The sequence below is a fragment of the Conger conger genome, chromosome 11 (assembly GCF_963514075.1).
Source record: "Conger conger chromosome 11, fConCon1.1, whole genome shotgun sequence".
Classification (NCBI taxonomy): Eukaryota; Metazoa; Chordata; class Actinopteri; order Anguilliformes; family Congridae; genus Conger; species Conger conger.
Window position 1 is genome coordinate 26129132 of NC_083770.1, and position 277632 is coordinate 26406763.

Sequence of the window (277632 nt, forward strand, 5' to 3'; positions counted from 1 at the left end):
ATGAGGTAATTCTCTAATCGCTTGATCGAGAAATACACCACACCACTGCCAAGAGAATCATGTGTTCCATTTTAACGATGACAGACGTTGCTACGTGCTGGAACAAATGCTAGCAATATAAACAGGCTTTTGATTCCAGTGTCAAACAATGCTTGCAACTGTATTTCAGCTCTGATAATGCAAGCATAATGCATCAGGAGATAAAGAAGAACTCTATACTACAACTTAAAAACATGTGGGCTTTCTAAATATTGAAGTTGAAGTTACTTAAAAGATAACAATCAAAGTACCCCTATCCCCATACATTTAAACTGAGGTTTGATTCAGCATGAGATGATTTTAATTGACTGTACCACAGGTGGTCCTGTCTTTCTGGATAAAGAGATTGCCTGACATGTGACATGGTTTACCTACCAGCATGACTGTCTAAAATGCAGCTAGAAGCCCTGGAGCCACTAGAACCTGCTGATATAACTCCATTGACTAGACAAACTCCCAAAGATAAACAAAGTATAGTAACTGACCACCAATGTAATTGCACATCATATAATATGAAGGCTTGAATAATCCCAGAATCACACTTAATAAAATTCAATTAAAACCCAATTAACCAAATCTATTCTATACTATAATTGTGTAATGGTGGTGTTGTAGCAGCCAGTTGTTTACAGCTTCATGATGTAAAAACCATTTGCAGCAGAGTCCTGAAACGTCATGTCTGTCAACATTTGACCGACAGACCTGTAGGCTCTGCTTCCTTTTCTCCACCAATCCTAAAGCGAAAATACTAAATTAAATGGTAAATGGATAAAGGCGCATCCAAATAGCACCTTTATCCAAATCGCTGTAGAAATGATGCTTCTCATTCACCCATTCATACACACACCCACACACCAACGTCAATTGGCTGCCATGCAAGGCGTCAGGAGGATTTGTGGGTTAGGTATCTTGCTCAGGGACACTCCGACACACCCAGGGCGGGATCAAACCGGCAACCCTCTGACTGCCAGACGACTTCTCTTACGACCTGAGCCAATGTGACCACTTAGTTTACATTCCGTCAAAGTACACAATTCAAAGCCAAATCAAGGGCCCAACAGTCTGCCACTGTGCTATGAGGAAACGACAGTCATATTACAGGTTTGATTTGTTTTGGTGTTTACAGCATTTGTAAAATCTCAATGCAAAAGCTTTTTATTTCCATATGTACATACTTGGTAACTAGATGTTTATCAGAGTTCCTCATACATTTGTGGTTAGAAATGTAATGAATATACAACTACCAATTCATTCACACAGAACTTCCCTGGGTGTGACTTCTCAGGCAGGCAATATTTATAAATAATACGCAGTTATTTATTTTTATAAATTAAATTGCAGTCAGGAAAATGACTGCACCTCAGGTAACTATCCATCCATCCATTATCTTGAACAGGGTCGCTGAAGCCTATCCCAGCATGCATTGGGACAGGTCGCCAGTCCATCGCAGGGCACACACACCATTCACTCACACACTCATACCTACGGGAAATTTAGACTCTCAGCCCAACTGGCATGTCTTTGGACTGTGGGAGGAAACCAGAGTACCTGGAGGAAACCCACACGAGCACGGGGAGAACATGCGAACTCCACACAGAGAGGCCCTGGCTGCCCAGGATTTGAACCCAGGACCTCCTTGCTGTGAGGCGGCAGTGCTACCCACTGCACCATCCGTGCCACCACCTCAGGTAACTCCAGATACCTTATTCATCAACAAATACTATGGTCTAATAAAATGTCCTGTGTGATGAGTAGATGTTGATGACAGCTTAAGCAGGGTTGTGTTCTTAGTCTATATCTGACTGCTTCCACATATCACAGAAACAAGAGAAGCTGGCACTTTCATCAAGCACTTTATTACTTTTATTAAGCACACTCAGACAGGCCTTTGTGTCTCAATTGAGCTTAAATAAACATGTATTTGACTTCTGTAAAAGAAAATTCACTAAAGAATTTATCAACTTGACAAGGCTGAGGTTTTAGTTTTTATAGTGGAGTGCCAGATTGTCACTTTTATTAATCTGATTTTGAGTAAAAGAGTTCCTGTCATCTGACTTGAATGGTAGATTCCAGATTTACAGTACAAGATAATGAGTTTGGTTAATGTTAATTGATAATGTTTGGTTTTAGTTCCTTCATTGAGTCCTAAAGCACCAGGATGTTTTTTTATTCTGCAATCAGCATTTTAGCAGCCAGAAGAAATCCACCTACTGCATATATACACTCAGTAAGCACTTTATTAGGTATTTATTTGACTTATTTTGTAGACTGCTACTGCTGTAGCCTATCCACTTAGACTTATGATGCGATGTGTGTTTAGAGATGTTCTCCTGCATACAACAGTTGTAATGTGTGGTTATTTGCGTTACTGTCACCTTCCTGTCAGCTTTGACCAGTCTGGCCATTCTCCTCTGATGTCTCTCATTAACAAGGCATTTCTGGGTGTGTAGGTGGCGCAGCCTGTAGCGCACGGAGCGCATGCTCATAGCGAGCCGCGACGTCGGCGGTTCGAATCGGACCGTCTGACATTTGTCGCATGTCTTCCCCTCTCTCTCACTCCCATTCTTCCTGTCTCTCTATACTATATACTGTCCAATAAAGCTGAAAAAGGCCTAAAAAATATCTTTAAAAAAAAACAAAAAAAATTTTTGCAGATTTTTTGCACCATTCTTTGCAAACTCCAGAGACTAGTGCGTGTGAAAATCCCAGGAGATCAGCAGTTTGAGATACTCAAACCATCCTGTCTGCCACCAACAATCATTCCATGGTCAAAGTCACTTAGATCACATCTTTTCACCATTCTGATGGTTGTTGTGAACATTAACTGAAGCTCCTGACCCGTATCTACATGCTTTTATGCATTGCACTGCTGCCACACAATTGGCTGATTAGATAATCGCATGAATAAGTAGGTGTACAAATGTTCCTAATAAAGTGCTCAGCGAGTGTATATTATATCAAGAGAAAAGTTCCAAAAATAATACTCTTAATATTATAGTGCCAAGAAAATCCCCTCCCCTTAGTTATTCAATCAACATATCATCCAAATTCAATTGACAATTAGAATCAGCTAATTGAACACAGCCAGGCTTGAGTGCAGCCAGCCTTGTTGAATTTAAACCTCACTCATACTGAACCTTACCATCTGAGAGAAGTAGTCACCAAGAGTTTCTACAACCACACTATGCGACTATCAAAGAAAATGATAGAAGAGAATCTTCTCAGGAGTGGCCGGACTGCGAGAATGTCTCCAAGGGTGCAGCAAAAACTCATCCAGGAAGTCACAGAAGATCCCAGAAGAACATCCAATGAACCACAGGCCTCTCTTGCCTTAGCCAAGGTCAGTGATCATGACTCCTCTATAAGAAAGAGCCTGGGCAGAAATGGGACACATGGGAGTAGCAGCAAGGTGGAAACCACTGCTATCCAAGACAAACATCAATGTTCATCTCACATCTGCAGAAAAGCACCTAGATGAGCCTTTTGGATAATGTTCTGTGAACAGATGAGTCAAAGGTGGAACTTTTTGGAAGACACAGGCCCCATTATGTCTGGCGTAAAGCAAATGCAGCATTTCACAGTAAGGACATCACACCAACAGTCAAACATGGTGGTGCTAGTGTGATGCTGAGGGGATGCTTTGCTGTCCATTACTGAAGGAACCATTAATTCTGCCAGAAAATTATGTTTACCATGTCCAGTCATCAGATGAGCTAAAGCTGAAGTGGTCATTGGGTCATCCTGCAAAACATTGCTTGAACACATAACAAATTGTCTGAATTAAAGCATTTGGTGGCAATTATTACACCTAAAGGTGGTGCAGTTATAAAGTTTTAAGTGGAAATAACTTTTTCATATGGGTGATGAGTGTTTGATAACTTTTTTTATTAAATACATCCATCCATCCATTATCTTAACCTGCTTATCCTGAACAGGGTTGCAGGGGGGTTGGAGCCTATCCCAGCATACATTGGGTGAAAGGCAGGAATGCACCCTGGACAGGTCGCCAGTGCATCGCAGGGCACACACACCATTCACTCACACGCTCATACTTACGGGCAATTTAGACTCTCCAATCAGCCTACCCTGCATGTCTTTGGACTGTGGGAGGAAACCGGAGTACCCAGAGGAAACCCACACGAACACCACACAGAGATGCCCCGGCCTACCGGGATTCGAACCCAGGACCTATAAGTATGCATTACTTCTCAGGAATGTACAACACTTTCTGTGTACTGTTTTGTCTAATATATATAGATTCAGTGAAACATATTTAGCAGCAGTGTACTAGTGTTTTTCATTTATTCTGATTCAAAAATTGATTCAAGGCCATAACCACTTTCCCTCTGACCCATTGCCAAAATAAATTGTGAGTAAATCAGGACTGGCGTCTTGCTTGATGTCAATTTTGTATGTCATGATTCTAAAATCTTTCCTGCTGTTGGTATGCATTTGAAACGGAACAATGCAAAACAAACAAGCCCAACCCACATCCCCGCACATTTCTGTCTTGGCTGTCATGCCACTTAATAGGAGTGTTTTTGTTGCAGATGGTTTTTTTGCAGATGTTTTCATGCCGAGATAAAAACTCTGGTTCTGATACGGAGGTGCGGAGAATGGGGCCTGGGGAATCTGAATAACACCCACTGACCTGGGAGGCTGTGGAATGTGTTCCGCGCGGTTGCCAGGCGCTCTGGAACTCTGCAGTAGCCTATCAATAAGGGCTAATCCATAACTTGTGTTTGGACCTCCCCTGCACTGTAAAGAGAAGTGATGGCTTATGTTGCCCTCTTTCTCTACTCAATCACACAGGCCTGCTAGCGGCGAGGCGGTGCTGAAATCTAATCAGTGGTTACTGTAATGCTGCTGTGCCTGGCCCGGGGCTGCTGCCGACAGGAAGAGAGACCTGCACTGTATCAAAGCTCTCAGGCCTCAAGTGGCTCATGGGTGGAGTGTCCACTGAAGGAGGGGCTCTCACTGCTGTGATGCCTCCAGGGTCCAGAGTGAATCTTGCAGAGTGACTTAACTAGCAATGACTTTGCCCATGGGAGGGAGGGCTTCAGTCAGCAGGATATCCTCGGCTCAACACACAACAGTCACACCTTTGAATGATCTGCGGTCTACCTGTACCTTCAGTTTTCTGCTACTGAGCTGAGCTTGTAGGCTGAACATGTGTTAGAGGATGATTGCCATAATTAAAACCGAAAAACTGAAATGAGGGGATGAGTCAGATGACAGCTTTACACATTCACAGTGCATCTTGTCATAAAAAGACCTCTTTCTTTTTCCCATGATTTGAGTGGAACCCTGTGCTGAATGCGCGTTGTCTGTCGCTGGCATCAGTTACGGCATATCTTCAGAGGCGGTGCGATATCGCACACCAGCGATGAGTCAGCGGTCTTTTGAAACTGCGGTTTTCCCCACTTACAGCCCTCCATCTCTCCCAGCAGATGAGAACTGCTGACCTATGACCCTCTGAATGCAGGCGGGCAATGGGCCGTGAGCTGGATTAGATCTCCGAGTCCTCACCTGAGGGGGAGGTGAGAGCCGCTCTCACGCAACAAAACGCAACGGTCTGAGTCATCGTCCTTTCACAACCACTCTCTGTGACTCCAGGAAATTAGCATTTATTTTTTATAAAAACCTTTTTAGTATTGCGCCATTCATAATGTTGTCACACAGATGTCAACCCTTCACAATAGACATTTTTGGACCAGTATATGATTCACCAGCCCCGTAAATGTTAATCATGTTCCTGGAAGTGAATAGCTTAATACATAAAATAATACTGTCAAATTTCCTTACTTATGCAATACCTTTCACATAAATAACAGGTGTCATTACTCCACAAAACAAAACCAGACCACAGTGGTCCGTACTACTAGAACAGAGGATCAATCAGATCAATGTTTGGCCAAACACTACTGATCCAAAACTCCTGACTCACTGCTTTCTCCACCTTTCTCACTTCAGTCAAAGATCAGAGGTGATCCTAACACCAAAGACCATATATGTAAAGTGATCCACACATACATGCTATCACGGCTTGGCAATGAGGCAATTAGACAGCTAAATGGCTTAAGCCAAGTACTGTGATGGAGCAGCCCTTCTGTGGGTATGATAAAATAGGATTTAGCTTCTCTTTCTTGCAGTGACTTGCAGTGCTCTCCTCTTCCTCTCACACAATTATTTTAAGATGGCTGACTTTTCAACCAGATTCAATAAGATTGGGAAGAAAGCTTAAGCATATACAGTGGTGTGAAAAAGTGTTTGCCCCCTTCCTGATTTCTTATTTTTTTTGCATGTTTGTCACACTTAAATGTTTCAGATCAAACAAATTTAAATATTAGTCAAAGACAACACAAGTAAACACAAAATGCAGTTTTTGAATGAAGGTTTTTATTATTAAGGAAAAAAAAAAATCCAAACCTACATGGCCCTGTGTGAAAAAGTGATTGCCCCCTAAACCTAATAACTGGTTGGGCCACCCTTAGCAGCAACAACTGCAATCAAGCGTCTGCGATAACTTGCAATGAGTCTCTTACAGCGCTGTGGAGGAATTTTGGCCCACTCATCTTTGCAGAATTGTTGTAATTCGGCCACATTGGAGGGTTTTCAAGCATAAACCGCCTTTTTAAGGTCATGCCACAGCATCTCAATAGGATTCAGGTCAGGACTTTGACTAGGGCACTCCAAAGTCTTCATTTTGTTTTTCTTCAGCCATTCAGAGGTGGACTTGCTGGTGTGTTTTGGATCATTGTCCTGCTGCAGAACCCAAGTTCGTTTCAGCTTGAGGTCACGAACAGATGGCCAGACATTCTCCTTCAGGATTTTTTGGTAGACAGCAGAATTCATGGTTCCATTTATCACAGCAAGTCTTCCAGGTCCTGAAGCAGCAAAACAACCCCAGACCATCACACTACCACCACCATATTTTACTGTTGGTATGATGTTCTTTTTCTGAAATGCGGCGTTACCTTTACGCCAGATGTAATGGGACACACACCTTCCAAAAAGTTCAACTTTTGTCTTGTCAGACCACAGAGTATTTTCCCAAAAGTCTTGGGGAACATCAAGATGTTTTCTGGCAAAATTGAGACGAGCCTTAATGTTCTTTTTGCTCAGCAGTGGTTTTCGTCTTGGAACTTTGCCATGCAGGCCATTTTTGCCCAGTCTCTTTCTTATGGTGGAGTCATGAACACTGACCTTAACTGAGGCAAGTGAGGCCTGCAGTTCTTTGGATGTTGTTGTGGGGTCTTTTGTGACCTCTTGGATGAGTCGTCACTGCGCTCTTGGGGTAATTTTGGTCGGCCGGCCACTCCTGGGAAGGTTCACCAGTGTTCCATGTTTTCGCCATTTGTGGATAATGGCTCTCACTGTTGTTTTTCTGGAGTCCCAAAGCTTTAGAAATGGCTTTATAACCTTTTCCAGACTGATAGATCTCAATTACTTACTTTCTCATTTGTTCCTGAATTTCTTTAGCTCTCAGCATGATGTCTAGCTCTTGAGGATCATTTGGTCTACTTCACTTTGTCAGGCAGGTCCTATTTAAGTGATTTCTTGATTGAGAACAGGTGTGGCAGTAATCAGGCCTGGGTGTGGCTAGAGAAATTGAACTCAGGTTTGATAAACCACAGTTAAGTTATGTTTTAACAGGGGGGCAATCACTTTTTCACACAGGGCCACGTAGGTTTGGATTTTTTTTTCTCCCTTAATAATAAAAACCACACCATTTAAAAACTGCATTTTGTGTTTACTTGTGTTGTCTTTGACTAATATTTACATTTGTTTGATGATCTGAAACATTTAAGTGTGACAAACATGCAAAAATATAAGAAATCAGGAAGGGGGCAAACACTTTTTCACACCACTGTACATCCCTGACATCAGCTCAACTGATGAATTTCAACAGAAACTTCCACACACAACTTCCACTGCAGAGAATCATTACCTGCTGAAAATATGGTAGTGGCCAAAGTGTACCCCGTCTCCAACTCTTACCATACTTTAGATCGCTGTATATTTGTCCAATTGGAACAGAGAGGTGATATTGCAACTAAGATACAACCTTCAGCTATCATTGTTTTAACTAGACAGACGTGGCCCATGAAAGAAAATCTTTAAGGCAATATTATATTTAAGGAAGATTAAATGGTTCAGAAACAGAAAAAATAAATAGAAACCATCTTGAAATCTTATTCAGCATATAAGGTGAAATGTACCGTATTTTCTATAACATGCAGTATATAAAATATGCACATATCATTGCAAAATGTGGTTATTCTTAGAATGTGTAATGGTATGAAAATGTATAATATGTAAAAAAAAAATTTCGATTACATAATAGATATAATTTATAGATTTTCTAAAATGTTTTTCTACTGTTAATGTTCATCCAAGCATAATTATGTATTTACATAGTGTACAGTTGCAACATAATATCTGACCTGTAATCCCCTCTCTCTCACCCTCGTATCACCTATTCAGATCATTTAAATACAACACTGAAATAGTCTTTATTTCTCCCAGAAGAAAATATTTTCAGAATATAAAAAGGTCGTGCAAATACAATTGATGACTTACAGTACTTCAGCTGATTTCCCAAATCATTTCCTACTAATACAGTAGCCAGGAGCTAGATTATGCATTCTTTTTCGTTTGAATGAGGAGGGATTTTGGACAAGAAAAAAAACGTAGTCCACAGGACAACATCAGCATGAGCAAAACTGTGGAGCCCAGGCAGAGGTCAGAGAAATGAGGACAGCATTCCTCGCACAGATAAGCCTATGAGAGCGTGTTTACAGTAGCAGGACTGTGGCGTTAATGGGAGGACCATGTGGCTCAGACAGCATGTGGATTTATCACAGGTCTCCTGCGCTCCTGCAGAACTGACCTGTCTGAGCCGATAACTCTCTGACCCTGCCGAATTCCCAGGTGTGTAGCGTGTGCACCGACATCCCTCTTCATACCTGTCCAATGCCACTGGGTCCTCTCACGCCTGTGAACTGCAAGATAACCCACATTACATTTATGTCTGGAAAAACAAGGGACCATATACATTTAACATATACTAAAATATGTGTGTGTTTGTGAGTGACATATGATGTGATCCATCAAGGAAGGACACAAAGTTCTTAAAATTAAATTCTTACTACTGTACTCATATCCCAGGAAGAAGTATTTGAGTACAGTGAGATCCACTGATTTGGTTTAGCACCTGAAACAACTTCACTTTCACAGTGATTTACAGGATGTGGTGGGTTCCCACTCTGCCCAGGGTAGATCACACAAGATTCATTACATCAGAGCACACCTGTCTGTAAACTTGGCAGACACAGATACAGGCTTAACATCCGCACTGTGAAGATATTGCACGACATTCAGTCAATTATCTGGATTTCTAATGTTTTTATCCAAACACTGGATTTCTAATGTTTTGACCAAATGCCAATGCCTCTATCATACTTTTAACTTTTAATTCTGACTATAACCCTCAACTCACACTGTTCTACACTCAGGTTCCACAGTGGTTTACAGAGTAGAACATACTTCATCCAGGTTCTGAAAGCTCAGTGCTCAATGTCCAATGTTCAATTACAAAAAAATTTAATTCATGGTGACACAGCGCAACAGAAGAAGTTGAACCAAGTGTAACCATGTTGTCTAAGCCGTAAACCGGTTATCTACAATACACACCAAAGAAAATACTTCCACTCTGTTTAAACATACTTAAAATAGATTTCTTCGTAACAAAGTTGCTCAGAAGAACCGGTTTGGGCCATTGGACCAGCACATTTTAAACATTGTGAGCACCGGCTGAATACACCCAGAGGACACATGGAGGCTTTCATCCATCATTCAGCCACAGGAGATAGGGATCGAGTGGAATTCCACCCCCACAGTGGTGAGCAGATAAGGAGGCCTCTCTGACAGGCTCTGTTTAACACAGCTTGTGTGTGTGGTGTGTGTGCCCAAGTGTGTCTGTGCATGTGTGTATGTACGTGTATATGCAACCCCTACAACTCTGTCCAGCATTGGTCACACAATGCTCTCTCATTGACCACTCCTCAGGAGAGAGTTAACTGTATCCACTGACCAAGACCAAGAGGGACCAGATTTGTGACTCTAGCATTACCAATTACAATGTCAAATTGAGACACTCCAAAACACTCAAAACATCAAGACAGTAGTGCCAGGTTCTTCACTTACGTCTGATTTTTAAATACATCCCCAGCAAAGACTGTCAGATCGCCAGGATCACTTTAACAATGATGGGAGACTTGGGCTCAATAAAAAAGGTGGCCTAATGGGTTCTTGTCAACTTTAATGTGACCACAGCATGAGGGCCACAGCATGAATCATGAATGTGATAAAAATCTGAAATCTGCGGTAAACAACATTCAAGTGTTTCCTTCCAGATCTGGGCCCTTTGACAGTGAGCGGCACCAGTGGAGTCAGTGTGCTATTTTACTTTGAGTAGGAACCGCTCCCCCTCTCAGCTCCTCAGCCCTGGGAGCCAGATCTACATTACAGCAGCAGGCTTCAGCCCAGCCACCGCAGAACACACAGGTAATTAGATAAGAAGGGCGGAGATAGCATCTGTTTTGACGGGATTAGGAATCTGACAGTATCGCTCTGAGTCTCAGACGACATGGCCAAAAGAACAGCACCATCAGATAAGGGTTTTTGTTTGACGGGCACAGCTGAAGGTTAGAGTTATTATTACATTTGAGGCCATTGTGTCGCCTGCACTTCCACTGCCTGAGTGGGACACGGTACATTGACTGTCAATTGCAAAAAAAGGAGTTTAAAACAACCCCCTCCTTCTCGGTTTTTCCTTCTTCCTTTTCTTCTTCTTCATCGTCTACTTTAAAGTGCTGATATGTTTTCCCCCTCACCCACCTGGCCAAACTGGCTTTTCCAGAAGCCGAACAAGAGAGCGGAGGCGAGCTCCCCTTGATCCCTTCACAGACGCATTGTCTCTGAAATACCCCGACTGAACACCAGAGCACCGCACAGAGCACTCCCGCTCTTAGGGCCTGATCCATGATGTACTGCCTTTCCCCACTTTTTAGGATATTGTACACAAACTGAGCAAAGCCGGCAATTACTTCACTACACCAGTCCTTGCAAAACCGCATGCTAAAGGTAATCACTATAAACACGCTGGCGAAGTACCGTTAAGACAAAAACCACCGGTTTCAAAACACTGCGTTATGCCTGCACAAATGAGGGATAATCTAGCGTTATGAACTCAAGTATTAAAAACACTTGAGCCAAGTCAAAGGCTTACAGCAATATAAAACAGGATTAGGATTTCCCCAGCCCGTGTTATGGTAATGGTATAGCCTATGGTATTAACCAGTGTCCCCCAAAAAGGAAACTACAATGGACCCGCGCCAGTTCTGCCATTTCTCAACATTTACTGGCGGCAACCATCGCTGTTAGATGAGAGCTTAGTGTGTGTCACGTGCCTGGTGGGTAACAGCATTCAGTTAAGTTTTCCAAGTGCACAGACATTATGAAGAAAAAGCACAAGCCAATTTTAGTCCCTTACTTCAACTTATTACTAATATCAACATGAGTACCGTCATTAGCAATTATCATTAGGATCTTAAAGAATGACAGGCCCGAGGCTTTGTGGTAAAAGGCAATGTGTCCACAGAATTCTCATTCTATTTTGACACAGGTCAGGTTTACGCCACACACAATAAACAAGCATGTCTTAACCTTAGCAGGTCCAACCTTCCCACTCTGTCTTTCCAAGAACAACACACAGATATTGTGCACTGCGTGTTTAAGTCAGTAGCAAAGAGGATGGAACTCAAACTGACAAAGCAGTTATGAGTTCTGGCAGGAAGACCAGCCACCTCACCTTAAACAACCATAGTTAGCTCATCAAATAAAGGCATTAATATGACTTGGAGAAAGTGTTAATAGGTGGTGATTGCAGTGACAAAGATAAACATAGGCTCTTCAAGGTCATGCTTTCACCTTCTTTTACAGCAATTTAGACAGGTGACAGCAAACAATAATTCACTCTGTAATTGTATATAATCCACCAATTATCAAGATAAATATATCATCAAGTCACCTGTGGATCGTGAATTTAATGGAAATGTAGTTCAAGCATACATTAGCATTCCTGAATATATTTGTTTTACTGTAGTACAGTACAATCATTGATTTTCTGTTTAGATGGGTGAGATGACATTATGGCGTTCTTTAGCTCAGCTTTAGCATTCTTTTAGCATCCCAGTTGTGCATGTAATGTGAATGGTGTCCTGTTCCACACCAGCTTCCCTGGGCTGCAGCTCTTCAATCCCACACAGTATCTCCCTCTGTATCTGCCTGGCTCTCAAGATCATGCTCGCAATGTGATCGTGGACCAGCATCACGCATCTCTTCATGGAATCCATTCAGGCTTAGGAAAACAAACAGATTTTCGTCTTTAAGAGCAGGGGGAAGCCAAGCTCTCCCACAAAGAGCAACATTGTCTGCGCTCCAATATGCCGTGACAGGCTGACAAATTTACAGTGGCTGATAAGTCGCCCTAAAACCGCCCCGCTCTTGCGCACAAGGGGAGATTCATAAACTTCCCAGGCCGGGCCCTGTGAAACGGGATCTCCCATGTTACTGTGCGGCCCCTTTCTTCTCCAGTCCGCAGATATACCCCGCGTATCCGACTACCCGAGATCAGCAACTGATTATTCCAGCCCCCCCTCCGCATGAACTGGCCGAGCAGACTGCGCACGCTGATGGCACTCTGTCAAAGCCTGCTAATAACGGCCTTATCTGGGAGATGGGAGCACAAAGTGGTGGGCCAGTTTAGCACAGATAAAGGTGATTAGACTGAAGAGCAGCAAGACGAGGGCCAGGGACCGACAGGGAGGGACTCTTATTCACCGGCTCCAGATAAACAGCCAGCACGCTGGGGGAAAAGAATAACAACAAACAAAGGGGTTGATGATTCCACCAGGGGTCTACGTGTCCCAGAACAGGTAAAGGCAGGTAAAAGTCATCAGCAAGGGGGGGGTTCAGGTATGTCAGTATGGTAGAAACACAGGGTCTGCAGCAAACTACTGAACAGTGAATGAACACTGAATCAATAGAAGCCAAATAAATCCATTGTGCAGAACAAAGAGGTGAGATCTGTCTTCATAAAGGGCAGCCTGTAGCGTAGTTGTTAAGGTATCATTAAGTGCATCATTCTGACCAGGTGTTTAGTATCGCTGCGGGTTTTCCTCTTGACACGGTAACGTAGATTTTTTTTAAATTGCTCATTTGAACAGCAAGGGTTAGGGCTTGAGCCAGGTTGTTTGTCTATTACCTGTTAATCACTTCTACTGGTTGCATACCTGTAGAGTGATTGAACATTTGTCTTAGGTAACTTAAATAGCTGTGGAATTTATCAGTAGATTAGCTTTGATTTGGTATTGCTTGTGAGCAATTGTAGGCCATTTAAATAGGCGTGTCAGAGCGACGCTAGCGTATATTAGACTGGCGAAAGTTGTCCTTAGTCAGTAAGTGCATCATTCTGACCAGGTGTTTAGTATCGCTGCGGGTTTTCCTCTTGACACGGTAACGTAGATTTTTTTTAAATTGCTCATTTGAACAGCAAGGGTTAGGGCTTGAGCCAGGTTGTTTGTCTATTACCTGTTAATCACTTCTACTGGTTGCATACCTGTAGAGTGATTGAACATTTGTCTTAGGTAACTTAAATAGCTGTGGAATTTATCAGTAGATTAGCTTTGATTTGGTATTGCTTGTGAGCAATTGTAGGCCATTTAAATAGGCGTGTCAGAGCGACGCTAGCGTATATTAGACTGGCGAAAGTTGTCCTTAGTCAGTAAGTGCATCATTCTGACCAGGTGTTTAGTATCGCTGCGGGTTTTCCTCTTGACACGGTAACGTAGATTTTTTTTAAATTGCTCATTTGAACAGCAAGGGTTAGGGCTTGAGCCAGGTTGTTTGTCTATTACCTGTTAATCACTTCTACTGGTTGCATACCTGTAGAGTGATTGAACATTTGTCTTAGGTAACTTAAATAGCTGTGGAATTTATCAGTAGATTAGCTTTGATTTGGTATTGCTTGTGAGCAATTGTAGGCCATTTAAATAGGCGTGTCAGAGCGACGCTAGCATCGCTCCGTCCCAGTTTGTGATGTTATGTTTCTCCCCATCCCAGTCTGCTCTCTCCCTCGAAGACCCCCTCTGCGACGTGGGCCTCCACGGCGTCGGAACCCCTCAAACCTCAGCTATCCCCCGCTGACCCCCTGTGAGGACTTTGCTGTCACAGGGGGACTATGGAACTGCCAGTCTGCCACTCGGAAGGCTGACTTCATCCCTGCGTATGCCTCCCTCCAGTCCCTACAATTCCTTGCCCTAACTGAGACCTGGATCACACCTGACAACACCGCCACTCCCGCTGCCCTCTCATCCTCCTTCTCCTTCTCGCACACTCCCCGGCCTTCCGGCCGTGGCGGTGGTACTGGTCTTTTAATTTCCCCCTCGTGGAAATTCTCTGTTCTCCCCCTCTCTGACCTGTCCATATCCACTTTTGAATTCCATTCTGTTGCAGTATCCTACCCTACTAACCTTTTCATTGCAGTTATCTACCGTCCTCCAGGGCCCCTGGGAAACTTCCTTGATGAGCTAGACACCCTTCTCAGCTCCTTCCCTGAGGATGGCACCCCACTGATTCTCCTTGGAGACTTCAACATCCACCTAGAAGCCTCCCAGTCTGCTGCCTTCCTACCGCTAATCCACTCCTTCGGCCTCTCCCTGCAACACTCTCCTCCAACCCACAAGGCGGGCAATGTCCTAGACCTTGTCTTTGTAAGGAACTGCTCATGCTCCAATTTCACGGTTACCCCTCTGCATACATCTGATCACCACTTCATCTCATTCTCCCTCCCTCTTCCTCCCCATCCTCCTCCCCCTCCTCCCTCCCACACTTCCTCAGCCCGCCGTAACCTCCGCTCCCTCTCACCCTCTTCCTTTGCCAGCACCGTCACCGCCTCACTCCCCCCTCTCGAATCCTTCTCCAAACTCCCCGCTGACTCTGCATCTGCCACCCTCCTTTCATCTCTCTCCTCCGCCTTTGACTCTCTCTGTCCCCCTGTCTCAAAGCCACCTCGCACATCCCCTCCCAGTCCTTGGATATCTGACACCCTCCGTACCTCCAGGGCCAGCCTCCGCGCAGCGGAGAGGAAGTGGGGGAAATCCAGAGACGCTTCCGACCTCATGACTTACCGGTCTCTCCTGGCGGCATTCTCTTCCGATGTCACTGCCGCCAAAGCAAAATACTATCAAACGCAAATTCAGAACTCTGCTTCTAACCCCCGGAAACTTTTCTCCATTTTCTCCTCTCTCCTCAACGCACCGCCTCCTCCTCCTCAGTCCTCCTTCGCTGCTGATGACTTTGCTGATTTCTTCGATGAGAAGGTCGCAGTCATCCGCAGATCCTTTACAACCGCCGCCCCCCTCACTGTGCCCTTCCCCCCCTCTAGGCCCATCCCTTCCTTTTCCACTTTCTCCCCCCTTACAGACTCTGATGTTTCTCAACTCCTGCTCTGCCACCGCCCTACAACCTGTGCCCTTGACCCTATCCCCTCTTCTCTTCTCCAAACTATCACACCTGACATTCTCCCATTTGTCACCTCCCTTGTCAACTCCTCCCTGTCTTCCGGCTGTTTTCCGGCATCCTCCAAGAGGGCCCACATCACTCCGCTGCTAAAAAAGCCTACCCTGGATCCCTCCATCATCCAGAACTACCGCCCGGTATCTCTTCTTCCTTTCCTTTCTAAAACTATAGAACGAGCCGCTTCTACTCAACTTTCTTCCTTCTTTTCTAACAACAACCTGCTAGACCCCCATCAGTCTGGCTTCAGATCGGGCCACTCGACAGAGACTGCGCTCCTCTCCGTCAGTGAGTCACTTCATGCCGCACGAGCAGCCTCCCTCTCCTCTGTCCTCATTCTTCTAGATCTCTCTGCTGCCTTCGACACTGTGGATCACTCCATCCTCCTGTCTGCCCTGTCAGCAACGGGCATCTGTGGCACAGCCCTGGACTGGATTGAGTCCTACCTCTCTGGTCGCTCCTTCCAGGTTGCCTGGGCTGGTTCGGTATCGACACCTCGGCCCCTCGCCACAGGAGTTCCCCAGGGCTCAGTCCTTGGCCCGCTTCTTTTTTCTCTCTACACTCGCTCCCTTGGCCCTGTGATCACTGCACATGGGCTATCCTACCACTGCTATGCGGACGATACCCAACTCTTCGTCTCGTTCCCGCCGTCTGATACGCAGGTTTCAGCCCGTATCTCTGCTTGCCTGAGGGACATCCAGAGCTGGATGGACAACCACCATCTAAAGCTCAACCCAGGTAAAACTGAAATGATATTCATCCCTGCTAATACCTCTCCCCATCTGGATCTCTCCATTTCCCTCGGGGATACCACACTCACGCCGTCACCCAGTGCAAGGAACCTCGGCGTGGTGATGGACAGCAGACTGTCCCTTTCCGAGAACATTGCGGCGGTGACCCGGTCTTGCAGGTTCTTCCTATACAACATACGGAGAATCCGCCCCTTTCTCACCCCCTACTCGACCCAGCTCCTGGTCCAAGCAATGGTTCTGTCCCGCCTGGACTACTGCAATTCCCTCTTGGCTGGCCTCCCAGCGTCTGCCATCAGACCCCTCCAACTCATCCAGAATGCAGCAGCTCGTCTGGTCTTCAACCTTCCCAAATACTCACACGTCACCCCCCTGCTTACTTCCCTCCACTGGCTGCCTGTCATGGCTCGCATCAAATTCAAAACATTGGTGCTAGCCTTCCAAGCAGTTAAAGGGTCTTCCCCAGCTTATCTGCAAAAAATCATCAGACCCTACACCCCTGCCAGACCTCTTCGTTCAGCCTCCACAGGCCGCTTGGCACCTCCCCCTCTCAGAACCTCCACCTCACGCTCACGACTACTGTCTGTTCTGGCTCCACGGTGGTGGAACGAACTCCCCGTTGAGGTCAGAACTATAGAATCCCTCCCCACCTTCAAGCGCAAGCTGAAGACACACCTCTTCAAACAGCACCTCTCCCCATCCCTCCCTACCTCCCTGTGAACCTTAATTGTTGTCTCTGTGACTTGTGTATCAGTATTTTAGTTGGCTAGGTAAGCAGTGTTTGGATAGTTAACTTTGGTGACTTTTGCTCTGTTTGTTTGTTTGTTCAAAAAAAAAAAAAAAAAAAAAAAAAAAAAAAAAAATGGCCCTTGTCCTTATCTTTGTTGTACAGGTAGCAGTTGAAATTGTACTTACCTCTAGGGTCTTTCAGCGAACTTATCCCTGGTTATGGGTATGCACTTTGTTGTACGTCGCTCTGGATAAGAGCGTCTGCCAAATGCCAATAATGTAATGTAATGTAATGTAATGTACATGAATAGGACCCGCAAGGTCGATGGTTCCATCCCCGGTGTAGCCACAATACGATCTGCACAGCCATTGGGCCCTTGAGCAAGGCCCTTAACCCTGCATTGCTTCAGGGGAGGATTGTCTCCTGCTTAGTGTAATCAACTATACATCTGGATAAGAGCATCTGCCAAATGCCATTAATGTAATGTAATGTAATGAAACATTTGGAATATTCCATATGAAAGACAGAGGACTGAACTGGCTCCATAAAAGTAATCATTTACAAACCCCTTCTGTGAATCTCATACATTTACAAATGCACTATTATAACTGCTGCGTGTTTCCTTTCATGTGTACAGTAAATGAGGCTCAGTTAAGCAGCTCAACCTGCCAATGAAGAGAGGTTGAGTTAAGTTCAGTGCTTGACTTTATGGGTACAAATGCCATCATAGTCTAAATGCCATTGATTTATAAATGATAGGGTATAAAAAGGTCACACATTAAATGGCAGGCATTTATATAGCGCTTTATTTATATATATTCACCCATTCATACACCGACGGCGATTGGCTGCCATGCAGGGCCCCGACCAGCTCGTCAGGAGCATTTGGGGGTTAGGTGTCTTGCTCAGGGACACTTCGACACAGCCCGGGCAGGGAATTGAACCGGCAACCCTCCGACTGCCAGACGACTGCTCTTACTGCCTAAGCCATGTCGCCCACATTACCATAAGGTTACATGAATTAACATGAACTAATGTTAACTCATGTAACCTTATTGTAGTGTTCATTTGTTAACATTAATTAACTGATTTGCAAATACATTAACCATGAAATTATCTTTTGTTAGTTTATTTGTTAACTACTAACTCTTGTGAAATTAATATTTATATATTAACCATTAACAATTACATAAAATATTATTATTTTCATTCCAATATGAATTGTCATTAACTAATGTAGTTGTTAGCATTAAATAATGATGTACAAATATATAAACAAAGCTGTACAGATTAGTTCAGTTAGTTTCCAGTATAAGTCACAGTAAGTTATTACCCAAAATGGATATTTTTCTTTTGACATAAAGGGGTAAAAATAACAGGCTACTGTATGTGTAGAAATGAAAGGTGCTCAATCTAAATTTCATTGCCTCATTTAAGCCACAGGCAAAAAACTTGCATGGCAGGAATAATCTCATCACATATTCCAAAGTCACATGCTGTTCTTTTTTACTCAAAGGTTCATGACTGCTAGGTTTGACAGCAACGAGCAGTCATGCAAAAATCTACAATGTAAATAAATAAAGGAATATTAGCGGGAATTGTTGAGATTAACCTGTCTCTTCATATTGAAGAATCTGAATGCAGAGGCTGATGGGCTGCAGCAACTTTTTTGGCAACATCGCCCTCTACTGGATGTTGCTGCCGTGAGCCAAAGGACTTTTGCCACAATACACTGGACGCAGCAGTGCACAATCATACTCTCGTCTGGCTCCCAAAACATACGTAACTTACCTTTATTACATGCTCAAAACCGACGTTCTCATACACTGACGTTGGAGCGTGTTTTGTGGTGGCTATAGGATTAATTTCAGCACGGAGGTTTTTGTTTTTGCACGGAAGTCAAAATACCACGACTCTCAGACGCACTTTGTGGCCGACGAGGTCGGTGACCAATGTGGTCGGAGAAGCGATAAGTCAAGGGTTTGGAGCCTAAGTCAAGGGTTTGGAGCCAAACCCACGTGACCAACACTAAATTGACCCCATAACTGCTCTGGTTCATTTATTGCGGTGATTTCTTTGCCTAAATGCGAGTAGTCACAATAACATCCGCCAGGATGCAAGTTGCTGCATATTGGCTGGCTGGAATCAAATAAGGGAATATTCAATTCACATAGCGCTTTTCACAGAGTACTGTCCACAAATACGCTTTACATCATGAGTGTCAAACTGAATTCCCAAGGGGCCGCAGTGTCTGCTGGTTTTTGTGGTTTCCTTTCAATCAGCCTTCAATTAAGGCCTCGAGAACAAGGTGTGTCGATTCTTTAGCCAATTAATGACTTAAATGAACCGCAGATTCTGAGAACAACCTGAAGACCAGCAGACACTGCGGACCTCCAGACTGGAGTTTGACTTGACCTGTGCTTTGCATAGTAATATTGCCAGGTGCCTGCATAGTATAGTATCCTTTAAAAGAATCACCAACTCCCCCATATTCCAAGGGAAAACTGGCGTCCGATTGGCCAGAAGCTAGGGAACTGAAGCCTCCACAATTTATTTAATTTCACCAAGCATCATATACACCCATCCATAACTTATAGAGACAGACACAGGTGCGATGAAATAACTCCATCTTGTGGATACAGACCCATGATTATTTAGTACTTTTATTTCAGCTCCAGTGTTATAAACTGCAGCAGCATTACCACAATCGTGAAATATCTGCATCTCATTTTTACCAGCAAATGGAAAATATCCTTGTTCTCTAAATGGCACTCTATATTTAAAAAATAACATCAAACTCATCCCCCCTCCTTTCATTGTGCGCAGGAAAGCGGCAAAAATGTTACATGACAAACAATTCCGCAGACAAAGTTCTTAATTTCTCTTAAACATAAAGGGCAAAACAATGTACAGCACAGTTTGCATATTTCTAGGAATTACACCTTTTAAATGTCAAGTTAGAAGGAAGGCTTTAAGTGTCTTGCTTCTTGGTTTCCCCTGACAGCAATTGGTTAATCCAGTCAGTCCACCTGAATTAAGGAAATTAATCAGGCGTGTATGACAACATGAGTATTGCCAATGCCTATGAACAGGATTGCTTTTTTTATTTTAATTTTTAACAGTTTATAAATAATATACAAGAGGACAGGGGCCAGGTGCAAATGTTTGGGAACCATTTTTGATTCTTTTTTGTTACTTTTTAAAAATATTATTACCCAGGTAATTAAGGCCCAATTATTAAGGCCGAGACCCAGGTGATTTACTCGCTAGGGGTTCAATGAGTCAGGTCAGTATAATGAAATTAGGAACTCCATGCTTAACACCACTGTTAAGCATGGAGGTGGAACCATTATGCTTTGGGGTTGTGCGGCAGCTGGGGGCACAGGAAATATTGTGCGCGTGGAAGGAAGAATGGATTCCACCAAATATCAAGAGATTCTAAAGGCCAAAGGTCAGTCCAGACACTGAAGTTGAAGAGAGGTTGTGTATTTCAGCAAGACAATGATCCAAAGCATACCTCAAAATAAACCATGAAGTACCTTCAGGAAAGACGGTTGAAGGTTTTGGAATGGTCACCATTGTCCCCTGACATGAATATTATTGAAAATCTGTGGAGAACATGCCGTACATGCAAGGAGGCTGAAGAATACTTCTGAGCTAGAGGTGTTCTGCCAGGAAGAATGGGGGAAAATTGAAAAGCAAGAACTGAAAGACTCTTAGCTGGCTACAGGAAGTGTTTACAAGTGGTTATATTTGGCTGAGGAGGCATTGCACTAACTGACAGGGTTCCCAAACTTTTGCACAGGGCCTTTTTCTTTTCTTTAAAAAAAAAAGAAATCTTGAATAAAAAATAATCTTGAAGCAATGTGTCATGTTTAACTTTGTACCATTTAGAAGTCAGGGTTGCTCCTGTTCACAGATATTAATAGTAAAAGGGTTTTTGACCATGGACTCCCAAATCTTTGCACACCACTGTAGATAGCGTAGAAACATGTACTTTCTATGGCAGGATTCTTCAACAAAATGTTAGTCTTGCCAAAACATCTTGTGATTTGAAATAAAATCTGAAATAGGCTGAGGATATACACTCAGTGACCACTTTATTAGGTAGACCTGTACACCAGCTTGTTAAATGCAGACGTTTAAATAGCCAATCATGTGGCAACAACTAAATGCATAAAAGCAAGCAGACATGGTCAAGAGGTCCAGTTGTTTTTCAGACCAAATGTCAGAATGGGGAAGAAATGTGATCTAAGTGACTTTGACTGTGGAATGATTGTTGGTGCCAGACAGGGTGGTTTGAGTCTCAGAAACTGCTGATCCCCTGGGATTTTTCATGCACAACAGTCTCTAGATTTTGCAGATAATTGTGCAAAAAAAGTGAGTAGCACTTCTGCGTGCATGAGATAATTAGAGAGGTCAAAGGAGAAGGGCCAGACTGTTCAAAGTTGACCAGAAGGTGACAGTAACGCAAATAACCACGTTACAACAGTGGTATGCAGAAGAGCATCTCTGATTACACAACACATCAAACCACTAAGTGGATAGGCTACAGCAGCAGAGGACTTAAGTCTAAATACCTAATAAAGTGCTCACTGAATGTATACTTTGCCCAGCATCATTAGGTACTAAAGATGTCAAAATGGCCGCAATAAAAAAAAGGTCTTAGATTCTGGTAATAAAATGGGAACAAATTGTACATTAAATGTATCATTAGGTTCTCTTTTTAACATACTACTACAAACGCTTCTCATGCACATGTTCATTGACTGTCAGGAAAATAAACATTTGCAGTTCACTATCATTTCTGATTCAAGGTTCAGCAAACAAGGTGCATTTCATTCTTAAGCGAAACAAGCTAAAACAACATCGAAGCCTTTCCTACGAGCCAGCACACACCCGTCTCCTTGGGAGCGGAGTACATTCGATTCTTGCATAAGGCCCCATCGGTTTATCCAAGAGGCTTACAACCACAATTTACAATTCAACACCCCCCCCCCCTCCCAAAAATAAAATAAAATGGAAAGTATAAAACAAAGTTTTTCTAGAAAAGTCTCAGTTCCCAGATCTCTGTGTAAGTCAGAAAAAGAAAAGGCCACTGTCTATGGTGGTGTATGAACACTGACTATGGTGCTGAAGCACATGTGAGCCCCAAGCCAAAACATGTGCACACATAAGACAAGGCACCATGCCCCCAAGTGGACAGTGACTGGAATGGTAAAATAAAGCAAGCACAGAAAGTTATTTAGATCCAAGACACCTATGGAGTGAGAGCCCATTGCTGCTCTTACAGAAATGGAATATACTGAAAATATATTTAAATAAAATATATTATCGAGATATTACACTTCACAATATATAGGTAAATATACAATAAAATATATTACATATTTTATTTGTTATTTAGAAAAAATATATATTTTCCAGAATGTTCACTTTTTGTACAAGACGTTATATATTCTATAGTATTTATAGTATATTCTATTTATGCAAGCATGGGCAGGTGAGATTAAATGCTTTACAACATAAATACAAATGTATATACTCTGTACTCAAAAACACAAAGTAAACAAATCTTGATCCCCTTAAAGCTGTATATCTGCAAGCACAATGTACACACACATGAATGCATGCACACACACACTTGTTCACACCCACATACACACGGTACGATAAAGTGGAGCATTAAAATAAATATTGTTGTGGGTAATATTGTTGGAAAACTATACACCCTTGCTGGGACAGATTTTCCTTTTAAAAAGGAAGCATTTCATTTAAAGCAATGAAACAGAGCTTGACTGGGGGAATATTTAGCGGAAAGTTCTGAGGGGACAGACACAGTGCGGAGAGGCTGGGCGGATCGCAGAAACAAGTGCCGGGGAACCAGTACCAGTCCCACTCCCATCAACCCACACTGTGCCTGCTGAACCAGCCAGCTGGACCGCGTCACGGCACCATGCAAGTGCTGCAGGCCAGCCACAGAGCCAAGAAAACCAGCAGCAAAACCCACCAGGCACCTCGGTCATGATCCGGGCACAACAGCTTTTAATAGACAGCAAATATTTACATGCAATACGAACACACGAGATATGGATTCAAATTTAAGGACATTCACGTGAAAACATCACAGATGTTTTTTTCGGCGCTGTGACACAGGCCCGTTCCTGCCAGCCGCACCAGTGCCCCCCTTTGGTGTGAGCATGAAGCGTCAACATTAGAAAAGTTCCTCTTTTCAGGCCTGCTTAAAATGGTGCCCTGCAGCAAGCTTTCACAACAAAACCTCACAGTCACATTCCTCTGCAATGCTATAGAACAATACACCATCTGCAATAACAAACAATTGTGCGTGATTTTTATAGGAAACGTATACAAAAGGGCATGGCCGCTACTGGCCTAATGCCAATTTAACGGAAGCACAATGAGAAAGGCAGGAGAAAATACTTTGCTAGTGTGTGCGGTGTGATTAGGGCATGTAGCTCACACATGCTCAGAAGAAAATGACAATCCCTTCAAAGTTTCTATATCTAGATTCAGACAAAATGTACGAGACAGTTATTTCACCCACGCATATGCGAGGATAATGAATGCTTTCCGATTGTGAGTGAATTGATCAGTCTTAGGGGTACCTTCACAAAACAAAGCGCAATAAGGTAAAGACAATTGGTAAAAAATAACCCTGTGTCTCTTCCAGAACCATGAAATGCTAGCTCGAGAAAGTAAGTCAAATAAATAAAATGTTCTCAATTTCAAATCTATAAACAAATGGATGAATATAAACAAAACATTCTTCTGGACGTACATACGGAGTCATTACGTGGACTGTGATTGGAGGGTTGTGAGAAAGTGTAGTGGGTGAATTTTATAGGATGTATATGACACATACAGACACACACAGACACGCACACGCCTGCTATGCAGAGAGACACGTTTTGCTGTTCCCTTCCTAAATAAAAGGCTTTGGAATGTAATTATTACATCATTTTTGTGTTTCATAACAGCACATTGACAGAATAAATAAAAACACAAATAAAGAAATAAAAAGTGGGAGTGATGGTGGGAGGAGAAGAGAGACCTGTTGAGTCTCTGCAGAAGAGAGACCTGTTGAGTCTCTGCAGAAGAGAGACCTGTTGAGTCTCTGCAGAAGAGAGACCTGTTGAGTCTCTGCGGAAGAGAGACCTGTTGAGTCTCGGCGGAAGAGAGACCTGTTGAGTCTCGGCAGAAGAGAGACCTGTTGAGTCTCTTCGGAAGAGAGACCTGTTGAGTCTCTGCAGAAGAGAGACCTGTTGAGTCTCTGCAGAAGAGAGACCTGTTGAGTCTCTGCAGAAGAGAGACCTGTTGAGTCTCTGCAGAAGAGAGACCTGTTGAGTCTCTGCGGAAGAGAGACCTATTGAGTCTCAGCGGAAGAGAGACCTGTTGAGTCTCAGCGGAAGAGAGACCTGTTGAGTCTCAGCGGAAGAGAGACCTGTTGAGTCTCAGCGGAAGAGAGACCTGTTGAGTCTCAGCGGAAGAGAGACCTGTTGAGTCTCAGCGAAAGAGAGACCTGTTGAGTCTCAGCGAAAGAGAGACCTGTTGAGTCTCAGCGAAAGAGAGACCCGTTGAGTCTCAGCGAAAGAGAGATCTGTTGAGTCTCAGCGAAAGAGAGACCTGTTGAATCTCAGCAGAAGAGAGACCTGTTGAGAGTCAGCAGACCATCTCCCATGCGCTAGACTTCCAGATCCTTTCCTTTGGGTGTGGTGAACACACTAAGTCACACACCACAGCAACACTGACAAACACATGAAAACCCCAAAGCCCTCGCGCTTCGCCCCGGGGGCCCTGGGCTCTGCCCCGCCCTCCTCAGGAGGGCCCCACGCCGCCCGCACGGGCCAGCTGCTGCTGCGTCAGGAAGTACTTGAAGAACTCGTAAACGGACCAGGCGATGGCGGTGGAGGGCATCTGGTAGATGATGCGCGCCTGCAGGCCCTTGAAGAAGGCGGGCAGGCCGCCCAGCCGGTAGACCGTCCTGAAGGCGTTGGCCATGCCCGAGAGGTGTCCGCTGATGTGCAGGGAGCTGAGGGCCACGTTCTCCTGGGTGTTGAGCAGCGTCTTGCACACGTCCAGCGGGGTGGTGATGGCGGCGGACACGGCGCCCGCGGCTGCTCCAGACAGGATGTGACTGGTGGGCTGGTAGCTGCGGCGTGGGTTGAGCTGCTCCTGCATCAGCTCGTACGTGATGAAGTGCACCGCCTGGAAGGGGATGTTCATGGTGAGCTGCGTGCTGTAGCTGCGGTAGAAGGCGGCCATGCCCTCGGCCCGGCTCACGGTGCGCACGCAGTCCAGCAGGCCCCGGTACGGGGAGTTATACATCTGCATGCGCTGCTTCACCACTGAGACAGAGAGAGAGGACACGTCAGTGTGAGGAATAAATCATACATACACACACACGCATACAGACACAGAGAGACACAGACAGACACAGAGAGAGACAGAGAGACAGAGAGACAGAGAGAGGACATGTCACTGTGAGGAATAAATCATACACACACACACACACATACAGACAGACACAGAGAGACACAGACAGACACAGAGAGAGACAGAGAGAGACAGAGAGAGCACACGTCAGTGTGAGGAATAAATCATACATACACACACAAATACAGACACAGAGAGACACAGACAGACACAGAGAGAGACAGAGAGAGGACACGTCAGTGTGAGGAATAAAACATACATACACGCACATACACAGAGAGGCGCGCATGCGCGCACACACAGACACAGACACACAGACACACACACAGAGACACAGACACACAGACACACAGAGAGAGAGAGAGAGGACACATCAGTGTGAGGAACAAAACATTCATACACACATACAGAGAGAGATGCACACATACCCACATACCAAGGGCTGGGTAACATATAGGAACAATAATTATGAAAGTCAGTAACACTCATCGCCACCGTGGGCTGTAGTTCCCTTTCTTTGGGTCTTTTTCCTCTAGACCTGATTGGTAGTAAACAACCTCAGGCAGTAAGAGCCGTCGTCTGGCAGTCGGAGGGTTGCCGGTTCGATCCCCCGCCCGGGCTGTGTCGAAGTGTCCCTGAGCAAGACACCTAACCCCTAAATGCTCCTGACGAGCTGGTCGGTGCCTTGCATGGCAGCCAATCGCCGTCGGTGTGTGAGTGTGTGTATGAATGGGTGAATGAGAAGCATCAATTGTACAGCGCTATATAAATGCCAACCATTGCCAACCACATTTAATGAAAGATTTCTCTAAATAGACTTACACATAATGAAAAAAAAACACTCAGTTAACTATTGTTAAAGCTTTCAGCATAACATGTGAAGGCAAACAAAAAAACCTGCTCTTCAAGATCATTTAAATGACAAAATCTGCACATTGCGGATATTGCAGTCATGAATATTCTCCAAATTTGAGTGTGAGAACCAAAATTACATCGATCCACAATTGTAAATTATGTTGATACAATGAGCACAATTTTATTAATTTCATTAATAAAATTCATCAATAATTTCATTACCTACCTAAAAGCCAAATTGCATTTCTGTATTGTTCATGGAGGAAGATGACTGAAAACAGGTTGAGACCAATAATGAGTTTTAGCCCTGTCAGCAGCCACTGGATTATATGTGACATTTGATCATTTGGAAAAGAATATGAGACAGACGCATGAAGCCTGAAGACTTTTTTTTAATATATTAGGGCTATAATTTCTTGTGCACAAAATAGCTTCCTGTAAGCTATTAGGATGGGACTATTTTTAATGCTGTCAAATAAGGCAACTGATTATGCCATGTTGCGAAGTCTGCTTGAAAACAGTGATCGTTTAAAGGCTCAGAACATATGCAAAAAACATGCATACATCATAGAATCCTACTAGTTTTCTTTCATAAATTGCTACAATTTTATTGAGCAAACCTGCTTGCGGTCTGTTTTCGATATCCCAATTCCTTCCGCATAAGATGTCCAAATGCGGGAGACATGTAAAGTCCAGCCTGAATCTTCAGTGGCAAGGTTGAGCCCGTCAGACAGGAGATCGTACATTGCTCAGCAGATACATGACCAATACTGTTCCCATGGATTCATTATCAGCACCAAAACTTGTGTATTGGAGCATCCCTCGTGACTGTGGAAGACCATGTACACTTCAGGGGATGACTCGTGTCGGGAATAACGTGTGCGTGTGTCTGTTTGTTCGTCAGCAGTCAGATAAAGTCGTTTTGTAAAGCTGTTATGATAAAAATGTTTTTCTTAAGAGTAGATTCAGCAGGAACAAGAAGAATATGTACATGGCTGGAACAATGAAGAATGTGCCATGTGTACAGGTTTGACGTAAAAGTACACCAGCTTTGTTTTGGAGAATGTGCCACGTATTGTGAACTCTCTCCATGCTGCATGGAACAGAGTGCCTTATCACGTTGGTTCTTTCCTCAACAATTTGAATGAAAGTTTTATCCTTTACATGACTATGTAGCGCCCAGCCCTAACATCCACACACACACAAGACTAGCCGCTCATAATGAGAGGTTCACTGTGCTCATTACCTTCAGCCGGGTTCATCACTGCGTCATGAAGAACAGTGGCCAAGCTGCCCGCCAATCCTGAACAGGGAAATTCAAATTAATATTCACGAGCAAGCATCACACCACATTTATCCCCTCTAACTCCATTTCCATGTCTATGTACAGAGCTGAGGTAACTGGCCCCACACTGTGCTTTGTACCGTTAGCGATGTGGCTGTTGCGCCCGTTCTGCAGCATGTCGCTGAGCGAGCGCTTCATCCTCTCGTAGCAGGCGAAGTACAGGGCGTGGGCAGGGCCGGCCCCCAGCATGGTGACGTTCAGGCCCCTCATGGGCCGCAGGAGCCCCTCGGTGCGCACGATCCGGGACAGCGCCTCGTACACGCCCCGGTACTGCGCCTTGGGGTCTGGCTGCAGGCTCTGCATCCGGGTCTGTCAGAACCAGGCCGGAGAGAGGGGGAGGGGGAGAGCGAGGGAGAGAGTGAGGGAGAGGGAGAGATAGGAGAGGGTTCAGTGATGTGTAAGGAATAATATTTTCTGACATTTATCACATCATCACATTTATTTCCATGCACATATATGAGGCATTCTTTCAGTCCATGGTATTGGTTTCCGTCTGAGCCAGGAGATGGGACAGATGTCCATGGGCTGGAGCGTGGTTTACGGTCCTAACACTGTCCAGTCCTGCAGTGTTCTTTTCAGCATCCACCTGCAACACCCACAGCCTGAGAGCAATCTCCTGAAAGACTGTCTCGCCCTCCAATAATTGGGGTTGCAAAACAGTCTGATGCAGTTTTAATTGCCGCTCTCATCCTGTGGCATTCTATGGCTCTGTCATACATAAGTACGCGCAATACATTACATTAATGGCATTTGGCAGACACTCTTATCCAGAGTGCCGTACAGTTGATTAGACTAAGCAGGAGACAGTCCTCCCCTGGAGCATTGCGGGGTTAAGGGCCTTGCTCAAGGGCCCCACGGCTGTACGGATCTTATTGTGGCTACACTGGGATTCAAACCACCGACCTTGCGGGTCCCAGTCATTTACCTTAACCATTACGCTACAGGCCGCAATGGAACAACAGAGTGAAGGGACAAAGGAGCTGATTGGGAAAATGTCAACTTACAGATGGAAAGAGAGAAGGCTGAGCAATCGAAGGGGTGGTAAAGAAAAGAAACCGTGGAAGAGAAAGTGGTTTTGAAAATATAATGATCGAAAAAGAGATTCATATTTATGTTGTTTCTGAAATAAACAAGAATCATTCAAATAACAGAAAAACATTTCCTCTCCCGGATTTGAAGACATTGTCTGAGAGAAAAGGCAAAAGTCCCACACTCTCTGGGTGAAGCTTGTACACCCTCAGCCTCCAGATGCATCAGGCGGAAATGAAGTTATTTTATTGTTTGGGAAGGGGAAGGATTAGGAAACAGAAGCAATATGCCGGGAAAGATAGATAGAAATTGCCCTACATTTGCTTTGTGCGATGGGCATAATTTGGCGTGGTGGAGTAGGCCTATATCAAAGGGCCTGTCTGGGTCCCACACCCATGCCCTGTGAAATACACGCGTCACTCACCCCAGAGAGACAGACAGCCAGGAAGAGCACTGCTGCTCTGCCCAAAAAGCTGGAATCTCAGAAGGGCAGCCAACTACCACATACCGGCCACTGAAACACAATTCATGGGTTTTGTAGGGGGCCCACTCTCATCCTGTCTCCTGCAGCTGGGGGGCGATCCCCCAATCGCACTTTCTGTCCGGTGATCCCATCTATATCTGTAACTGTGCCAGTAAACCCTGATGATAAAGAACCAACGCAAAGCAAAAAGAACACACCCATTTGATAGCAGAAGAGAAACCCGTGCTCAGGCTGTCAGAATGGCCACTGGGTCAGTGAGTTCATTCAGCCCGAGGCCTTTGTGTTGGGCCTCCCTGCCGGACAGGCTGAAGGGCTAAATCAGCTCAGCCGCGCTGCTAACACACTTGAGAGGACAGCACTCTTATTGTACCGGGGCTCTACAGTGCTTCCATTTTAGGAGCACTTGCTCCTAGAATTTGATGTGTGCTAGCTAACTGAAAAGGTAATGTACTATTTGGGATTCATTAGTGTGCTCCTAAATTTTTCAAATTAGGAGCACTTGTACTCCTTGGGAAAAAATGTTTGTTTAGAGCCCCCAAGCGCTTACATAGGACAGCACCAATACATGGCAGATGTTGTTGGTGTTGATGAATGGACGGTGGTCGTGTGACTGAATGACTGCAAGGCGGAGAGCGACCCAGAGGACGTGCTGAGCCTGTATCACAGAGCCAACGGCAACACTGACGCCAAAGCATGTTTGGAAAAGCAAGGTCTCCGATCACCCGCCAATGGCAAGGCAGAATGATGAAGGGGTGGGACAAGCAAACACGTGAATCTTGTAAATAAGCCTCTCTCCTGCCCTGGTCAGCCAGCCAGATAACCCTCCCGCTCCCCACAAAACACTCACCAGCTGCCAGGGCTTCTAGTATTTCTGCCTAGTCACACTGGTGCAGAGCCGCAGACGTTTCCAAAAACGAGTGTTCCCTTTCGTCTTAGTTTTCTACTGTGACACAACGTTCTGCTTCCTGTCTGCGGACAGGCTTGCAGGATTCTAGATGAAGTTTGACGAACAGTAGATCTGTACCCCAGCTATTGCCACCCAGCCCAAAAGGTGCAGAAGCCTTGAAGACAGTATGGTACAGCATGAGGACCTGACGCTTCTCTTACAAATGACTTCTGGGAAGCCAGGTACTGTGTACGCAGGCTTAAGTGTGAGTCCCAGAGGCTTTGCAGCCTCTTCAGCCCAGTAATGCCCCCTGTCAGCAGCTTTGCATTAGAGAGGCAAATGAGCAGGGGGCTCATCTCACCCCCAAAGTGATAATTAGACACAAGACCTAAAGGTACAATAGGTAAGATTTCTGTGTTAAAACGTTACAAAATAGACTCACTGACATGTTGACTCACCCTCTGTTCAAGCTCATTGGTTGAAAATGATGCGGTTCTAACGGCCACAGCCAATGGCATGGGGGCTTATTCTTGCGTAGCTGTTGCAATTGCACTCCAGACAAGCGATCACAGAAACACTGTATACTATTGCTTATTATCCAAGCGAAGAGTACATGTCCAATTCTAAAACCATACCAGTTTGTTATCACTTGTGCAAAACGAACATAGTCGCAATTGCACAAGTGTTGTGCTTCAAGTTAATATTTGTAAATTCGGGAAGCTAACTAGTAATAGCGATTAGCTGGTATTGTAACTACATAAGCAACAGTATACAGAGTCAGTGATCGCTTGTCTGGAGTGCAATTTGGGCAGCTACACGTTCCGTTTATCTCTATGTGTTCAATAATCCGTGTTTAGCTAAACCTTTATTTCTCTCAAACTGTAAGTTACAGTTGCATCGTTTGTGGTGAACTATCATATCTTAGTTATATAAGCTTACCAAAACAGTCCATGTGAGCACAGAACTGTATAATAACACTTCATATTACACGCTATATTCTTAAGACTGTGGGAAGCTTAAACAGTGTTGTGGTCTGAGGTTGTTTGTTGCTGCAATTCCTCTATTGATCGTTAGGAGTCCAAAATGACCTATTGTACCCTTTAACGGGTCCAAAAATCCTGCCCTGTTCAAAGACCACAGGATCACGGCTGCATTAGCAGACCTATTCGGCAATGGCACGGGCTTAAGCTGCAGCCAGAGTCCTCTGTTCCGTGAGCCATAGCGACTTCCCTGGAGGGAACAGCATGCTAAATCAGCTGGGAGTCGTTACAATGTCTGCTGCTCAAAGCAGTTACTCTAGTTAGTATGCTTATGATAGCCAAGGCATTCTACACGGTCTCCACATGACAAATGGGCCTGCAGAAATGTCAGACTCAAGTACGCCTGTCAGTTCCTGATGGGGACACACCAGACCAAAGCAGTCGATGCTGGAGAACAAGAGAGATGAGGTCACTAGAGGCTTGGGGGAGCTTTTGAGAGGAGAGACTCCACATGAGGCTCTGCTACGGATACAATAATCACCAGCATGACACTACTCTGTATCCTGACACCTTCTGGAGAGAAGCCTAGAAGCAGGCGGCTCCAAATAACAGCTTCCATTAAGTGATTAATAAGGTGTGGCCTGATGCAGCTCAGATGTGACTACTAGCATGACAAAGCAAACCAGGAGGCCTGATTAGGCTGGCTGTGCTTCTGGAACAAAATGTGCATTTTTGCAAAGACTCCACCTCTGAAAACTTGGTGTAGATAAGCATGCCTGAGAGTCATGAGCAAATATTTCAGGGATGTGAGAGAGGACTCTTCCAGGAGAATCAATGACCCACAAAAGCAGGTTATAAATGACCGTGAAAGCTGGCTGGAAAGAGCCGAAGGAAGGGCTCCTGTCTGACACCCACGAGAGAAACTGACTAACCAGGTGTACATTTATCATGAAACCTGCCTTCACGTCAATGGCTAAAGCACTTTCAACATTTTTAAACATGAAAGAAAGTTCCTCTCTCAGACACAATGGAAAGCCTACCTGTTCAGACCATTCATAATTCAGGAAGTGAGAGAACGAAACCGGAGGAGAAATAATTGCCGAGTCATGCACAAAGACCCAGTTGTTTATGTTGTGCAGCCACAGGTCCTGCTTTTTCAGCAGGAGGTGCATTCCTGATGGGCTTAAGGCGGGTTTCGGTGGCGGGAATGCTGGATGCACAGGATATGACAACATTACGAGATGCACACTGAAAGCCCCGCCATTTTCCAGCAGGGAAATGAATGCACTGATCGAAAGATAACAGAACAGTACAAGCAGGGGTAGGACAAGGCAAGCATTGCTGGGCTGAATGGCCTGTTCTCGCCATTACCTTATGTGATGTTATGTTACGAGCACACGCAGGGCCCAGACCACAGACCTGCCTCTCTATGAAGCTTTAAAAAGTACTGCTGGAAGCACAATAAATAAATAAATAGGCTACTTGGCATATTTGAATTTGCAAATGTGCAGATTTGGGTTAGCTGTATATACTAAAAGGTAAAAAGTGTGCTTTGCTCTCAGTTTTCCTCAAGCAAGGTACAACTTGTTTTTCCTGAATTATTTTTTTCAGACTTCAGAGCCAAAGTGAAAGTGCGTAGATGGCGGAACCGCATCTCTGTGGTTTTTTTCTGGTCTCTGAGAACACAGTCTGCCCCTCAGGAGAAAGGGAAGAAGTCCATTTCACACCAGAGTGAATCCTCCGGCCTTGGCCCGAGCTGGAGGGAAAAGCAGGGTTAGACTCCGCTGTGAGCTGGGAGGGATTCTCCTGCCTTCCCACTAGCACAGTCCGACTTTATAACCCCCCCGCTCTGTGTGTGAATGGTTGTGGATTTGTAAGACGGGCCGTACCATTGTGACACACCGCGGGGGGTTCTCTGCCTTTATGAACCGCATGGCAGTCGGCAGAGAGCGTGGTTGATTAACACGTCCCAGTGGGGTGGCCCCGTTTCTGCGCTCAGATTTTCCGCAGTCCAAAAGCAGGGGGCCCTTGCGTTTGCTGGCCTTGGTGCTCACGCAGACCTTGGTGACCCGTCAGACAGGGGCCACGTGGGCCACATTCCAGACGACGTGCGGTCGTGTGTGTGCGTGTGTGTGCGAGCAGCCAGGAGCTGTGTGACAGACAGTTTGCTAATCAGTTCTGCAGGAGTGGGGGAACAAGCCCACCCTTCGCCTGCATGAGTCCGATTCCCAACGCTTTGGCAATGCAGGCTGCGTTGGCAACGCACACACACAGACACACACACACGAGCACGCCTGCTGGCTTGAGCAGATAACACACACATGCCTTCACCAGGCCTGAAGCAGCAGAGTACCCCGCCATTTTCCCACTTAATTGGATCCCTGCAGAGAGAAGGGTTCAGACGCAGTCATGAGCGTTTCAGCTCCCAGACAGGCAAAAGTGAGCACATCTGTGTGGTAGAGCAGCCCACACAGGGCACCATCCCCATCTCCCATTCTGCCCTCAGCCAGGATCTTCCATAATTGCTTAATAGCCTCTGCATCATCTCTCAGGCTGCCCATGAATCAGTCACTGTCTCAGAGTGGAAGCAATGTGGAAGCTTTCCATTCACTCCCGAGGGGTGAATTCAGCTGCCTCCCACTTTCAACAACATCCAGGATACACAGACAAATATTTAACTCTGATTCAAAACCAAAAATAATGCACATGTTAATACTGCCATTCATGGCAGTTTACCGTAAGTATGAATCTATGGGCAATGTGGAGAGAGCATATGACTCCCTCCTGATATGCTCTTGTGCTTTGAGTATTGTTTACTGCTGAACCCTCCTCAGGAGCAGAGGGAACAGGAGGCTTTCGCACAAGAGGGTAAAGGTCCTGTGTGTCTCTCTAAAGAAGAGCCCGCAGTCACAGACTCACTCGAGCCTGACAGCACATGCAGGTTACACAACCATCCAGGCCACGCAACCTTCACAGTTGTAACCCTTTCATATTGCTGGCATTCCCCTAACCCATCGGATACAATGATGTAATTTATTGTGCTGTAACCGCTCCTCTTACTGTACAGCATTTCCTTTTGCCAGTATGATAATAAAATGGGTATTAAACAATTCACAACCAAATCTGCCCAGCTTCGGGTATTACAGTACTATAATCGTACATCTGTGCACGTGCTGACACTCCCAGCAGTAAACTACACTCACAACAGTAATCATTGACCAGACAGGTATGTCCACTCTAAAAAAGACTGATCATTCACGTAAAATATGAGGATGTACACAGAACTGACTGTTACCAATTCTTTAAACTATTTTACATAAATCAGTACCTGATCTCTCAGATATACTTTTCACATACACTGTATTGACCCCGGAACTGTGCTAAATATGTTCAACATCACACAATTACTAGGAACTATCTTAATTGTGAATGATAAGGCCTTCATGCTTTTTAATGCTAAAAAGAAGAAGAATAAATTGGTTTATATTCTTGCTTCTAAATTGTAACTTATAACCAACAAAAAATCGATCTTAATGAATTAAGCTAACACATTTCTTCCTCTAAAAGCACTTTACAATACACATGGCTGTATCAACTTTCATGCGCTATTAATGAGAATACCTGAAAATCACATACAATATTTAATGTAATTCCACACATGAAAACTATAAATTGTGCATGAATGTCAAGTCTAGAATCTTTAGGGAGTGTCTGACCCTCTCAATCCCACTGTGCAGGCTTTTAGTTCAATTACTGGAATAGCCTGAATGTAAAGCTCTTGATACTTCAATATTGTTATGTAACGGAAAGCCTGCATTGAAAAGAAACATTAGTTTAATACAGTGATGAATTCTCAAAAAACTTAATTAGCATATGTATTGAATTTTTGTGACTGAAATTATGAAAAGGTGCAAGGCTGAGAATTCAGTTCATGGTGGAACAGCTGAAATGATTGGTCACTTCATAGTGGACTGAGAGTCATGATTGGCACTGCCACAGAGTAGGAGTGAAACTGACCTTCTATTCAATTCCTCGTCTCACATTGCACTCAAATGTTCCCCTCGTCTGTCTGATGTATAAATATTAAAATTCATCCAGATATTGTGTCATATCGACTATCCATACATTACTACTGTATCATTAATGGAATATGTTGGTATAATAGCAACTCTTCAACTGAAATAATTTGTGGAACATTTCAAAACACACACACATCTCAGATAAATTGATTTATGTGCTTGATTACATGATTCTGACTTGAACAGCATTTGACAAACATGCGACACAAGTATGACATATGCCTACCAAGACTCTTGGGAAGCTCTACAAAGAAACATTCAAGGGCCATAACATTGGAGATAAATGCTGGGTGCCAAAAATGACCTCACCCTGCTCACCATGCTGATTCACTACAACAAGCCACACTCGGCATTCAGTAAATACAGTGTGGTGCTGAGACTAAATAATAATGGAAACTAAATTTGACTAAAGGCCACATCCACAGCTTCATCATTGAAACCATGAGCATTTTCTAATTCTGTAGGCAAACATGCCAGGTAAAAGGTAAACAATATCTCAGTGCAAGTCAAAGGAGTAACATGACTGCATTTCACATAATTAGTCTGTGGCTTTCTGGATAGAACACCTTGGTTAGAATAAGTCACTGAAGCAGAAATAATACAAAACAGTAATTTTCCTTCCGAAATGCAGAGCGTTCTTCTCTCTTGATATAGGTAACAGACAGTAAAATCAATTAGAATTAATTAATTCCAGCCATCTTAACATTCAAGATGCCCAACAGAGACTCCAAAGGGCAGAAATATAATTTGAGGAAAATAAATGTCACTTTGTGGAAAGTTCTGCTTGTAGAACTTTTACTTAGGAAGCCCTGCTAGCCGTTTGCAAGTGTGTGCTGTGTAGGCGTGTAGAGTGCGGCTCTAAAACTGGTAGCATTACTGTGAACCGTGCCAAACTTCCCAGCAATCAAAGTATTTAGGCCAGGCAGAAGGAGGGAACCACAATAGCCTGAGCAAGGCTTCTGAATGGAAGGGCAGGATAATCTGGCAGAACGACAGGTCATTTAAGTGTACCGGTTTAACTGAGATAAAAAGTTCAGATGCTAAACTTGCTTTCACACACGTACAAGCTTCACATTACGGCTACTCATTGAAAGGAATCCCGCCGATTTTTAGACAAGCCGTCCCAGACAATGTCTCTATAGAGGGAACATTATCCGTGTGGTTTAGCGGCCTTGTCTGTGTCTGAGTAAACTGTTGTTTTAAAAGCCAGGACTCAGGATGTAAGCAAGCTTAGTTTTAGGCAGATGGGATCATCCAGGTTCAGTCAGAATCCCAATTAAAAGGCAAACTCAATGCATTTCATTATAAAGTCAAACTTGCACGACTGGTCGGCTGGTTTGAATGATTCGTTTTTCTTGTTAAGTGTTGTTGTATCACACGATCCTGACATCAGCACTTTCACAAAGACTCATTAGATAACTGTGAAGCCTGGTCACAGAGGCAGAATATCAGGCAGAACGGACAAAAATAGTCCCTTGTCCTTGCAGAAGAGAATAGCATGGGTCAAAGTGCATTCTAAACCAGGAGTCTTGCTCTGACACCTCTCATATAACACTACAGGAAATTGGGCTACTAGCTACATTCAAAACATCAGAATTAAAAATAACCTATATATGCATGAATTAACTTAAAATGGCACAATAAAGTTTCAATTGAGTTTTAGCAAGTCTAATGGTGATGAACTGAAAGCATGCCCAGTAAAGTAAATTATAGTTCAAATATGACTTACTCGGCTGATTTGTCAAACTAGATGAGGTTGCAATTCAATGACTATCGATTCACGAAGCGCTAATCCCAGAGGCAAAGTTTAAACGGCAAAACTGTGCCGGGTCGTGACCTTCACCTGGCGTGTTACAACCACACGCGGTTCCCGATGTGGTCCAGTGTGCTTTGACATGAGGAAAGTGCAACCTGACAGACTCGTAAGCGGAAAGATAGCGAGCATAACCAAGTTATCTAGCTAGCTAGATAGTTTTGGGTTTGGAGGAAGCAACTTGAAACAAAGTTGCACGTTTCATTTCTGACTAGCTAGCTCGTCAAGTTTCTTAGCAGCCACCAAGCTAAGGTACGGTTACATACTGTTACTTAAACTGCACTTAGTTCACTGTCGATTGTTAGCTTGCTAGCTAAACTAGCGAGTTAGCTAGCAAGAATCGAAGGACTGTACAACTACTTAGGTCGCTAACAAGCTAACAGACTCTGTAAGTACAGTGAATGCAGATGCAATAGACTGTAACGTAGTTTACTAGCGAGATAGCCAGTGTGATAAACACGGCAAACTTAATTTAGCTAGCTAGCCTTTACCTTGACAGAGTCCACGGGGTACATCAGAGTGTGCTCCAATATCCCTGCCACGGCTCCTGCTGTCATGTGTGTCGCCAAGGAAGCAGTGGGTGGCAAACTCTCATAGTCATCATCATCTTCCAAGGACTTGCCATCTCCGATGTCTTTACTCTCCGACATGTCCAAGGTTGTAACTACAGGATCAGTGCGCAACTCCATGCGGGAGAAGCTGGAGAGGAAATGTTGACACACTACTACTGAAACGGCGGCAATGATAGCCACACCATCATCGCTGCGTTCCAGTCAGTGCGATGTGACGTAATTCCACCTAGCAACACACAACTCTAGCTCAAGCAATAAAAAAACAAAGACAGAAAATTAAGGCGGGATGTTTTATAAAATAAGGCGGGGCTAACAAACCAACCAATTATAAGTGATGTGGGCATGTGGCCAAGGAGACCATTTGCCAGTAAAAAGCTACGAAGTAAAAAAGCTAAGCCTATCTATTAAACTTGGCTTAACCATTTTTTAAACCAAAAAGAAAAGCTATTTGTCATCTGTAGTCTATGTCCCCACTAAACATAAACGGTTGTATCATGAACTAAAATGTCTTTTGTATATAGCTTTGTGGTTAAGGTTTTCAATATAAATTATTTTGCCCCATGGCAAACAGTAATATCCTGGTACAATACAAGTGCAGGCCTAATTAGGTGCACATATAACAGTATTGTGGGAGTCTCATGACAGAATTCTTAAATTCCTGTAACATGACCTAGGGTGGGTTTCAGTCAGAAAAACTTTGTAAGCAGCCTGGAGTGTCTGGGAAGCAAGGATTCATTCATATATGTTTCTGCAACCAGCACTCAATTACCTAAGATGTTCAGCACTGTGAATACGGAACACAAGTGGTATTATGTGCTAGAACCCCACACTTAATATAGCCTATATTGAGAATTACAATCATTAATTAAGTCAAATTTGTCTATAGGCCAGTCTACTGTAAACTGCTGGAATCAACTAACAAGTCAAAACACAATCTATATCAGATCAAATTATTTATTTATTATAATTGAAATCATACATTCTTTGTTGAATGTAGCTCACTTCTTCTAATTTACAAAACAGGAGACATTAGACAAGATTTTCAATTGAAATGACCAGAAAAGAGATAGAGATCGATAAACCAGGCCATATCATATTACTCTTCCATGTTCTGCACCACTGGAACAAAGTAAACCAGCTAGAAACTCTGGTGTTGTAAATGCACAACCAAGCAACCACCACTAAAATAAATCCTTCTTCTCCAAGGCTCCAAAGCCAACTGCTAACACCACAACTTTTTCCTGTGGCAGCATTTATGGGATGTCTATGGGATGCTTGCCCTGATTGGGTGATACTGAGTTGTTAAGGTGTGTGGGGGGTCATAAGATGACAATAGTGTCTCTCCAGAGACAAAGTCTATAAGAGGTTATTATAGATTGCTGGCCAATAAGTGTGTGACTTTGTGTGTGACTTTGATGTTGGAGGACAGGACAGCAGCATTCTTGGGAGCAATATAATATTGTACCTTGAACAAGTTTACGCTGTTCCTTTCTTTCAGGCCATAATCTGAACACTACATACCGTTCAGAATGATGAGCATGCTTTGGTGAATGTATGTAACCCACTGAACCTGAATGGTCCACACTAAAGTGATGGGACAGAGCCAAATTATTATTGGATAGTTCAAATTGTTGTTATCCCTTATTTAATTATCCAGTTACGACTAACGTGAGTGATAAAAACATAGCAAAGCAAAGTCTGAAGTGAAGTTTTAAAGTCTGACACAGACAAAAACGTAATATTAAGGATTAATTACATGGCATCTCAATTATCTGACTCAAATTAAATCGATAACCATTCCTCTGTGCTAACAGTTATACATACAGTAGAAAGCTACAAATGTCCACCAGTAAAGTGGTTCTCTCTGCACTTATTGCTATCTATCAACATAGATGCAGATGTGTTTCTGGCCTGTATAGTCTACAATGAAGATATACATGTGTATCTTTTGATGATGCTAGTGTGTATGCGAGCGACTACAGGGTCGCTATCAAAGCAACTTGGGCTTCCATAACACCTCAGCAGTGTCACAGGCTGATTGCCTCCATGCCACACCACATTGATGCTGTAATTTGTACAAAAGGAGCCCCAACCAATTAATGAGTGCATAAATTAACATACTTTTAAGAAGGTCAACATTTCTGTATTATAAATCCTTTTTTTGATTGGTCTTATGTAATATTCTAATATTTTGATATACTGGAGCTGAGCTGAGAAAAAGACTTGAAATATTTCACTTCATCTGTAATGAATTTAGAATATATGAAAGTTTCACTTTTTGAATTGAATTATGGAAATAATTTTTTCAGATGCACCTGTACAGAACCAAAAGAACATAAATTGTACCACTGTCCAATACATACTGTATGGACTGCCTTGTATATCACAAGGCTTCCACATTTCATCTGGATGGAGCAGAATCAGTCTGGGTGTAACCAAGGCAGAAAATTTGGGTGAGCATATTTTGGGGTGTGTTCCATAGATTAGCAGGGCTGTGGCTCTCTAATCATGCAACATCTGCCTATTGAAAGGTAACAAAGGCACATGAGGTCGAGAGAGAATTATGATAGCACTGCGTGAATCTGCAACCTCATCCTTCACCTTACAAGGGTCTAACACCCTGGTGCATGTTATATCATTTCTTCAGGGTTTTCCATGGCTGTACGCTTTATTTCAGTTCATGAATCAAATAAATGTCTCCAGAAGATGGTCAAATGAAAGAAGATGGCTTCTAAAACATGTGCATTCTATTGTAATTGAATCGATTTAAAGTATTCCAGGGGTGTTTGTAATGATAATAACCAATTAACTTCCCATTGATTATTTTCTCAAACTACTGTTAGGTTGTTTCAACTTTTCCTAAGAAATTAGGGAAAGTGCTTTAATTATCACGCACCAACTTATCACACACCAAGTAGGTTTTTCCATTGTTGAACATTACAGTGGAGTCTATTTGAACAGTGGCACAATTTCTGTTCTTTTGGCTCTGTACTACAGCACATTGGATTTTAAATTTTTGAAATATGAGGTTAAAATCATGCACTGCACTTTAGCCTCATATTTATTGTTTCATTTAAAATCCTATGTGCTGGAGTACAGAGCCAAAAGAACAGAAATTGTACCATGTCCAAATGCTTACAGACTGTACATTCTTCTTAATGGAATAGTTCCCTTTTCGGGGATTTCTATGCAAGGCTATGTTTCCAGAGGCTGTACATGAACAGATTAATTTTATAATGTTTAACTACAATTAAGCAAACATATATATATATATATATATATATATATATATATATATATATATATATATATATATATTGAGCATATACTCTCAGTGACCACTTTATTAGGTAGACCTGTACACCAGCTTGTTAATGCAATTATTTAATCAGCCAATCATGTGGCAGCAACTCAACGCACAAAAGCATGCAGATGTGGTGGAGGTTCAGCTGTTTTTCAGACCAAATGTCAGAATGGCGAAGAAATGTGACTTTGACCATGGAATGATTTTCTGTGCCAGACAGGGTGTTTGAGTATCTCAGAAACTGCTGATCTCCCGGGATTTTCATGCACAACAGTCTCAAGAGTTGCAGAGAATGGTGCGAAAAACAAAAAACATCCAGTGATGAGAGAGGTCAGAGGAGAAGGGCCAGACTGGTTGAAGCTGACAGGAATGGGAAGGTGACAGTAATGCAATTAACCACGTATTATAACTGTGGTATGAAGAAGAGCATCTCTGAACACCCAACGTGTCAATCCGCTAAGTCTAAGTGGTTCGGCTACAGCAGCAGAAGAGCAATAGGTCTAAAAAATAAGTCAAATAAATACCTAATAATAGTGCTTACTGAGTGTATATTGTGGTGGTCACAGGTAGCATGTGCCATAAGAAAGTGTTAAAAAAAATAGTGTGTAAAAAAATAAGATTAAATGTCATTTTTAATATGGCAATACAGTGTTTTGGACCCATTATGCCTCAGTTTGCCACAATTTTATGTTTGGAATCACACAAATAACATGTGGTTAAAGGGCGCATTCTCAGATACATTTTGGTTCCACCATGTACAAATTACAGCCCCCCCCCATTTCAGGGCACCATAATGTTGTGCCAATTAAAGTCAAAGAAGCCATTATGAGACTGAAAAACAAGAACAAAATGGCGAGAGATATCGGCCAAACCTTAGACTTACCAAAATCAGCTGATTGGAACATAATTAAGAAGAATTACTCATTGCAAAGGGACTGGCAGGTCAAGGAAGACCTCCACAGCTGATGACAGAATAATTCTCTCCATAATAAAAAAAATCCCCAAACACCTGTCCGACAGATCAGAAAAACTCTTCAGGAGTCAGGTGCGGATTTGTCAATGACCACTGTCCGCAAAAGACTGAACATAAATACAGAGGCTACACTGCAAGATGCAAAAATCACTGGTTAGCTGCAAAAACAAGATGGCAGGTTACAAGTTGCCAAGAGGTATTTAAAAGAGCAGCCACAGTTCTGGGAAAAGGCCCTTGTGGACAGATGAGATGAAGATTAACTTATATCAGAGAGATGGCAAGAGCAAAGTATGGAGGAGAGAAGGAACTGCCTAAGATCCAAAGCAGACCATCTCATTTATGAAACATGGTGGTGGGCAAAGGAAGCAAGAAAGGAGTTTTTCAAAGCTAAAATCAATCAAGTCAATCACCTGGACAAGTCAATCACCAGTCAAACACAATTGAACATGCCTTTCATATGCTGAAGAGAAAACCTTAGGGGCCAGGCCTGGCAGAGCATCACCTGAGAAGACAACTGTTGATGTCCATGAATCGCAGACTTCAAGCAGTCAAAGGATATGCAACAAAATACTAAACATGATGACTTTGATTCACACATTGCTGCGTCCTAAACACTATGGTGCCCTGAAAAGGGGAGAGTATGTATAAACACTGCTGTAATTTCTACATGGTGAAACCAAAATGAATAAAAATGTCCTTTATCATAATCAGACAATATATAGGCAAATAAATTATGGGTCTTTGTCCAATTATGAGGGCAGTGTATGGACAGTGGAGGTGAAACGTCACTGTCCAAGCTGCTTTGGAGTTGAACTTCAGAAGGCTCCTGCAGCTCCCCTCGTCAGGGTGGTGGGGTGGCAGGGCAGCAGGCTCTGGTAAAACCCCTGAGCAGGGCCACTGGTCACAGAGCCCCAGGAGAGGGACCCTCGTGGGAAGGGGGGGGCAGGCTGTGGAGGACCCTTGTCTGCAGAGCCTGCCAGAGCTCATTGACTGGAGATGTGAGATGCTCTTCTAGAAGGAGAAGCTGAGCCTCATCCTCTTGCAGCCTCTCCGGAGTAGTCTGGGTAGGCTGACAGGGCTGTGGCCTTGGGTTCAGGGCAGACAGCCAGCTGATGCCATTTCTCACAGCTCACGCCACAGCTCTGGCAGTGGTGTGCAGATGACTGAGACATCGCCTGCATACCAGACGTAGCGCAGCTCCACCAATCCCCACACATCCTGATCCTGACTGGGGCAGGAGTAGACCTTGTCACATTTCTGCTGATCCGACAATCTCTCAAGACTACATGTTGTTATTTCCTTGAGAAGCACTGGACATATATACATACAGTATTGTACCACTAGCCAAAGATGTATCAATATTTTTGACTATTTTCGACAAATGGGAATGTATGCCCATTTGGTCAACACAAAAATAGTTGAATATGGCAATTGTTTGTTCAAAGAATCATGTACTTGTTGAGACAGACATAAATGGATCCAGCAGTGTCAGATCTAGGGTGCTGACTTTCAACCCTGTCACCAAGCCAAGAACAGTCTTCTGAAACAAACTGATGAATCAGCTACATACCCGGAAGTGAGACAGAACTATATTTATAGGGATTGTAACAACAGATTCCAAGATCCAAGCCATTTTGCTAATAGCTCAGTGTTATCTCCCAATAAGAAAGCCCCCTCTGAAATGACTCAATACCATGTCCCGGGCTGTACTAATTCAACAGCTTGAACTCAATTTCTCCCCTTTCCTGGCTCTCTGCACTGCTTTCTCAGGTGGAGGACTTTCCCAGCAGCTGCACCAACACTCCTGAACTTCCCACTGAGAGCCAGAGGGCCCCCTGGAGAGACAGAGGTCACTGAGTCAGCGACGGGAAGAGCCTTTCAGCTACGCACCTTTACAAAAGACACTTAATGCCAATCAAATGCTGCATCTAATTAATTCCATAAGAGAACACACACAGTTTAAAAATTAGATGCAGAAATATTGTGACAAAAATAAACATATTAACTTGTAATGTATGGAACACACAATCACAATATCAAAATGTAAAATAAATTAAATGTATTTTAAAAAATCTTAAACATTTCTATTTATATTCTTATGAATGAATAGCAAGAGTACAGGTTGGTAAAAAGACAATCATTTTGCTTTAACAAGCTATCTGGTGCAGGGATCCAATGAAAATGTAAACAATTAAAACTTTCAAGAGGGAACAACTTCACTGTCTGTTAAAAGCAGTATCTGCAGCACAGTGCCACCTGCTGGAGAAAAACGTTGGAATGGGGAAATAAAGGGAAGATTAATTTTGAATCACAGCTCAAAGAACACTGGGGGTCACTGTGACTGACTATACAATTAATTCTGCGCTTTGCCATAGGCATGGACTTGATCCATATCTTACCTCAACTCCAACACTCAAGTAAATAAAAATAAAAACATTTCTTCACAAATGCAGTTGAGTATTTACCAAAATGAATGGAAAAACTTGCGTTTGCATTGAGAAAGAGAAACACTTCAAATTATTTTCTGTCACTGTTACAACCAGATATAATGACTTCTGAATCCAGGTCATCGTTTATTTACATGGGAGCTTATGGCATTGTGGAGTGAGCAGGGTTTGGCAGTGTGTGGTGGGTGAATGCAGAGTGCAGTGACTCATGCCTACAGAGAGGCCTGGCAGTGGCAATCAGTAGTCTGTGAATAGAGAAAGTGAGGGAGAGAGTATATTGACATGAGTTTTCTCTTTTGTGTGCGCCTTTTCACCTTGGGGCCAATGAGAGTTTGAAAGACATGCCATGACAAATGCTGTTTGGGGGGTGGGTTGCGTGACGTCTGTGATTGGACTGATGGAGGAGAGATTCTGAGACAGGACAGGGATCGTGGTTACGGAGCCAGCTGTGACAGCACTCGTCTCGAGCCCACAGCTCACTGGATTAACGACACCCTTACTCTACTGCCGCACAGCCCCTCCTGCCTGACCAGATAAATGCTGTTGTTTCAGTTCAACCTGACACTCAGGAATCAGAGGTTTGAAAAGCCCAGTGAACAGAGGGATTTCCCCTCTATTCTCCCTCTGCCAGGGAATACTCACCCAAAAACCCCACTGTTAAGATTCAAAGCAGAGGCAATAAAAACGTCTCCTAAAGAACGGTGGGATGTAAGGAGAGGGGGTGCTCGCGTCCCATCATTCCCACCTCCTCCTGGGGCCCTGCTTCTCCTCGGCTGCCCCTCCCCCGGGGGGGCCTGGCTCCTGTCTGGCTCGTCCGTCAGCAGCTACGTCAGGGCAGGCCCGAAACCCGACACACGCACAGGAGCTGGGCCGCAGATTAAAAACAAACCCCCGCCGCGCACCCAAAACAGGGCCACCCAGCGGCAGAGGGACAGGGCACAGCGCTAACACGCTCTCTAATGAGAAAGCGGCTACCGGCGGGAGCAGGAGGAGGTCATTAGCGGCCGTCAGTGGCGAGCCGTGCCTGACGGACATCCTCCCACATCTGCCCCCCTCACCACCGGGGGCTTGTAAACCCTGACCGTGACGACCATAAATATGCGTTTGCTTGTTTACCCAGGCCGCACATCACCAGAAGATGGCCTCGCAATCTCCTCTGCAATTTCCGCCTCTTCACTGAGACAGAGACAATAAATACATTTTTCCCTTTTCACCCAATACATCACTCCCATTCAAAATCAAACCACACCCTTTAACAGAATTGACTGTTCATTAGGCTTAAAATGAATGTTTGAAAATATTTTATCACAGAGTTGGTATGCCTGCCTGAGATTTTTGTAAAAATACAAACTCAAGTAGAATAAGAGGTTATATTTCATTTCCTCCTGTCCAGAAACTGATATATTGTCAGTTTCGGTGATTTGTCATTTGATTAAAGAACTAAGGGGTTATCATTACTACTTGACTTTATTTTGGCATAGCATGCACCAAACCAGCCCGTTATGCAGTGGTTCATGTGAAGCGAGCCGATTACAGGGGTCATCAGACAAGCAGCCAGGCACTGTTCATGACAACAGTTAAACTGCTTGTTTGCTATGTAACAGTAATCCAGGGGAAATAGCAAATGAAACCAATCCTTCCACCTGCAGGAATGGAAACACAAATCATTCCGAAGAGCTCTGTTCTTTACACAATAGTTTCATTAAATGCAACCACTATGTTCTCCCAACCAGTGTTGATAGTATTTTTTATGTAGCAATAAATAAATCTTTCAAAAACAATTGCAGGAATTTGCCTTACAAGAAAGCTGCCATTACATGTTAAGTATATGAGCAAGGTTCCACGTATAAAATTATTTAAAATAATAATAATAAAAAATAAAAAAACCCTTAACCAAATTGCCCTCATCTTTACATTATCATTGCACTCTATTTGCATTTAAACAGCAAACGGGAAAGTTACAAAAGTTACTTTTTCAGTAAAGACTACAAATGTAGTCAATTTGATTTGTCTTCTACTGTGTGAAACAGAATGGAAAGGACCGGAAAGACTAAAAGCAGTGGACTTTCTTTTATTTCTTTAAACAGCAACAAGATTGTCAGCAATATTACCAATGACACTCCTTCGTGCAACCATAAACTGTTTTCTGTACATGTTATAAATATGGCATCTTGTCTTTCACAAACTATGTGCATACAGCATTGACACCACAGCTTCTAAAAATGAAGCTGGGTGTTTGCAAGAGATTACAGAGAAGTCTCCACCTGATATCTGCTTCCCCCTACAATTACCACAAACCTACTGGCACAAGGCACAGACCTCCACATCCAACCTGCCCATAAGCGCTCAGGCCCTCAGTCTCGCTGAAAGCCGACGTCAGTGGGAGACGCCCTCCACAGTGATAAGACCACAATGAAAACTTATTGCACTGTTTTTGTTCAGAGCAGTGGTCTTAAACTGATGCCACGGAGGTCCGTGTGTATGCTGGCTTTTAATCCAGCCGAAGACCTTGATTATATAATTATATCAATTTGGTGAATTAGGGCTGTAGTTTTGCATACTGCATATAAAGTGAAATATGTTCTTAGCGTTGTCTAAGTTGTTTTTATTCTGTGCTTTAATGCAGTTAAATGCATATGGCTGAATGAGGAATTGGAATCAATTAAGGCAGCATTAATTGGAATGAAAACCTGCTTGTACACAGCCCTCCGTGTAACAAGTCTGAGACCACTGAGAAATGCTACCTGTACAGCTGATGGAAAAAAGACACTAGAATGAAAATTCTGTTACAAAAAGAAAAAAAGAATAAGAAAAAACAGACTTTCACCACAAAGGCAGTTCTTGGCAACAGCTTGTGTACACTATCCATTGTTCGCAGACCTTTTACAATGTTAAAAAGATACGCTAAAAACGCGAGACGGAAGGGACTCCGAGCCTCTGGTTCCCGCTTGCGATATGACGGCGCTTCCTCCCGCCACACACACCTACAACAGGCACCGACGTGGCTCTTCCGCGACAGACTTCCCTGTAGTCTCAGGTTGACGGGAGTAGTCCGAAAGTGGAACGTGCTTGAAATACGGTAGATTCGCTTCCTATGTCCAGGGTTTCTACACCGACATTCGGGATGGATCACAGCACAGTATTCACACAGTTCTGATTATTTTGACCATCCATTATGACATGCTAAACCAGCAACGCTCATGCAGAGTTTGACTTTTCGCTCCGGAGCTCATGCTCACATCAAGAATACAGGATTCTTAGGACCCTCTCGCCGTGCACGGCTTTAATGAAAGGGGTAAATGTAACAGTGCTTTGCACTGTGTCATTTAAGTGTATCGGAGTGGAGAGATTGCCACCTAGTGGCAGTACCAGGGGATGCATGTCCAGTAAAAATGCCGTTTCAGTCAAGATACTTCAACATTCCTACAGCACTCTCTTTGGCAGCGTCACTCAGGGGACCCAAACGGAAAACCAGCCATCTCCACCATCAAGGACCGGTTCCTGTGTGGCCCCAATGAGAAAGCCCCGACCTCAACCACCCCTTGCACTCTCAGAGCCTCCTTCGTATTTTTAAAAAGGCAAACATGATTGACAAAAAATAAATTAACACAGGACAAAAACAACGAAAGAAATCATTAAAAATCTCATTGCTTAATTACAGTAAAGGCCGCGACCACAGCTGTGCAGCAGTCTAATCTTTTAAACCCGAGATTCCGTTCAAAAAACACGTCACTGCCCCAGCTCATTTCACACAAGGAGAACCCCCCTCCCCCAGTTTGCCGGGGTCTCCAATCCAGTCCCGTGGGGCCTCAAGCGAGCGGTCTGGGCCCGCCTTTTGACCGAAGGCCTTGACATGGCGGCTCCTCCGGTCCGCAGGCTAGAGTGTGACGAGGACGGAGGGCGAGGCCAGGCCCTGCTCGGCCCACTGCACGGAGGAAGAGGAGGATGAAGAGGAGGTGGTGGTGATGCTGCGCTGGTTCATGCGCCGGTGGAAGCGACGCAGCCGCAGCAGGTACAGCAGGATGGACAGCACCACCACCAGGAAGCAGGCCAGGAAAAGGTAGTGGTTGTTGACGAAGGAGAAGCTGCGGCGCCAGTGCGAGTGCGCCCCCTTCAGGATCTCCTGCTGAATGTCCCTGAGGAGAGGGCGAGAGAGGAGAAAGCAGGACAAACAAGGAGAGAAAGAACAGTGAAAATGTAAAGAAGGGAGGATAGAGAGAGAAAAGCAAGTGAGAGAGAGAGAGCAAATGAAAGAGGAGGAAGTAGAGAAAACAAGGATGAGACCATGACTATGTCCATTTTCAACAGGCAAAAACCTTCTCTGTAATAGTACAGGAACACCTCGCTTCATATACTGCATGAAATCTTCCAAATACTCTCAGTTTCTCAACAGATTCTGTCAACTATATGTAATGTGCTATATTCAGACACCTTTGATGGATATAGCACAAGGTTGGCAGGATGACAAAGAATGCAAAGGCTTTGGTCTTCACAAGTATATTAGTCTTGTAGTAAGTCTTAAAACCTTAAAAGCAAATATAAAATATTAGCTTGTTTTAAGTTACGGTTCACTTTACAAGTTACATTTTCTAACCCCATTGAAACATCTTGAAAGGAGTCAAACTGTGTCACCTCATTGGCTATGTTGTCTTATTTTGCAAAAAAAAGTACTACAAATAAGATTTGAAGTGTAAATAAGAGTGAAAGAGTGAGGATAGCGCTGTACCTCAGAGGAAGGAAGCGTGTTCTGTAAAGTATGGCTCCCAGGGTCCACTGCACCTCCTTGTCGTAGACCAGCAGGGCGGTCCTCAGGTTCTCATACGTGGTGGGGAAGGAGAAGCCGGAGTGGAAGACCTCATACATCCACGCGGATTTAAAACACTGGTACCTGCAGGCAGTAAAGGAGCACACATGTCACATTCGCACAGGGGACACTCAACACACTCAGGATTGGCCTACTGTACAAGGAGAAGAGTCGGGCCGGTCAGAAAAGACGTACTTGAGCCTGTGCAGGTCAGCGTGGGAGGCGTACAGGCCCCGGTCAAAATGCTCTTTCAGGGTTCTCCATTGGGTGGCGCAGTAACTCTGCAGGGAACACACAAAAACAATGACAGAAATCCACTCCACTCAACTGCTACAGTGCTCTCCCAAAACACCCTAAGTATAGTACCCATGCAGGGTTGGGATGGTGACGGATAGGGATGTATTCATTTGATATCATTTCTGTGAAGGGTTCAGCATGCATAGCTAGGCATGTAAGGAACCACTGAAGAACCAGTTCGTTCTGGTTCCTCAGTGGTGTAATGACTTGCCTACCACTGTCACGACAGCAGAATCCCTCCCCCTATTTCGACACAGACTAATAACACACCTTTTCAAACTGTACCTTAGTCCTTCCCCTCCCCAAAAAAAAAAAAATTTGCATCACATTTGCACTTATGATGACTATATGTTTAGAACAACACTTCATGTGTATTTTACTAGTTATGGATGTGATGCTTTAACTTGTTGAAGAACCTATGCACTTGTAAGTCGCTTTGGATTAAAAGCATCTGCTAAATTAAAAAAATGTAATGTTGATGAACAAAACCTATGTCATCCTGTAAGAAACAGATAGGACCTCACAGATAAGATAGACATGTGTGTCAAAGGTAAGGGTATTTAAGCCGGGCCATATGACCAGTGTGTTGAAGGTTGCTGTACTGAAAACTTGTTTCTTCACGCTGGCCGGTGTGACTTTCAATAAAATTGTACTTTTATCTTGGAAAGCGGTTGCTGACTAGGGTTTGTAAATTGTCCAGACAGAGAGACGCTGTATGATTGGGTTTTATCGTTTTATCACTTTAGTACTTTGTGAAACCACACTTGAGCTGCAACTGTATTGAAATGTGCTGCACAAATAAACTTGAATTGACTAGAAGTAGATACCTTCACATTTCACAGTCAGACTTCACATCTGACAAAGATGTGGGGGCTTTCAGAGGCTTAATGTCAGCGTGTAGGTTTGAGCTATCTGTAGTGTTACAGATAGGATTAGAAATAGAGATGGGATGTAGGGTGTAGGTGTTGCCCGGCAGAATACCTTGGCAGCACGGCTGTACTTGGTGGCGTTGTAGCCTCCACCCATGCGCAGAACGTCCTCGGTGCAGTAGTAGAACTCAGAGAAGCCGTAGAACTGGCTGTTGCGGTAGTCGATGGGCGGCTGGTAGACGCCGTTGAGTGAGGACTGTGTGTCGTTGGTGTGGTTGAGGAAGGGCAGCAGCAGCTGCCTGCAGAGGTTGAAGTCTCCCGTGCCCCGGAGATGGACCCTCTGCCCGGACGGGCCCACCTCATCCTGCAGGTCCACGGGCAGGCAGGGGTCCAGGTACGGCAAGTCCACCGTCTCCCCCACGTGCTGGCCCAGGAGCCTGGAGACACAACCAGCACAGTGAGTAATGCACCAACATCCACGTCTACTGCCTTTCAGACAAAATGTAGGCAAAGTCTCAGGAATATACGCATTTCATTCTCGGAAAGAAAATCTGTATTTCAGGACCGGCCAAACCATGACTAAGCCTATTAACTCATATAGGTACATTCAGAAGTGAAAGCTTAACTTAAACTTCATCATATACAGGAATAGAAATGTCAAAATGCAGCCTTAAGTTCCTTGAAGGCGGTCTGTACGTTCAACTTTGTAAGCCCATTATGATACACACCTTATTAATTTGGCTTGAGTAATTTTTTCCTTGTTTGTACATGACAAATCACAAATGAAGGTTGTATCATCACACGAGGAGAAGCTACGGGGTTCTCTCACAGGGTTTTGTGGGAAATGCAGTTATAAACCTATAACCCCGTGCTAGAATGACACAGACTGGTGCATTTGTGGATAGGAGCACGTGGGTTGAAAGGTTTGCTTTACTTGTTCCGCAGGAGGGTCTTCCCGACGATGTTCTCCTCGTATCTCTGGCGAGCGGCGTTCCCGCCGAAGCCCAGGAAGGTGGACACGTAGACGCGGTACACGTGATCGGTGCGATGGGCGTCGCAGCCCAGGTTAAACTCCGCCAGCAGGTTCTTTGCCACCTCCTCCTGCAGGACACCGCCCATCAGCCAAAGCCAAAATTCAGTGAACGGGCACCTATCATTGGCTGCTACGCACAAAAGATTTAAGCTGGAAAAAGAAATTCATCAATATTCGCACATGCGGGTAAGAGGAATTAATTCCATAATGATCCTCTACACTCATATTAATGTTCAATTCCACCCAGTGTTAGTAAGACCTGGCACTGCAGCCCTGGTATTCACATTAAAAATAGAATGTCTATGAATCACAGTAATTGACGGTTCTGTACAAAGGAAATGCCTGATTAGACACTAAAGAAGAATGCAGAGATACCTACAGTATGTGGTAATAACATGCAAAAGAATGCCAGTTCATTTATCTACTGCCATAAATAGCATGTTAATCTTTATCACTCTAGAGAAAGAAAAAAAAAAAAACCTGCTCAACTACGTTCCTACCACCTGCAGCAACATATTTTCTCAGTCATTTAGCGGATATGTGGTGACACTGGCATTTCAAAGCCATTGCGGCATGCAGCACTCATATCGTAACCTTAGACTTCCAGAACGCTCATCCAACACAGTGAGTGACTCAGCCCACAGTGGGTGGGGTGGGGTGGGGAGGAACAGGATAGGTGGAGATACACCAGAGGCAGGGAAGACGGGGGAGGAAACGGCGTGAGCAACAAAACCAAAGGAAACGTAAAAGAAGGGAAATCGTGGTGATAATAACCTGCTGTGGAGAGGCAAAGCTTACAGTTTTGGGCACTTCGTACGCAATCTGCGTGGACACCCCCCCCATGTCCAGCACGCCGGCGGTCCGTTTGCGCACTAGTGCCTCCTGCTGGTCGTTGCCGGGGACCTGCACCTCAACCACCGCCTCGTTCTCTAGAGGCGGGGAGGCCAGGCCAGGAGAGAGGAGAGAGTCATGAAGAAAGAAGAAATCGTCCCTGGTTATGATTTGCACTTATTCAAATCGTACATCACTCAGGATAAGAGCGTCAGCCAAATTACTATAATGTCATGTAAAAGAAAACATGGGTGAAGAAAATAAACAGATAAAATTAAGATAGATAGAGCAAGGGTCCTTGCATTTTCACTTTAAAATCATGACAATATGTGCAGTGTGAGAAAGAAGGCTATCGTCAGGATCTTAAGATACTTACCATCGTCTACATGGTTGAATCTCCCGAGGACAAAGTTGATCCCGATCCACGCATACACACCTGTTCACACAGTAAAGCGGAGTCACTCTGCTTGTCTTAAGCACTGCCTCAGGAAGGAGATGACATGCACGTACAGTTCTCGAACAGCTTAATGCCCCGCTTTCAAACAAGAAGACTCACCCTCCTGCTTGCCGGATATGACCTCCACGTGGGAGTCGGAAAACAGGAAGTTAAAATGCACTGGGATGTCAGTCCGCAAATCCTCCAACAACGCTTCCTGTTGACTGAAAAAAGTGCGAGGTCAACAGCATTCACCTGGCTACCAGAACAAGCATGTACAGATAAAAAATACTTTTAAAAAATCACATCTGACCTGAATAAGTGAGAGAAATGAGTGAAGTAGTGCATGTAGCAGATACCTCTCTGGGAGGACCCTCATTCCAGCAGTGCAGAGGATGTAGAGGGGGGTCTCCTGGTGCTTGCTCTTTGGGATGTGCTGGGCAGCAAAGCTCAGCAGAGGGTAGATATAATCACTGGCTTTTTCTGGTGTTGTGGCCAGTTCTGAGATGCCTACCAAGCAGAAACAAAAAAGTAATAGAGCGCCAACAAAGCCACCAGCCTAACAACCTTGTTGAATTGAGCATAAAAGCTTGTGTAAAAATTGCTTCTTCTAAACACTAGTAGCAGTATATTGTTCACTGTACAAACTGCATGGAGATGAAGGAAAGAACGGATCGCTCCAAAGGGAAGGTTAATTTTTGAATGAACAGCGTTGTTCCATTTACTCAGCACATTTTGCGATGAAAGAATGCCTTAAGAGACTGCTTGCACTAAAAGTTAACGTTAACACTTTAGCCCTTTCAGTCCCAGGCCCAATATGAAGCAGCTGCACCCAAATCCCAAAGGTGTTTTGGCTTAGGATGAAAGGTAGAATGTTTCAAAATTTTAGTATGGTTTTAATAGGAGCTCAAATAGTATAGCAGCCATTTTGATTGTTTGAAAAGGAAGATGGTAGGAATTTACAGTAGTTACGCTTGAGTGCCATATTAACTTTAACAGCCCACTAGGTTCTGCAAACTTTACAAAAGGTGTGTGCAGCACAGAAATCCTATTTACACCACCTCCGCCCTTGACTGGCCACCCCGCTCGCTGACGGGCCACTTCGTCTCTACGTTCTTTGTGGGAAACATAACCCCTGCTTCCCCCCTGCAGGTGACCTCACCAGGCTTTATCTTCATGACCACGGGCTTCCTGTGCTGGTCCCTCATCTGCCGGATGTCCAGCAGGTCGTGGGGGTTGCCGTTGTGCCGGGGCCAGCAGTACACGAAGACCCGGGAGCCGCTGCTGCCGCAGTCCACCACCAGGCCGTAGTTCAGCTCGGGGTTGCTGGTGTCGGTGGCGTCTATGTCGGTCACATGCGCAAAGTGCCTGTGTGTGTGAGAGAGACGGAGGACGTCAGTGCCAACACAAAGAACGAAGAGACACTACGTCCTGCTGAGGCACAGAACAAAAATCTGCAGAGCATAACGGGAAAAGAGAAGGTCTTCTAATTTGACCTTTATTTGACATATCTGCCTATCATTACCATTCACAAGCCACTAGGCTGGCAAAGGTACTGCTGTCATGAATTACAATTCAGGCTTTGTGTAGTAAAATGTCCTCACGGGAACAGGGTACAGGGAAGTGCAGTACAGAGCTCTCTCCCACAGCTCAGATATTAAAACCACAGTGGTCAGACGATCAAACCTTTCTTACAATGGAAAAGTAGAATTTACAACAAATAAGCATCTAGTTTGTCCTCTCCCTGTGTGGTGCCACAGAAGATTCAGTAGAAAACTAGCCATACCTAGCCCTGGCGCATAATGTCTATTTATTGAGCTTTATTTATAGGTAGTATTTATAGTAGGTTTACTGACCATACATGTTCTTTTATAGTAACAGCCTGTTAATGCCCCCCTCCCCCATTACCCTAACCTGCTTGTCTTTGGATTATGGGAGGAAACCGGAGTCAATCCACGCGGCCATAGGGACACTTTACTGTATTAAAAACGTAATGTCTTCCAGCATCTCTAAGGTTTCACCTATGAAACTGGTTGTCCTGGCTGGCCCAGCTATACTGGCCCTTGCCCATCACCAGCAGGAGGTAGAGCAGCCCCAGGAGTCCTGCCAGCAGGCTCACGAACAGCAGCTGCCTGAAGGAGGGCAGCAGGAGGCGGGGGAGCCCCACAGGGGACAGGCTGAAGTGCCAGGAGGCTGGGAAAAGGCAGGAGAAGCTGATCCTGGGAGAGAGACAGGACACAACAGGCTCAGCACACCTCCACAATTCACATCTGTCACACACTCCATTTCAACACATTTTAAATATTTCCATGATAAAATACATTTAATAACATAATATAGGGCCACACAATCTTGTTGCTGGAGATTACCATCATGTAAGTTGTCATTCAAACCCCGAATTTGGCACACAAATTCCACCAATTAGCAGGTCAATGGGATCTCTGGCTGTTGAATGAGGTGTGGTTTGTTAGAATTTAAATGAGTCTACATGATGGTCTTAAGGAACAGGGTTGGGCAGGCCTGATGTAATGTAATGCAAAACAGTGCATTTTAAAATGTTTTTTTTTTTTTATGTTTAGACTATTCATGCTGTATTTTGAATGGTCCTATCCTGGGTGTTTTACATGACCGCTGCCTACCTTCCCATGGCTTAAAGGTCTTCCGATGTGTAGGTCCAATTGGAGACACACGGCTGAAGGTGTCGGCATCCAAACACCCTTACCGTCTCCGTCTGTTCAATGGACTTCTTAGGAGTATCATCCTGATCAACCTGGGCAGGAAGGTGCTTAAATTAGAACGCATCGCTTCTTGTCAAAGGCGTCAAGTAAATATTATTTTTTCAATGCAAGTTTTAATGTGAATTAATGTTCTGGTGTTTAGTATAAGGATACAATTGAAGTTAAATTATGTTTATGCTTTGTTATTCCATAAACACCAGTACAGACTCATATTGTTACCTACTGAACAAAGTATGTCACGGAAAGCGAGGTACACTCACTCAGTTTTACACAAAAAATGCCTTGACAACAAAGTAGACGGCAAGGTTAAAGCACCTTGTGCCACTGTAGACTGACACAGGTCTTTGACAATGGTCGTGGAATATATTCCGATAGAATGAATATGTACACGTTCATATAACAAGAAGTTAGCTAATCAATATGCTGACTTACAGATGTATAGCCAGCTAGACTGCGAAAAATCGATTTTTTCAAATGGGCACTGCCTGGCAAAATTACAAGCTAATGTTAGCCAGCCAGCTAGCTAGCCTACGTGCTTTTCTGATGATGTGTCCGCTTTCCTTCAGGTGTTCAAGATGTCAAACTTCCTGTGATGTTATCGGCGTAGCTAGCATGATCAGTACCATCAGATCAGACTCTTATTTAGCTTTGCAGTAACTTACCTGAAAACGATAACTTCTATTCCCACCTAGCACTAGGTAATTGGCTAGACAGCTAGCCTAGTTCAATAGCACCGGTTAGAAACACGGAAACTCCATGTGAAATTGAGTAGCTTCCCTTTAGCTAGCTAGTACGGTTACACTACAACTAGCTAGCTAACTAGCTATTCTGTTGTTATGCTGACCCGTATGTTATGTTAGCAAACAGGCTAGCTAGCTTGCTAAATTGGTGAAATTCGGCGTCGACCCCAGCTGAAATCGCATAGGTAGTTAGACGTAAGCAGAGAATACTTACCAGTTAGGTGTAAGCAAATACACCGACGGCAGAAAGAGCTGTTTTGACATGTTTTTCCCAATTTTTTTCGTTCAAGTTAGCTAGCTATCACGGTCATTTTTTCCCACGTTCAACGACGTGTCCATGAACTGAAATTAGAGACGCGGAGGGGCAGGACAGGAGAGGACTCAATTCAAGATATGCGCACGCGCAGGTGTGTAACGTTCTCAAACTTACTACACTATTCTTACGATCAGGTAATATTTGAAAATGGGCCATAATAGAAATATATTTTGATTACCTGAGATGTAGTTTATAAGCACCATTAAAGGAATACATAGACATAGGTCTCGGACTGCAACAGACAACTTTGATAATTTCCACATCAAAATACAGCAAAGCTGTCGCAATTTCCGAGCATAGCGGTGTGTTGCGTATAGATAGCAAGCTAAATAAATAAATAATACAAACAGCAAAACGCCGTAATAAACTGCCGGAATAAACATGTTCCAATTATGTTTGATACCATCTGGTGGTAGTCACATGTAAATGCACCCTGGGTATCCATTCTCTTCCAAGTGTGAAATTTAAGAAGAGAACCATCTTGAGGAGCCATGACTTGGCTGTCTGTATTGACATGGTGGTCCTCATATAATGACATTCTGCAGTCTGAAAACTTGCTGTAATTTCCCCATCACCTTCCAAAATGACAAAAAATGTTATGCTCACACAATCATAAAATACAATAAGACAATGTGCATTAGGCCTTTAGTTGACAGTAGTTATATTTGATCTGGGTAGACTTGCAACATCAAGAATATAATGAACAAAAGAGTGTGGAACACATACACTCAGTGAACATTTTATTAGGTATTTATTATTATTTATTTTTTAAAACTTATGCTGTAGCCTATCCACTTAAAGTCATGATGCGTTGTGTGTTCAGAGATGCTCTTCTACACACCACTGTTGTAATCTGTGGTTATTTGCATTACGGCCAGTCTCCACTGATGTCTCTCATAAACAAGGTGTTTCTGTCTGCAGAACTGCTGCTCACTGGATTTGTTTTTTGCACCATTCTTTGCAAACTCTAGAGACTAGTGTGTGTGTGAAAATTTCAGGAGATCAGCAGTTTCTGAGATACTCAAACCACCCTGTCTGCTACCAACAATTTTACAATTTTACAGTCAAAGTGACTTAGATCAGAGTTTTTCCCCATTCTGATGGTTGATGTGAACATTAACTGAAGCTCCTGACCCGTATCTACATGATTGTATGCATTGCACTGCTGCCACACAATTGGCTGATTAGATAATTGCATGAATGTGCATGGTGTAATAAAGTAAAACTGTTCCTAATAAAGTGCTCGGTGAGTGTAGATCACACATTTGCATATTAATCCCACTATACATTTAGAGGAAAACAGAATCACATTCTTACCAATTAGAATCATCAGGCACTATTATTTGTCATCTTACTTTTCAATCATTTTATTACAGTGAAACAGATACAGATACAATTTTTAAAAGGCCTCTCTTAAAATCGAAAGTTTAAAAAGGAAACAAATAAAATTAAAGACATAACAAACAGCGATATACATGTTACAAAATACATTGTTTTTCATCGATTGCTTTTTCCAAAGACTCTTTGCAGCCTCCTGAGACAGACTTCTCAGGGCTGGTCAGTTCAGGCACTCCCAGGGATCGAGTGAGCTTGGGCCGGTCACTGAGCTGTCTCCGGCCTCTTTGAGATACGGCCTCTTTGCGATACACCTAGAGGGAGGCAGAAACAACAATTGGTACAAGCCTGGTTCACACATACACAGTGCCATCAGAAAGTACTCGCCTCCCGTGAACCTTTTCTGCATTTCGTTACACCTTAACATTTTAATGGATTGAAATATTTTTGTTTCCCTTCACCAGCGCAATAAATTCAACATATTCATACTGAATAATTTCATTTTTTTCCAAAATGAAAAACATTTCTCAAAATAAATAAATAATAAAACATTTCTTAAAATTGATATATTTATAAATAAGCCGATGGCAGCAATTATAGCTGAGTCTTCTTGGATATGTCTGTATGAACTTTGCATATTTTGCATACTTTGCATATTTAAATTCTGCAAATGTCTGCCGAGACAGATGAATTGTGTGGAAAGCTATTTTCAGTCTTTTAGTCATTGTCTATCTTCTTTTAGAAGGTCTCATGGTCTGTCATATGGCTTCTGACAAACACCAGGTTCAGAGGTTGCTTCTCGCTCAAATCTGTGAACGGCTGAAGAGAATGTGGATCTCTGATCAGTTTCTCCCATTTCAGCAAATGCACTCTGCAACTGTAAGTGTCATAGCTGGCCTTGTGATCGCATTTATGAAAATGTCCCTCCTCGTCCAGTTTCTCAACAAAATGTGTTTTCTATTTTGTAACAATGGACTCAGTATCGGTTCTAGGAAGGTTCAAAGCTTTGCCAATATTTAATAACCGTCCCCTATTGTTTTGCCTCCGAACAACTTAATCTCCAAGTTCCACAGGCAGTTCCTTGGTCTTCATGACAGCGTAACTGATTTGATTTGCTCTTTTAGTTGGGAGACTTCACCAGAATTCAAAATCAAATGGAATACACCTGGCCCAATTCAGTTTGAGGTGAGGGGACATGTTTGCACACTAAGGATATAGAGAAGATATGGGACAACGAGGGAGACTGCAAAAGTGCTGGCCCCCAATGCTAGGGCAAAAGGGAATTACATACAGTAGCAGTATAGCTTTAAAAAGTCTTAAAGGGACAGTTCACTCTGAGGTTTTTTTCAATATTATTTTAAATTCAGTGTACCTTTTCTTATTATGCCTCCAGAGGTTGTACCTTGGGACCTTTTCCAATAGCATAAGCAACCTCATACTAATGTTGCCATAGTCTGGTTCACATTCGTAAATATCTCAAATATCCTTCATTGCACATAAGCATTGTCTGGGCCAATCGAAAACATATTCAGGAGGACATGTCACACCTGGGTCAGCAATAGTGAGGCGACTCAACTCTCTGTCCAACTCCTCGTCAGTGATCCCAAAGGGGGAGTGGGGTACAGGGGGCAGGGAGTCGAGGAAACTGTCACTGAGTGCAGAGGAAGCTCCTCCGGATGGGAGGGGTTCAGAAGGAACTTGTGGCAGTCCGGGCTGTCCATCTGTGGCAGACTCGTCCAATAGGGACTTCAGCTCTTCCTCCAGCTCCTCTGTGTCCACACCTATCAAGACAACACAAACGAGTTAAATCATAGTGTACAACAGGTTCAAAACACTGACCAGTCATAGCATCATTTAAATTATGTGTGGAGCCAGTGACAAGTCCGAGATTTTACAGATACTAAGGGTACACTGAATAATCCATATACAATTATGTACTCCTGAATTTGAGTGTGAAATGATTCAAGACAAATCAAAGCAAATGGAAATTGCAACCTTACTATGTGTCGAGAGTACAAACAACCCCATTCATCTAGAGCATAATGCAATTGACTATGGCACAGTTCTTTCATACAAACCTGATATGATGCCAAATCAGTGAGTAAGGAACAGACTGTACATAAGGAGGGCAGAGCAGACCTACCGGAGGAGTCGAGTGTAGCCCCTGCCAGGGTCTGGTTGACCTCATCCTGAGAATCGCACAGCTGAAATTCACAAGAGCAGGAAGAGAGCAGGTGAGGCAGAGAACACTCAACGTTCCCAATACACCACATACCTGTGGGCGAGAGGCCATTAATCAAAGCCATGGCCCAAGCACAAGCAAACCGGCACAGCCCACAGGGAGTATGTAATTGGAAGAGGAGCCACTGAAGAAAGAGAGAACTCCTGACAATGCGGAAACGCAAGAATAAAACGAGTTCCCTCATGAGACTGACCTCCTGGATCTGATCTACCAGGCTCTCCGCTCGTTCCACCGTCACATCCTTCAGGGAGACTCGGAGGGCAGCTACTCCAGCTTGGTACGCTTGCATAACCTGTACGACATATTCAGCACATCCCCTCTGATATCACGTGACCGAGGCCTGTGGTTCTTTTCAATCTTAACTCTCACAATAAATTATTTTCTGTTACAAACCAAGCCAGGCCATCAGTGATATCAGCAAAAGGTAAATTCCACACTGACATTACCAAATATTTGTTCATTCAGAGAGCAGTCGCTGTGTGGAATAGCTTGTCAGGTCATGTCATGCAGAAACTAGGGGATTGCAAGACCAGGCTTGCCATCTAGATACCATCTAGTTTGAAGGTAAACAGTGAACACCAGGTACCCATGGGTGGTGGGAAAATGGTGAGCATGTTGGGCTGAATGGCTTGTTCTCATCATTGTGTTACGTTACGCTATGTTACCTTGCCTTATGTTGCATTATGTTATGATTAAAAGTAGCACAGCTCCTTAAAGGTATATAAGGGTTTGCAACCTTCTTGTTTCAGAAGCTGTAGTGAATTGTTGTTGTATGGTGAATACCAAGTACCCTTTAGTGGTAGGAAAAAGGTGAGCATGTTCAGCTGAATGGCCTGTTCTCTTTATTGTGTGTTATTGTGTTATGTTATGTTACATTACATTACGTTATGTTATGTTATGACTAAAAGTAGCACGGCTCCTGAAAGGTGTATTTTTATATGTCGAGAGTTTGTGACATCCTCCTTTCAGAAGTAGAGGAAAGCAATTTACTGCATTTCAAACGGGATCAAAATGAAGCACCGTCCTCACCAGCCGATCGGTCTGCGAGTGAGCGATCCGGTCTAGAATTCCCTTAATGGTCTCCAGCTGGGCATAGAGGCCGTCTGCCCTCTTCTCCACGCGCTTCCGCCCCCTCAGACACCTCAGAGCCTGCCAGGCAGAGAAGGGCTTTCACATCACATGCCATCTTCCCCCTTATTGCACACACATATGCACACACGCGCACACACGTACACACACACACGCACGCACTCACACAAACACACACACAAACACGCACGCGCACAGTAAAACAATGGAGATGATGCTGAAAGGCACCGTTTCCTGTACCTGAGATTTCTTCCCCTCTCGCAGCAACGCCTTTGCCTCATCTCTGCATCTGCACACCAGAAATACAAGCTTTCTTATACCACAATTTAAACAGCCTCCTGCAAAAAAAGTCAAAACAGGCGCCCGACAGTCAGGCTATATTTCTTAGGTTGGTTATCATCACGTATAGGCAGAGAAAGCAGCCTTTTTTAAAGAGAATCTGACGGTTATGTTGAGCTCACCCCCTGGTACAGTCAGAGCAGTGGCTCACCTCTCAGCCTCCAGACCCAGCTCCTCCACTCTCTCCCCCAGCAGCTTCTCACTGCGCTGGAGCTGGTAGATCCCCAGGTCAACGTCACTGACCGGGGACACGCAGCCCTGCCCGGGCTGGGAGAACTTCACAATCTACACACACACACACACACACACACACACACACACACACACACACACAGAACTGAATCCCATGTCCAAGGGCATCATGTACAGCAGATGTGAAGTCGAGGCCTTGTGCACCGCTCACCTTCTCTCCTTCATGCAGGGAGACGGTCACCTGCTTCTCCCTCTGCAGCTGCAGCAGAGCCAGGCACAGTGTGGTCTCATCCTGGCACACGTGGCTGCACAGCACACGCAGCTCCGGGAAGGACAGGAGGGTGCGGCTGGCCAGTGGGGAACGCCGGTATGCACCCAGCAACTCCGCAGCCTTCTCCTGTGGAACAGACCCAGAGGAAGTGTGCTTAAATATTCACTTTCATCTGAATGACTCACTGGGCTCTACCACCTCAGTTCATTACATTACATTTATCAGACAGATGATTTTATCCAAAGTGATGTATAATATGTGCATTACTGAAGGTCATTGGAATGACTACAGAATGCAGATAAGGTACAATTCTTTGAAAATCAGTTATCCATAGCCATGAACATCAAGTCTAGTTCACATGGTTAAGGCTAAGTCAGTAAATGTATGGCATGTCATAACTAGAATGGGCCAACTGGAGGCATGATTTACAAGAGAAATTTGAAGAGCTACAACATCAAGTTGAACATACAAGTGAAAATGAAAGTGCTAGAAGATCAAGGTACAAGTCATAGATGAGACTGATACTAGATTGTGGGTTACTAAGCATAGGAGTAGTGTTAGTTAGTCAAGCTACAGTCTGAAGAGACACGTCTTCAGACAGTCCAGTATATCCTTCAGAGAACACTTTTGAATCCTGGTAGGATTTGACTGTGAAGCTCAGCTGAGGCAGTGTACAACTGGTGTGTACTGTGCCACACACCTTAACCAGTTCAATGACCACAAAGGACTCCTCCAGAGGGACCCGACTGCTGCCCAGAAGGGTGGACAGGGTCCACTTAAGCGGCCTCACCAGCAAGAGCCCCACACCCCACGACAGCCATCCAGAGTCCACGTTTGCTGCAAACTCTGACTCCTTCTGCACCTTGCCACACCTGCAGGGCACAAATGGATGCTGCAGAGAATTGCATACTGTAACTTTGCATGAACAAACTGGGTGTTTCACACAAAGGGATGCAAGGGTTCTCTTTGAAAATACCAAAATATTGTTACTTTCATTTACAATATACTGGATATCTAATGCTGACAAATATTTGTCATGAGAAAGACAAAAAAGACAAATCATTGTCATGGATGCATTTAAAAAACAAAATTGTACGTTCACTGCATCAAAATAAAACAAGTACCTTTGCCCTGGGTACTTGTCAACGTTCCTTTAAAGCGGATTCGTGGTGTATGTACGGCGCGCTCTAATTACCTGGCCATGGCCTGAACTACGGTACCCAAACCAAGAGGCACATGGTTCTTTCTCCGGAAAATCTGGTTCAGTTCATTCAAGTTGACACAAACGGCTCCACGGCGCCTACAGCTGCTGATGACCAGAGGTGTCCAGAAATCTATTTTACTGTCCCAGTCTGCAGTGTTGACCTCCCGGTTCTCTTTAAAAGCCGAAAACAAGAAGGACATGCGCTCATCATCTGCCCAATCCGGTGGAAACTCTGTGGACTCGTCTTGTCGTCCTGGGTGAATCGACATATTGCCTGAAAAGGAACAACCACGAAAGTATAGTCAGAAAAATAATAACAAATTCATGCCCCCAGTTTAAAGCCTTGGTAAGATGTGCTCTCCGTTAAAGTATCAAATCGAACTGAAGCAATGACACAGCAGTTCGTAACTCAACTGGCACGGTACCAGGAGCTACACACAGTGTCTAGATAAACTAGATTAGAAATCGCTGCCAGATCGTGAAGGCGTCGCATTGTTAGGGTAGTTAGCCAACCTATCACCAACTATATTTAGCTAGCTGTCAGGCGAGCTAGCTAGTTAGCTAGCTACAAGGTTCTGAAAAACTTATCCTAACCAACCACGTACTCAGTGATATGAAAGACAAAAGGAATACACCAGTGGACAGCAATTGAAATATCCTACTTATATAGCACTACTGCCTTTGGACTACAGATAGTAAAGCAAGCAAACATATCAAGCAATATTGCACTGTTCAACAACGTTACTCCCAAGTGACCCACCTCAGTCGCAGAACTGTAGTCTATATCGAATAGCTAGCTTGCTAACTAACTAACTAACTAAGGGCACACGTTAGCAGGTTACTGCTTTTCTCTTAACTCTTAAAAGATAGACGAAAGCGCCATTTTCTCTTGCCGCCACTTTATTTGGCCTTGGACAAAAACCGAATGAAATATTTCATGTGATAAATCATTATTGTTTACTCAACATATCGCCGAAGCGTGGACCCGGAAGTCTTCTTGTTACGATTTAATAGATTGGTCTTTTAACCAATTGAAATGCAGAATAATCTTTCTTACGCAGGGAGGGCTCATAGTGGGAGGGCTACAGTGAATACTGAGAAGACATCAGGCGTGATCAGCAGAGCAACTTGTATGATTTCTTCTGAAATCACCACTTTTACCTCGGCACATTCTGGCTATACTCTGATTAAACCGTTGCACCTTCACCACACACTAAATAAAATAACTTTCGTATTTCAAGGAAAGACGTTAGCAGTAACAACAAAGATATTTTTGAAACACGATATTTTAGATATAGCGACCTTGATCTCACTGATGACTTAGAAAAACCTCGTAATTGTAAACTACCGAACAACCTATAAAGCCTTTGTCGCGAAATGAAAGCGAAAATGAATTTTTCAAATTGACAGCGCATTTGCAAGTTTCAAATGACCGCTGTGGTCATTTGCATTGCATGTGGCTTATTTGAACGAAAATAAAAGAACAATCACAAAATAGAAGTAGGCCGAATAGCAAGTGGGCATTTCATTGTGGTACTCACTTTAATATTCTTTTTAATTCGGTTAATTTGCATTTCTATTTGCATTGCTTTCATTCGGCTTGTTTGCGGAGCTTTTGTACTTTGCTTAATTTGCGTATGCTTGCCAGCATACCGTGGGTAGCCTACATTGTGAATGAGATGATGCCACAAGGGAGTGCTATTTACTCCCATAAAGTGAATCACTGTATCTTGGAATATAGGATATCCTTCACTTAAACATGCTGCAAGGAATTCTGGTGTACAGGCAACAAGCAGCAATTGATATACTGATTTAAGATTTTTTTGAGTTATTTTTGAGACCATACTAAGCCCATCTTTATAAATCCAATTCACAGTTTATGTCTACATCAATAAATTAATCACTTCCAGAGCTGTTATTGCAAGAAGATGCTGAATGTGGAGGGCTGTGCATGGAAAGTCAACTAGGTGAACACTATGAAGAGAACAAAAATATAATTAATATAAGCCAGTGTATTACTACATAATGTGTTTATATAGTGATATATACTTATTTATTCTGAATCATCAAATTGACAGCTGTTCCTAGTTTTGAGACTTTGCATTCTGAAGTGCAAACCATAGTGCAGAAAGAATTGCTGTACTGAATACCTCACAGACAGGCTTCCATCCTGGAATTCATTGACTTGTTGAGAAACGTCGGTCAGATGTTCTATAATAATAAATAATCATTGCATGTTTCAATTTAGTACAGAGAGACAGTTGGTTAAAGCATATATTTATTAGTCACCATAGCAACATTACTTGGTATGTTTTCAGTTGCACACCAGAAAGCACACACAGTGACAACAGGCTGCTTTGCAGGTGAACATTCAAAGCAATTATTCATTACTCTTACCTTATCGTCAACCACGAGTGTAGAGACAAATTTATCTATTGTTATTACAGTATAGTTCCGTGCAATCAGTAGTCAAACAGAGAGTTACACTCATATATATCTACAGTACATACATATTTTAAAAGGGGTAGGCCAAGTTTTGCAGTGTTTTAATTGTCACACTGTAACAGATATTTTTATGTAGTTGGTTTGTTTTTCATAATTTTGTAGCAATACACACTGTATAATGTATTTAGTATACACAGTACAGTTCTAAAATAGAAGTTCTCTTTTAATGCATTCTTCAACCCCAATTTTGACATGGCATGCTGATGTCCTGATACAATCATTCGGTCTGCATATCTCTCTGCTCTTACAAAATACAAATTTGTGGATTGATGGATAAAAAATGAGAACTAGAAACACACATCACATATTTAAACCCAAAACAACAGTTCATCAACACAGGAAACAATGTACCTCACAATGCAATTCACAGCATTTAAAACACACAGTTAATCTTGTGAACAGTAAAATTAACTTGAAACTATTGCTACTGAATAAATTATTCCTTAGACCATTATTTCTTCACATTTGATGTGCAAATATTATGCTGATGATGTAAGATACATATGTGAATTTATTGCATACATTCAGTGTAGTGGATGAGATGATGCTTGTGATACAGAGCAATATTAAACAACATTGTCACAAAGCAACAATTACAGCTGTCCTCTTACCCAAGGACACAGATCAAATGAATAACTATTAATAAACAATGAAGTCACATGCATGTTCCTTAGGGTAGAAATTCAGTAAAGGTATATACTGCTTTGGCCCACTCTTGAGCAAGCACAAGACAATGTTTCTCTTTCATTATGTTCACTAAATCTTTGTTCACTTAAATTTCAACTTGGATGAATATAAAGTCACAAAGCCTCAACAAATTGTTATTCAATTTTTCAAACTTCTTTGCACTTTGATTGCCTGTCTTCGTGAGGCGAGGGGTGCTTTTACTGCTGGAACCTCACAAGAAGCAACCGCATGCTTGTAGCTGAAGTTTTTAAATATTGAATGGACTGAAACTCTTGTACACCCAAATCTTTGAGGTCTGAGGCTCAACTGAATGTTATGAAAAACTCTTCTATAGCTGTATAACCATCAGTGAAAATGAATGAGGAGAGGATTCCACAAAAAAGCCATGAAATCAATTAATCTAAAAATGGTTTGTAAAACAAAATTAAACACAAGGTAAAATATTGCTTTTTTTCTCCCTGTATGTGTTAAATAAATAATTCACTTAAGAAAGGCTTGTAAACCAATAATCCATGTTTCTGAACAGAAAATGTACTAGTAAGTAACTTTCAAACATGCAGATCAAACTATATTTCTGTTCATTAGTAATAATATTTAATTAGTTTTTACTGAGGTGGTTAAGTCATTTTATATTAGAGGTCCATGAGTACAGTGACTGACTTTTTACAGTCTATTTTTAACAGTCTACTGCAGTAGAAAATAGGCCAGTAGCTTGGCATGTTTTAATTACGTAAGTGTAGAATATAACGTATAAAAAGTGATTGGACATTCAGTAATTCAGCATGTTTTTAATTACTTTGATGAATTCCCTCTTCCTGTTGATTCTTTAATATATATGGCGTGTTCACTTCAGTGTAAATCAGACATAATGCTTTAAATCAATTTTTCATGCCAATTAACTGCTCAGTGAGTAGCAAATAAACGAGTCTATCTACAAATTCTCTCTGCGATCTGAAAAAGGAACACTTGTCTGTTTACAAGATGCAACATAAATTGAATATTAATTATAAATTAAAAATGACATTTTTATTGATTCCTAATAAAATAATGATTATAGTTAGTGCCTTTTTATATGTTTATCAACCTTTCACAGTCATCACAGTAGCAGTAGCTTTAATGGAATTAAAGATAAGATTTTGTTGACATATGAAATGAAAGCAAAAGCCCATTGCTGTTTAATTTCTGTCAGACATGTTGGGGAAAAAAGGATACCGTTAGACTGATGTTCCTATGCTACCATGAAGAGAATGTCCATATTGGAAAAAAAACAAACTTTTGAAGCATTGCCAACAGAAACAAACTCACAACCAAGTTGGATTAATGAGTAGCCTACAACACTGTCCTAGTTCCTCCCACACTCAGTAGGCCTCCCACCCCACTTCTCTGGTCTGTGGAGTGGAAGGCTTACTTGGCACTGAGGTCTACCACCAGGTGCTGATAAGCCAGAGTGTTGCCTTTGAAGCTGGCAGCCAGTAGGATGTCTTTGTTGTCAATGGATACCAGGCTGAAGGCTCGTGGAGCCCGCATATTGAGCTCTTGGAAAGGTTGAAATCGCTGGGTGAGGTCATCCCACAGGTACACACGGGAAAATGAGAAGTCGCTTCCCAGAATTAGGTACTGGCGAGGGCCCACCGCAAAGGGATATACGGCCATGGAGCCGCGAGAGGGCAGCGTCTGGACCTCCACAAATCGCTGGCCCTCCCAGCGCATGATTTTGGAATCTCCAATGAAGCGCGTGAGACACAGGTAGACCACCTTGCGCACTCGGAAGTGCTTCACCATCTGCACGTCCGCCATGTCGGAGATTTGGGAGTGGAAGGCGAACTGCCGCTGGCTGCGGTTCCACTGGAAGACAACCGGGGGCTGGGAGGCACTGGAGAGGATGAGCCGAGGTTTACCATCCACCTCCAGGAATTCCACGTGAGTGTCGCGGTGCCAGGGGTGAAGGGACTGATGAGAGTAGAAGCCATTGCTGTTCCAGCGGTATAGGCTGGTTGAGCCAGCTTTGGAGCTGTCAGCTACCCCAAAATACCAGTCTCCCTCCAGCTGGAATGTCTCCACAAAGTTGGGCTTGCGGACACGTGTAGTGTCTATATCCTGGATCTTTACAAATCGCTGAGGGTCCTCTTCCCACCTGCCAAGTGTTGACCAATGGGGTCAGTGGTTATTCCATCAGATACCATGTTTTCACAGACTGACTAAAACAATTGCCACCATTTTTCCAGTTTGTCTACACATGCAGGTAATAATAAACTATTGCAAATGAACACATGTTCAATGAATACATGCTGCATGTACTGTGCTTTTGGTAAAGCAGAAGTGAAAGTAGTGGGAACTCACTTGTAGATGTGGGATCCACCAAAGAGTTGAGCCACCACCATGTACAGAGTGTTATTAATCACCACGGGCTTGCAGTAGATGGCTGAGCGAGCTGAGAAAGACATATATCAGCATCAGTATTTTCATTATCGTCATCATCATAATCATCATTATCTTCATCATCTTCATCATAATCATCCCAAGAATTCTGAGCAGGCAAGAGTTCCATTTGTGAATGTTGTTAGAAGACCAGTGTACAGTTATGTTATGTTGCTCAACATATTGATTTTTCATAGAATAGATGTTTTCTAATCAAAGGACAGGGAAAGGAATGTATCTACATATGCTTGTCCCATGCTTATCAAAGTATTTCAATTATGGATATTGGCAGTGGTCTTCTGTACAGCTGCAGACATTTTCTGTCCCTGAAAAGTATGCTGAGCTGCAGAGGTCTTCTGCTGCCCTTGTGTGATTGATGGGTGTATGCAGCAGGTCTCTCCATCTCTCTTATCTCTCTGCTCACCAGTCCCTCCATGATACAGCCTGGAAACTAACCTTCCCCCCACCCTCAACCTCACTCCCAATCCATTAGTTTAAAAGGCCCTACATCTATACAGAAATAGATCACATGGGCATTTTTATCAGCCATAACCATCAAAGATTAAATAGTTTGGGTATAGGCTTGTATCTTGCCATACATACAACCTAAAACACTTGGAAAATGTAGGTTCTCTGGTTTTAGAACAAACAAGAAAATGATTAGTTTCCTTGCTGGATGAATGAATAAATGAATCTAGCAGCCCTGACCTTTATGGTCAGTTCACAGAACTTTGGAATGGCTCATAAAAAAATTATCTGGCATCATTTGTATTCTGATAACAGTGTCAAAAATCGTATTGATCACAAGACTAAACTTGCCTTCTAAACACCAAGGCATGCTGCCCATCAAATATGGAGGAGTCCTTAAGTCCTTTATGAATGCTGCTCTCAAGAATTCTATGAAAGAAATTAGATATGCAAAGAAGACTCACATGTGATATTGTGGTACTTCCTGAAGACCATCTCCACATGGTCCCAGACATACAGTGTGCATATCCCCGTGTCTGGCTGTGCGAAGACTGCAAACTGGTCATCATTAAATTCATAGGACTCCACAGACACAGACTGGAAGGGGAAGGTCTCATACACAGCAAAGTCTACAGGGAGACAGAGGAGAGGAGAACTGTCCAGTTACTAAAACACACATGATCACACTGAGAATGCTCACACCCCAAAATAGTCACTTTCCCATTGCGTTCCCCAAGAGACCTGCGCTGATGCAGTTGAAGTCTCGTGGGGTGAGGTCATGGATACGCCTGCCCTGAAACTCAAAGGGGCTGGAACAGTAGATAGCTGGCACTGAGGTGTTAGTCTTCTCCATCCAGTCCACCAGCCACTTGATCTTACAGTCACAGCGGAAAGTGTTTCCTCGCAGATCTCTAGAAACCCACAGGACAGAACCATGGGGTCTCAGTTCTCTCGAAGCAACAAAGCTTCAGCACCATTATACTAACAGGTATAATTATAATGAAAAATAATGAGTATTATCACAATTTATTTCCCACGAGAATAGCTTAGAATTCACCCACCCGTCTCTTATTGGCATGTGGTCTATAAACAGGCTTTCAGAGAGCATTAAAGGCAACAAATAATGTATGCAGAGGGCTGCATGCTCACAGGTCTGTCAGTATGTCCAGGTGTCTGAAGAGGTCTCTTGGAAGGACCTGCAGGTTGTTATTGGACAATGATCTGAAAGTGGAGAGGACCACAATTGAACCCTAATATCAATGCACACATTCCATGGGCAGCAAAAATATCTGTTGTTCAGATCAGAACAGCCAGACTGAAAAATAGTCTTTACCCTCACGTTTGTTCAGTAGATAATCCTGAGCTGTGAGATTTGTGATGTAGTCACAGGATTATGTTTTTTTTAAGAATCTCAATGACTTGATCTGCAAAACTTACTTACATAGGTTTTACATAGTACAGCATTGATGTTGTATCTTCTCATATCAAGTCCCTGGTTATGGGTATGCACTTTGCACTTTGTTGTACGTCGCTCTGAATAAGAGCGTCTGCCAAATGCCATTAATGTAATGTAATGTAAAAGTATAATTCCTAAGGCAACATCATCAAACTGGCTTAGAAACAGTACCTCATAAGCACATTCCACTGGACATTATATAGACATTATATACTGTATACAGTCTGAGAACATTCACTATTGTTGAACTTTATGAGCCTAAAGTACTGTAATTAACTGAATGCTAGACCTTCTGTCCTTTTTTATTTTCACCCATAAACAGCAGGCTTAATTTTAGGTCCAGCAAAAAATGTTGTATGGCTCGAGAGATTAGGGCAATGTCAAATCTTATCAGAATGCTATTAAACCGAGCCTGCCTGTCCCAAAGGAGAAAAGGAGATACACACAGGTGAGTCAATGCTTTCAGTCCTCTGAAAGTGTGCTTGGACAGGGCCTGAATGTCATTGTTTTCTATGAACCTGAAATATAAAGGGAGAAGAAGAGAGAGTCAGCAAACACAATGTCCTTGTGGCAAACATTCAAGCCATAGCATGATTCAAGAGCATCACCTCATTAAAATCTTATCTTGTCAAGCCAGAGTATAAAATATGTCAGAACCCTGTGAGAATACACATACAGCACCTATCTTTAACAAGGTGGACCTGCCAGCTTAATTGATTGATGAGCTGCCAACAACCCAAAGAGAAATGAATCGATCAAACCATCACTTGCACCATCTTCTCTTGCATTGGTATTCACAGTGCACATCCAAGGAAACACTTCCACCTCTTAGTGACACTGCTATGGGTCAGTGGAGGAGCATAATTAAATTAAGAGCTTTTTAATACATTGGCATACCAAACACGTGTATCCTACACCATTCATTAAAGAGTAACATTTGTCTTGTTAAACATTTTAATTTAATGATGTCTATATTTATTCCTTATTAATTATTCATTTATTTATTTCCATTTAAAAGCCTTTCCCGCAGTTGATTATCTTGTGCACCCATTAAGCAGAATTCATGTCATCAGAGTATCCCACCACCTGAATCTTAAGTAGCCTTGGTGGGAGTCACAAATGAAGGCATACTGTACTGACCTTGAACATTAGCTAAGATAGTGAGAGAGCAGAAATGCATTCTGCCCTGTAAAAACACTCGCTGTTCACTGCTTTTCTAAATGCATTAGATTGATAATGGTAGAAGTAATGTTAATGGTAAAAGTGGCTGATCAGCACCTAAGCACCATCGTTTTCATGCTGCCACTATTATCTGTAATCGATGATGTGCAATTGAAGAGCTGACGTGTTGTCAATATATGATGTAGCACACTGAATGTCTAAATAGAAAGTTAACAGCAACCCTTGGTGCACTGTTCAGCAGTGGTTTTTGGCTGGACCAAAACCACTAGAATCCAAAAGATGCTATCGTGATAGGCAAAGAAGAGGATTACATTTTACGCAATATGACAAAACCATTTGGAAGCCATCCCAAAGAAGACCTAATGTTTTTTCAAAATATGCACATAGGATGAAGCTATATGCTATAAAAATCGCATGCCTCACCAACCCTGATATTTAATATACTCTCAGAAAGGTGGAGGTACATTTTTGTTTGGATTAAGGATCAAATTTCCCAAATGTACTCTAAAGTTCCAGGAATGTTCTCTTTAGGTACAAATAAGTACGTTTTCCAAGCAAAAAAGGTAAAAATTACTCACATATTGCTGACTTGGGGTACAATGAATTAAAAATAAATACAGCACAATTCACTGTCTGACTGAGCCTCTGTGGAGGCTATGAGACAGAAGACCGTTAGCTTGTGTCTATATACTAAGTGTTTTTTCCAGCTGGTTGTCTACACCGCTGGTTAAGCCCATCCTGGTACAGAGTGTGAACCAGAGGAACAGCCATGGGCTTGTTAATACCCAGGTTGCATCCAGACGCGTCAGGCATTGCGCTAGATGAGGAAATGTGGGCTCATTAGCATTCACCAAGGGGAGCCACCCAGGGCTGCTGGCAGCCCCCACGCCTGAGGCTGGACCGCAGCCAGATCCACACAATCACTTTATGGAAGTTAATGCATTGCTCCTGCGCCCCTCTGGCAGGCAGAGACAGGCAAAACCAAGACCATCAGCAATTTAATTTTCCCCCTTGTCCATCAATTAGCATAATAGCCAGTTCGTCTTCCATTGGTAGAGAGGGCATTCTGTGGGAATTAAAAACCTGATGCTATTGGATGTTTCACAGACAGATGTATTCAGTCTTACATCTTAAAATGCAAGATAATAACCTTTATCTAATTAGAATTTTCAAGCATGTGCGCTCTGTGTGCGGTGAGGCTTTTTAAATGCTACAATACCATAGACTAAAGAGCAGAAAAATAATCTTATTTAGATGTAATCATACAAGACTCTCACCGTGGAAATATGACAAGGTGGCATCAGTCTATTTTACAAGAGAACAAACATGTACACTGCAATGTGTGTTTACACATGCAGTACATTGAAGATTTGGCAGGGTACAAATGCAATCAGACACTTACAGGTACTGCAGATGGGCGAGACCAGCAAATGCATCATCAGCTATTAGAGAGAAGGTGTTGGAGTTGAGCAAGCTAGATAGAGAGAGAAGGGGGGGGGGGGTAGAGAGAGAGAGAGAGAGAGAGAGAGAGAGATATCATACATTGATACAGGAGAAATATGCTGTGAAACAACACACCAGGGAATCGGGAAGTGTGTACATGCTGCGAGGTATATGTGATTTGTGTAGTACTCCCCTCTGCTTTGCTCTGTCTCAGAATGAAGATGTCCCCATTACAGAGAAATTCCTCTGCAAGATTCTCCCTCTTTTCACACCCCATTTAATTCTTCAATTTACTTCACTTCAGTATTTCTAAAAATCTCTAATTTCTCTCGTCATGAACAGCATTTCACCCCTTACAGATCTGCTTGTTTTAAAATTGAACTGTGTTCATTAAAGCATGTCAGGTTCTGGATTCATTGCATTTGTTTTACACTGTACACTCAAGATTTTGTTTCTTGGTGCATTTGCAATAACAAGTGAGCCATAAAGTCCCAACAGCACCAAAATGAGTACCACTACATCTGATATTAATGTGTCTACTGCAACTACCAGGACTAATATTATTATTATTATTATTATTATTATTATTATTATTTAATAATAATAATAATAATAATAATAATAACAATAATAACAATCATCATCATCACCATCATAATCATCATCAACATTCAAAATCAATATGTAATAAAAAAGGTTCTTAGGCTGTTAAAATGAAAAAGAGCACTGCAGTGTTGTACAGACTGTGAAGTTCCCCTTCAGGGGCAATAATTTATACAGCAGGCACTCATTTCCAGCCCTGGAGCACAGGGGGTTTAAACCAATGGCAGGACAGATAACTGGTAATGGGCATGCCTTCTAGTGAAAATCACCATTGCATAATAAACCTACTGGAAGTATGCTCATAAATTTGGGTACATAACACTTGCGTATGAATCAGTCTTCAGCAGTAAACTGTGGTCTCAATGGTCTGTGCAGGAGTGGAAAAGAGCTCAGTAGTAACTCATCAGAGATTCCTCAAAACTATGCCTTCGAAAGCTCACCTGGTGTCAACTGTGAAGAGTAACTGTCTTCAGGACCTTAATATGCACATTTATGATTTACAATAATAATCAAATGTTTCAAAATTTCCAATGTCCATAGCCCTTTTGTTTTCTATGGTCATAATCATCTGATGTAACCTTATAAATTGGAGTGGAGAGGCTAGGGAACCATAAAGCCACACACACACACACACACACACACACACACACACACACACCCATAGCCCATGAAAGTAGCGGGCAGAGTTGTCCCATTGTTACGCAGGCCAGGACTGAAGGGACTCTGTCATCAGTTGTGACACTGACACTGATACAGAGCACCAGTCTCATCACAGGCATGGCACTAGCTGCTGATAACTATCTCTCAAAGGACCTTGGGGGTGATGGTGGGGGGGTCCATTGATGGGGCTGAACAATACGCAAGATCGAAACTGTCAGCGCATGAGCCAAACTGTCAGGACTTAGGACTCAGAAAGGTCATCCAGCCAGTGGTGGCTGAAGGGAAGACCATCTCCTGTCCCAAACAAGCAGTGTATGGCTTTGTCACACTGAATGGATGAGAAGGAAATCCCAACATCGTATCCGTGAAGACTTAGTGGACATGTTGCCTTTCTGTGGATGTGGCACAATGACGGCGAGAGTATACTCACAGGAACTGCAGAAGGTGGAGGTGAGAGAAAGCTCCCTCTGGTATCTCTGTGAATGCTGCATTCACCATCGTCCTGCAGAAGAGACCACAACATACTTCCTGTTTGTGCACGGTTCAACAATCATCATCATCATCATCATCATCATCATCATCATCATCATCATCATTACAACCACAGTCATCTTTATCCTCCGTCTCATCATCTTCATTATAAACATCATCAACATCGTAATTCTCCTAATGCTCATCCACATCAATGTTATCATTCCTATACTTTTCACCATTATCATCATCATCACCATTGTTGATATCTTCATCACAATATTGATCATCAATAAGATCATCCTTATCATTCCTCCTCATCACTATAATCATTGCCCTGCCTATGTGCATGAACATAATTAACATCATCATCATCATCATCATCATCATTATCATCATCATAACTTTTACCACAACCATCGTGCAGCAGGGCTCTCTTGAAACCTGCTGACTCCAAAATGTAGACCTTTGGGAATGTTGGGTTTATTTTCTCTACTGGAGCCTGCGGTTCTCTTTGTCCTGCACTCATCCTTGCTGTGGAGTTCATACTCTATTTTCTGATTCTACAATAGTACTGTGGTTATGGGTGCCTGGCAGAATAATGAATAATAAAAATGAATAGCTCATTTATTATGTATGATTACCCAGCTATCTGCATTTAAAATGGTCATGATTTCAAACAGTCTAAAATGGCTGCATTCCAGACTTGGATTCAACTGTATATTTAAAGAATTGTAAAATATGCTTTTTTGAATTTAGGAATGCAATGTATTTGAGAATAAAACAGATGCATTTAAATAAGTCAGAACATTGTAAAATCAAATTAGATTTCAAAATGTGAGCAAGACTCAAAAAGAGAGCAGCAACTGAAATTATTACAGTGAAATTAGTACTGAAATAGGGAGGTAAAAAATACTACCTACTTTCTTTGAAAAGACAACTACTTTTGGCCTTGAAATGTAATTGGAATTTTTTTCAAGTCTTTCAAATATATGAATATGTGGAAATCCTAAATCCTGTATTATCCTAAGCATATTTTTCAACATTATTTCAACATTTTTCTAAGAAAAACCAGGGGCAATAAAAATATATATTGTGTGTACAAAAACATATAGCTGTTGGGGAATAGGGCTTCACAAGAGATGAACAACGTACCTACAACTAAGTATATAACATAACCAACAACAGTTTGATGATATCACTTTTATTGGACAGAGGACACTACTGCGTTTCCTGCATACACATATATTAGCCAATGAAAATGTGCTATTTTATTATCTGTTTGATATCTCTCTGGTCTAAAACAGTTTCATTCTTAAGTCAAAGGGGATATAAAGAAGACTTATGGCAGTCCTGTGCTACATTGATGCAGGCTTCTAAGAATCTCCCAGAATATCAGTACTCAGGGTGCAATCTATATATTGAGTCAGCATGTGAGCGCTACAGAGAACGTCATCTCTTAAGTAATTGCCTGCTGCACTTGGATTGAACTTTTCTAACAGCTTCAATTTATTAGAAAGGTTTGATCAGCTTAAACTGGGACAGGCAGCTTCCCTTTTCTAAACATTCACATATTCTCCATTCTAAATCCAGGACAGTTCCACCTTGAATTGTCTTCTGCTTATGTAACTGTAATGAACGTATCCACAGGCTGACTTCCATCACAACGAGGGCAGATCTATCATGAAGAACAGGTAATGGGGTCTTCTGGGATAAATGCCTTATGGTTCACTAAAGTTTGAGCTCATCAATCAGTGTTTTAGGTCAGATCAGCAAACCGGTAGCCTGAATTAATCATTTATCCTTAACTTTGACCGGCAATTACCTTTAAGTGTTGCTTTTTTTCTTTACAAAAACAATTTGGCAATCACCAAAATTCATCAATCCCCAAAATAAACCTGCCAAACTGTGAAGAACGTAAGTAACACTTTCGTGTATCTGCGAGTCAAAGTTAAGGACAAACTTTGGTTGAATCCAGGCCAGTGTCTTTCCAAGTATTCTGGCCCGAAGTCCCTTTGGTCCCCTGCAATCAATGCAGTCTTATTACAGGTTGACTGGAGTAGTCCCACAGACTGAGGCAGCAGCACAAAGCCGCAGCCAGGCAGTCCCTCACAGTTTTATTTCCATTTCACAGCCAATCCCCCAACCTCTTCATTCAAATCACCCACAGAACACTGAAGTGCTTGCTTTGTTTTATTGATCTCTCTCTCTCTCTCTCTCTCTCTCTCTCTCTCTCTCTCTCTCTCTCTCTCTCTCTCTCTCTCTCTCTCTCTCTCTCTCTCTCTCTCTCTCTCACAAACATTCACTCATGCATGTACACCCACACAGACACACACAAACACACACCATTAAATACTATCCAGAGAGCTTTGGTAATAGTGATGTTTCACAGTGGAATTATAATAAGTTAACTGTAATTCACACACTAAATGTTTGGTAATGGGGACACTCCAACAAACAGCTCAGTAGACCCTGCTGAAGCTGAAGCTGAAGCTGGCTGAATTACACAGCATAAGATGGCACCCTGGACTATCTATTTTTCCCTTGCAATTAATTGAACAGTGTTCATTTCAGATATTCATCATATGGTGCCCCTTGGTAGACGAGCAGCAGGACACCACGTTGCATTATGTTGATGCATTAAATTATGAAATCAGATTGCGGCTATGACAAATGACACTGTTTTTCACATCACCTCCTTAAAGAATGGACTGCAATGTGCCTACTGATGATGAGGTCATCATTAGCTAAGTGTGTGACATCACAGATCATTCCTTCACTGTCATATAATGCAGTGTTCCTTGAGAATGGCTGTCAGGCTTCCTGTAATGCTGGCATACCGGAATGCAAAAGTAACACATGCACGCCAAAACACTACAAGTACATAAGGGAGCAGACAGCATACAGACAGACCAACAGTTAGACAGACAGACGGGAGACTGTGGGAGAGTGCTCAGGACTGTACTCACAGGGAGATTATTCCAGGAGGGAAGCTTTTCGGAATGGCCTTGGTGTCCACACAGAAGGCGCTGTCTTTGGTGCACGAGCAGGATGCAGGGCAGCGGGGAATCTTTGGGGCCCTTCTGGCCCCGCAGTCCCCCGCCAGGCAGAGCAGCAGGCACAGGGCAGCCAGGTGGGGCAACCCCGGCCACCGGGGCACCCGCCTCGGCCCGGCGTCAGGCATCCTTCCAATGGGGAGGGGAGCGAGGGTCCGGGGCGGGAGGCGGCGCGGCTTCTCAAAACTTTGGGCGCCTCTCTCAGGCTGAAGGAAAAAGAGCTGAAATCCGACTGTGACTTCTCAGCGACCGGCAGCGGAGATGCTGCTCTCCCGGCAGAGAGAGAACGAGCTGAGTTACAAGCAGGATAGAGAGAGAAAGGGGGAGACACAAAGAGAGAGAGAGCAGTCCTAGGGTGCCGCATGTGTCTGAGTGCGCGCGCGTGCGAGTGTGCCTGTGTGAGTGCCTGCATTCGCGCGCACGCATGCGTACGCGCGCAGCGGTGTGTGTGTGTGTGTGTGTGCAGCGTTGGCTGCGCCCCAGCTCTCTCTGGTGCAGCTGTCACATCCCTGCGTCCGGCTGCGATTTGCCGCTCATCGCAGGGCTCGTATGCAGCGCCGCTCACATTGAATTATTAATCACAGCCCAGAGAAGCCTTTCAGAGACAGCCCAGCCAAAGAGCTCCGTCCGGGGGAGGGGGGGGGGGAGGGAGCGGAGGGCTGGCGGAGTGGAGGTGTGTGTGTGGGGGGGCCTCTCAGCCACATTCTCTTTCTGAGATGGCCACCTGGCGTGGGGACCCAGAGGTGGTGGGAGAAGGCAGGAGAAGAGAGAGGAGGAGAGTGCTGTCTCTCCATGTCACTGCCTGCACAGAGACAGCCAGAAAAGGATGGCTGAGCATTACAGCATGTAGAAACAGCTACTGCATACTAAACAAAGCCACTGACCCCGTTTCAGACTCCCGAGCTACAGAAAACCCTGTTATATTTCAATAATTACTGTATATAGGGTATAACAAAAAAAACAACAACTGATAAAGTCAATTCATATGCGACTGGACTGAAGGTTTCACCTGGACACTGTATCTACAGTGGGCTCCAGAATTATTGACACTCCTGACTGGCAATGCACAAAAAATACTTCAGAAAATAAGCTATTTTATTACTGAGATAAACTCAGAATGCTGAACATGTGAAAAATGCTGGACTTGATTAATGTTTCAATGAAACAAACCAAAAAAAAATCAAACATTCATTTAATAATCCTTACCAGAGTTGGATACACAAAGAACTAAATCAGGGGTGCCAATAATTATGAAACCCTTGATTTTGGTGAAATCTATTCTTTATTAAAAGCCCACTGTATGTCATGAATATCTACCTCTTTCAATATATATGTACATTATTCTACTCTTCTCACATAGAACAACGATATTTTAGCTATATTTTAAATGGTACTTTTAAATCTGGAAATAACAGGACAAAAGTCAAAGGTGCATGCACAGTTCTAACAGTACAGACCTAATGACTCTCTGTGCAGACATAACATCTCTATCAGTAGCCTATTTATTCTCTTGTATCATATTCTTTATCATATTTTCCAAATATTACTTCCAAACATGTTAAAATATTCGAGAACTGCCAGAACAGAATGTGCAAATTGATTAAAGCCAAGTCCAACAAAATTCAGTATTAGATGTTAAGTGATAAGAGAACATTGAGTTTTATTTGATCAAGGTTTGCGAAAAGTCCATATAAATCACAAGACTAGAAAATGTCACAGTGCTCTACAGACAAGCCACACAACCAATCTGAAAATGTATCAGTTTGAAGGGACATCTTATTCAAGTGGTGCATGTAGTTGTTGTGATGCTGCATCAAATAGCCACAGGGGGTGCTATTGTCCACATAAATGAGAGGCTGAGTACAGGATGGCAGCAGTCAAGTGGCGAAGGGGTGGGCTGTGTGGTGCCAGGCAGAGCCAGCTCTCCTGCACAAGGAGATCCTGTCTCCAGCAGACAGTACTTCTCTCTCAGACATTTACTTTCCAACAGCATGATCACATACAGTAGGTCCCCATGGGAACTGCAGCCGTACAGGCAAGAAAGAGAAGCACTCAGACTCAAAGAGGGAGAAACAACCACATCCTCCATGACATTGTCACGCCGGGTGTCTACAGCCCATCTGATTTTAACAAAGCTTTCCTTACATCACGAGAACACTTTAAAATGAACAGCTATGTATAATTAATGAGAGCAGATACAATGCATCACAATCATTACAAGGGCACCAATACTAGTGCTAATGCTTCTGCTGCCAGTACTAGAAGAATGCACTCGTGGAACTTTTATGTGGCCACATTTTATTGATTTATATATTTTATATATATATATATAATTCTTCTTTCTGTCACTTCAGAAAAACACATATAATCAAAAAATATTGAAAGGCTATGTCCAGCTGTATAAATTGACACTATATAAAAATATGTAAGTTGCTCTGGATAAGAGCCTCTGTCAAATATACATAATGTAATAAAATGTAATGTAATGTCAGTTTTCTATGCAGTCAATATGGCAATTATTGCGCGGCCATTTGGACTTTCAGGTTTAAATATTCTTAAATCTTCACTATTTTCACATCATCATGCAAAGGGCTGAAACCGAGTATAAAGAAATATTTTGAGCTGAACGTCTTTGCAGTTGATGAAAAGGATTTTTTTGGTGTTACAGAAATTGTTATAGCCACAGAATATTTCTTGTTCATAGACATAAAGACATTGTTAATCTTTCACTTCAGTATTGATAGTGTGGCTGAAGATATTACAATTACTGCAATGGCGCCCCCTGCTAACCATTTATGAGTACTTCAGCTTCTGCACACATACGGTTTTCTCATTATTGCACAGTCCTCATTGCTGTCCAAACAAATCGACGCCGTTAAATAATAATTTAATCCCTCGATCTGCTGTTGCTAATTAAATTAAATGTAGTCAGGTAGAATCGATTGGAATACTTGTATAATCTTTTTTGTATGAATAAATCAATTTAAAAAAGGTAAGCTAAAAGCTGTGACTGGCAACATGTTGTTCAGAAAAGTGTCACGTTATTTTATAAAACTGAAGAAATAACTGAATTCTCATTCATTGGCTCGGAATGTAAGAAAAGAGTTTTGCAGTGTTGCATTGATCAAGAGTCAGGACCCATCATCACACTACTATACTCAATGGGTGTGTAATGGGGTAGAAACAAAATGGGAGTCGCACAGAACATTATTGTGCTTCCACAAGCCTCCCTGCCAGCTCAGCCTTTGCTGATGTTACATTAACAGCTGCCTTTTTGGAAAGTGGACATTTTATTTCACAAATCTTCACTGTTCCAAAATAACTTCCAAGCTAAAAGAAAAAAAGTATTGAAAAGAGCAGCCCCGATCCCCTCAAACAGAAAACAGGCAACACACAGCCCCCTCTCTCCAAGCCCTGTGGCTTTACTTCCTGTGTTAAAACATACACTAAATCAGCCTTTCAACCCACCCACCCTGCTGGACTGGGATCAATGATCGCTTTCATACCAGGCTTCTTACCTGCGAGTCTGCCGAGAGGTTTGGAACACTCCTGTTGTACGTCACCCACTGGCTTCCTCTACTATTTTAAATTTTCTTTTCAGTTCAGCTTCCAAACCCACATCTCAGTCCAAGGCTTTGTGGCTTGAGAGGCACTGTCTGTCTTTGCTCACACATCAGTTTATGCCTTCTCCTCTGTAGTATACTGGCTGGAGGAGCTTCCCGTCTGCCAATATGAAAAAAAGGAGAAAGCACAGTGCATCCTACTTAACATTATGCACTGTACTTTCTCAAAAGTTTCAGTATGGTAAATGTTCTTAAATACCATTTAAACTCCACTTTGACATGTGAGAACTAGTTTAGTTGTCCCTGATTAAGATGTCCGCCAAAGGAACCAGTGGTGACAGCAGTAATAATAACGCTCAATGTCTGTGTCGACAGACAAAGTTCAGACATCGTAGCGGAAGATGTCCAAACCAGACTCAGGGAGCCACATGCTGCTCAACACTGGCCTAGCAGAGTAATGTCATTTGCAGACATAAAATGTGACCAAGGCTACCTTAATGGAGGTGAGCAAACATGTGCAAACGTTGATAGATATCTGCCAATCGATTCACCACTAATCCACTGAGGACAGGATCACACAACAATCCCGGGATTTAGCTGCTGGCTCAAATTTCCCTCTTTAAAGTGAATCAAGGGCAAACAGCAATTAATCTGTATTAAAGTGCTGGAGGTCTTCCTTTAGGGAATGGTAATATTATGACAGATTCAGACAGAACACTCATCTGATTATGTCATGGGAAAATACATACCATCTTTACGTCTATTCATTACAGCTAAGAAAATTCTATCGTTGACTATACAGTATTAATCCTTCATCCATTAAATCGCTTCCAAAATGAACAAGGTATGCCTTTTCCCCTATAGGCTCACTCACTTAATATGCTTAAGCCTAAACAGAACCATATGTAAACTATGTCAAGCAATCAGACGCAATTCAATTACACTGAGTAAGGAGGCATATGGCTCACGGGTAATTGATAGGATTAAAGTCCATGTGCAGTTGGCCCTCTTTGATTCATATCCTCACTGCTTGCTTGTCTAGAGAGAACAGTGCCGTCACTCACAATCACTTTCACTGGCAGTGTATGAATCAGAATGTTTTATGAACTGACATGCACTAGAGTCAGCTTTCTCCCTTTGGTGGGCCACAATGTCCATGGGACCATCTGTGACTCCATTACTATTAAGCAGATACTTTGAGGGACAGTGGCTACCCCAAGCTGCATTTGGATCAATAACTAGCTTTACGACCATCCTTCATCTTTGAAATATTCTGTTTATGTCACACTAATGAGCCTCTATGTGGACACAGTATGTAATTCTCATGTCAATCCATTTATTGGTTCTTTCAGAAATGGCCCTTGTTCATTACTGTCAGGCTAGGGGCTCTGGCCCGTGTGCTAGCTTAGCATCTGGTGTCTTTGGAAACCAAAGGCTAACAAAGTGAGTTTAGGCAGAAAAATCATGCTCCCTTTGACCAAATCTATATTTGGTAACAAGATCAAGATTGTTTCCCCTTACTATGATTTTTCTATTTGAAAAAAATAACAATAATAATAATAATCGTCGGGCTATTTGCTTGTTTGCAGTAACCTAATGCTTACAAACAGAATTTCCTTCAATAATCTGAACTAAAATAGCCACCTTCCAGTGATAACGAACTGTATAAACATCCTGCAACAAGAATGTTAAGATTAGACACAGTGAATCTTTGGCTTGCACCCAAAATACATTTTTGTGGGATAATTTTGGAAGGGGCCACATGTTAGACAGACATTTTTTTTGGTCTGATATATACTCACAGCAATTATATACATATATACTAATACAAATATTTGTGGATGTATACATGTTTGGATTCGGGGGATTTTTAATTATCTCTGGAAACAATGTAATTAGAGACCACATCAAATTTTCAGTTTATATGTCTGTGTAAAATCTAACTTAATATTCTTTCATTGGCCACATTTGATTTTATTTATTTATTTATTTATTTATTTCAGAATATTTATTTGCAGAAAATGACAACTTGTTAAAATACAAAAAATACATAGTGGTGTGATACATTAAATAATACAATATGGGGTGGTTTATTCATTATTTCCAGACTGCATATGATAACTGTACCTCTCTTTATTCTGTAATTAACTCATGTGATCCCCAATCACTCCATGATCCGGGTTCAAATGTACAAAATATGCCTTAATTCTCATGAAATTACACTTGCATGGCCCAAAAGTACATGTAATACAACTGGGTTTTTACTGGAACAAAAAATTGAATAATGTGGCATTGAATTGCCAGGATTTTACTCATGGGTCTGGATCTCATTCAACAGTGGGTCAAAGTGGGTTTAAAAGTTACTTTATTTAACCTAATGTGAATTTCAGAAACTAGTTTTAAAAATGTTCCAGCCAATGAAGTGTAAAACGGTAAATGTCTTCTCAGCGCTTCCAGACATGATCCTCCAGCCCAGCCCTTACACTCACTTCCCAGTACTGTGAGATCAACAGCTGAGACTGGTCTGTTCTCACTGGTAGTGGCATCACCATGGCCGGCCAAGGGACTGTGGTGAACGCGTGGGAGTTACGATGGGACATTATGAACAGACTGACTGTGCTGTGTGCAGAGAGGAAAGCACAGGAGTGGCTCTCCACAAACACAGCAACATCCAAAACCACACTTTCCTTCCGCTTGAACCAAACATTGGCTGCAGGGAGATTTAGCCAAATCCATAGCTCTTGACCAGTGGCGTCTCGTCGAGCTCAAAATTGGTAGGGCCTAAAACTTTCGTTTATACTAATAATTGATCTAATGCCGATTAAGTTAATAATAGTTTTCATTCATTTCTCTTGATTAACAAGCATGCCAATGATATGACAAATCAATTGGCAAGTAACATACAGCTTCTTTGTATTAAATGATACATTCATTTTATCCATTAAAATCCATTTTAATTCCTACGTAGCCACTTATCAAAAAAGATAGGCCTACCACTCTGTTGTCTACCATGTTAGCTTTCAGAATAACCAGCAATATCAAAACCTGTACTTCAAGATTGTTTCCACTCCAGTCTATTTTCCCAGTGTGAGTGTGGACGAAGAAATCGACGTGTCCACAAATGATGTTGATAAAATGTGCACAATTTTGCATATGGCATAGGTTGCTAGACTGCCTAATTAGGGAGCTATATCTAATGGTACTGAGTATATTTTGTGAATTCATCATTGTATTGATACTCAAGGAAAATCATAGGAAATCTCCTATGATTACAAGTGATTAAAACAGATTTTTCTCAATTGTATTTATCATTTAACATGATGTGAAGAAGCTGTGTGTTATTTTCCAATTGATTAGTAATAACATTGGAACACATGTTGATCAATGAAAATGAAAAAAGTCACATTCAGTTTTCTATCAGCACTCATTACATCTGGTGAGCCCTCAACTTCACAGCTGTTTCACGCTTGAAAAAAACAAAACAGCACACTGTACTGGGACGAGAAGCAGTGCCCCACAGCAACACTGTCAAAGACAGGGTATGTAGGCTACTTGTTGGAATTTGAAAGTGTATGTTCTTTTTTGTGGGCTTCCTCTGGCCCGGCGGGGCTGAAATCAAGGCTTGGCAGTGTAGTTAATCCTGGCTGATAAAGAGCCTGACAGCCCTGGATCAGGTGGCCGAGCCTGGGGGCGGCCGGGAGGAGGAGCCGGTGTTGAATCCACCTGTGGAGGAAAGCCGATCCGTCGGGGGAAACGGGCGGAGTTCAGGCCCGCAGGCGGTGGCTGCATTGTGAGGACACTGCGCCAGCACGTCAACCGACATCGTCTTCCTGCGATCGTTTTACACCCACAACAATCGGCCCAACTCCCCTCCTCTCCCTGCGCTCCTGCACTCCCCGCTCCAGTCCATTAAACCCCCCACGCCGATTCCTCCCCACACCTGGAGCAGGTCGCCTTATTTAACATCCTCTAAAACGCACTCTCAGTGCAGACAGCAGGATATTCATGAGTTACCCTTTACTGTTCCTCTGTGAACAGATGGAAAATGAGAAAGCTATTACCCTGAGTTAATTACATTTTCAGCAATGTTGCCTGTGGAACTAGAGAAGGCACAAACTTTCCACTTCTCTGAGCGAACAGTCCTCAGTTCTAACGCCAGCCTATTAGGGTGGAGTTGTACTGTGTGTGGCCTGGAGTCAAATCTTATGACACCTCAAATGACAGCTTTTCATCACATTACTGGTAGACAGCTTGATAAACGTAAATGCCAAATGTGCTTCCATATATTGTCTAGGACAAGAATGAAAAGACACATTCCTTGAAGGATAACATTTAGCACAGTTTAGGTGCAATTTACTGTTCACAGCTCATCTTTCCCTGTAATGATCAGAAACATAATATCATATAAGGTGTTTCATCAGAAAGAAAATTTGATATAGATATGTCAAAAACTGACATTTCAAATCTCAAAGCCTCTTCCTTGATCACCTCGACACGTTCATGCAACTTCCTTTTACCATGCTTTTCTGGTTTTATTGGGCTACTAGATAACAGGGTTAGCATTAGTAATACATTTCTTTGGGGTCACAGTGGGTATATCAAATCAAATCAAAACAATTGTATAGCTCTTTTTACAGAGAACATGACATGGTTTTCAAAGAAAAAGAAGTAAAATTGGGTTATAGGGTTTAGCCTGCGGCCATACAGTGCGTAAAGCTAACAGTGGATCACCAGAATCACCAGAAGAAGAGACAAATGAGCACACCCATTCTGCTTCAGACCCAAGCAGATTGCTTAACAAGAAGCGACACATGAGAAACACAGAGCCGACCGCACTTAATTTGCCTGCCGTTGACTTGAGTGTGGAGTAATTAATTCTGCCTGTCATACGTGTGCAAACATGCCTTGCCTCCACTCTCCCTGCACCCATTAAGCATGCTAATACTGACAATAGTAGGCATGTAATGGTGTGTTTTCCATCAGCTGTATTGATTGCATCCTGAGGTAAAATACGAGAATGGATCTAACCTTCCAAGAGCCTCCTCTTTGAACCCTCAGAGAAGCGGCTCTAAAGAGGGAGGTACAACAGCCGCCCTCTCTCTGTTCATTCCGGCGATTCCGAGCCAAGAGAGCAGACGAGGCCTGGTGAAGCCGATGACGCCGGGGCGCGGGGGGGGGGGGGTTTCCGGAGCGTTCCGTCTGATTGATGGTGTTCTCACCCCAGGTAAGTGCAACACCTGCAGGAGATGGAGGAAGGTCAATGCACATGTCCGTCACTGTCAGCGCAGTGGGGGCACTGATTAACGAGAGGGGGTCCACTCAGATGCTCCGCCCAAGGTCTGATTTCAAATGGGATTTCAAGAAGGACCTCGGTGTCGCCCAGTCTGAGCAGACTGGAAACGATGTAACGATAACCTTAGGTCGTGCTTCAATTGGATCTTAAACGCAGTATAAATGCACAGCAATTACATTCATAAGTACAGGCATTTCCTTAGCAGATTCTTTGCAATTACATACAGTTTTAGGAATGGAGTTTGGGAAGGGGTTAGGTTTTGGGAAAGGGCTAAGAGGTAAGTGCAATATAAGGGATAATGGCATATCAGCTGCAATTACACAAAGTATAAACTTCTCACATTAGCTGGTAGACAGTAACAGTAACCTGCGTTGTACTTACTATGTTGTTACAGTACAATTGTATAGATTTATAAACCCAGAGTTTTTTTTGGGTTATGGTGAGTGGGCACTACAGAGATGAGAGGAAGGTAGCTAGCAAGCATTCATTGGCTCCCTGCAGAAATCTCACCTACCTTAGTGGAATTGCTCGCACATATAAGAGAAAGTAGCATGACACTCTGGTGAACTCTGAAATGTTTCATCTGAAAAGGCTCTTGTCATACTCCCATATGGCCATCTCTGCTTTGTGGGACAGCACAGCCTCAGCTGAAAACAATTATTTCTATTGTTTTGCTGCATGTAAACAATCTCTGTGTTCCTTTTTTCATAAATTATTTTATTTACTCTCCATAAATCTCCCAGCACAGACTGTAACTCTGTTTTACAGGTCTGTCAAGTAGAACTGCTTTTGGAAATCTGGAAAACTATAATAACACTGACAGGATGCAGCAAATACTAGAACAATATCAAGGTTAAAGCTGCGAATGTTATGCTCATTGTCAAATTGTCATAGAAGGGTATGTCTGCATTCCCTGCTAAACAGCTAGAACAATAAACAAAGGAGTTTGGCATCTCAGATAGAGTCCTATAATCCAAAGGCTATATGGCTAAAATGTTCAAAAATAAAACAATAAAAATGAAATATAAATTATCGAAGTGGGGAATACCCCAGCAAAAGGCAAACTCTCCTTTATGTGAGATTCATAAAGTCTTTCATAAATCAGAGCAACCATTTCACTGTGTTAATCAGTTCCCTTTTTTTATTTATTGTCATCCAATAAAAGAAAAAAGGCTTCCTTTTATCAGGCCCTGTAACAACATTATTACATTATCATGGTGCAAGCTGAACATGGCTGTGTAAAACCTGTGATTTACTACCCGTCAGAGTAACTAACTGCAAATGTCATGCAATGGGAGTGGGCAGGCCTTATATGGGGCTTCTTTCATCCCCAGTCTCACAGAGGTCAGATGCAAGGACAGATGAACCTGAAGGTCCATCCTGTGCATCAGAAACAGAGGAAAGTACAGTTGAAACTCTCCCTCGGTTCTCTTCTCTGTGAAACGAGCTGTTGAACGTTCAGGGCAAGCTGACTGTCACCTCCAAAACATGGCACTGGGTCTTAGTCTCTCTACGTGCCTCGAGCACCCAGCTCCATCTGCCACCTTCAGATCTGGATGTTACCGTCTTGCCCACTGTTTGGTCATGACAGGGTTGGCACGTGTATCACGTGCCTCCATGATTATGTAGATCTGCCTCCCCAACCCCCTAACCCTAGGGTGGGGGCCAGAGAGTGAGACAGCAAAGAGAGGAGACAATGCCCCTCTTTTGAGTGACAGGCTTTGCCCTTTGCTTGCCCTGCCTGTCAGCTCCACCCCAGTGAGCAGGACTCCGCAGTGGGCACCTGTCAGAGGCACAGCGATCCCACAGACAGGGGCTCTGGGCCCCAGCACAAAGAGCGGGAGGCCAGAGCCCGCTCTTCTTCCTCCGCTGTCATGCTCGTCTCACCATACTGTCAGACTTACTGAGCACCACGTCTGCTGGCAGCTCTGATGCCATTTCAAGACACTTCAGATCTGTGCATTTTTCTAACCGAAGCCACAAGTGGAAATGAATGACAAGCACAATGAGTCACCCATCTTCTGAGGCTCAAATAAGCTAAGACATGCTTTGATTTAAAAAAGAAGAAAACACTAGACTCAGACATCGCAAGTCTATGACAGAGCATGGTTTTCAAAAAAGTTGACAAGTCATGAGTTATGAGTGTGAGAGCGAGAGACACAAAAGAAGACTGAAAGACTGAGGAGCCACAGAAGCAAGACATTTACCATCATTTACCAACTTCACATACAGGCCTCCAAACAAAAAATAGGAACTCTACAAAAGCAATCACAGAGCCTATAATAAATTAAACTAAGATCAGAACCACAATGTCCACAGAACAAAAAACAAAAGACACAAAAGGGCCAACCAAAGTCATAACAAATAATAGTGAAGGTGGAGGGCTGATCTAAAACATAATAAACAAAATGCTTACAATTATAGAGGAGAGAAAGAGACTTGCAAGATTCTTCCATGCCGTATCCATTCTTACAATCCCTCTGGGGAAACCTTAGTTTTCTATGCTATGTCAAGCTTGTGTGTGTATGATAGACAAATTTGAATACAATGCAATTACACTTTGAAAGCCTTCACAGCCCAACACCGTGGTGTATTCACCTTCACAAAGTGGCTTAATGCCAATAAAGTTGGGTTTCACACCGCTGTGATGAAGTGCTGCGTGACCTCTCCATTAATGACGACACTTTTTACGAAAGGTAGAGTGACCCCCAGCTCTCAGGACCGGCCTCCCCCCTGAGCAGATGGAACCTGGCTGGATTGTTATTCATGAGCCTGTTTGTTCATTGTCCAGCTCTCTTTGTGCAGTGCAGTTCCCTGAGAGCACTACAAACCTCTCTGCCTGCCCAGACTCAGCCACTCTCCTCTCTATTCATTCCCATAAATAATCTATTCAATCGCTAAGTGACAGACAGCAGTGCACATCAACAGGCTGATGTCACCACTCTTTTCATTTTGGGCCTTAATAAGCACCCCCCCACCCCACCCCCACACGAATCCGATCGCTGGCGAGTAATCATCTGTGATTGACAACACGTCACCTCTTTGCAGGGATTCGGTTGGGTGAAGGGCAGGTCATCTGTCAGAGCCGACAGGCAAGAAAATGAACTGAGTGTGAAAAAGCGCCTGAGAGTACAGAGCCGCCCCAGACCAAGGTATAATGGAGAGCCTGTGTGCGGGCGACTAAAACCAAACATCCATAAATCAGGAGCGTTTCTCTTAATAAGTCAGTCAAGCCCAGCAGTTCACTCAAATCTTAGGCGAGAGAACAGAAAAGTCTATAGCCTCCAGTGTACCAGCTGCAATAAATTACTGTCATCCACTATTAGAATGTTAAATTGGCTCGGATGACTCATTCGGTTAAAGGCACCATGCTCTTGTAAATCGATGAGTCTCATGGCCTCATGGATCGAATCCAGAGTGTGCCAGGGCCAACAGTGGCCAGTAGTTCCATTGGGCAATGCACAGTTGGCAATTGCCTCACCTGGGGTACGGGAGAGTTCAGTTGGTTGAGGATCCATGTTCCTCATTTCCTAGGTGGCACGGTGGTGCAGTGGGTAGCACCGTTGCCTCACAGCAGGAAGGTCCAGGGTTTGAGCCCCCCTTTCTGTATGTTCCCCCCGTGTCCAAGTGGGTTTCCTCCGGGTACTCCGGTTTCCTCCCACAGTCCAAAGACATGCAGGTTAGGTTAATTAGAGAGTCTATGTTGCCCCTTGTTGAGGACTAGAGTTGGTCTTAGAAGGTATTTCAATCTAATCTAGTGGTCCCTGCTGGTAGATATGGTCCCTGCTGCCTACATATGAAAGGCCTCCCCCGATTCCACTATTTACAATAATTGTCGTCCACGATGTGAAATGAAGCCATGGGCAGGGGAACCATGGCTGTATACACAATATGTTTAATTAAAAAAGTTATATTGATCAAAAACTTTCTTGCAGAGATAAGAAGATAACTTACATTACATACACCACCTTAGTAATAGGGCTGCACTATTTTGACAAAACTTTTCTGTGATATTGTAAGTGCAATTGTATTATTAAATGTGATTAATAGAATTACAATTAAATACCGATTCTGTGTTGCAACTGTGCAAATGCCCACACACAGATATGTGCCAAAACAAAGCTGAGAAGTGTGTTTTCCAACATACAGTAACATTACTGTGCAAAAGTCTTAGGCACCTGAGATGTTGTACATAAATTTGGTATTTTATTTGAATTTGTTTCGTTTTTTTGTTTCCTGTATTTTATTCATTTTTATTTTGTTAAAAGCAACATATTAGACCACTTTCCAGATTAAAAACTTGAGCAAGGCTGTCTGGGATTGCCTGGAGAGTCAAAACCAAGTGAGACAGCCAAAGTCTGCAGAAGAGCTTGAATATTTCTACAATATATTTGGAACAACCTACCAGCTTAGTTCTTATGAAACTATATATGTGTACGAACCCAAGAGAATTAATGCAGTTTCAAAGGTGACAGGTGGTCAAAACAACTGTTTGCTGCTCTGTACAGTAACTCAACATTTATAAATGGTTCATTTCATTATTTTTTAAAGCATCTTCAGTCTACAGAATTGTTTACATGTACCTAAGATTTTGCACAGTACTGTAGGCCTACATAAATATTTCACCTGTCATAAACAATAAATTAGACCGGACAATAGGCTACATACAAACATAGAGTATGCTGAAGGCATATCCTTTTCATCTTTAGGCCTATACAACTGCATGGTTGAACACTCAATTCTGACTGGCTGGGATGGGTGTTATTTTTCCTTCACGCCCCGCTGAGCAGTAGCCCCGTCAAAAACGGTTTTAAATTCATGCGCGTCAATAGCAAAAACAAACGTGGAGTGGACAATTATTTTATTATTGTTACGGTTAGTAGCCTAAATCAGATGTTACAATAGTATAGTGTTAACAGTCGTAAGGGATGTTGAAGCCACTGTTGTCCATTAATGACTGAGAGACCATTGAACTATAAAGACGAGAGTAGCTAATCTATCTTCATTTAGTGTTGCCGTCCAGTAAAATACGTAGGTTCCGTAACCTATCTTTGAGAATGTTTACCATAGCCAAATAGGTTTATAATTAACCCTGTTTTTAATATAATTCACAGTTGGCTATATAGGTATCCGTGACAAGAAACACGCGGTGAGAGTTTGAGCTAAAAAACTCATATAATCTTAACCTTAGCTATTGTAGTCTTGGTAGGCATAACGCGAGTGACCGCTAACCTAGCATAAAGCTAGTTTATGTAACCTAGTTGAGATAAGGGACTAGTAAAACGCATTCGTTGCTAAGTGTTATAGGGTTTAGATTGTTGTATAACAGCTGTTTGTTATGCAATTTGAATGCCCTTTAGTTGGAAAGATACCGCAAACAGAAGAAACTACATTTGCAGTGCACTTCTTTGAAGACGCTAGGCTATAGGCCTACTTCACGTTTCACAAGGATCAGCGTAGGCTACTCAGCGTGCTCAGCAGGACCGTTCCAGTTAAGTGAACGCCTCCGATCTGTGTACCATATCTCGATGCTGTGCAGTCATTGCTCACAACATACATGTTTGTGATTGGTTATAACGCTCATTCGTTGAATAGGCCGTGTTCATTTTGACATTGCAGGACTACTAAATGGAACGCTGTAATCGCGAGATTCGCGCCATTGTTCGATCCTCATATCCCAGCACGATGCATCTTATTACTAAGCACTTTATGAAAACCTTTAAAGGTTTAATCAACAAAACGCTTGGAAATGAAATTAAAACTTGACTTTTGAAGTAATTATTTTTATATGAAAATGCAGTCCTTGTGCCTTCATGATTAATGGACTGAGCCACAAATCCATATTAATACCAGGAAGCAAAGTCCACACGTTCCTAGAAAAGGCTTTAATATCGGCAATACAACCCACAAGAATATATTGTCTAGTTTCTCCTCAGGGTAGTACTCAATGCTTTGTATTTGGTGTTACCACAGCACAGACCTAGAAAACTGAATGACTCTAAGCTGTGACAGTGCATTTATACAAAGCATGAACTCTTCAGTCAGAATTCTGAAACACGCCATTGATTGTTAAGTGATACCGAAGTGGCCAAAGTGTTTTTAACTGTCACTGTTGAAATGTGTCTGGGGCAAAGAAAAGCAAAGCTGAAGATGAATTCACCCACCTTGCTCATTTTGCAGTGGAGGCAGTTACTGAATCACATAATGCAATTACTCTTAGTTTATTACAAAACGGATGGATGCAGCACTCGCTCAGAGAATAAGCTCTGATGAGAAATCCATGGTGACCAGTAACAAATGTCTAGAATGCACCATGTATCCCAATTACCGAGATGTACAAGTCTTGCTTTTATGATTGATGTACAAAAAAGGTAATTTTATAGTGCATGACATGGGGGTGAGTGCACTGTTTAAGTACTGGGTGCTGGTGCTTGGGAATCTATGGTACTTTTGGTTCTACAGAGACGGTTCCCAGAAAGCACCTCACCCATTCCCGGCCATCTGTCAGAGGTGATAATACTGTCCACTTAATTGCACCGTACGTTGAAGGCATTCACCATTAACGGGTCATAAACCCAAGTTTCTGCAGTTCATTGAAGGCTTATATGCGACGCTTAATGGCTGTGGCAGTTATGGTAGGCAGATGTCACTTTTAACAGCATGGGTTTCCAGGGATTAATACAATTCTGTTTTCTTAAAAGTATATTTCCCTGTGAAAAACAGACCTGTTCATCTGAGTAGACTATAAACCGCACTAAAGCTAAAAAAAAAGTGCCGGGAGGGGCAACATGAATACAATAAATATTTTGAGCTTGGCAAGCCATTCTAAAAAGGCTCTTCAATTTCTTAATTTTTGTAAGCACCATTATAATAATTTCAGATATTTTTTTCCTGAGAACATGAGAGGAATCACTAAATATTAAGATAAGCGTGTGTTTGTGGCACACTCATAGATACGCTTCCCAAGAAAAGCATGCATCCACACATTTTGACCAATGAACAATATGCTACAGCTACTACCCACAGACACCCCTCCAAAATGCATGCACATGCGCAGTCTCACAGAAACCTGTTTGGGTCGCAATGTTTCCCAAAACGCTCCCCCTCTGGTTGCATAAAAAAGGCACAGCATGCTTGTTCCTATAATCCTGCTGTCATGGCAATTTCACAGCAGGGGACTGGGAGTGCAGTTGCCTGGAGGGATACCGTTGTGCCTTTGAAAGGCCCAGGTGACGCATCAGCTCCAGGCAGGAAGGTCCCAGGCCCTCAGGCTGACTGATGGAGTAGCACCACAGACACAACCATCCCCACTGCCATAAATTACGTTTACGTGCCTCTCGGCACTGCCGGCCAGTTCTGATGTCAGCAGCACATTATCATATTTAGTCGCCTCTTGTAACCCGTGCAAAACAGGCAGGAGATTGAAATGGTTACTGCTATGTCTCCGTAATGATTTATGTCTACAAACACAAGCAAAGCCATGAAATTTATGGTCCTTACTCCAAAAGATTTAATGATTTGGTTCTCAATAATATTTTATTCATTGTAATTCTTTATGATGACATAAGCGATTTCTCTGAATCTTGGTCCGGCGGTCAACAGAAAACAAACGCACTTACTGGTTGTTTATATGCATTTACAGCATCATATGGATCTTGACAGACGCACACGCACACGCACACGCACACGCACACGCACACGCACACGCACAGTTAAAGTGCACTGCAGTTTCTGACGCACATTGTCCATAGCTTTGGCAGATTTATTGGTGGATGTTCAACAGTCCTGTTCCCTTGTCAATGATTGGTAACCATTACCTGGTGCACTTTATTCAGGACACTAGAAAGAATACATGAATGTGCGTCCATAAAGGTTGAGCTGAAAACTGGCCACAGACACCCTTTCAAAGTCAGAGTAGTTAAGGAAAATGGGAATTTACAGTATAAAATTCATTTCAATTTTGTGATTGTCACCACCAACAGACTTTATCTTACAGAGTAACACAGAGACATGGGTTTCCTTGTAACACAGCCAATTACAAATGTCCTTACACTTGCATACAAGCACACATTGAGTCAGATGACAGCCAACAAAAAGAACATAAAATATGTAGTTGAGCAGCAGATCTTGGAGGGGAAAAAAATCCATGACAAATACAATATCAGCATAATTTCATCAAACACCAAATCTTGGCAACCCCTCATAAATTTATCCCCTTTCCCCATTATCCCCCTCCCCCATAGACAACATTCCAAAAATACAATAAAGCATCAGCCGCCTGGTACAAAAAGAAACAAATAATAAAAATAAGAGTACAGTGTAAATATATATTCATATTTATAAATTTCTAACTGTATTTACAAAAATGCTTGCCGGCCCTGGTCTGAACGCAGAGACTGACCACAGTGGAAGCTAAGCCCTCTGGCAGCCTTGGTGATATTCATTTATGGATTTGGCCTGAAAAGCATGACTAGTCATGTGTAAAGAACAAAAATAGAAACGGGCAGGGGGGACGACACTCCCAAAAAAAAAAAAAAGGGTACTCTCACTTCTGTTGCTCTCCAGCTAGACCAGCACCCACTTAGTCAGTCAGTCTTCCTGCTTTCCTTCAGCAGTCCAGTGGGGGTTTTGCCCCCCACAAAGGAAAGTGCCAGAGCAACCACAAGGCAAGTGAGAAACCTTGAGTCCTCCAGCCTGGTTTCAGAGGCTAATGGGCAAACCACAGAGTGTCTGAAGAAATGTCTGCCGACAGAATGGAACCAGAAAAATGGCTCACGGATGTGTGTCCTTGGGCATAGCAAAACTTTTGTTTTTGGTCCTGCCTCTCATCCAAAGGTTTTGGGGTGTAATCCTCCCCCCTCCCAAAAAATAGCACCTGTGGCAGTCGTGGTCCAAAACGATCTGAGTCCAGACCAGCGGGGCAGAGAGGGGAGTGTGGAGATTCTAGGGAAGGGGTGCTTCAGCGCTTCTTGAAGGGCACCCCATTGGGCTGTGGAGGGAACTTGGGCAGACAGGGTTCCTCTGCCCCGGCATCGTGTGAGAAGACTGAGTCCTCCCCCGAGGAGCACGTGGAGCTGCGCGTGTCCGGGTAGCTGGGAGAGTACTGGTCCAGGGGTACTGAAAGGTCCAAATACTCCTGGCACAGACACAGGGATGTAGACAGGGAAGGGTGGTGGGGAAGGACCGAAACAAACATTCATTAGGTATTCACTCCTTTGTCCGGGGCGGCATGTCTTAATTCATCACCAATATTATAATACTGCTTTATTGGGCTAGATAGCTAATGCTAGGACAATAAATGTTAACTTTTAGGGCTTCATTAATTCATTAACCTTTTGTGGACTTGGCACATTAAATCTTACAACGAAGGCATTATAGCAGATACGGTCTTTCTGTCTGTGGTCCAGGTTGGAGGAGTGGTGCCAAGGACACTCACCTGGTTGGATGTCATGGCCAGGGTGCGATCCAGGTCCTCCACCAGCTGTTTGAAGGTGGGCCTCTGAGAGGGCACGGCATGCCAGCAGTCCCTCATCATCATGTACCTGAGAAGAGAAGGGGAGAGGGAGCAAAATGAGGGGTGTTCTCTAATGTGAGAGCACACTCAGTACACCAGAATATAAGAAAACTTAATAAACCCAAAATGCTTCTCTTTGCATCACAAAGGCGGCAGACCTTGCCCATCCGTGATGGTCAAACTGGCAAATTGATTAAAAGTAGACAGGCGATATGCCAAATGACAGAAAATCAAACACAATAAATTAAGCTGACATGCTCTAGAGGATATAGGATTGGTGCCAGGGTTAGCCAAAGTGATTTGAATTCATCAATCTAAATGCAGCAGAAATATCTCACCCCCACCACCCCAGTACACAGATGTACTTCTTGGTCATTACTTACAGTTCATGAGTACAGGTGGAGGGCTTGTCCATACGGTGTCCCTCTTTCAGAAGCTTAAAGAGCTCCTCCACTGGGACACCCGGATAGGGGGAACCGCCCAACGTGAAGATCTCCCACAGCAGAACCCCGAAAGACCACCTGCGACACAGATGCATTCAACCAACACAGAACACAGCAGCTCCATCATACTGACCAACTGGAGACGTTATGCGTGTGAACAGTGACCATCAGCCATCTCAAGCTGCATTCCCACTCAACTTACTTTAGCATACCTGGGCTGAAGCCATTTTTACAGAAAACTGGGCAGTGAGAATGTGAAATTCTATTATATTATAGTTGGCCAAATCCCAAATTCAGGCAAGGCAAAGGGAAGTAGGCTGTCAAGAACACAAATTTGATAGAACTTCAGCTAAGCTTTTAAATTAAGGGAAATTATTAAATACTCACACATCACTCTGGTGTGTGTATATCCGGTCAAACAGAGCCTCTGGAGCCATCCACTTCACTGGCAAGCGTCCCTGCAAAGAAACATGTATTCTATATTATAATAAATATCATTGTATATGGCTCTAAATACTAATCCATTTAACCATGGGCCAAAGTTTTTCCATAATTCATATGAAATTTTTTTTATGAAGATATACGGCATGTGTGTAAACAATGTAGATGCCTTCTTAAAACATTCCTGGCTATTCCTAATGATGCTGTCACTAAAGGGAAGACATTGTACAGATGCTGATCTGGACACAGTCACAATTCTTGTCACAGAACCAAGACTATATTTACGGTGGGCGACATTTGTCTCCTGGACCACCAGTTGAATTGCCTTGGTATATTTACTCTAATAATATTCTTGGACTGTAAACCCTCCTGGTCATAACATGATTAAGAGTTTAGAGTTATGGATTATGGAGAGAATTCATATCAATAACAAAACTATGAATGCTGTGTTCTAACTCTACAGCAGCAAACCCTTGAAACAAATACAAGAAAACAAAAAACAAAGGACTTAAAATGTTTTAATTTCTAAAAATGACAGAAGGCTCCTTACAAATTAAATAGTATTACTGAGTGGGGCCCCTAATATACTGTAGCTAGCTAAATAAAAATGGCATTTGCATTTACAAAATCACTGTGTTTTAATTCAGAAAAATTAAGATTCCAAATGACTCAAAATCGAAACAAGAAAAGATTCTCACATTGGTGGTTTTCTTGTAGTAATCAATGTGGTGAATGTCTCTGGCAAGGCCAAAATCGGCAATCTTCATCACATTGTCCTCGGTCACCAGGACGTTGCGAGCAGCAAGATCTCTGTGAATACACTGGAGAGGCAAACATATCAGACTGACTGGTCTCCCTGGAACCACAGCAAGATTGGACTGAACCATTAAAGAATAGAAGTGGTAGTTGCTTCACCAGCAGTAAGTTCAGCTGCCTTAAATTTGTTACCTTTTTGGAGGAGAGGTATTCCATGCCCCGGGCCACCTGGTAGGCACAGGAGACCAGGTCTTTGATGGACATGTTCTCCACAGGCACCTGGTCGGGGTTGTAGCAGTACTCCATGCCTGGAGGCCGGCGGGCCCGCAGGTACTCCCTCAGGTTGCCTTTGGAGGCGTATTCCACAATAACGTACAGAGGACCTACACCGAGAAACAGAGAAGCTTCAGCTCACTTGTAGACAAGTCTCTGCATTCTCTCCCAGCTGAATTAGGAGAGTTAGGAGATGCTTTTGTAAGGAACAGTCATTCTGCACAGCATCCTGCACGTACATACTGCACCACAGAAGGGACAATCATTCTCTATTCTCAGCAGTTATTCCACAGGAGGAAGCAACGATTGACAATGCAATAAAGAAATATGAAACATTTCTAAAGAAATGAAAATGACATAAAAGGCCTTTTTGACATATGCTTTCAGTGGATTAATGAGACACAAAATAGTGATTTCCCCATTTCTTCCTGAAGGAAGGCATATTGTGACAAATACAAAAATTACAAAAAATAAAAATAAAACATTTGTAGCCAGTTGTAAAAAGGACTTGAACCCAGACTATAAAATTACTGTAGCACAGGCTGACGTCAAGGGAATAGTTTGGCTCACCGAGTTCCCTAAACATGAGGAAAACAGGTGAAACAATGACCAGGCTCCCTGTTGCTCTGTGACGCCAGGACAGGCAGTACTGACTCAGTGGGTCAGCGGAGGCTAATGCTTTTACAAGGTAGAGCATAGAGCCAGAGGCTGTCAATGAAGATTTGAAAGATACTGCACTGTTGGCAGCAGCTGTGGTCATCTCAAGCTGGGAGCTCGGAAGCCGGTGTCAGAGCCACTTACAGTTCTGATCGCACAAATTTGGTTCCGGAAATGTGCTTATGGCATGCACTCCCCTAATTGCCCTGCCTTGTCATGCCATGCCACCCTTTCAAAATGTGTGGGAGTAATCACACTAATCCTGTTTAGTCTAGTTATATTTGCAATTGAGTAGTTGCACTTTTCCAGAGTATCACTTTTCCAGAGCATCTACTAAATATAACGTAACAAGGCCAAAAGAACAGTGCTACACCTAGAAAATGAAGTTACAGTTGCAGTATGCAAGCACAAGACGATTCACCGCAGAATATTACACCACAGTCATAATTACGTGGATCTTTTTCACAGTAATTTAATCTTTTATCTATTCAATCTGCCTGGTGTCTCTCCCTGGATATTGGGACAGTGAACCCCGTTGCGGTCTGACTCACCATCCTGCGTGCAAGCGCCCAGCAGGTTGATGATGTTCTTGTGTTTTCCGATGATCTTCATCATCTCCATCTCAGAGATGAGGTCAGACAGGTCCTTTTCTGTGGCGTCAGCTGTTGGACCAAAGCAACAGGGTCAGCAACAGCATGACGACTGATTTCACAAATGAATACGGATTTATATCTGCGTCCTTGCCAAATACTATATATTGACATGTTGAAAACTTTATTTTATAAAAAAAAAATGTTTTACTTCCCATTTCAGAGATTTTCAGATAAGTCCACCTGATAAAATATCCACAAACATTTGCCCTTCCTCTGACCCAGCAACGAAGAATTTATGAGCCACTTTCAGAATGCCATCCAAGAGTGTTAGCCAAACATAGAAAGATTTAAACAAAATGGCTCCCATAGCTGCACCAAACTATCAGAGGGGATGATCTACCAGGGACCCTGCAGCAAGAGTACAGTCCATCTTCCAAGTGTGTTGGTTCAGGCAGAGTTCAGGCGCAGTGATTTATGGTCAGCGGGATGGTGGGCCCGGTCCCACACAGAGCCATGAAATGCTCTTGTTCCCCTGCATTTACTGCTGCCTCACCAGGGTGCAGAGGTCTGGCCGGGGTGGCTGACCGAGCCGGGCCAACCCTATTTCCTTTCCAAATGTCCTGCCGTCCGTCCACCCCCCCCCCCCTCCTCACCCCCTTTGGGAAGTGAGCTCAGGAAGTGTGCAGGAACGTGCTCGGCATCAGGAGGAGCAGATTGAATAAAAAGCTGAGGGGGCCCCCCCACCCCCCTCTCTCACCCTGCATATACTCCCCCATGCATTTTTGTGAAGATAGTCATATATCCAAGCTGTGGATTCTCATATATTTCTATGCTGGGTTTCTCAATGCTCTCAAAGGACAGTGTGCTTGTATGGTGGCTGTGTGCCAGTGGCAGATGCCTCGTGCTGTTTGTTTAGCGCTTCCCCTCCCTACTGCCTCTGCAGTGAGTCCTGTAGTTTCCTATCCCTGTCAGGCCCACTGACACTTGGCCAGTTGCACTGAAGTAGCCATAACCACCATCTGCTCGTTTGTAATTTCACTTTTACCTTATCAGGGCTCATGGTGAATGACTCCCCTCTTTGGCCTTGCTTATTAGCAACTGTTGATTCCAAAGTGCGCACAACAACTACATCAGAATGAAGAAGAGGGACTTTAAACTGCTCTGGATGAACAGAAAAACCTGTTGCCATCAACAGAGTAACTCAATTTAAATCACTGTGAACTCATACCTTATAATACTGATGCTGAAGAAATTATTTCCCTTTTAAAAAAACCTCCAGTTGAAAGTTCAAATCTGACAATCTAGAAAATAGAAAGGAGGGCACGGTGACCTGGCATAATGCTGGGATGGATGGTGGTGAACTTGACTCGACACCTAAAAACTCACATTTCAGCATCTTGACTGCCACTTTGGTCACACGGTTGGGCTTCTCTTTGTCCAAACCCAGGGCCTCCCCCATCACCACCTGCCCAAAGCAGCCCTCGCCCAAAGGCTTCCCAAGGACCAACCTGGAAGACAAGAGCGGACACACCATTGGTTAGACACCTGTGAGCCCAACACAGCATCCAGGCCCCATCAACACAACTAATTTCTCCCGCAATTTAAGCAGGCCGTTTCAGTGTGCAGAGACAAATATTTTGAGCACTCCATTAAACATGTTACTTTAATAAAAAAGCTTTAGCTCAAATCGTATCGTAAATCCTATGAATCGAGATGGTACGTTGTTTCAAGAAATACTGAACTGGTCGATTTACTGGCCAGTCGACTGCTTTCATGAACTGTATGGCTCAATGGTTCCTTTTTCAGGTGAGCACTGAGACTAAAAAAAGTAAGGATAGCTTTTACAGATGTTACACAATAAACAGCATGAATGGCTCTGTATTTTTTCTTAGCAGATCTACCCTTGTGAGTTGGTGCTAAAAATGCCTCCTAAAAGTACGGACTGGACTGAACTAGACTATTAGAACAGTCTCCCCTTTGCACCTACCACCCATTGTTAACCAGTCCCTGCTGCCTGTCTGAGTGCAGTGAGAGGCCCCGCCTACCTGTCGCGGGGCAGCTCCCAGCGGGGGTCCTGGGGCAGCTCGTACTCGGACACCCCTGACAGCATAGGTGATCCGCTGGAGGAGAGGCGCGAGGGGCGCACCAGCATGACCCCAGAATGGAGGGAGGAGCTGGAGTCCACTGACACCTGTGGACAGAGACCTGGAGGTTATCCTCACGAGAGTGGGACTGAGACGGACGGCTATGTGGGGAAGATTTCCAGAGAGAAATACAGGGACTAACGCAGATCTATTTAGGGACTAATCCATACTGCACACTGAGGATGATGGAGTTGTTCTCCTCACAGAGGGGTCAGAGGGGGAGAGAGGGGAAAAAAAAAAAACAAACAGAAACCTGAGCAGGAGTTTCAGCACAGTGTGAGCGGAAAGACTCAGACATCCTGGAGGAACAGAATGAGCCTTTAGTCCACATTCTTACCTGGTTGACTCACCTTAGTGGCTCACTGAAAACAGCCCGTTGACTCAATCAGTTTTTCATATCAACAGTTACAGCAAAACAGACTCATCATCAAGTCCAAGAATAGCAGTCAAGTCAAGCAAAAGCAAAAGATGGAAAGGATGCCCAAGAAAATTTACAGTTCATCTTTATAACCTTGCTATAAGAAAATGCTACTAAAATGAGTTATTAAAGGCCAAAAAAGGAGGAGGAAATGTAAGGATTTCAAACCCCCTATCTACTTTCTGTTACCTGTCTGCGCAGCGGGATGCTCTTGGCCAGCTTGTGGACGGCCAGCTGGCTGTTGAAGTCGCTCTTCTTGGAGGAGCTGCGCATCTTGAAGATGATGGCGATGACCACCATGACGCAGATGAGGAAGAATCCCACGCAGTAGATCAGCACCTCCAGGTAGGTCTGACTGGGTACCGGGGAGGGGGGCAAGGCTGGACACAGGGAGGAGCAGGGCAAGGGTGGGAGGAAGTCAAGCAAGAGGGCAAAGCACACACCCTCAGATTTCAGTGTACAGTGCAGCAGTGAGTGAAGCACAGCACATGCACATAGTCAGAACAGATGCAGGCAATAACATGGACCTGAACACAAATCACAAAAAGTACACCTGAATGAAACACACAAACTCACACATGCACGTGTACACACTCACACACAAACACACACACCCCTGATGTATAAAAACCAGTACCCTTGACACGGCTGGCACAGAAAACTGAACAAACTCCTATTGTGGCACCATAATCGCTTCTTTGTGGCATAGGGTTTCACCCACATTCTTTGCCTGTGTGACACACACAGCCATCCCCTGCAGAAGCATGAAACAGGCCTATCCTGTCCAGGAAAATCACCAGCAGCCCTCACATGCAGAGAACACAACAGGGACAAACCCATGTGTCACTCAAAGCCAATGCGGTGCAAAGGAATTTAAAGGACTCTAAATTTGCAGTTTAAATGCTGCCAACGTTAATGGGTGTTGGTAAACATTTTATATAATTTCATTTACAGCAAAGCAATTAATTTAATCAAGACTTCAAATGGTTTAAAAGTCCTGGACCAGGCAGGCTTTTTTAGTAGAGTGACCCCCATTTAAAGCATGAGATACTAAACGTAGGTGGTTGGTATTCAATGCAGTGTGTTTTTGTACAAAATGGTTTTTGTTTGAAAGGGTTCATAAATTGATAAACTTAAAGATTTTGTTTTAAAAAGGTATGTTGGTCAATGTTGGTTTATATTTGTATAGAGCACAATGTATAGAATTTATAGCCTTTTATTTTTTCCTTTTGGCTGGTGGGGGCATAGTTATGAAAATTAAAATGACAGCTGCCCAAGCACACATCTCTCTCACTCACATGCATGCACACCAATCATACCTATGCATGAGGACATCCTACATCCTCTCATCTATATATTTTACTACCTATTCATTCTTCCTAATTTGCATACAAATGTTCATAATCTAACCTAGGGTTTATTTTTGAAAAATTGCTAATGTTTTACATTGTTCAAATTTTATTTGATTGAATCTGTTCCATGAGGTGTCTGTGTATGGTTGATAGAATTGACTTGAAAACATTTCTGGTCCCTGATGGTTTCAGTTATTTCCTGTAGAACCATTATATAGAGATATACACTCAATAACCACTTTATTGGGTAGACCTGTACACCAGCTTGTTAATGCATATTTAATCAGCCAATCATGTGGCAGCTGCTTTTCAGACCAAATGTCAGAGTGGGGAAGAAATGTGATCTAACTGACTTTGACTGTGCAATGATTGTTGGTGCCAGAGCATCTCAAACTGCTTTCACGCACAACAGTCTCTAATGTTTGCAGAGAATGGTGCGAAAAACAAAAAACAGCAGCAGTACTGCTGGCAAAACCGCAAAGGACAGGAAGGTGACAGTAATGCAAATAAGTGGATAGGCTACAGCAGCAGAAGACCAATAAGTATAAAAAATAAGTTAATAAATACTAATACTAATAATAAGTGCTCACAGTGTAAAAACATATATATACCTTGACTTGAAATCAAACAAGCATGAGATGCTTTGATACCCTATCACAAGAACAGCAAAAAATTTAACATCAAAAAACATTAATACTCCAATTGCATATTTGCATTGGTTCCCACAGAAAATAACGGACATCACCATGGACTGGAATGCACCAAATTATAATACTGTTGAAATCTGTTCTGTATTATGAGCAGGATAGTCAGGACTCAGTCACTCTCTAGCAGTCTTACAGTGAACATCTGCCGGAGCACCATAATTAAAACCGCTCACATCTCACTGGGTACAATTAACTTCTACAACCAAATCACTTCCGATATATTTTCATGAAACGTTTTACACATCACTGCATCCGTGATGATGTTTAGATGAAGCATTTTTAGAACCATGATTACTATGTGAACTCCAAAGCAAGACAAGTTTGTTTTTCCCCCCATGCTGTGTCCTGTGCTTTTGATTAGGCCTGTGCGACTTGTCTGCTTTAGTTAGCAGTGGGTGCCACAAGGGTGAGAAATGAAAAGCAATTAGATGAAATCTGCTAAATATGTAATGGAGGACAATGTTTAAAAACAATAATTTGTTTCCAAATTTGCTTTATGGCATGTCACAAATAGATACAAAATGATTTTTAAAAAACTACATATGTTGTTCAGCTGAAATATTTTTGCCATGTTGTGGGAAATGTATTGCTTGGAGGTCAAGCAATTAGAAGTATAGTTCATTCCAAAACAACTCATTTACATTGAACTATGGTGTTGAATATATGCAGCTGCTTAGGCCAACAGCTGAGCCCACATGATGGCACCGCATCTAAAGTCAATCCTAGTCTTACTTTAATGAAACATAATTATACATTTTAAGATGTATTATTTACATGGGTTTTGTTCATTACCTGAAGATGCACCTTAATGATGCAATATAACTGCACAAGAGGAAAATGAAAATATTCATAATATTAAAATATCATTAATATTGCTGTATGGAATCAAAATATTTTCTATGCTTTTGACATTGAAAGTTAGGAACACTGCCGAAATTAACTTTTTAAATGAAAACTAGCCATTATAATATGTGGAAATACTGATACGCAAAACAAATGCATAATGTAATTTGGTTACAGAAGTTAATACTGTACACTTCACATGAGTGTAAAAAGTAGAACATCTGGGTGCCGTCTTCATAAGCTGACTTCAAGAGGACTCCTAATTATCAGGTTCCAGACCGATCACTGGCAGAGGTTGATCAAATATCTCATATACCTGCTTCCCTCCTTTCTTGGAAAGACACCAGCACTGAACCCCACCAACACCATGAACACAAGAGAGCTCTGCTTGTGTTGAGAGGCTGAGGGACAGAGGGGGCTTGATAATTGGAAATAATGCTTATTCCCGACAGGAAATAAAACATCCACAGAGGTGGACCAATTATCACCAGCAACCTTGAAGAGCACACTTATTCCCTTCAGTATTTCCCAGTGGGAAATGACTTCAGCAGGGCGCGTGCCCACAGAGAGGGTGCTCTTCATACCCCTTGCCCAAAGTTATCAGCCTCATGAGATTTGATTTCAACAACATTTATATAATAACAGTGGGAAACAGGACCAGTTTGAATGAAACGACTCTCACTGCAATGCCAAATACTGGAAACAGTGTCACTTTCACAGGACCAAGGCTTTAGAGTTTATTTCAAACTTCTGCGTCTTAAAACGGCATACTGAGATTGCAGGTTGTGACCTTGTCCAAAGCATATGTTTTGCAAACGTGAAAGCAGAACATGGCGACTGCTGCACTTTATACTTCCCAGAAGCCCAATGTTGAGCTTGGATTAACGACTGCAGGAGCCTATGTTCTAAGCACTGAATCCTGCGAAAGTGACCAATGGCCTGGCCAAGCATAGGCATGTTTGACTTGCAGTGGTTTCATTAAACATACAAAGGGAATGAAATAAGGATCTTTTTACACTGATGGACCCACCTGTCCCATCCAACAGAGGTGGATATAGGAAGGGGAACCATGCAGAGGGGAACAGGGGGGAGGTTTGGTTAGGTCCCACAGCTGGCCTGCCTTTACTGCTTGAATATGTGCATTGGACAGTCATGCAGAGCACCAAACTGAAGATAACGGGATTGTGAGATACAGTGGATGTGAACTTTGAGCACCTTCATTGCTGTACTGAAGAGCAAAGAGCTGTGGGTGCATAATAAAGTGAATCCTTGCGTACTATGGGCAAGAATGCCTGCTAAGCGAGCAAATGACATGTTTTGATTACGTGACCACTTAGCGACTGTAATTAAGGCTTTAATTACACATAAAGCAGTCCTCTGAGGTCAGTGAGAGTACATTACTGCTGATGTGGAAAGCTTGTGAAAGACTGCTCGTCTAGAGTGTGTCTGTCTCTGAACACCGTACAGGGGCACATATTTCAGCGGGTAACTGGAAGGCATGACCACGTGGGAATGGGGAGGGGGGGAGGGAGAGACAGGAGAGGTCAAAGGAATAGAAAAGAACCATTTATACCTTTAAAAACGGTCAACCATGCAGAGTGATGAGAGAACCCGATAGAATTGCCCGCCAAGCAGGTATACTCCCCAGCGTCATCAAAAGACACATTCCTCAGTTGGAGGACTTCCATTTCCTTGTCCGTGGTGTTAAGGCCAGCAGTCTAGAAAAGAACAATGGAAGCAGACCCGACAAAAGGCCCAACACAGACAGTATGAGAAAAAAGATGGCGAAAGGAAGGCTTTCACATGGCAGGGACAAAAAGAGTGTACCCCTCTCTCAGTCCCAACACCACCCCATCCCCCTAAAACCCACATCCCCCATTGCGTGGGGGTTGGGGGGGGGGATGCTGACGATATCCCTCCGATACCCTGTTAGTGGAGGAGAAGGAGGGTTAGAGGAGCAGGAGGAGGAGACCGAACAGCTGGACCCTACACTGACCCGTCACCATTGGAGGAGGAGGAGGAGAAGGGGGAGGCACAATCCCCTCGGTCCCATCTCGACATGCTGGAGATGGGCAACATGGAACATGTCCCAGCAGAGCGTACAAAATCACACGCATGCACACTTCACTCAGCAGAAGAGAAGGAGATCACTGATAAAGGCAAGGAGGCGGCCTGATAACTGCTGTGTGGAGAGAGAGAGAGAGTGAAAAGAGAAAGAGAATGAGAAATGAGATTGTGAGAGAGGGGGAGAAACAGGAGTCACGTTCAGAGCGCGTCCGAGCAGAACTGAAGGCCTTGCAAGGTAAAGCAGAGAGAAGAACAGTGTGGGATGGCAGGGGAGGCCCTTTTTAGGAGGGCAGGGAAATGGGGCACAGGCGCAGAAAAAAGAAAAAAAGGACAGCAAAAGCAAAACACTTTCAACCACTCTGCTGGGATTTTCCATGGCGTCATTCTCAGTCAGAAACACCGAGGGAGGGAGGGAGGGAGGAGAAGCAGCTGAGGTGGTTGCAACGACTCTTCCCGAGCCCTGCCTTTCTGGGCTGCCCTTCTGAACCTGGCTGCCTGACTGAATGAAGAACAACCTGACTGACTGACAGCCTGAGTTTGTGGCCTCTCAGACCTGCTACTCTAGGGCAGTTACCTTTGTGTCTGGTGACGGTCAGCCAGGCCGACTGATTGGCCTCTCCTATATAATTGGACACTTTACATATATACTCCCCGCTCTCCTCCTCCGTCACATTGTAGAGGGTCAGCACCTGAGTATCCGAGCTATTGACCCCCGAGTGCTGGAAACAAAAAGACAGGTCAGCATCCTTAAAATCAGGATAGGCCAGGCCAGGCCACCCGACAAGTAAAAAAATGGCTAGATCTGGGCATACTTTGCTGTCGGTTGTCAGCAGGGAAAAGGAAACTGTGCACAACCTTAAGTGGAATGTCATTTTCTGATATGAGGGCTCAGTCTCAAAAAATGTTTTAGAGCTCATTTAGGGTATGCCAAAACAGGAACAATGTAACAGGAAAGGAAAATGATACACAAAATACTCAATACTGAGATTAGTTATGCAGATGGATTACACCATTTTATGGAAACTCAATACATGTCTGCTTCACAAATACATAAATCTTTTAAATAAAGTCTGCAAGGAGGTCATGTCTCACTGCAGGCTATTACCATACAAATACCTATTATAGGCAACTAGAGGCAAAGAACAGTGACATGGAGTGATGAGGGCAGTCTAGCTGTCAACCCAGATCAGAGTGGGCGTGCTTTACCTTGAGGATGCGCACATAGGGCAGGCCATCCGGACCCACGCGGCTGCCGTTCACCTCAATGTGTTTCAGCCACTGGATGTGAGGTTGGGGGTCACTGAACACTTTGCACACAAACTCCACGTCGCTTCCCACTACAGCCGTGCGATTTGCCGGCAGACCAGCCTGGAGGATAGGTCTGTGGGGGGAGCGCTCTGCAGAGTAGCCACAATATGGAGGCACACACACACACACACACACACACACACACACACACACAAATGAAGACGGAGACAAACACATTGACCACAGACGGGGACAAACATTGAGGGACAAACATGGTCAGATCAGGGGCTTTTGGTAGTACACCTTACAGCTGAGATCCCAACATCTGTGCAAGATTAAGCAAAACACTTCAACGTAGGTATGGCCAGAGAGAAAGAGATGAGGTAATTAATGAAGTGAGCAGGATGGAGGAAAACAAGGAAAACAAATGCACAGAACTTTGTGCGGCCTTGTTTGGGCTGAGCTCCCTGGTTTTCGCTCCTCCCAGACTACAATCTCTTAGTCAGGGTAATGGCAGTTTCCTTACAGATATCTGCCGCCTCTGTAATTGCTACTATTTTGACGAACAGACTGGAAAAACATGTGCTTGCAGACAGCATGTCCTGAGCTGTTGCCTGCACTGACTTTCTTCAAGACCCAACATGGGAGAGAAATGTTTAAACGGCCCCAACACTAGCCACTGATCTTTATGGATACTAATGAGGGTGGCAAATGGCACTATGACAAATGTTAGGGTTTCTACTGGTTTAGATACGTGGCTGATTGTTGGGATTGGAGCAGGCTTGTCAAATTAGGCTCCATCTCAAGTGTGATCTCACAGTCGATCAAGGCTTGGGTATGAAGTCACTGATGCATGAGATCCCAGAGGCCTTCAGGCCCTGAGGAAGCGAGGGAGGGGGGTCGCGATTTAATGACTTAATGGTATGCAAGTGAAAGAGAGGGCAGGGTGGAGAGGGCAAAAATCTGGCTTAAATTTTTTAAAAACATTTTTTAAATAAAAATAAAAATAATACACATTACATACACTTGGCCTTCAAGTTGCTGAATGCTTACGTGTCTAGTAAACCACTGTGTTTAGATGCACTTAAATGTCAGCAGAATGCTGAACTTAAACACGTCTCCGCATGCATGTATTCAAAACAATTATCCGATACAGATCAGGTATAACAACATGCAACTGGCACGTCAACTTAATTTATCCATTTAAAAGGATACATTACATTGATTTCTGGGGCTGCAACAATATTGTGAGACATTGAAAGATGATTAAAGTTAAAGACAGAGAAGAGAGACTGACCAACAACATCCAGCTGGTAGGTGTGGTTTATGCTGCCATACTCATTTTCCACCAGGCAGGTGTAGTTGCCCTTGTCTGAGGGTACCACCGACTCCATGATGATGGTCCACATGTGTTCTCGAACCTGGGGGGTAAGAGAGGAAGGGTTCAGCTCTCTACATAATCTTCAGCAGATTCAGTATCTGGAGAAGCGCTCACGTGCCGACGGTGCCTATGTTTCCAACAGACCACAACTCATGGAAATATGCTGGTAACCAAATTACTTATTGCGAAATTCCCCTCACACATTCAAGGAATTGTGGAGCTACATTCTGGAGCCTAGCTGTATGAATAGTGAACAGTGCTGTACTATCAAATCAATCTTCCATTTCATAAATTTTATATAAGCAAATCATTTCTGATGAATAGATAAAACCTATTTAAAATATTTTATACAAATCTAAGAATTCCAGGAATTCACCATCTGTAGACACCACTGTTTAAACAGCTTAACAATAGACTCTCTTGCTAGTTGTTCAGCTTCCATAGCCATTTGCCATTTCAAATCTTAATCTCAAAACAAAATATTTTGAATTTTCCTGCAAATCTTCAGTGGTATCCACCTCATTCCCTATTTATTGTTACAGTGAAACTATACAATCTGTGGGGAGAGCCGCAAAGTTGACATGGTTTCTTCTATTTTTGAGCTCCTGAGCTCTGTCCAGGCTCCATACCATGACCCAGTTCAAAGCCACAAGCAAAATAAAACTACTTTTCCAACATTAAGAAACATCCCGTTCTTTCTACTTTTAACTGTACTATTTAACTTCTGGTAGAACAAGGACACCACTCCTTCTCACCCGTCAGTAATTCATTCCATTTAAAGAGTCTCTGTACCAAACATCTAGCCAACGAAAATGAAGCCAAACTGTGAATCCAGAAGAATGAGCCCAGTAAAAAGGTACAAGCATGAAAATGTGAAAATGTAAAGGTTGCCATGAATAACAAAGAGGGAATACAATTCTTAACACTATTCCTGTGTTCTCTTGCTATGACATGCATATACCCATAGACACATTGATTTAGTTTCACTTAATGGTCCACAGAGTCAATAGCTACATGTCGCTGTTACACTACACATTACTTAAAATGACAGGACCAAGGCAATGAACAGATTTAAAGTGCACACAAACAGGCCTGTGTGAGTGCATTACAATTCTCCTAATTAAACACTGAATTATTATCTGAAAAGATGTCAAAGGGGCGGGCTTGAGCTTTTGCTCTCCAGATGTTCTGTGCTCCAGCAAATGTATGCAGTCCCTCCTGCCGGCTCCATACATTTAGAATATGGGAACAATAGATCCAGGCTCGTAACTGAGCGGAGGAGGGGGGCAAAGGCACCCATTCTGAGATGTCCCCAGCCACCGGTGCAGACCTTTGCACCTTGACTGCAAAAACAGGGTCCAGATGGTAAAGTGTGCTTGCCTGGCTGGGGGAGTTCTGCCAGAGGAGAGGAAACTTCTTAATGTGTCCCAGCTGGGGGGAGGGGAGGCAGGGGGGCCCTGCCGAGGACCAGGTTGGACGGCACCTTGATGGGGAAAGCAGATGCTGGGGGCCTTGGTTCTGGTGGAGACGTCCAGGCATGTCTGTCACTCAACACCAAATGGAGAGGATGGGGGCCACAGTCCCCAAACTGTTCCAAAACTCTGAGACACGACTGGCGGGTCATGAAAGGGGTCGAGGCAGGTCGCAAGATTTTGTGCATGTAAATACATGCCTGATCTCCCAGAGAACAATCATCAACTTGAACACAGCTTTTGGAACGGTTTACAATCTGATTTTTATTTTTAATCCAAATATATAATATTAGATATTCCATATCTAAACTGATGGAATATGATGGAGCTGATGGTCAAACCTTTGCACCAATAATGTGGCCACTTGCAAATGAGTAGCTGCACATTTGTACATGTCCTCCATTTTTCACTATTGCTTGACCACTAGTGTCCCTGTTACTCTACATGGGGATCAGACAAGCCAGGTAAGCATCATTAACTTGACATGAAGTCAGAGCCAGGCAATTCTTAACGCTCTAAAAAGCTCTCCATAATGCAGTGCATCTGCTCTGCTTCATTTCCTTCCATTCTAATGCACGCAGCTTAAGCTTTCCAAGCCCAAAATGGATGCTGACATCTGCCTGCTTGCAGTCTCGTCACACCTGGGCCCACTGTGTGCCGCCCATTAGCGTTAATGCAACTCAGTAGAGATGAAAAGCAAAGCCTCAGACTCAATATTAGTTTTTTTTTTTTTTTTTTTGCTGGAAAAAGCTGGCTAGAGTTGCTAGAATGTTACCATATAAATAACTAAATAAAGTGCTCCACAGCAGGCTCTATATCTAACAATTGTTACCATAATACAATTATTTGCATTTCAGCGATTTACAATTTTGTACTTTCAATATTTTACAGACAATTTCTACAGTGCCCAACCTTTACACACGATTCTGCCTTTGATGTGATGCAAGCTTACTCCAGGGGAAAGCAATCTCTCGCTCCCTGACTGAGCGAGAGGCTACAGAGCTACAATACTCCCTCCCACCACAGGGGGCAGTATGAAGAACACACAAAGTGCTACAATACCACTCCAGCCAAAGCAGGGTTTTGGGTGGTTGAGCATAACCCAGCTCAGGTATTTGATGGACAATATGACAGTATTTTTTGTTGCATTGTCTGACTGTGATGTTAAACTGTATAGGGTTTATGTCAATGGTTATATGTTATTGCTCGGTTTACTATAATGCCAGGGGTGCTTTTATGAACTTACTTAACTAACTGTGCAAGGCTAAATATGCCATTCAGGATTAATCTTAAGCACGCACATGATCCTGAAATAGTGACTGTACCAGTATAGCTTATTCTGCATTATTGCAGATTACCCAAATCTTTATCCCAGCTATGTAGAATGAAATTTCAATGGGTTTTCCAAGAAATATTAACTGAAATTAATAAATGTAACAAACGTAACATCTTCCAGCTTGCCTATTTTTCAAAGACAAGTTAATATAATCAATTGAGGGTTTACAAATGTTTTACATTTCAAGCGGTTTAGAAACGGTTACTGGAAACAATGTGGTCTTTCATTGAAAACAAAAACCTTCAATGTTCAGCAAAGATGAAGTGGAAAGGTAGAACTAAAGCCTGACAGGAAAGTTCCAGGTGGGTTTGATTAATTTGTAGACATTTGGTCTCTCTGTATGTTGCGTTCCAAGTAAAACATGCAACTTTGTGGATTCAAGACCTTAACTGCCCTGACCAACCTATTCTAATGTTGTCATTTATTTTCTTGAAACATTTTTCTCTTGGTATTCGTATTTTCCTGAAAGGCTTCAAGCATTCGAAAAGCATCGTACACATTTCTAACATAACAGAACTGTATTGGAAAATAAGATTTGGCATACTTTTGAGTGATTGCAGACAATGTCTTGAAAGAATACAGAATACAAATTAAATGACTTGCTTGTGGTGACTCATACGTTGACTTAATATGATTAGTCATACAATAATAAATCCAACAGGGGCAAATAAAGGTGAAACTCTGGATAGATCCTATTCAGCAATGGATGGTATGCACTTCTGATGGGATGCACTTTTAGTACCTGAACTAAGGAATGCTTTTGTCAACAACACGGCTAACAAAGAAAGAGCTAAAGTGGATAAAGTGGTCCCAAATGCCTCACACTTGGGAGTCCAACAGGCAAAGAGATGGCCCACTAGGATCTTGCCCAGAATACTGGGCGGCATGCCCAATTGTCAGAGCAGGCCCCCGAGCTGGTTCAGCCCAAAATCAGACACCCCTTCATGGTGCATCCAGCTGTTCTAAATGAGGACAGTTCAGCCAAGTGAATGCAGCCTGTCCCGGATGGTGGGGGCTCGAGTGGCCCCCCTGCAGGCACTTTCATTGTGGCACAATTGTCCCTTTGTGGAATAGGGTTTCACCTCACATTCTTTCCCAGCTCAGGTGTGAAACTAGCCCCCACCACCTACGAGCCAGCAGGCCACAGACGAGTACAACAAAAGAGCAGGGTGGGTGGAGGGGTGGGGCTCTAGTAAAGACAGGTTTACCTTAAAGCCCCCAATGCGCTGGTCCCTCTTGAACTCCTTGCCATTCTTGAACCATTTGAGTGTGGGGGTGGGGTTGCCACTGGCCTGGCAACGGAACTTTACAGTCTTGCTAGCTGGAACAGCATGTAGCTTCTTCTCCATCTTCTCTGGCTGAGCCCACTGTGGGACCATTGCTGAGAAAGCAAACAGAGATGGAGGGAGAGAGGGAAGGAGGGAGAGAGGGAAGGAGGGAAAGGGGGAAGGAGCAAGAGTCATTCCATATTTTGCTACTAACTCCCTTGTGGGTTGCCTTTTAAATTCCTTGCAGATACTTACACTTTTACTTACAGCCACTAGTGCAACATAATTAGTTATGAATTAACCAAATATTTACTGGTTGGTAAATGGTCTTGGAAATACATTTGTAGAAGCTGACAAATGAGTCAAGGACATAGTTTTGACTTCACTCTTATCAGAGGTCGTGTGAAATTATGAAACAACAGCAACGGTGTTTTCTATTATGCACTACAAAAGCAAACATCCCCACATCTGAGAGACTTCCCTGAAGCTATTAATTACAGTTTTAGTATGCTTGATTGAGTCGGTGCTATTGTACATAAAACCAATAAGGAAATGAATTAAACTTCACTGGGTGGTGTTACACTTTACTGGATGTGGAGGGGGGGCTGAGATGCCATCTACATACTTCCAGAGGAACAAGGGGCATACGGCTGGGCAGCAGCTGCCAGTTCTCCATGCCCGGCTGCTTCAGCATGCCCAGTAGGCAAAAACGCAAATCAGAGGGTGGCTGGAATGGGCCGCCATGACCTCAGCTCCTTGGGTTGAGCCTTATCACTGCATTTCTCTTGTAGCACGTCGTTAAAATGGTTAAAAGCACACAGATAGGGATGGGCTAGAGCATTTCACTGAATGCAGATAGATCTTCTTTCGGCCAATCCATATACATCATGTACTCTATCCGTGAGTATGCAATAGTGTGATATACAATAGTAACAGGGTATAGAAATAATGGAAAAAGGAAGGATGAATGATTTGTAGCCCTTTCGGTTTTCATTTGCCCCAGGGGGCAGTGCTGTGGGAGCAATGGGGACACTTACGCAACAATTTCTGGCTGCTGGACAGCTTGGCCTCCTCTGAGGAAGATTCATCGTCATCTTCATCTTCTGAAGACACCAATGTATCAGCTGGAAAACAAGGGAACTGCACACTCAGACTTCAAAACTTAAAACTCAAACTTCAGTCGAACATTCAATTTTGATGCAAAAAATAAAATAATAACTACTGAAAGTGACCACTAATAAGAAAACCCTTGGAAATGGAAGCATCACTGATACAATTTGTGCTCTACCTTGGATAAAGAAAGCAGGGCTATTTCTGGTTTCACAAATCTCAGTAATACAAGATGACTTCATTGTAAACTGAGTCTTACTCACCAACTTCTGTAATTCTATATGTGGGATATAGATTTTCATCCCTTTCCCACCCTTACAGGTACATTCTCTAACTGCTGTGCATTCAAATGCAGTGGCAGGTAGCAGACATTTTCTGGGGTGTCTTTCATACACACCTATATATTCCACTATTATTAGGTGTGCAGTTAAATTTTATATTAATCTATGAATAAATATTTTGTAGTTCTGTATTGCACTTCGAAATGCAAACAAAAATGGAGACCTTGGTAATCATACAGGAAAGACAAAATTATGAGAAGCGTATGCACATATTTTCACATTGTTCTTGCAGTCCAATTTCCAGAGCTCAATAAATTTGGTTCAGATGTTTCACTCTTTTCCACAAAGACGAAAGAATAAACATGAAATGCTGCACTACAATTGAAATCATTGCTGCAATTAGTGTCCATATTGATATATGGCACAGAACACTGCCATCAAAGTGGAAGAAGACCACACCGTTTCACTTGCATTAAGTAATTGACAGACTTAATGAATAAGTAATTGCAAACCACTCTAATCATCACATCAGTAGGCGGGAGAGGGAGTGAGATGATCTTCAGTTACATGGCCGAGGTGTAATGGAAATGTGTGGTCTCACCACCGAAAGTCCAAGCCATGCCATTGAACCACTGTCATTTAGGGATCTCCTTGCAGGCTTTCTGAGGTTTGCAGGTTTAAGCCCAGTTGATGGAGGTGACACAGCTGTGTGCATGATTCTTGACTTTTTGCATTTGCTCCATTAACATGTGGTTGGCACTGCATTCCTTCAAATTTCTCCGTAATTGCCGAACTGCTGATTAACTCACAAGTGATGAAGAGGACCAGAACACAAGGACTTCAGAAAGCCAACATGACAAAATTCCACGACACAATAAAGAGGACAGATAAGTTAAACCATGATGCAGAAATCAAATGAGTTCCAAGTGAGAGGGAAAAAAATCAACTGTGGATGAAAAAGCATTGGGTCTCCACTGGCAAAACGATTAATTAATTCCCAATTATTCAGACCGCTGTTAAACTGTAGCAGTGAGCATACAGCAAACTGAATCTACAGTTTTTTAGGAAATATTAATTTGGAAAGGGGAAAAAAAAACCCACCAGGAACAAAATAAAATTGTGGCCATTTGAATATCAGGTCAATTTTGGGGCAGCCATCTTGCAATCTCTTGCTGTCCATTGAGCGACGATGAAGGGGCAAAGTTTGATTGGGTGTTCCATCTACATACCTGTGATGTTGACAAAGAAATAGGAGCTGTGGTTGCCATAAGGGCCGCTGGCAAAACAAGCGTACAGGCCCGAGTCGGCCGGCTCCACGCCCTCTATCTCCAGCTGTCCATCCTGAAGGTTCTCCGTTTTGCGTAGGTGCACGTGTTCCCCGTCCAGCACTGGGACACCATCCTTGGTCCAGCTAACCACCTTGGTCTCCTTGGGTTCGCAGTGCAGCTCTAACCGATCCCCTGGGTAAAACGTGTACACCTCCGCCGTTTGGGGTGAGACTAAGGGGTGCACACAAAGAAAACAAAAAATATATATATGGCATGCAATGGGCGTGGGTCCGGGTGGTGATCCACAGCTATACACGACTCCAGAGGACAGACAGACAGCACGAAAACCACGAGAAGAAAAACAGCCCCCGACACCAAAGACAGAGACGACCACCAACGGTCAGACAGCACAACGAGCACCAGACAAACAGGAAATAGAAATGCGGCCATCAGACAGGTCTGAGAGAAAGACCACAGAACAACCCTGCTTCCCCACATGAAACTATGCATACAGCTGGGTCTCATTTGTGTCTCTGCATTTTAGCTTTGTGGTGATCAGTAAAGACACCCTTCACAAGCGCTCTCCTGGAATGGACAATTCCAGGTAGGGGTGGGCGATAAGGCCAAAATTTCAAAAAGGACAGGTCAAATTCAAGAAAGAAGTAGTGATACCCAAATTGGGCTCTGAAATAGCCTACGACTAGACCATAAATCTTGTGACAAAATAAATTCACGCTCTGAATGTTCCTTTATCTCTTCACAGCTTTCCAAGGACAGATGTGTAATGTGGCCTTAGAAAAATATTTGCAGCTCTGTATCTTGTAACACAGATCAACAACTTAAAATACTCTTAATGCAGGATATACCCCCTATGATATGTGTGCAATGTTCATTTATCTGTGTGCCCTTTGGGATGCTTTCTTTTCAAGTGATTAGAAAGGTGTGTTATATTGTCATCACATGTACAACGCTTATCAGACTTTCTGAATGACCACTTGGAGCACTGTCGGAAACCCAAAGCAGTTCCATATTACTGAAAAGTTTTTCTGGAATTAAATCTTCGTCCACAGCAGCCATGCTGCACCGCAGTATGTTTTCAAGTCGGAGGGGACAGGAGAAGAATGGCAAGTAAATCCGATGTAGTATTCAGTATGAACTTGTAGGTGAGTATGTAGGTGAGGTTATTTGTTAGGGATGGGGTGGGACAGGCTAGTGTGCTTTTAGGTTGGTCTGGGCAATGGCAGAAGTCTGTAACAGTAGCACTGTTGCACAACACTTCCCATCTTTAAATAAACGCAGATCAGAGAAATTGTAATTGTTCACGATCTAAAATCATCATATCGCACCCTCATAATTCCAGTAATAACCGGACTGGTCAGTGTGATGAAGACTGATAAAACTCTTCAGACAAGGACTATATCACATTTGAGGTTTCCCTGCAGATGAGCATTAATGGTGGTGGGGTCACGTAATGATTCCATTTATGCTTCCAAGGTACCATTATCCTTGTCCCGATTAGCGTATTGAATCAAAGACCTTGTTCACGTTGAACGGGTCAAGCTGGAGCCTCTCCAATCCCTCCCTCCCCTTCCTTTTAAATCAAATCCCAACCTGAATTAGGCGAGGGCCAATCGGCAGGCTAGCATGGAGCAATTGTAGAAGGAAGGGGGGCAAAATTAGATTAGCAGAATTGTGTGGTGTGGGGAGGGGGTTAGGACTAGACACCTGAGCCCCCGTTCTCCTCCGTCAAATGTCTTGAAGTGGTTGGTGGCGGGAAGGGGTAACACGATTACACTGACACGCTGTCCATCACAATGCTACTGCCTGTCTGGTCTGCAGACCGCAAATCTCTCCCTGTTTCTCCCGTGGGGTTTTCTCTTGCCCAGGGGACCAATCTTCGCAGGAACCTTTGGAACTAGGGGTTTTCTCTCTGGCTAATTTAGAGGAAAGGTGGTGTGATTCCCCCAATATGCTCATAGACAGAGGAGGAAGAAAACATGGGGAAACCTGCATAAACAACCTCCTGACTCCATTAGAACTGAAGATTTCCCTCAAAGAGGGAATTAATACATTCATGTGCATATTTATCCGTCCATTCTACTTTCAAAACATATTTTCTAAGAGTGGGTTGTACCTGATTGAGAGAAAATGTTTAACAGACACAATGCATCTGGAGCATGGATTGCCAACATAAGACATTAATGCATAAATAAATGCATTGATTAATCTTATGCCTTTCTGCTTGAGCTGGTACAGAAAACACTACTGAGGCTCCTTTTTACTTTTTTCAAAAAGAAAGGAGGAAATGCACTGCTCCATATAAAAGGCACATGATCCTTCAAAAGCACATTAATAACTTCCTTACGACAATCTTGAAAGCAATTCAAGACATACTGCAGTGAACTTCAAAAACTTTCACTGAATTCCAGCCAACAGCCTAAGTCACCTTGCTACCAGCAGCCTAGGAGAAAAGTTTCAGCTAATGTTAATCTGCATTCAACAGCTTGGAAGAGAGGCAAAGTTTAAGAAATCATAGAATTTGTACTCTGGCCCATTTCCCACTTCCCACTTCCCCACCCCCCTCATCCAGAGAAACACCTCACATCCTGGTCAAAAGGACTGTATGAAAGAATTTGGATATACAAGTGAAAATGGCCTTGGGGATTACTAGGAGAGTCCACTTCTGGTATTCTTTTTAGTCAGTTGGGAGGAGGGGGTTGGGTGTTTGGGGATATCCTGGGTTTTAAAGCAAAGGTGGCGAAAAGTCAGAAGGCCAAGGAAATGGGTTTAGGGGGTCACTGCAGAATGCCCTCTGGCCCCCCTCTGCTCGCCTCACGCCAGGGAACCAGGGAAGAGCTGGCTCCGTAGGGGCCCAGCACAGCCGTGACTAACACACAACAGCTCTCTCTCTCGGGATAGGCTTTCAAAAGAACAATGGAGCAGGACTGCACAATGCTACTCCACGTCAACGATCATCTTTAACCCCTTCTCATATCACAACTCAACGGGCTTGGGGGGAAAGCCTTTGCAGGGTGAGCTCATAAGACTTAAACATGGAAGCATACTGGTGGGCTAAATGGTGTGCTAAAGAGCAGTGTGTCCCAAATTTGGGAATGACTTTTCAAAACAAGATGTGTTTTTTTATAAATAGGGCTTCTAGGCATATTAATAAAACAGGCAATGCATTCCAGAAGAGAATACTTTCTAAGGCAACTTCACATTTTTCATTTGGCCAGCTGTTTTTAATCATCTGAAGCAACGGTTACATTTTAAACTCGAAGGCAATGGTTATCCAACTTCATATTTTGGCCTCAATCATTTACCTAAAAAAACAATCAAAATGTAAAGAAATATGACAATACAGAAGATAAACTATGAATTACCTGGCTCGCACATGCATGCATCTACACGATTCCCAAATCAGAGAGATGTTATGCTTCTCAACCATTTTCTTTACGGAAATCAAAACGAAAACAAAACAATTGGAAAAAAAGTTGGGGGGGGGGGAATTAAAGGTTATAAAAGAGCCAAGTGAAAGGAAGCAATAACAAAGACGTTCTATGTGGAGGGAAAAAAGGCAGTTTAAAAATTAACTGACATCCCAATGCTCATTGCTAGCATGGTGACTTCCTAATGGTCATTATCACAAACAAACAAAAGGCTCTGCAGCAGAGCAGAAGCTGCTCTTAAAGGGGGTCTCAGTGGCAGCCCGGATTAGGGTAAATCGCCTCCCCCTCGGTGCTCAGTGCAACTATCCCAGCAAAGGTTTGCAAACAATAAACCGTGGACAGGGTGGGAGTGAGAGCGAGAGGGGGAGAGAAAGGCCTGTAGCAGCAGGTTCCTGCGCCGGTTGCCATGACGACTACTGTCGGGCCCTAGTAAAGGTATTTCCTGGATCACATATGCCTGACAGGCCCCTTAATCCCAGTAGGAAAAGGGGCCAGGGGGGTAGGATCAACTTTCTCCTCAAAACCAAAGAGAAGAAATGGTAAAAGGAGGCAGGAAGGTTTATGGCCGGTCTTTGGCCATTTCACTGTAGATATGTTCTTAAAGAGACTTCCACCTATGAAGCCAGATGTTGTTGTTTTTCTCACAACTTTTTTGCTTCTGTGTGCGTCCATCATGCTGATGAGCTTATGTCAACAATCCAGTGATTAATCAAGGCACAAGTACACTACAAACACAATGCTATAAAATCCACAAAAATGTGCTGGCCACTTTGATGTGGAGCAAAAATTTCCTTTGTTTTAAGATTGCTACTGTTGTAGTAAAAATGTCCCTTTATCTATAGCTGTAGAGGTCTGACAGCAATTACCTTTTCAGCTTATTAACATAAATGCATGTACATCGAAAATGACTTTGAAATTAGTATATGAAAATAAACACTAACTAATTAATGTAGACATGGATGTTTACCAAACACATTTGAACAAGCGTGCAAAATGCAGCTGCCGAGACACCAGTACATTTACTGCAATTCTGAACAGTACTGTACTGTTGGTTTTTCAGATTCAAGTTAAGATTAGAATGACCAATGTACATGCATGAGGATGAATATTGGAGAGGTAAAGCATGTGGAAGCAACCCAATCTACCTCTGCAAAATTATAACATCACATCATATACGGTGTGAACAAAGAAATACTTAGTTTCAGAAATGAATTTCAAAATGTAAAAATTCTTCTTTATTTCTTTGCCAGAACTTCAGAGCAGAAAAGTTCATCTTTAGCATTGTGGTTGAACTTCTGTGCCAAAAATCCTTCCAGGAAAGAAGGGTTTAGATGAATACAGGCTGGGTAAGTTTAACTTCAGCTAGCGAGTCATTTTGTCAAGCTGGCAGCACAAACCCAAACATTATGTCAATGTTTACCGATAAACATTATGTCATCTTTTTCTGAACTGAAGTGGATCTTTGCCTTACCACTCAAAATGTGGATTAGAACTGGCAGGCTGCAAACAACAAAGTACAGAGTTTAAACTGAGAATTCTCTCCATGAGGAAGTTGTTCTTCTGCAACTGGATATCGCTGGATTAGGCACTGTATTTTCACAAATCAAACCAGTTACAGCTGTCAAGAGCAATTCTCATTCCTCACTCAGATTTCCACTTGAAAACATGAAAATGAATCAGAAGAATCACCACACCCCATTATGGTCCTCTCACAAAAATACAAATGGAGTGCACGCAATGTGTAAAAGATGTGCATCATCCTGCCTTTTTCAAAGAAAAACCTCACATACTACACAGCGTATTATGGCATGTTGTATTGAGCTACAATTTCAGCATGCATTTACTTAATTTAACCAGGGATCACGACAACTTAACCAAGATCATTTGGACTAAAATCAGCGTGTGTACTAGGTGTGACTGCAGTGTAGTGCAAGTCAATAGGACCTGGCCCAGATTCAAGAGAGGAAGAAATAGGCCCGGTGGATTGCTGTTGGGATTTCCTGCCATGCGGGAGTGACTGTTCCCGGAACAGCATGACCGACCGAGGGGAAAGAGGCACAAAGGTGAAAGGAGAGATCTCTCCTAGAATTCCCTGATTTGGCCTAAACAGTGCGCAGGTGGAACGGGGGTTTGATGACGGACAGGAATGTCCGGAAGTGCCAGAGCTGTGAGAGACCTGTCAACGACCCCCAGCCTGGAATTCCACAGTCCTGGTTAGCCGAGGGCAGGCAAGCAGGCCGAGGCTCTGATTAAACCATCACCAAGGCAACGCCGGCTTGGAGTACCATAGAGAACAAGTTGTCAAGCCCTCTTCAATGGAACACAGAGCTCTCTCTCTAGTGTGCAGGAAAGTTGCTCTCCCCCATAATTTAGAGCAAAATTTATATTATTATCATAATGAAGGACATAAAGATGATACACTATGAAAGAAAAAAGCCATATGAAAGTAAAAAAAACAAAAAAACATTTTGTGCCTACTAACTGCCTCCTGAATTAGATCAACAAAACATCCCAGTGATATACCCTTTCCACTTGCTTCACCTTGATTATGGATAAGTGTCAAACAAAGCATGGTTCATGTCCTCGAACTATCCAGACGATAATGGCATTTGTTCACACTCACTGGAGTTCTCCAAGTGCAATCAGCACCACTGCGTGAAGCCAATAGCAGGTGATGAATCATCACCACAGTTCCACATGTCCCAGTAGCTGATAAGGACATTGACACCCTGTACTTTTCCATCCTACAAGGAGAGCGAAATGAACTGCTATGCGAATAAGGGCATTCATGTACACTGTTTAAAAAAGAAGAAGAAAAAAAGCACTAGGATTCAAACAAACATTCCAAGAGGTTTTGTTTTGAACATAAAATAAACATCTGTTCCTGATCTACAGCTAAACATAGGCCTCATCATAGTTGTTATAGTAACTTGAACTGAACCAATCAGGCAGCAGCCCAACTCTCTCAGTGCCAGCCTCGTTAGTTTTCATGCTTTCTTGACGCCATTTTCTAGTGTGGCTGTTATGCAGCTCCCTCCTTGACATAAGACCCTCTTGTCTTTGGGCTGACAGCAGAGTTCCTGCTCAAAGCACTCAAGTGTCAGTATGTTCTACTCACCCCCTATTTGATTGACACGGCCAAGGGACACAAAGTGCATATAAAAATAAATCGGCAGGGAAACAATCCTCCAAAGAGCACCGCCCTCCACCACCCCTTTTATTTGGAAAGGGACCATGTGAATCTCCCCAAGACAGATCAAACCTGCAACAGCCTTCACCTACCTGATGGAATAAACTTCAACACTCGGCCAATAAATGGGATAGTCACCAGGGAGACATGGATACGACTTCAAAGCATATTAGAGCGGATAAATTCTGATTATGTTAGTGAAGGAATCCACAAGCTCACCAAAAGCATTGTTTCAGCACAGCGTTGTTTTTCAAACAAGAAAAGTGAGAAAGCTCTGAAGTAATGGAATGATAAATTGCAATGGGGGGTGGGTGGTGGAAGGTGCCAATGTGCTCTTGGTGTTAAATTGGCTTCCATTTTCAAAGAGTTTTCCCAGATATACATACAGGTGTGCAATTACCCACTAATGACCAACGATGAGAAATAGGTCAATTATTTTAATTGAAAGCAGAGTTCATATGTTCACACTTCCAGTTCATGATTTGTCTGACAAAGTTTCTTCCTCAACAGCTGTGAAACACAATTTTTTATTGTGCTTATTAGACACCAAAACAAACAAAGATCAAATCAATAACCGTTGCAACTTAGTAAATGGTAAACTTAGGTGTCTTGTAGCCATTTCTTTACAACTTTCTGTGTATGTGATGCACTAACTTTAAATATTTCAATACATGTTCAAATAGCCCTTAAGCTGCATGTCCCATAATGGAATAGTGAATCACAGAATACCCTCAAATTTAAGTTAGCTTTCATATCCTAGAGCTATAAGAACATTAAAAAATGCTTTTAAACATAAAGCAAAATATAGAAAATGTGATTGACTATAAGAATACGTGAAGGGAATTCAACAGTAGGTATATCCCAGACTGTACCAGACTATTTGGTGCTTAAGAAGGGAAAGACAGTGTATCATCTTCTCGCTTGACGAGCCACCCCCACCCCAGCGGCCATCAATTCCAAAACTCACTTATTCCATCTATAAGAAAACACAAGCCGTTCCCAGAAACCTGATCTCCAAAGTGAACAGCAGCCTCAGGGTGGAGCCTTGGCAGTTTTTTTCCCCCTCAAACTAGCTAATTTATAGTTTCTCTGGTTGTTAACTCTTCTTTCAGTGACACCAAATACCTTTTCATTACAAAGGAGAGGAGACGAGAAATGGAGAAACCGGGGCTGCTGGGTAGTGGAGCTGCCTTAAGCTACAGATGGAACCTATTTTCTCTCCCTATGTCCCGACACAGGGATAAACACAGCCCTGCCTGGTTTATTTAAAGAGCTTATGAGCCAAGAGACCCCCCTTTTACAATTATGCTAATTATAATGCTTCCTTTATGATACTCATGTGCTGCACTGTAGTTCCGATTCCAGAGTGTAAACATCCCAATCTACCGGCCCACGGGCCCTGGCTAGGACATGGCAGCCATTACATGACTGGCATTAAGCCAAGATGCATTTTTCAGGATTCTGTTTCAGCTGGGGTTTTTTAATGCTCTTCTCCAACTACTCAGATTAGCTTGAGAGACCTAGCTTCCCTTCCCTTGCTGCAGGATTCTTAAAAGCACGTGGAACAAAAATCCTTCAAGAAGAATGGAGAGATGATAGAATCCCATCAGGGGCCTGCCAAAAAGCACAGACATTCAAATCTAACATGCTGGAATGTCCAAAGCAGATTCCACACACTAATGACCGAAAGAAATAGAAACGGGCACTCTGACAACATTATCAGATTGTCCAGAGATAGACCTAACAAGATGTTTGCAAACAAATGATGGTGCTTAATGTGACTCGCTTTTGCATTACCCTAACAATCAAAGTGAATGAAGTGACCCAGTTTGAGGGTCGGGGAGGGCACAACCGAGTCCAACCCTATACGTTTTTGAGCTAGGCTGCTGTGCATCAACAGTACATTTGGACTGTGTAAGGCAGGGTTATTAAGGCAGTGCACATTCCATGTTGCTTTTAATTTGAAAATCATGGATGGCAAGAGCCTGAGCTTCAAACGAAAAATAATTGGAGAAGAACCATATACATAAAACAAAGGGGAAAGCATTTGGAGTATCAATGCCACAGAGTTTAATGGGTTCCAGAGTAGCTCATTAAATCCAAATAAAAAATGCAGAACTAAAGAGAAGGGGCTTCACTGCCAAAGCTGAGTCTGTAGACAATGCAGGAAAGCATCTACAGGACTGCAGTTCCTATTATGCTCAACAGCTCAAAAATAATTACACCCAACAACTGAATAAGTCAAGACATGAACAGACCAAGTTATTCTACAGCAGCAGCAGTTGGGCTAAGATTAAGTTAGTGTGAATCCTAAATACAGGTAGGTGGCTACTGCCACATGCTAAATGCTTTCATCCTTTACAAAAAACAATTCAAAACGTTCAGCAACTAGAACTGACTGCAATTACAGTTTAAGGCACCCAACTATGGAGATAAACTAATATTTGGAACAAGGAAATTATGTCTGACTAAAAATGATTGGCAACGGTGGAAAGTCTTAATTTTCTTTTTGTCCATTTTTATCCACTGAGAATTGTATGACAGGAAATTAGGCAGTTTTCAATTTTCTAAAAATAAAAAACACACTGACTTTTCTGTGCAATTTGACACCTAAAGCAATGCTATTTGATAGCCCAGGACCAAATAATAGCAATCCCAGGGGTAGGTTCTACTCATTACTCCACCCCTTATTTTTGCAGATGCCACTTTCATGCTAATCCACAATGGCTTTTTATTTTTTTTACAATCCAGCAGGGCTCTGCGTCCACTGCAGATTATGCATGCGTTTTCACTGGTTAATAATTAAAGTTATTATAGAGCACAATAAAGACCCCCAGAAACCACATTAAGCTTCTATGAGAGCTAGAGACATTGAGAAATAGAGGGAGGGAGGGAAAAGAGCGAGACAGAGAGAAAGAAAGATAGAGAAAGAGAAAGAGTGAGCTTTAGTATGACACTACAACAAAACACCAGAAGGCACTCATCCTTTGCTTTCTCTCCCTCCCTCTCTTTCTCTCTTCCTTCCTTTCCTTGTGTTTTATGAGTTGATGTTTTCTGTGCCTTGTGATGTCTTGTCATAGTGTCATAGGAAAGAGAAAGAAAGAAAGAGAGAGAGATGCCGAGTTGGGGAGATGGAGGAGATATCCTACCTTGGTTGTTGGGGACAGGACGGGCCTGGGACAGTGAGAATGGGGCAAGCACTGCCCAGAGGAGCAGCAGGCTCCACGGCACAAACATCCTGTTGAGGGCACTACTGCTGGGGGTGGAACAGCTGGAAACTCTCCATCCAGGCGGCCGGGGCATCAGCAGTAGGCCATTCACTTCCACAGTCTAGAGACACACAGAGCACAAGAGTTCAGTTATTACAACTTATTGGTCCTGCTTGTGTGGCTATAAGATGCATCTCATTCAAGCACCGCCTCCATTTCAATGAACTGTATACTATGAATTATGACACCTACACCAACTATTCTTCTTTATTTATGTGTACTGTTTGTATACTGCCCATCGATCCATGCCTGAAGCTACTAATTTTATACAGACAATGCTGATCTGCATGAACTTTGGAATCCTTTACATCACATAACAATCACTAAAAAGATTATATGTGCTGTGGGCATCTTGCAACAAGGAAAAAATAAAAACTAGGTGTCCAATGGTGTTAAATGCAAGTTTGGTTAGGGCTGTTAAACAAGGTCAATATGCGGGTCCATCAAACACGGAGATGTGTCTAGGCATTTGAACAATGTGACCAGTGGTGGAAATCATATAGGTTCTATGAACATAAAGAATTAACTGACTGAAATTTACTGCATCTGTGCATTGTAGCAGCGATTTGCCGTTCAGAAGACTACAGCACTCTCAATACCAAAGACACCACCGAGAGGGAAATTCCAAGATCTCCGGTTACAACAGTGGTCTTATGAGTTGAAGTCAAAGACACTAGGAAAAACCCAATAAATATTCTAAAGGTATAGTTTGTGGATGTGCACCATGGTAAACCACCTCAACCTTTGTTTAAACCCCTGCACAGCTCACAGACAAAGACTAATTAAGCTAAATGAAAGACATTCAGCCCAAGGCGCCGACAATAATGGTTGTTGGCTTGGATTTCCCATGCTAGATTTTCCCCATGCCAGGTAGGCAGAATTAACAATTGGGTGTCTAGTGGAGCAGAAGTTGACAATCTTCTTCTTAATATTTGACCTTGCTAAAGCTAGCCATACTGTGGCAAATTCCATCAGCTCCTGTTAAAACTGAAGCAGTCTGGAATACAGTTTAAAACACAGCATTCCACAGGTTCCTCAACCAAAATGGGCAAAGGCAACCTGGCAAATTATCCCAATCTAAACACCAAATTTCTGGTCACAACAGTTCATGAAGCGTGATAAGGGTGTTGACTGAAAATGGACATCCGGGCAGGAATACTACGTTTCATTCACAACGCAAAAACAAGGCAGGGTGTCTCAGTAGTGACGGGAGGGGGGAGAGTGGGTTGAGGTTGATGACTCTCATTAACTACACAAACACGTATATCACCTGTTGGGTTGCAGAGAACAGAGCCTGCAGGGAAGAGGCATTTATGGTGCCATTACATGTCAGTTTCCCTCTTGCAGGCACAAAATGCTGATGTTTTGGCAGAGCATGCCAAACAAGGACAGCGTGTACTTTAGCCTCAAGGTTTGAAGGCTAGCTGGAGTCTGCTTAAAACATTTTTTGTTTTGTTTTGTTTCAGCGTGCTAAACCAAACTGGGACACACAGGTTTATTGCACATATTATTTCCTTTGTTGTTGCCTTATCACATTTCATTTTCTTGATATCCCCATGGGAGGTGAGATCCTAGAATAGAGCTCTCAGTTTCTTTGAGGAACTGAAAACAGCACCCATACAAAGGTTAAGTTTTACTGGCAGCTAACTCCTACGGATAACAGGGAAGGAGAGACCGTTGTTATCAAAAGCATGCTGATCAAGATCAGTTCACCAAAGTACAGTGCCTCTGGCCTTATTCATAAATGCCTGGAATATTTGGGAAATGATTAGCCTCTTAGGGTGTGTTTTCACACACACACAAAAAAAATAAAACACTGCTACCCCTGATACTAAACACAGCAGCTGCCTGTAATGCTTTAGCAGAAAAGTGGCTACACAGTAATGCATTCCACTACCTTTGGTGTCCTAAGATGCAAAGTTAAGGCTTTTCATATGTGCACTTGAAATGTTATAGAAGAGCAGATTTACTGTCCATGGGAGTATAGAGAGGGGGACAAATACAGTGGGGGAGCACAGCCCATGTGCTCATTAGAAAGGAACTAGCACAACAAGCCGAGGAGGAGTCTGGGAATGACCTGGCCACTGCAGACACGCATGATTATTCGCCAAAAAGAGGCCCTGCAGAGCACCCCCCTGCTCTCGCCCAAATGGGCCACGCTTGGTCGCTCCGTCCCGGCGAGGGGTGTGAGGGGATGTTGATGAAGGGCACCCCGGAGCTACACATCTGCTAACGCCATCACCCCCACAGCACCTGGCCAGGGAGGGAATTTAACACCAACTCCCTGGAATCCGTCAGAAGGAACTGGGACCATTCAAACTCCTTCAGGGTCCCTGTTACACGACACCCAAGAGCTGCCTGTCCACCACTTCTACACATCACACTCCAGAGATCTGTCACCTAGGAGTTGTTTTAACCCTCTTCTTCCATTTGCCATTTGCCCTGAGTTGCTGTTGAGTATCCTGCTTTCTGAGACTGCTTCCAAATGCTAGCCATGGGGGGGCTGCTTGCAATGAATATTTAGCAGTGAAAAATGACTACCAATTTGTTATTTATTTTTTTACATCCTCATTATGCGTTCTCTCAAACTGACCATTTCAAAGCACTAAGAAAATATGACAAACTTTCTTACATGAACTGGTCTTTCAAAGAGAGCATACAGTCCACACACCTATTGCCATGAGCCTGTATATTCACAACAAGGGCTTAATCCGGAGACGAGCCCAACCGAAACAGGTGGAGGGTTAACAGGGTTAAGCCATTACTAATACATCTCTCAGATCTTCCCATTTTTAGCCTCTCGACAACCCCTTTTTCTGGAGGAAAATCAGTGGGACGAGCCCATGTAAAAGGCAACAAAGCGCCTACATGGGCACAGCAGGCCCACAGAACGCAGGGTCGACTCCCCACCGTCTCCCACACAGGTCCACGCCAAGCACCGCACACTTCAAGCTCGTCCCCTTCCTGCTAGCTAATGCGGGTAGACAAGACGTCCTAAACCCAGAGCCAAGGTCCACATTCCACTCCCAGCAAAGTCTGCTCAACGGGCCACTGCGTGAGAAACCCGCTGTGGGTCAAATCACTGCGCTGCAGAGAGGCCTTCTGTTAACCCATCATGGGGGCAAATGAGGCCCCAAAGGGGGAGGCACGCAAGTGAACCTGATCCACCCATCACCGAGAGCCAGGCTACCCAGATCTTCTAGCAGTTAAGATGGTATGAATGGATGTGTGCTCCATTTACACAGGCTTCTCGGTAGAAATCCCAGCCCCCCCCACCCCCCCCTTTCTAAGAATTGCTTGGCATCATTTCAACTGACTCAGATCTGTAGCTCCCCAGGGGTACGGCGAGCGGGGTCATCACAGGCCCGTAAGGAGTGAGTCACGGCCCGGTCAGCCTCCAAGAATCCGAGTCAGCTGCCAGACGATCGGAAGTCCGCCGTGCACGTGGCCAACTGAGTTCCCCGAGCGCTCATCACTACGCTACTATTAACAAAGTGGTTTGCGAGGAGTGAAAGAAGAACCGCAGTCTTTTTCACTTTGAAATGTCGCGTAATACCCAGTTCAAGGGTAACAAGTGGAACTATTATATAGCCCAAAACAGAGCATTTGTGACTGCTATAATCAATAAAACAATGAAAAAGGGAATCAGCAGCGCTATATATTATGCACATTTTGATAAGAATGGATATTATTCAAAGTTAACATTCTGTTTATTGGCAGGCTTTGCATGGTCCAGCGCATCAAAACATTGGACCACAAATAATGCACATGGACATATAAGACTCCATAAAACTGACTAGCCGTAAATAAAATAATAATAATAAAAGTATCACATAAATTGGTCTTCAAAGCAAGGTGCCCCCCTGAAACAAATGTACACTGATACATTGAAAGATGCACCTTACGCAGGCTTCTTGCATCTGCTGAGGCATTCTGGCCGAGTATGTGGGATTACATATTGCATGGATGGGAACAGGGAGTTACGTACAGGGCTGCTGAAGCTGAAAGCTTGAAAAGAGGACAGCATTGGAAGAGAAGCCTGGTTCAATGAAGACTTCTCCTGAGCAGGGCTGGCAGACAGGAAGCAGCTATTAAAAGAGCACTCGATGGGAGTTTGCCGCTTTCCATTAGCGTGCCCGGGACCTGGGCAATTAGCAGCCATTCCGAATAATAACAAGCAGGAAGAGAAAACAAGCTTTTTTTGTCCTGCTTTCTTATTCGTTCCTACCAGGGATTATGAAATAAACAGTCCAGAGGTAGTGGATTCTTGGCAATAGTGCTCCTTGGGATCCATACTGGGCCTCTAACGCCAAAATAAAGTTGCTGCCACTATTTCTTTTCCCCATTCTTGGCATAAAAACAAACCTCTGGCAGTAGTGCCCTTCAGCACATTAGATGGCCCACAAGGTTCTACAGTAGGAAGACTCACAGCCTCAGAAAGTGCCTGCCATTGGCATTCCTCAAGCTGCTAGATCACTGTAACTGGCTCAGATGTTTTCCAGTTATGCACACAACACGTTACCAATTCTAAAAATAATTTGAAAGAATTTCAGCTTCAGATCTTGGTCTGAAGACTGGCCAAATGAACCAAAGGGCTTTGAAGAAGCAACATTAATGCTACTTCTTAGCTCCTGTCCTGAAATTGGAATATGCAGAGCTTTGTTGCAAACTGTCTTCTTACAGACCCTCAGAAGATATTCAAGTACCTAAATGTTAACCTACATTCAGAAAAATGTGAGGAATACTGGGCGAGTATTATAAGTCAACAGATGGAAGCAAGATGAACTCCATTTACTATGTGGGTATCACAAAGACGGGATCAGTCAAGTTGAAACAGGTTCAGTACTTGTTGTTATGAGTTACAGTACTCTTTTTGTTCTTGGTTTTCCCTATTCAGACAGGCACACATACAATTGAAAGAATGATGACTGGTCATTTTGGTCAATGGAAACACTAACTAAATGCTTGCCTCGTGATCACATATGCTTGAACATATTTGGAAAAAAAGCTACAGCTACAGTAAGAACTGAGGATTCACCTCAGTAATTACCGAACATACTCCAGCGAATAACATTTCTACGGGAATCACATTACAGCAAGGAGGTCTTGCGCTCCGTGCAATGAAAGAATCTCATTGCTAGCAGAATAAAAATGTAAATGCTAATGAAAGGAGAACGAAGAGGTGGCCAGAGTCTGGCAAGCACAGACACCACAGACTTGCCCAGAGCACAACAGAAGCAACACCGTTTCCATGGGATGAATTATTACTTCAGGTACTGTTTGCTTTGGTAAGGTGTGTCTATAACAAGACCACAGCACTGCAAAACAGATGTTGGCACATGACGAGGATGAACACAGGGATTCAAACAAAAGGCAGGGGGCCACCTCACTCCCAGACACATAGGCATGGGTGGGCACTGATTCTAAGAGTCTCCAATATAAATGCCTTGGTTGTTTTCATTCTAAACGGGCACACAAGAGGCTGAGAAACTGAGAATCTGAAATGAGTTTTGTTGAGCCATTGTCTGAATAGTCGTTCACGAAAAAAAAAAAAAGAACTGAAAACCTCCGGGCTCAGGCAATAGAGGAATGACCATTTCCTCCATCACCTGCAAACATCTTATATAAACAGTGTGTAATCTTCAAAAACACATGTAAACATGCAACAGAAAGAATAACAGCACAAGATTTTCTTTTTTTTAAGAAGGGTGGAGGGGAACAAGTAAATTGGATAAGAACTGCAAATATCAAAAAGTTAACAGCAGAGAAAAAAAAATAAAATAAAATAAAAAAAAACTTCAGGCTCAGGAGTAAAAAGATTAAAAACAATTTAGTGTAATGAAGCGGCTCCGTGCAAGAATTCCACCCATTAAAGGGGCTTAGCCAACATTAACTACAGTCTACGGAACCTAGGGAATAAACCAGCCCATTTTCTCCAAGCAATCGCATTAAGAAAGCAGTCTACATGGAACTGGGAGGCAGGCCTGTTATGGGCGCCTATTTTTAGCTGTTAATGTGAAAAGCTCTTAATAATAATTAAATGCTGGGATTTGTTTTTTCTTGCCCTAGTGTGCTCAGAGGGACAGACTTGGAGCCCAGCCCCAACCCCCTAATTACTGTTCGCCAGCATCCATGCATAAAATTCCTCAGCTCTACGTTTGTTCCTGGGACAGGGAGCCTGCCTCCACTCATTTCTCAACTTTCAGAACCAGTCTACTGTGCAGCCCGATGGGGGGGCGAGGGGGGGGGGGTCAGACTCCATGAGGCTTAATTCAGAGCCCAATGCCACAATTTGCCCACTCCCCCTTTCTCTGTGTGCCTTTTCTGATCCAACAGCTGCTGGAGTGTTCCGGTTAAGGCTCCCCGCTTGCCATCACTTAAACCTACATGCACTCAGACGCTCCCTTCTCAAACTCAATCCAAACAGCCCTGCTCCTTGTAGGTATTTCTAGCAGTGCAGAACCCAACCTGCATTCCACAGTTAGTAATCAGAGGCTCCAGTGGAAAGCTGGCATTGTAGAACACCTGTACGATCGCATTTGATCCAAACTGGGAGAATCAAGAGGAAGCCATGAAAGTGAATTCCTCTCCAGTTCCATTTTACAAGTGTAGACAGAATTCTAGCCACCATTAAACCATAAAATTGCATATTAAATGTCTTTGAATCCTTTAAAGATCAGTTAAACACAGAAAGAAAGAGACAAACTGGTGTATGTGGTTCAATCACAAACCACTGAAAGCTGGAAGTCTTTAAACGAACCTTTACAAAACAGCTCTGAGAAGAACCATAAGCAACCATTCTGCTCAAACCCTTTAAATTAGAGGCAGGGAAAATTCCATTCTTCCTTTTGTAAAGCTCAACTGTAAGCTCACACAGGGAGCTCTCCCTCTGAGACTGAACATCCATCCACGCCTTCTCATTTCAGCTACGCTTAAAGTGATACTCAGAACAGCACACACAAAAAAAAAGACAGGCACACGACGCAGCACTAACAGAGAGCACTTGTCTGAGAGTGGACTCATGGACACGGTGGGTGACTCAGGCAGTCCATCCAGGGCAGGAGTGCCAAACTCCTCTCTGGGGAACGGTGGCAGCAGCAACACAGTGACTGGGTCGTTCTGGACCCTCTCCAGGTAACCAGGAAGTGATGAATCACCACCACCAACATCCACAAGACCCCAGCGTGACTAGAACTGGAGTTTCCCTCCAAATAGCAAAGGAGTGCAGTTAACAGGTATAAGTCCTTCAGTATAAGTAAGCATAAAATTCTCCAGAAGGCTGAGAAATTACTACCAACCTACTGCTCCGATGCTGTGGCAGACCTGGGCTCTCTGAATGAGTAATTTCCATTGATTTGCATGTTTCCCTTTCCCTCTCTGTCATTAGCCACCCCCCTCCTCCTATCCAACCTCATGCTCCTCTATAATCATTTGGGAGGTTTGCCCACTGAGTCATTTGTATCAATGCTCACAGAGTGATGTCAAGAAAATTGCTAAAGCAGCGCAGTGAATCAAATGCTAATGCAGCGTGGTGAATCAACCCTGAGAGCTTTGATCCCAGATGCAGCTTGGCTGGACGGCACTTCCATATTATTCCTTCCTAAAGTCATTCGGGAGGGCAAAATGCATACAGCTCAGCAAAATGGTAAAATTCAAATGAGAAGGGTGCAGGCTTTCTAAAAGCTGCAATAATGGGGTGATCTTTGCATACGTTCTGCTTTTCAATGCACTACTCTCCAAAATACATATTTGACATTGTATCTTGAAAGACAGCTTAGATTTGACCAAAATATAACTGTGGCAACATGTACAATGCCAGTGATAGTTTATATTTATTAGTCCATGTGCTGAGCGTTGATTACATGGTGTACTGTGCTTGTTTCCATGCACTTGGAGTGACTCATATGGCACAAATCACCATGGACAAGGGTGTCAGTTAGCCAATGAATCTGATCAACAACAAACACTGCCAAAAGAAACAACCGCTTGGGTTTGAACAGGTCAACAATATTTTTTAGTGAGCTTGAGGCTGTAATTCTTTCCCTGCGGACAATATTTAATACAGTATGAGCATCTGACCTGCCCTGTATTAGATGCTGCAAAAACATTGGTCAAGCCCTCCAAGGCCATTGTATCCACTCCAATTTCCCTAATTGACATAATTATTGGCTTAAGTAGGCTTATATTTTCCAAGGTCTGTTATAGTTTTCAGTTTCAAGGTAGAGCATTGATAAAAACATTTAGAAGCATGACGAGAAGAATTAAAGCTGTCCAGTTCACACATAATTGCAACAATTACAAAATCAAAAGGTCAGGGATGAATTAAAATCTGGATACGGACGCCATTTAATTGAGTGGAGGAGGGTGGGCAAAATTAAGACCTCTTAAGATCTTCTGCAGATATGTGTGGAAAGCATCCGTAGCACCATAAAGAAAGAAAAATGACCCATTTCTTAATATGCACTTGTGTGTGCCACGCTTTAAATAGAAACCAGTATGTATCAGGACCCACTAGGCCATCTGCTTGCCTTCCCATAGGTCATATACTCAGATAAACAAGAGGGCCTTCCTCTTGATCTACCAAGGACTCATCCATATCAATGGCAAAAATCACGGCTTTTGCTTTTAACAGCTGATTAAAACTCCAGCCGTCTGCTACATGCTAGCTGGAGCCATTTAAAGAGCCTGCACTGCATTGTGGGAACACAGACCCTCTGTCTGAGTGGGACTCGCACATTTGATACAATGTACCAAAAATAAAGATTTAATCCAGTATTCACCAGAACATGTCCCACAGAGACACACCCCTAACCTTAAAAGCCCAGTTATGATCTAGGTTTTGGGATGGACTTATTTAAAGTTAATTTACTTCAACAGGCATGAGTGATCAAGGCCTCCGTGGCAGCATGTTACAGCTTGTTCAGGTATTTCTGAAAAATGTGGTGTATGATGCCAAAATTACTCGTTAATTCTTTCTGCTAAATGTCTTTGTTATGAGCCAATGGTAGAAGATTAAAGCAATCCAATCATTTTTCAGTTACAGAGTTCAATCTGAACATCAAATATAAACATAAATATTTAGAAATGTATTATTGAGGCTCAAGAAAGGACACACCAATAACAATGTTTTTGTTACATAATATTTACTTCAATTTGTAAACCTGCAGTTGTAATGCCTTTGGAATACTATTCACCATGGTCCTGATAATTGTCTGGTAATAATTGCAAGGCAAAAGGCTACACTAAAATTCTAACTGAACAACTAGAATATTTGCTTTTACACAAGTGTCTCCAGTACTAAGTACTGGGGATATACAGGTAGGCTAATTTATCTTTGTGAAGGCTTTACTTCAAAGGTGAAAAGGTCATTAATATTAAACCCACCCATGGTAACAGGAATCTAATCTCTGTCCAGTTAGGCCACAAAGCATTTCAGGAATGTTATGTTATTCTAGGACCTACACCTAGTTTAGGTTTGTCTCCGTGACTTTTTTGTAATTCTCCGGCTGTTGAGACGCATTAATAAGCCAAATGACAGACATTAACTAGTTAATTCACGTCATCTACTCTTTTCAGAGCTGTAACAAAAAAACAAAAAGCCGACTACAAAAGGACACTCTTGTTTACTTATAGGAGGGAGGCGACGATGATCTCTTGCATTAAAGGAGTGACATTGTAATAAGACATGAAGTATAAAAATCTGTATGAATGTACAAAACAGGTTGTACCCAACTTGCTCTCTTCAGACGAGCACATACGGGCATAAGCATGTTGCTTCACGTTAAAGACCCGAGGCTTAAACAAGCTTCTCCGGACGCTCGTGTTCAGCAATAATTGGACATTGCCGCTCAAAACCCAGTATTACAATTATAGACAAAATGTCATAGCCTGGTCACAAGCTGGGGTACCTCTGCATTTTTAACATGCAAATTCGTACTATCCCGCACTGAATGGTAATGTTAATGGCATTGATATGTTAAAGACCATCACACAAGCGCAACAATTCAAGTCATTATGTATGGAATAAAAGTAGAAGGGGGAGGGGGAGAGACCAGTCGATCAATCAAAGGGGAGACAAAAATGTTCGATATAGGCCTATCCATTTTAAGGCTACAATGTCAATTATTTGCTTTCCACCAACACAAAATTAAACCTATATAAACAGGGCAATCTAACACCAAACTAGGCTATATTGTTCTGTAGATTAAAACGTATTTATTTAGCGTTGAAAGGGCTGATACTGCCCATGCCTTCATCCAATGTATAGCTTACGTGGTTAAAATCACCCATGTGAGACGAAGTAATTGCATAGCCTAATACCCATACTAAGAAAAGTAAATCAAGCAACAACCATTGTAATATGACAAGCAAGAATAATGAAAATACACGTTTAAAGTTTTACATGTTTTCGGCTTCCAAAAAGTGATCAGATTAACTTGCCTCGAGTGTATCGTTTTAAGATCTGAAACAATCTGAAAAATGAACTGAATGTTCAGTGGACATTTCAATATCCAACTTCGTTTTATTGTTACTAAAGTTAGAAAGGAACTATTTTCATTTTTTCAGTTATCATATTTGTACTAATATTCAGACTCCTGTACACCAAATTAAATGCGTATTTTGTCGCAAAACTCAACAAGTGTTGGGACACATGTCCTGACCCACAGCCACCTTTCACAAAGGTCCCTGTAACAAAATTTAAACACCACCTACATCGTGTAGGCTTCTGGAGACGGTAGGTCTGGATGCTAAATTTTCATAAGACACGGACGGATAAGATTCTAAAAGCAACCTCGTCGACTCAAGACCACATTTTAACCGACGTTTCTTCATAAGAGAACAGCGGGTAAATGAATATTGATCTCCGGGCTGTTGGCTTACTGCACGATTTAGTGTTAACAAGACAATTCAATCTAACAAAATATTATAACCCTAGCAAAACATTAGGCCAATTGATTTACATTGATTGAACCATTCCTTGGAGGGAGGGGGGTCATCCCCGTGCAGTAGACTACAAACATATCCTACATTGTGTTGGAGAAAACACAAATATTTTCTCTGCGCCCCTGTTTGTTTAATACTAATTTTGCGCCAAACAAACAAATGGTAATATGCTGGGCCAAGGACTGTGAAGTGCACTTCATGAGCCCCGAGGCTGCTGAAATACTGTGCACCTTTCAACTCCGAGACAATTCTGTCTTAGCTACAACGCATGGTCAGAATTTTCTGGTTCTTAAGACGGAGTATTATTTTACCCTCGAAATAATACTTAGGATGAGAACTTACCTTTTGCCAGGCGATGTGGAGACGCAGCGCTCCTTTAGACGCACGAAAACTTTGAATCCGTGATTTTGTAGTGTGTTAAAAGAAAAACACACAAAAACGTGTTGATTGTAGATCCCGCTCCAATCCACTAACTTGTTTGATTGAAATGTAAAGGAAAATGTAATTAGCTTTCTATACTGTGAGTCCACGGTTCTCGGTTTAATTGAGTTTTTCTACTCCCCGAAATGAAAAGAAACGAGGCATAAAAATCAAAGCACACAACACCAGCTTCAACGCGGTCCGTCTATAAAATGACTAATTTCTTCATTCCGACGAAAAGTGGGCAGACCGTTTTAGTTGGAAAATGAGTAAAAAGAGAAAAACATATTTGATGCCGACGCAAATAAATGGTTTTACCTTTCCATGAAAAAACGTGGGAGAAATTCCACTCCGCTTTATTGTTTGGGAAGCGGTTTTGCAAGACAAGCTCCGTCTTCAAAATAAGTTTGTAACCAGTTTTGCTGTGCGGTGATTCAATAGTCCAGTCCCTGATGAACATGTAGCGATTAAGCTTAGCCTACTCGCACACAGAAGTTTGTTCTAAAAATCTATGGATAAATAAGAAAAGGCGCCGTATGAGCAGTGTTTTTTTTTTTTTTCTTCTTCTTCTTCAATTTACTTAACACGCTCCTCTACCTAACTTCCCTTTCGCATCTCCGACTATCTTCGACCTCCCCCAACTGTTCAAACGATACAGACACAACGAGATTCCGGACTCGTGGAGGCCTGCCCCCTGCCATCACAGAGGGAACGTATAACCACTTCGACGAAGTTAACCTGCCTTCCAACCATCCTCCAAACACCTCAATGCCCAGCCTCAACCAATCCACTTGGTATTGTGGGTCTTGTAGTTTTAATAGCCGCTACTCCACAGAGGCACGCCGTAGCCCGCTCATACTGTGTTATGGAATATGGAACGTTCGATTGTCTGCCTATTATTAATGTATAATTAATGTTAAACATTGCAAGACATAGGGAAATTATATATAAAAACAAATTGTAGTAAACAAGTATATTAAAGTGGTAGCTGTATTATATATTACATTTGGCAGAATAGTATCACGATGAAGATAAAATATATGGTTTATACAGTTCGGTGTCGAAATAGTCTTATGTCTACTCAATGCAATGTATAGTATAGGCAAAATATTTATACATTTCGTGACCTTAGAATTATAAGGTTCTATCTGCGTTCTGAGTGGTTTTGACATATTGAGCTTCAAAGATTCCAAAGTGAATGTGCTCCAAACAGATACAACCTTATAAATTCTCATTTTTTTCAGACTTTTAAACAGTATTATTGTGTAAAACTTCACATGTATTCAATGCCCTATGAACAACATATTGATGCCACTTACTCATTTTGGTCAAAAACCATGTAATTCTACTGTCTCAATTTATACGCAGGCTATATAATGTCTTACACTTGACAGCTCACCATAATTAAATTTAGTTTGTGCCATTAAAACATGCAACACCTATCAATGGAATATGCAGCATTTTGGCTTTCAAACTCTATTACTTAATGACATCGGACTACTCCTCTGTGCTTCGTCAGCATTTATAAATGTGTATTGAATATGGTGACTATGGTCCTTGAAGGTGAATATGTTAGTGCCAAATGGTGCTAATTTCTACAATTCAAGTCTATAAACAACAGCAGCAATGTTAAATGAAAATGTTTGCTTCCAAGATGTTAAAATACAAATAACCATACTGACTATATTCCCAAGAGTTGTACTATAGAAAATAAAACACATAAATTAGCTGGTTAGTTCACCTTCCATGGGACTTCTGTAGCATTGCTAGAGGCTGTAGCGTGCTTTGTGGTACGCACAACCATGTCATGTTTACTCTAGCCCTGATTCAGTCATACCACAATGTTTTGTTTACATTACCTCCAAGTATATCTTGGCCTGGGTGGTGACAGGTCAGTCATCAGCACACTGTCCAGTATGATTTGTTGTGTTTATATTTTCCCAGATTCAGTTATATCTCAATATACCCAGTGCTATGTTTTTTATGTGTCTCTTTTTCATGTAGCAACTTATGTTTACTGTTTTTGCAACTAATGTATTTGTATTTATGCATGAAAGAGAAGTAATTATTTAAATAAATACTTATTTACTATGCCTCCTCATGTACTTTGACATGACCAAAAGTGGGATGAACTGAAGGAAGAGTGTTTATTGTGATTTGTGATTAGTGTATTTTTCCTTGCTTAAGTACACAAATGTTTAAAATTGGTTGTTAGGAAGGTATGAAATGGGAATTTGAACCAGCAACTGCTACTTTAAGTTAGTATAGTTATATTGAAATTAATGATGTCAAAGTTGTATGAGAATGTAGACTCAGTGAGGACTTTATTGGGTATTTATTATACCTATTTTTTAGACTTATTAAGTCTTCTGCTGCTGTAACCTATCCACTTAGAGGTTTGATGTGTTGTGTGTTCGGAGATGCTCTTCTGCATACCACTGTTGTAATGCGTGATTATTGCATTACTGTCACCTTCCTGTCAGCTTTGACCATTTTGGCCCTTCTCCACTGACCTCACTCATTAACAAGGTGTTTCTGCCCACAGTACTGCTGCTTACTGGATATGTTTTGTTTTTCGCACAATTCTCTGCAAACTCTAGAGACTGAAAATCCCAGGAGATCAGCAGTTTCTGAGATACTCAAACCACTCTGTCTGGCACCAACAATCATTCCACTGTCAAAGTCACCTAGATCATATTTCTTCCCAATTCTGACATTTGGTCTGAAAAACAGCTGAATCTCTTCCCCATGTCTGCATGTGTTTATGCACTCAGTTGCTGCCACTTGATTGGCTGATTATATATTTGCATTAACAAGCTGATGTACAGTTTTACCTAATAAAGTAGTCACTGAGTGTATAGCTGTGTAATAACCAGTCACGCTAGCATTAGCGAGGTGCGGCTTTTAGTACTTACTCTAAGTTAGAGTCTCATAATGGAGTTACAACTAGAGCTAATCAGTTTCAACACTGAGTAGAGACAGTGTGCATTCTCACATAGTCAGAAATACTTCATTAACTGAAGTACATTTTTAAGTAATCACCATGTGAGTAATTTGCACCAATTAAAAATTTGCATTTAAATCCCTTTCAAATGAATTTATTACAGCCAAACTGCAATTAATGCTAATTATGTGTAATGTCTAGAGTACTGCAGCAGTAATAAATGAAGAAACATGCACCAGAAGCATACACATAAGTGTGGCATAAGTGGCATGATGTAGAAAAGTAGGAGCAGTGTCCTTCATTCCACCGCTAGTTTCCACAAACACAACTGTGAAGAACATGCACACACAAAAAGGGACAATTGTAAGTACTTCTCTGTTTGCCTATATTAACATTACATTACATTGTATTTAGCAGATACTTTTATCCAAAGCGACATACAAAACAGTCAAAATCATAGAATAAACAACCGAACATGTCAGATAAGGTACAATTCACATACTGCATGTTTGGTTGTAAGGCCATGAACATAACTACACAAGGTAGATTGGTCAAGTCTGTAACTATCATACTAAGACATCTACAATGTTAGGAACTACATTACCGACAAGCAAAAGTCATAGATTAAGGTACACAATACAAGGGTCTAAAGATAGTGAGGTTAACGATTGGCATATTGTGGTTCAGATGTAGTTTTCCCCTGGAATGAATGGATTATATAAAAAAATCAGATGTTGCTTCTGGAAATGTAAGGAAAATGCTAAAAGTAATTTCAGAGTCAGAGCAGGCACGATACAGGCCAGATGCAATTAATTCTATCCACAGAGAACACAACATTATTAATCCACTGATTTGGCTCCATGTTTACTTTGAAAAGAATTAGATTATCCTGTTTATTGAAAAAAATAGAACACAGCCAATTTTGTAAATGGGGAAATACTGGTATGGCTCCATTGCTTCTATGCAAAGGAAAATAAAATTACTAATTTGAATAAATGTCTTTCTAATTCTCCATAGCATCCACCGAGTCTTTTGGATATGAGGGACAACTCCCATCCTGTATTATTTGTAGTGTTTGTGTAATGGTAAATGGTCTGCATTTATTTAGTGCCTTTATCCAAAGCTCTGTACAGTTGATGCTTTTCATTCACCCATTCACACTTGCACACCAACAGCGATTGGCTGCCATGCTAGACACCAACCAGCTCATCAGGAGTAATTGGGGGTTTGGTGTCTTGTTCAGCGACTCACCCAGGGTGGGATCGAACCGGCAACTGTGAGGTGCAGCTGCCATACAACTACCCTTACCTCCTGAGCCAATGTTGCCAGTAGTGTACAGTAGTTTGGGCATGTATGATGACCACAGGTGCTGGCTCACTTGTCTTCACTGATAATGCAACTGCTAATAACAGCAGCAGAATTAATTCTGAAGAGTACAGAAGCATCTTATCTGCTCAAGTTCAATCAAATGCCTTCAAACTCATTGGACAGTGTTTCATCCCACAGCAAGTCAGTGATTCCAAACATACACCAGTGCTCAATTTCTTTTTAATTATGTTCCAAAAATAGGAATTTGGTAAGCCTATTGTTTAGCCAATGTCTCTGACTGGTTTTTTCTTATTATTCTCAGCCCTGTAATGGCTTCTTTGACCAGCAACACTGGTCCTTATATTGACAAATGCCAATAACAGACTCCAATGGCAAAAGCCTAGACTCAAAATTAGATACTGAAAGCTTTCTTATACCTGCAGTAAGGAAGCCTCACTGTATGTTATATATTTAGAGCCTGATTTATCCCTGATTATGGTTATGCACTTGGTTGTATGTAGCTCTAGATAAGAACATCTGCCAAATCCCTATAATGTAATGTAATGTAATGATTTCTCCATTAATTGTAGATTTTTTGACACTCACATCTCAATTTCTTCACATTATGCGAAGAAACTCTCCATATGATGACTTTATTTCAGATTATGTTAATTTGTCAAATTACTTTTGGCCCCCTAAAATGGGCGGACTATGTATGTTAAGGGCTCTAACTCATAAAGCTGGCAGTCTGTACTTTAACCTCATATTCAATGTTCTATTTCAAGTTTAGTGTGCTGGAGTACATTGGCAAAACAAAAATCAATGTCAATGTCCCAATACTTTTGCATTTAACTGCATATACTAAAATAATGCACTCCCTAGTAACAAAGGCCAGACCATCAGGCAGGCAGGACAGGCACAGTTCACTTACTCACACTCCAAGAATGCATGTTTATTATAAAAACAGTGTTTCAACGAATATACCTGTCTACAGAAAATGAAAACACCATCATTATGTCTGACACAGTTGGCAGCCTATCAAGTGCTGTTTTTTTTCTTCAAAAAAAAAAATTCTTGTTACATTAATACCTCCGTTCATAGTGAACTGAGAAGTGAAGTGTAATTCCAGCCAATATACAGCGAGATTGAGAACTATACTTGATTTGGGGAAACTTTACCTTTATGGATGAAAGTTGGGCTCACACGAGATGGTGTGGTGATAACTGTGAGTAATGACCTTAAAGAGAAGAAGCGTAGAATAGATGTGTAGACATTTCATCATCCATCCTTTTTGTAAATGGTTCAGTACATAAATTCTCTCTCAGATTACATCCAACTTCTATCAGGTTTTAACTTTCCCTTACAGTATGAATCCGTATGGAAATATATAGGCTTTTAATCTAGATCTTTTTAATCAAACATACTGCTTTATTAATTAAACATTCATGCAACTTTACAGTAGAACTTTGCAGAACAAAATTGGCTAACTCTTAAAAATATAAATGCATGAAAAACATGTGAGTGCTGGAACACAGCTTGGAGCAAAATTCATCCAAGACTCCATGTTGTTGAAAGATGGATGCCTTCCTGGGTCAACAGATCTTCTCTGTGGTCACCCCTTTTCTATAAGATCAATTAACCAGTTCCATTAACCATTTGCTTGTGAGTTGCCATTTGTGCACAAAGCCCAGTGCTACTCTCCGCCTCTGAGCCTGTTTGCACTGCAGTGGTGAGCGGAACCTGGCAGAAACCTTTTTTATTATTTCACTTCTTGTGAAATAGCTACTGGTCTCCAGTAAGTGCAGGTAGATTTTTATCTGGCTTATTTCCTGTTAATTTATTTGTTCTGCATTGCCTCTGCTGTTGCACTCACTCACAATGGGTGTCTGAATGTTTGCATTTGAGGCTTCTGCTATCGGGTCCTTTATGACTAATACCTGATTGTTTTCCCTTCCTTGTATATGTCAATTGGGTTGGAAATCCTACTTTATTACTCAAACAATTGGAAGTATAGACAACTCAGAGACAGACATAGCAAAAGCTTCTTTTAATAATGTCAATAGTCTTCATCACCCATGTGAAATTATGCAGAATGATCCTTACTTGGCCATTGAACTCAAGACTTGAATAAAATAAAATGGTGGGAGAGAACAGAATGTTTCTGCGCACACTGCAGCTATTACCCAGTAGATGTGAAACAGCAAGGGTATGATTTATGAAACACTTTTACCTGTGGTTGTAAAGCTGTAATTTAACCTTCCTTCTAGACTAAGTTTGGCTAAGAGGAACCTTGGTATTATAAATTCTATTTTGAACAGGCAGATGTCTAAACTTGAACCAGATGAAGAATTTGCAGGAAGGGAAAATGAATAACATAACCAGGTCACAGGTATATTCAATCAGAGCAGGAAACAGTTAACACAGCTTGTTACCAAAAAAGAAAAAAGGGGGAATAAATCTACGTAATTGTTCATTACCCCCAATCCTATTCTTTTTAGAGAGCAAAAAGGCAGATCTGAATGGGTCCCATTGACCTACTAAAGAGGGCTTATCAGCAAATACAGCAGTGAATGGAGGTGCCAATGAGGTGTGAAGCAGGCCCACGGAGTCTAATGAGCTGCAAGTTGAAATAGAGAGAGAGGGAACAGGGACAGAAGAGCAGAAAGGAAGGGGGATGGAAAAGGAAGGAGGTGGGAAACGTGATGTGAAGGGAAAGGAGTAGAATGGGGGATAGAGGGGTAAGTCATAGTGAGAGATGAAGAGTATGTGACACAGAAGGGATGTTGTTTATTATATTATGTTACGTTAATAAAGTTCCACAAGTTTTTTACATGAGCATTACCCATTGTACCTTTTCTCAACTGTGCTCAAACAAAAGAACGAATTTAGGTCTTTGAAACATTCAGCCCTTATATGCTGAATGAGTAAATGCAAGGCAAAGTACAAAAACCAAGAAGAAATACATTTGGCATGACCAGTTTTGGTGTTTTGTTTTAAAATAATTAAAAGCTTGAACCGCTTGAAATATTTACCTTTAATAAAAGGCGTTAGTTGACATCAGTGGTGTCATTCATACATAGAGTATAATCAATTGACATAATAATAGATCAATTTAAAACATAAATAAGTTAAAAAAAATAATAAAAAATAAAATAAATAATTGGCACTTATGATGACGACTATGTTTAGAACAGCATTCCATGTGTATTTTCCTAGTTCTGGATGTGATGCTTTGACTTGTGGTAGAACCCATGCACTTGTAAGTCGCTTTGGATTAAAAGCATCTGCCAAATGACAAAAATGTAAATGTAAATGGGGTAAAATATGAATTAAACGGAAACGCTTCAATTTATATACAAAATGGTTTCCTGAATGATTCCCGAAACCATTTATATACAAAATGGTTTCCTGAATGATTCCCGCTCACATATTCTCCATTGGCCTCTGAGCTGTGCCAAGCATATGGAAGCAGAAGCAGTATATGAAGAGCTCTTTGTGGCAGCAGGAAATTCCTTGATTTATGACCTCCTAATGTACGCAGGAAACAGCCTGACCGCGGCAGGTAGGTTTAAATAAACGTGCAGTGAATTTGCCAGCGAGAGCTGTAACCATTCATCTGGCCTGCTTGATTCACAACCGGCTGTCCTTTTTATGGGCTGGGCTGATAGGAGTAAGACCAATTCCGCCTCCTCTGGCCACGCAGTTTAAAAGTTCCGGCCTGTCAATTTTATTTACATATTACTCAACTTATTTTGAACGTACATCCAACGCATCAAAGTCAATATCACATCTACAGTATCGAGGTATAAAAGGTATAATAGAAGAACGTTCTCCACTGTTGCTGTTCTCCATCAGTATGGCTGTCCATCTGGCAATGCCATAACCCATTAGACTCAATGTTTTCTGCTCGTAAACCACCTCTATTTTTTCCAGTTTTGATGTGGTAAGGTCTTTGATGGAAAAAACCCAGTGCTCCTTTCAAGCTGTGGCGGGTGACGTGAAACAGACAAGCCCCGTCTGGATTGGCCGATCTGACATCTGCGGACTGGTCCCGGACACTGTTCCGGCTGCGGAAGCACGAAGAAGGGCCCTGGACAGCCCTGGTGTGCGCACGCTCCAACAACGTGGACTCAAAGGGAAACTCTGGCCCCATATCACGACTTCCTGCACGAATGCTGCACACGTGCTGGTTATTAATTGCATGTGGGATGCATGCATGCAGTGGGGAAGGATTAACATGCAGACGAGGTCATATGGAGCAGCTTTCATCGTCCCATACTTTTTGGCTCTTATTTGCACACCTTTGAACTGAACAGTAAGAAGAAAGGCGATGATAAAGTGGGCCTAAGAAAATGCAAATGGAGGATGATGGAGAGCAGTCCGGGCGGTTTGTGCTTTCCTCACACAATGAGAACATGAAGCGCATATACGGTCCCTCAGAAAGATTTGCAGCTGGCAAATATGCTAGCTACCACACACTTACTCATCCTAAAGTGTAACGTAGTCTCAATGTACAGTGAAAACAACATCTGTGTCTGTGTGAAATGGAGCTTTAGTTTAGGCTGCCTTTTAAGCAAAACATGAGGTCAAAAGTTTGAATTCTGCACAGGAAAAGGTTGTCAAATGACCTTGACTCTTTTTTTGAAGTCAGTAACCCCCGAAACCACATGCAAATGTATCTAGCAGAATATGGACCAGGGACAGGAAACAAGATTTCCCTTTTGTTACAGAATATGCATCTTTATAGATGCCCACCACTGTATATTGATGCTCAGTCCATTTGTCTTGTGTTGTGCTGAGGAATCTGCAGTCTCTCAGGTGTCCTGATCTCCCTGTGCTGTCCCCACCATAGAGCAATTACTATTCTTTGTTGGTATGCATCATTGGAAAATAGTTTAAATTTTCGCAGAACACGACAAGGCTCGTGTTCAGCCACGTTAAATGATCTGTGATTGAAAGGTTTATCGAATTTGAATAGCATCAGTTCTTAATTCTTCCACCAAAATGACACTGAATACCTTCAGGCAGGAGAATTTAGAGGCAAGGCTGACAGTGTGCTGAGAGATACACTCTGCTGGCCCACTTGGAAACAGTAATGTGCCATTGCCGTTAACTATTTTTATTGTTGTAGTGGCTCTCGGTGAACTTCACACAATCGATAATCACAGTAAGTCTGTCGCTTTTGTCTGGACCTGTTCCCGTTGTGCATTAAGCACTCAGCCGTCCCTCATCAGGGCACAGAGACATTTATTGCTTGAGCACATTCAGATCACTGACAGACGCAGGTAAAGTGCATACACCCCCACAGCACCCCCCCCCCCCACCCCCCCACCCCCCCGCCCACACACCCACACCCACACACCCACACACACACACACACACACACACACACACACACACACACACACACACACTCTCCTTTGTTGAGGTCCATTTGTTGAACTCACAGGTTGAGGTTTTACACCTGTCCTAGAATTTTAAATTTTAATATCCAGACAATCACTTTGAAAGCAAAGACCTGTCCTTCATCTCCTTGCAATTGCTTGCCAGACTAATGACTGCTAATCATAAGGTCACAATGAAACTAAATAGCTTGTAACATGTCTTAGAATTGACCGCCATTAAAGATATACTATAGTTCACAAGAAAAAAAAAAGTTAAGTGTTTTGTGAAATAACAAATTGCGACAAATGCTCTTTGTAAAATACAGACATGACAGAGGGTGAAAGAGAGAAAGCAGGTGCAACCCCCCCCCCAAAGAAGAGAAGAAGGAAATTCACTGTTATTGGTGACTGCTTGGAGGGGTGGTCATCTTTATATGACAGCTTCGCTCTGAGCGGGAGGCCCATGGCTCAACACTGATTTTGGGAGCGAGAGCCTGCTCTGGTAGTGGGAACTTGCCCTCAGCCATCTCTCTCTTTTTACTTCAGCCACTTCTCAGGCTCCTCACAATAGCATTGTGTTGCTACTGTGTGGTGTTCATTTACCTTTCCCTGAGAATTGAATCAGTTAATATCTCCTGTTAGCCACTTTTAGCTCCAGGCAAACAGTTATTGGTTTCGGTTGGTGGGATTAATTTCTTCCCAATACTTGCTCGTTCCTCTCTGTCCTCTTTCTCCAGCCATGAGGCTCAGCACCACCCTATGGCCTTTATTATCATAGCCATCAATAGAGGTTTGATTCATTTAATAGAAATGACCGGCATGACCCTGTAAAATTTTATTTTATTGTTGAAACGCCAGTATGACAGTGCCACACCTGGTCCCATATAATTCTCCCTTCTTTCCCCTAGGCAAGATACTGGAAAGGTCTTATAAGATGTAGTCTGAAGGAGTCACTGTGTGAGCTGTTGGCTCCCCAGTTACCTGTGTGGGATGCTGAAAGTCCAATGATACAATACTGATGTCATAGCTTCCCCTCCCATTCCAGGGCAAAACACACCATGGGGAATATAAAAGAAAAGTAACCCCAGTTAACCAAATGACACATCTACAATTTAACCATTGGCTCTTGTGACATCATCAACTGTTGCTGCTGCTTCTGCTGCATGGCCGCCCAAATATCATGAGGTGGGCTGGATTCCGAGAGTCCATCTTCTTCAGGAGAGCACACCTCCCAGCTCTCGTTCCTAAAGTAGCAGTTCACGTAATTGTAATATTCCAAGCTGCTGACTCTGTCTCAAACATAATAAAAGGCTTGGAATCTCCAGGTCTCTGCACGGTGTATGTCATAATCCTTATTTATACTCTAGTCTGAAAAATGATCATTCCTTGTTTTTCTGTTTTTACAAATAGATTTTATTATCAATATCATTATCTCTGTCTCGCCCCCTCAATATCTCTCTCTTTCTTTTTTCTTGATCTCTATCTCTCTCTTCCAACATCCTCAAAGGTAGTTTTCTGGGTCTAGGCAACTCCATCATCAAAGCCATCACTGTCATGACTGATTTCATTAGATTAGCAACAGGCATGGTGGAGTTGGGCAGACACCGGTAGACATCCATGTTGAAAACTACATGCAAATTCTTTCTGATAAATCTGAGAACTTATTCAGATGGATTTTAATTGCCTTCCAATGACACATTTACATGTGAGTAATTAAAACTTGGTACCAATCTTTTCTTCATATTTCTTTCTTCATATGAGTCCAATAGGTGGCAGTACATTTGTAGCATGCAGGTAATGAAAGCCTGTTTCCTTTATTTGCAACAAAAATGGCCAAAAGGCAATACACCACAAAGAGCTACTGTAGCATTCAATAAGCCATTAACTGAAACATCACAGAACAGCCATATACACTCAGTGAGCACTGTATTAGGTATTTATTAAACTTATTTTTCAGACTTCTACTGCTGCAGCCTGTGTATGTAATGGTCTTGACAGAATTTGGACATTAAGAAGGAAAAAGGTATTTACTTGGAGGGTGTGGGAAGCTCTCTGAGAAAAACACAAAGTTCCCAGCCCATGTACCCCAAATGCCACAGCACAGAGCACGCTCATGACCTCAACCCACAGCCATGTCGTGAGATCACCCCATCACTCCCCAAACCTCCCAAGAGGACCCCAGCTTTGGGAGGGCAGGGCTCAAGTTCTGGGTTATCTGTCCAACCATAGTACTATAGCCATCACTCAACAGAAACACAAACCCTTTCACAGCTGTGACCTTATTGCTGCTTCTTTTAATCAACAGAATATATCCTTTTATATTTAGTACTTTTTCCACTTTTGCTCCTCTATAGTTTCTAAAAAGCGAAAAATGCATTGTGAGTTCAGGATGGATTTAAATGAATGCACGTGTGGGATATGAGGTTTCAGCTCTTGAGCTGTGCCAAAAGACATAAGATATGGAGCTAAATTCACAGCATGTGTGGGTAATGCTAATGGATTCAGTTGTCTCTTCAAGTGAGCACTCCCATTGAGATCTTTTTTTTCTCTTTCGATTTCACTCAGCTTGGCTCAAGGAGCTTGGTTTAACCAGCATTAGGCAAAGGCACATTCGATGGGAATTTCATATACCATATGACTTGAGATAAGCAGAAGCAGACTTTAGCTCCATGTAATGCACAGATAAAATGCATTCCTCCAGATGGGTAGAGGGTAGGGGGGGTGTGGGTTTTGGAAAGCAAGGGGCATCGATCAGTGGAGGTACAGCCCTCCCTCAGAGATCTGGCACAGGAGCATGTTCTGGCAGCTCTCCCCTGAGCAGATTACAGCCTGTGTTTCTCCACCCTACACTTACCCAGGCCAAGGTGGGCATTAGTGGAGGCAGGCAATGTTTTGCCATTTCAGCGGGTGCGTTTATGTGTCTCTGAGTTTCTCCTTCTGTTCCGACTCAGACACTCCTGTGCCCATTGCACTATGGGTAATCTCCTTCCCTCTCCTTCCTTTCTGACCACACCACTTATTTCTCTCCCTCAAACACATGGACATGGACACACACACACACACACACACACACACACACACACATGCACACGCACACACAATTGTTCATAATAGTACAACTAACAACTGAACAACAAGCACTGCTGACAAAGAAAAAATGACATTAGCAACAGCAACTTTACCCTTAAGATCTACCATGTCTTATGGAGTACACGCGGAGTAAAGATGGCCTCTCTACCACAGGGGTTCTACTTTATCCCACACTCACTGTAATTAATTACATGCGCACAGACTTGCGCAGTGTGACTGAGCCTCTCTGGGATGAGCACAGGGAATAGGAGCGCATTGTTGACTAAATATTAACATGACAAAGCCATTGCCATGTGAACGCTTTCAGAAACTCAGTGTGTGGTATGAGTTGATCTCTCTCTCTCTCTCTCTCTCTCTCTCTCTCTCTCTCTCTCTCACACACAGAATGTATAGAACAATATTCAGGAAGAACAATATTTTTTGGTTTGGTTCCTCTGATTCTGGAAGTACGCTTTTGTGTATGATGACATTAAATTTGCATATTGGATTTCAATCAATGACATTTAATGACATACAACAGTGTGTGTGGGGGGGAGGGTGGCGTTTCTTTGTAGGTTGCTAATGATGGGGAGTTGACTTTTAAGTTTTAATCATCATTTTAAAGCTCATTCATTTTGTTTGTTGTGACATAAAAAGGAAAAATGACTGAGCTGCATTGACTGGGTTAACCTACTGCCTATTGTAAAATTTGAACAATAAAGTTTTGTGAAAATTCTAATCTCTCACGCAGAGTGCTGAAGTTTTGTGAGGGCTTGTGTCTATGACAGAGTGCTGAAGCTGTGTGAGGGCTTGTGTCTGTGACAGAGTGCTGAAGTTGTGTGAGGGCTTGTGTCTGTGACAGAGTGCTGAAGTTGTGTGAGGGCTTGTGTCTGTGACAGAGGCTGTCCTGTCAGGGTGTGTGGTAGCAGGGACGAGCAGCTGGCCGAACAAACAAACGGCGCAAAGGGTTCTCACACACTGCAGGGCTGCTCCCGAGGAGACGATGTAACTGAGGGCCAGATAAACACTCCTACCCCCATAAATAGGTGATAAAACCCAAGGCCCTGTGTCATGTGGGGTTTGTAAAAAGCTGGCTCTGCTCACTAATCATTAACTTTTACCTCTCTGTTCACAATGCACACATTTCCCGGTAGTCCCAACAACAGCCCGGGAAAAATAATCTCACTTTGCCCCAGTTATTTATCAGTGTCACTGCATTGCTGATATTTCTTGATTATAGGCCGCCAATGTTTACCACTGACGTGCAATTTCAGTTGTACCTATGTTCCTGCGCTGAACAACTACGGAGGTATGGCATGGCCTTTTCTGGAGAGAGTTGGAGAAAAGTCGTGTCCCCTCATCCCCCGTCTCTTTCATGTAAGGAAACGCTCCGGATACTGTTTAAGCCAGGAATGCTCCCTGGAAAACAAAAAGAAAGGACGCTAAAACCGCACATCAGCGTGAGGGCAAACAGAGCATCATTTGCTGCTCAGCCCGAACAATGTCTTGCCAGGGGAAGGGTTTGCATGCTGATTTCCATACCAGCATCAGCCCATCCTGCAGCGACGTTTAACCGCCCTCCCCTCCCCTGTTTACATTCACCGGCATCGTGGGGGCAATTACAAATATCCTTTTACAAGCACAACAAAAACCTCCCTCCGGCCACAGCCCCCGGACCCTGCCTTCATCCATCAGTCAGCGGTACCCCCTGCGCACCCCCTTCTTCCTCCCCCGAAAACCTCCTCGACATGGCACTGTTGTGGCTTTCCGGAGCTTTGTGCGATCCGCCGCCTGCCTCTGACGGGAGCCCCCTTTGTTTTCGGCTCCTGACCCCAGCGCCCCGGACGAGCCCACTGCTTTTTTCACGGAGGAGCTGAGAGACAGGAACGCCCGTGTGAATGGACCGCGGTGCGGGGCCACCTGTTGACAGGTCGGTGTGTCACGCCGTCCAATTACACGTGTGGCACACAGCCACATCCTCACTGGACGGGTGTTGAGCCTTAAGGATGTTTCAGGAGATACACTGGAGGGTGAACTCATGGGGAAACAAGTGTTCTGCTTTGTGAGCAGGTTTTAAAAGTTTTACATGAGGGGGCATAAACAAAAAATAAACAAATAAGCATGTAGTTGAGCACTCTCAGCCCAAATAAATTTTTTATAAAGAAATTAAATTAAGTTGGAATGCAAAACTAAGGCACAAATAACATTTTGTAATTTTAATGGAAACATATGACATGAATATGAATGAAAAACCTTCAAAGCAAGCGTGGATCCGTCTAAGACAAGGGAAGTGTTTGATATTCTTCCACAAGTCTCAGCAAGTCACGCAATGCTACTTATTCATATCTGACTTGGGCGTGTGTGGTTTACTCAGACTTGGAGGTATTAGTCAAATGACAGGACAGGCGTCTCATTAAAACCTACTGCATACTTTTAAGGAGATGAGGGATTACCAATTTTAAAAATGGGGTATTTTGATATGATGAGAGTTCCCTTGAAATGCATATGGTTATTCACTCTAAAGCAACATTTCTACAATGATTCATGGTCTACTCGGCTCAACATATGGCTGTTTTCAATCTTTATTCAATGAAAACAGAACCTTAATTAGCATAAGAACACTAACCCATTCACCATTAGATGTATAAAAATGTTGAAAAAAGGTGAACAAAGTATATTATGATATAGTTCTGCATGTGTAGATGACTTTCAGTTAAAAATTGGAAAATGAAATATTTCTATGAATAATGTATAACTATGTTAAATCAATGTATTACAATTAAGCACAATCTAATTCACATTTATCATCAAAGAGACCTTTTTGGTTAAAAATAATTTACACAAGATAGCACATTCCCCATCCATATGACAACACATTGAGACCCCAGTCATCAACAGATCTGAGGCATGGTAGTACAACCTACCTTTACCTGTACAAAATAACTTCTTATTTCAGTTCAATCTATCCATTTTGCCACAAACTATACATTTTCTCTTCAACTTGGAATCATCATTTGGGTACTCCCAAGAGCCATTGACTACTTTACACACTGCACATCACACAGTACTACAGGAGAAAGAAAGACAGCTGAAAAGATGTGGGAGGCTGATGCAATGATACACCTTGGCTGACTTTAACTGAAGTTTCCTCTAGCATGACTAAAACCAAATGTGTTCAAGCATGGTGAATGCAGCTGGCTAATGATAAAACCCAGGCGGAAACCTGCCATGTCAGCTGACCGAGCTAAACCACACCTTTTGTGATCTCCTGAGCTGTTTGCTGGAAGGGCTCTATGTAAATACACAGAGCCCTCCATCCTCAGCAGTGCATAGGGAATGTTCGCTGGGAGATTGATTGGAGTACTACAACAGCTAAACAATAGGTTGCAATTGTAACATTTACATTTACATTTACATTTTAGTCATTTGGCAGACGCTTTTAATCCAAAGCGACTTAAGTGCATAGGTTCTACCATAAGTCAGAGCATCACATCCAAAAACTCGCAAAATACACAGGAAATGCTGTTCTAAACATAGTTGTCATCAGAAGACAAGGATAGGGATATCAGAAAGGAGGGGCAGGGGAGATCAGGAGGGAGGACTAAGGTAGAGTTTGAAAAGGTGGGTTTTGAGTCTGCGTCGAAATAGGGGGAGGGAGAACATCTAGGGAATGCCTAGAATTTCTCTCCAAGGAATCGCCACCTTAACGTGGTGGAGGGGTTTGTGCGTCCCGGTGATCCTGGGAGCTATGTTGTCGGGGGCACTAGCGTTAGCCCCCAGTTGGGTCTCCCAAGGCAAATTGGTCCCGGGGGAGGGGCCAGACTAAGAGCAATTCAAAGACTCCATGATATGGCCTCACAAGCACAAATATAACTTGCCTGGAAAAAGGAAATCAGGGCCCCGTTTTGGAGCCAGACCCGGGAGGGGAGCTTGTCGTCGAGCGTCTGGTGGCCGGGCCTTTTCCAATGGGGCCCGGCCGGGCACAGCCCGAATTGGTCATGTGGGGTCACCGCCCTGTGGGCTCACCACCTGCAGGGGTCGCATCGGAGTCGGGTGCTTTGCCCAACGGGCAGTAGGCAAAGGCGGGGATCCGGGCGTGCTGATCCTCGGCGTTGCAGACTGGTTCTGGGGACGTGGAACGTCACCTCTCTGGTGGGGAAGGAACTGGAGCTAGTGCGGGAGGCGGAACGGTACCAACTAGATGTAGTTGGGCTCACCTCCACACACAGCACTGGTTCCGGAACCAAACTCCTGGAGAGGGGCTGGACTCTGTTCTTTTCTGGAGTTGCTCAGGGTGAGAGGCGCCAGGCGGGTGTGGGGATACTCACAAGCCACCGGCTGAGCGCCACTGTGTTGGAGCTCCACCCGGGAAACGAGAGGGTCGCCTTGACTACGTGTCGCTGGGGGGAAAGCTCTGACTGTCGTTTGTGCTTATGCACCAAATGGCAGTTCAGAGTATCCGGCCTTCTTGGAGTCACTGGGTGGTATCCTGGAAAGGGTGCCACCCGGAGACTCCATAGTTCTGCTGGGCGACTTCAATGCTCACGTGGGCAATGATGGAGAAACCTGGAAGGGGGTGATTGGGAGGAATGGCCTGCCTGATCTTAACCCGAGCGGTGTCTTGTTATTGGACTTTGCTGGTCATGGATTGTCGATAACAAACACCATGTTCGAGCATAGGGTAGCTCATAAGTGTACTTGGTACCAGAGCACCTTAGGCCAAAGATCATATCATCAGACCTGCGGCCGTGTGTCTTGGACACTCGGGTGAAGAGAGGAGCAGAGCTGTCAACTGATCACTACCTGGTGGTGAGTTGGATCGACATTACATTACATTACATTATTGGCATTTGGCAGACGCTCTTATCCAGAACGACGTACAACAAAGTGCATACCCATAACCATGGATAAGTGCGCTGAAAGACCCTAGAGGGAAGTACAATTTCAATTGCTACCCGTACAACAAAGATAAGGACCAGGGCCTATTTTTTATTTATTTATTTTAAACAACAAATAAACAAACAACAAAGCAAAAGTGACCAAACTTAACTATGCAAATACTGCTTACCTAGCCAACTAAAAAATACCGAAACACAACGTAAATCACAAAGACAACAATTAAGGTTCACAGGGAGGTAGGGAGGGATCAAGTGGACGGGGAGGCTGCCGGACAGACCCGGTAAACCCAAACGTGTAGTGAGGGTGAACTGGGAATGTCTGGAGGAGGCCCCTGTCCGCGAGGTCTTCAACTCCCACCTCCGGAGGAAATTCTCACGCATCCCGGGGGAGGCTGGGGACATAGAGTCCGAGTGGGCCATGGTCAAAGCCTTCATTGCAGAGGCAGTAAGCAGGAGCTGTGGCCAGAAGGTCATCGGTGCCTGTCGGGGTGGCAACCCAAGAACCCGCTGGTGGACACCAGTGGTGAGGGAGGCCGTCAAACTGAAGAAGGAGGCCTTTTGGGTTTGGCTGGCCCGGGGGTTCCCTGAAGCAGCAGACAGGTACCGGGTGGCCAGAAGGGCTGCGGCCCCAAAAACCCGGGTATGGGAGGAGTTTGGGGAGGCTATGGAGAAGGACTTTCGGTTGGCCTCGAGGAAGTCCTGGCAAACCATCCGACGACTCAGAAAGGGAAAGCAGGGCTTGTCTCAGGCTGTTTTCAGCAGGCGAGGAGAACTGCTGACCCGGACTGGGGATGTTGTCGGGCGGTGGAAAGAGCACTTCGAGGAGCTCCTGAACCCGAACAACACGTCCTCTGTGGAAGAAGCAGAGCCCGAAGACTCGGGGGAATCTGCACCTATATCCCTGGCGGAAGTTGCTGAGGTAGTCAAAAAGCTCCTCAGTGGCAAGTTGCCGGGTGTGGATGAGATTCGCCCTGAGATGCTGAAGGCTCTGGACATTGTTGGGCTGTCTTGGCTGACACACCTCTTCAGTGTCGTATGGAAGTCGGGGACAGTACCTGCAGAGCACTGATCGGGGCAGGCGGATCGGTGCAGCGTCAGCAGTAATGCGGGCATTGCACCAGACCGTCGTGGTGAAGAGGGAGCTGAGCCGGTAGGCAAAGCTCTCGATTTACCGGCCGATCTACGTCCCAACCCTCACCTATGGTCACAAGCTTTGGGTAGTCACTGAAAGAATGAGATTGCGTATACAAGCGGCCGAAATGAGCTTCCCCCGTAGGGTGGCCAGGCTCAGCCTTAGAGATAGGGTGAGGAGCTCGGACATCCGGAGGGAGCTCGGAGTAGAGCCGCTGCTCCTTCGGGTTAAAAGGAGCCAATTGAGGTGGTTCGGGCATCTGATCAGGATGCCTCCCGGGCGCCTCCCTTTGGAGGTTTTCCGGGCTCGTCCAACTGGGTGGAGACCCCGAGGTAGACCCAGAACCCGCTGGAGAGATTATATTTCTCTTCTGGCCTGGGAACGCCTCTGGATCCCCCAGGAGGAGTTGGAATGCGTTGCTGGGGAGAGGGACGCCTGGAATACCCAGCTTAGCCTACTGCCACCACAACCCGACTCTGGATAAGCGGGTGACAATAGATGGATGGATAGGGAATGCCAGACTGCTCCACAATTGCAATTTCAAGTTTATTGTCTGCACCCAGAGTGCCAGGTAACTAGTTAGTGTTGCGTGGGAGTGTTTGATGTGTGATGGGAGACTAAAGCCCAGAGTTAGGCCTTACACTAGACGCCTTAAGAGGGTCTGTGCAAGCCATTACTCACAAACACAGACCTGTAAATAGAAAAAAAATGCCTGCAAGCACTTACTGTATACAGAGCATCTTGTCCACACATGTTCTGGTCCACTGTGGTTTTCTTCAATCCTATCATAAATATTTTGAGATGTGGATGTGCAGTATTTTACTGTCAGAGAACAGATCATTATGAAGATTTGCAGTAGACAAATAGAGATAAGAATGTTAGTTACATTTGCTTCTTTCTCTTTTTTTCTGGATAAGATATGCGTGTACCTGCCTTCTCCACTGTACACAGTTTCCTGGCACTCTGGGACTGATGTAGTCTGCCTTGTTTAGCACCACACATACACTCATACTGGAGGCTGGTCTAGTTGTTTGGGCCTTGTGATGAATCATAAAACAGAGTGAAGTCAGCCTATTAAAGTCCTTAGGAATGCCTGCTTAGCCAGAGTGCCCAGCTTAGCTTGGATTTGGGCCATTGTTCCGGGGAAAAGCTGAGCCTGGATGTGGCCTGTAGAGGTGGGGAAAAACCCTGATCCAGGATCAGGGTTAGGAGAAATCATCCAGCCCAGCTGAGCCTAGATGTGGGTCGTAGTCCTGGGGAAAAGCTGAGCCTGGATGTGGGCTGCACACCTGGGGAAAGCCTTGGATCCAGGATCAGGGGTGGGGCCAATCATAAGCACAGGCTACAGCAGTAGAAGAGAGAGCTGACTGTCTTTGAGGGAAGCACTATGAGAATGATAACCCTACATCACTATGTACGTGAAAATGAAGATGCACTGATGAGTTCAGCTGAAGGAGACACATGAGCAGACAGAGCAGTGAGGAAACAAATGGAGCAATGAGGATAGAAGAGGGGAGACAAAGAAGATGGATGTTTTTAATGAAGGTGACGCAATAATGCACTTCTGAACAATAAGGTTAGAACCTTAACCTGAACAGGAACTTTGAGTATGTTATCGGCATTATCACTGAATCAAGGTGTTACAGCCGTACACTTCAGTGTGGAACCACAACTGACCAACCCATCAACATAACACACTTACAACTAAGCCAACACTCAGTGATCACTTTATTAGGTAGACCTGTACACTAGCTTGTTAATGCCAATATTTCATCAGCCAATCATGTGGCAACAACTAAATGCATAAAAGCATGCAGACATGGTCTAGAGGTTCAGCTGCTTTTCAGACCAAATGTCAGAATGGGGAAGAAATGTGATCTAATTGACTGACTGATTGTTGGGGCCAGAGAGGGTGGTTTGAGTGTCTCAGAATCTCCTGGGATTTTCACACCCAACAGTCTAGAGTTTGCAGAGAAACAAAAAACATTTCAGTGAGCAGCAGTTCCGTGGGCAGAAATCCCTTGTCAATGAGAGAGGTCAGAGGAGAAGGGCCAGAATGGTTGTAACTGCTCGGAAGGTGACAGTAACACAAATAACCACAAATTACAACAGTGAAGAGCATCTCTGAACAAACAACACGTCAAATGCATCAAGTGGATAGGCTACAGCAGCAGAAGACTTAATAAGTCTAAAAAATAAGTCTAATAAATACCTTAAAAAGTGCTCACTGGGTGTATGTCTACAACCTGTAGCAAGCAGACAGCAGGAACACTTATTTGTAGCCTAGTGATTGTCATGCTCAACCTACCGAGATTCCGTCTGTAATTACTGACCACGTCACAGGCATTTCTTTATTTAGAAATCCACACCTATTTGTGTGAGGTAATATCTAAGTCCATTGAACTCTAGATTCTGTATTCAAACTGAAGTGATATAATCAACAATACTTCAAATGAAGCCATCTCAACAATGCCATCTCAACATTGCACTGCCATCTCAACAATTGTGCTCAAACACAACGTACTGTATAAGACCGAAAGCAGACAATTGCATGCAAATTGCATGCTGATTTCAATGATAATCTGACCTCCTGACTTCATTAGAACTTTCCACCATTTGATGTTCAAAGGTCAGATTAATTACGTAAATGAAAAGCACACAGGTAGGACTGTAGTGCACTACAGGCAATGTTTCATCTGATGCTATTTAAAAAGAAACGGGCACAGAGAGCTTAAATTCTACATCTGAAAGAACTTGTCTGGCTATCATCTGCAGATACCCTGTTGTTATGTTTTTCCAGAGAGCCTGTACAACACTTTTTTATAAGTGGAGCTGTATTATTTTTTTTAAGTCTATGCTGCGGGATCCAAGCAATTTCCAGCCCAACAGATCAGCAGAAACGCCCTTACATTTCTGTTTCAAATTTGTATGCTCAGCTTTGCTGAAATCCCCAAACAAAAAGATGGTAGGATGGTCTTGGCTTCAGTGTTTACATGGAGCTGGATGCTCTTTGAAGCCCCATCCTAACTGCCCTAGCTGAAGGAATGCTGGGTAATAGTATGTGAGAGAGGAAGTTCTCACTTCCTAGCTGGCCTGGATTCTGGGCCTGCAATCTCATCTAGCTCCAAAACCATTCCAACCACAAAGAACACATACTTAGTCTCAGAGAGCATCACACGGCTGGCTGAACTTTTCTGCTGAGTCAGGCCCGAAACTTTAAAATTTTCATGTGCATTATTATTATCTCTTTTCTGAGCACCAGATAGCGGCTGGAAAAATGGTGTGAGAACAGGTGTGGCCGCTTCATGAGAGATGACTGCAAAAGTAGTCACGTAACATTGCCATTTGGAGCAGGTGAATTACAAAGCCACTCCACCTTCTAGCAGATAATTAGTTAGATCCTATTTCATATAGATTTGGCAAGGTTTAAAATGACACATTGTATTTATGATCCCTTATAGGTTCAGACAGGCTTTTTTTCAGCCTAACTTGTAACACAATGCCGAACATAGCAGGGAGTGAGCACAAAGATGGTATCCGAGTATAACGCAGGTCCGAGTATAATGCGGGGAAGAGGACTTGAAGACATTCTAGATGGCTGAGCTGCAGAGAAGCCAGCAGGAAACACCAGTCTGAAAGTGACAGCAGCTACAGCTACATCAGTGTGGAAATTAGGGACACTTTATTCCAGCTTATAGTGACTGGAAAATAGCTCATTTACAACTTTTTACTCTTTCTTTTGGAGCTACTCCTGATCTAGCAGACTGACTGGGGGAGCCCAGAAATCAATCTAGAAATGTTTGACTGATTTGCAGACCATTGTTACTCTTAGTAATAGTAATAATAGCAATGGCAATAGAAAAATCAATAGTAATAGTTGTTGTGGTTGCTTCTTCATCTTCTTCACTGGTCAGTTAACCCATGCATATTTTATTTGTTGATAATGATAAGGCTCAGGAATGGTATTGAATTTACTGGAGGGTTAGGCATGTTCAATTTGCATTGTTTCAGCTTCAGTTGAAGGGTGTTATGGAAGAGCTTTCCAAGACATGCTGAGATCCTTAAAGAGAATCATATCATAGGGAGGGAGAGAGAGAAAAATTTACATGTAATATACATGGAAATGTGCTGATGGGTTTCAATGAATGGGTCCTGTGATCTGGTTTACAGACAGAAGTGGGCCAGACTGAGCTGAGCAGTATGTCTTCAGGAACAAAAAAACGTATAGATAAAGTAAATGTACAGAGAATGGAGAAGAAGAGATGAGTTCCATTTTAAAAGGCATACAATTCGAAGGTACTGCAACCCCAATGACACAAAGCTGTGGTGTGAAGAAAATGTTTGTGCAGTTATTGCCAGAGCAACAGGGAAAGCACCACCATACTTAAGTAATTTTTCAATGTCACAATTTTCCAAACTAACAACCATAAGCCACGGCTCAAATGGTGTCAACATTAAAATAGCTACGGGATTGAGCATGCTAAAACTGGAAAGGCCATTTTAGTCCAGCCCACAGAAGTGACATACAAAACAAATGTACTGGTGCATTTTCCAATTACCTCTAAGGAAGGCTTGGTGGAAGGCTGCAGGTTAACAAACACAGTCATTGATGATAACATGTCACTCATGCACATTCCTGGCATGTAGAAACCAGCAAAATATCTTAATAAGATGTGTGTTCTCATGTTCCAGGCATGCCACGGACCCCTTTTCCATTTCAGACCGTGGATTAAGGCGGAACTGAGGAAAACCAGCTTGTGGTAAACAGTGGACATTTCACATCCATCACATTATTCCCCACTGTTGTTATAATTTGTTGGAAAGGCTCAAAATTGTATTCAATATGTATTCTCCCAGCCTGTGTTAAATGTGTGACTAGTTGAATTTATTTTGACCTTAAATGCAACACTTTGAAAGCTTGTGGTACAGGATCTGTCTTGCCTTGGTGTTCTGCTCAGTGTTGAGAAGAGAGCTTGACACACCTGTTTTAACACAACAAAAGGCATCATCGCTAATTGACCTAATGAGCCCTCTGGACTTGATCCCGTTCAGGCCTTTTCTCTTCTCCACCGGACCTGGGCAAAGGGTGAGCAAGGGCTTTAACATCACTTCAATCATTAGACAACATGCTGCTCTGAAACAGGAGTGGAGTGATTGAATTAACCACCCCCCCCAATACCTCAGCAGAAGCAGGTCTGTGTGGAGCAGCCTCCCGTTATTAGATTACCCCTGCCTCCCCCAGCCCCAAAAGGGCCATTAGATAATGGGGGTGGTGTTCTATGCCAGTGTATGGGGGACTGATTCTGTTTGAGAAGCATGCCCATCCACCGGCCATTTACCTGATTACTTTGGTTCAAACGAGCCCAGGTTCTGTTTGGCCAGTGTGGCTGGGAGATGGAGGAGAAAGCAGGCTGTAGCACGGGTCTTTTAAGATACAGGTGTGAGAGAGCTTCCCCTCCAAGCCTGGCCACACTGCAAAAAATGAACTCTCTCATGGTTTTCGCTTGTGATTTAGTCCTTGTGGTTGTGTGTTCCTGCTCTTTAGCTGGGTTCCGCCCAAGATTCCTTCCCATTGGGGAGTTTTTTGTCACCACTCTTTGAGGGTTTTTTCCCCACTGGGGTTTTTCTTTCTTACCTTATGTGCTTGCTATTTGGGTTCAGGCTTGGTGTTAGCCCTTTTCTGCCCTTTTTTACACTGCAAATCATATTTGTGACAGCCACCTATAGAAAGTGCTTTACACATAAAATATACTTCACTTGACTTGTTTGAATAAAATGTTTCCTATTTCAGATACAAACATTCTATTAATTTATATAATTGCCACTATCTCAGCCATAACTAGGTTCACCTTAAAAGTTAGATTGAAGGGGAAAATATAGATTATAATTTATGGTCGTCATTATTGTACCAGGTAAGTTGAGAGATGGACTAAAACGAGTTGCCCATTCCTGTTCCCCTCCCCTAAAGCCACAACCAGCCTGTTTAAAATAGAGCTCCAATCATCATTCAGATCTCCAGACCAGAACTCCCAAACCGCCTTCTATTTCTGAAGAAAATAACATGCTGTTTAGGCAGGCTTAACAGAGCCTCATTACTGAGGAAGTGGGTTTTGGAACTGAGGGAACTTTCTTTGCTGTTCAAATAAAGCTCAGAGTAAAATGGCATCTAAATTCCCGGTCTTGTGGTGTGCCTCTCTCTTGTTTTTACTTGGAAGGGCTGGACTAAAACTGAGACAGAAAAATAAATATGTCCTTTCCTTCTCAATCCCCTGAATTTAAATTCTGAAACAATCCTTCCTCAAGCCCCCCAACTCATAAATCAAGGCATTGTTTAATCATCATGTGGTTTACCCGTACAGATCATTTTGCTGCAAACATTTATTTAAGCAACTAAACACAAAAAACTGAGTCACAAAATGGTGTTTCAAAATGCCCTGTATGAAAGAGAGAATGTTCAATCCTGACAAAGGTGCTTAAAGGAGCAGATCAAAAATAAAATGTAAGTATGGACTTTTTCTTTTTCTGGTAATGTATCCAGCAAAAATGGACATAAAAAAATAATTATATTTGGAAAGAAACTTTGATGTTTACATTTTTTTATGTGAATTTTCCACGGATTCATTACTATAAAAAATATAGTGGTTCAATGGTCCATTATATCAATATGAACTGCGTCTAAAAAAGTTGTCAAATCCGGAAACTTCACATCTCAGCAAAACTATCTGGATGGATTGATAGGTTTCTCCTCGCCCAGAGTACTAATTTATTTTATGGGTGAACTTTAAAATTACAGTTCATCCATGTGTATCACCAAAACTCTGCTCTGCGCTGAGAGCGCTCTAGATATACTGGTCTGTACATAGCTGTCAAGCCCCTCCAATGACTTCCTTTAAGTCTGTAACCCCCCTGCCCCGGGCCCCTTCCCTGGCCCCCGTTTCCTCACACTCCCCTCAGCCCATTCATCCACTGTGCTCAGCAAAGCATTTCAACACCAGCACTGAGGCCCAGGGACAGGCTCCGTCCCTGCCAGGTGTCCATATCTCCCCCATTCCTTCCCTGGGGAAGATCTTCCCCTCCAACTCTTGTGTTGTTTCAGCCCCATGCGATCCTGGCTTTGCCAGGGCCACAGTAGGGCACATCTCACTCTGAAACTGACCTCACCCCAGTGCCATGGAACATCTGCGCCTGCATCAGCCAGCGTATCATCAGCCTTGGACAGAGGCCGGGGCCATGGGCAGCCTGTGCAAGAGCGCCCTGCCGGGCACCCCAGCCTCCCTGCGAGGCCAGCTGCTCACGACCAGATGCTAGTGTAGCTGGCGAGATCATCCTGGCGGCAAAATCCCAGCAAGCAGGCCTTTTTTGGGCCTTTTTAAAAAAGGGAAAAAACTTGTATTTTTATATTTTTAGGTTTGTTCCATCATTTCAGCTTCATCTGTCAATACAGAAAAGTGCCAGAAAGCACCTCTTTCCCCATGCCATATCAGCCAGCAGTTATTCTGCACACACATGCACAAACACTCACTCACTCACTCACACACACACACACACAGATGCTCTCTCTCTCACACACACACACACACACACACACACACACACACACACACAGATGCTCTCTCTCACACACATGTACACACACACACACACACACACACACCAGTTGATCTGTTGATCAGTGTAAGTACACTGCTATTGCAAGCTCAAGTGCAGCCCTTGTGCTGGCATGGTCAGGATTTAATACCTAATGTAATAACTCTGATTAGACTGTTGGCATGTCACTTCACTGATAACATTAGCAGGATGAGCCACCGGTCAGCCTTGAGGGCGCTCATCTTAATGAGGGCAACTGCCTTCATCTGGCTCCAGATTTATGTCTCATTTTAACATTGCAGGCTAACCGCACGAACATGACACATGAAAACACACAAACTGGATACTGTTACAAAGCCCATGATCACTTCTAATTTTCATCGCCTTATTCAAACACCTGAACAGGACCTGTGCTTCACTTAGCCAAATCCACCTTTACCATCTTTGGTCATATTTCTTTTCTCCTACTTTCTTCCCTTTTCCTGCAATAACAGAACAGCAATGCATGCGCCAAGAGAGCAAGCATTAAAATCAACCTCAATAAATAAATCATAAAAGTACAGAAATGCTCTCAGATATATGACAGCCGAAAAAAAAAAAAAACTAATTTTGTTAAAAGACAGCATTGAAATTTTTAATGAATGATTTAACCAGACGTTGGGGTTCAATGACCACCCATCTAAATTGGCACCAACAGTGTCCTTCAATCTCAAGTTTCAAGTTATGGGTTTAAACTGCAAATGCAGCCCAATATAAAAGCACATTGACATTATTAATGGTAATGGAATGCTTTCTATGCAGGTTAATGAAGGATGCCTTAAATTCGACAATCTACTAATCCAGCTCCTAGGTCATCACTTTATAAAATAGATGACCTTTCTAATGTGCTCAGGTTCCATGCACTGAATTCCTTAAGGAAAAAATGTCTGACAAACACATCGCCTGACGTAGGGAGGATAGAGGTTTGTGATCACACAGATTATACACAGTAGCAAAACTACCTCATACTTCTCAAGATTACATTCATTCCCTTGTGGTCTACCACCATATAGCCAACAGCTACCATACCAGAAATTGCTGTGGTCAGATCCAGTGAACGGTCACAAACTGACAACGTAACCCCTCATTGTATTTTCGCCACCATGGACAGGATGTGACCGCACAAATATCAGCTCCTTCTGATCCTATTTGGCTCTGAAGCCCAAAATCGCACACCCAGATTCAACTGCATCAGGGCTTTTAACCCCTTATGAGTGGATGCGACCTACGCATTACATCTCCCTTAACAGACAGATATGACCTGTGCGTTACATCTCCCTCAACAGACAGATGCAACCTGCACATTACATCTCCCTCAACAGACAGATATGACCTGTGCGTTACATCTCCCTCAACAGACAGATATGACCTGCCCATTACATCTCCCTTAATAGACGGATGTGACGCCAGCGTTGTATTTGGTCATATGACGGTTTTTCAAGACACATGACCATTGAAATGCACTGTGATTCCTTGGCCTTTCTATGGGTTTTCTATAGGGGGCCTTGGTCCATAATGGCTTAAGATAATAACACCAAAACCAACACAGCAGCAGAAGTTCTGGCTCTGGGTTTCATGAAACATCTCAAAATGATTATGGTGATGTTTTTCCCAGCGATGTGGAGCGTAGATGTGGCGAGACACGCGGGCCCGCTGTGTTTGGGCGAGCCTGCTGGGCCTGTGGCGGAGGGCGAGGGATCTCGGGAGACGTGTGATTGATGCGCAGCTGGGAGATGCACAGCGGGTCATGTGTCTTTGCTTTTCAGCGGCCCTCTGTGGCGAGCATCATCCGCCTGATCCTACTGGAACCGGTATGCGGAATGCTGACTAAGAGCTGGCTAACAGCTGTGAGCAGGAAAAACACACACAGCACTGCATGGGAATATGGCCTTAGCAGCAGAGCGATAAAGTAGAGTGCGTGTGTGCAAACCAACCTTCTCAAGCCATGAGACATAAATATGGAGTTTTATTACTCACCTCAGCAGGTCGGAGATCAGAACCCACCAAACGTAGGAGTGCAGTGCAGCATGCACGTATCTGCTGGAAACTGCACGTATCTGCTGTGCAACTGTCCACGTACCATTGCTCACACATGAACAAGCATATGCACATACACACACACACACACACCAATTTACTAGGGCCCCAATTATGGGGTATCAATTCATCTCTCACAAAGACAGTTAAATAAACTGCAGATCGTCTTTCAAACAAACATCCCGCTAGATTTAGAGTTCCTTTGTACTACCAGGGGGTCTGCAGTTTGAATCCTGTTCTGATCTTCTCTGGGATGATTCATCTCTACATAAAAGGAGGAAGAAATACTGGAGCCTTTCTTAATTTTGTTTTTTACATTTTTCATAAGTCGTTCCCATCTACCACCGCACACCAATGGCAAATATGCATGTATAAATGTATTCAAGACAATATCTGCAAATAGTATGAAGTAACGTAAAAAAAAAATCAGACCAATCCCTCTCCATAGAGAAAGTATGGTATATAGAGCCCAGTATTCCAACCCCAGCTACCCAGATGAACCATTAACTTTGGGAGCCATCTTGTGCTAAATGTCAATTTGTCCAGGTGTATATCTGTCCACTTAAAGCAGAGCTTATGAGCAGACTCAGGCTGGGGGAGAGATGGCGTGTTATTGCTAAATTATCAGTGGCATGCTTATTTACAGAGGCACTGGCCAATGGCCTGTGGGCATAGGACTGTGTGGGCATGCGGGCAGACTGCTGGGCACTGCCAAATGGCCTGATTGCTCCAGTCAATCATCCCTGTTTATTATTCCAGGAAACGCCTACTGTTCCACAGGGCCCGGAAACAAACACACTGAGCCCTGCTGGGGGATAAACACCAGCCCCAGCCCCTCCCCCTCTTCCCCCAATGCGAGAGAAGAAAAAATGGGGGAAAAGAGGGAGACAGCTTATTCCACTGGCAGTGTTCCAGACAAATAGGCCCCCGTCTACGACAGCCCAGTGCCCGCTGGCTGGGGGTGTCTGGAACACCGCAGGACGTGAAGGAATTTGGAGAACTTCCGTAATCAGAATGATACCTGGTTGGGATGAAAAATCTTCCCTGTTAGTTTGCAGGTTTAAAGGAGGGCGGGAGGGCGGGAGGGCAGGGGGGGGATAATGTTAAAAACATGAGCAGAAACATATCGCTCCAATATGAGGAGCATGAAAACAACACAAAAATGTCAAACCGACTCCAACTTTGTATTCCGTTTTTTGATATGACCGTAAACAGTTGATTCGATGCTCTCCAGACGGAATTGCTTTTCACTCTGCGTGCTTCTGGGTAAATTTGTTCCAATTACAAGTCACGGTTTCCAAGAGCATGCTTACCACATCAAAGAAAGAATGGTTATTATAGACAGAGCCTAACACATGAAAACGTATCAATAAACTTATGAGAAAGCTTTTAACATTTCTCTGGTCTCTTCAGAAAGGCCATGGGGTTTTCATTAGCTCTTGCTTTGGTGTACCCAGGACTCAAAAAGCCTTTGTGATGGTTTAAATCTTTCATAGAATCTGGTCTTGCAACAAGCAGGCAGTCGTGATTGGTTATGATAATCAGTGCACAACCTGAAAGGAATCAGTGGAACTTATGGGACAGTTTATGCATTATTCTCCATGGTACCCACACTGTTTTTCATTCGTCGCATAGAAAAGTTGCCAAAATGTTTTGGTGCCGAGGGGACCACAGCCTGGTACCCTGGCCCAGGATCCACTGCAGACGTCTGGCCCTTGAGGTTGCATGATGTCTATGACAGAGCTTCCCTACAGAGAGGAAAGACAGCCACGGCCTGGGTCCCACTGAAAGAATATCTGCAATATTACGGCCAGTATTATTATCATTTATTATACACGTACTCCTTCTACATGGCATATGCTCCCCTGTGTTTTGGGGTGCCTGAATGTAAAAGTACTTAAAGTCACATTCTGGTCTCCGAGGGTTAACAAGCACAGCCCCCCCGTCCCCCGTCTCGACATGGCGTCAGCTGCAATGAGCTCCAGATGCACGCTGGCCCCTCTCCAGCCCAGCGCTGGATGTGGTTTCAGTGCCGCAATGGAAACACCGCCCACCGGCCGGGCCCAATGAAAGTTCCCCACTCCTCTGTGCGGTTTCTGTAACAGGTCCATAATCACACAGGCACGGGGAACGAGGTGCAAGGCAGGGAGAGAGAGACGGAGGGAGAGAGGGAGGGACAGGAGGGCATGGCAATCAAGTGAAAAGCTGGGAAAGGATGTGGGCAGGCATGGCACAGGGTGAAAAATACAAACTGAAAAGCGTAAGGCCGTTTGTGTGCAAAGAAGGATCATTTTTCCTTGCACACAATTAAAATATTTTCTATTTTGAAAGTCACTGTGATATAATGATCTGTTGAAGTCTGTCCATTGCTACACCCTGATGAACGCACACTGAAACATGATTTTGATGTGTTAATTGCATGGAGAGAAGTGTGCGAGTTTCATTTTTTCACTTTGGTTATTGGGCCGTTATTAAGCACCTTTCCGTCTGTGCTTTCTGCTCTTCCATCGCAAAGAAAGATGGGGGCCAGGAGACGGCGTACAGTGACAATAAAAAAGACATCTGAAAGAGGAGTGAGGAAGCGAGAGAGTGTGAGAGTGTGACAGATGTTCTGTTAACGGGCGTTGCACAATTTGGAGAAGGATATTCTGGGTCCGTGCAGGCGGCGGACAAAGGCGTTATGTTTGAAACCTTCACTTCGCAGCTGTTATTTGCAGCCATTGCGTCAGCACTGTCCTCCCAAGCCTTCCGCTTCCCACTTCACTAACAAATATTACATCCTGGACTTTCTGACACATTTCCCTCTTCAGATAACCACAGCCACAGCCAGCCTGCAGGGGTGAACGGCAGGTCACAACCCCAGGCCTTCTGCACTGGAGTCCACTCTCTGCACTTTGAGGGATTTCACCAACAATGGGAAAATAATTTCTTCCAGGAAAAAAAGCTTGCACCTCCCATAATGTGATAACAGAAGCATACTGTCTGACCAGGCAGAGGTCAGGAGGGCACGCTACCGTGTAAATCTTTAAGCAAATGCTGAGAGGCGCGGCATCTTAGCCATCCACACATCACAGGCCTCCGACACGGGGCCTAGACCCGGCCGGCGACCTCCCTGTCAGCATCCGGACTCCACTGACTTCTGCTCCTCTCCCCGGTGACAAATCCACACAACTGGCCTGTCATCTGGTAAAGCGTACAAGGGGGACTGTGCATGTGCACGGGCCCACTGAGAAACAACAAATCTTTTCTCATGGGTATCGTCTGAGGAGAGGCATTATAGAGAAAGAGTGACACAACGCATGCAGCCATGAACTGGGAACTGTCTGCATTAAATAAATGTTTACTTCAGCTTCTTAATGTGGTGACCCAGAAGGCAGCTACACCCAGTATAAAGAGGGTGTAGTCAGAGACGCTGTGGGTTTAATAAAGCAAAGAGACTCTGACTGGAGACACCGCATTTGTTAAATTTAGCAAATAATAAAGACAAAGTGGCACGGAGAAAAAGCGGGTGGATTTATGAGGTGTTTTCATTAAATCAGGCGCTGCTTAAATTTCACTGGGTCTACCCTGGGGCAAACACAAGGCACAATGAATTTGTCACGGATTCTGCACTTGTGAGCTAAGAGATTAATTGACACTGAACGTACTGCAAGTCAATTGTGTTAGAGCAGAGAAATGTTGTAGCAAAGCAGTTCAGATCACCACGGTCATCAGTAACATCAGTAAGGGCTTACACCTCCTTACGATAATGAATCTAAAGCCCCTTATAGGCTCAACAGACCCAGGACAGAGACAAGTTTAAAACAGAGCACGATGTGCTTCCCAAAACATTTTTTAACTAAAAAGCTAATTTACTACATCAAGTAAATATGATTACTACCTAAACCTCCTTTATGGCGATACATTCTGACACATTTTGAATATGATAAAAAGGACATCACTATTTATCTTCAAAGTTAATCAGTTTAATACTTCAAGGAAACAGCCACAGCTGTTTCAGATAGAGGCAGAAGCACATAATCGATTCACATTTTTCACGGGTATGAATAAAAAGCGTGTTCTGGAGAAGGTTCTGGAGAATGCGGCGGTCGCTGCTTCCTGTGGGCCGCGCGGCCCCATTAAGGGTTAATGTGGAACAGACTCCCATTAGGCGGAGAGGGGGGCTTGCGGTCAGCTCCGTCAGGTTCACAGGAAGAGAAGCCAAGGCCTGGCAGCGGCACGGTGACTGGGGCCCTCTGTCCGCGACAGCTGATCCGCGCGCCCGCCGCGGGAGAGAACCGGGAAGGCGACGCGAACGGAGGCGGAGAGGGCGGGGGAGGGAACCTTCCAGAAGCAGGAGCAGCTTGGAGGGAGAGGTGGAAACAATGCGCTCACAGAGGTGGGCGGAGGGAGGAGCTGGAAATGATCATGGTAGGAGATGAAGGGGGCGGGGGAGGAGGGAGCACGGCGCAGAGTTTGAAGACAGGGGACGCAGTCAGAACCCGGCACTGATGTGAGCCTACCATCAGCTCAATAGGGAGTGGTAGTCCCCCCAACCCCAAATTACCATGACACCAGACCATTCTCAGTGGAATGGAGAACACCCTAATCCTGTGAGCATGGGGCATGCACCACAATGCATCTAAAACCCCCTCTGAACGGTCAGTCCGTTTGGTCACTGATGATGTCACTGCTCTCTCAAACCTCACTTGTTTTGAACCTATTGAACAATCACCTCATTTCATGATTTTATATTGCAAAAGAGAATCGGCATTTCCAAGAAGTACACAGTCTGAGGGATCCAAACATGAGCAATTTGACCATAGACTAAACGGACACACCCTCCCTCCACAAAACACACATTTGTATACAAATTGTCCACTCCACCCCCACACGTGACAAACCATCACACATCTGAACTCATCCAGTTTATCAGCCGGCCAGGAGGATGGACTGTAGCCGGGATCCTCCCAAGACTTCTCGCCAAGGCTATGACAGTTTTTTCTTCCCACAGGGGTGTTGTTTACCTCACTGCCTGCTTATTGGGGGTTCAGATCTGGTTTTTTTTCTGCAATTTTCCTTCAGTTACTCTGTAAAGCATTGCTGTGACAGTTCTTTGTAAAAAATGCTATAGAAAATAAAAGAAAAATATATTGAGAAATGGACCAGCTCACTCAGCAATTGCCTTTGAATTAGTCAAATAAACACATAAACACACACACACACACACACTCCTTGAGTTAATTAACACATTGCTGGTAAATACAGACAGCCAAGGACCGTGCCCCCACAGAAAGTGGCCAACACATCACCCCAAACCCCACTCCACCACAGCCCAAGCATCACCACAAATCAGCTAGTGTCATCAGCGATAGCCCTGTCCCTGCATCTCAGCCACCTGAAACCATATCAGCCCCAGAGTGGGTAAGTGCAGGGAGCCCTGAGACTCTGCAGACACAGCCAAACTGAGCGAAGCTCCAGGCGCTGGCAGGGGAGGGGGGGGGCCCTCCTGTCACAGGCCTGCAGCGTGAGGCTAGACAGCCCACATCTGCTCCTTCAAAGTAACGGACAGGAGCAATGGCCACCGTCAGCTGAATCCGCGAGCTCGGTCTTGCCCCGATTACTGAGATCAGATCTCGTCTCAACCCAGCAAATGGGCGCTTCCACCCCGAGCAGCCCGACTCCCAATGGAGCCTCGCCCAGAAAACGGCCGGAGCGTCATCGCCCCTGTTCTTACTGTAAATAAGCCAGGATCGCTAGAATGGGATCCCCGCAAATGCAGCAACGGTGGGGAAAGCAAAAAAGGGGCAATAAGAAAAGCAGAGCCGCAAGAGCAACTGTGGCCAGTTTTGAGTAATATGGAAATAACAGCAGGGGAAGCTATCAGCAACGCACATCGCTGAAAGACGCAGCTGTAAACAGATAATTACAGTTACTGGAAGGCTGGAGTGCTGGAGAGCACTCAAACCCAAACACCGCGGCCTGCTGATTTGGGCAGAGAATACCTGCCCTGTAGGCCAGCCTGCTCCTGGCAGATGGTTGAATCTTTTATCACGTAGATTAACTCAGAAAGGTATTTATGGTTGGGGTGGCCTGGAGACAGAGTTCTCAGACCACTTCTGAGAATATGCAGGGTTAGTTTTTCACTTAGCCTTCTACTACAAACTGCTAGCTAATTGTCATTTCTAATTCCACACTTTCCAGTACGCGCAGAGGCAAGCTATCCAGACTCCAGTAGTAATGAACTCCCCTTGAGTTTTCATCCAGCTGAGACGCATACCTCTTCTCTTGCCATGTGAAAGAGTTTTTTTATTTTGCAATATGTACAAAAACAGAGGCTTGAAGTAGTGTTCAGCTCCAAGCCAATTGATTTTTTGGAACATTCATCTATTTTCCAGTAAATCTTTTCCACAGACGTACACCCCTAGGTCTATCAATCACCAAAGCACATCCTGACAAACATAGTTTTCAGTCTGCTACTCCAGTTATCCATAGTAATATTCAGCTTGTAAAGCCTGCTGTTTCCCTGGCCTGATGTTCCTGTCAGGCCCTGAATGAGTGCAGCATCTGTTTTCTTGTAGTATGGAGCAAGCTGAGAAGCCTACGATTCCGTAAGCGACTACTGCCCTCTGCTGGACGATGATGGGACAACTGCAGGTAAAAACTATATACTGTTCTGAGCAGCTGGGTTTCAAAATAAAAAATGCAACATGGTGTTCAGACTTTCCTAAAGTATTTCTTGATCAGTCTTAAAGGGGAAAGTCACCCAAAATAAATTAAAGTATGTTTCCACTTACCCAGAGTACTATAAATCCCATCCAGATGATTTGTTGCCTCTCAGAAAAGCTCTCTTGATTACTTTTTTAGATGCAGTTCACCGTGATATAACACACCTCTTTTTCTGGTTATGAATCCGCTGAGAATTTGAAAAACTCAACATGTCTCTTTCTAAATATAATGCCAGTTACATGCAACCATCAACATAGCTCATACATGTATATTTGAATCTAGTGCTATTCTACTGCAGGAACTCTTGCAGGGCAAAGAGAGCATGTATTCTTCATAGTCCGACATTGCAAGCTAAAGGAATTCCTATATTGTCTTGGCACAACTTTATTGGCATGTATGTGAAGTTCGGTCGGAAGCTGGATCAGCTTGGCCACGCATGCAGGTGGAGAGGGCACACGCACCTGGATTGCGTTAACTAATCAGCCCAGGTGCTTAAAGTGTGCTTGTCTCCACAGCACATGGCCGAGACCAGGAGATCACAAAGCAGCAGTTTTGTGTGGGTGGGTTTATTAAATTGTATTAACCCTTGAGTTGACTGAGCATTTGGGAGAAAGACTGCTGCTGAAAAGGGGTGACATTGGCTCAGGAGGTAAGGATGTCATCTGGCAGTCGGAGGGTTGCCGGTTCGATCTCACCCTAAGTGTGTCAAGGTGGCCTGAGCAAGACATATGACACATGATCCCTAAATGCTCTTGATGAGCTGGTTGGTGCCTAGCATGGGAGCCAGTCGCTATTGGTGTGTGCGTGCATTTATGAATGGGTGAATGGGAAGCATTAATTGTAAACCGCAAAGTGGCCAGCTCAGCTTGGTTTTACTTTATTTTGCCTTTTTATTTTAGTTTGTGTTAGTTTATTATTTTTGCCTGGAACCTTTGAGGGAGATGGGTGAACACTTTATTTATATTGTGTTGGTTTTGGCACTCTCTCTCTCCATGTGGCAAACAAGGGAGAAAATCACGGAAGTGCCGCATTTCCCTCCCAGGGGAGTCACACGGCGTATGACAGTATACTTTTATGTTTTGATACACAAGCCAAGTGCAGCAAACGGCCACCTAAAACACTCCGCAAGACAATTCTCACTTTGCCCCAGAATATCGGTGGGCTTCAGGTTCTGCTTGCACACACCATACACCGTGGGCGCACAGTTGGCAAGTTCCTGCAGTAGAAGTAGCTCTGAAATGAAATGTGCATTTTTCAATGCTCTGTTGATGTTCATGAGTAACTGGGATTATATTTGGAAAGAGACTGCTGCTAAGTATTTAGAATGTGAATTTTCTGCAGATTAATTGCCAAAAAAAAGGTCCATAGAGATCCATTATATCACAGCAAACTGCATCTTAAAAAAGTAGTCCAATCTAGGAAATTTGTCACATCTCAGCAAAACTATCAGAATGATAGATAGTACTAAATTGGTAAGATACTTGAATATAATCTTTGGGTGAACTGCCCCTTTAATAGTGGTCTATATTATTTCAAAAGCATTTAATCATTAAAAAAAATGTTTTTGTCAGAAGCCTCAATGTGTGCATTATCTTTAAAACCATTTAAGTACTCCTGCCATCTCAGTTCACAGCTAACATGCATTGTGCAGAATAGAGCAGCTCAAGAATGCAGCCTGTTTCTGAGGCCCAAAGTAAATCCGTCTATTCCCTTCTGAACGTGATGGCTCAACACCAGCGCACTCAGTGCCGAGCTCTACATGGTCCTCTGTGGCCCCCCGTGGGGGTGAGGCGGTCCTGTTAAGTGGTGAGCGATGCATGTGATGTCTGTGCTTCGTCGAGGGGTCTGAGCATCTCCCACAGAGGGCTGCTCTCCTGGGCCAGCTGGTAGGGGCGGCGCAACCTCTTATCCGCCAGGGTCCTGAGCGCAGGACAGCGCTTCACTAAGAGTTCACACACCTCCACATGCTCCTGCTCTGTGGCCTGGAAGAGCCGGCATGCAAACACACACACATGCCATGTCAGTTCTACCAGATAGTGATTATTCATTGGTTATAATAATAATATAATATGCTTTATTTATATAGCACCTTTCATATGTAAAATGTAGTTCAAAGTGCTTTAAGCCAATTACAAAGACAACACATTGCAGATAAATGAATATACCGTACCTTGTGCAAGGGGGAGGAGTCATCATCGTCACACAGCAGGGGATCGGCCCCATGGTCTAGGAGCAGTCGGACCACGCCCAGGTGTCCGCAGTAGGCAGAGCGGTGGAGAGGGGTGGCCCTCCCCCGGGTCTGTGGACTGGCACACGCTCCTCCATCCAGCAGCAGCTCACACATTGCCTCGTGCCCAGCCCGGCTGGCGTAGTGCTGGGGTAACACACCGGAGTCTGGGTTAGCCAGGTACACCTGAACGCTGACGGTGTATGCATGCATTAAATGCATAAATAATAATGAATGTCAAACTATCGCTAGCTCACCAGAGCAGTATAGCCAGCCTGATCCCTCACATTGGGGTTGGTCCCCTTTCGGAGAAATGACCGAACCCTTTCCAGGTCACCATTCAGAGCAGCAGACCAGATACCTGAGCCAAAGAAATTACTTTAATACAAACCAGTCTCTGGACCACATCGTTTGTCCACTATAATTATTATAATAGTCCAGAGCTATAGAATATGAACGTATTAAATAAATAGGATGTGGCTAATGTTCACAAGTTGTGTGGAATGCATTAGCTTAGGTTCTGGTCACCTCTGTCAAAGTCCATTTCATCCAGGGTTTGGTGAGCACTGGGAGTTGCCAGATTTTGGGTGCAGCAGGCACAGCGATGACCATCGGATGCCATACTGGTGTACACACAGTGGGTAAAATGGCCTGTCTCTTGTCAAAATGGAATATTTCCCTCAAAACATTGAGGGTTAAAAAACATTTTAGAAGGAAACCATGCAAGATGTAAATCTAGCAATGACAAGTTTATCATTTTATGAGACAATTCATGATATTTCTGCATGCGTTCTCTGGTGGGTTTACATATTTTTGTGAGTTGAAAGGGTGGCAACAAACATGTCTCCACATTATGGCATATACGGGCATTACCTAGGGTTTGACAGCAATCAAACTAGTCAGTACCTTGAACAGGTGGATTATACTTTAGTTTTGACGATTTCTTTCTCACTCGGTTGTACTAAGGGAAGGATATGTACATGCCAAGCTCTGTCTGTGAGTACATCTTTCTCCTAATAGTTTATTGCTGTGTTCAGCCGGCTAATTGATTTCAAAGAACACACTAGTCTAGCCAGTCGGCTGAATGGAAAATAGATTATCTTGCCACCAGGGAGGGATTTTAGCTACATACCCCAAGCACTCCAGACTGGTGCTGAAAGACAGCTAGCCAGCACCTGGAAGCGGCGTGTACCAATTTATCCACTTTGCGTAAAACCGCCACAGATTTGCTACGTAAGGCTTTATAGCTCTACTCTAGCTAGTTACCTTTCGAGACATATCAAAGCTAACAACCACATGATAGCATGTTGTTAGCCATCTAACAAGCAATTGGATGACACTGCAAGTAAAATATAGCTAGCTATGTTGCTACATTACCGTGAACTGAAAAATAATGTTAAATTCATATCAGTTGCAACAATCTATCCCAACTTCAGAAACTTCGCTAGTTACACGTAATGTGAGTCTCCTGTTCTTTACACAATAGCCTACCTATACAACACGGTGACTGCAGTTGCTTCCCTGTTTCTTGCAGGATCTACGCTTACGTTTCCTCAAAGATGGTGGAGTAATAAAAAGATAGACGAGTTATATGCAGCTCAATGTAAAAATGGGGTCCAGTTGTACTGAATTCTTTATGAATACCACAGGTAACTTCCCAAACAAATGTAAAACATATCTATAATTGAGAATTATTTCTTGAAAGCCTTAGTATTAAGAATAATGCCTCGTTTAGCTTGTATGCAAAACATAGACTCCCACCCAAACCGTTATAGTTCCGCTGACAGACAAACCATGAACTTTCCTCTCCCTGTTCCGCCGCATCCGCTCCGTTTCGTGCACGAAACTGTCACGTTGGTTGAGGACAACCAATCGCTTGACAAATTCTAAGCAGGTACAAATATTTTTATTGCAGCAGGATTAATGTGCTCTATGCAGCGAACATTCTTTCACCAGAAACCACGAGTAACCAGGTAGTCTAGGGAAAAGTAACTGGAGCTTTATGACCCAACACGACGCAGACGCGCAGTCTCATTCGCCAGCTTTGCAAATGAGGATAACAGTTATAATCAGATAGTCTAAAATTATTTAATGACAATCATTGTAGAAAATCCGCAGCAATTTCTGCAATTAGTTGTTTGGTTGAGAAACCTACTACAGTTGACTAAAATGAAACTTTAAATTAAACATTTTATGTAATGAAGAAAACTAGTTTAATCAGAGAATCATAGCCAAAAGCACACACAAAATAACCAAAGAGACGCTGAAGGCACAGTCATGTTTTATTGAAGGAACACATGCACAATATCTGCTATATATTCTTGCGTCCAGTTTCTCTGTCAGCCAGGTTTGCCTATAAAAAAAAAGGCAATTTTAAGGAGACACCCCATAATGCATTATTAAAATGATAGTACAAACATTAGAAAAAAGATTCTGAAGGGAAGCAGTACCAGAAATATTACAAAAATATTCCGGAGACAGACAGTTGAGTTTACATACAGGCTAAACCAGGGTGACACAGAGAGATTGTGAAACACTCCATGCCACGGTTCTCACCAGTATTTCCTTCAGACTGGAAAGTGTAATATGGGGGGAGAGGTCATTGCAGCTGGGCAAACTGGAGGTGTCCAGCTTCTGCAGCTCCTCTATAATCTGTGGAACCAATCCCACAGCCACCATTACCTTTACAGGCAAGTCCTCCCACACCATTCTGGGCTTCAGGTCATGTTTGTATTTTCAAACTGATTTCTTGAATGAGTTACTAATTACTAATCAATTTCTCAAAAAAAAAAAAATGGTTTAGTTTGTCAGTAAATTGTGACCACACTTATCATTGCACCTATTCTCATACTCTGGAATATATGAACAGCAGCAATTCATAACCATACCAATAAATTACTTTCATTTAATCAATAACTTTTCAGCTATGGTCAGGGGTGTTCCAACAGCTTTGATATACTTTTTTTTTTTGCCCCTCATTATCATCTCATCGAAAAGTTCCCCTTGAACTCTTGTTGCGCCGATCGTATACGCATGCCTGCATGCATTTCTGTGGTACAGGAAATCTGGGAGGTGTAATCAATGCATCACGTACGTCTTGCAGCGTGTCCTGTAGGCTATCAGCTCCTCTCTTGCCCCCGGGTCTCAGGCCATAAGACCAGTGCTGACAAGACCCCTGACACACCAGTGTCACAGCCAGGCCCAGCCACAAGAGGGAGCTCTTATCTGCCATTCTGGAACCACAAATAGCTCTTAGCACTTTTTGAAGTTTGAAATATGGCTTTCTTTGATTGTGCCTCCGATTACATTTGCTTCAATTGACACATGTCACATTTGCCACTAAAAGCTGTTAATTACCGTTTATGCACGCATTACAGTTACCAAAAAGTCTGAAAATTCGAACAGGCGTGAATAAATAAACGCTTGTAGGTTTTCACTCACCTTGTCAGATGGGCACTGTGGGTGGCAGAAGTTGTTCTCTTCTCTGTCAGTCACTTCAATGCTTTACCTACACTCCACCCAAGACTTTTATACTCAGTCTTGATCCTGTGTGACAACCAGGACGTGGGGGGATTTAACGCACACCTTGGCACTCAAACTACATACACCCAGCACTCATCCTTCTTCCTGACACCCTGGAGAGCATTTTAAAAGCTTTAGAATACGTCCATTATACTTAAGCCTCTGCGCCGTGACAGATAAACACAGCATGAAATGAGTGTCTCTGCACCACTTTCCAAATGTTCCATTTTATCTACATGGTAATGCTCAAGACAATTCTCATTTGGGAAATAAATCTATTAACATAATCCCTACATTGGCCCACTCCAGTGTCTATATGAGGAACTCATCTTTAGCTTAGACAGTCTAATCCCCCAATGTAAATGCTGGTTAAAAAAAACACAAAGACCATTGCTTAAGAATGAGTGAATGACTTCTAATGGTTAATATTCAGAACAAGTCTTCAATAAACAAGACTTTAAATAATGCATTGGTTTTATGAGTATGTTTGTGTGTGTGTGTGTATGTATGCATGCAAAATAAAAACAACACAGATGACATTTCGGTATGTTTTCAATTTGTTTGTTTAACAGTCCATTCCATTCATGAAAATACACTTCCTTGGCTGAGTGAGTGCAATTATCACAGAACTGGGTGAAAGTATAGGGAAGCAATCATATACCCAGTCTTAAAAAAGAACTGAACTCCTCTGTACATAAATATAGCTGAATATATATTAAAATAAATAACCTTCCCCCTTTTTTCAAGGTTCTAAATATATGAAGCATGATGCACTCAGAGTGCAAAATTATTTTTTTGATTGCCATAAGAAAGACTGAGTACCATGGGAAAATAATGGCTGCACCTACATTTCGAAAGCCGTACTAGGTTCTTGCCAGTTACGGTAACCATGGTTAAATTCAGTAATGTAAGCCTGATCCACACCTCTTGAATTTACAGTTTGACAACAGATACAATGTAAATAAAAAAAACAATAAAAAAACAAATCACAGTCCAGCAGTGATAGCAATCCTTCTAGTATCAAAGCAAAATGTACTGTTTGGGAAGCACTAGATTTGAAATATTTTAGGGCTACATGTTGATATGCACAACATTCAATTGGAAATGATTTGCTTCATGAAGCATTATTAGGGAGATACGAATGATTTTGGTTTGACCATTTTTAACGGGCCTATTGGAATATGCATGCAAATATACAAGGGTGTGGACCGTGTTTTGGTGCCAAGCATATACAATATAAATAAGAAAAAGAGAAATCCAGCCAATAATATTGTTATCCTATGGGGAGTGTTGTTTTACAACTGTACTCCACTTACTATTTGGTGCAAGACAGAAAAGCTTCATGACAACTGTGAAACAATATTTGGTACATATTCATATTTCCATGAATTTCTTGTCCTCACACCTCAAATCCAAAGATTAGAAGCAGCAATACTCATCTGCGGGGGTATAGATGCAGAGTGATGGCTTTCCTTTGCCATTAGAGGCAGCATATACATCAACAAAATACAAGCAACATACAAGCCAGTCAGAAAATGGCTGAGATGGAGGTAGATTCAAAGCCAATGTCAATCATCAGGTCTACACTACACACTAGAGGGGAGTGCGAGAAACAGCACATGTACAGATTAACATTGTGTACTCTAAATTCACAATAAGAGCTACGTACCGGACCACGGTTTTACATCCGACCTTCATGCACCCAAGCCTATATTCAAATCATACGCAGGGTTACTCTGATAGTTCTGCCATGCTGACGGTACCTTTTCACCCCGTCTCTGGAATTTTACATATCCATCTAAAGCCAGCGTCTACAACACACGCGCACATGCACACACTCTCTCTCTCCCTACATCCATAAGAAGTCAGAAACCTCTCAACCACGTATATATCTCAGCCGTCAGACAGACACAGCGGCTGTGAACCTCGAATGTCCGCAGCGTTACCACGACCTACACACCACATATGAACTGGTTATTAGGACAGACATCACAACGAATAGTGCCACGCTTACATTCTGACACTGCGATAAACGATCGACGCACACGTGGAAGAATGACAACCCTGGAAGTGCCCTAGTGCAAGAGAATAAAGCGAACAGATTGGGTATATTGCCAGGGCTGTGCATAGAGGAGAGATATTGGGATTGCATACAGTTCCAGGGGAGCTTGAGCTACGGGTTTCTGCGGCTGGCTGGCGGGCTCGGAGGCAGGGTGGGCGAGGCAGCCGGGAGAGGCCAGCTCCAGCCTGCAGGAATGCACAGGAACAGGGCCGAGAGGCCGAGAGGCTATCTAACGCTCTGAGACATGTGCAGCGGGGTGAGCATCTCCTCGAAGATGGCTCCCTTCACATTGGACCCCCGCAGGTTTGCCTCCTGGAGGTCACAGCCAGACAAGTCACAGTTCTGGAAGGAAAGAGAAGGATATCGCTAACCCAATGGCTGCTGGTATATGCCAGGAAAGTACAATATATTCCTTATCTAAAAAACCTCTCTGACACGGTTTACTTACAGTAGTTTGTTTGCCAGTTACATCATAACTAATACCTTCTGGTCTTGCTAAGTCAAACAAGTGTCCTTTAAAGTACAGTTCACTTGTAAAAAGGCTGTGGTAAATATTGGACTATACAGGCTTTGTAAAAATTTAAGTAATGTGACAGTGCGCTCTGAACATGGGACCCCACTGCTGTCTCCTGCCAGCTGCCCACCTCCAGGTCAGTGCCCGCCAGCGTGGCACCCCGCAGGTTGCAGTTCTTCAGCTTGGCGTTCTTCAACGTGGCCACACGCAGGTTGATTCCGGTCATCTGGCTGCCCTCCATGTCAACCCCCTTCAGATTGGCGCCTGAGAACAGAGTCCAGAAATCAGCATCTAAAGCTGGCCATATACACACAATAAGCATGAGAATAGTCGTTCATTGCTGATTTGATGCAGAAATTGGCAGATATGACCTTCCAAGTTGGCCTTGAGGCCAGAGGGATCCTCGAAATTACAGCCTTTGAGAGATGCTCCCTCTGCATTTGAACAAAGCATTTTCACCCCCTGCAAGTTCGCACCCTAGAACAGACAAACAACCCTTTAAATGACATCACTTATGTATTTTTCTGGAATTTACACACTGGGTAAATTCTGGGTAATTTCATTTGATACAGATTTAAATACATGGAAGTAACAGCTCTGTATGGTGACAGCAGGTTGCGCAGAGAGAGCTCACATCAAGGTTAGCCCCAGACAGGTCTGCTCGCTCCAGGTTCGAACAGCACAGGTTGGCATGCGTGAGGTTACAGCGACTCAGGTTTGCCATCTTGAAATTGATGTAGCGGAGGTCAAGGCGGGAGAGGTCAGCCCCACTGAAATTCAGACCCTGGAGGAAGGACACAGATATGGATATGCATCACTGGGGCCTCAAAATCCATTTCATTAGCACTGTATATCCTGCATTTTCCTTTCACACATTAGCTTTAGATAAAAAAAGGCTTTTAATTGACCTGACAGCGCAGTTCAGACTTGGTGGGTGTGGCCAGCAGGAATCGCACAAACTCCTTGCGGGAAATGGGGGAATGGTCCTCTGGGGGCTGGGAATTCTGGGAACAAAGACAAAAGTCGCCACATAGGCGCTCAAAGAAGGGTCAAAGGGCACCCTTACTCCATGAAGAATCTTTCCATAGACTATTTAGACATACCTTTATTGCTACTTCCAACTGCTCAGCAAGCTGCTCTATCCCAAAGAACCGTGCCTCCTCCAGAACTCCTGAGATTAAATAAAAGGGAAAACCACTCAGTCCGCAATACATTATAAAATCAGCATTACAGCGCATGTTGCAAGACATTATTGTATTTAAGCCTGTTGAAACCACCAATACCATTGGCACCACCTTATCCAATGGTCTCACAACAGAACTGCGATCAATCAGAAATGTTTCAGTCGTTACAGAAGGGATTGTATACACTTATTATGCAAGCATATGACCATTATTAGCATTAAAAGCATTAAACATTAAAACTACCTATGAAATGTTGTTGTCCATTTGGAAGGTGTAAACATTCAAAAATAAGTGAAATAAGTTAAATACTCATTTTAACTTATATGTGGTTGATTGACATGGAGACACTTCTAAATTGCTGAAGACTAGTAGTGCAGAACACTGAACATACAAGCTAGTACACTACAGACGACTGGCTGCCTACTGTCTGTAGTGATGAAGGGTACTGACTGGCTTCACTCACCCAGTAAGTTGATGCCCTCATTGACAATGAGCTGCCCGTGCCGCAGGTAGTTCAAAATGGGCTCAAAGTACTCCGGGCTGCGGTCGATCAGGTAAGCTCCCCTTTCATCCTGCTTGTTCCCCCACACATCTGCAGGGAGGGGGACAACACGCATGAAGGTCCAGAGTGCAATACTCAACTGAGTTAAGACAGCATTTTGTTACAAAGCCGAGGACTCACCTTTGTCTCTGAACATGTGTGCGAGCATGCTCTCGGGCTCTTTACTGACCAGGGTGCTCCTGAGGACACAGTCAGACACTGTCACAACAACGCCTCTGCTGATTAATGGCCCTCAGTTTATTCATATGGAGGAACTGGGTGTACACATTCTAACCTACTGAGGCTAGCAGGTATGTTTGAATTTGTTTGTATAATATAGTTCCAGCATTATCACAATACGCAGATTTTCAGTGATCAGCACTCAGGGAAAATCCTTTTCACACATATTTAGCCAATCTTCACCATATCTTCAGGCCCATTGCTTTTCACCAAAGAAAATTCACCTGCAAAGTTATTTTTTTATTTTTTTTTTTTATTTTTTTACCAGCAGTTTATAAATATTCTAAATGACAAATAAAACCTGATGAATTCCCTGAAAAGCGAAAATGCTATGCCCCAATTATTCATAATTAAGACAGGCCAGCTTACCTTGTTGTGGTGAAGAGGCGGCCTCCAATGTTGAGAGTCAGCCAATCGGTGTGAGCTCCAGAGCGCTCGTCTGCAGCCCTGAGGTCATTCAGGGGCTCTAGTGGTAAAAACACGGGCATTTTGCACATGCACAGCTGTAACACATCTTCACAATAAACTCGAGCACAAGATGGAAGCCATACTCACCAACAAAAGAGTCTCCTTCAGAAACATAGAGCACGTCATCATCTCTGCATGACAATAGGGCAATTGTAAAAAACTTTTAAGTAATATAAACACCAATAATTTTATGTCACTTAATTATTTTTAACAAGCAAGTGTACAGTAGCACAGGGAAAAATAACAACAAATTCAAAACAAGGTAAAAGCATTATGGATTATTTAGAAAGAAAATTTATATAATCCTTTGAAAAATTTATATTATAGATATATTGTCATTATCTAGTCTAGTTGTTAACGAACAGTTTGTCTGCACAGCTCTGTTTATGTATTTGTACATCATTAATTCATGTTAACAACTACTTTAGTGCCAATTCATATTTAAATAAAAAAAACATTTAATGTATTTTTTTATAGTTAACTGTTTTATTATATGGTTTGCTAATGTAACTAAATCTAACTAAATATTAATTAATGTATCAGTACATCAATGAATTCATGTTAACAACTATGTTAATGTCAATTGATGCACCCTTGTTGTAAAGTGTGACCAATCTCTTACATATTTAAACATATTTGTTTAAGATATAGAAAGAACGATAAAATAGAAATTCATGACAGGCCAGACAGGGCTGGTCTGATCTTTTTTTCAGATCTGAATGTTATGGGAACCAAGGGACCTCCGCTTGCTGGATGAGGAGGGAGGATGGATATAATAATGGTTTGGACTGCAAGGTATGATTTTATCCATCACTGAGATGTTAAGTCCTTGCATCTCTGTATCCCTGTAAATTAGAATGTCTCTTTCTCTAAAGCCAGTTCAAAAAGCTTTTGTGAGTGTCTTCTTGCAAGTTATTAATTTTTTGAAAGTCAAGCTGTAAGATACCATGGCATAGAATGCCATGTAGGATAGGTACATGGCTTGGCTAGAGTTGGCTAGCTAGCAATTGTATTGGTCATCTTCGACTCCAGTTACCTCACCTGATAAGCGCGATGTCATCGATGAGGCCTCCTTTACCATTGTACAGGCTGGAGGCTCGGATTCCCAGTTTATTACTGGCTACAGACAGCAAGTCGGCCAAGGTCCCATATACTGCCACAACCTGGTAATACATTTGAAGGTGAAAGTTTCGACAACTAATACCGACCTTGGACTATATAGCTGTCAAGAAAGTCATTTACGAGCAATTTCAGATGCTAGCTATGTTATATTTTATTTATCAGATTTTAGTAACGTTAAAATTGCATGCCGGGATGAACTGACAGCTAGCTAGTATGCATCATGATTATATTATAGCTAACTTGTAGCAACTAATTATAAAAACTTACTTAGCTAGATAGTTAGTAAGGTAGTCTAGTTGACATGTGCTATTAGACAACGCACCTAAAGTTAGGCATATAGCTAGTACCTTAGCTACTAGTCTAACCAACTATGACTTACAGCGGACAACCTATGGTACGCTAAATTGCGCCCATAGTATACTCTAAATTGCCAGTTAAACATAGGGATATCGCTAGATAAAGCCATTAATTAGCGTACTACTTTACGTCTAACTAGACAGTGATTATCTAATTAGACTAGTTAGCAGCCTCTTCTGAATGAGTTCAGTGGATTGCTAAATTAGTCCAGATGGATAGCCCTAGCTAACGTTACATTAATCTGGTCCTGTATTGTTTACGCACCTTCCCATTTTTGGTGGTTCCATTTACGAAAAGAGTAACTCTTCTCATTATTTGAATGACGCTTTAAATATTATTTACAGAAAACAAAAATAGCTAGCTACATGTATGTACACTATCTTCTGAAACTTAAAAGCCACTGATGGAAAGAAAGAGCTCCTATGAGGCCAACCTACACCTAACCCAAAACTGTAACAATGTCCAATCATAGACGACATGGAATGACGTAGCTCACTATCTGACCAACCACGTAAACGTAAATGAAAGCCAACAAAGGCAACATAGCCTATCAGAAACGCCAGTAATACCATCACGGTAGATTGACTTACGTCTTATGACTGGAATTCGGACGGAAAAAATGTTAACTTCACTATTGTGTTAAAACATAGAACTAACACCACTAGTAGGCTACGGAGTGATAATTATCTGAAAAGCTTGGTTGTTTTCATTTCTTTCACATCAAACAGGTATATTTTTTTCCCCAGTAATTCTGTTGGTTATCTTAGCGCTTTATTCAGTTATTCATTGACAAGCAGGCAGTGTCTTCTGAATCGAAAATACAATGAAATCACACAACTTGAACTAACAGCAAACAAAACTGTAAACAAAAAAGAAAACAAGATAAGTCAATCTCAGACAGCAGTCATTAATTTATTTATTATAATGAATACAAAATTAAAAGTAGAAGCAACACTTGAATATTGGACATTTCAATCCTATTTTGTTTTTGTGCCATTTTAATGTTCTTTATTTTGAGCAACAATATTAAGGGCCAATGTATTTTTTTTAGCCTTAAAAAATATCCAAGCATAATTATTTTTCCAATGCAGATACACAGGCTATCAACTTCAAGGCTGGGAGATGGACAAAATAACCTGAACACTACCCACACCACTGAATGCCCTCCTCCCACAAAATTACTATCAATGTGTTCAATTTTGCTTGCACATACATAATATAAACATGTTTTAAGCATCCTCTTTATCTACAGCTGGGCTGCCCAACCTTCTGGAGATCTACCATCCTGTAGGTTTTCACTCCAATCTTAACAAAGTACACCTCATTCAGCAGCAAGAGATCATTGAGCTGCTAATTAGTAGAATCAGGTAAGCCACATTTTGGCTGAAATGAAAACCTACAAGACTGTAGATATCCAACAACAAGGTTGGGCAGCCATGACCTACAGTAACGCTTTCAACATTACACCATTAATATTAACATTTGTAAGGCTACAATTTTTATTGGGGAACTCATAGAGAAAACAATTGCAGGTCTCTGTAAACTAGTTTGGCCTAAATACTCAATTCTAACTGGGCATTCATTACAATTTTGAGTCAAATTTTCTGGCATCACCCAAAAAAAAAAATGACACCGTTTGGTGGGTCGTCAGCCAAGGTCATAACACCTTCACAAGGCCTCCTCAAAAAATTGGTTCCCCTCAATTATGCCTGATGTGTACGGAGAGCTAAAGATTTCCCAGACAACTGCTCCCAAAGACAGTACAACTACTCCGATGATCCACATCAAACTTTAGTGTTACCCATACGGTTTGTGTAGGACAGATTATATAACAAAAAGAACACAACAGTGATTAATTGCCCTGTGGTCCAACACAAAAGGCTAAAACTGGAACTATGACTGCTGATACAGGCACAATATACAGTATGCCACTCTTGATATATCTATATATGAATGACAAAAATTGGTCACTACAAATCGGTAGCTACTTTGAAAGTATGATCAAGCTCAGTTTCAGATAAAATGTTATCCCCCTTACTTAAGACACGGATGGAGACATACATAAAACAAAATACAGTGTCTAAGAAGCATAGGAGTGTGAGTTAAGGTAAATTTCCCTACCATCAACTTCTTCATAAACCGTTAAACTATTTGTGTCATCGGTAAATAAATATAATTGAAAACTGAATCAGGTGACTACTTCCTCAGACCTAAATGCACCAGTCGTATGTGCCTCAACACTGGAAGGCCTGAAAAGCTGAAACAAAAGCAAGTACCTGATCCTTTTGGAATGGATTTTGTACAGTAATGTATACTACAACATTCACCTTCATCATTGTCATTAGAATAGATATGATGATATCATAGTGGGCCTGTCAAATGGTACAATAAATACTTGCATCTAGCAGTATAGCCTTGCCCCGAATGTGTACAAAAAAGGTCCACAATCTTGAGATGCAACAGAAAGCCTTGTTTGTAGGAGTGGGGAGGGGGTCTGTATGAGAATGCCTGCCCTAACCCTTTGCCAGTCCTGACTGGTTCCCCGAGACATGGGGGTTGGTGGGATGGGGTGGGGAGGTGGGGTTACAGAAGGCATGCCAAGCTGCACAGGGAGGGAGGCATTTAGGAGCTGGAGAATTCGGACCAGAGGGTCTGGGCAGGGTTGAAATGCCATGCGGCCTCTCTCATTAGAAGGTTTTTCGGTGGATGGCACGGGCTCTGTCCTCCTCATACTCCTTCTTGGAGACCCACATCTTCTTGAAGGTGTCCAGTGATGCCAAAATGGAGCCACTGCAAAGGATCAATGACAGAGATGATCAGCCAAACCAAGTAACAACCCAACTAGACTGCAGGTTTTAGAATATTATTTAAGATAAATAACAGAAGCAGAAAAGGCAGGATGAAGCAACAAGAGCATTCACATGCCTTAGCTTTGGTGTGACTATATTAGCACTAAACCAGAGCAATAACTGTCAAAAATGCGTAGTCACAACCAAAAGTCCTGGAATATTTGTTTAAATATAGTTTACTTGCATTCAAACTGTCTTGAGGTCTTACAACAGTTAACAGCCATCATTGTTCAGCACCCATGGCTCACCACCTTTAATGCTGATCTGAATGGGATGATACAGCACCATCTACAGTAAAGCGATGCATCCATTGCTTGCACCGATTAAAAACCGGAGGCTCTTACCCAATCCAAGTGGAGTATAATCTCTCCTGAGGTGCAGAGATCTGCAGAGGACAGAAAGGGTGATGATGAAATTACAATTTGGTTAAAAGGACACCCCCTTTCACTTTAAACCTAGACACCGGTTAGTTTCTCAGTTCTCATACAGAGTATTTATTCCATTATATTTATTATTGCACTGACCATGAACAAGTTATGTCCTAGCCCACTCTCCCCATTACTAATGATGCTAGCCTATTTAGAAGTGAACTCTAGGAAGAATGAGTTTCTTTACTTATATGTTCTATGTTAAAAACAAATAACTAGAGATGAAAGAACACCCCACCACCTGCAATTGTTGAATAATGGTGCAGACATTTTGTGATGTGCAGCAACAAATTAGTAATTGTACTTATTTGAGGAACTATATAGAATGAAAAACATTCATGTGAAATTTGCACTGGTAGTCCGTGTCACTAAAGCGTCAGTAACTATATTACCACTTTAAACATCTCTAACCGGACTGTATTCAACAGAGTGTTTCAGAAGAGGCCCTTTAGTTGCTAGTTGTTATTTCAGAATATATTTTATGATCACTGTCTTGACAGCTTCAATGTAACTGCAACAATCAATTGCTTAATAATGAGAAACATTTGGGGACCAAAGAAATTGCTGATGACTATTACCTGTGCAGCAGGATACACTCTATGCACTTCAAAAAGTCATCCACAGAAATTGATGACATGGGAATGTAACAAGTAATAATAAGCAAGAGAGAAGCAATCACCTTTATTTTAACATCTTTGGGTGCCAGCTTCTTCACTTCGCTCAACAAACGGTCACCAAAACCTGGAGAGAGCAACACAAGAGGTGTTGGAGTGAGAGAAGTCAAATGTGAAGATCAAGTGCAGCAGGGCAGAGACAGAAGGGAGACTGAAGTGTGCGTTGGACCGCACTGGGCACCTTTGAGGAGCGTGGAGCCACCAGACAAGACGATGTTGGAGAACAGGGTACGCCTCAGGTCCATGTCCGACTTCTGGATGGCGAAGGCCAGCACCTCGTGGATGCCCTCGCTCTCGTCCCCGATCAGGTCAGGCCTGAAGAGCAGCTCGGGGGCCCGGAACCGGGCGGGTCCGATCTGCGGGAGGGATGACACCGTTTGTCCAACATGCAAGTTCAACACACAAGCATCATATTACATTACAAGTCATTTGGCTTTTATCCAAAGCGACTTACAGCTACAGTAGACTAAGCAGGAGACAATCCTCCCCTGGAGCAATGCAGGGTTAAGGGCTGTGTGGATCTTATTGTGGCTACATGTACTTCAAGTACTTTAACCACTACGCTACAGGCCGCCCTATAAAATTTCTGTGACATCACCTAGAATGTGTGATTAAGTGGATGAGTGTGGCTGGTACTGGAGTCATCCTAAAGAGTGAATATAATGTGCTGGCTGCTGCTTGGTGCTTTGACTCGCAGATTTAAAGTGACTCACGTCCAGTGTACTGCCGTCAGGCAGGGTGTACTGTGCCTTCTCTGTGTCCAGAGTCTCGTCCTTCTGGGGGTTCAGGGACAGGTAGCAAGCCCTCTGCACAGGGACAAAAATAAAGTTAGGCCCATACCACCATCTCTGCTGTTTCTGATGGCAAAACGCTGAGAGCTAGAAGAGATGCTGCTCAACACATTGTGCAGTGTTCAGAATGTTCAGAATGTTCAGAAAGGTCAATGATCACTCTCACCAAAAAGTGACAAATTTTTAACGAGTCCAAAAGACATTTGTCTTTAAGGACCAAAGGCAGGACAGTGGAGACTTGGGCCAAACTGCTCCTGACAATTCCAGAGAAATTTTGACAAAGCGTTACCAAACAAAATGTCCAATGGAGAAAGAACTATTTCTTCCTGAATATTGATGAAAACAGTCGGTTGTCAAATGGCCAGTAATTTCAGGAATTTCACAAATGGTCTAATGCAGGGGTCACTAACCCTGTTCCTGGAGGTCTACTGTCCGGCTGGTTTTCACTCCAACCTCCAACTGCAAAGCACACCTCATTCAACAGCTAAAGATCCTGTTAAGCTGCTAATTAGTAGAATCGAGTGTGCCAAATTTGGGTTTGCTATGAAAACCTACAGTAGATCTCCAGGAACAGGGTTGGTGACCACTGTAATGGGTATAAAGATATCAAAGAATTATTTGACCCAACAGCAGTGAGCCTTCTACCATCACGTACCTCTTTGATGGTGCGCACAACCTCAAACTCAGCCGAGGTGTGGAAGTCGTAGCCCTCTTTACGCAGAAGCAGCCGCAGGTAGCGTGACACGTCTCGTCCGGCGATGTCCACCCTCATGATGGAGTGGGGGATGGCAAAGCCCTCGTAGATGGGCACGGCATGGGTCACCCCATCGCCTGCGTCCAGCACCACGCCCGTCGTGCGCCCTGTAGCGTATCTGTGAAGGAGGAGACCAATCTGATACCAATATTTACCACTGACTCCTATCACTTCACTTAACAACTTTTCTTTTTACCAGACAGTCATTGATATCTGATATACTGGAGGGTTTCTTCGATCGGCTCAACCACTCACAAGCTCAGGACAGCCTGCATGGAGATGAAGAGGGCTGGAACATTGAAGGTCTCGAAGAACACTTCTGCCGCCCGCTCCCGGTTCTTACTTGGGTTCAGAGGGGCCTCCGTGAGCAGAACAGGATGCTGGGAAAAATAACAGGATGGAGAGTGAAATGGCAGGAATGCACACCACAAGCTTTTAAGTTTGGCGGGTTCAAACTGTATAAAAAATGCAAATGCCCAAGCCGTAACTAATTAAGCTGTTATGAACTTACTTCGGTTCAAAAGAGTGGCAAGCAAAAACTGCTGTACAGGGGTAAATTTAGCATTTCAATCTGGCGGCTGACTGATTTTTCCATGAGTGAGCATACTTAGACTGAAGTGTGTTCACCATTGTGAGGAAAAAAAAGACCATTATCAAGTCACCTCCTCAGAGAAGGTCTGCAGCTGCTCCTTGGAGTAGACGTACTGCCAGATGCGCTCCATGTCATTCCAGTCCTTGACGATGCCGTGCTCCATGGGATATCTCACTGACAGCAGCCCCCTGTGCTCCTACAGCCACAAAAACACAGAGCAAGAAAATACAGAGGCACGCAATTATTTAATGGGAAAAGGACTTGGGTCAGGGACTGTTTTGGAGATGCGAGACATGGGATTGGTCAGGTCCTCTATGGAAGGCAGTTCCAGAGAGAGGACTGCTGCCGGCTGCATTACTGCTTTACTTCATGTAGGACACGGAGAGCAATGAGACCACTACCTCAGCTTTGGGGCCAATGAAGAGGTCTCCTTCAAGTGCCCCCGCCATGACCCTCACATGCTTGGGACGTCCCACACTAGTATTAAACGACAGAAGGAGAAGGATGAGTCACAGATCTTACAACAAGCATCATGACAGAAAATAAGTATTAAGTCATAATCTGAAGCAGGCTTACTAGTTTGGGAAGCAGTATTTTGGGATTTGGTCTCCAGCAAATCCTGCTTTAACCACACCTGAACCCTGAAAGAGGGAGATATCACAGTCATGATTATGCAGAAACCCGGTTTGAAGCCACATGAACAGACATGATGTTGAGAAAGGAATGCATTTCTCCCCCTCTTTACAGCCATTTTGACAACTGTGTTTCTTTTCTTGCCACTGCTCTTGGGGGCATCTTGGTTTTTTTTTAATGCATTCGATTAGTCACCATTTGCCCCACACCAGTGCTGACATTTGGATGTGTGCATGTGCACTGATTAGGGCAGCCCTAGACTATAAGTGCTCCTCTTGTTTGCTGCCTGGTCATACGACAGTGCTGCAGGGTGCAGGCCACCAGCCGTCAGAACTCCCTTTCACTTCCCCCAAGCCTCCTGACTTCCTATGTTCACTGGTACCGCAGTTGTTTGCACATTCAAAATTCTGGAAAGGTGTCATGGATGCTGGAAATTCACCAAAAATTATGAAAAAAGAAACAGAAGGCATAGCCACCCCAAAATACTTAAGGTGGGGACCTCTAAGGTTTCATGGGGAGACTATTTTAAATGTACCTTGCATAGTCCAATCATTAAAAGTGACTGAATTGGCCTGTGCTTACCCCAAAGGTAAAGGAACTTTCTATAGATTTGCACCTACAGTGCTTTGGTTTTTAAAGCTAGTAGTGCACATAAAGTTGTCACATGCCTGACAAGCCAAAATACCACGTAGCTAATTAACAATAATAACTAAAGTGCATGCTATTATTAAGTTACACTGATTAAACCCAGACTGACTAGGTTGCATGGGAAAAATAAAGAACAGATTTTTCTGTTCTTTATTTTAATTTTTCTGTTCAGCTCATTATGTTGCAAATGTGTACAAAATATGCTCTATAAATGAAGCCTGATTAATTGATTGAAAATAAAGAAGTAACGTTACGTATGAGAACCACTCGTCAGGATATTCAGTTCTCCAATCGATAACTTTTAAAATGTGCAATTTAATGTACCTAAATTACAGCTAGAAGATGCGATTTGAAGAAAGGGGAACGTTAGAGCGAGCCTGCCTGTTTTAGTAGCTAGATCAAGTTAGCTTAGCGCAGTACAATTGCCATGTATGAAGCTGAAGGCAAAGCACATGACAAGGAACACGCCGTTTAGATCACACAAAAACAACCAAGGGGAAAACATTTAATAGAATACAAATAAAGATTACTTCATCCTGACTAGGCTAATGCGCTTCGACTATGCATCTAGCCTAACGTTATTTTATCAGTCATTAGCTGGCTAGCTAGCTAACGTTCGCTAGCTAAGGTGGGGTTCGCTGAGACAGCTCATCATCCTTTATCTGGCAAGCTAACGTTAGCTACGTCAGACCATGCAAGCTAAGCTAACCAGACACAGGACTGTGTTGCTACTAGCGAGCCATCCAATTTCGTTATTTGTGAATACAATGTAGCTCATTCTTGTTTGCCAATGTAAGCTAGCTTGCTAGCTAACTACTATAATTAAATGGAACTGTCATTTAATGTCAAACGACAATGCCACTGTATCTCTTCATTGTCTGTGTGGAAATTTTAGCTTGCTAGCTTTACACAAAACGCTCCCTAATTAGATAAGCAACTAGCTAGCGTGGGGTCCCTCCAACCATAATATTTTGTACACAATTCCGATAAAATGACAATGGAAGGCTTTTTATTTGCGTATAAATTAGCATAGCCACCTAGGTAAACAATGACTACAGGATGTAACGCTAGCAGACTAGCTAGCTAGCTAGTAGCTTGTAATGTCATAGTTAGCTATAAATTTAGCAAGTGGTTAGGCTACTTACATTATCAATTACCACAGGTTGATTGGCTATGATGTCGTAGGACTCCATGGTGAGTTAGAACTATTTTGTCTTTATCGCAGTTATTTTCTTTCTTTATTTCAGCCAACCATATAAAGATCCCCGTGTAATTTTCAGATTCAGGCGGCTACGGCTAGCAGGTCCTTTCGTGTCAACCTAACGCACTGGGTTCTGGGCGTAACCATTCCGCGACAGACCCTCCGATTGGCCAATCAACAACAACGCTTCTGGTGAAACTACAGAATGCGACTACAACAAACCAATCAAATTAGCAGTTGCCGGTACACAGTAATGCTTTTCCATGGGTGTTCCCTGGGTACCGGGTTTTATGTTTTCATCAGTGCGCAAATGCTCCGCTGATTCACTGATCTTATTACATATGGATCGCTTATGCAGTTGTTCTCTGAAAAGAATCAGTCTTCACGAGAATTCTAACTACATCACTGATTCCCATTATGTTCCCAGCCCTGATTACAAAATTCAAAGCATCTACATGCAATTAAAGCAGTGGCATTGAGATCTATGACTTGAGAAGACTCTTTCAAGATTTCTATTTATAAACCAAAAGATTATGATGACGATTCTAGAAGTATTTTTGGTATAGTAATATTCTACCATGGTATTATACCAGATCAGTGTTCATAATATGAACCTGATAATTATGGTTCCCACAGGCTTCCATTTAGCCATGTAACCTAATAGTCATAATTATAAATATCCAAATAATTCTATTGATGGTGCAGTGGGTAGCACTGCCGCCTCACAGCAAGGAGGTCCTGGGTTCGAATCCCGGTCGGCCGGGGCCTCTCTGTGTGGAGTTTGCATGTTCTCCCCGTGTTTGCGTGGGTTTCCTCCGGGTACTCCGGTTTCCTCCCACAGTCCAAAGACATGCAGGTTAGGCTGATTGGAGAGTCTAAATTGCCCATAGGTTTGAGTGTGTGAGTGAATGGTGTGCCCTGCGATGGACTGGCAACCTGTCCAGGGCGTATTCCTGCCTTTCGCCCAATGTATGCTGCAGGCTCCAGCCCCCCTGCAACCCTGTTCAGGATGGTTAAGATAATGGATGGATGGAAAATAATTATATTGAATTTGCTTCTAATCTAATAAACATCTAAACACGCTACCTTCAGATTATAATTTTAATGAATAATGTGCAGGTATGACAATTCTTATACTGCACTAATTAATTTGTGTGATATGAAGGATTTTGACTTGTGTCCTTCTTATATGTGTAAATTGGAAAGTATATCTGCTGTATTGTCATTTCCTTGTATAGGGTGAGTCCACAAAAGGGAAAGATTAGAGAGGAGATCCTTCCAGATGTGCCTGTTGTACTCAGGAGTAGAAGCACAACTGTGCTGGAGCTCGCTCTGTTTTCCATACTGTACTTTTACATTACATTATTGGCATTTGGCAGACGCTCTTATCCAGAGCAACATACAGTTGATTAGATTAAACAGGAGACAGTCCTCCCCTGGAGCAATGCAGGGTTAAGGGCCCAATGGCTGTGTGGATCTTATTGTGGCTACACCGGGATTAGAACCACCGGCCTTGCGTGTCCCAGTCATTTACCTTAACCACTACACTACAGGCCGCCTTGTACAAGACCTGTTGAGGCTATGGGATGTGCATGAGGTGGGGGCAGGGGGATAACTCGTGGAAATCCTCATCTATTATGAGATTTTATTTTTAATGAGGGAGGGAGGGTCAGCCACAATGCCACTATGAATTGTTCTGCAATCCCCTATGGGGAAGGTGTGGTCATTTAAGAGTACTGAGGGTATTCTATGTGCAAAATAATAAATCACAATCTCTAGGTCACAATCTTGATTTGTGGGGAGAGACACTGTGGCTAGGTGCAGGGGCATTAGGTGTGTGCTGAAAGGGCGGAGAACATGCGATTCCAAACATGATATTAGATCAATGTGACAAAGTGAAGCAGAGAAGACAGTGTTAACAGTGTTATATCATACAAAGAGATGCAAATAAAATGGATCATTTGAACAATGGCACACCTTTTCACGAGTGACATATGTTGGTTTTTCCATTTGACAAAACGCTGGAGTGTCTGTTTGTGAGAGACTTGGCATTATTTAGCAGAGAGCCATGGTACCGTTCAGAGTGATGCCAACTGGGCTCAGTGAACAGTTGCCATTCTCCATTCTTTCCCAGGTAGCAAAGAATAAGAAGGGCCAAGATGTAGTGGAGCGTGCTAAACCTCTTTGTCACATTATGGACTTTCCCACCATCCTGTCATACCAATGACTCAATGATAATCCTCCAGAAATCTTCTGTGATCCATCTGCAGCAGAAACAATCTGGCAACCTGCAGCTGCTGGTGCTGTGCTCATTAAAATATAGAGGAAAATGAATCACTGATTGTCTCCATTTTGTTTTATCCATGCTCTTCGGAATTAAATAATATATAAAATACACAGGGAAGTGAAACATAAACTGCTTTTGACATTTTCGATTCCTGTGGCATTAAATTCATTTACCACCAGAGGGCACTTTATCCATATGTTTCAGGAAACGTGAAGCTTTCAAAACTGTGTTGTGTTGTTGGGGTCAGATTTATAATATGCCAGCATAATCAAGTCTACATCAGGCTCCCTGTTTGAAAGGAGATTCATTATGTGCTTCATTTGACCTGGGGAGAAGGTCAAATGTTAAATGCAAACATAATGTTGTCATGTAAAAATGTTTTGCATTGTGGGAGGTTGTCAACCTCACATGGGCAAACTGAGAATAGAAATGAGAATAATCAGTACAAACCGAGGGAGAAATTCTGCAAGGAACAGCTGGGTCTCATCCATGTCTGACTTTTGTTGTGCATAATCCATTGTTATGTTTCTCAGATAGATAGGAATGTTACAGATATTTTCATCTTGTGACTTATAAGAACACAAAAACACCTGGACTTGCAATGAATATAAAAGGTTGAAATACAAGCCATGATGTATTTTTAATTGTTTACATTTGCAATCATTCAAATAAATACTATTCTGTATTACTGGCTGAAATCATGAAGTAAGATGTATTTACATGGAATACATCCCTACATATTATACATTTTTATTTAATTAGTATAATATACAGAATGTATACCACAGCTAGATTGTCAAAGGACAGTTGAAATACAGATTTTGACATAACTTTGTTTGAACAGTCATTCAGCACCACAAGCTGCAGCACCTACCAGGACATTTACATTTGACATTTTAGTCATTTGGCAGTCGTTTTAATCCAAAGCGACTTACAAGTGCAGAGGACAATAACAAATGCACAAAAACAGAGAAAGCACATGAGCAGATATGTTACAAGGAATTATATGTATCTCTACGTGTTTGCTTTTACTTTAGCTTATTCAAACAAATCAAATGAAACTTAATCCAGCAGCTCCCATAAAGGAAAACTATAAAGGAAATAATGTAACCTGATAACTTGCTGTGAGTTAAATTTGGTGAATGTTGTTGCTATGCTATTATCTCCTTTGAAAAGGGTACATTTTCTTTGTTTCTGTGCCCTGGTCAGACTACACAAACATCTAGAGCAGATAATTCATTTTTTAACGTTGTATTATTGGCAAAATGCAGCGGCCATGCCCAGAACTTATCTCTGTCTCTGTGTACTGTCTTTTCGCATTGTGGACAAGGAAATGGCTGTTTGAAAATATATCAGATAAGAGGTTAGTTACCACACTGTGTCCATGTCAGTAGATCGTCAAGTAAACAACAATACAATTGTGATTGTAACAGAATCCACTGTTTTCTGACTGCATCCTAGACTCTGAAAGAAAGGGCTGAAATTAATGTTCTTCTGAAAGGTACACAGCCAGTTGCCTATGTATATCACATCTTTGTCATCAGGATGTATTCTTCTCTGATCTCTCTTGCCTTTATATTGATTTAATTTAATGAATCAGTCCATCAAAAAAAAAAGAAAGAGAAATTTGTGAGCGGGGAGCTATTAATTTAACACAGCATCAATACATATTAAATGGGATTGAAACATGCCGAGAAGAAAGAGACCTGGCTGCTCTGTAGGGAGGTACTCACTCTCTATAGTCATTACAACACAGTTTTAAACCCATATGATACCACCAGATTAGAAGCTTTGGACAGAACTTTCAGAAGGGGTCCAGCATGTACTACACTGTGGTTGAGGCAAAAAAAAATAGTACTAATAATAAAACTTTCATTGTTTATGAGAATGGTTGCACAGCTGATGTACTAAAATAAATGAAGCTGGAATTAGCTGGGAAAATAGAGAAGAAACAGACAGTCAGACATATTATAATGTCCAACATGGCTGACAAAGCCAGAGCTTTCAGGCTCCACACATTAATATTGCATTTTCCAAAACAATAACATATATACCCAAGACAAAGTAACCTGCTCAGACTGCAACTGGACGTATTTTAAGAAAGCTGTGATTTCCTCACCGCGTTTCACCTCTTCCCCTTGCCTTCTCTCTGAATAACAAGTTCACTGAATGGAGTCTGGCAGCCTGAGGGAGTGCTCTGTGTTTTCATCGAATGCTGATGTGAACTGTCAGAGGGGAGTCAAGCATGTTATAGGCTGTGTGCCAACACCACAATCTTGTGGGTCCATGGAACATGCTCTGTTTCTCAAGAAGAGTCTCGCTTGAGACTGCATTTCTCAAGCGAGTACACAAACGCAGTATTGCACTTTTCTTCAACACTTCTCTACATACCTGTCTGGTTCAGGTTAGCACAGTAGCTCAGGGTACTGGCAGTTACAATGCCGTGGGTCTTTTTCTGTGGGTTGTTGATCAGTTGTGTGACTCGGGCTTTTACAAAAACTTTACAGATGAACTGGTAATGGAAAGGGTAATGGAGGTCCACCTGCCCACTCTCAGCCATCTTGTGTCTTGGAAAGACTTGAATTTCATTGAATAAAAATGTAAGATGACTTACCGAATGAATGGTGTAGAAATTATAAACTACACCTAAAAACTAAAAACTAAATTAGTAATAGGTTAGTATGTGCAGAATGAGTTTCTGCTATCTAGCAAATGGAAAATGGTTGGTTAATGGTTCTTTCACAGGTATGGTTGGGATTTTCTTTCATGGACAGTGCTGTCATGGTTGAGACACAACAGCAGGTAAACTTCTGCTCGACAATATGTGGTTTGTTATAGACACATATTGGATCTGGTTATTCAGTTTATTAAACAAATGATAAAAGCCTTAGTGCTTTTAACAGGTGCTGTTTCTCCAAACACAGATGCGCCTTTCAGGGCTTGATGACCTCTCCCATCTCCCATGTGTTTCTGCCCACAGAACTGCTGCTCACTGGATGTTTTTGTTTTTCACAGCACTCTCTGAAAACTCTAGAGACTGCTGTACATGAAAATTCTAGGAGATCAGCAATTTCTGAGATACTTAAACCACTCTGTCTGGCACCAACAATAATGTTATGGTCAAAGTCACTTAGATCACATTTCTTCCATAATCTGACATTTGGTCTGAAATGCTTTTATGCATTTTGTTGCTGCCACACGATTGGCTTATTTTAATATTGCATTAACAAGTGGTGTACAGGTCTACCTAATAAAGTGCTCACTGAGTGTATGTGGCCTACATGCCTTTTTGTGCATCAATATTGTGATCTGGCTTGTTTTTATGGGGTGATCCATTCATTCATATTAAGCCTGACTGATCTTGGTGGGGGTGGCACGGATGGTGCAGTGGGTAGCACTGCCGCCTCACAGCAAGGAGGTCCAGGGCCTCCCCGTGCGGAGTTTGCATGTTCTCCCCGTGTTTGCGTGGGTTTCCTCCTGGTACTCCAGTTTCCTCCCACAGTCCAAAGACATGCAGGTTAGGCTGATTGGAGAGTCTAAATTGCCCGTAGGTATGAGTGTGTGAGCGAATGGTGTGTGTGCCCTGTGATGGACTGGCGACCTGTCCAGGGTGTATTCCTACCTTTCGCCCAATGTATGCTGGGATAGGCTCCAGCCCCCCTGCGACCCTATTCAGGATAAGTGGGTTAGGATAATGAATGAATGAATTAATGATCTTGGTGGTCTGTCAACCAAGGCTGTCAATGCTTCTCAGATCATTCTTTAAAATCATCTGGCTCAACTGGATTTACTTCTTCAATTTCACATCACTTTGGTATTGGGAACGGACTGTGGCCATATACTACATGCATATATATATGCACATACCTCACCAAAATTATTCAACACCCCTTATTCAAGGTTGTAATGTATTTCCTATAAGATTTCATTAAATTGGTGAACCTGTCAGGGGGGCTTTTATTATTCCTCCATTTGGTGGGCACATATGTTTGCAAGACATTATAGGTACGATAGGTACATTTCTACTGAGGAAAAATCACCCCATGAAGTTCAATAAAGTATAACTTCACTTAACGTTCTTCAACTGAAACCACAAGTTTTAAATTTGGTTATAGTCTAGAGAGTGAAATGAACATTGCAAAGCAGCATTTTTGTGTTCAGTCAACCATTCTTAGCTGATTCTGCTGTATACTTGGAATTATCGTCTGCTGTAAGATCAGTTGGCAGGCAAGTTTGGGCTTCCTCACGATTCTAAGGAAGGCATTGTCCATGTTTATATTGGTTCAAAATGTTTAATGGCAGTTCATGGAAATTTTCTTGTTATCTTGGATGAATGTTTCTGCCAGATGAATTCATCAAGGAGAGGAAACAGGGCAACTTGGGTGAAGTTACCAAGAACCACCAAATGATGTTGACTGATAGACTTTGTGAGTCAGTTTTTCAATATTGCTAAATTTGATCAACTTAAATATTTTGCCTTGGTGAAATCTCCGGTTACTGGGAAACACACAACATAAGCTAGATGAACTCCTCAAGCGAATGGAAGTACAATTTGTTAAAGGGTACATTTTGAATGTGTTAACAGATTGATAAATGGTGGTTTATTGATGTTTACCATGATTCCCATTTAATATAAACGTCTCTGAGGTCATAGTCTCCCTATTGCTGTCACTTAAACACAATTCAGAGATCAATCACAAAACAGATAAATTAATATTTTCTCATAACACTGCCTGGCAAAATACAGGTTTTGCAACCCAGAATCATTGATTTTGTCCTGTCTGTTACACATGCCAATGCAAACCAAGTGAGGAGGGCACCTATGGTGGGTGTTCACACAGGCCAGAAACTGTGCAGCAACAGAAGAATTCAACCAGAATTGAGGGGTTACCAGGCAACCAGGATGATACCTCTTTCATCCCTCTCAGCCACAGAGAGTGAAATATTGTTTTTTTGGAAGAGTTGGCAAAAGATAAGTTTTTGAAAGTACAGCTGTATGAACTACTGAAAAGGGGGAATGGGTTTCCACCATTTTTTCCACAGAAAGATAAGAAAACACACAAGGTAATTAGCATGGTCAATCCATTGGAGTTCATATGAATTATATGTAAATTATACATTATTTATACGTTTTAGTCAAGTATGAGTCATCAAGTTAAATTTTTTGAGCAATGCTTAAGTTATTGAATGTGACCAGTGTAATCTGCAGGGAGAATCTTGACTTAAATATTCTAAATTCTCTGTGAAACATTTTTCTTTAACTTGCACAAGCACACATATTGTATTCAGGGCTGATTCCAATGACTGCTGTGAAAGAACTGGAAGCATCACTTGAAGGAAGCAACCCATAAATAAATTAAATGCATGACAGGGCTCTGATCTTTTTTTTTAGAATACTTTGAAAAAAGGTGGATAAATAATACATGTCACTCACATAATCTGTAAACAGAGCCAAGTCAGGGGAAGGAGACAGGCGGGTCAAAGTGCTGATCCAGCTCCATGAGACCACTCATATCAATCTGTTTGTCTTTCCATCTATCCATGCAGCGATCTAATTGTCTGCCCGCCATCAAAATTTAATCAGATTATCTTGTTTTCTATGTTAAGTTTTATGAAATGAATGATATAGCATCATGTGGACCACCGTTTACTTTATTTGGATTAAACAATGTCTATACGCAGTATCTGGTTTAATTTACTCTTGTGCTGGACAATAACACACCTGCTGCTTATCTACACCCCTGTATCCTGCCTCCAGTGCGAAGGGCTTGATATACCTCCTCCCTTTGATAAAGGCAGCTGAGACAGTTCTCCCCCATCCATTGGCTTGTCCTTCTGCCAAGTTGTCATCAGTGTTCCAAACAGAGAATTTCTGCGAGATGGGTTTCCATAGTGCAAGGCTAAAAGCTTAAGGCCACATATCGCCATGAGGTGTAAGTTGTACCAAGAATATGAAAACAAGGACAACATCACATCAGAAAACAGGTTACCTGTAAAAATCTCAGAGATAAGATTAGATTTCAGCTGCCAGGTTTGTAGCAATGAAGACTGATGGATCAACAGGGGTGCATTGTAATATACTCAGCAATGACAGTATTGGAAGGAAATAAAATAATAAAACGTCCAGACACTCTCTTCATGTGCTGGTGCCCTGAAGGCTCATCAGCCCAATCTTGCTTATGAGCAGACATGTTCCTTCTCTCATAGTCACCTCAGTCTCTGCCTGATAAAGAAACACACTGACAGTAGGAAAGAGATGCGTTAGGGCTGGGAGTGAGGGAGGGAGGGATGGTGACTGAGATATGCAAGCTTGATCTCCACATCACTGTCTGGGGTCCCCCTGATCTAGAGCCTTCTCCAAAGCCCAAACGCTCCAGCTGGCGATAGACACTGCTGACAGCTGACGCATATTTAAGCGCCTGCTTCAAGTAGCATGTTACGTACAATGCGAGGCAGAACTGAGGTCTCCCTTCACAAAGAGCAGAGGGCCTTCTTTGTGAAGGCCCTCTTCCAAACTGATAGTGGAGGCTGTGGCAATTAGCACTGATGAATATGATTGGGTATGCAAAATTGGGAAGAAAAAGAGAGGGATTGCATGAAAAAAGTAAAATAAAACATAAAATACAATACTTTTTAAAACACGCCTGAAATTTGGACTGAAATTATTTCATTTCAGTCTTTTCATTTCACTTCCATCCTCGCTAACATGCCCATCTGCTCATCTTTCTTTTTTCCTTTCCTTTCCTCGGAGTTAGCACATTGTTTTGGAGACATTAAATACTTTGTGTTACTAGCAGTTTAGAAGCTATGTGCTATAAAACTGACAGAATGTGACATATTATGCAATTAGACCATTGCAGGCATTTAGTGCCACCTAAATCCTCAGGTGTTCTAACACCATCAGTAAGATAAAGGGACTTATGTGGTGACTGGTATAGAGGGCATATAATCCATGTCCTTTTCTTGACAGATTGCCTTTTTCTTGCCATCTACATGATTAACTATACCAATTTTAATGCAATGCCATTATATTAATGTGCATAATGGCCTGTGGTTGCCATGGACTGAAACCAAATTGTACATCTGTTCACTGTCCTTCCTTCAATGTTTCTGCTTTATTTATGTTCTTCATATGTAAATGTGCTATTTAAAATGATTTAAAGGTTTAATGTTTTTTCAGTACTAGAAATGTTTTTTCTGTGATTTTTTGACAGGCTCATTCATATGACTCAGTCAGGATGAAATAGTGCAGACAAAAATGTTTGATCAATCATATAAATATTTATTGTATATTTTCCAGGAAAACGTTTTCAGCAGTCTTTATCTTTATACTGTTCCTTTTGCTCACTAAAAACAATCCCTTGGACAGATATCCCAAATTTGATGTAATGTAATTCATTCTGAAATGTTTTTCTGTGGTTTTTCAGTGGAATTTTGACTTGAGCTTCATCTTAACAAAGGGAACACAAAGACTGATAGATCATGTATATCAGTGTTTATTGTGTCCTGCCAAGAAATAATGTTTAGAGACACTTCCCCACAAAAGTTTGGACAGAATTTGACAGGTCATGCAATTTTTGGGTGGGTTTATAGGTGCAAGGGAGAACACATTTTCAAATCACTGGGAAAGCCATTGGGGATGAATCCATGAAGGTCAGAATTTTATAATGTAACAAAAGTCATGTACAGTGACATGCTTCAGGCCAGTGGCTAGTTACAAAAAGAGTCTTGTTGACACTACTACTTGTCAAAAATCTGACTGGGAATCTCTTGGCATAGGGTTTTTGGTAACCTGTAATTTGATCAAAACAAGTTAACATGGTGAATCCTGAAATAGGACCAATAGAAAATAAGGTAGACATTCATTGGAATGGCAAGATAACATTGAATAATAATATTTTTAAAATATTGTCGAGCTGGGTATATGCAGTACTGTGTAGATTTTCTTTCTGTTCACTCACTTTGCATTTTGTTCATTCATAAAAAATAAACTATTAACATTTCTATTTTTGAAAGCATTCTTATTTTACAGCATTTTTTCACACCTGCCTAAAACTTTACATTTAATGTAAAAAACTTTACATTTAATTACGTAGTCACCTTGTGGGCCTTGTGGCATTGAAAAAAGAAGCGGTCTGCAATGACATTGCAACTTATCAGACTGGAATGAAGCCACTGGGATGGCAGGTTCCGGGAAATAAAGAAAGACAAACCAGACAGGTGTTGGAATAATGCAGGCCCACGCCCTACAAATGGTAGGTCTGAATCTTGTCACACCTTCCTGCATGTATAATGTGTATACTGTGTGGTTCAGAATTCACAAGAGAAGCCCTCACAGCTGATCTGAAATGGAGGCTAAATTTCAGCAGCCTTTAGAATGCGATGGAGCTTATCTAGCCCACAGGGCTGCATTAACACAACACATGGGCCACAGTTATCAAATACAGAAACTGCTGGCGGCTTCAGAAAGAGGTAATTAATTATAAGGAACGGACTGTACCAAAACAATGCATTCGAAATTTTCATATTTTTTTTATCTCCTAGTTAATATTCTCAAATCTTCAATCACTGGTAGACGACATGCCACATTGTATACAGGCTGTATTGGCCATATATTCCCAGCAGCCCAACATACAATTATCTGACTTATCTTTCCATAAGTATAGGTGCCCATTGCTTTTTCAGATTAGTCACTCTGACACACATTGAGCTCAATGGTTCCCATTCATTTTCAATTACACGTCTTACTGATTTGTTGGACTTTATTAACAGTTTTTGCTTATTTCTTCACATCCCCCTCTTACTTGAATGAAATTAACAATTTGTATTTTAGGACATCGCATCATGTTTTGTTCAATTCTTTGGTCCATTTCCACTTAATGAGTCCATAAGTAGGCGGCACGGATGGTGCAGTGGGTAGCACTGCCACCTCACAGCAAGGAGGTCCTGGGTTCGAATCCCCGTCGGCCGGGGCCTCTCTGTGTGGAATTTGCATGTTCTCCCTGTGTTCGTGTGGGTTTCCTCCGGGTATTCCGGTTTCCTCCCACAGTCCAAAGACATGCAGGTTAGGCTGATTGGAGAGCCTAATTGCCCATAAGTATGAGTGTGTGAGTGAATGGTGTGTGTGCCCTGCGATGGACTGGCGACCTGTCCAGGGTGTATTCCTGCCTTTCGTCCAATGTATCCTGGGATAGGCTCCAGGCCCCCTGCGACCCTGTTCAGGATAAGCGGGTTAGGATAATGAATGAATGAATGAAATGAGTCCATAAGTAATTAATATAGATGTACACTTATATTTTATTTTCTCAGCATTACAAGTTCTCCTGGTGACTTACACCTCAATACAATGTCCTTTTTCTATCATTATTAAATATTTTTATGCCTTGTTAAGCCATTTCCACATGAAGCATTTTAGAATATCCCTGGGAGTGCCAGAAATTTTTCACAAGACATATTTGTCTTCTAGAACCGCAATAAAACTGCCACTCTAAGGTTTAAGTTCTTCACCAATACAGAATAAAATGAACATCTATTTTTCTGTTCAATAATAATCCCCCTGGACATCATGCAGTTTATTTTGTAGTCTTTCTCAGTCTTGCTGTTTTTATTTCCAATGAGGCATGTTCAGACATTAAGCTAAACCAGTGTGATATTAAGATTTATTTATTTATTTTGCTTTTAGCGCAGTATAATAAAATTGGATGAAGTTAGATTTTTCCAAGAAGAGAATGACTCTTGAGTATGAGTATTTTAGCCAACTTGATATAGTGTATGTTTATTTTCAATTGCTCAGCCATAGATAGTGCAGCCAGCAACTGAAACTTTAGAAACAGATTTAACTTGGGAAATTGGGATAAAACTATTATACAAAAAAACTATGTACAAGTAAGGAAATATCACTGTACAAGACAAGAACTCTGGTTAGCAGAACTTTTCTCATTTTCTTGTCAAATAATTTATTAATTATTTTTAACAATGCATTGCTCTTTCCCATGCCAACAAATGTCAGCTGTAGTTTGCGATGTGGTATTTTTAAGGAACATACCAGACTCATTTCAGAATTCCACCTTATTTCTGTCTCTATGAAAAGAGGATGTTCAGAAGTGTAATTATTTGTGTAATTCACACATAACCTGGCTGCTTTTAAAGTGTAATTTTATTTCTGTGTGTTGGCAAGAGTGGCAAGTTTATTGAATGTCAAGCAACCTAGTCTCAGAAATTGATTTCAGACCCATGCATCTGAACAAAAATATGATCATAGCTTTAAAGAGATGACCAGATATTCTAACATCCAACATTAATGCTGATCTGTGGCAAAACGTAAAGTAGTTATTGACATAAAGTAGACTTCATAGTCATTGAGTAGGAGGAAAAGATACACCACGTCAGTTTCATGGCACATTTACAGTATATATTTAAGCACATTTACGGAAATGAACAAATCAGAGATACAAGTTAAATGCATACATGGGTACAATGGGTTATGAATGTGAGTTAAGTCTATATTTCTTTATAATCATGAAACATGTGAAATTATAGTATAAAAGCACTGAGCTGCTGTAGAATCGCTCAATACATCTTTGAGAGTGAGGATTGGATGTTCAGAGTTCATCCGAAGAGATAACGGGGACTGTATTTCAAATTCCGATGTGATTTTTCAGCTTTTAAGCTACTACAGCATGCTAACAGAGGAACAAAAATATAACACAGTGCAGCACACATATTTTACATTTATATGGATTCATATGATTACAAGAGAAAGCTGTGTTTAACACCATACAGAACAAACGACTGACTCATTATGGCCAGTAGCCTGGCATAACCAAGGCGTGGTGTAAACTTTAAACTTGAATTTAATGAACATTTCTGTTTAACTTTGACAAAAAAAAGAAAAAGGCGTTCCTTTATAATGAAAACATTTTTCATAGTGATCATGAACTCTGCTTATGGAAAAAGAAAGCAAACACTTGTATTTAACTGTCAAAGGGAAAATGATAAATCACACTTTAGTCAGTACACCTTGACAGTTCTCAACCAGTGCAGCCCCAGAGATAATTACCACTTGGACTTCAACCCTGCTCTGTCTGTTCCCTCAATATTATCAATAGCCTTCTAAATCCCTAGAGTTCTCTATCTCTTTAATCATTAATAGTTCTAAAATTACACTTCAGAGCCTGCAATTTTGTGGGTATTCTTCTGCACAGATTTAATAAATGTACCACTGCAAATTCACATGCATTTCTTATTTTTCTTCACTGAATGTATTGTAAACAGTGTGTTATATACAGCTCTTTGCAAATAAAAACTGCCTTATGAATTTTTAATGCCTCAATGCCATCAAAGGGTTTTAGATGTAATCCTCCAAACAGTTATTTGTGAAGCTATACCACAGAACAAAATCCAATTTGAAAGTATAATTAGTATTTGATAAAATCTTAAATAATGGGAAAGCTATTACTTTGTTTCTTGACCCTACAGTGCAGCTGGCCATCATGATGCCTTGTGGAATAATCGGTCTACATTCATTAAATAAACAATTGCTCATTCTAGCAACAGCATTTGTGCAAAACCAACAAGACAATATACAGGACAAGCACTAGCACAGTTGCACAACATTCTGAATGCATCACAACACAATGACTTTAAAAAAGAACATGATAAGCAGAGAACTTCCATGATAACTAATAAACACATGCGCACACATACACACACACACACACACACACACACACACGCACGCATTCACGCACACACAATTGCACACATTTAGTGACGGTAGATTTATCATGGAAATTAAGGCAAGGTACTGGAGGGCACAGACACTTGTTGACCGTTGCATTCACAGGTCATACATTCACAATTATCACCAGACACTGCATGACAAGGTGTCTTCAGCATCAGAGTAAAAACAAATGACATCGACACACAGCTGATTTAACAAGGAATAAAAACACAACAAAGAACCATACGTTTTATATAGAAATGAAAGTAGATTGTACCAAAACCACAACCAAACCAAGTGACCATGAGATATGGCTATGCATACACCTAACATCTTTATAAACTAAAAAATAAGGATAGTATTCATTCTTCCCCAGTTACTATGCATCTGGACAAGAGGTGAAACCAAGAACAAAGGCATATGATAGCCATGTACATTTCAGTCACAGGGATCAATGATCAAAGGCCTCTGGGAGAGAACAGGGCCATAGGCTTTTCTGATGAATTTATTGTATGTAGTCACCTCAATTGATTCCTTTGGATTTGCCTTCAAAGTCGTTTTCACCTGTGCCAGGTGTGAATTCTGTAGTACTTATCTTGACAATACAAAATAAAAAAGTGTATATAATGTAAATGACGAACTAAAAGCATGCCTTGAAGCATATGTGCATGATAGATAATAAACATCCAGCAGTGTTTAAAAAAACTCTTCAAATTTTGGGATATTCTAAATGCAACCTTGACCATGGGTATAATTATGATAAATATTATTATCATAATTTAGGTGTGAAGTCAGATTTGCAGGTTGATGATAGGAATAATTGAACAATTAACCAATGGTAATGAAAAAAGACAATTTTCAAACATGGTTGAAGATGAAAGAAATGTAGAATTTCAGAGTATGTTTTCTCTCAGTGTAATGGCACAATTTAAATTACCTTCAAGTATGATTAAAAGGCTCTTCAGCTACTAATTGTCATTTTCTAAGGTGAACAATAATTATAGCATTATCTTTGGCTGTTTGAGAGAATGCAAGATTTTCACTGGAATTACAATTCTATATTCTGCACCAGATGGAAAACCTAAAAAACCAACATATTAAAAATAATTTAAATGCAAGGTGGCACATTGGAGATAACATATGTAAAACGGCACATTCTGTCTCACTGCAAAATGGCTGTGAACATCATTGATAATATATAAGGGTCACTAGTAAAACATTGTTGATAAAAAATAATTTGAAAGAACAAAATATCTTTTGTCATGAAATCTGTCACCTGACCAAACTTTGGGATTAACAATACAGATGCAGTTCGTTCACCTTGAAAGTGCCACAATGTGATTTTTTTTGTTTTATAAAATCCATCAAAAAATTATACAAGCATTTCCTGCATACAACAGTGCTATAGAAATCAACAGCGAGTGAAGATGTTTGTCAATAAATCAAGCATTTTACAAGGGCCTGGATGGCAAACACAAGAAATGAAACCATAATAACTAATGGAACATGACACAATGGAAGAGAACCAATTTCAAGAGGCCATTAATCCATCACAGGAGCGGCACTACACGCATGCTATTTTTCAACCTTCCTCCAAAGCAGTTACAAAGCCAGCACGATCAAAAATTCACCATAGAAGTACTGCATCATAACAGTCCTCAGTTGTCAGGCTAGGGTTTCTTCTAATGAGCCAGTGAGGATGGCCACTGATTTTGGAAATAGCTAAGAATAAGAGCACACTGCCAATTAGGAATCAGCACCTCAGCAGCCTCCCTTGAACAAAGTCCGGCAGGATGCATGTGGTCAATGGATGAGCGCGCAACAGCTGCGATTGTGCCGTGCCTTTTGACAACACTGCTTTCATTATATAGAAGTCGGTCTCTTCAATGACTGGTCTCTGAATCAACATTGCTGAGTGGTGGATGCATCAAGATGATACCATCACAGTTCATAATAGGTGTCGCAGCCCAAAGCTGGAGAAGTCAGTGCAAGATGGTACTGCAATTCCATGGCAGTTACCACTTTTGTCTCTCTCTCTTTTCCCTCTCACTCTATCTATTCTCTCTATTTATCCATCTCTCGCTCTCTCTCTGTCCCACTCTCTCTCGCTCTTTATCTTTACTAGGCATTGACAGCGAAAGACCCATTGCTCAGTGACGACACCTTAGTGACCTCGGTGCTGACCGTGGAGAGAGGGAAGCTTTCGTAGCTCTCTGGCGCCCCCCAGCATCGACAGCGGTGCAGCGTGGCCTTCAGCTCCTTCTGGAAGTTGCTGTTGAGGAAGCCGTAGATGATGGGGTTGACACAGGTGGAGGCCATGGCAGTCAGGTGGCAGGCGGAGAAGATGACGTCGTGCTGGCACATGGAGATGGCCTCGTGGTTCCAGTCGAACACTGTATTGAAGACATTCAGCGGGAGCCAGCAGAGGGCGAATATCACCACGATGGAGGCCAGCATGATGTTCACCCTCTGGGAGCCCTTGGTTCTCTTTCTGGCCTCCCGCGCCCGGTCCACCATGTCCTTCCGCCGGCGTAGTCGCAGGAAGATGCGCAGGTAGCAGAGGATGATAAGGACGAGGGGCAGGCAGTACTGGAAGAGCAGGAGGGAAGTGGTGTAGGCCAGCCGGTTTCCATTGGAGGGCCACCGCTCCATGCAGATGAAGTGGTCGGTGAAAGGGTGGAAAGGAATGCTCAGGTTTTGGTAGGGGGCATTGGTGAGGACGTGGAAGGAGAGGAAGGGCAGGGAGATGAAGCAGGCCACCATCCATATGACAGCCACCGCCACATAGGAGTGTCCCACCACAGGCTTCCAGCCTGTGGGGTGGAGGATGAGCTGGTGGCGCTCCAGAGCGATGAGCACCAGGGAGAAGATGGAAACGGTGACGGACATGCACTGGACAAAGGGTGTGAACTTGCACAGAACCTCACCCAGGATCCAGCGATCCATAAGGGTGTAGATGACCGTGACGGGCAGGCAGACGATGCCCATCAGGATGTCGGAACAGGAGAGGTTGGCGATGAAGATGTTGGTGACGTTCCTCATCTCCTTCTGCCGCGAGATGACGAAGACCAGGCAGGTGTTTCCGATGAGGCCCACCGCGATGACGGCGCTGTAGGCGATGATCAGGAAGGTGGTGCTGCTCACAGAGTTGGGGCACTGGTCCAGAAGCCCCCACGGCATTTCGCCCCACAAGGCCCTGCTGCTGTTGTTCACACGAGATGTATCCATCACACCAGACTGATGTCAGAAGGTTGTGGGCTTGTCTCTGAATGTAGTGAACACAGCTGTCTCAAAAAATGTTTTTCTCCTTTTTTAGATTTACTGAGCAGGAAGTCTCATGGTTTGTTCTGTGCATCGACTCTGCAGGTCTTCTTTTCTATTAAAAAAAAAGAGAAAAAATGAGCTTATGATGGGGAAAAATGTAAAATGTCCATGAGTTATAGAAAATCATTGAAAACATCAAGGAAGATATTAGACTGACTGAATTTACATGTGGTGCAAAAGAAAAGTGGATCTGTCAATCATCAAATTTGACAGAGCCATTCCCTGCATGACATTTTTTCAAGTCACATTACAAGTATGACAAGACTCATCATGAGAACACTGTTCAGAATGATTCTAAACCCATGATTGCTCTCCCTATTTCCTTTGCTTGCAGTATGCATTACTAGTCTCTTGAGGTTAGCTTGTTTCTTTTCAATTTCCATCTGTACTTTAGATCCTATTTTTAAATCACTCCCCAAAGAGAAAATCTTTGAAGTAATTTTTCAGCATTTCTCAAGGAATGTATGTTTTAAATGTCTTGGATGTATCTTATGCCAACAGGTTCTATTTCTAAGTCTAGGAATAGTTCAGAATCTAACAAATGCCACTTCATGCAGATGCTGTAATATAATGTTCTGTATTAACAAATTCATACTTTAATTATAATAGCATCTAATGTCCTTGATAGCATTAGTGTGAATTCACTTTCAAAGGGACTTTAGGGATAAAAAAGAAAAGGAAAAAGATTGATATAAAATAATCCTAGTAAGAAGAAAGACATCATATGACATGAAATTACTTATTTTCATGATTGTTTTTCATGATTTTTTCATGGTTTGTTTTATATTTTGACAGGAATTGGATAAATTGTCATATAAAAGTATGGCAAGTCATTTTTAGACAATCATTCATAGAAACTGATAATTGCCAGAATTAATAAAACTGATATGGTGTTAATGATATGTCATCAAAGCAGCATTGATGGGCAGATATAAAAAGTTGACTCCATTGGGATTAAAAATGATGATTAAATGCGCTGAAGTGGCAGAGATAGAGCCAGATCCATATTACATTATCATAAGCAATCCATCACATTTTCAAAGAAAGCACACTTGAATCATAACGGGTTGCATTTTGACCTCAAAGCACTTATCACCAAATCCGCTTAGTCACCACTAATGTGCAGGAGAAGGAGGGATTTGTTAAGTAAGCGATAATACCATATGAACGAGTCAGTTATGAGGAACGAACTGCCCTACAGAGTGCTGCTACGGCCTGACGTGAAGTGGAGGTTTTACAGCACTGCAACTGTCAAAATCAGCTGGCATGTCTCGTACTTGTAGCCAGTCCCGCAAAACGGCACAGGCTATTACAATTATAATGGACTTCACGCTATATGTAGTTCAAGAAAATATCAGTGTACTGAGTATATTTTAGCCTCTCGAGGTTCCGTGTCTAAGTTCCTCTACGCTTGTGGCACTGTCTGTTGTTTTTCAGTAAAAGTTGGATCATTCTCTCCTCACCCACTCATGTGTTGTAAGTTATATTATGTTATTATATTACCCTATTAAGTCAAAATGCTCGATTACATTATATTTGAAACATCCCCTGGTCATCTTCCTACAATGCAATGTAGACTACAGTAAAAAATTATTTGTGACCAGGTCGGATATGATAACCGGACTACTTGCATGCATTAGAACTGCATTGCATAGTAGTGTATATGTTGCGCGCATTTATATTTGTTGGATATTTTAATTGAAAAATTCTGCACACCTGTCCCATCTGTTCACCAAAATTAAGGTTTACCCATGTTACATGTCTCGCCAACCAGAATGCCGTATTTGCCCATGTACTACAGTCATGAGCTGGGGAATTAACACACATGGATCATGTGACCAAATGGAAAAAGTTCTGGTGGCTCTAAAATGCCATGTAAAAAAACCCTACTTTTTCAATTACACACCCCATACCTGTGTTTTATAAGTGTGTCTGTCCATTAGGAGACTCACAGAAGGCAGGCTTATGTCACTATCATATCAAGATCAATTATTGACCTTGCTGAATATATTACATTCTTTGTGCTGCCAAACTGAATCAAATAGTAATAACTGAAAATGAAACATGAAAACCTTGTTTAGTTAGTTTTAAGCCATTGTTGACCATATTGCTCAAAGCTGAAATTAAAATTGAGCACAGCTACCGCTGAACAAAATGCTGCAATGCTGCTCTACTTATGAACAATAGATCATTGCCAAAATATGGAGAAAAAAAAAATATGAACAGTGATTTATAGAGACATATGCCCCTGTCAGGCGGGCCAAGTCCCACTGTCACTCTTGAGCAACTATTCACTCTCCTAAAGATGACCTGAAATGCCACAGCAAAGGCAGTCAATACTATTCAATATGCTTTGCCTGCTTTCTCTCCTCACTGATTAATAAAACATTTAATGTGGTGTGAATAAGCCTCTTTGTTTAACCTATGGCTAATGTACACTGCTTCTTCTGATTTTAGTGTCTGACTATTGAAAATCATTATGAGTCATATTTATCAAAGTCTAATGCATATTATCTTACCTTTGAAAACTGTCTGTCTCCCATCTTAGTTGAAAACAAATGCATCTTTGCTTAAATGAGATCATGGCTGATGAGAGATTTGGTCATCAAGGTCCTATATTTAGTTGAATTTTACATATTCATAAACATTGATACTCATCTGCCCATACTTTGTGGAGGGACTGAATGATTATAATATTTCCTGGTTTGGAAGGCCAGAAATAAACCATTACCATCTTTGATTTCCAATGCTTGTGTACCTGCGACACACACACTTATCTGTGAATTATACGAACTCCAACACTTCCCAACAGCTATTGCATAAAATGGCTTTTTAAATAGCAAGAATAAGACACAGAATGTTTTTGGCAGGACAACTGCATAATTTTCACAGTGAGTGTTTCAGATAAAGGACATATTACATCACTGCCCATCAGTTTACATCCTGATTATTGGTACAGGTTATTCTTTATTGCCCCAGCCAAGTTGTATAGAGCAAATTAAATGAAAAACAAATTCAAATCAAATAAAAAAGGTGTGGGGTATGGCCTTTCAAGAATGAGGAGTAGATGTATAGTACAGTTTTGCACCTTAGATGCAATAAATAAACCTCCACACGGTGCTCTTTAAAGACAGCCTATGCAGAATTTCTCACTCCTGCGTTCATACAAAGATCGTCTCCTCTTGCCCCCCTCCTCCTTTCATTAGGCCATAGAGCATATGAGTCCAGTGTATTAGACTGTTCACATGCTTTTCAGACACAGCATAGAAATAAAAAAGGCCACGCCCAGATGAGGCCCAAGGAGTTTTTAGAATAACAAATACAAGTAGAGAAGCAAGATATTGGGCAGATCTGAACACAGTGACAGGTTGTCAGTGTATGATAGTAATGACTGAGTGTAACAAGAGAGATTTAGTTCCAGGTGGGATTTGAACCCCAGCCTCTCATTTGTCCAAATATTTGTTAGACAAATGCGTTACCAGTCAGCTAAAGACAAAATCGGCTCTAGCCAAGGGCAACATTATTTTGAATTTGAGGGTTACATAATCAGGGAGCATTGTTGCAGTAACCTGCTACAAGCCTTCACTTTCCTAGTGAACTAGCCGAGCTAACCCTGCTACATGAGAATGTTTCATTCATTCATTCATTATCCTAACCCGCTTATCCTGAACAGGGTCGCAGGGGGGCTGGAGCCTATCCCAGCATTCATTGGACGAAAGGCAGGAATACACCCTGGACAGGTCACCAGTCCATCGCAGGGCACACACACCATTCACTCACACTTGGCAATTTAGACTCTCCAATCAGCCTAACCTGCATGTCTTTGGACTGTGGGAGGGAACCGGAGTACCCGGAGGAAACCCACGCAAACACAGGGAGAACATGCAAACTCCGCACAGAGAGGCCCTGGCCAACAGGGATTCGAACCCAGGACCTCCTTGCTGTGAGGCGGCAGTGCTACCCACTGCACCATCCGTGCCGCCATGATAATGTTTGTGATTATTATATTTTCAAGGTGAAATCCTGACTTTAATGGTTTAGTGCTGAGATTGCAAACCTATTACACCACAGACCCTGTTGATTCACCTTCTGACTTAAGTATTAAGCATACTCTCTTTTTCTGTGACTGGTGGAAATGAAAGAAAATAACACTTTGATGAAAATTTAAACCTTGGCCTTTGAAAAGTCAGGAAGAGACAGCCAAGCAACTTCAAGCTCATTTCAAGGGTCATAAGCACCAGATCAATTGGAATCTATTTCATGGGACTTCTATGGCTTGTGGTGTCAAGGACACTTAACACAACTCACTGCATGCAGTTGGTATTCTGGTGGAAAAAGACCCTGACCCTGGGGAGAATGACGTAATCACCACATACCAGGTTTGATGACAGAGGCTTGATGCCTTCAGAAGCTGTTGGTATTGCGAGAATAGAAAAACAGATGCCTTGTCCACTTCCATGTGAACATGTGACAATCCTTTGAGCCATTGCATGCACCGCAAACATCTAGAGTAGCTGAGTAACTAGCCTAAGACAATGAAACCATCAGGGAGCTGAGTGGTATGTCGGATTCATTGCACCACAAAGAATAGCACCTCTGTGGGCTTAGTGAACCCAGGGGCAGGAAGCTTCTCTGATTACCCCTGATGTTTCTTTTAACCCTCAAAACCTGTTTTTATTGTTTTTCCAATTTTGAATGCTCGATGCCCTTTTGTAGACCTATTCCTTTGCTGCAATGTCCATGATTATGGTGGCTTGCATGGTGGCGTTTTCGCCCACTTTTGGGCATAGAGAGATTCTAAGCCCCTTATGAGCCAGGGAAGGCATGGGAAATCCAACTCGACCTTCCCTGGGGGAAGATGTGAACAAGTGTGCATCAGCCCACAGGATTCCCAGCCACACTCAACACGAGCAGGGTCAGGACTTGAATCCTGGGTGACTGCCCCAAGGACTACTTCCTTAGCTGGAGGTGCCAGATGGGAGACTGAGACCTATTCAAACCAGTCACTAAAAATGTAATAAATTACATTACTTTAAGTTAGCAGATGTTCTTATCTAGAGAACAGAAGCGCATCCACCAGTTATGTAACTAACAGTGTCAGACTTGGCTAAAAACATTCCGAGACTAACAAGTGCAACATCAATCAGTATATCACTATGTAAGTTGACTTGTATAGAAAAATAGGACCACACAATAATCACATAACATATACAATACACTATTCTAATAGTGGTACAGTAGAACCTCAGAGGACCAGAGAATTTTGTCAGGACCCCCTCGGAAATTAGATGGTACATCTCAAGGGGTTTTAATCCTCAAAATAAATAAATACATTTCCTATTGAAACCGAACACATTGGGAATGAAGATGTTTGGAACACTGTAATTTTTGGAACTCTGAAAGTGATGTTGAAATTAAATACTATTTTAGCTCAGTCATGAAAGAACAGTAACCTCAATGATATTTGCCCCAAAATTAGCTGTCATATAAAGTATAATCCAATAACCAACAATATGGCAAACTTGTAAACTTATAAAATAGCCTCATCAGAAACAAATCCATATAGTGAAATTAGCAAAGCAACAACATTCCTGGGAATGTCTATTCGTGTCATTTGCCTCTCCCCTAACCAAGCTACTTAAACCCTTACTTTTCATTATCATGTCGAGATTCAGAAGGAAGGCTTGTCAGATGCATCCCTCATGACTCTCCCTTTGTGCATCGTAATAAAGCTTTTCAATTGAGAAGTGGTCATCAGTGTGTTACTTCACTGGTTTTCATTTGATTCAACAACGGGAGAAGAATATTCCCAACACTTCCAACAGTGAATTTTGACCTGGTCCTTTTTATGTAAAATGCAGTATTTTCCTTGTAGGCTACTCTTAAACAAAACCTGTTAAGCTTCACTCCCTTGTCTAATTTTGACAAAAACTTTTCCAGTCGTCATTTTGTATTAATGTTTTACTTCCATTTCGATACCCTGTGTAGTTGACTGAAGTTTCCGGTTTTCTGAGTTTCGGACCTCTGAGGTTCTACAGTACGAAAGTGCTCCTTTGAGCGACTTATACTGAAAATGAATTCAAACACCCAAAGATTTCTTCAACTTGTGTAACCTACCGATGACTCTATAATCATTGAAAACTGTGACATTCTCAAGCATACACTCTGCTTACACCTGTCAGCTTTTGGTGTGCATATGAATTCTTCATATGAGTGAAAAGCCCCAGGCGGTCATATTTTAGTGATGCAACATTTTGACATCTGCCATATACAGCACTGAACAGAAATGTAGACAGCTGTCTACAATCCACAAAAGTTCAGGGTCGGCTGCTGGGTGGACAATTTGGCTAAGGGACCATGCCATGGCGCATGGATGAGCCCCAGGGTCACAGCTCAAACTAGACTGTGGCAGGAAGCTCAATAGGGTAACACCTAAAGCATAGGAAATGCCTTCCTGCAGCTCCACTCTATGCAAGCTTGGTTGTAGGCTGCACTGTGAAAAGAAGCAGCTGGTGACACCACATTTCGGAAGAGAAACGCAGATGTCTACACTCTTCCAAACCAGCAATGGGGTTTGCCCAAGAACAAAACTGGGGTTGAAGATAATTGGACATGGCAAATTAGGGTGGGAATTAGCCATGATCAGCCCCAGACTGAGCACCAAATTTATTGGGAAAAGTCCAGGTTCAATTTGATGAAGAGTAGATTATCAAGGTACTGTAGCAAGCTGGGCAATGTTTGAGTGCATATAGTCTTTCCACAGAGTCTCCCAGACTGTGCAGGAGGGAAACGAGACACCCAGCCATCATGTCCATCAAATATCTGAGAGATTTTCCTGTTCATTCATCAGACCATCAGAAGTTCCACACACATTCCATGTAGCGACTGGATAAATGTGAAATTTGACTTGCTTATTAACAGCTGAATGTATCTGGTGATTTAAAAAGAAAAGTGGAACATTTCTTATGCGGAAAATAAAAAAGTCAGCCCTGACTACTTCAGAGAGTGAAAAGAGATAGATGTCTTGATGATCAAATATTGAAAACCCGTTTTTAATCATCTCCTTCACTCTCTGTAATAATTTCCAGCATAATTTCAAGGACAGTGTGTCGAGTTCAAGCACAAATTGAAATGCAATAAAACATTTGTTTCCCAGTGTCATAGTGTAGCAATATCATCTACTTAACTTGTCACCAGGTGCAAATTATTTTCATTTAATGTGGAAAACCAATCTGACATTTCTTCTCATCCTTGAACAGAATACAATTTTCAGTGTGAAACAACCAAAGAACCACAGTATGTTTTCTAAACATATTTCTCCCAATGTGGTATATTGGCTTATAAGGCTGGCAGCAACTATAACAACTGGTCAATAAGGCAATGTGAATGGCCCATACATCTCCCTACATGCCCTCTGCATGGCTCCCAGGGAAACATGCTGAAATGGAGCCCTGTACTTTGTGGATTAATGGTCTTCCTGTGAAGAATGCAGTCCATAAATGCAGTCCAATAATAACTTTCACTGCATATTGATCAGATTTCTGTTTCTTTCTACATGTCAGGGGTCTACTCTTTTGTTGAAACATCCAAAGTACTGTAATAAGAAATCCATCACAACCTTGACCTGTTAACAGAATAAATCATTCTTATTTTTGTTCATTGAATGAGTAGCAGGACCCACCACACTTTTAAAAAGCTAGACAGAAAATCGAATTGAGAAACGTAGCTATTTATTATTATAGTGGTTTGGCTTTCAGTATCTCCATAATGTGCCTCTGTATTCTTCTCCTTGGTGCTCTTGTGCAATTCTTATTGGCAATTTTAGTTAATGGCATTCTGCCTACTGTAGAAAAACATGTCCCTGGGAACACATCTGGGGTCCATGCTCTAACATTTCCCACAGTACAATAACCATAGCAACAGTCCCCTACCTCAATGCCCTGCTTAAATGTTGTGACAATTTTTTGATGGATCTGTCTTCTGTGATTCATAAACACTGTTCCTTCAAAATACTAAGCACAATCTTTCACTTTTCATCTTGACTCATGAATAATTTTGGCCTCACCACTGAAGCTACTGACCGCTAATCTGATCGTTTTCGGCTGAAATCACAGGTTTAACTACACCAAGTAAGCGCATTGCAAATTAACCATGCGCTCTGGGTGAGCGAGGGTGGTGCAAATGCTTGGAACCTTCAAATCAGTAGGTTATATTTTGAAAAAATATTATTTAGGCTGTAAAAATCACAACCACCATTCTTTCTTTGCTGAGTAACCTATTTGAATAAATCAGTTAACAACAACACAATTCTTCTAATTTACTGTATTGTCAAATAAAGTCCCATCACAACAGATTAAATCAGCCATGAAGTCAAACGCGAATAATAAAACATCGCGTATTATTAGAAGTGTCATTATCCGGTCGACTTGTAGAGTGATATGTCATACTGACTTTAATCTTTTTCAATCTGCCATTAAGATCGATTAAGCAATTATCATTATTAGAGCGCCGCTTTTCCGATTGAACAGCCACAGGTTGTAGGCTGTATGTAACCGTATTACTTTTACAGAGTGTAAAAATGTAAGTCATTACGTGGCTTGAAACCAAGGTGTTTGACAAGTTTATTACACAAGCATTGCTAAATGTATAAGCCCTTCAAGAATCAGAGAAGCCAGGGTAGTCGATTAAAAACTATCAATAACAATTTATTTTAAGTAACAATCGACACGCATGCTCTGAAATGTTTGTTCCATTTTTTAAATAGATTTGGAGTGACTATAAGCACAGTAACGTACATTTGCACAGGAAACATATGTATGCAGGCTATTTGAAAGAGCTTTGAAGTATCAGATTGGGGAGAAACAATTTGTCTTATTTCAACCTTGCAATATTCATAGATATCCTCTATTATATCATCAAGCGTTTTGTGTAGTTAATATAAATGAACAATTGCAGTCGTTTAGTAGGTACTAATGATATAAAACTATTTGGGTTGCAAGCCAATAATAATAAAAACAAACCTTGCCACGTATCTCCAAAAAACAGGGGATATGCTATAGTGCGTTAGCTGTAACTTACCTTTGAAGATGTTTCCCCAAAAAATGTGTCCGTGTACTCTTCAGCGAGTGTATCGGCAGACAGAAGCTCGTATCACACGGCTGACAGGGGATCGTAGAGTGAATGTTTTGAGCTTCGTGAATGTCAACGCATCTTTTCAAGCAAGCCTTGAAACGCAGGTAGGTAGGGGGTGGCTAGCGGCATCAAAAGCAGCAGTTGATTTCTCTTAAAGGGACACAGAGCTGTAACAATCCAATATTTCTGTTCATTTCTGAAAGCAACAGATCCGAGCCTACCTCAAGTAACTAACAAACGTGCCTCTTTCATTATACTGCCTCTTTAAACCCCTTATGATTTCCTTTAGCGTACAGCTGCTTCTTAAAGCCACTCAAAAGCCGCAGACACAAAATCTACAACTTATTGAAGGGCTTGTTTGAAAACCCTGCCGAGAATTCCAACTAAGACCACCTGGGACTTTATGCAGGTTAGAGATGGTTTAAAATTTGTATTGGACTCTTCACGCTGGTCATAGCTGGTAGAGTATGCTGGAGGTCAAACTGATGGTGAGCAATTGGTTGACAAAATAAAAGTGTTGAAAACACATCTTAAATTACCTTGGCAGGAATTTTCAGCAGGAGTGTAATATTCCCCTGAACAACAGACAAATCAATTACAGTGTCTATTTTCTGACTATAAATGTAATTACTTCATTACCTTTATGTAATGTTTTGTGCACTCTAATTAAAGTTAATCTTTTCATGACAAATAAAAATAAAATAAATACCACATGTAAGGTATAATGTCCTTCTTGTCTTCTTAAATTCTGAAATGTCTGCGGTTTCTTTTTCTTTTTATTCACAAAATATCATTGTTAGTGTGGTAGTGAGTGTCTTTAGAATCTGGAGATTGAGATAGCCATTGAAAACATTGATCTTGCTTACACAGGTCCATTTCTGTGTTGTCTTGACGTCCACCAATGTTCCATATAGTAGGTCCACCTATGGTAAAGCCTCTTTTCCTTCTATGCATTTGTCTTGTGATGGCAAACATAAACAAGTGACCATTTTGGACTCATTCACAGCATTTTGTTCCAGTCAGATTTCCAATGATGTCTTGCAAAGTACAGACACATGATTTTGTTGTTTGCTCCCAGTGGCTTTCGTTTCTCTTTGCAACCCAAATGGGCCTGTTGATGTGGTGTTTTATGGTTGATTTTGAGACAGTTGGTGACCCAAAGAGGCAACTAAATTGCACAGCTTGTATGCTGTGATCCTTGGGCTCTTCTTTGCCCCCCTCACAATCCTCTTCACTGTGTGGGAACAACATCTTCATCCTCTTCCTGGCAAGATCTTCTTCAGCAACTCTTCCAGATGTTTGAAACATTTTTATTATTACCTTAATATGGATCACTGTTTAACCATTTATGAGGTTCTTGGTCCCCATTACCTGATTACACCTGAAAGACCTAATGGTACCAATGGTGACAGGCGACCAAGGGATTTTAAATGTGATACCCATTTCAACACCCTAGCAAAACAGTGAGTGATAGAAGAATAATTGTTTGAGATACACAGTAATTATATAAGCTTTCCCCACAATTAAAAATACTTCTCGCAACCAGACTTTAATGATTGAAAATAATTATGTAAAGCATTTGCCATCGAATGCATGTTTTCATGCACAATCCCTCTGTTGAGCAAAATAAACAGTTTAAACAAATATGAATATGACAGCATCCTGCTCTGACAAATGGCTACCCTTACTTATTTGATTGCGCTGACAGCAATGTTAAGATGGTAGACTTAACCTGTGATTCAACCAAACCAAGCTTACTGGCATTTATATAGAGATTGAAAAGACATGTATTGTAATCAGTTTAGTAATTTACATGTATATATGTGTATAGGGCGACAGGGCTCAGGCAGTAAGAGCAGTCGTCTGGCAGTCGGAGGGTTGCCGGTTCGTTCCCCCGCCCGGGCTGTGTTGAAGTGTCCTGAGCAAGACACCTAACCCCCAAATGCTCCTGACGAGCTGGTCGGTGCCTTACACGGCAGCCAATTGCTGTTGGTGTGTGAGTGTGTGTATGAATGGGTGAATGAGAAGTATCAATTGTACAGCGCTTTGGATAAAGGTGCTATATAAATGCCAACCATTTACCATTTAAACATCAGCCACCATATTCCAGATGTAGTGACTCTTTAAAATGCATTAACGGTTTTAAGATTATTAAGTCTGCTTGCACAATGCAATGTAGCCTCTCCACATTTCTGCAGTGCCATGATGTCATCACAGATTGAACCCTGTTCGGTTCTAAAATCATCTCTGTCATAATGTAATTGTGTTCACAAGGTCTTGTCCAATGCTGATTACTCTGCATCAAGCAAGTGTGTACACTAGGCTGGCGCCTTCACCCAAGCCAAGGTTTTACTGTAGGGACTGTTTACATGCAGATATCTCTGGCAGGTTGGGATAGAGACTGAAGATGAAGATCTTTCATTTGGACATATCTGGTCCCGCTGCCATTGGCCATTTTGGGTGTGAATTGAACCTGCCTAATTTGATCAATACCATAGATGTGATTCTGTGCATTATATAATGTTGTTTATTTTGATATCCTCTCCTCAGAGCTCCAGTAACTTCTTACATTCTGTGTTCATAAATAGTTCTGCCTTCCAGGACAGTCATATTTCTAACAGTCACTACTTCTGAACTGAGTAAAAATCATAATAATCACAACCATATGTATGCTTCTGCAATCGGTTGGGGGAATAGTGGATCCAAAACAATTTCAGTATCTAATAAATATTAACTTTTTTCAAAATCAAATTTTAAAAAGTGATTGCTATGCAGCGAATATGTCTAACTTGCCTCTGTGCCTGCCGGAAAGCTCTAACTGTCAACATCATATAGTTTTATTGTGGTCACAGCTCACGGCTTTGTGGTTAGGATTTAATTCCGATTGAACAGTGCTCAGTCTCTGCGGTACAGTGTGGCTGCAGTGTGAAATGCTGTTTAATGTTGTTTTGGGCTACTGTATCAGTAAAATTGTAGTTTACTGTGGATGAATGTCTGGCTTTGTTGTTAATAAAGTATTCTCAAAGCCAATAGCCAATGGACCACAATGACTATAACAGCAGGTTGCATTCAATTATTCCATGTTATTATACCTCATCTCTCTTTCTTTGGATTTTCTTTTGGGTAATACCATAGGTATGCGTGTGTTAATAATATACCTGGCTAGTATCAAGATTATGGCTAGTGGTACTTTCTTTTCTCGCAATACATATTGCTGTTAGGTTAACGTTACACCCAGTGGACCTCTGTACCTTCTTGGCAATACTAGATTTTAGTATTCCGGAGAGTAACGCTGAGCTTCTCCACTGTTGCTCTGGATAAGAGTGTCTGCCAAGTGATTGCAAAGAAATGTAATGCTGGTAAGCAACAGTTAGAATTCTCTGAAAGGATGAAACATGATAAAATTACACAAAGACAACAATTGCTCAACGTTAGGCTGAGAGAATCAGTTTCAAAATACTAACTCACTGTACCTCTTTTAGATATTTTTTCTGAGGCAGTACACATATGATGAATGAGCTTTTAATGAAGACTGGAAAAGCAGCCAGTTATGCTCCTTGGCTACCCATTCTCTGTATTATGCAATGTGACAGGAGTCATCGCTTTCCTGCCAGCTAGGAAAGTAGCGTCAGTGGAGGAAGAAAAGCATCTCTTACAGGGGCTGCTTCTCAATCTCTTTGTCTGTGCTGCTTCTGTGTCAGAGACTTGTTCGGTATTCCTAAAGAACTCTGTTCAATCTCACTCTCTTGAAATGTCACATCCCATTACTGGGCAGTTTTCCTTTTTAACCCTCTCGTCTGGACTTTTGATGTCAATTTTGATGGGTTCAAAAGAAACATCCTCTGGTATTCTTCCATTTGAATCTTCACCCGTCGATGATTCTACTGTGAACATAGCCAAGCCTATTATCTTCAGGACCTATTATTTTTGTATCATTTTGTCTGAGTACATGGGGCCTGGGGTCATGCTGACATTTAGGTTTCTGAGGAATAATAATTTGTTCTTGGCCATAATATCATACAGCAGATATCAATGAAACATTCTTCACAATCATTTCTAACTTGTAAGAAACTGGTGGAGAGGCAGCGATGAACCCCACGCTGTAAACATGCGGAAACTTGCCAGGGCTGAGGGTCTAAGGGGATTTTCTTTCAAAGCATACCCATTGAAGTCATGTTCCTTCTTGGACAGCGTACTCTGAGCAGTGTTAGAGAATGCTCTGTATCAGGGCAGGGTCACACCTGACATCATTTTCTGCAGGTATGTCCAATTGCCACATTGCTAAATGTTGCCTGGTAAGAACACCTTGCCTCCCTCCACACAATCAGGCCTGACTGACATGATGGACTGAAACATGATCTGGTTAAACTAAATGTCACAGCAGAATGCAGCTCCCATCTCAGCCCACTTCTGCCCTTCTGGTGACTTCACACCATTGACAGGCGTCCCACGTCACAGCTGCTGCAGAGTCACAGGGACTTGTTTCCAAGGCCAAAAAAAGAAAAAAACCAAGACCAATCCCACAGCATGTGGGGGCTGGGTTATAAACATGCATTGATTACACTGCAGCGCAGCCTCGTTTGCACAAAGCCCTGCTAGAAAATGACTTCCGGGTGCACCCTCCGCTTGCGAGTCACCCTCAGGAGCGGGGTGACGGGGGCAAAGAGTGTGAAGAGGAGTACAGAGGAGTGGGCGCTGAGCACTTTGGATAAATGATAAACATATCACTCGTGAGGGAGATGCTTATTTTGCAATAAAAATAAAATGTCATAAATTCTCCCGTGAAGTTTATTGAGAAATATAGTCAGTTAAATGGGCCTGAGTTTCAAATAGGAAATAAAAAGTCCTTCACTCTGTCGTAAAATATTAAGATGAAAATGGCTAGAATACTGATTTTACTGATTTCAAAAAGCAATTTTGCCAACATATTTTATTTAATCCTTCCCAAAAGATTTCCTTATTGGCAAAGAAGTCTCTTTGAAGTCTTCTTTAAGTGACTGAAATACATGAGCAAACATACCCACAAATGCATGTACATGAACACACAGACAGGTATGTGCATATACAAAGGGAGGATGATTGATTCTCAATGTAGATGGCTTTACTCTGCTGGGAAAGTGCTGCCACAACAGAACTGTAGTGAGGTGAAGCAAACAAAACAAAAAAGTAACGCTCAAAGTGTAAAAATACTTCCTGGTATCAGTTAAACATTTACCTTTAAAATGTAATAAAGCATTGCAATAATGTTTTCAGCTATTAACCGAACTTGCAATAAAAACATGGTTAAAGTGGTCATTAGTTAATAAATTGCTCCAGAATACATGAGAGGGAAACACGGAGCATGCCAAAAGACAAATGGGAAGAACATATTGAGCCCTTCATGCAACACTGCGCTTGCTAAACAACCTCCAAGTATGAAGACTGTCAAGTACCGCAAGTGAAGTCAAATTAAGCGTTAGGCCCTCATTATCTGATCATGGAAAATTACATTCTGCATTCCAAGGGGAAAAACAGTGCACCCATCAATCCCATTTGGCTCTAACTGGGCCAAGAATTGATGGTTCTAGGACCCCCGCCATCCCACCCCTCAGGACAGTACCACAGAATATTTAGACTTTTTTCTTAATGCAAAATAAATGACACCACCAATAGTGCCTCAAATGCACAGAAGAGATATGAAAGCTTTCAGGCCTGAGAAACACGCCATGTAGCAGATTGTCCTTGGTGAAATATGTTAGATGAAGAAACCATCGTAACAGAAGAGAGAAAGCAAAAACTGACAAAGGCAGGCCAGACAAATGAGAAGAAGAACAGAAGGCACACACATACAAAAGCTCTTCAGTAATTTAGTCATGTTGGCATAATACATTTCTGCTTGCTACAGCAGGCCAGAGACTTTGACACAGAAACAATGACTTCACTCTTATTTAAGAGTCCATATATGTGAAATATATTTTATGTATTTTGTTCTTCTTCGGTGTACTCTGTAAGTAAACATAATTAAAGCCAAGAAGCACAAAGGTGGAGCAATGACGGCGAAGCCAGATAGCAGATAGCATTTCTCTTACGATTGGACATTATCGCGGATAAGCTTTCCTTGGTGTCTTTCCCCAGGGTAAATAATGTCCACTAAAAAGGAAAAAGTGGGATTTACGCCTCCCAGTAGATCTAACTGCAAAAGTCTGATTAGATGGAAACATTTGTCCAGTTGCCAAGTCTACAAAATTGGTTCTGTTGCCTTTTCATATAAATGTATTCTTGTCTCTGGATGAGATGCAGTGATATCAGTATGAAACTAAAGGTCATAGATTTGAACTTACCACAGTGCTTTCATGGTGCGTGCTTGTTTTCTGATCAAAAGGCAGTGGCATTTTTTTGACGTTAGTATTGAAAGTGATGGGATAAAGCATGCATGCTGACCAGCAGCAGTGATAGTGAAGATAGAAAGGAAAAGACAACAACTTCAGCCAAGGTCCTCTGAGATGGACCCAGTGGGGATGTCTGAGGATGGGATTCCGTCCACTTTACGGTTCTAAAACAAATATAAAAAATAATGAATAGTCTTAAATCTCAAATGTGTAGTTTTTCTTTTGCTACTTATATTAGGGTAAAAAAAATGTGATAACTCCCATGTCAACATAATTTCTGTCCAAACATGCTCACATTTCAATAGTTATTTTCTAAAACCCTTATTGTTAAATATTTATGAGGTCATTCAAATCTGACCCAAATGTAAAATGCATCCATGGGCACATACAAATGGGCACACACCTGAATACACACACAGCTCTAAAAAAAAATGAGACCACCCAGTATTTTTTTTAAATAAGATACGGGATTACTCCACCAAATATTGATGGTTGAACCCTTCCTATGTGAAGACATTGTTATTTTTGTTATTTATTTATGGCTATGACCTTGTTTAGTTTTAATAACTATATATATTTTGTCTATTTTTATATAATTATGTGTATTTTTAGTATTTTGACCATTTTCTACAAATAAATGTTCTAAATTACAATACTGTTTGGAATGAATATCAAAAGTTAGACTTTACACTAACACATACTCATATGGTAGCTTTTTATTGTAGAACTGTACACACACACACACACACACACACACACACACTTAAATGTGCACAAAAAAGCATGTAGCAGCTGTTCAATAGTTCTCACAATGCAGAAATTAGTAGCGCAACCTTCTGATTGTAGTGTAGCATGTGAACATTTACAGTCAGCCTGCGTCTTGTCACGTTTCTCACAGACTAATAGAAGGGCAGGAGGGAGAGTAAGCCTTTTCTCTGATGAATTATAGGGGCTGAGGATTTCCTGACACGTCTGAGTCGGTGGAAGTTCATTTTACACTGGCTGATTTTCTTTCAGCGGGAGACCACCCTCAGGGACCTGCTATTAAATCTGATTACACTGCTTGTGTTCATCACAGGCGTACTTTAGTGCTTTTCAACCATTATTAAGATATTGTAATAACAACAAAAATACCTATTGTATGTATGAGCTACTGTAAATACTTAAACAGCTTTATATGTGTTGACTGCATCAACAGTTGTGATCTCCAAACCATGATAACAATGAACTGAACCAGGCCCCATAATTAAGGTAAATAAAATAAACATATGCATCACATGGTTATATTTCTTAATTTAGTATGCTGCAGCTTACTCCCTATTAGGCGAAGCATGAAAGCAAAAAGTTCTGCTTCTGATTCCCAGTGAGAAAACATCTTAAGTTAAACCCTTATCATTAATATATTCTTTGCTAAAGTAGTTGGACTTTGTACACCACAGGGCAGACCCACCCCTCAGAGACGCCATTTAATGCTTGCGTCAACAGCAGGAGGAGGTTTTTCCTCTGCTTGGGGCAGGCCAGTGCATGGTTTTTTCCCACCCCAAGATCACCCCAGAGCAAACAGGCAGGTTTTGAGAACCCAGGAGGGCCTTAAACAAAGAGAACAGACACATGTAGATTTTGGGTCTCTTTCTACTGGCCAGACTGCAGGACATTTCCAGCTGACACATCTGTGCTTATTTGGCTGAAGGCTTTTAATGCCGTTCACAAAGTGGCCAAAACAGGCGGCGATGACTCAGGAAACACCTGTGGCAAACGCATAAACAACAGGAGAGATGGAGGACTCCTCGGTGCACCATCTAAGCCTTTGTCAATAAATGCTGCCAACGTTTTGTTGTGAAACCCATTTACTGCAGGGCACAGGGTAAGACAGGACATCTTCCGTGCGTGTGCGTGTATGTTTGTGTATGTTAATGTGCATGTGTGTGAGTGTGTGTGTATGTGTGTGATTCTGTGTACGCATATTTGCATGTGTGTGTGCGTGTATGTTAATGTACATGTGTGTGAGGGTGTGAATCTGTGTATGCAGGTGTGTGCGTGTATGTTAATGCAGGTACTGTACTTCCAATGAAACACAAAGCGGAAGTGGACTAAAAAGGGATACATTTTGTCTTTGGTGAAGAACAAACTTTCACAATTCAAGAAGCCCTGTCTAGAGATTCACTCTTGTGATGTCAGCAACAGAGTGCAGCTCCACAGTATGTACTTCTCAAGTACCTGGACTATAGATATAATGCTCATTAAGAGAATGAAGCCAATGGATTAAGTGATAATCCATCTTAATCAGGACCACTCCAAGGCATGCCTCAGGACAGGATTCCTATGAGAGCTGCTCAATGGCATGAGAAGCCAAATCATGGAGGCTGCCATGTTTGAGCTTTTAGGCACTAGCATGCACACTGGGTATCTAAATGGGAAGGAAGGAATAGGCATTTAAAAAATCTTATATCTTCTTCTGTGTGGCTCAGCAAAAAAAAAGAGTGTAATTAGTTCAATCTGAAGAAATTAGAAAAGTTATAATTTAAAAGCACTGTCCAAAATAGTATGAATTTGTAAGGGTAAAGTCTACGTTTTGTAATTAGTTCAATCTGAAGAAATTAGAAAAGTTATCATTTAAAGCACTGTCCAAAATAGTATGAATTTGTAAGGGTAAAGTCTACGTTTTGAATAGACTTCAAAATCTGAAATTCGTTTTTTGGCACCAGAGGCTGAACAATACCTCCTGAAACCACTGTTTACCAGTAATACCAGTCCCTGGTCCCCTGAATGTATCACAGGACTGCAGAAAAGATGAGGCAGACTTCTGTGTGACCAGAGGGGGCGCTGTTGAGTAAGGAGGTGGGAGCACCCTGCTGCTTTAAACGGTGCCTCCGTGTGCCACGCACTGCACCTCACCATTCAGGGCTGACAGGGTCACAGTGGGAGCACATTTCTGAGAAGAGCTGCGGAAACCTTGAGAATCTCATTTCAAAACCCGGACTATTCTTTAAGAGCTCTTGAGCTCGATGGGCTCAGCGGGCTACTGTAAAATTCATTTTCTCATTTTCTCACCAAAGCCTCTGATGTCATAGAGATAACTCTCTCACGATGCTTTACTCACAAGGAGCCATTACAGGCCATCATTCTGGCGGGAAGGGAGAAATGAGCTGAAGCAATTGGCAGAATCATTCCTTCACATAGCCTATTCTGAAGGAGATATGTTATACTTTATATGTGCAAAACTGCTCTTATTCCAATCAATCACAGACACACAGTCTATTTATCCACTCCTGCGAAATGTTCATTCTATTCGAAATGACTGGCTTGGCATCTCTGCAACACAGAAGCTATATTAAGCAGTATCTTGATTTGAGTGAAGCTCTGTACTGGGGTTGACTTAGAATGACAAAAGTTCAATTTGGTCATCTTTTCTTAGCTGCACTTTCACATTAAATGGCAGAACATTTGCAAATTAAAAATGCATCATATATTAATGGACAATGTTCTTACATTGAAGGCCAACCATCCATTCAAGTTGTGTACATGTCTTTTCATTTATGCTCTTGATATGTCACACAAATCACTGTGACCAGAGATTTAATGTAAGATGGAAAAGGGCTGCCGTTAAAATGGGGATTAAGTACATCTGAGTGATACCCAGAAGAGGGATATATCTTCTCTGCTTGTATCCCCAGTGATATTCCTCTTGGTATGTGGTGAAATTTGAGGGAGTTTCCGATTACATAAGCTGGTCCCTGGTCATTACTTTCTGGTGGGAAAATTGTTGGGGCTCATAATGTGTCAGTGGCTTTGTAAATCAATACATATCACAACCCTCTGGACTGAGAATTGCTTTCTTCTCGCAGTGTAAAATGCCATAATTTACACTTCTTGGTGAAGGATCATGTGCACAGCAATAATTTTTTCAGCCTGTCACTTTTTATTCCCTTCAGGTGTGTAGGAACCATTTTGATCACCTCCTTGTGGTTCCACGGCTGTCAGTGTGCTGGCCCATGGGATCTGTGCAAGCCCCCCTGTTCCCTCAGCCATGTAGTTTGGCTCTGTAAAAACACAGCCATTACAAGGCTTCGGCCTGGATAAGGTTAACATTTTAACTCACAATTAAATGCAAGTGTTATGTTTTTCTTCATAAGTGCAAGCCTTTGGCAACTGGATTTGAGGAGAAAAATACAAGCACTAAAATATAATACACTCTTTTCTGAGTCAAAACTGAGTGCAAATGTTGAATAAATATAGACCATTCTTTCATTGCCCCCCCCCCAAATACCAATTAGATTTGTGAGAAAATAAGAGAATAAGCCATTTGTTGGCACTCCCAGTTGAATAGTCTAAATTAAGAGACATGGATGCATTCACTCTGAGGAATTGTGGGTTGTCCGCAAACCAAACACTTGAATATGTCCCATTCATTGATGATGACGGAGAGATGAGGGAGGGTTGAATAACAATGTAAACACTTCAGGGCAAATTAATGAAAAGTCAAGTTCCTTGAAAGAGTTCCTGTTCAGTTTACTTTGGCTCTCAAGGACCCTTATTAAGTCGGCCAGCAATACGGAAAACAATCCATGGGATGATATAAAAGGTGAGATAAAACACACATAGAAAGATATACAGGGCACAAACACCTATTGATCCCCAGAAGAAAGACCAGGACAGGGGTGTAAACTGCTTGACATTCATCCAGATACCACCGACACAGTCTGAGAAGTTGACCCCACCCATCTGTATAATGAGACATCAAACTGTCTCCCTCTCACATCCCCTGGAACAATGCCCCATATTATGGGAAAACCACCCCCCACCCCCTTCAGACAATCTCGACTTTCCAAAGAAGAGGGGTGGTTCTTGGTATTCCCAGCTTTTCTGGCTCCCATGAATCCCACAAGGATCTTGTTCTCTCAATCTCAGGAACAGGGTTGAAATGTATTTGGAATTAGACAAGTATGCCTATAAATAAGGAGCCAGCCTGCTTTTCAATAATAAACAGCATGTGAAATTATGGAATGTGTGTGACTTGTTGATGGGAGTTGGGTATTTGGCAAAAACACAGATCTCAATGACCTCAACAAAAATATTAGTAGACAAGATGGAATTATTGCGATTATTGTACTTCTCGACCTTTTGCTGTCTGAGGATAGCTGCAAGGAGAGGGAGTTTGGGTTACAAAGGGTTGCATTTCAGAAGACACCAGGGTAATGCCTGTAGTCAAAAGGGTTCAAGAATAGTAACCATTTTATTTTGGGTATGTCATTTTTAAGCTTGTATCTGTGTCTGTGTCTGTCACATGTTTGTCATGTCATATTTCATGTTTAGTTATTGTCTTAGTTACGTTATTGTCATGTCACATATTATGTTAGTCTAGTCTCGCCATGTTTTTATGTTTTATTTCTTGTTACGTTTCATTGTCTTGTCATGTTTCATGTTTAGTTCTTGTTACCATTTATTTCTTAGTCTTGCCATGTCATGTTATATAGTTTATTGTCATAAATTCGCCAACTTCTACCGTAGATTCATTAGATCTTACAGCCAAGTTGTCTCCCCCCTCGCCAAGCTCGCATCTACTGCCATACCATTCCGTTGGGGTCCCGAAGCGGAGGGGGCGTTTGTCAAAGTTAAGAGACTGTTCTCCACCGCCCCTATTCTGGTGCACCCCGATCCCACTCGGCAGTTTGGTGTGGAGACTGATGTGTCCGACACTGGGGTGGGAGCCGTGCTTTCGTAAGTTTCTTCCTCCGACAATCGGCTGCACCCTTGCGCCCTCCTCTCTAAGAAGCTCTCACCAGCGGAGAGGAATTACGACGTGGGGAACCGAGAACTCCTCGCAGTCAAACTGGCTCTGGAGGAGTGGAGGCATTGGCTGGAGGGATCCGAGAAACCTTTCATTGTCTGGACCGACCATAAGAACTTGGCATACCTCCAAACGGCCAAAAGACTTAACTCACGCCAAGCTAGAGGGGCACTGTTCTTTGGAAGATTCAATTTCACTCTTACTTACCGCCCAGGTTCTAAGAACGTCAAGTCAGATGCCCTATCCCGTCAATTCGACAACTGCTCCGAGCGGGGTCCTGCACTGTCGCTTCGGTAACCTGGAAGATTGAGGCAGTGATCCAGAGGGCTCTACGGCAGGAGCCCTCCCGATCCCAGGCCCAACCCCGGAACATGCCTCTATGTCCCCTCAGCTGCTCGGACACAGGTGCTTCAATGGGCTCATTCGTCTCTCCTGCCCTGCCATCCCGGCTTTACCCGCACCTTGGCGGTGCTTAAGTGGAAGTTTTGGTGGAGCTCCATGACACCAGGCGCTTCATCAAGGCATGCACTACCTGCGCCAGAAGCAAGGCCTCCCACCAAGCCCCTGCTGGTCTGCTCCAACCTCTGCCCATGCCCAGCCGACCCTGGAGCCACATTGGGGTGGACTTTGTTACCGGACTTCCCCCTTCCGAAGGTAACACCACCATCCTCACTGTGGTGGATCGATTTAGTAAGGCAGCCCACTTCATCCCCCTACCTGGATTACCCACCTCCCAAGAGACTGCGGACGTACTAATAAAGGAAGTGTTCCGCATCCATGGAATTACCTCAGACATTGTATCCGACCGTGGCCCACAATTCATTTCTCAAGTGTGGAAGGCTTTCTGCCTGTCCCTCGGTGCCACCGTTAGCCTCTCATCTGGCTACCACCCCCAGTCCAATGGTCAAACCGAGAGGGCCAACCAGGATTTAGGAGCCGCCTTATGTTGTGTGTCAGCCAAGAATCCGGCTTCATGGAGCAAGATGCTCATCTGGGTTGAGTACACACACAACACCCTGCCCTGCACCTCCACCGGAAAGTCTCCTTTCGAGATCTCCCTGGGCTACCAACCTCCACTGTTTCTTGACCAGGAAGCCGAGATTGCTGTTCCCTCCCTCACCACCCAGAAGAAACGATGCGCCAAGATTTGGAGGGATGCCAAGGCTGACCGTAATCGGCTCTTCACTGATCGCCACCGCACACCAGCCCCAACCTACAAACCAGGTGACGAAGGACATTCCCCTCCAAGCCATCTCTCACAAACTGCAACCACGTTTCATTGGCCCCTTTAAGATCCACAGCATTATCAACCCATCCTCTGTCAAGTTGTCACTCCTCGCTTCACTTAAGATTCACCCCACATTGCATGTTTCATGTATCAAGCCTGTATCCTCTCACCCACTATGTCCCCCCGATCCCCCACCCCCTCCCCCCGCATTATTGATAACCACTCGGCATTTACAGTAAAGAAACTGTTGAACATTCGTAAGAGGGGCTGTGGAGTTCAATACCTGGTTGACTGGGAGGGTTATGGCCATGAGGAGCGTTCCTGGGTAGCTCCCAGTCTCATTCTCATTCAGTCATTGATGACTGATTTCCATCGTGACCACCCTGACAAATTCAATGGACCGCCAGGAGTCGGTCGTTAAGGGCGGGGTCCTGTCACGTTTCATGTTTGTCACGTCATGTTTCATGTTTAGTTATTGTCTTAGTTACGTTATTGTCATGTCACATATTATGTTAGTCTAGTCTCGCCATGTTTTTATGTTTTATTTCTTGTTACGTTTCATTGTCTTGTCATGTTATGTTTCATGTTTAGTTCTTGTTACCATTTATTTCTTAGTCTTGCCATGCAAACTTGTTATGTCATGATGTATGTTTGTTTTATGTTATGTGGTTCTGTTCATTGTTTAGCATACACTTTTTCATGTCTTTCTGCAAACCTTGCATTCCTGCTTTCTCTCTCTCCCTTTCTGTCACTCACACCCCAATTGTTTCAATTTCCCTTGTCTTCTTACTAATCTACTAACTTTAGATCAGGATTGGGTAATACTAACATTCTAACCATGTGTTCATGTTACCTTACGTTTCTTGTGCATGTCATTTACTAATTTACTAACGCTAGGGCAGGATAGGTTTATTACTAACGATTACTTATTACCTCGTTAACTTGTCAATCCTCCTCACCTGATTTCCATTCACATGCTGCTCACAAGCTAATTGTCTGCACATGTATACACCTGCATATAAGCTCAGTTCCATGTCTTGTCTTTGTGAAATTGTTGCCCACCTGTTCATCAGTACACTTTAGAGTGTTTTTGCCAAGCCATTGTCTACCTGTTACGATCCAAGCCTGTTTATTGACCAAAGATTATTGACTTCTGTTTTGTTGACCATTGCCTGCCTGTACCACAACTTTGCCTGCTGTCTTTGTGCTTTTGCCCCACGGAGCAGACTTCGGTCTTGACTCTTGCACCGTCATTGACCCTGAGCCTGCCTACCGTCCGCCTATACTTCTACCCCTTCGACAGCTTTCCTGGCTACTGGACCTTTTTGTATGGTGTACCGATTACGAGACTGCTTTCTCCCTCGGTACTGTACTTTGGTTTTGGCGACTACGCTCACTGGACAGTCCCTGAATAAAGCCCTGACGGGACTTTATTTCACACCTTTTGTCTGAGTCGTGCATTTTGGGTCCAACCCCCAACGCATCCGTCTCAGTGTCAAGTAAAGGGGCGATACTTGACGGTTAACAACTACATTAGTTCATGCCAATTCATGAACCCTTTTTGTAAAGTGTTACCAATATCTCTGACTGGATATTGCCAGCATTATCGTACACATTAGAAAAACATAGGATTTAGCATAATGCTTTGTCCCAGGCCCCATAGTTACCATTTTAGTGTGAGGATCTAATATAGCCTTGCAGAAATACAGGAATATATATATATATTATTTTTTTTTTTAAGCCCTGGCCATCCTGAGGCAACCAAAATGGCATTCTGTTGATGTTCTCTATCCTCCCACACTCCTATAAAAGTGTGAATTTTACTGTGTTGTTTTTCCATTTGTAGTAATGAGGGGAGCTGTGCAGAGCCACTTAGGATGTGGCCACACTACAGAGAGCACTCTGCACTAGGGCATTATTAGCCTTTAATTATATTATGGGAACAAACCAAAGAATCTATCTACGATGCATTAGAGCTGCTATTTTTTCCTTCAGTAATTTGGATTAATTTTGTGCATCTCCTTCCTCCTCGTCTTGCTCTCAGTTGTCCCCATATAATACCGGTGCACACACCAAGTGCCACTCGTTCCAGATGGATTCATTCAATATGCAAGCAATCACATTATTTCAAGGAACTGACTGCACAATAGACTTGGAGAAAATGGCAATGCATTTGCATTTTAATATAAACAGATGCAGAGCATATGAAGCATGTGGCAGTTGTCCTGAAATAAATGTATAAATGGATTTGCATCCTGTATCCATATGTCATTTTGAAAAATGTGTGCAATCGTTTTATCTAGTTAATAAATTTGCTCTTCTGTATCAAAGATACTATATGCATGTGTGTGTTTGTGTGTGTGCCTCGATCATTGCAATGGGCATTGCATTCTTATTGTCCTTCCATCACAGTATGTCTCTGGTCAATGACATGCTAATTCTGATTTAATTCAGAAGGCTCGGGTTTTTCCACACTGCTCTCCTTTCTCCAGGTCGCAAAGTCAAAGTTCAAGATCACAGATGTCCCCGGTCATTTTTCTTTTACCATTTACTCTCTAACATACCAGTACTGCATATATCTGATTATGCTATCCTGGCATAGCATTCTATCTATTTCAAAGATCAATAAAGATTACAAGGTCATATTATTCGGTCATGAAGTCAAAAGCAAAGTTTCTTTACAGCAGGTAACCATATTATGTTTGTGCCAATATTAATGTATGTGTTGTATTTACATTGTTCACTTCTAAGCTTTATATTGAATGCCCCGCACAGGCATTGTGCTGCAAAGGCTAAACTGAAAGATTATTTCATTTTGCAGCCACAGCCCTAAATTGCAACTATTCCAATTTTCATCTCTACAACAGATGCCAGCCTGAATTACATGACTGAAAGAGCTCAATTGTAACTGAGCAATCCTTTATGATAATGCCTGAATGACTGAAACATTAAATTAAATTACTGGTGTCAATTGCTCTTTCAAAATTCATTATGCCAATTTTCTCACTCATTCAAAACTAGATGCCCATCATATCAGTCACTGTCACACTACAGAAGCGTTATTAGCCGAAACACAGCCCCAGAAGCACAGATGACAGAGGACTGCAGCGAGCATGAGAAAGAAGGGTCCACAAAACCTTTGGAAGGCTCTGCTGGAAGATGCTTACAGACCCAACCATTTTGTTCAGTTAAATGTGGCCCGGGTCCATGTGTGCCTCCTCCCCCCCCCACCGCCCGCCCTCTGTGCCCGCTGAGCGTCTGCAGTGACGCAGCCGCCTTCGCAGCCAGCCTTCTGCTCCCTGCAGATGACTCACATCTCTGGACCAGCTCTGTGCGGCGCAGCCATGTTCCACCGGCACTGCCCACAGCCTGGGCAGGTCTGAGGATAGCATGGGGTAATTAAGACATGCAGGTAATGCACTGCTGATATGTTGTTCTGATGTCAGTGTGGTCCAGTATGAAGACTGCACCACCAGCTTCCCCTAGCTTGTGCCAAAGTAACCCATACATTTTTTGTAAATAAAGGTACATTTATTTAAAGGTAAACAATTGAATATAATGAATAATTAATTATGACATGATCAAAGGTGTAAAGTCTAGGGGTTAGAAAGTAAAACTTACCATGTGTTTCTTCTACCCATGCATTCAGCCAAATCCATGTGATTGTAACAAATCACCTTTTGTTACTGAACCTGAAATTTGCACATTTGGATATAACGACTAATACACAGTAATAGGAATTATTTAATAAATACATAAAATGCTATGCTTACTTGAAATGTAAGCAGTATGCTTATGCTTGCTGGAGGGCAGTAAGCCACACAGTTGAAAAGTTTCATCTGTAAGAGCTCGCTGTGCGTAGCACCTCTAATACTGAATGTGACCAATGCTGAGCCCCCTTCCCTTATGCATGGCCCACCCTTTGCCTAAGGCAGACATAGCCTTTTCGGGGCAGGGACCAGGGGACTAGCCTCCTAGCTGACAGAAAGGCCACAAGCTATAGCTGCAGAACACGAGAGCCTTGTTGCTCTTTCCCCAAACTTTAACCCCAGTACTAAACATACACAAGCCACTCCTGGAGCTGTGAAATGCCAAATGTGCGCTTTATTTTACCAGAGAAGCATGAGCATTCTTTTCGTTTTTTATTGAACCCCATAATTAAAAACAGTAGTCATTTTGTGTAAATCACATGTCCTTTCCTCGTTTTGAAAATAACAATGGTATGTTCACCTGCGGAAAGTGATGATGACAGATACTATAACCAGCACAACTGGCGGTTTTCAAAGGATTTATGGTTATGATGCAGGTGCAGCATTTGTCCTCACTGTGACTCATGCCGCACAGCAAAAATCTGAAATCTGGAAGCTTCCATTTGTCACAGTGTGGGAGAGAGTTATGGAGTGCTATGAAAATGCCATATGAGACTGAAGGTTAGGCTTTATCAAACTCCAGGCCTCCATGTTGCTAGTTTATAGGATTTTCGGTCCAGAGTAGAATTGATGGTGCCATTGCCATCGGCTAGCAGCCCAGGCACAAACTGTGCTTGCCAGGGTCATACTTCAACCACAGTGAAACATAGCCTATGATTTATTTACTGTTGACCGGGCGTTATAACCACAGAGGAGAGTGAAGAGCACATTAATGACGATAATGGCCTTATAATCATTTTCAAATGAGCAAGCAACTCAAACGCAAAGGTTACCACCAGTATGGAACTCAAATTCATGCTTACATCTCAACTGTCAATGCAAGTAGACACCAGTGACTGAGCTTTATAATTATGCAGATCTGGATTCTAATGCCATGTTAGCATAGATTTTGCTTTCAGAGGGAAATGAACAGATTGCCCACTGTAAATTAAAAAACACATTCAATAGCTTACTTTCTAGTTCTCAATGCTCAGTAATTCCTAATCATGCCATATAAAAGTAATTGCTAGATTAAAACATAATAATTTACATAATGTTTTCTGGGTTTACCATTGACTTTACTTATTCATAAGGAGGACATTAAAAGTAAGACTATGAAATTAGAAACACCACACAAGCTAATATACACTCAGTCAGCACTTTATTAGGTATTTATTAGACCAATTCTTTAGACTTATTAGTCTTCTGCTGCTGTAGCCTATCCACTTAGAGGTTTGATGCGTTATGTGTTCAGATGCTCTTCTGCTTACCACTGTTGTAGTGTGCCATTCACCTCTGACCTCTCTCATTAACAGCATGTTTTTGTGCTCGTAGAACAGCTACTCGCTGGATGTTTTTTGCACCATTTTCTGCAAACTCTAGAGACTTTTGTGCATGAAAATCACAGGAGACCAGTCGTTTGATATACTCAAACCACCCTGTCTGGTACCAGCAATCCTTCTACGGTCAAAGTCACTTAGATCACAGCTGAACCTCTTGACCACGTTAACAAGCTGGTGTACAGGCCTACCTCATAAATTGCTCACTGGGTGTATTTGTAGATCCTTATGAAATCCCTAATAATCAACTGAGACAAATAGTAGCAATCCTTCCAGCCAGGCAAGATTTGGGTTTTTTATGTTTAATAGACCGGGTATTGGTGCGTCACTATAACTAATTGATATATTACAGAAAATAAAAGCAGAGTACGATCTGTAAAAAGTTTTTGTACTAGGTGTATTCTAGCAAGGCTAAACGCTGATCTTTTAGGCTCCTGTGTGCCAGGAACAGTAGTTGGCATGGAAACCATCCTCTCCCAGCAGGCAGTGATTAGCTGGGTAGTGGGTGCCCACCTGCTCTGAGTTAATTATCCAGGATTGTCCTCAAATGTACAGTGGCATGCATATCCCACTTAATATTGTGGAACCATGTTAGTTCACTTGCTATGATCAATCTGCTCTCCACCAAAGATCTTTTTCCCCATTCCCCATTTGTTTTGTATTGTCACTCCAGCTGTTGGGGGGGGGGGGGGGGGGGAGAATTCATACAATACAATTTGAATCACTTCAAGAGCATGGATAATAAAAATTGTTGGATTTCATGTTTGTGAATGAAAACTGTGATGGAAAGAAGTATTCTTTCATTTTCATAATTTCTGGAAAAATATTCAAACCCCTAACAAGAATATAAAATATTTTGAAATTAGCATTTTTGATTCATTTCCATTTCATTGGGGATTCTTCTGAGATATCTGCTATACTTAAGGTTTTGGTAAACCTATACAGTAGACACAATGATTGCAGTGAAGACAGAAACAACTCTCTCTCTCTCTTTCTATTCACTTACCTAACCGCTTTTACCTGCTGATATTTTTAACAGCCTATTAAAATGCCATATCAGACCTTTTGCATCCTTGACCCAGAGAATACACCAAACCCTAACCCTAACCCTAACCCTAACCTATGTAGCTAATTTCCACTAGAGCACACTATGTAACACTTTGCTATCGTAATCCTGACAGTATTTCTGCAAAGCGCCGTTATGTAATCAGTCCTGTCTGATGTTCTGTTATTTCAGACTACCAGGAACGAAACACAAAAAGGAAATAGTGTAGCAGAAAGACAGAGGTGATAATGGCTGAGGAGCTTTCTGTCAAACGCACAGTTCAGCAATTCTCCAGAAGGTCCTGTCTGGCTGCCAAAATGTGAAAGATGGACACCGAACCACAGCGTGGCCAATTTCAGGGGAACACGCGCAGGATGCCTCATCACAAGCTGTGAGGCGGTGTTGTGGATATGAAGCTAGTTCCGGAGCGCTGACCTCAGCGAGGGCCGAGCGCCTTTGGATGTGATCTGGGATGATGGGAGAGACTGAGCTTTTTCGTCACCTCTGACTCGTCCTGCCACACCAGACTGACAGTGACGCACAGTGCCTCTCTGAGTGCTGTGAGAGGAGACTGGAGGAGGCAGGGAGAGCAGGGGGAAACAGACTGTGTTCTCTGCTGATCTTACCTGATGCAAATGAGATGCAGGAGTCTATGAACATGCCCTTTCTATTACGCTGTGGAGAAAATTGAAATTAATGCAGCTGAAAAAAAAAAAACGTACGCGACAAAAGCACCATTTGGGGAAATTGCCAGTGACCATAAATGACTGTCTCATGCAAAATGAAATTTGTGGCATGCTGCAGAATGTGATGTTTTGATATCGCTATGCTAATACAGGCAAGGGGAAATTATATCTCAGATAGAACAAACAAAGCATTTGCATGTTAAAATTCAGCCCACATCATTATATATGAATTGCTGTATATGCATTTGACCATTCCCTTTCCAAAGTGCTGTAAATGATTGGGGTCCAATCTCACTCCATGTTGACTTATCAACTTTTCTTGTCAGGCATACAGAACAATTACAGAGGCAAACTAATAAAGTTATTTAGGTAGCTATTTGCATTTTGAATGCATATAGCAAATAGCAGCAATAACAGATCTGTGTGGTTTGGTTTTTAGACTTTAAATCTAAAATAGCTTTATTTCTAAAAAAAATCTATTTCCAGGGCGGCATGGAAAGGAGGTCCTGGGTTCGAATCCCCGTCGGCCAGGGCCTCTCTGTTCGGAGTTTGCATGTTCTCCTCGTGTCTGCGTGGGTTTCCTCTGGGTACTCCGGTTTCCTCCCACAGTCCAAAGACATGCAGGTTAGGCTGATTGGAGAGTCTAAATTGCCCATAGGTATGAGTGTGTGAGTGAATGGTGTGTGTGCCCTGCGATGGAGTGGCGACCTGTCCAGGGTGTATTCCTGCCTTTCGCCCAATGTATGCTGGGATAGGCTCCAGCCCCCCTGCGACCCTGATCAGGATAAGTGGGTTCAGATAATGAATGAATGAATGAATGAATCTATTTCCAAAACAATATTGTATGTATGAGTGTGTGTGTGTGTGTGTGTGTGTGTGTGTGAGCGCACATGTGAATACATGTGGTGCTTTACTGTTTCTACTGGGACACCCCTGTCTGTTTTCCTCTTCCATTGCCTTGGCATGCTCAGAAATAAATAAATAGAGTTTCAATCGGAATTGTCACAACTATCCCCAAACCAGCTTCCATTACATAGCCAGCTATTTTATGTGGGTTTGATTTTTTTTTGGGGGGGGGTTAGACAGGGATAGGGGTATCAGAAGGGGGGGGGCGGGGTAAATCAGGAGGGAGGACGAAGGTAGAGTTTGAAGAGGTGTGTTTTGAGTCTGCGTCGAAATAGGGGGAGGGATTCTGCTGTCCTGACAGTGGTAGGCAAGTCATTCCACCACTGAGGAACCAGAACGGAAAACAGGCGTGAACGTGCAGCTCGACCGCCAGGTGCCCGTAGAGAGGGAACCGTAAGGCGACCAGAGCTGGCAGACCGGAGTGGTCTAGCTGGGGAGTAGGGAGTGATCAGGGATTGTATGTAATGTGGGGCAGTCCCCTTAGCAGCCTGAAATGCCAACACTAGGGCCTTGAATCGGATGCGTGCGGCAATAGGAAGCCAGTGGAGGCCAATGAGAAGCGGGGTGACATGAGCCGATCTGGGCTGACTGGTGATCAAGCGGGCTGCAGCATTCTGGACCAGCTGGAGGGGCTTGATGGCGCACGCTGGGAGACCGGCTAGGAGGGAGTTGCAGTAATCCAGGCGGGAAATGATGAGCGTCTGGACTAGGAGCTGGGTGGCTTTCTCCGTCAGGAGATGACGGATGCGGCGTATATTATACAGAAAGAACCTGCAGGTTCTGGCAGTGGAGGATACTTGTGGAGCCAGGGAGAGGCAGTTATCAAGAGTCACCCCAAGATTCTTTGCCGTACAGGAGGAGGAAACTACAAAGTCCTCCACAGTCAGTGAGAGGTCGATTGACGGAGAGGACTTAGCAGGGATGTAGAGAAGCTCAGTTTTGGCAAGGTTGAGCTTCAGGTGATGGGAAGTCATCCACGCAGAGATATCAGCCAAGCAGGCAGAGATCTGTGTGGTGATTTGGGTGTCGGGGGGGAAGGAAATGAAGAGTTGGGTGTCATCAGCGTAGGAGTGATAAGAGAAGCCGGAGAGGCCCAAGAACGGAGCCCTGCGGGACTCCAGTTCGTAGGGGTTGAGGGTCGGAGAGTGCGCCCCTCCAAGTCACCTGGTAGGAGCGACCAGAGAGGTAGGAGGAAAACCAAGCGAGTGCAGAACCTGTGACACCCATCCCAGACAGCGATGAGAGCAGAATCTCATGGTTGACTGTATCGAAGGCGGCTATAGACTAATAATGCATAACAGTTATCCTGTGCACTGAAATTGGAATATGGGTCTGGACAAAAGTGATCACATTACCACAGCTCATCCCTTGGTCAAATTGATGGTGTTACAACTAACCCAGTGTTTAAACCATCCCCAGTCTCCCTACTGTCTATACAGTATAACCGTTTTGGTATATTTTCAAGCTTCCTTGCAGTGTGAGCTTCCATGCAGTGTGAGTTCCAGAGAAGCCTTAACTGCAGAAGCTGCAGAAAGTACAAAGACAGGCAATAATAATACAATTCACCAAGAATTTGGCATATCAAAATCATTTTTTCAGTCTCACAGGAAGGAATATTTCTGGGAAGCATTCTTAGTAAATCAAGTTAATGGAAAATTCCTGCTCACCACTATGCTTTTAAGGCATGGTTCCCCATGATGTTATCATGAATGCATGCAAATGGCCGTTCAATGTATACTGCATGCATGTACTGTATATTATGCTAAGTTATAGCAAGACCTCTACAATATCAGCAGACAATTCACAGTAAGAAGAACAGAGCTGGTGATGAAAATTTTTGTACGGGCTCTAAAACATCTGAGAGTCTGGGCATATATTCCCCTTAAGCACACACATTTACTTTAAGCATCATTGTGTGCTGCCCACAAATGAATTTGGCCCATCAGTGTAATGTTCTCACTGGAACTGTATAAGATTGCAATAATCATTTTCCCATGGTGCACTTCATTGGGTCTCCTACATTAACCAGATGGCGTGTATTTCATACACATTATATTTTACATACATATACATTGTTTTTGAGACGGGTGTGTGGGGGTTGGACCCAAAATGCACGACTCAGAAACAATAGTAATATAAAGACCCCTCAGGGCTTTATTCGGGACGAAGAGGCAAACTCGTAGTCGGTAGACGTGCAGGGAGGTCCGGTAGCAGGAGAGCTGTCAGCGGGGCAGATGAACAGACGGACGGCGGGCAGAGGCGTAGTCGTGGGCGAAGCGGGAGTCGAAACCATGAAACAATCAGCGAAGCAAAAGTACAAAAACGGTAGGCGAGGACGTAGTCAAAAAACAAACGAAGGTCACAAAACAGAAATCAATAATCAATGGTCGGTAAACAGGCTTGGATCGTAACGTGTAATCAATGGTAGTAAATGCTCAAGCGTTGCGTGGTAAACAGAGGCAGACAATTTCGCAGTGAACAGTAGCGCGACTGGGCTATAAATGCGTGTGTAGACAGGTGCAGACAATTAGTTAGAGCGTAGCAAGGAAATGGAAAACAGGTGCGATGGATGACAAGTTTAACAAGGAGATTAGTAATCGTTAGTAATAAACCTATCCTGCCCTAGCATTAGTAAATTAGTAAATTACATGCACGAGAAACGTAAGGTAACATGAACACATGATTAGTTTGTTAGTCTCTACCCAATCCTGATCTAGCGTTAGTAGTTTTAGTAAATAGACAAATGGAAACAATTAGGGAGTGAATGACAGAAGGAGAGAGAGAGAAAAGGCGGAACGCAAGGTTTGCGGAAAAACATGTAAAAGTGTATGCATAACAACGACCAGTTAACGTAACAATAAACATGCATCAAAACATAACACAAAGCGAAACTAAGACGATAATCACTCAACATAACCAGGTATATAATCGTACGAAAACATAACTAGACATGACAAGAAAATAAATCGTAAGGAGACATAACTAAACATGACAAGAAAATAAATCGTAACGAAACATAACTAAACAACATGACGAACCTAGACTAACATAATACATGATAAGACAATACAAGACTAATACAAAATGAATAAACATAAAACTTTGCGAGACAGACCTGAAACGTGACAGTTTTTTTGATACACAGTGCCTTTTTGGGACAATTTTATTTATTTTTTTCCGCTGCACTCCACAATTGAGATTTATAATAAAGACAATTGCCTGTGGTTAAAGTGCACATTGTCAGATTTTCACTTTGGTGATGGTTCAGAGTGGGCAGGGTTTTTCTTATGCTTGCTAAGGAAGCCCCCACTCAGAAAGACACGGGGAACTATAGTAAACAGGTATAATGAGTCTGATCTTCTCAACTTTGGCTATTTTCAGACTTTTAGGGCCCCAGGCAGCTTATTAGAGAGGTTTTGATTAGTCATTTTGATGAGCGCACCTGGAAGCTGGGGAGTGTGGAGGGGAGGGTTTATCAACCAACCATTAGAAAAACTGCCGCCAATGTTCTCCCTCATGACAGAACCTTTGTCTGCTGTGTCACTGACCCATATTGCTACACAGGTGGCAGGACACAGAACTGGAGATAATGCACAAATGAAAATTTAAATGTGCTCTCCAGAAGCTGTGGTCTCAGTTGTGATGTGGTTAGTGTGCTTCAGATAGATTTATCTGACCAGACGTTATCTGTATTCGTCTCCTATGGCTCCCATCAATCTGTTCATTTAGGGCCTGGTCTCAGGATGCAACAAATGTCTGGTGAAATCAATGCCATGGGTCTAAACATGTGGTTAAGGACACAGTAAACTCATGAATACAGGGTACATAAATTACAGACAGAGAAGGATAAAAAGAAGATAAAACAGGATGATCACTTATCGAAGAACTGCACGGAGCTGTAATGGAGCCAAGGATGAGACCAAGTGCAGCCAAAGGACACATGAAGTTCCTTTATCTAGTCTCTCACTTATCAGTATGGAATGACAACAAAACAGTAAAGGTAAAAGAGAAGAAGCAACTGTTCTGAGAGCTGAAAAAAAACCTTTTATTAATAATAAAAGTATATTACCTCTCCAATAATTTGCTTGAGGCACCCTACATTCTCTTTGTTTTCACACTCACACCCAGTGTCACATTGTAGTTGATGTGAACATTAACTGAAGTCCTGATCCGTATCTACATGCTTGTATGCATTGCACTGCTGCCACACAATTGGCTGAAAATCGCATGAATAAGTAGGTGTAATAAAGTAAAAATGTTCCTTATCAAGTGCTTGGTGAGTGTATATCGGTGATGTCTGTATATATTGGTGTCATTGCCAATTTACATACCATTATGACCTACACTAATACAAATAAATTATTTCACACAATTTATATTCTGTGAGTCAAAACACACATTTACTATATTGTATATTGTGTGAGCCACACTTCTTTCCAGCAGACTAAAGAAGAAATGGAAATGTCTACTGCCACGAATTAAGAACAAAACTCAACATTCTAAAGCCCTCCTCGAAGACTGTGTTCATTTCTAAGTCGGTCACAAACTGTAACAGTGCCCTCTTTTGGTAATGATGAATATAGACACTTTTTCAAAATTGTTCCACAGCAAATTAATTGCGGGGGTCTGTGTGACCCCATTTAAAAATGTCATGTTCACATTAGGTGGCTTCAGGTACACCTCAACAGGTTTTCAACCTCCATTGTCAATTCTGACAACATCAACATTTTGAAAAGAAATAGGTACATATAATTGGTACACATTTTTGTTGTCATTTTCCATTCATTTCTAAACAGTTTTCAAGCTATCTTATATGCAGACAACAGTTAGGCCGACCAATACTTTCCCTATAGCCCTGTATTACATTGTAGATACATGTAGATAGTAGGTTATGTAGAGTGATAGCTGACCCGACTGGAAGGAATTCAAGCTCAGAGACAACTCAATAATTATGATCATGAATGGATGAATTCATGCCAGAATGGTGCACAAAAATTACACTTGAATTCAACCAGCCAGAACATAAAGCATAAGTTCACACATTCAAAAATACACTTGGGGCCAGGGGTGGAACAAGACAACTTGGGGGCGACATTGGCTCAGGAGGTAAGAACAGTTGCCGGGCAGTCTGAGGATTGCCAGTTCGATCCTGCCCTGGGTGTGTCAAAGTGCCCCTAAGCAAGACATCTAACCCCCAAATGCTGCTGACAAGCTGGTTGGTGCCTTGCATGGCAACCAATCAGCCAATGTGTGAGTGTGTGTGAATGGGTGAATGAGAAGCATCAATTGTACAATGCTTTGGATAAAGGGGCTATATAAATGCCAGATATTTACCATTTACAACTAGAGCTGCAGAATCAAACACAAACTTCCAGCACTGACTCAACACAGTCGTTCAAAAAGAGACTTTTGCTGTACGCTAATTGGTCCAAAGACAATATGCACATGCAGTTGCAGATGCCTCCTGATACTTCCTTTTATGTTTGATATAGCATAATAAATCAGGCATGTGTTCAGTACATGGTATAAAAATTGCAATAGCTGTGTTTAGCTGTGTTTTATGTACCTGCCTATGACCTAACTTTTTCTCATATCTCTGTGGATGTTATGTACTAGTCTACACGCAGAGGTTCTAGGCACAGGGGACTTTTGCAATAGCCTCGAGACCCATCTGTCTGGACGGCCGCAAATTGCAAACCCCCCGAACGCCTGTGTATCATGTATAGAACTTTACTCAACTGGGAGCCAAAGAAAGGCTTGCCTAGGCGACCGGCCAATATAGAATTCCAAATATCGTATAATTGATTACAAATGGAAGAGTACCCGGACACGGAAAATAATGTTATACCCACTTTCAAATGAAAAAAATGTGTAGTCGTAAAAAATTAATCTGATCACGTGGTATACGTACTCGTTACGTCAAATACGTGCGACTCCTTTGGCAAATAACTTCCGTCAGCCCACCGGTTTACCATTTTGTGAACGAAAAGAAGAAGAATGGCTGCAAGGTTATTCCTCAGATCGTCCATTTGCGCTCTTAGGACATGCCGGGCAACCCCTGTGGCAGCCCTTTCTCGTGGAATGTCGACTGGAGGTGAGTTCCATGTTAGCGAAAATTCTGTAGTATGGATCGATAACGGCCTTTCGGTTAGTGTACATTTCTTTCCTTGTCAAGGACAGGGTGCCAACTCATGGCGATCTTGCTAGCTAGTTAGCTTGTCAGCTTGTCTAATCCAATATTTTGCCGTACAAACCATACAACTAACACGACCTGTGTCCCTTACATCTAGTCACTTAAACTAGCGGCGTACATGTTTACTAATTTAACTTTAACTGAGCCTGTTTATTAACCGCGATTGGGAGATGCTATCGTTAGTAATCATCGTATGTAACTTGACTACGTTAGATATTCGATAAGACTTGCTTATTGTTAACTACTATCTATGTGCCTAGCAAACCATTTTTATTAAAAAAATGTATTAGGACAGAAGACATTGCTCACTAAAGTGTTTAAGGGTGAACGCCATTATGCGTACAAATGGAAAGGAGTGGGGTCAATTACCTTAACTGCATGTTGCTGAATGTTTCGCATTGAACGGGCGGTTAGTTGCGAAACATTCCGCAAAATACAGTTAACGTAACTGACTGCGAAACGGCATTGTGTTTATTTCAAGTTTAAGATTGGGAATGAGTTTGAAGGCCTCTCCATGCAATGTCATTAGGAGGCTGTTAATTCACGTCAGTCTTTGATCGGTTAAACATATTGTGTGTTAATACACCGTCTATGTGCATATCTTTTACGGCCTCACATTATGTGGCTAATTATTTTCTTTTATATTGCTGAAATGTTTTTTTTTTTTTCCCTTCCACGCGTAGAAGATTCGATTTTTGGGGTTGGAAAAACTAATTCACCCATTGTGACTTTCACTATTGTTTTGCAGGCATTCCAACTGATGAGGAACAAGCCACTGGGATGGAAAAGACTGTTATGCACGCTTTGAGACAGGGCACTGTGTGTATCTATATTCCGTACTATATTATAACTTTTTTTTTTTTCTATAGCAACATGTTTCTTGGCAAGCTATAATTTGCTAGCTATGTCTGGACATTGATATAGTTTATCACTGTCAAGGATTATTGGACAAGTGTGAGTTGGCGAGTGTAATGATAGTGCTTCTGGCAGTTATAACTACCTGCCAAATTGGATATTTGTCTTCATGAATCAGCTCACAACCTGAATTTGACATGCACTTACTGGCACTATACAGACATAGCAGTTTGTACTATTAACAAATATCAATGGCAATTAAGGCCCTCCTTGGTACACTATCCTTTTGTCTATGGCGATAGTTTTGTAATGTGCTGAACTATATTTTTGTCTCACAGGACCCTTACAGCATGCTCAAACCTAAAGAGTATGCTGGGTCCAAAGACGATCCACACATTGTACCCTCCATCACCAACAAGAGGATTGTGGGTTGTGTCTGTGAGTTATTTATTTTAGTTTTTATATTGCTCTCAAATTTAAGATGCCAGAAGGGTTTATTGGCTCCTTTTGTGATTTTGCTCAAGTTGTCATGAATATTGTGAAAGCATGCTTTACTCTAATCAACCCTGCCCCTGGAGATCTACGGTCTTGGATGTTTTTGATACAACCCTGACAAAGCACACCTCATTCAACAGTTAGATCTCATTGAGTTACTAATTTGGTAGAATCAGGTGTTCCAAATTAGGGTGGAAATGAGAACTTTCTGGATGGTGCCTCTCCAGGAACAGTGTTGGTTACCACTGGTCTACATAATGCTTAACATACCTTGGCCATGGGTCTTTAGAACTGTATGTGTTGTAGGACCATATGTGGCAGTGTGCCTATTTACTGACGTCAGTGGTGTCGGTGATGTTCTGCATGTCTGTTGTACATTGCTCTGGACAAGAGCATCTGCCAAGTGGCAATAATGTTTGACCTTGCTCTCCCTCACTAGGCGAGGAAGACAACACTCTGGTGGTGTGGTTCTGGCTGCATGCCGGGGAGCCCCAGAGATGCCCATCCTGTGGGGCTCATTACAAACTGGTGTCTCATGAGCTCCCTCATTGAGCTGTTTACAGAGGAAAGAATTTATCTGCAACCATTTCACCTCAAATTGTTCGTTACATGCAAATAATGCAGGTGTTACACTCCTTGTGGTTTGGGACACAAGACTTCAAAAATTCCACTTCTCAGCATATTCTAACCGATCTGTATACTTGTTATTTGGTCCAAAACCTCTTAATAAAATGTATGGTACCTCTAAATTGTTTTGAAAGTGTATTTATGTATTTATTTTTTTCTGTATTTTAATATGCAAAGTCTGTACCGCTTTCTGCCAAGTTTTTTTTCTTTTTTTTTTTTTCAAAAGTGGACTCCCAAAAATCCAGGTAAAATCCCTTGAATTGATTCCTTGCTTTGAAAGTGTAATGTAAGGAAGAAAATGTACACCTACACCTACACCTACACCTTCCAAGGGACTTTGAACGTGGAATTACTGTTGGTGCCAGACAGGGTGGTTTGAGTATCTCAAACTGATCTGGGATTTTCACACAGTCTCTTGAGTTTGCTGAGAATGGTGCAAAAAAAAACAAAAGAGAACATCCAGTGAGCAGCAGTTATGCGAGCAGAAAGGCCTTGTTAATGAGACGTCGGAGGAGAATGGCCAGATTGGTTGAAGGTGACAGTAACGCAAATAACTTTAAACTTAAAAAATAAAGTCTAATAAATACCTAATCAAGTGCTCACTGACTGTACATTTTGGGGAAATAAATAAATACACCATATCTGAGATTTTTTGCCAGATGGAAATGCTGGAGTTTAGTAAGGTCTTGTAGTGTGTCCCATGTGCTATTTACTCCAGTTGAGTTTCTTTTTTCTTTTCTTTTTTTTCTTTTTTCTTTTTAAATGTGTCAAGTGACTGTGATTGAGAATTTCATCAATGAATTCCTTCCACAAACCCACCTTAGCTTGAACATCACCTGAGTGATAGTTGGAATAGTACCTCTGATCTTAGCATTGCATTTTGTGCAACTCTTCTGAAAGCTTGTCCTGTCTTGGGCTGCATTATTATATATGTGATAAATCCATTTGAGGAAGAGCATTTTTGAATGACAGATTTTCCAGGCGCAACACCTCAAGCTGCAATTGATTCAACTTCTTGAATAATGCACTTCGCATGTAAAATATCTGGAAAAACAAAGTCTACAAAAAGACCTATAGTAATCCATAGTAAGAGATTATTGCTAATGTGCCTATAAGCACAATAATAAACTATGGTCCAGTGTGGGACTGCTGGGCAAAGAAATGAATGGCAGTGGAAACTCAATGGTGGCACAATTAAATGTGTGGTCATATCAGTGGCCACAGTGAGGAGCCCTAGCATAAATATTTTGGCACAAAAAATGTAGACAGAAAAGCAAACGAGGCATTTCCATGGTAAACAAACAATTAACTGATTCTCTTTTAGCTTGCTTGATAATGATGCCCTGCGATGGACTGGCGACCTGTCCAGGGTGTATTCCCGCCTTTCGCCCAATGTATGCTGGGATAGGCTCCAGCCCCCCTGCGACCCTGATCAGGATAAGTGGGTTCAGATAATGGATGGATGGATGGATGGATGGATAATGATGCCTTTTTGAAGCTTCAGCCAAAATGCTGTTTCTTTTCATGTCAACAACAGAATGTTCTTGCACACCTTCGGAACTACAAAAATAAGATATGCCATAATACGCATTAACATTTTAGGGAAATTTGTGACTAATTGCTGATATAACTGGAATGACTGATTCAAGATTCATAAATACCAAATTACTAATGTTAATTACTTGTTTCTGTTAAAGGAATGGGCACCATTTCATCCTCTTGAAATAATTTAAAAAAGGTTATTTCATTCAATGGACCATGTGAAGTTCAGACTGGAAAAAACGGACAAAAAAGATGTTATTTATGCAATCTCACAATTGTTACAATGAATAAATATCTAAAAGATAATTGACAAATACAGGATTTAACAATGTGCAAAAAATTGTTCAATATATGTAGTAGAGTCCATAAGTATTTGGACAGTGGTATGTTTATTTGTAAATACCCTCATTAAAGGTGACTGCATTTTAACCTCATTATTCATTGCTATTTCAAATCCAATGTGTTGGATTGCACAGCCAAAAGTTCTGAAATTGTACCACTGTCCAAATACTTATGGACTGCACTGTATAGCAAAGGAGAGACCTGCTGTATGTTGAAAGAACCATGCTGCTTGTGTTGAGAGATGAGTGGATGGTAGATATGGTTGTATATATCAGCTTAAGACAGAAATAAATGTTTATTCAATTCAACCATGCCGTTGGGCCCTAAATGCAACAAGAAAAAAAGTGGTGTGTTTGGGCAAGGTTCAGGGAAATATCAGTAGTTTTATTGCTTTTTTGAAACTACAGCTGTCAATTTTACTTTAACAGTTTTTGGTCCAAGATACATGGTCCACAATAGACAGCCCTTTCATTTAAATTTTACTATGGCCATTTTAATCCTGTCTCTTCGCTCAACAAAGACCTTGCCCATCAGAGAAGAGTCCTTCCATTTTCTATGTAGATACAAATCTCCAGGCTCAACAGAACATTCACATGGAACGCATTTCCAGCAGAGTGTTGGAAAATCTACTGGATCCAATTCCAAAGACATAAAATATCCCCACATTAATGTACTTCACATTTGAGCTTCAACTTATAATACTGGAGTCACAGCTTAGTGTTAGGATAATGAGGGCTCAGGCCAGCAATGGCATATCCAGCTTGGGGGTGCCAGAATGGAATTTGATAAGGACGGGGACGGGGGAAGGTCTCGTAGGGGACTGCGTAAGGAGTTCCCGCCATTACATGGCGGTAGATGGAGCCGGGCTGGGAAGGTACAGCCAGGTGGGCGGGGAGGAGCGGATGTACTGAGAGTCCTTTGAGCTGGTGGGCTGAGACTGGTCTGGTCCTTTCATAAGCTGGAACTAAGTAGGATATCGGAGGGGGGTGGAGCAGAGAATGCTGGGTGGGCAGTGGTTTGGGCAAGGCCAGCTTGGATCTCACCTTGGCATCTCCGTGGTGCAGAGGGGAAACCATTTGCAGTTTCTTCCCATATGCCAACCCATCCTCTGGAGGAAGCCTCTTCTGGTTCTGGTTGAGTTTGTGGCCTGGCTGAAAGGAGAGGGGCCCCAAATGCTCCCCAGATTTTGGCAGCACCTTGGTGAAGCTGGACTGAGGAGGGACCCAGCATGCTTTGGGGCCCATTTCAGCTGAGGTAGAGGAGGTGGGTGGGAGAGTTTTGAGAGCAGGGGGAGCATTCTCCCCTCTGCAGCCCAGGGTCCAGTCAGGTGTTTGCCCTTTACCCACCGCGAGGTCAGTGGCGAACAGGCCCCGCTGTCGGATGTCTCTATGGTGATGGAGGTGACTAGTAGAGTCCTTGACGCTGGTATAACAGCTCACTGGCTTGCACACCCCACCGTGGTAGGCTATGGAGGCGAAATTACTAACGTAAGCAGAAGGAGCCGGTTTATGTGGAGCAGGGGCAGGGAGGCAGTCTTCAGAGGAGACAGAGCAGGGGGATGGGCTACGCGAGGAGGAGGAGGAGTGAGGTATAGGGGAGCCTTCAGAAGACTCGCGGGTCCTGCCGGTGGGGGGCAGCCCAGGGGACTGGGCACAGTGTATGACGGAGGGCCTCCCTCTGCTGTCCTGCTCAGGGCTGGAAGCGGCCTGGGAGAGGGTGAGGCTGGCCTGGGCCACACGCTTCTTCTTCTCCAGAGGGGAGATGACCTCCGTTCCTGAGGACTGGACACTGGCGAAGAGGCTCTTAACTGGCTGGGAAACCGCAGCAGGTTGGTCCTTTGACACGGGCGCCTCTATCTCCGGCCTGCAGCGTGGCCCAGTCGAGTGCAGGCACTTCCCTTCCTCCACTGGCTTCCCCTGGGCCTGCAGGAGAGATCAAACAGCAGCGCTTTAAAAGCCAGTCACAGCTAGGGTTGGGTACTGGAACCCGGTACCACTATGACAGGCTTCCCATGCAACCTTATGCAATGCAGATTTTGCTCATTTCAGTGCCTTCGCCTTCACCAGCCAACTTAATTCTGCTGACTGTCCGTGACAGCAGGGATGTTAGCATGCTAGCTAACATTAAACTAGGTTAAAATGGCAAAAGTGAAACCATATGAACTATAGCAAAGGATTAAAAAAACAATTTACATTTTTAAAAATAAAAACATAATTTTAGCATCAGTATTGGCAAAATTTAAACGATGCCCATGCCTAGCGACAGCTGCAGAGTTAAGGGCCATAGGCCGGGCCATGTTTCCGTCACCCTCTCTCCAGGATGCTGCGCACTGGGGGGGACAGAGCGTGTCGTACCTCAGCGCGCCCCTCACTTTCCCCCTCCTGCTGGCTCCTCTTCCTCTTGCCCTCGGGTTTCCCACTCTTGCCCTCCAGACTTTTCTTATACTGTTTCCGAGGCTTGGTGGGGGGCAGGGGCTTGTCCTCCTCTCCTCTAATCTGCCTCTCAAAGGGCAGCACAAGCCTAGGGGAGGTACAGGAAAGAGAGCAGAGGTCAGGAGGGAGGGAGAGAGATTGAGAGTGAGTGAGAGAGAGAAAGAGATTGCGAATGAAAGAGACAGGGGGGGGGACTGAGAGTGAGTGAGAGACAGAGAAAGAGATTGAGGGAGAGATAGGCAGGGAGGAAGAGAGAGAGAGATAGGCAGAGAGGATGAGAGAGAGAGAGCTCAGGGAAGGACAGCAGTGGGAGTGGTGCCCTCTCACCTCTCATAGTGCCTGCGGGTGCAGGTGGCAGCACTAGTGCTGCCGGGGCTGCCACCCAGCTCATCATACACGTTCTTCCACAGCCGCTGGGCTGTCACCTACAGCCAGGAGACACCTTCATTAGCTCACACAGGCAGGCCATGCATATGGACACAAGGATGATATCAGTGCATACCCAAAGCACACACAATGACACAGATATGCAGACACACACACACACACACACAGTGGCAGTGCGACACACACATGCGCACACACTCTCATAAACACAGGCACAGAGAAAAACTGAAAAAGTTGCAGAAATTAAAGTTATACAGTAAAGCAGTTGTGCCGAGAGACCCCATCATCTCCCCAAAGTCAGCTGGCCAAGGTCCCCACAGGCGGAAATATTAGCATACCACACCACGGATATCTGCACAGTCAGCCAATCCCCCCTCACGAGACTGCACACCATTACTCTTACTGCACTGAGGCAACCTACATCTGCTCTACAGTACTGGGATTACTGCATGACTCCAGAACTGGTCTTCTGTCCACTGCATCAACCAGCAGTGTCCCCTGGGCCTTCCCTGGGCACACGCTGTACTCTACCCTGCCGGCAAGGACTGTACATCTGCACTTCAGGCATTTAGCAGAACTATCTTTACTCTTTCCCTTTAATCTTTCCCTTTCTGCCTCCAGAAACACAGAGCACATGCTTCAGTGGAAATTGCTGAATGACTGTAAATGTTTTGTTTTTTTCAAAATTAGCCCTATAAAAGTAAATTTAATAAGAGAGGAAAAAAAAATCATGGCCCTAGTTGGTCGTACTTGAAACCCCTAAATAGATTTACAAGTTCAATGGACCCCATTTTAAGGTCACCTGAGCTCTGCAGCAGACAGGCTGTTAGCAGGGCGGAATGGAAACTTGTCGTATGCTCGGGGAACAAAGCCGTAAGGTCTGGCTTCTTGCAAATAAGTAAACGTGGACGTTGCTCTGACTGTTGTGGTGTGTGGCCAACGGTCACCATCTTCCTGACTGCATGTAGTGAATGCCGTGCCAGCAATAGTTTCCGTTGGAGATGCAAGTTTCGTTTACAGAGCCTCCCCACGACACCCCTGCCACCCTCCAACCCCCGCTCTGCCTCATGCGTATGAACATGTTAAGGGAGGTCACACCTTTCACTTGCAGTTCAGTGTGTGTTCCAGCACTCTGGCCCATACAAAGTGTTTTTTCACTCAGATAGCCTCACCTACGCAGGTCACACTGCCTTGTACTCAATTTTCCATTCAAGTGCATTGGTATATTTAGAAACTGACATTCTTCTGTTGTAACAACACAGTCCACCATGATCTTTCCAATGAATTGCACTTTGAGCTTTCACATGCTCTAAAGAAGGCAACAACAGAAAGGTATTTTTTTGTTTTATTTGTTTGCTGTAATTGCTAATGTTTTGTCTGCTACTAAAGTTATTATGGCAAGTATTCATTTGACTTACAGATATACCTATCTAGGCCAACCTCTCTGCAACCCATTTATACAGCCAGATTTATTGCTCTTGGAGCCTTATGTGAAGTACATTGCTCAGGCATATTTTCCTCTCTTGGGATTCAAACCCCAGACGCCCATATTACGAGTCCAATGGTCTAACCACCCCACGGTGTGCAGAATGTGTGTAACCCATTTACATACTGTATATCCACATCACTCTGCCCAAAAAACTCAACGGCCTGAACTAATGCACAGTTCAACACTTGCACACATAGACCACGTGCAATAACATGTAGGTGGCCAAAGATTATTTGATTGGAAAAACAATCGGAACACTGTTTTGTAGTTAGATGTCTGAGGCGCTCGAGGGTTTATTTATTCTTTGGTACAATTCAACAGGTTCTCTTGAGGAGCGTAATATGGATACTTACAGAGTCATATCCACCAAGTTTTTCCACAGCTTTGTAGATTCTCCAGAGGTTAACTGCAGAGGAGAAACTATGTGAGCTCCATGGTGTCATCAACAGAAATGGGTGTGGAATTTCATACTATTTTTTCAACCATATACTACTGTTTTGATATTTGTTGGTTATAAATTAATCTATGAACATAATAAAATAGATTACTTTTACATTTAATTATGGATATTTATAAAGCAACTAACAATTGATTTCGAAAATCTAAACTATCTGGCCAGTAGTATGTGAGCAAGAAACAGGTAACTACATAATCATTCCTTAGACTTACTCTGTTTGAAGCCCAGGTGTGGTATCCGGTCAATGGGTGTGCCCTTATCCTTCATGAAACTGTACAGACTGGACACAAAACTCTTCTCCTCTTCCTCTGATTGGCTGGCCCTGTGTAGTTCTTCTACGCCACTGGTGGGGTGGGAGAGCTCCATCTCACAGTTTTGCTTCAAAAAAAACAACACAGGTATCAAACTCGTGCTTTTACAAAGCTGTGTCAAATCCCTATGGATATGACACACGGAGCATGTTAGAAGACACTAGTCAACATCAACAACAACACATCACTTGTCAGCATTTCATTTTTGAAAAATGCTGTGATGTTGTGCCATGTTACAAAAATTAATACAATACAAATTGGCAATGAATGTTTATCTTATCTCAAATCCAAATTCCTGGGTTTTATCAAACATGAGCTGAAGTTACATACACAGTTGTTGTAATTGTATTGCTTCCTGTTGTTTCTATTGTGCTGCTCATGGACGCACTGATCTAGTGGACAGCTCATCAGCCATCAGCCTCTCTCTGCCAGCTTTTACTGCTCACAGGGTGAATTCCACTTCAGAGCAGAAATATCGAGAGAAAATATGGGCTAATGTAACTCATAGCAACCATGATGGCTGCTGAAATTTGTCATCGAAACCTCAATTTCAGTTTCACATCCAGATGAAATAGGAAAAAATACACCCTCAGTTCACACCAGATCATTTTCAACATGCATCACACCCTCCTCTTCTATAGATCATTCAAAGCACGCCAGAACTGGCTTTCGCCGCTACTTTCAATAAGTAACCATGCATCCTGTATGAAGGGAAACCAACAAACATATGAGGTTTTCGGAGCAGGACTGATAATCATCTATTCTGCGTAAATGCGCTGTATGATGCGCTGATAAACACAGAAAACTACCACTTGGACGTTTTGCATGACAAAGTGTGAATCAGGCTTAGACACTGAAATAATGTGTATATTACTGAATATATTTCCTTATTTAATGACCACTGTGGCCTCGGTACTATTGGTACTAAGTTTTATCAAAGACATTTATTCAGAATATTTCATGAATAGCATATGACAGAAATGTTTTTCCTCCTAGTTTGAATCAGCAATTATGCCTCTTGAGTTAATCCTGGGATACATGCAGCTGAAGCCTCTGTTCCTTCTCCAATGCACTTGCCTTCAAGCCAGTGACTTTTTTACACCCTACAGTCCACACAGTGCATCAGCCCCAATATCTTCCACTCATGACTAATAAGGATAATGACTGATAATGATAGTGGGTTATGACAATGTAATTATGGTTCACTGGTTATGTCCTACCCAACTTGAGGCAGACAAACTTTTATTACATTTGCTGCTTTTATTATTGCTGTTTGCAGTTGTTCTATTTGTTCTCTAAGTTATAAATAAATGCAGTTTTACTTTACTTCACAGCAGGCAAACATCCTCCACTATATCTGACGACTGAAATAGTAAATAAAACACTGATTTAAACCCCAATGTCCTGTAATAGTTTTTTATGTTCCATTTAATTTCTGTATTTGCATTCTGCATATTTCAAGAAAGTTGATTTGCATGTTGCATAGATTTGCATAGATTTATAGATTTTTTCATTTTGGACATTTTAAGATCTCATTCTGTCAAGTTGAAGCTTAAGTTCATGTTCAACTTTATTTGCCATTTGTATGCACTCAGTAAAATCCATACATACATTGGAATTACAGAAGTACAGAGCTCCTAAAACATTATGTGATGATGTTGATGATCACATGAAAACATCAGGCAGACTAATCAGCATTGGTTGACTTGACGTGACATTGGTACTTGTCTGTTAAGTCATGAGAGCCAACCGGCACAGAAAGTTGGGCTCTACTGCGCACACAACAGCAAACAGCTTCAGTAGTTTTTTTAGGAATTAATTCTGCTGAACGGCATGGTTATTGTGAAAACAGCCGTGTAAGCAGAAACAATCATGAGAGAGTGCTGCACGGGACACAGGCACACAATGGGGCACAGTAAAAAAAAGACAGAAACGCAACAGAGGAGGAACACGGAACAAAGCGCCAGTCTTCTTAATGCAGACCGCAAACCGATGTGAGAAATAATTCAGGATGCACAATATAAACCAAAATGAACAGAGCCGTCACTACAAATACATGTAAGGAATTTGGAAACTGTCCTCACTGTGCATGCATAAATGACAAGCAAGTCCAGACATAATCTATGAAACCGATTCCCACTGACGCAAAAAACTGGAAACTGATACAGTTAAAGTTGCTCTTATAAAAAGACAATGCATATTAACTATGTAATTTCAAACATAGACCACCCGCTAATATTGGCTTGTGGTTAGGCAGACATTCCATAAAAGTATGGAGGGACACAAATGATAATGTGATGAATTTCAACTTCCCTTGAAAATGAACCTTGAAGACCTACAATTTTGTTTTATATCATGACTTCATTGCAAATGAGAATATGGAAAGTGACACCATTGAGTCAATTAGGGAAGCTGATATATTAAAAAGATTGGCGCAGCAGAAGGCGGAGCAGGGCCTCCCTCCTCAGGAGGCTCTGAGCTCTGTGCGTTTGTGCGGCCGTAGGCAGGAGCGCATGTCTGTCCGCGTGCTCTCCCCAGTGTCGGGGTTCAGCCCCGCGCAGTTTCACACTGAATGCTGTTCCTCTCCGTGGCTTTGGTTCCCAGAAGCGGGCCTCAGAGCTGAATCATACCGAAGCTGGTAGCCCGGATCTGGGATAGCCCTGACTGAGTCACAGCTCTGCGCTGTGGCCCAGTGACCTCCCTCACTGCGACACGGCTTTGTCTCAATCTGTATCTCCAACGCCAGCCGCCAAATGCACTCGCACAATCCACGCACACTTCCTGGCTACTCCCTCCTGCCTCACAAACTCTTTCTCTCACCCACTGTTTCACTCCCTCTCTCTCTTGCCGTAGTTCAGAACCTGGAAAACATTTTTACCTGACTGAGGTTCAGGCAGCACGCTTCTACCGGGCCCACAACTTCAGCCACCTTGTGGCTCTGGGATTGTAGGTCCAGACCTCGCGGCTCTGGGATTGTAGGTCCAGACCTTGCAGCTCTGGGATTGTAGGTCCAGACCTTGTGGCTCTGGGACTCTAGGTCCAGACCTTGCGGCCCTGGATGGAGTCACAATGACCATAATCCAATCCGAAAAAGCCACAGACACAAATGTTGGCAGGCAAGGTCACTCTTGCCAAAAATAGGTTCATATCAAAATAATTAAGCTTTCAGAATTATGTAGGCAAGCAAAAAAATATGCTGTACATTGTGGAGACAAAAGAGGTGGTTTATGGGCACAAATAGAAAATAGACAGCCAGAATTCTTCTCCCCTCATACAATGCATATATAGATGTTAATCGCATTTTTCTTGCCTGCTTTGCCATTGCCGATATTCTCACTGGTTTAAAAAATCACATTCCATTATCGCCAACATTACCTATGCTGTCCCTGACTGACTTTTTAAAATGAACTTTCCAAACACGGTCTGACTCCTGTACCTCTGGCCCTTCATCAATCCATCCATAGCCTTGCCATCTATGAACATGGATGCTCTGCACAATTCTTGTAAGGAAGCAACAATCTCAGCCATCATAAATGCTGCTTGTGTAATTGACAAGTTAATTTCAACATGAAATTAATGATGATAGAATATATGGATTTTTCAATTCTCTCATGTATTTTTAAAAAACTGACTGTGTTAAGATTTTTGATTGATCTGTTTCGCATTTGTGATGAAATTGAAACATTGGGGCGCAAAAAAAAAAAAAAAAACTTTTTGATACCATTGCTATTTATCATTCAACATAGACATTATCATGACCATCTTGTGGGTGTAGAACTAAAACTTTTGAGGTGAGCAATGTATAGCATCTGAGAACACATGCATAAGTGACTTGTTGAGTATGTGGGTTCCGGGGGGTTGGAGGGTCTGACTGCAACTGATAATGATTCTGAGAATGAGACGCGGCCACACCGCAGGCTGATTTCAACAGTGTGCCCGAAAATAAATTCCCAACTAACCAATACATCTCATTTGTGCAGTGGTCTCAGACTCGTTTGTGCAACGGAAACAGAGACAGAGACACAGTTAACCAACAGCGGCAACAACCAACAGGCAGTATTCACTGTCAATAAGACGGTTAGACAAAAACTGATCATAAAAACATTTTTTGTTTGTAAACAATTACTACACCGTGGTGTGGTAAATACTGGAAATAATGGCTTCTTATTCAGCATCTTTGGTGATAATATAAATATGGATATTTTTAGATAAGTTGTACCAACTGAAAGAAAGAAGAACTAAGGAAAAACAAATGACGTATTCAATACAATAAGTACAACAAACTCATAACTGTGTGAATGAGAGTTGCATAATTATAGCAAAACTAGTGAGACCAAATCAGGAAAGAGCATGTTTTCCCAGGCGCACTCTGAAGAAAGTATATAAACTCTGCTGTGACACACTGGCAGTAAACACCCTATCTAAATTTCCACCACAGTCAAATTTCGGAAAAGTGCGTAGGAGCCGTTGATGTCAACATGTTGATAAAGCAGGCTCAATATGATTGCTGGTGGCGTGCCGGGTTGATGCTATCGCCTGGCCAGCTCTCACCACAGAAACCACGAGGCTTTCATCTTGCAACCTGGTCTTGGAAATTTGATGCATCTTTTCTTCGCTCATCTTTCTTTTTCTCGACTTGAGTTACCAGAAGTATGCAAGCGCTGGAACTCTGGCAGTTTCAATTTGTGTGAATGGTGTTAACAGAGACTGTGTGTGCAGTCTCTCACAGACCAACAGGGCAGGCCTCCTACAACTCTCATATCAAAGAATTACACCTATTTCCTGTACTAGTCATTCTAATAATAAGACTGAGACTGACAATTGTGTTAACTTGGTAATATTGCAAAACACATAGAGGCATTTGTTTGTTGACTTAAATAGAGGCAAGATAAACAAGGGAGCTTAATGAAAAAGCTGACGTAAAAGCAGGTTTTCTTTTACTCTTTTAGTCTCACAATTGTTTTACATCACAATGCACAATCATACAGAAAAGAGTTACTTTAATGACCTGCTATCAATTTAATGACCTGCCACAAAAAAACACACCATTTGATCACCAGCTATTGGCATCAGAGAATGTAGAAGAAATATCTCAACACAACTTTTCATGATTTCCTCCTTTGTTTTGTGATTTTGGAATCGGAACAAAGTTGGTTTGTGTAGGAGGCTGAAGTAAGCACTCTTAGTGCAGTGACACATTCCCTAGTGTGGAATTGAATCCTGGCAAACTGCCCACAGTCTTCACCTGAAAGGGTTTCAGTTTGCAGGGTATTTCCTGTTCATGCCTAGCACACACTGCAGGACTTTTAGTGACAATTTTGCAGTTGTAAAGGAAATCCCCGCCTCCAACAGCCGTTTAATGTGAGATGGTCTCAGTTGCAGCTCTCACAGTCCAGTCTTAAGTTAGTCAGGGACTCGAGAATATCAAACAGATTTGATCTTTAGACAGGGCTTGTGTGACCCCAAGCAACTGTAGCATGTGACCACAAGTGTAGTGTGAGCATTCCTATGAAAACACTTACAAAACATTTCAAAGAGATGCTCATTATATGTGAGGTGCTCTCCCTTGTTAGGATGTTTAAGGTTGCGTAAGTTTCCCAAATAATTCTTAAAAACAGAAGTTTTTTGCATTGCAAAGATATGTTTTTGTGCAGGAGTATCGATTTTGTCTCTGTGTATTATTCATATTTAATAGCTGGAAGTGAAACAGCACTAAACAGTAAGCTGGACTGTAGAAAAGAGCAGGAGCTCCTTTGTGTGGGAAACCCCTTTAAACAGAATATGAGGAATGATGACGAACCAACAGCTACTCGACCATAAATGAAGAACTGAAAGTGTTGGTACACACAAAACAGTCATAAGAAACAATGTAACCAGTGCAGCGCTAACCTGGTTACTGGAAGTAGATTTTCTTTTTTTGCATATGCATTATATTAAGCCGTTCTCCATTTTCTGCCTTTTGTCAAGAAGAACTTGTGACCTACAGAAAGTGAAATGACTCAAGCTGCCCGTCAGTGGAAGCCTGGCGGGGACAACTGCGTGGCTCTAACCTGGTTCAGCAGCGGCGTGCTGTCGGGCACCCTGCCCACCTCACCAGCTCCCCACTGCTCCATCATCTGCTTCTGCCCGCTCTTGGGCTGTGACACTACAGAGGGAAACAGCAGTGGGCACATTACTACCACCAGGAGACAACTGCGCTTCTTCTAGGATCCAGCTTCATACCCAAAAGAAGCACTCAGTCCACAGGTCTAACAGTCGTGTCTCCCATCCCGCAGATATTTACTTCATCATTAGTTTATCAACTGATACACACCCAGATAATTTTAGATTTAGGATGGTGAAAGAAAGCATTCACGGTGAAATCAAACGTCATGCAGTGATTCTCACCGTCAGCAAATTGAACCTCCAGTCTGGTGAAAACATGTAGAAACCTGTCAAAATTCCCATGTAGCTCCTCCTGCATTATGTGCATGGACATGCCCACAGGGTATAAATGCCTTTTCGATGACAGTAATTAAGAATTTAGTCATTTACCGTAGCTAGATGCTGATGGATGCTATCTGAAAATGAGGTGAAGGGGGCATTTTCTTTTTGCTATTTCCGTTTGTTGCTTGTTTTATACACTGACAGCCAGGCACAACCCTTTGATTTTATTAAACCACATTTTCCAAAATGCCTAATTTCTTGGTAAATGCAACAGCTGAATAAGATTCTGTGAAATATTGTGTTTCATGTAATTCTAATATAAAACCACATGGTTGCAACACAACATCCTGTCTGCAAGCCAAACCACAGTTACGTGGTGACCTTCTCAGCAATGAGCAATAACAGGATTACAGTAAATTTGAGATTGGAAAGCATTGAAAAAATAATTGTAATCTTTAACATGTTTGGCTTACATCCATGTGTCCATTGCCAAACAAACACAATGATTTTAGACTGTGTGCTCAATGATGCTTGGGTAGGGCTTTCAGTACAGATTAGCCTGCTTGATGTCATCATGTTGCTAAATTGCACTTCCCTTTATAAATAGGTTTCCTGTCTAAGAGGATGTCATATGAATGGGTCACACATATCATATACTTTTGTGCAGTGACCTCAGATCCAGTGCACATTATGCCAAATAAATGCTTGTACACATTTCTAATTGGGTACATACACCATCTTTACTGCAAGTAATGCATGGATCATTGTCAAACTCAAACAGTCATTCTCTAACAGCTGGATATATCTGCAAGTTTGTTTGTCAGGCTCTACTGTTTACAAACATGTGACCATGGAAACCACATCTGCTTGGACACACAGCTCTACTACTCCACTACCTCCAAAAACAACACCCTTCATTTTATTGCCCTCTCGTACCAAACTCATATCACAGCAATGAGGTCAGTTGACAATGAACCCAACCTGCTCTGGTTTTCAGATGAACCATTTCCTGTAATGCGGTGTGCCTCTTTCTGCGCAACTTCATTTTTAAACTCATTATTCCCTTAATGTAGTTTTCAATTCATTCTCTAACCTGCCTTTTTTAATGAACTTTTACTTCCCCATGGTGTTATAATGGTGGGAGGCAAGACAAAATATGTTGCAGGCCATGATTCCATTCAGTTACATTTGCAATGGTGAACAGTTCTGAACAGAAGGTAAATGGTGAACAGTTCTGAACAGAAGGTAAATGGTGAACAGTTCTGGCCTACAGAGATGAGGTATTTGATAAAAGTGTCAGTGAACCATTGATCAACCATTGATCAACCACACTATAGTTCTGTCTCTACAGGTATGACAGTATTTTTCTATACAGGTGATACATTTTTACTCATCTTGCTTTAGAATTTTAATCTGTAATGCATTACATGTCAAGAATATTTTATTTTATTTATTTCAACTACTGCATGCCTATACAGACTATACAATTGCTAAATCTCATAACTTCCCATTGTCTCAACAAATCTCTATTTCGATTCTTATTACTATGTATATTACATATTAATTTGCTCCGATAATAACCATTTATTTTGCATACTACTACTACTACTACTAATAATAATAATAATAAATTAATAAATTAATAAATTAATAAATTAATAAATTAATAAATTTAAAAAATAATAATAAAAAAATATATATTAATAAAAATAATAATAATAATAATAATAATAATAATAATAATAATAATAATAATGAATAAATAAATAATAATAACAACAATAATAATGCATATTTTTGCCAAACAATTTATGCACGGATATATCCTGAATGCAACTGCTTTGTTTGTTATTCTTTGCAAATTACGATTTTTGCCTTATCTGTTTTGTTGCCCTGCGTCACCTTGATCTGTGGCAGCTGCGATAATGTTACTACTCAACTGCGACCGACAGATGCTGTGAAAATCCCGTTACAAATGTTCTTAACTCAAGGAATCTAACCGAACACAATGTACAGCACCGCTCTCACCACTTCCTCTGAGCACATGAGTACAGCAGTCCCACCGCAATATAACTTCTGATGAAATATATGTCGTTTCCCCACCTGAAATTTCATTGGCTCAGTAGCAGTGCCACCAAGCACGTTAGATTCTCTAGCCATTTCTAAGCTTTGGAAATACTTAAACGCTGCAGTTGTATTTTGCGTTATATTACAGTGGTAAATTAACAAACGCTCGCATTCTCATCGACACTCAATAATTAGAACCCTCGTCTTGGCTATTTGTCCTTTTGACCCAACAGCGGCATTGCTGATGTTTATCAAATAGGTTGCAAAAGTTTATTGTGTAAGTAGATTAGACAAATACGGTGCTGAAGGATGCTAAATAAATCAATCATAAAAAATGAACTAGAAAAGAAACTATTCTTCAGTTAACTTTAAATGCTTGCTTTTGATATTTAAAATAATAATACAATTTATATTCGCATTCGTAAATTTACAGACGTGCTAAACCAGCAGCAATTGTGAAAACACAGACAAGCGAAGGATATTAGCTACTTAATGTACAGTAAATGCCATTAAAAATACAGTAGCCGAGAACACATAAGCATGACTCACAATCTATTCCAAACATAGATTGTCTTTTATTATCAATAAGCGCCCCGCTTACTTGTAAGTTATTATAATACAAAATAAATAAACTCACCCATGACAAGTAAAGCTGTCAAAACCTTAGCTGTTATTATTTGCGTGTTATTATCTTGCTGCATCCATAACTTCAGAACCCGCGTTTACTCCTTTCAAACGTCTGTTATCAATGCTGTGAAGTGTCATTTTCGAAATCATAAGGCTTAGAAAAAGTACAATAGTCACAGTGGCTTTATAATCCTGCCCCTTTGTGGCAGTGTATTGTGGGAGCTTGAGTTCTTTCAGAATGGTGAAACACTATCTGGCAATTGTACCTCCGCAAAATGAATTTTTGAAGGTTGAAGTATTACACTAAGTTACACTTCCGTGAGACCGTGACACGGAAAAAACCAAACCAAAAATAAATAAATAAATAATAAAAATGAAAATAATAATAATAATAATAATAATAATAATAATAATAACCAAAACAACCCGAGCCCTGCATCATTCTTAAAGTAAGTTCCAAACTAGAAAACAATTCAGTTTTATGTTAATTATTACACGAAGAAAATTCATTGAATTGATGCCAGTAATGATTCCTTCACATATATCTAAATGAGTTCAGTTCGTAGTGATGAAAGCATCACTCTGGATTTTAGTTGAAACTGATCAAATCACCTTTGTTCCCCTTGCTATTTTCTATCGTTTATCGTTTAAATAAATAAAAAATTATTGAATTAAATTGAATTGACCAGTTTCATTAGGATCAGTGTCAGTATTTTATTAAATTAATTTTGCATAATTAATAATGAACACTACTTCTCACATCAGGAGGGAGGGGCCATCTGAATGTGTTGTCTTTTTGTGCACACTATGCAATAACATTTTGAATACTTCGGACTCTGTCAGAAAAGAACTTTCAAATTACAATATACAGTAAATGTAGAGTATATGCAAATCATATGCATGTATCCATATCATACTATTTCCTCTACTTTCTACTCACATAAACTTTGCTGAGTTAACAACAAACATTTTTTTATCTGGCTATCTAAAAAAAACGTAGGGGTAAATTAAAAATAAAGAAGCAATGAATTTAAATTTAGAAAATAAATCTGTGAATATGCTGATGAGAGATACGAAGCCCCAGTAATGTTGGGGATGTGGGAAGTACCCCTAACCTTTAAAACAACATTCATGTTTTAGCAGCGATGGCCTCTTTTGCAATAGCTGGGAATTTCCAGGACTGTAAAGCTTATTAGAACATGTAAGTGATCTGAGTGTAATTAAAATACATGCAAGTCAACACAACCCCACGCAGCTGATGTAACTGGGTGAAGTGACTTTATCTGAAATATATCTAGCTTCCCGTCTGTGCTGCTCTTTTTCTTCAAGATTGACTTTCTTGCTCACCAAAAAAAAAAGTAGTTGTAGTTGTTAACTAACTAATACCAATTCATATCGGAATAAATAAAAAGAAAACAGTTACTTTATTTGTTAAGGGTTAATTCTAGGTTTATCCGATGGTTTGCTAATGTATGAATATTCACATAATGAATACATTAATTAGTAGGTAACAAACGCATTATCTATAATTTCATGATAAATTCATGCATTTGTATGTCAACAACTACAGTAGTTAAGTCATGTTAACAACTACAATAGTTCATGCCAATTCACCTTATTGTAAAGTGTGACCACCGTCTGAATGTAAACAAGCTCTCTTTGACCTTCGGTGTGCCAGTCCATGGATTCTTCCCATCAGCACTCTTTCACACTCAGCACTCAGGATTACTCCAGAAGGTGCAGAATGGGGGCAGCGGAGGTACGGGAGGATATTCGTGATTTGGGATGTTAGCGGCCATGCAAATGAACTGATTGTGTCACTTCTTCAGTGCTTCACACTCAATAACAGCAGTGTGTGGCATAGTCCCAGGGGGCTCTTTCCACAATTCAGCACAATTCAGCACAAGGCTCTGCAGTGAAACACTTTCCAGAATAGAACAAAGAGATATGTGTTCGTAGAGGGCACCACTTAGTCGAAGGGATGGCTGTTGATAAAATTGAGGTTACATTTTGAGGAAGCAGACAGCTGGGAAGGAAGGAACCAGACATCTGCGGGTAGAAGGCAGATAGGTATGTCATGGCATGGGCAAAGGTGGAAAAATTCTAATGCCCTTCTGTCCGTTTTTGAGAAACGATTGTGTGACTAAGAAATGAAATTGCAGTTGAATACAAGCAGAGAACAGCAGAAGTGGGTAGAATTGTTCAGCTCTCTGGGTTCAGACTTGGCTTTGTTGCACATACTGTAGCTCCTAACTAAACCTACGGAAGTCCTCTTTGCCCACACCACCAGCATTCCACGAGTTGCATCAGTGGTACAGTTTTACACAGATTGCCTGCTTTCATGTGACATTTTATCAGATTCAGCAAAGTGGTATGAGATGCTTTCTCGTTGTCATGACAAAAATCCTTTTGGGTGGCTTGTGGCAAAGTCATCTGCCTCTGGAACCTTGTGGGTCATGTTACTGGCAAGAGGAGGGGCCTTGCATCATCGTGCGTCACAAGAGCACACACTCTACACAGTGTGACAAATAAGAATCCCAGCACTCAAATACTGTGAATTACACATGAATCACTCACCTAAGAGCTTTCCGGAAATGTTCACTGGGGTTGTATAATCTGTCCTAATCAGTTTAGTTTGGATTGCATTGGACCATTAGGAGAACGCTGTGTACATGCATAAAATTAAGCACATAAAATAAAATAAATAACTAAAATAAGATAAGAATAAACAAACAATCAATCAATCAATCAATCAATCAACCTGTCTGTCTGTCTCTCTGCCTGCCTGTCTTTCTGTCTCTCTGCCTGCCTGCCTGCCTGCCTGCGTGTCTGTCTCTCTGTCTATCTATCTATCTACCTATCTATCTGTGAATACATAAAGGTCTGTGTTCCAGGTAGAGAAAGCCTGGCTGATATTCTCTTGATGTTGATGTGGGGATTCCCCTCATAGTCAAAGCGAACTCTTGAGTTGAGAGCGCAAAAGTGAAAGTTCTCTGAGCTTGCCACCGGTCCAAAAGCCCACACATTACAGTCACAAACGAACACTTTCCAATCTTTCTGGAAACTCATGGGCTGGTGGCCTTGCTGGAGGATGTCAATAGCTATACCAAAAATAAATCAATATTAAGAATTTTTAGATCCAATGATATTTCTTTAAAGATCTGTAAACCCTGGCCATACCTATGATATGCTGTCTTTAAAAAAGACATCTTAAAGGAAACAGCATGCTGACAGGAATGGAAAATGTTCTATCCAGCAACTGTCTCAGTATTTGGCATTTATGGATTTGTCAAATTGGTATGAATTCCATTTGAGCCAAGTTCAGTGTAATCTAGCACATTTAAAAACAATCAGGTATGATCTTCATGAGAACTAATTTGAGTGCATTGTAGTATATTTTTATGCTAAATCATTTAACCATCTATTGTTTGCAGCAACAACATAAAGGTTCTAAAAATGGACAAGTAGATTCATTCATACAGAGGTCATGGTTTAATGTTAACACTGTTTCCATAGTCATATCCCATGAAGAAACCTATCTGAGTTTCAGAATTAATAAACTGAGTGTGAGTGGCAGAGTGGATGTACTTCAATATAAAATGTTTGTGTTGAAATTTAAAGCATTACCTGTGAAGAAATATCCAATCATAATTGTCATGAACAATTACGAAGCCATATCCTGAGACTAGACTAGTAAAAATGAACTTCTTTAGGACTTTTTTGTCATACAACATTCACGTTACTAATGATAAGACCTGGGTTTTTTTTTACAAATATTTTGTAAAAAAAAAGATTTAAGCATTTAACAAGATTTGAAACCAGATGTGGGAGGTGACTTTAACATTAAGTGACATGGTTCTCTGAACAGCAATGTATGGTATGAGAGGTCATAAAATAGAATTGTGTTTATTTTGTGACCCATGTCTATCTGGATCTAGTAATCATTCCTCCAAAGCCAAAAACATGGAGAATATAATACTATACATTCCTGTGTTTAAAAGAAATCACATTTATAGTTCTGTATCCTGTTCTGGACAGCACACTATTTTAAAATATAAAATATATAAGTATAAACTCTTAGGGCAGAATGGCAACAGAAGACTGGTTCAAAGATCAAGGGGAAGCTACTGGGTCCAACCTAAAACCTCCTGAACTTTAGATGTTCAATCACTGGGACGTGTTTCAGTTGCAACAGATCAAAGCACTGTTTAAGAAAACTAGCATATTAACTACACACTCTATTTATGTAAATCAAACTGTAATGTGTAACATTGTTAAGGACCTGAAAAGGTACCCTCTCTATGATAGTGAATTCCAGGTCTTTCAGGTTTTGCCACAAAACATTGTTTTTGCAAAGTTGATGGGTCTTTGTATCCTGCCCCTGAACATTTTCTCAGAAACTGTCCGCAATTCTGACAACAAAGCTATTCCTGCACGGCTATATTGCAGTTTTTCATACAAGCAACCACACACTAACTGAACTGGAAACTAAGCACAGCACATGAAAAACGTAATAACTGTGGGGTGGTGATGTAAAAACGCAGGACCAGTTTTATCTTCTAACAAAAAATACAATCCTGCAAAGATTTAAATTTTTATATAAGTTTTAAATATATATATATATATATATATATATATATATATATATAAAACAGTGGCGCAAAGCATTATACATTCTAAAATCATGATAAAATCAAGCATGGGGATGAGGAAGAAATGTGATCTAAGTGACTTTGACTGTGTGACTTGTGATTTTGACTTGTGATTGATTTGCACTTTGTTGTACGTCGCTCTGGATAAGAGCGTCTGCTAAATGCCACGTAATGTAATGTAATGTAATGTAATGACTGATTGTAAGTACCAGGCAGGGTGGTTTGAGTATCCCAGAAACTGCTGATCTCCTGTGATTTTCACGCACAGTTTACAGAGAATGGTGTGAAAAACAAAAAACATCAAGTGAGCAGCAGTTCTATGGGAAGAAATGCAGTGTTAATGAAAGAGGATAGAGGAGAATGACCAGACTTGGTCAAAGCTGACAGGAAGGTGACAGTCACGCAAATAACCACACATTACAACAGTGGTATGCAGAAGAGCATCTCTGAACACACAATACATCAAACCTCTACGTCAGGGGTGTCCAATCTTATCCAGAAAGGGCCGGTGTATGTGCAGGTTGTTGTTTTAGCACAGGACTAAGACAGTTGATTCTACTCATCAAGGTCTTGATTAAAGACCACAATTAGTTCATTAGTATAATCAGGTGTGTTTCTGCGGGGTTAAAACAAAAACCTGCGCCCACGCCGGCCCTTTTAGGATAAGATTGGACACCTCTGCTCTAAGTGGATAGGCTACAGCAGCAGAAGACTTAATAAGTCTAAAAAATAAATACCTAATAAAATGAGTGTATATTGGAATTAAGCCAAAAACATTGTATTTTCTTAATGCTCCCAGGTTGACACTATTCCATATCACACTGTAGCTTACATTTAATTTTGTATGTATCATTTCCAGGATCTAAACAAGCAACCATTTCAGGGGTTATAGATATGACTTTGAATGTCATCTGAATGAGTTACTTATTAGTATCTAACATTATTGTACCTTTTGGGTACATTTGGCAAATTTGTTCTTTAACAAAGAAATGTACTTCCACTGTACCTATATTTCTGAGAGTGTATAATCACACACACAGAAATCCCCAAGAGTCTAATTAGCCTGATCTCCGTCACTCAAATGAGTTTACAGGTAGAAAAATGTCTGGACTGGATGTGCCTGTAACTGCTGTGCCATTTTAGAGTATTTTGTAGGGCTTTGCTGTAGGAGATTGGGATCACTGTGATATGGAGGGTCTGTACAGTATGTTTTTGCTTGAACCGGATAGTGACTGACATTTAAGTACGGTTAACCTTTAAATGTCAAAATAACCAACAATCTACTGGTCGCCCATCTTTCAGAGGTACTTTTTTAAGGTAATTTTTGACAAAACATCCACTTCCTCCGATTGGGGTTAATATTGTCCCGTGGCAAAAGAAGATGGTTCTTGGAAGTCCCATCTTTAAAGTAACCTAGATTGTAAATAACGTAAAATTATACACTCACAAGCACTTTATTAGGAACATTTTTACTTTATTACACCTATATTCATGCAATTATCTAATCAGTCAATTATGTGGCAACAGTGCAATGATGTGATCCAAGTGACTTCAACCGAGGAATGATTGTTAGTGGTAGACAAGGTGATTTGAGTATCTCAGAAACTGCTGATCTGCCGGGATTTTCATGCACACTAGTCTCTAAAGTTTGCAAAGAATGAACAAAAAGTCACACATTACAACAGCGGTATGCAGAAGAGCATCTCTGAACTCACAATGCATCAGAACTCTAAGTGGATAAAATATGTCTAATAAATACCTAATAAAGTGGTCAGTGAGTGTATATGTATATGTAGGAAAACGTGTAAAATGTGCTTTCATTTTAAGCATGCTATTTTGTCATTAAAGTGTAAAGTGCTCTCATTTTAAACATGCTATTTCATCACTAAAGTATAAAGTTATTTCCTGGAAATCATGTACATTATATTGTATGACAATCACACTATTTTTTTTAAATGATAATTTATCATTTCACTATATGCCTGTAAGGAACTTTACCTTGCATGTCAGCAACTTCAAAGCAATCATTCCAGGACTATCTGCAGAACATATCTGATGGGTAAAACTTGCTAAAATAAAATGAAACTTGCTCTTTATTATAAATAACACAGGCAGCAAAATGAATTAGCTAAGCTTTATATGAATAGCTACTGATATGAGAAAATGTTTAAGATCACTTTTATTGTTCAATACAGGACATGAGACATTATCCAGACCTGAGACATCCTCTCACCCTGAACCTCTGTACCATCTGAATGAGTCAATATGTGTTTTTGCGGTTTGTCGAAAGATTCCACATACCACAGAACAAGAGTACAATATAGCAGCAGAGACCAGAGTCTTGTACTTGTGAAATGATCTGTTCTTTACTAAGAAAAAAATGTAATACAACATAGACTCACTGAGCCCTTTATTAGGAACATTTTTACTTTATTACACCTACCATCAACCAATTGTGTGGCAGCAGTGCAATGCATATAATCATGTACATGCGGGCCAGGAGCTTCAGTTAATGTTCACTTCAGACTTCAGCAGTAGAAGTCTAAAAAATAAGTCTAATAAATACCTAATAAAACTTGGTGAGTGTATAACAATAATAATAATAATAAATGTTTAAAAAGTATAATCAGCAAAATGTGGATCATACGTATGTCTTGGAAATCATTTACATATATCTATCAAATAGAATTTCTACAGTTCTAGTTCACATTTAATTTGTGTTTGAGCGTGAGTACCTTCTTAAAGTCAATAAATATTTTCTCTGCCTAAAACCAAGCCTTAATGTACAGTACACATCCCTGTGTTCCATCTTTCTCAATGGTACTGCATAGATTATTCGGTGAAAGATAATATCTGGGTCCTCAACATTCTGCATTCTCCTTGGGGGGAGGGTCACTATAAAATACTACTCTGATGAATAGACGTATGGAATTAGTTATATTGTCAGGTGTGTCACGCTGGCAGAATGACTGAGCTAATCCTCAGAACAGACCATGAGCTTGCCTTGCCTGCCTGCTGACACTTCCTCTCTGAGCCAGGAGAGTACCTCCGCCCCCAGAGTTCAGTAATATCCCTCCATGCAGCTGTGTCGGCAGAATGGCAGAATGTCAGTATTAGTTTCTATAAAAATATTGATACTGTACATTCATTTCTCCTGTTCCATCCACACTCGGGTTGTCAAATTAAATAGAGTGATCAGAGGCATGATATTGTGCATGGTAACATTAAAGTGGGGAGAAAAAAATATATTTTCCTGCATTTTTTTACATGGCCAATAATTGTATTGTCATCTTAACCGTGAGTCACTTTCATGCAAGTAATTTTTCATAACTGATTTTATGTATATATTTGCCAAATCTCGTATTGACAGTAACTGACCGATCATTAGAATAAATAGGCAAAGTGTACTACTGTTCATCACAGAGGACACAAAAGAAGAAAGTATAATTGTTAAGTAACATTATCAATTTGTTAGGGGAGATGAATGTAGAGTATTTTAAGGAATTAATCAACATTCAAATTGTGAATCAACATTGAGTAGCTAACAAATAGCATATTACCATGCCAAAATAGATGAACATGCCAAAATAGATGTTTTTCTAAAATGGAAATAGACAATCTAGAGATAATGGAGAAAAAAATTACAGCAAAACATTGACAGACAAAAATAAAAGTCTGTAAATACTTCTTAAAAACAGGAACACTGATTTTCTAATTACTTCAAGCAATGAATGTATGATTTTAAAGATATGACACCTGGGTGAAAAGGAAAAATCTGAGAATGCTCTTTAATATGAGTCACATGGCTGAACAAATTTTATAAGTTTCTACTCTCACGTCTGTAAAGGAAACAGAGCCCTCACAGTGCTGTGCGAGTGAGTCACTGCGCTAGGGAAACCATCAGAAAGGTAAAAGTTGAACGAGAACCCTTTGAAATGGTGAGCAAGAAGGAGAGAGGGGTTGAAAGCAGAGATAGAGAGAAAAATTCCCAGCTATTCATTTCAAGCGTACACGGAAGGGGGGGCTGGTGAGAGTGCTTACGGACGTGAAAGAGTTAACCATAAATGATGATTGTGTGTCATTCCGGCCAAACGGCTGCCTCTAGGTTTGAGTCACAGGCCTGGGAGCTGATCTGCTGCTGATTGGCACCTGTGTGGCATCCACCTCTGTTCCTCACTGGTCCATGGGTGTGTGGTTTTTGTACTGTGCAGACTCACATTAGAAATAATAAGGTCAGTCTTCTTCCCTGAAAAATGTTCTACAGTTAATGCTCTACAGTTAGCAGAGCTGCAAAGTAGACCATATACAGCCAGCCACCCTCCTGCTTCTTTTCCACTCTGCAGGCTACCAGTTAAACACTTGTAGCTACTGCACCAGAGAGCTGTATGGCAAGTGTTCAGTTCGCCAGGAGAACCAATCGTGATGAAAGATGTGGTGGGGGGTGGGAATGGACGGTGGGGGTGTCAGGGAAGGGAGGGGTTGTGAACCAAAACCCTCTATGGTCCAGCTTACAGTCAATACTCACATACCCTTTGAGTGTCCCAGTCACCCTATACTGGTGCAGTTTTGGTTTGATGAAAATCCACTGCTTTGTGCCAGCATGTTCCCACATAGTCATTCAAGGGACTTTTGGCTATGACCTCATAAGATTATTGGAAACAAAACATAAGTGCACATGTTTTCTTGAGTCATATCAGACATTGCTTGGGCATTGGTAGATATAGTCAACCAATGTGTAAACCTATGAAAAACCTATGAAAAAAATGTAGTTAACACATTTTGTTATTCAGTATTAACTCAATATTATTTCTGAGATAAAACTTGTACTTATTTAACGTTACTTCCAGTATCAACTTGAGTTATGAATAAGTTTCTGCATCTCTGTGATTATCCGGTAACTTCAGCATGCATTTTCAGCACAGGCAATATAACAATTGGGGGGGGGGGGTGAAGATAGAAAAGAAGCTAGTCTTGTCATGACTCAGTCCAACGACTTGCTTACCAGGAAAGAAGAACCTTTTCTTGTAGCATTCATTGCTGTACAAACTCTCAAAATTTCCATGACGTGGGAAATCTGCCATTGGTTAAAACACAAGACCCTACCCCCTTTCTCAGCTTTGATCTGTATTTTATAAGTAAACAAGTAAGTGGTCTAAGTTCGTGGTTGTGCTTGTACAGTGGCTTCAAGAAGACATTTTTGGATTTGTACAGTTTATCCCATTCTTTCTGGCAAATCTTCTCAAGCATCCACAGATTGTATCAAGAGGCCACTCCAGCATTATCTTGGCTGTATGCTTCGGGTCATTGTCGTGCTGAAAGGTGAACCGTCACACCAGTCTGAGGTCTATGCACACAGGAGCAGGTTTTCTTCAAGGACCTCTCTGTATTTGGCTGCATTCATCCTTCCCCCAATTCAGACAAGTGTCCCTGTCCCTGCCACTGAGAATCACCCCCATAGCATGATGCTACCACCACCATGCTTCACCACAGGGATGGTATTAGCCAGGTGATGAGCAGTGCCTGGTGTACACCAGACATAGTGCTTGAAGTCCTGCCCAAAGAATTACATTTTTGTCTCATTGGACCAAATAATCTTTTTCATCATGCAAACTCCAAGCAGTCTGTTATATACCTTTTACTCGAGTGGCTTCCATCTACCATAAAGGCCTGATTGATGGAGTGCTGCTGAGATGGTTGTCCTTCCAGTAGGTTCTGTCATCTCTATCGGTGGTTCAATCACTGGTGTACCCACAATAAGGTCTACACAGCCGTTGGGCCCGTGAGCAAGGCCCTTAAGCCTGCATTGCTCCAGGGGAGGATTGTCTCCTGCTTAGTCTAATCAACTGTATGTCACTCTGGATAAGAGCATCTGCCAAAAGCCATTAATGTAACACATCAAACCTCTAAGTGGATAGGCTACAGCAGCAAAAGACTTAAGTCTATAAAATAAGTGTAATAAACACCTAATAAAGTGCTCACTGAGTATGCCTGGCAACAATTCTATCGCTAAATTCTGCAGAGTTCCTCTATGGCACCACCCACTTTTGCAGAACTGAAATGGCAACATATTCCATCATCAATATATACTTGGTTCTTCTTTCAAAATAGCCCAAATCTTGGTTTCCAAATTCAAATTTCAGTGTCAACAATAGTACGCCTCTTGCAACACTTTCAAGAAGTTCCCTTCTTAGTTCCAGAGAATACCAGAGGAAATTGTGTCATATCTTTAAATGTTCTAAAATAGAATAGTCCACCAAGCATAAAAAGCCACAATCGTATGCAATTTGAAGGCCAAATAATATCTATACATTGTTTTTTTAAGTATTGCTTTTAGGAAGGCAACCGCTTCCCTTTCCCTGTAAAACCCCAGAATGTAGCATTTTCAACCAACCTTTTGCACACATAAAATGACCTGCTGGACCTGCATGAGGTCTCATTTCAAAAGCTGGGAAATCAACAGACCAGATACTCTACACTTTACTACTTCCTAGCAAAGCCCTCCCCTTGCATGACCATGCACTCACTCATCACCTACTCTCTCATCTGGACTACCGCAAGTGCCCCCTCACTCGTCACACACTAAATACCAAACTCTACAGACCGCTCCCTCTGTTTTAAATAGAAATGTACTTATTGCTAGCCATGTAGTGATATTTCTGCTCAGAAGACTAATTGCTGGTTTGTGTGGCAAACAAACTGATCTTCTGTGACTGCTTGGGACCATATGTCTGTATTCCTGAGACTGACACTGATATTCTCCAATTTAAAATGCTCTGGTTAAGAGGGCTAAGAGATTTAAAAATAGTGTGATGCAACGGCATGGACAAAAAACGTTTCCAAATTAAGAAAGAGCTACAGACTATTCTGATAAGAAACGTGTAAGGACTTGAGTATTGCATTGCAATATTTGATTGTGTTTGACTGGAATTTCTTGTTTCACCATTAACATTAAAATACATGTGTGAAAAACGAAATTGGAGAGTGATAGACAGGAGGAAGGGGGGGGGGGGGGGGAGCACAAAGGGGAAACACAAATAATCTCACTTTTCTTTTGAAACTGAAACCTAGGTGAACATAACAAAAATCCCCAGCCGTTATCTCACTGACGTACTTCTTCCAGGAAACAGACTGCTTAGTGCGCGTATAAAATGGCCGAGGCTACTCTTAACTGTAAAAATTTTCAAAACCGCCATCTTCCCTAGCTGTGGTCTCAGTTTGAACCGATTTCACATTTGTTTATTGTAAAAAAGGACATTTTCAGACTGAAAGGCAAAAATGTTTAGTCTAACTAATATACAGACTTATCCAAATTACATT

General features: G+C 42.3%; 12 protein-coding genes across 29 annotated transcripts; 1 reads left to right on the forward strand and 11 right to left on the reverse strand.

Annotated features, from left to right (window-relative positions):
* Nucleotides 1–19805: 19805 nt before the first annotated feature.
* Nucleotides 19806–37892, reverse strand: slc25a37 (solute carrier family 25 member 37). The gene is made up of 4 exons (XM_061261502.1): nt 37577–37892; nt 27895–28123; nt 27716–27772; nt 19806–25526 (listed from the first exon to the last, which is right to left on the reverse strand). The coding sequence occupies exons 1-4, from the start codon at nt 37772–37774 to the stop codon at nt 24997–24999; spliced, it is 1014 nt and encodes a 337-aa protein (XP_061117486.1). The 5' UTR covers nt 37775–37892; the 3' UTR covers nt 19806–24996.
* Nucleotides 37893–46436: 8544 nt separating this feature from the next.
* entpd4 (ectonucleoside triphosphate diphosphohydrolase 4) lies at nt 46437–56489 on the reverse strand. Of its 2 annotated transcripts, none has more exons than XM_061261577.1 (13): nt 56344–56489; nt 55291–55421; nt 54673–54870; nt 53814–54019; nt 53011–53161; nt 52772–52875; nt 52592–52651; nt 52183–52313; nt 51286–51452; nt 50464–50788; nt 49381–49466; nt 49108–49269; nt 46437–48517 (listed from the first exon to the last, which is right to left on the reverse strand). In XM_061261577.1, exons 2-13 carry the CDS (start codon nt 55296–55298, stop codon nt 48259–48261), a joined length of 1857 nt encoding a protein of 618 aa, XP_061117561.1. In that variant the 5' UTR covers nt 55299–55421; nt 56344–56489; the 3' UTR covers nt 46437–48258. The 2 variants fall into 2 exon arrangements, with proteins under 2 accessions (XP_061117561.1, XP_061117560.1); XM_061261576.1 differs by having other exon boundaries at nt 52159–52313.
* A 1307-nt stretch (nt 56490–57796) lies between these two features.
* On the reverse strand, nt 57797–64166 carry chmp7 (charged multivesicular body protein 7). Of its 4 annotated transcripts, none has more exons than XM_061260496.1 (11): nt 64084–64166; nt 63109–63391; nt 62614–62785; nt 61854–62039; nt 61602–61735; nt 61352–61400; nt 61052–61171; nt 60216–60314; nt 59924–59984; nt 59328–59561; nt 57797–58094 (listed from the first exon to the last, which is right to left on the reverse strand). In XM_061260496.1, exons 2-11 carry the CDS (start codon nt 63384–63386, stop codon nt 58045–58047), a joined length of 1383 nt encoding a protein of 460 aa, XP_061116480.1. In that variant the 5' UTR covers nt 63387–63391; nt 64084–64166; the 3' UTR covers nt 57797–58044. The 4 variants fall into 4 exon arrangements, with proteins under 4 accessions (XP_061116480.1, XP_061116482.1, XP_061116479.1 ...); XM_061260498.1 differs by having other exon boundaries at nt 62704–62785; nt 63878–64131; XM_061260495.1 differs by having other exon boundaries at nt 63878–64130.
* A 1212-nt stretch (nt 64167–65378) lies between these two features.
* lgi3 (leucine-rich repeat LGI family, member 3) lies at nt 65379–78352 on the reverse strand. Its single transcript, XM_061260462.1, has 9 exons — nt 77980–78352; nt 74970–75041; nt 73236–73307; nt 71098–71169; nt 70345–70416; nt 69937–70106; nt 69660–69824; nt 68650–68740; nt 65379–68443 (listed from the first exon to the last, which is right to left on the reverse strand). The coding sequence occupies exons 1-9, from the start codon at nt 78192–78194 to the stop codon at nt 67714–67716; spliced, it is 1659 nt and encodes a 552-aa protein (XP_061116446.1). The 5' UTR covers nt 78195–78352; the 3' UTR covers nt 65379–67713.
* A 16311-nt stretch (nt 78353–94663) lies between these two features.
* Nucleotides 94664–138501, reverse strand: fgfr1a (fibroblast growth factor receptor 1a). Of its 6 annotated transcripts, XM_061261881.1 has the most exons (19): nt 138085–138500; nt 137689–137819; nt 126283–126463; nt 116456–116725; nt 114873–114959; nt 113776–113948; nt 109676–109799; nt 108337–108527; nt 106637–106781; nt 102344–102541; nt 101645–101789; nt 100986–101107; nt 99558–99668; nt 98269–98459; nt 98019–98141; nt 97267–97337; nt 96820–96957; nt 96359–96464; nt 94664–96058 (listed from the first exon to the last, which is right to left on the reverse strand). In XM_061261881.1, the coding sequence occupies exons 3-19, from the start codon at nt 126434–126436 to the stop codon at nt 95882–95884; spliced, it is 2526 nt and encodes an 841-aa protein (XP_061117865.1). In that variant the 5' UTR covers nt 126437–126463; nt 137689–137819; nt 138085–138500; the 3' UTR covers nt 94664–95881. The 6 variants fall into 6 exon arrangements, with proteins under 6 accessions (XP_061117865.1, XP_061117867.1, XP_061117864.1 ...); XM_061261883.1 differs by lacking the exon at nt 106637–106781 and adding an exon at nt 107705–107849 and having other exon boundaries at nt 101645–101790; nt 102351–102541; nt 137689–138501; XM_061261880.1 differs by lacking the exon at nt 106637–106781 and adding an exon at nt 107705–107849 and having other exon boundaries at nt 137689–138501.
* Nucleotides 138502–151758: 13257 nt separating this feature from the next.
* ankrd39 (ankyrin repeat domain 39) lies at nt 151759–176957 on the reverse strand. 8 transcript variants are annotated; one of them, XR_009710025.1, is made up of 6 exons: nt 176591–176864; nt 175628–175722; nt 175357–175460; nt 175043–175246; nt 172941–174854; nt 151759–151890 (listed from the first exon to the last, which is right to left on the reverse strand). XR_009710025.1 is itself a non-coding variant. In XM_061260785.1 (5 exons), exons 2-5 carry the CDS (start codon nt 175719–175721, stop codon nt 174672–174674), a joined length of 585 nt encoding a protein of 194 aa, XP_061116769.1. In that variant the 5' UTR covers nt 175722; nt 176893–176957; the 3' UTR covers nt 172416–174671. The 8 variants fall into 8 exon arrangements, 6 of the variants coding, with proteins under 6 accessions (XP_061116769.1, XP_061116764.1, XP_061116765.1 ...); XR_009710024.1 differs by lacking the exon at nt 151759–151890 and adding an exon at nt 170330–170506; XM_061260785.1 differs by lacking the exons at nt 151759–151890; nt 176591–176864 and adding an exon at nt 176893–176957 and having other exon boundaries at nt 172416–174854.
* A 410-nt stretch (nt 176958–177367) lies between these two features.
* LOC133140252 (progonadoliberin-1-like) lies at nt 177368–179053 on the reverse strand. Its single transcript, XM_061260013.1, has 4 exons — nt 178541–179053; nt 178194–178332; nt 177656–177751; nt 177368–177452 (listed from the first exon to the last, which is right to left on the reverse strand). The coding sequence occupies exons 2-4, from the start codon at nt 178329–178331 to the stop codon at nt 177411–177413; spliced, it is 276 nt and encodes a 91-aa protein (XP_061115997.1). The 5' UTR covers nt 178332; nt 178541–179053; the 3' UTR covers nt 177368–177410.
* Nucleotides 179054–179155: 102 nt separating this feature from the next.
* kctd9a (potassium channel tetramerization domain containing 9a) lies at nt 179156–185543 on the reverse strand. The gene is made up of 12 exons (XM_061260012.1): nt 185374–185543; nt 184672–184793; nt 183718–183761; nt 183532–183628; nt 183064–183122; nt 182845–182973; nt 182301–182368; nt 182106–182201; nt 181832–181981; nt 181569–181674; nt 181328–181461; nt 179156–181025 (listed from the first exon to the last, which is right to left on the reverse strand). Exons 1-12 carry the CDS (start codon nt 185419–185421, stop codon nt 180909–180911), a joined length of 1170 nt encoding a protein of 389 aa, XP_061115996.1. The 5' UTR covers nt 185422–185543; the 3' UTR covers nt 179156–180908.
* A 459-nt stretch (nt 185544–186002) lies between these two features.
* actr1b (actin related protein 1B) lies at nt 186003–193821 on the reverse strand. The gene is made up of 11 exons (XM_061260841.1): nt 193624–193821; nt 191774–191838; nt 191599–191674; nt 191268–191393; nt 190861–190985; nt 190507–190723; nt 189774–189866; nt 189242–189416; nt 189066–189127; nt 188303–188343; nt 186003–187899 (listed from the first exon to the last, which is right to left on the reverse strand). The coding sequence occupies exons 1-11, from the start codon at nt 193669–193671 to the stop codon at nt 187797–187799; spliced, it is 1131 nt and encodes a 376-aa protein (XP_061116825.1). The 5' UTR covers nt 193672–193821; the 3' UTR covers nt 186003–187796.
* A 15750-nt stretch (nt 193822–209571) lies between these two features.
* Nucleotides 209572–220229, reverse strand: npy8br (neuropeptide Y receptor Y8b). Its single transcript, XM_061259533.1, has 2 exons — nt 220091–220229; nt 209572–211064 (listed from the first exon to the last, which is right to left on the reverse strand). Exon 2 carries the CDS (start codon nt 210914–210916, stop codon nt 209810–209812), a length of 1107 nt encoding a protein of 368 aa, XP_061115517.1. The 5' UTR covers nt 210917–211064; nt 220091–220229; the 3' UTR covers nt 209572–209809.
* A 27121-nt stretch (nt 220230–247350) lies between these two features.
* On the forward strand, nt 247351–249705 carry LOC133140324 (cytochrome c oxidase subunit 5B, mitochondrial-like). The gene is made up of 4 exons (XM_061260183.1): nt 247351–247507; nt 248355–248425; nt 248800–248899; nt 249396–249705. Exons 1-4 carry the CDS (start codon nt 247411–247413, stop codon nt 249506–249508), a joined length of 381 nt encoding a protein of 126 aa, XP_061116167.1. The 5' UTR covers nt 247351–247410; the 3' UTR covers nt 249509–249705.
* A 2038-nt stretch (nt 249706–251743) lies between these two features.
* Nucleotides 251744–265811, reverse strand: arid5a (AT-rich interactive domain 5A). 2 transcript variants are annotated; one of them, XM_061260181.1, is made up of 7 exons: nt 265674–265811; nt 262594–262688; nt 256445–256610; nt 256129–256181; nt 254227–254324; nt 253822–253987; nt 251744–253389 (listed from the first exon to the last, which is right to left on the reverse strand). In XM_061260181.1, the coding sequence occupies exons 1-7, from the start codon at nt 265735–265737 to the stop codon at nt 252175–252177; spliced, it is 1857 nt and encodes a 618-aa protein (XP_061116165.1). In that variant the 5' UTR covers nt 265738–265811; the 3' UTR covers nt 251744–252174. The 2 variants fall into 2 exon arrangements, with proteins under 2 accessions (XP_061116165.1, XP_061116166.1); XM_061260182.1 differs by lacking the exons at nt 262594–262688; nt 265674–265811 and adding an exon at nt 259422–262556.
* Nucleotides 265812–277632: the final 11821 nt, after the last annotated feature.

Coding starts and splice junctions, on each gene's coding strand:
- slc25a37 (XM_061261502.1), bottom strand. CDS start 37,774: ATGGAGTTGCGCACTGATCCTGTAGTTACAACCTTGGACATGTCGGAG. Junction 27,773..27,894: donor CAACAGCCACATCGCTAACG/GTACAAAGCACA, acceptor TTCCCTGTTCAG/GATTGGCGGGCAGCTTGGCC. Junction 25,527..27,715: donor AGTGATGAACCCGGCTGAAG/GTAATGAGCACA, acceptor TCTCTGTCTCAG/TGGTGAAGCAGCGCATGCAG.
- entpd4 (XM_061261576.1), bottom strand. Junction 53,162..53,813: donor GGTCATGAAGATAAAGCCTG/GTGAGGTCACCT, acceptor TCTGCTTGGTAG/GCATCTCAGAACTGGCCACA. Junction 49,467..50,463: donor AGTACAGCCGTGCTGCCAAG/GTATTCTGCCGG, acceptor TGTTCCCTGCAG/AGTTACTGCGCCACCCAATG.
- chmp7 (XM_061260496.1), bottom strand. CDS start 63,386: ATGTCGATTCACCCAGGACGACAAGACGAGTCCACAGAGTTTCCACCG. Junction 62,786..63,108: donor GTAGTTCAGGCCATGGCCAG/GTAATTAGAGCG, acceptor TGTGCCCTGCAG/GTGTGGCAAGGTGCAGAAGG. Junction 59,985..60,215: donor TGGTAGATCAGATCCAGGAG/GTCAGTCTCATG, acceptor TGTGAATTTCAG/CTGTGCGATTCTCAGGATGA.
- lgi3 (XM_061260462.1), bottom strand. CDS start 78,194: ATGCCTGACGCCGGGCCGAGGCGGGTGCCCCGGTGGCCGGGGTTGCCC. Junction 71,170..73,235: donor CTCGCCCATCTGCAGTACCT/GTAAGTGTCTGA, acceptor TTTATATTTCAG/GTTCATAGAAAACAATGACA. Junction 68,444..68,649: donor GGTGGATCCCACATCTACAA/GTGAGTTCCCAC, acceptor AACACTTGGCAG/GTGGGAAGAGGACCCTCAGC.
- fgfr1a (XM_061261880.1), bottom strand. CDS start 126,436: ATGCCCCGGCCGCCTGGATGGAGAGTTTCCAGCTGTTCCACCCCCAGC. Junction 109,800..113,775: donor AGCGCATTGGGGGCTTTAAG/GTAAACCTGTCT, acceptor CTTACCCCCCAG/GTTCGAGAACACATGTGGAC. Junction 99,669..100,985: donor GGCAGTCAAGATGCTGAAAT/GTGAGTTTTTAG, acceptor TTGGTCCAACAG/CTGACGCCACAGAAAAGGAC.
- ankrd39 (XM_061260785.1), bottom strand. CDS start 175,721: ATGGCATCCGATGGTCATCGCTGTGCCTGCTGCACCCAAAATCTGGCA. Junction 175,461..175,627: donor TGAAATGGACTTTGACAGAG/GTGACCAGAACC, acceptor TCTTTGGCTCAG/GTATCTGGTCTGCTGCTCTG. Junction 175,247..175,356: donor AGGCTGGCTATACTGCTCTG/GTGAGCTAGCGA, acceptor GTGTTACCCCAG/CACTACGCCAGCCGGGCTGG.
- LOC133140252 (XM_061260013.1), bottom strand. CDS start 178,331: ATGGCAGATAAGAGCTCCCTCTTGTGGCTGGGCCTGGCTGTGACACTG. Junction 177,752..178,193: donor TACAGGACACGCTGCAAGAC/GTACGTGATGCA, acceptor TTGGTTCCACAG/ATTATAGAGGAGCTGCAGAA. Junction 177,453..177,655: donor CCAGTCTGAAGGAAATACTG/GTGAGAACCGTG, acceptor TTTTTTTTATAG/GCAAACCTGGCTGACAGAGA.
- kctd9a (XM_061260012.1), bottom strand. CDS start 185,421: ATGAGAAGAGTTACTCTTTTCGTAAATGGAACCACCAAAAATGGGAAG. Junction 182,369..182,844: donor TGAGGGCATCAACTTACTGG/GTGAGTGAAGCC, acceptor ATTTAATCTCAG/GAGTTCTGGAGGAGGCACGG. Junction 181,675..181,831: donor TGTCTGGGGCTAACCTTGAT/GTGAGCTCTCTC, acceptor TGTCTGTTCTAG/GGTGCGAACTTGCAGGGGGT.
- actr1b (XM_061260841.1), bottom strand. CDS start 193,671: ATGGAGTCCTACGACATCATAGCCAATCAACCTGTGGTAATTGATAAT. Junction 190,724..190,860: donor ATGCAGGCTGTCCTGAGCTT/GTGAGTGGTTGA, acceptor CCTCCTTCACAG/ATACGCTACAGGGCGCACGA. Junction 189,417..189,773: donor CTGACGGCAGTACACTGGAC/GTGAGTCACTTT, acceptor TCCCTCCCGCAG/ATCGGACCCGCCCGGTTCCG.
- npy8br (XM_061259533.1), bottom strand. CDS start 210,916: ATGGATACATCTCGTGTGAACAACAGCAGCAGGGCCTTGTGGGGCGAA.
- LOC133140324 (XM_061260183.1), top strand. CDS start 247,411: ATGGCTGCAAGGTTATTCCTCAGATCGTCCATTTGCGCTCTTAGGACA. Junction 247,508..248,354: donor TCGTGGAATGTCGACTGGAG/GTGAGTTCCATG, acceptor ATTGTTTTGCAG/GCATTCCAACTGATGAGGAA. Junction 248,900..249,395: donor GAGGATTGTGGGTTGTGTCT/GTGAGTTATTTA, acceptor CTCCCTCACTAG/GCGAGGAAGACAACACTCTG.
- arid5a (XM_061260181.1), bottom strand. CDS start 265,737: ATGCAGCAAGATAATAACACGCAAATAATAACAGCTAAGGTTTTGACA. Junction 256,182..256,444: donor ACACCTGGGCTTCAAACAGA/GTAAGTCTAAGG, acceptor TCTCCTCTGCAG/TTAACCTCTGGAGAATCTAC. Junction 254,325..256,128: donor AACTTGGTGGATATGACTCT/GTAAGTATCCAT, acceptor TCCTGGCTGTAG/GTGACAGCCCAGCGGCTGTG.